The 288,358-nt window shown below is 43.4% G+C and overlaps 1 protein-coding gene and 1 long non-coding RNA gene across 2 annotated transcripts; one reads left to right on the forward strand and one right to left on the reverse strand.

Moving 5' to 3' along the window:
- Positions 1–51,159: 51,159 nt before the first annotated feature.
- Positions 51,160–161,947, forward strand: LOC141128673 (myosin-binding protein H-like). The gene is made up of 11 exons (XM_073616103.1): positions 51,160–51,802; positions 89,674–89,808; positions 96,034–96,201; positions 128,367–128,455; positions 134,863–135,058; positions 142,362–142,501; positions 142,773–142,932; positions 145,547–145,683; positions 157,466–157,652; positions 158,441–158,472; positions 161,786–161,947. Exons 1-10 carry the CDS (start codon positions 51,508–51,510, stop codon positions 158,449–158,451), a joined length of 1,518 nt encoding a protein of 505 aa, XP_073472204.1. The 5' UTR covers positions 51,160–51,507; the 3' UTR covers positions 158,452–158,472; positions 161,786–161,947.
- Positions 116,466–118,992, reverse strand: LOC141128674 (uncharacterized). Its single transcript, XR_012241719.1, has 2 exons — positions 118,355–118,992; positions 116,466–116,912 (listed from the first exon to the last, which is right to left on the reverse strand). It is a non-coding gene; the product is annotated as an uncharacterized lncRNA (long non-coding RNA).
- Positions 161,948–288,358: the final 126,411 nt, after the last annotated feature.

Here is a 288,358-nt window from a genome sequence, read left to right on the forward strand (position 1 = left end):
TGTTCCCGATTGGTGTGTTATTACTTTGTGGAACATTTCGCCGAATGGTCCACGAAATGTCATTTTTGCGGCGAAATTGGTCCCATAGGAATGAATGGCGAAATGTTCAAAACTAAAGTGGGAGGTGAGAAAAGCTGACAACCCCATGATCAGCCAAAACATTATGACCACCCCATGATCAGCCAAAACATTATGACCGCCCCATGTAAAAAAAAAAAATATTTTTGAAAAAAAAAAAATCATTTTTGAAAAAAAAAAATCATTTTTGAAAAAAAAAAAAATATTTTTGAAAAAAAAAAATTATTTTTGAAAAAAAAAAAATTATTTTTGAAAAAAAAAAATCTTTTTTGAAAAAAAAATTCCTAATTTTTGAAAAAAAAATCATAATTTTTGAAAAAAAAAAATCATAATTTTTGAAAAAAAAAAATCATAATTTTTGAAAAAAATGTTCAGCTCTTTCAGCTAATGATGAGACTTCAACTTTTTTACTACTATTTATACTTTTTAAAATATTAAGCTTTTTAACACTTTTCACAGTTACTCCAGCCACTCCAACCACACAACAGTTACTCAAGCCACTCCACCCAGTTACTCCGCCCACTCCAGTTGTAGAGGCAAGAACACTTTTCACAATTTCCCCAGAAATTGTAGCTTTTCTAGTTAAGTGTTCTTGCATAGCAAGACCACTTACTGTTATCTCACATATATATTATTCTTATTATTATAGCCAAATTTACCACCCTAACTCCTCCCACAGTTTTTACACTACATAGACAAGTAATATACCGAAACGTGCGGATTGTTCCCGAATGGTGTGCTATTACTTTGTGGAACGTTTCGCCGAATGGTTCACGAAATATCGTCGTTTTTGCGGCGAAATTGGTCCCATAGGAATGAATGGGGAAACTAGAGTGGGAGATGACAAAAGCTGGAAAATCAGAACATGATTTCTAAACTGCCGCCACTCCCTCATTTTCAAGCCCACCTACACAAATCTTATATCAAAACGTTCAGCTATCCCTGCTGCCACTAAACATGTCCACGGCTAAGCCATAGTCCTGATAGTTTTCACAATATGACCATTTGTTTGCAACTCACGCCGTCCATTGACATTCATTGAAACTACACTCTAGCCCCCTCCAAATTTGAAGGGCAATTTCTAAACTGCGACTGTGCCTTCATTTTTAATATTTCAGAGACATACTATGTATCAAAATCTAGGTCTGGGTCTTGTGATTCTCACAATATAAAGATCTTCGCTGTAGGATGTATAGTTTTTAAAATACGGCCATTTGTTTAGAGGTCATTTCAGGAAATTTTAGCCATTAATCAGAGTGTACTGTGTGTGTTTGTTTTGTTGCCATGGTTACCAAAGCTTCTGTTATACACAGGGGGGGAGGTGGCTGGAGCATCTCAGCTGATTACAGAGCCCGGGGGAGGGGACAGACACACCATGTACAGATTTATAATAGAGGAATATGATGGGGCAGTTTTGATGGGGTAATTCTGATGGGGCAGTTTTGATGAAGTAGTATTTGAGAAGCATAAACAGGGCATGAGCGTTGCTAGGAAACAGTGGTTGTAAACACAAGATGCTGAGACACCCCAAATGCATGTGACTTCATCTGCTAGACTTGATAATGCTTGTAGACTCCTCCCACAGTTTTCACACTACAGAGACAAATAATATACCGAAACGTGCGGATTGTTCCCGATTGGTGTGTTATTACTTTGTGGAATGTTTTGCCGAATGGTCCACGAAATGACGTTTTTGCGGCGAAATTGGTCCCATAGGAACGAATGGCGAAATGTTCAAAACTAGAGTGGGAAGTGACAAAAGCTGACAACCCCATGATCAGCCAAAACATTATGACCACCCCATGATCAGCCAAAACATTATGACCACCCCATGATCAGCCAAAACATTATGACCGCCCCATGTAAAAAAAAAAATATTTTTGAAAAAAAAAAATAATTTTTGAAAAAAGTAAAAAAATAATTTTTGAAAAAAAAAAAATCATTTTTGAAAAAAAAAAAATATATTTTTGAAAAAAAAAAAATTATTTTTGAAAAAAAAAATATTTTTGAAAAAAAAATTACTTTTAAAAAAAAAATTATTTTTGAAAAAAAAATATATTTGAAAAAAAAAAATATTTTTGAAAAAAAAAAATTATTTTTGAAAAAAAAATTACTTTAAAAAAAATAATAATTTCGAAAAAAAAATTATTTTTGAAATAAAAAAAATCATTTTTGAAAAAAAAAATTACTTTTGAAAAAAAAAATCATTTTTGAAGAAAAAAAAATCATTTTTGATTAAAAAAAATTCATTTTTGAAAAAAAAAATTACTTTTGAAAAAAATGTTCAGCTCTTTCAGCGAATGATGGAACTTTTTTACTACTATTTATACTTTTTAAAATATTAAGCTTTTTAACACTTTTCACAGTTACTCAAGCCACTCCACCCCACCCAGTTACTCTGCCCACTCCAGTTGTAGAGGCAAGAACACTTTCACAATTTCCCCAGAAATTGTACCTTTTCTAGTTCTTATTATTCTTATTATTATAGCCAAATTTACCACCCTAACTCCTCCCACAATTTTTACACTACATAGACAAGTAATATACTGAAACGTGCGGATTGTTCCCAAATGGTGTGCTATTATTTTGTGGAACGTTTCGCCGAATGGTTCACGAAATATCGTAGTTTTTGCGGCGAAATTGGTCCCATAGGAATGAATGGGGAAACTAGAGTGGGAGGTGACAAAAGCTGAAAAATCAGAACATGATTTCTAAACTGCCGCCACTCCCTCATTTTCAAGCCCACCTACACAAATCTTATATCAAAACGTTCAGCTATCCCTGCTGCCACTAAACATGCCCACGGCTAAGCCATAGTCCTGATAGTTTTCACAATATGACCATTTGTTTGCAACTCATGCCGTCCATTGACATTCATTGAAACTACACTCTAGCCCCTTCAAATTTGAAGGGCAATTTCTAAACTGCGACCGTGCCTCCATTTTTAATATTTCAGAGACATACTATATATCAAAATCTAGGTCTGGGTCTTGTGATTCTCACAATATAAAGATCTTCGCTGTAGGATGTATAGTTTTTAAAATACGGCCATTTGTTTAGAGGTCATTTCAGGAAATTTTAGCCATTAATCAGAATGTACTGTGTTTGTTTTGTTGCCATGGTTACCAAAGCTTCTGTTATACACGGGGGGGAGGTGGCTGGAGCATCTCAGCTCTGATTACAGAGCCCGGGGGAGGGGACAGACACACCATGTACTGATTTATAATAGAGGAATATGATGGGGCAGTTTGATGGGGTAATTCTGATGGGGCAGTTTTGATGAAGTAGTATTTGGGAAGCATAAACAGGGCATGAGCGTTGCTAGGAAACAGTGGTTGTAAACACAAGATGCTGAGACACCCCAAATGCATGTGACTTCATCTGCTAGACTTGATAATGCTTGTAGACTCCTCCCACAGTTTTTACATTATAGAGACAAGTAATATACCGAAACGAGCGGATTGTTCCCGATTGGTGTGTTATTACTTTCTGGAACGTTTCGCCGAATGGTTCACGAAATATCGTTGTTTTTGCGACAAAATTGGTCCCATAGGAATGAATGACGAAATGTTCAAAACTAGAGTGGGAGGTGACAGAAGGTGAAAAATCAGAGCATGATTTCTAAACTGCTGCCACTCCCTCATTTTCAAGCCCACCTACACAAATCTTATATCAAAACGTTCAGCTATCCCTGCTGCCACTAAACATGTCCACGGCTAAGCCATAGTCCTGATAGTTTTCACAATATGACCATTTGTTTGCAACTCACACCGTCCATTGACATTCATTGAAACTACACTCTAGCCCCTTCAAATTTGAAGGGCAATTTCTAAACTGCGACCGTGCCTCTATTTTTAATATTTCAGAGACATATTATACATCAAAATCTAGGTCTGGGTCTTGTGATTCTCACAATATAAAGATCTTCGCTGTAGGATTTATAGTTTTTGGGAAAAAGCTTTTTGTTTAGAGGTCATTTCAGGAAATTTTAGCCATTAATCAGAGTGTACTGTGTTTGTTTTGTTGCCATGGTTACCAAAGCTTCTGTTATACACAGGGGGGAGGTGGCTGGAGCATCTCAGCTCTGATTACAGAGCCCGGGGGAGGGGACAGACACACCATGTACTGATTTATAATAGAGGAATATGATGGGGCAGTTTTGATAGGGCAATTCTGATGGGGCAGTTTTAATGGGGCAATTATGATGGGGCAGTTTTGATGGTGGCAATATGATGGGGCAGTTTTGGTGGGGCAATTATGATGGGGCAGTTTTGATGGTGGCAATATGATGGGGCAGTTTTGATAGGGCAATTCTGATGGGGCAGTTTTGATGGTGGCAATATGATGGGGCAATTCTGATGGGGCAGTTTTGATGGTGGCAATATGATGGGGCTGTTTTGATAGTGCAATTCTGATGGGGCAGTTTTGATGGTGGCAATATGATGGGGCAGTTTTGATGGGGCAATTCTGATGGGGCAGTTTTGATGGGGCAATTCTGATGGGGCAGTTTTGATGGTGGCAATATGATGGGGCAGTTTTGATGGGACAATTCTGATGTGGCAGTTTTGATGGCAGTTTTTGAAAAAAAAATTTAGTTTAAAAAAAAAAAATTCATTTTTGAAAAAAAATTCATTTTTGAAAAAAAAAAAAAACTTTTGAAAAAAATGTTCAGCTCTTTCAGCTAATGATGGGACTTCAACTTTTTTACTACTATTTATACTTTTTAAAATATTAAGCTTTTTAACACTTTTCACAGTTACTCAAGCCACTCCACTCCACCCAGTTACTCCGCTCACTCCAGTTGTAGAGGCAAGAACACTTTTCACAATTTCCCCAGAAATTGTAGCTTTTCTAGTTCTTCTTCTTATTATTATTATAGCCAAATTTACCACCCTAACTCCTCCCACAGTTTTTACACTACATAGACAAGTAATATACCAAAACGTGCGGATTGTTCCCGAATGGTGTGCTATTATTTTGTGGAATGTTTCGCCGAATGGTTCACGAAATATTGTTGTTTTAGCGGCGAAATTGGTCCCATAGGAATGAATGGGGAAACTAGAGTGGGAGGTGACAAAAGCTGAAAAATCAGAACATGATTTCTAAACTGCCGCCACTCCCTCATTTTCAAGCCCACTTACACAAATCTTATATCAAAATGTTCAGCTATCCCTGCTGCCACTAAACATGTCCACGGCTAAGCCATAGTCCTGATAGTTTTCACAATATGACCATTTGTTTGCAACTCACACCGTCCATTGACATTCATTGAAACTACACTCTAGCCCCTTCAAATTTGAAGGGCAATTTCTAAACTGCGACCGTGCCTTCAATTTTAATATTTCAGAGACATACTATATATCAAAATCTAGGTCTGGGTCTTGTGATTCTCACAATATAAAGATCTTCACTGTAGGATTTATAGTTTTTAAAATACGGCCATTTGAATTACTGCAGTTTCTACATCTACCATTATCCTGTCTATTGTGTATTGAACAGTATTTGTGAAGCATAAACAGGGCATGAGCGTTGCTAGGAAACAGTGGATGTAAACACAAGATGCTGAGACACCCCAAATGCATGCGACTTCATCTGCTAGACTTGATAATGCTTGTAGACTCCTCCCACAGTTTTTACACTACAGAGACAAGTAATATACCGAAACGTGCAGATTGTTCCCGATTGGTGTGCTACTACTTTGTGGAACGTTTCACCGAATGGTTCACGAAATATCGTCGTTTTTGCGGCAATATTGGTCCCATAGGAATGAATGGTGAAATGTTCAATGTCATTTAATTGGTGTGCTATTACCTTGTGGAACTTTGTGAAAAGCTGAAATATACCAGTGTGAATCCGGAATCAATGTCATTTAATTGGTGTGCTATTACTTTCTAGAACGTTTCGCCGAATGGTTCACGAAATATCGTCGTTTTTGCGACGAAATTGGTCCCATAGGAATGAATGGCGAAATGTTCAAAACTAGAGTGGGAGGTGACAAAAGCTGACAACCCCATGATCAGCCAAAACATTATGACCGCCCCATAAAAAAAAAAAATATTTTTGAAAAAAAAAATCATTTTTGAAAAAAAATAATTCATTTTTGAAAAAAAAAAATTTATTTTTGAAAAAAAAAAATTACTTTTGAGAAAAAAATTACTTTTGAAAAAAATGTTCAGCTCTTTCAGCTAATGATGGAACTTTTTTACTACTATTTATACTTTTTTAAAATATTAAGCTTTTTAACACTTTTCACAGTTACTCAAGCCACTCCACCCCACCCAGTTACTCCGCCCACTCCAGTTGTAGAGGCAAGAACACTTTCACAATTTCCCCAGAAATTGTAGCTTTTCTAGTTAAGTGTTCTTGCATAGCAAGACCACTTACTGTTATCTCACATATATATTATTCTTATTATTATAGCCAAATTTACCACCCTAACTCCTCCCACAGTTTTTACACTACATAGACAAGTAATATACCGAAACGTGCGGATTGTTCCCGAATGGTGTGCTATTACTTTGTGGAACGTTTCGCCGAATGGTTCACGAAATATCGTCGTTTTTGCGGCGAAATTGGTCCCATAGGAATGAATGGGGAAACTAGAGTGGGAGATGACAAAAGCTGGAAAATCAGAACATGATTTCTAAACTGCCGCCACTCCCTCATTTTCAAGCCCACCTACACAAATCTTATATCAAAACGTTCAGCTATCCCTGCTGCCACTAAACATGTCCACGGCTAAGCCATAGTCCTGATAGTTTTCACAATATGACCATTTGTTTGCAACTCACGCCGTCCATTGACATTCATTGAAACTACACTCTAGCCCCCTCCAAATTTGAAGGGCAATTTCTAAACTGCGACTGTGCCTTCATTTTTAATATTTCAGAGACATACTATACATCAAAATCTAGGTCTGGGTCTTGTGATTCTCACAATATAAAGATCTTCGCTGTAGGATGTATACTTTTTAAAATACAGCCATTTGTTTAGAGGTCATTTCAGGAAATATTAGCCATTAATCAGAGTGTACTGTTAGTGTTTGTTTTGTTGCCATGGTTACCAAAGCTTCTGTTATACACAAGGGGGGAGGTGGCTGGAGCATCTCAGCTGATTACAGAGCCCGGGGGAGGGGACAGACACACCATGTACTGATTTATAATAGAGGAATATGATGGGGCAGTTTTGATGGGGTAATTCTGATGGGGCAGTTTTGATGAAGCAGTATTTGGGAAGCATAAACAGGGCATGAGCGTTGCTAGGAAACAGTGGTTGTAAACACAAGATGCTGAGACACTCCAAATGCATGTGACTTCATCTGCTAGACTTGATAATGCTTGTAGACTCCTCCCACAGTTTTCACACTACAGAGACAAATAATATACCGAAACGAGCGGATTGTTCCCGATTGGTGTGTTATTACTTTGTGGAATGTTTTGCCGAATGGTCCACGAAATGACGTTTTTGCGGCGATATTGGTCCCATAGGAATGAATGGCGAAATGTTCAAAACTAGAGTGGGAAGTGACAAAAGCTGACAACCCCATGATCAGCCAAAACATTATGACCACCCCATGATCAGCCAAAACATTATGACCGCCCCATGTAAAAAAAAAAATATTTTTGAAAAAAAAAAAAAATTTTTGAAAAAAAAAAAAATTTTTTGAAAAAAGTAAAAAAATAATTTTTGAAAAAAAAATCATTTTTGAAAAAAAAAAAAATATATTTTTGGAAAAAAAAATATTTTTGAAAAAAAAATTTCTTTTAAAAAAAAAATTATTTTTGAAAAAAAAAATATCTTTGAAAAAAAAATATTTTTGAAAAAAAAAAATTATTTTTGAAAAAAAAATTACTTTAAAAAAAATAATAATTTCGAAAAAAAAATTATTTTTGAAATAAAAAAATTCATTTTTGAAAAAAAAAATTACCTTTGAAAAAAAAAATTACTTTTGAAAAAAAAAATCATTTTTGAAGAAAAAAAAATCATTTTTGATTAAAAAAAATTCATTTTTGAAAAAAAAAATTACTTTTGAAAAAAATGTTCAGCTCTTTCAGCGAATGATGGAACTTTTTTACTACTATTTATACTTTTTAAAATATTAAGCTTTTTAACACTTTTCACAGTTACTCAAGCCACTTCACCCCACCCAGTTACTCCGCCCACTCCAGTTGTAGAGGCAAGAACACTTTCACAATTTCCCCAGAAATTGTAGCTTTTCTAGTTATTCTTATTATTATAGCCAAATTTACCACCCTAACTCCTCCCACAATTTTTACACTACATAGACAAGTAATATACCGAAACGTGCAGATTGTTCCCGAATGGTATGCTATTATTTTGTGGAACGTTTCGCCGAATGGTTCACGAAATATCGTAGTTTTTGCGGCGAAATTGGTCCCATAGGAATGAATGGGGAAACTAGAGTGGGAGGTGACAAAAGGTGAAAAATCAGAACATGATTTCTAAACTGCCGCCACTCCCTCATTTTCAAGCCCACCTACACAAATCTTATATCAAAACGTTCAGCTATCCCTGCTGCCACTAAACATGTCCACGGCTAAGCCATAGTCCTGATAGTTTTCACAATATGACCATTTGTTTGCAACTCACACCGTCCATTGACATTCATTGAAACTACACTCTAGCCCCTTCAAATTTGAAGGGCAATTTCTAAACTGCGACCGTGCCTCTATTTTTAATATTTCAGAGACATATTATACATCAAAATCTAGGTCTGGGTCTTGTGATTCTCACAATATAGAGATCTTCACTGTAGGATTTATAGTTTTTAAAATACGGCCATTTGAATTACTGCAGTTTCTACATCTATCATTATCCTGTCTATTGTGTATTGAACAGTATTTGTGAAGCATAAACAGGGCATGAGCGTTGCTAGGAAACAGTGGATGTAAACACAAGATGCTGAGACACCCCAAATGCATGCGACTTCATCTGCTAGACTTGATAATGCTTGTAGACTCCTCCCACAGTTTTTACACTACAGAGACAAGTAATATACCGAAACGTGCGGATTGTTCCCGATTGGTGTGCTACTACTTTGTGGAATGTTTCACCGAATGGTTCACGAAATATCGTCGTTTTTGCGGCAATATTGGTCCCATAGGAATGAATGGTGAAATGTTCAATGTCATTTAATTGGTGTGCTATTACCTTGTGGAACTTTGTGAAAAGCTGAAATATACCAGTGTGAATCCGTAATCAATGTCATTTAATTGGTGTGCTATTACTTTCTGGAACGTTTCGCCGAATGGTTCACGAAATATCGTCGTTTTTGCGACGAAATTGGTCCCATAGGAATGAATGGCGAAATGTTCAAAACTAGAGTGGGAGGTGACAAAAGCTGACAACCCCATGATCAGCCAAAACATTATGACCGCCCCATAAAAAAAAAATATTTTTGAAAAAAAAAATCATTTTTGAAAAAAAATAATTCATTTTTGAAAAAAAAAAAATTTATTTTTGAAAAAAAAAATTACTTTTGAAAAAAAAATTACTTTTGAAAAAAATGTTCAGCTCTTTCAGCTAATGATGGAACTTTTTTACTACTATTTATACTTTTTTAAAATATTAAGCTTTTTAACACTTTTCACAGTTACTCAAGCCACTCCACCCCACCCAGTTACTCCGCCCACTCCAGTTGTAGAGGCAAGAACACTTTCACAATTTCCCCAGAAATTGTAGCTTTTCTAGTTATTCTTATTATTATAGCCAAATTTACCACCCTAACTCCTCCCACAATTTTTACACTACATAGACAAGTAATATACCGAAACGTGCGGATTGTTCCCGAATGGTGTGCTATTATTTTGTGGAACGTTTTGCCGAATGGTTCACGAAATATCGTCGTTTTTGCGGCGAAATTGGTCCCATAGGAATGAATGGGGAAACTAGAGTGGGAGGTGACAAAAGCTGAAAAATCAGAACATGATTTCTAAACTGCCGCCACTCCCTCATTTTCAAGCCCACCTACACAAATCTTATATCAAAACGTTCAGCTATCCCTGCTGCCACTAAACATGTCCACGGCTAAGCCATAGTCCTGATAGTTTTCACAATATGACCATTTGTTTGCAGCTCACGCCGTCCATTGACATTCATTGAAACTACACTCTAGCCCCTTCAAATTTGAAGGGCAATTTCTAAACTGCGACCGTGCCTCCATTTTTAATATTTCAGAGACATACTATACATCAAAATCTAGGTCTGGGTCTTCTGATTCTCACAATATAAAGATCTTCGCTGTAGGATTTATAGTTTTTGGGAAAAAGCTTTTTGTTTAGAGGTCATTTCAGGAAATTTTAGCCATTAATCAGAGTCTACTGTGTTTGTTTTGTTGCCATGGTTACCACAGCTTCTGTTATACACAGGGGGGGAGGTGGCTGGAGCATCTCAGCTCTGATTACAGAGCCCGGGGGAGGGGACAGACACACCATGTACTGATTTATAATAGAGGAATATGATGGGGCAGTTTTGATGGGGTAATTCTGATGGGGCAGTTTTGATGGTGGCAATATGATGGGGCAGTTTTGATGGGGCAATTCTGATGGGGCAGTTTTAATGGGGCAATTATGATGGGGCAGTTTTGATGGTGGCAATATGATGGGGCAATTATGATGGGGCAGTTTTGATGGTGGCAATATGATGGGGCTGTTTTGATAGGGCAATTCTGATGGGGCAGTTTTGATGGGGCAAGTCTGATGGGGCAGTTTTGATGGGGCAATTCTGATGGGGCAGTTTTGATGGTGGCAATATGATGAGGCAGTTTTGATGGGACAATTCTGATGGGGTAGTTTTGATGGCAGTTTTTGAAAAAAAAATTATTTTTGAAAAAAAAAATTTCGTTTAAAAAAAAAAAAAATCATTTTTGAAAAAAAATAATTCATTTTTGAAAAAAAAAACTTTTGAAAAAATCGTTCAGCTCTTTCAGCTAGTGATGGGACTTCAACTTTTTTACTACTATTTATACTTTTTAAAATATTAAGCTTTTTAACACTTTTCACAGTTACTCCAGCCACTCCAACCACACAACAGTTACTCAAGCCACTCCACCCAGTTACTCCGCCCACTCCAGTTGTAGAGGCAAGAACACTTTTCACAATTTCCCCAGAAATTGTACCTTTTCTAGTTCTTATTAAGTGTTCTTGCATAGCAAGACCACTTACTGTTATCTCACATATATATTATTCTTATTATTATAGCCAAATTTACCACCCTAACTCCTCCCACAGTTTTTACACTACATAGACAAGTAATATACCGAAACGTGCGGATTGTTCCCGAATGGTGTGCTATTACTTTGTGGAACGTTTCGCCGAATGGTTCACGAAATATCGTCGTTTTTGCGGCGAAATTGGTCCCATAGGAATGAATGGGGAAACTAGAGTGGAAGATGACAAAAGCTGGAAAATCAGAACATGATTTCTAAACTGCCGCCACTCCCTCATTTTCAAGCCCACCTACACAAATCTTATATCAAAACGTTCAGCTATCCCTGCTGCCACTAAACATGTCCACGGCTAAGCCATAGTCCTGATAGTTTTCACAATATGACCATTTGTTTGCAACTCACGCCGTCCATTGACATTCATTGAAACTACACTCTAGCCCCCTCCAAATTTGAAGGGCAATTTCTAAACTGCGACTGTGCCTTCATTTTTAATATTTCAGAGACATACTATGTATCAAAATCTAGGTCTGGGTCTTGTCATTCTCACAATATAAAGATCTTCGCTGTAGGATGTATAGTTTTTAAAATACGGCCATTTGTTTAGAGGTCATTTCAGGAAATTTTAGCCATTAATCAGCGTGTACTGTGTTTGTTTTGTTGCCATGGTTACCAAAGCTTCTGTTATACACAGGGGGGGAGGTGGCTGGAGCATCTCAGCTGATTACAGAGCCCGGGGGAGGGGACAGACACACCATGTACTGATTTATAATAGAGGAATATGATGGGGCAGTTTTGATGGGGTAATTCTGATGGGGCAGTTTTGATGAAGCAGTATTTGGGAAGCATAAACAGGGCATGAGCGTTGCTAGGAAACAGTGGTTGTAAACACACGATGCTTAGACACCCCAAATGCATGTGACTTCATCTGCTAGACTTGATAATGCTTGTAGACTCCTCCCACAGTTTTCACACTACAGAGACAAATAATATACCGAAACGAGCGGATTGTTCCCGATTGGTGTGTTATTACTTTGTGGAATGTTTTGCCGAATGGTCCACGAAATGACGTTTTTGCGGCGAAATTGGTCCCGTAGGAATGAATGGCGAAATGTTCGAAACTAGAGTGGGAAGTGACAAAAGCTGACAACCCCATGATCAGCCAAAACATTATGACCACCCCATGATCAGCCAAAACATTATGACCGCCCCATGTAAAAAAAAAAATATTTTTGAAAAAAAAAAAATTTTTGAAAAAAGTAAAAAAATAATTTTTGAAAAAAAAAAATCATTTTTGAAAAAAAAAATATTTTTGAAAAAAAAAATATTTTTGAAAAAAAAATTTCTTTTAAAAAAAAAATTATTTTTGAAAAAAAAATATATTTGAAAAAAAAAATATTTTTGAAAAAAAAATTACTTTAAAAAAAATAATAATTTCGAAAAAAAAATTATTTTTGAAATAAAAAAATTCATTTTTGAAAAAAAAAATTACCTTTGAAAAAAAAAATTACTTTTGAAAAAAAAAATCATTTTTGAAGAAAAAAAAATCATTTTTGATTAAAAAAAATTCATTTTTGAAAAAAAAAATTACTTTTGAAAAAAATGTTCAGCTCTTTCAGCGAATGATGGAACTTTTTTACTACTATTTATACTTTTTAAAATATTAAGCTTTTTAACACTTTTCACAGTTACTCCGCCCACTCCACCCAGTTACTCCGCCCACTCCAGTTGTAGAGGCAAGAACACTTTCACAATTTCCCCAGAAATTGTACCTTTTCTAGTTATTAAGTGTTCTTGCATAGCAAGACCACTTACTGTTATCTCACATATATATTATTCTTATTATTATAGCCAAATTTACCACCCTAACTCCTCCCACAGTTTTTACACTACATAGACAAGTAATATACCGAAACGTGCGGATTGTTCCCGAATGGTGTGCTATTACTTTGTGGAATGTTTCACCGAATGGTTCACAAAATATCGTCATTTTTGCGGCGAAATTGGTCCCATAGGAATGAATGGGGAAACTAGAGTGGGAGATGACAAAAGCTGAAAAATCAGAACATGATTTCTAAACTGCCGCCACTCCCTCATTTTCAAGCCCACCTACACAAATCTTATATCAAAACGTTCAGCTATCCCTGCTGCCACTAAACATGTCCACGGCTAAGCCATAGTCCTGATAGTTTTCACAATATGACCATTTGTTTGTAACTCACGCCGTCCATTGACATTCATTGAAACTACACTCTTGCCCCCTCCAAATTTGAAGGGCAATTTCTAAACTGCGACCGTGCCTTCATTTTTAATATTTCACAGACATACTATACATCAAAATCTAGGTCTGGGTCTTGTGATTCTCACAATATAAAGATCTTCGCTGTAGGATGTATAGTTTTTAAAATACGGCCATTTGTTTAGAGGTCATTTCAGGAAATTTTAGCCATTAATCAGAGTGTACTGTTAGTGTTTGTTTTGTTGCCATGGTTACCAAAGCTTCTGTTATACACAGGGGGGAGGTGGCTGGAGCATCTCAGCTGATTACAGAGCCCGGGGGAGGGGACAGACACACCATGTACTGATTTATAATAGAGGAATATGATGGGGCAGTTTTGATGGGGTAATTCTGATGAGGCAGTTTTGATGAAGTAGTATTTGGGAAGCATAAACAGGGCATGAGCGTTGCTAGGAAACAGTGGTTGTAAACACAAGATGCTGAGACACCCCAAATGCATGTGACTTCATCTGCTAGACTTGATAATGCTTGTAGACTCCTCCCACAGTTTTTACACTACAGAGACAAGTAATATACCGAAATGAGCGGATTGTTCCCGATTGGTGTGTTATTACTTTGTGGAATGTTTCGCCGAATGGTCTACGAAATGATGTTTTTGCGGCGAAATTGGTCCCATAGGAATGAATGGCGAAATGTTCAAAACTAGAGTGGGAGGTGACAAAAGCTGACAACCCCATGATCAGCCAAAACATTATGACCGCCCCATGATCAGCCAAAACATTATGACCGCCCCATGTAAAAAAAAAAATATTTTTGAAAAAAAAAAATAATTTTTGAAAAAAATAAAAAAATAATTTTTGGAAAAAAAAAAATCATTTTTGAAAAAAAAAAAATATTTTTGAAAAAAAAAAAATATTTTTGAAAAAAAAAATATTTTTGAAAAAAAAAAAAATATTTTTGAAAAAAAAATTACTTTAAAAAAAAATAATTTCGAAAAAAAAAATATTTTTGAAATAAAAAAATTCATTTTTGAAAAAAAAAATTACCTTTGAAAAAAATGTTCAGCTCTTTCAGCGAATGATGGAACATTTTTACTACTATTTATACTTTTTAAAATATTAAGCTTTTTAACACTTTTCACAGTTACTCAAGCCACTCCACCCCACCTAGTTACTCCGCCCACTCCAGTTGTAGAGGCAAGAACACTTTCACAATTTCCCCAGAAATTGTACCTTTTCTAGTTCTTATTATTATAGCCAAATTTACCACCCTAACTCCTCCCACAATTTTTACACTACATAGACAAGTAATATACCGAAACGTGCGGATTGTTCCCGAATGGTGTGCTATTATTTTGTGGAACGTTTCACCGAATGGTTCACGAAATATCGTAGTTTTTGCGGCGAAATTGGTCCCATAGGAATGAATGGGGAAACTAGAGTGGGAGGTGACAAAAGCTGAAAAATCAGAACATGATTTCTAAACTGCCGCCACTCCCTTATTTTCAAGCCCACTTACACAAATCTTATATCAAAATGTTCAGCTATCCCTGCTGCCACTAAACATGTCCACGGCTAAGCCATAGTCCTGATAGTTTTCACAATATGACCATTTGTTTGCAACTCACACCGTCCATTGACATTCATTGAAACTACACTCTAGCCCCTTCAAATTTGAAGGGAAATTTCTAAACTGCGACCGTGCCTTCAATTTTAATATTTCAGAGACATACTATATATCAAAATCTAGGTCTGGGTCTTGTGATTCTCACAATATAAAGATCTTCACTGTAGGATTTATAGTTTTTAAAATACGGCCATTTGAATTACTGCAGTTTCTACATCTATCATTATCCTGTCTATTGTGTATTGAACAGTATTTGTGAAGCATAAACAGGGCATGAGCGTTGCTAGGAAACAGTGGATGTAAACACAAGATGCTGAGACACCCCAAATGCATGCGACTTCATCTGCTAGACTTGATAATGCTTGTAGACTCCTCCCACAGTTTTTACACTACAGAGACAAGTAATATACCGAAACGTGCGGATTGTTCCCGATTGGTGTGCTACTACTTTGTGGAACGTTTCACCGAATGGTTCACGAAATATCGTCGTTTTTGCGGCAATATTGGTCCCATAGGAATGAATGGTGAAATGTTCAATGTCATTTAATTGGTGTGCTATTACCTTGTGGAACTTTGTGAAAAGCTGAAATATACCAGTGTGAATCTGGAATCAATGTCATTTAATTGGTGTGCTATTACTTTCTGGAACGTTTCGCCGAATGGTTCACGAAATATCGTCGTTTTTGCGACAAAATTGGTCCCATAGGAATGAATGGCGAAATATTCAAAACTAGAGTGGGAGGTGACAAAAGCTGACAACCCCATGATCAGCCAAAACATTATGACCGCCCCATAAAAAAAAAATATTTTTGAAAAAAAAATCATTTTTGAAAAAAAAAAATTCATTTTTGAAAAAAAAAAAATTTATTTTTGAAAAAAAAAATTACTTTTGAAAAAAAAATTACTTTTGAAAAAAATGTTCAGCTCTTTCAGCTAATGATGGAACTTTTTTACTACTATTTATACTTTTTTAAAATATTAAGCTTTTTAACACTTTTCACAGTTACTCAAGCCACTCCACCCCACCCAGTTACTCCGCCCACTCCAGTTGTAGAGGCAAGAACACTTTCACAATTTCCCCAGAAATTTTAGCTTTTCTAGTTGTTCTTATTATTATAGCCAAATTTACCACCCTAACTCCTCCCACAATTTTTACACTACATAGACAAGTAATATACCGAAACGTGCGGATTGTTCCTGAATGGTGTGCTATTATTTTGTGGAACGTTTCGCCGAACGGTTCACGAAATATCGTAGTTTTTGCGGCGAAATTGGTCCCATAGGAATGAATGGGGAAACTAGAGTGGGAGGTGACAAAAGGTGAAAAATCAGAACATGATTTCTAAACTGCCGCCACTCCCTCATTTTCAAGCCCACCTACACAAATCTTATATCAAAACGTTCAGCTATCCCTGCTGCCACTAAACATGTCCACGGCTAAGCCATAGTCCTGATAGTTTTCACAATATGACCATTTGTTTGCAGCTCACGCCGTCCATTGACATTCATTGAAACTACACTCTAGCCCCTTCAAATTTGAAGGGCAATTTCTAAACTGCGACCGTGCCTCCATTTTTAATATTTCAGAGACATACTATACATCAAAATCTAGGTCTGGGTCTTCTGATTCTCACAATATAAAGATCTTCGCTGTAGGATTTATAGTTTTTGGGAAAAAGCTTTTTGTTTAGAGGTCATTTCAGGAAATTTTAGCTATTAATCAGAGTCTACTGTGTTTGTTTTGTTGCCATGGTTACCACAGCTTCTGTTATACACAGGGGGGGGAGGTGGCTGGAGCATCTCAGCTCTGATTACAGAGCCCGGGGGAGGGGACAGACACACCATGTACTGATTTATAATAGAGGAATATGATGGGGCAGTTTTGATGGGGTAATTCTGATGGGGCAGTTTTGATGGTGGCAATATGATGGGGCAGTTTTGATGGGGCAATTCTGATGGGGCAGTTTTAATGGGGCAATTATGATGGGGCAGTTTTGATGGTGGCAATATGATGGGGCAATTATGATGGGGCAGTTTTGATGGTGGCAATATGATGGGGCAGTTTTGATGGTGGCAATATGATGGGGCAGTTTTGATAGGGCAATTCTGATGGGGCAGTTTTGATGGTGGCAATATGATGGGGCAATTCTGATGGGGCAGTTTTGATGGTGGCAATATGATGGGGCTGTTTTGATAGGGCAATTCTGATGGGGCAGTTTTGATGGGGCAAGTCTGATGGGGCAGTTTTGATGGGGCAATTCTGATGGGGCAGTTTTGATGGTGGCAATATGATGGGGCAGTTTTGATGGGACAATTCTGATGGGGTAGTTTTGATGGCAGTTTTTGTAAAAAAAATTATTTTTGAAAAAATAAATTTTGTTTAAAAAAAAAAAAATCATTTTTGAAAAAAAATAATTCATTTTTGAAAAAAAAAAACTTTTGAAAAAATCGTTCAGCTCTTTCAGCTAGTGATGGGACTTCAACTTTTTTACTACTATTTATACTTTTTAAAATATTAAGCTTTTTAACACTTTTCACAGTTACTCCAGCCACTCCAACCACACAACAGTTACTCAAGCCACTCCACCCAGTTACTCCGCCCACTCCAGTTGTAGAGGCAAGAACACTTTTCACAATTTCCCCAGAAATTGTACCTTTTCTAGTTCTTATTATTCTTATTATTATAGCCAAATTTACCACCCTAACTCCTCCCACAATTTTTAAACTACATAGACAAGTAATATACCGAAACGTGCGGATTGTTCCCGAATGGTGTGCTATTATTTTGTGGAACGTTTCGCCGAATGGTTCACGAAATATCGTAGTTTTTGCGGCGAAATTGGTCCCATAAGAATGAATGGGGAAACTAGAGTGGGAGGTGACAAAAGCTGAAAAATCAGAACATGATTTCTAAACTGCCGCCACTCCCTTATTTTCAAGCCCACTTACACAAATCTTATATCAAAATGTTCAGCTATCCCTGCTGCCACTAAACATGTCCACGGCTAAGCCATAGTCCTGATAGTTTTCACAATATGACCATTTGTTTGCAACTCACACCGTCCATTGACATTCATTGAAACTACACTCTAGCCCCTTCAAATTTGAAGGGCAATTTCTAAACTTCAATTTTAATATTTCAGAGACATACTATATATCAAAATCTAGGTCTGGGTCTTGTGATTCTCACAATATAAAGATCTTCACTGTAGGATTTATAGTTTTTAAAATACGGCCATTTGAATTACTGCAGTTTCTACATCTATCATTATCCTGTCTATTGTGTATTGAACAGTATTTGTGAAGCATAAACAGGGCATGAGCGTTGCTAGGAAACAGTGGATGTAAACACAAGATGCTGAGACACCCCAAATGCATGCGACTTCATCTGCTAGACTTGATAATGCTTGTAGACTCCTCCCACAGTTTTTACACTACAGAGACAAGTAATATACCGAAACGTGCGGATTGTTCCCGATTGGTGTGCTACTACTTTGTGGAACGTTTCACCGAATGGTTCACGAAATATCGTCGTTTTTGCGGCAATATTGGTCCCATAGGAATGAATGGTGAAATGTTCAATGTCATTTAATTGGTGTGCTATTACCTTGTGGAACTTTGTGAAAAGCTGAAATATACCAGTGTGAATCTGGAATCAATGTCATTTAATTGGTGTGCTATTACTTTCTGGAACGTTTCGCCGAATGGTTCACGAAATATCGTCGTTTTTGCGACAAAATTGGTCCCATAGGAATGAATGGCGAAATATTCAAAACTAGAGTGGGAGGTGACAAAAGTTGACAACCCCATGATCAGCCAAAACATTATGACCGCCCCATAAAAAAAAAATATTTTTGAAAAAAAAATCATTTTTGAAAAAAAAAAATTCATTTTTGAAAAAAAAAAAATTTATTTTTGAAAAAAAAAATTACTTTTGAAAAAAAAATTACTTTTGAAAAAAATGTTCAGCTCTTTCAGCTAATGATGGAACTTTTTTACTACTATTTATACTTTTTTAAAATATTAAGCTTTTTAACACTTTTCACAGTTACTCAAGCCACTCCACCCCACCCAGTTACTCCGCCCACTCCAGTTGTAGAGGCAAGAACACTTTCACAATTTCCCCAGAAATTTTAGCTTTTCTAGTTGTTCTTATTATTATAGCCAAATTTACCACCCTAACTCCTCCCACAATTTTTACACTACATAGACAAGTAATATACCGAAACGTGCGGATTGTTCCTGAATGGTGTGCTATTATTTTGTGGAACGTTTCGCCGAACGGTTCACGAAATATCGTAGTTTTTGCGGCGAAATTGGTCCCATAGGAATGAATGGGGAAACTAGAGTGGGAGGTGACAAAAGGTGAAAAATCAGAACATGATTTCTAAACTGCCGCCACTCCCTCATTTTCAAGCCCACCTACACAAATCTTATATCAAAACGTTCAGCTATCCCTGCTGCCACTAAACATGTCCACGGCTAAGCCATAGTCCTGATAGTTTTCACAATATGACCATTTGTTTGCAGCTCACGCCGTCCATTGACATTCATTGAAACTACACTCTAGCCCCTTCAAATTTGAAGGGCAATTTCTAAACTGCGACCGTGCCTCCATTTTTAATATTTCAGAGACATACTATACATCAAAATCTAGGTCTGGGTCTTGTGATTCTCACAATATAAAGATCTTCGCTGTAGGATTTATAGTTTTTGGGAAAAAGCTTTTTGTTTAGAGGTCATTTCAGGAAATTTTAGCCATTAATCAGAGTCTACTGTGTTTGTTTTGTTGCCATGGTTACCACAGCTTCTGTTATACACAGGGGGGAAGGTGGCTGGAGCATTTCAGCTGATTACAGAGCCCGGGGGAGGGGACAGACACACCATGTACTGATTTATAATAGAGGAATATGATGGGGCAGTTTTGATGGGGTAATTCTGATGGGGCAGTTTTGATGAAGCAGTATTTGAGAAGCATAAACAGGGCATGAGCGTTGCTAGGAAACAGTGGTTGTAAACACAAGATGCTGAGACACTCCAAATGCATGTGACTTCATCTGCTAGACTTGATAATGCTTGTAGACTCCTCCCACAGTTTTCACACTACAGAGACAAATAATATACCGAAACGAGCGGATTGTTCCCGATTGGCGTGTTATTACTTTGTGGAATGTTTTGCCGAATGGTCCACGAAATGACGTTTTTGCGGCGAAATTGGTCCCATAGGAATGAATGGCGAAATGTTCAAAACTAGAGTGGGAAGTGACAAAAGCTGACAACCCCATGATCAGCCAAAACATTATGACCACCCCATGATCAGCCAAAACATTATGACCGCCCCATGATCAGCCAAAACATTATGACCACCCCATGATCAGCCAAAACATTATGACCGCCCCATGTAAAAAAAAATATATTTTTGAAAAAAAAAAGTAATTTTTGAAAAAAGTAAAAAAATAATTTTTGAAAAAAAAAAAATCATTTTTGAAAAAAAAAAAAATATTTTTGAAAAAAAAAATATTTTTGAAAAAAAAAAATATTTTTGAAAAAAAAATTACTTTTAAAAAAAAATTATTTTTGAAAAAAATATATATTTGAAAAAAAAATTATTTTTGAAAAAAAAAAATTATTTTTGAAAAAAAAATTACTTTAAAAAAAATAATAATTTCGAAAAAAAAATTATTTTTGAAATAAAAAAATTCATTTTTGAAAAAAAAAATTACCTTTGAAAAAAAAAATTACTTTTGAAAAAAAAAATCATTTTTGAAGAAAAAAAAAATCATTTTTGATTAAAAAAAATTCATTTTTGAAAAAAAAAATTACTTTTGAAAAAAATGTTCAGCTCTTTCAGCGAATGATGGAACTTTTTTACTACTATTTATACTTTTTAAAATATTAAGCTTTTTAACACTTTTCACAGTTACTCAAGCCACTCCACCCCACCCAGTTACTCCGCCCACTCCAGTTGTAGAGGCAAGAACACTTTCACAATTTCCCCAGAAATTGTACCTTTTCTAGTTCTTATTCTTCTTATTATAGCCAAATTTACCACCCTAACTCCTCCCACAATTTTTACACTACATAGACAAGCAATATACCGAAACGTGCCAATTGTTCCCGAATGGTGTGCTATTATTTTGTGGAACGTTTCGCCGAAAGGTTCATGAAATATCATCGTTTTTGCGGCGAAATTGGTCCCATAGGAATGAATGGGGAAGCTAGAGTGGGAGGTGACAAAAGCTGAAAAATCAGAACATGATTTCTAAACTGCCACCACTCCCTCATTTTCAAGCCCACCTACACAAATCTTATATCAAAACGTTCAGCTATCCCTGCTGCCACTAAACATGTCCACGGCTAAGCCATAGTCCTGATAGTTTTCACAATATGACCATTTGTTTGCAACTCATGCCGTCCATTGACATTCATTGAAACTACACTCTAGCCCCTTCAAATTTGAAGGGCAATTTCTAAACTGCGACCGTGCCTCCATTTTTAATATTTCAGAGACATACTATACATCAAAATCTAGGTCTGGGTCTTGTGATTCTCACAATATAAAGATCTTCGCTGTAGGATGTGTAGTTTTTAAAATACAGCCATTTGAATTACTGCACAGTTGTTAAATCTATCATTGTCCTGTCTATTGTGTATTGAGCAGTATTTGTGAAGCATAAACAGGACATGAGCGTTGCTAGGAAACAGTGGCTGTAAACACAAGATGCTGAGACACCCCAAATGCATGTGACTTCATCTGCTAGACTTGATAATGCTTGTAGACTCCTCCCACAGCTTTTACACTACAGAGACAAGTAATATACCGAAACGTGCGGATTGTTCCCGATTGGTGTGCTATTACTTTGTGGAACTTTTTTCGCCAAATGGTTCACGAAATACCGTCGTTTTTGCGGCAATATTGGTCCCATAGGAATGAATGGTGAAATGTTCAATGTCATTTAATTGGTGTGCTATTACCTTGTGGAGCTTTGTGAAAAGCTGAAATATACCAGTATGAATCCGGAATCAATGTCATTTAATTGGTGTGCTATTACTTTCTGGAACGTTTCGCCGAATGGTTCACGAAATATCGTTTTTGCGACGAAATTGGTCCCATAGGAATGAATGGCGAAATGTTCAAAACTAGAGTGGGAGGTGACAAAAGCTGACAACCCCATGATCAGCCAAAACATTATGACCGCCCCATAAAAAAAAAAATATTTTTGAAAAAAAAAATCATTTTTGAAAAAAAAAAATCATTTTTGAAAAAAAAACTTTTGAAAAAAATGTTCAGCTCTTTCAGCTAATGATGGGACTTCAACTTTTTTACTACTATTTATACTTTTTAAAATATTAAGCTTTTTAACACTTTTCACAGTTACTCAAACCACTCCATCCAGTTATTCTGCCCACTCCAGTTGTAGAGGCAAGAACACTTTTCACAATTTCCCCAGAAATTGTACCTTTTCTAGTTATTAAGTGTTCTTGCATAGCAAGACCACTTACTGTTATCTCACATATATATTATTCTTCTTCTTCTTCTTATTATTATTATAGCCAAATTTACCACCCTAACTCCTCCCACAGTTTTTACACTACATAGACAAGTAATATACCAAAACGTGCGGATTGTTCCCGAATGGTGTGCTATTATTTTGTGGAACGTTTCGCCAAAGGGTTCACGAAATATCTTCATTTTTGCGGCGAAATTGGTCCCATAGGAATGAATGGGGAAACTAGAGTGGGAGGTGACAAAAGCTGAAAAATCAGAACATGATTTCTAAACTGCCACCACTCCCTCATTTTCAAGCCCACCTACACAAATCTTATATCAAAACGTTCAGCTATCCCTGCTGCCACTAAACATGTCCACGGCTAAGCCATAGTCCTGATAGTTTTCACAATATGACCATTTGTTTGCAACTCACACCGTCCATTGACATTCATTGAAACTACACTCTAGCCCCTTCAAATTTGAAGGGCAATTTCTAAACTGTGACCGTGCCTTCAATTTTAATATTTCAGAGACATACTATGTATCAAAATCTAGGTCTGGGTCTTGTGATTCTCACAATATAAAGATCTTCGCTGTAGGATTTATAGTTTTTAAAATACGGCCATTTGAATTACTGCACAGTTGTTAAATCTTTAATTATCCTGTCTATTGTGTATTGAGCAGTATTTGTGAAGCATAAACAGGGCATGAGCGTTGCTAGGAAACAGTGGTTGTAAACACAAAATGCTGAGACCCCCCAAATGCATGTGGTCATACCTTCCTCTGCTAGACTTGATAATGCTGGTAGACTCCTCCCACAGTTTTTACACTACAGAGATAAGTAATATACCGAAACATGCGGATTGTTCCCGATTGGTGTGCTATTACTTTGTGGAACATTTCGCCGAATGGTCCACGAAATATCGTCGTTATTGCGGCGAAATTGGTCCCATAGTAATGAATGGCGAAATGTTCAATGTCATTTAATTGGTGCACTATTACCTTGTGGAACTTTGTGAAAAGCTGAAATATACCAGTGTGAATCCGGCCTCAATGTCATTTAATTGGTGTGCTATTACTTTGTTGAACGTTTCGCCGAATGGTTCACGAAATATCGTCGTTTTTGCGGTGAAATTGGTCCCGTAGGAATGAATGGCGAAATGTTCAAAACTAGAGTGGGAGGTGACAAAAGCTGACAACCCCATGATCAGCCAAAACATTATGACCGCCCCATGAAAAAAAAAATATTTTTGAAAAAAAAAAATTTTTGAAAAAAAAAAATCATTTTTGAAAAAAAAATTCATTTTTGAAAAAAAAAATTCATTTTTGAAAAAAAAAATATTTTTGAAAAAAAATAATTCATTTTTGAAAAAAAAAAAATTCATTTTTGAAAAAAAAAAAGAATTCATTTTTGAAAAAAAAAAAATTCATTTTTGAAAAAAAAAATCATTTTTGAAAAAAAAATTTCATTTAAAAAAAAAAAAATCATTTTTGAAAAAAAAAATTTCATTGAAAAAAAAAAACCATATTTGAAAAAAAAAATCATTTTTGAAAAAAAAAAAAAAAATCATTTTTGAAAAAAAAAAATTCATTTTTGAAGAAAAATAATTCATTTTTGAAAAAAAAAACTTTTGAAAAAAATGTTCAGCTCTTTCAGCTAATGATGGGACATCAACTTTTTTTCTCCTATTTATACTTTTTAAAATATTAAGCTTTTTAACACTTTTCACAGTTACTCCGCCCACTCCAGTTGTAGAGGCAAGAACACTTTTCACAATTTCCCCAGAAATTGTACCTTTTCTAGTTAAGTGTTCTTGCATAGCAAGACCACTTACTGTTATCTCACATATATATTATTCTTATTATTATAGCCAAATTTACCACCCTAACTCCTCCCACAGTTTTTACACTACATAGACAAGTAATATACCGAAACGTGCGGATTGTTCCCGAATGGTGTGCTATTACTTTGTGGAACGTTTCGCCGAATGGTTCACGAAATATCGTCGTTTTTGCGGCGAAATTGGTCCCATAGGAATGAATGGGGAAACTAGAGTGGGAGATGACAAAAACTGAAAAATCAGAACATGATTTCTAAACTGCCGCCACTCCCTCATTTTCAAGCCCACCTACACAAATCTTATATCAAAACGTTCAGCTATCCCTGCTGCCACTAAACATGTCCACGGCTAAGCCATAGTCCTGATAGTTTTCACAATATGACCATTTGTTTGCAACTCACGCCGTCCATTGACATTCATTGAAACTACACTCTAGCCCCCTCCAAATTTGAAGGGCAATTTCTAAACTGCGACCGTGCCTTCATTTTTAATATTTCAGAGACATACTATACATCAAAATCTAGGTCTGGGTCTTGTGATTCTCACAATATAAAGATCTTCGCTGTAGGATGTATAGTTTTTAAAATACGGCCATTTGTTTAGAGGTCATTTCAGGAAATTTTAGCCATTAATCAGAGTGTACTGTTAGTGTTTGTTTTGTTGCCATGGTTACCAAAGCTTCTGTTATACACAGGGGGGAAGGTGGCTGGAGCATCTCAGCTGATTACAGAGCCCGGGGGAGGGGACAGACACACCATGTACTGATTTATAATAGAGGAATATGATGGGGCAGTTTTGATGGGGTAATTCTGATGGGGCAGTTTTGATGAAGTAGTATTTGGGAAGCATAAACAGGGCATGAGCGTTGCTAGGAAACAGTGGTTGTAAACACAAGATGCTGAGACACTCCAAATGCATGTGACTTCATCTGCTAGACTTGATAATGCTTGTAGACTCCTCCCACAGTTTTCACACTACAGAGACAAATAATATACCGAAACGAGCGGATTGTTCCCGATTGGTGTGTTATTACTTTGTGGAATGTTTTGCCGAATGGTCCACGAAATGACGTTTTTGCGGCGAAATTGGTCCCATAGGAATGAATGGCGAAATGTTCAAAACTAGTGGGAAGTGACAAAAGCTGACAACCCCATGATCAGCCAAAACATTATGACCACCCCATGATCAGCCAAAACATTATGACCGCCCCATGTAAAAAAAAAAATATTTTTGAAAAAAAAAAAATTTTTTGAAAAAAAGTAAAAAAATTTTTGAAAAAAAAAATATTTTTGAAAAAAAAATTTCTTTTAAAAAAAAAATTATTTTTGAAAAAAAAATATATTTGAAAAAAAAAATATTTTTGAAAAAAAAAAATTATTTTTGAAAAAAAAATTACTTTAAAAAAAATAATAATTTCGAAAAAAAAATTATTTTTGAAATAAAAAAATTCATTTTTGAAAAAAAAAATTACCTTTGAAAAAAAAAATTACTTTTGAAAAAAAAAATCATTTTTGAAGAAAAAAAAATCATTTTTGATTAAAAAAAATTCATTTTTGAAAAAAAAAATTACTTTTGAAAAAAATGTTCAGCTCTTTCAGCGAATGATGGAACTTTTTTACTACTATTTATACTTTTTAAAATATTAAGCTTTTTAACACTTTTCACAGTTACTCAAGCCACTCCACCCCACCCAGTTACTCCGCCCACTCCAGTTGTAGAGGCAAGAACACTTTCACAATTTCCCCAGAAATTGTACCTTTTCTAGTTCTTATTATTATTATAGCCAAATTTACCACCCTAACTCCTCCCACAGTTTTTACACTACATAGACAAGTAATATACCGAAACGTGCGGATTGTTCCCGAATGGTGTGCTATTATTTTGTGGAACGTTTCGCCAAATGGTTCACAAAATATCGTCATTTTTGCGGCGAAATTGGTCCCATAGGAATGAATGGGAAAACTAGAGTGGGAGGTGACAAAAGCTGAAAAATCAGAACATGATTTCTAAACTGCCGCCACTCCCTCATTTTCAAGCCCACCTACACAAATCTTATATCAAAACATTCAGCTATCCCTGCTGCCACTAAACATGTCCACGGCTAAGCCATAGTCCTGATAGTTTTCACAATATGACCATTTGTTTGCAACTCACGCCGTCCATTGACATTCATTGAAACTACACTCTTGCCCCTTCAAATTTGAAGGGCAATTTCTAAACTGCGACCGTGCCTCCATTTTTAATATTTCAGAGACATACTATACATCAAAATCTAGGTCTGGGTCTTGTGATTCTCACAATATAAAGATCTTCGCTGTAGGATTTATAGTTTTTAAAATACGGCCATTTGAATTACTGCATAGTTACTACATCTATCATGGTCCTGTGTACTGTGTATGAAGCAGTATTTGTGAAGCATAAACAGGGCATGAGCGTTGCTAGGAAACAGTGGTAAACACAAGATGCTGAGACACCCCAAATGCATGTGACTTCATCTGCTAGACTTGATAATGCTTGTAGACTCCTCCCACAGTTTTTACACTACAGAGACAAGTAATATACCGAAACGTGCGGATTGTTCCCGATTGGTGTGCTATTACTTTGTGGAACGTTTCACCGAATGGTTCACGAAATATCGTAGTTTTTGCGGCAAAATTGGTCCCATAGGAATGAATGGCGAAATGTTCAATGTCATTTAATTGGTGTGCTATTACTTTGTGGAACTTTTTTTGCCGAATGGTTCACGAAATATTGTCGTTTTTGCGGCAATATTGGTCCCATAGGAATGAATGGTGAAATGTTCAATGTCATTTAATTGGTGTGCTATTACCTTGTGGAACTTTGTGAAAAGCTCAAATATACCAGCGTGAATCCGGAATCAATGTCATTTAATTCGTGTGCTATTACTTTCTGGAACGTTTCGCCGAATGGTTCACGAAATATCGTCGTTTTTGCGGCGAAATTGGTCCCATAGGAATGAATGGGGAAACTAGAGTGGGAGGTGACAAAAGCTGAAAAATCAGAACATGATTTCTAAACTGCCGCCACTCCCTCATTTTCAAGCCCACCTACACAAATCTTATATCAAAACGTTCAGCTATCCCTGCTGCCACTAAACATGTCCACGGCTAAGCCATAGTCCTGATAGTTTTCACAATATGACCATTTGTTTGCAGCTCACGCCGTCCATTGACATTCATTGAAACTACACTCTAGCCCCTTCAAATTTGAAGGGCAATTTCTAAACTGCGACTGTGCCTCCATTTTTAATATTTCAGAGACATACTATACATCAAAATCTAGGTCTGGGTCTTCTGATTCTCACAATATAAAGATCTTCGCTGTAGGATTTATAGTTTTTGGGAAAAAGCTTTTTGTTTAGAGGTCATTTCAGGAAATTTTAGCCATTAATCAGAGTCTACTGTGTTTGTTTTGTTGCCATGGTTACCAAAGCTTCTGTTATACACAGGGGGGGAGGTGGCTGGAGCATCTCAGCTCTGATTACAGAGCCCGGGGGAGGGGACAGACACACCATGTACTGATTTATAATAGAGGAATATGATGGGGCAGTTTTGATGGGGTAATTCTGATGGGGCAGTTTTGATGGTGGCAATATGATGGGGCTGTTTTGATGGGGCAATTCTGATGGGGCAGTTTTAATGGGGCAATTATGATGGGGCAGTTTTGATGGTGGCAATATGATGGGGCAGTTTTGGTGGGGCAATTCTGATGGGGCAGTTTTGATGGTGGCAATATGATGGGGCAGTTTTGATAGGGCAATTCTGATGGGGCAGTTTTGGTGGTGGCAATATGATGGGGCTGTTTTGATAGGGCAATTCTGATGGGGCAGTTTTGATGGGGCAATTCTGATGGGGCAGTTTTGATGGGGCAATTCTGATGGGGCAGTTTTGATGGTGGCAATATGATGGGGCAGTTTTGATGGGACAATTCTGATGGGGTAGTTTTGATGTCAGTTTTTGAAAAAAAAATATATTTTTGAAAAAAAAAATTTCGTTTAAAAAAAAAAAAAATCATTTTTGAAAAAAAAAATTCATTTTTGAAAAAAAAAAACTTTTGAAAAAAATGTTCAGCTCTTTCAGCTAATGATGGGACTTCAACTTTTTTACTACTATTTATACTTTTTAAAATATTAAGCTTTTTAACACTTTTCACAGTTACTCCAGCCACTCCAACCACACAACAGTTACTCAAGCCACTCCACCCAGTTACTCTGCTCACTCCAGTTGTAGAGGCAAGAACACTTTTCACAATTTCCCCAGAAATTGTACCTTTTCTAGTTAAATGATTAACTTATCAAATTTTCTGGCCAAAAATCATTCAGGCTAATAGATATTCGTTAGATCCGGTAAGATTAAGTGTTTTTAATGTTAGATCACACATCATTTCAGAGATATTCCACATCAAAATAGAGATATTAGTTGGTACATATGGATGGGCTGGCCCCCCTTATCAAATTTTCTGGCCAAAAATCATTCAGGCTAATAGATATTCATTAGATCCGGTAAGATCAAGTGGTTTTAACGTTAGATCTCACATAATTTCAGAGATATTCCACATCAAAATAGAGATATTAGGTGGTATATATGGACGGGCTGGCCCCCCTTATCAAATTTTCTGGCCAAAAATCATTCAGGCTATTAGATATCCGTTAGATCCGGTAAGATCAAGTGTTTTTAACGTTAGATCACACATCATTTCAGAGATATTCCACATCAAAATAGAGATATTAGGTGGTATATATGGACGGGCTGGCCCCCCCTTATCAAATTTTCTGGCCAAAAATCATCTAGGCTAATAGATATTCGTTAGATCTGGAAAGATCAAGTGGTTTTAACGTTAGAGATATTAGGTGGTAGTACGTAAGGATGAGATTAGATCTCACATGATTAGAGACTTATTAAGTGATTAATGAGGGGGGCTGACCCCCTCTTATCAAATTTTCTGGCCAAAAAATCACCCCGGCTAATTGATATTCATTAGATCCGGTAAGATCAAGTGATTTTAATGTTTGATTATCCATAATTACAGGGATATTATGGATATTTGGTAACGATGCACGTATATCCATACTAGTGTCTATATCGGAGGCGGTAATGAGCATTTTCACATGTACCAGTGAGGAGTGCCATTGAGCATACCGAGGTATGCTGAAATTACGTGGGACATTAATCGACAGGTGTGCCCAAGCCCAGTGAAGCCTGAAGCACAGTGCCAGAAGCCAGAGGGAAACTTTGGAGGGCTCTGGTGAAGGAGTCAACCATGTGCCCATCTACGGTAGGTGGCTCAAAACCAATGACACGAAGAGACAGCAGCAAAAGTCCAAACCCTTGCAGAGGGCCCCCCCCGTTGTTGCCTCCAAGCAACCCAGTGTCCTGTTTCTTTTGACAAATGCTGCCTGGTGTCGGAAAGTCAATGCACACCAGACTCCCAGAACTTAGCACAGACTTAAGCCCAATCAGAACCTCGCAGAGAGGAGCGCGGATACAAACCACCGAACAGGCCAGGGCCACCACTTCCTCCATGCTCCCTGACAAGCTGGTGGGACCTTCTCCTGTTGTTCCCATCCAAGTAAAAGGAGTCTGCACCAAAGGCCCTTCTGGATACTGGAGCTTAAGTGACTCTTCTCTACAGAGACTTCTATGACAGGCACCTCAAGCACCTGCCTTTGCAGAAGTTGGAAGAGCTGCAGATATGGGGCATTGTGACTCAGAACTTCCCCTATGATGGCTATCTACCGATCAAGCTGACCTTCGATCCCTCTATGGCTGGGAAAGCCGAGACTTTTGAAACTCAGGCAGTGGTCTGTCCTCGCCCACCAGGGGCCAGTAAGAGTTCTCTCATCATAGAGACCAATACTGATCTTGTCAGAAGGCTGTTGACACCTCTTGTTCTGGAGCCGGGCACTTCAACTACAAGTTTGCACCCCATGCTGAGACAAGCCTACCAGGACCTGGTACAAAAACAGAAGGGAAAGATCTGGCACTTGGACCACTGTGAGAAGGTGTTACAGCCTGGTAAAGTGGCCTATTTACAAGCATCTGTCAAGCTAAATTGGAAGCAAGCAGGCCCTTTCATTGTCCTTGAATCAGACGGACAGAGAGAAGACATAGGAGTGGAGATAATTCCCGAGGTGGTTTCAACCAAAGGGTTGCAAAGAAGTCACGGGAAGATCTTGGTTAGTGCCCGCAACATAACAGCCTCGCCAGTGAAGATGCCGGCTCAGATGTTGCTGGGACAAGCGAATCTGGCCACCCCAGTCCCGCCGTCTGATTTGGTGGGGGGGAGCAAAGGATGGGATCTCTGTGGAGGAGCTCTATCCGAAAAATACTCCCCTTTTGCTTGAATGGAAAGAAAGCTCCAAGACTCAGCTCCTGAGATGGCAGGCTGCATTCTCCAAGAGTAAATTTGATGTGGGGCATACAAAAAATGCCCAATACCAGATCCATCTCTTCGAGTGCATAAGCTGTTCAGGGAAAGAGTTTGATGGATTCCTTTAGGGGACTTGGAGGATCTGCATGAACAACTGGCAGAGTTGAAGAGGGAAGGTATCATCCAAGTCCCAGAGTCTATACGCTTCGCCAATAGTGGTGGTACAGAAAAAGAATGGGTCACTGAGGCTGGGTATTGACTACCGGACGCTGAACTTAAGGACCATTCCCAACCAATATACCACCCCAAGGATAGAAGATGCCTTGCAGAGCCTGTCAGGAGCGAAGTGGTTCAGCATGCTGGATTTGAAGAGTGGTTATTACCAAATCCCCATGCACCCTGAGGATCGGGAGAAGACCATTTTCATTACCCCGCAGGGGATCTTTGGATTTGACCGTATGCATCAAGGCCTGTCTGGTGCCCAAGCCACCTTCCAAAGGCTAATGGAGAAGACCGCGGGTGACATGAAACTGATCGAGGTGTTGGTGTACTTAGACAACATCATCGTTTTCAGCAAGACCCTGGAAGAGCACGAAGAGTTTCTGCAGAAGGTCCTTAAGAGACTCCATGGTGAAGGGGTTGAAGCTGTCTCTGGAAAAGTGCCAGTTTTATCAATCCTCGGTCAACTACCTTGGTCACATTGTGTCTGCTGATGAAGTGGCCACTGACCTCCTGGCCGAGGCCTACCAATGTGACTGAGCTTAGGTCATTTCTGGGATTCTGCTCTTATTACAGAAGATTTGTCAAGGGATTCGCTAAGACACTGACCCTGATCTGGCGAAGCCTGTCAGACCAGCTGGAGGGCCCAGAAAACCCAGAGTCCATTCAGGAACAATTGACTCTGAAGTGTGAAGATGTTTTAGGCAGCTGAAGTGAAGCCTAACAACCGCTCCAGTCATGGCCTATGAAGATCCAACCAGGCCATACGAGCTACACTTTGATGCCAGTCGAGATGGGTTAGGTGGGGTGCTATATCAAGAACATGACTGCCATCTACGGCCTGTTGCCTACGTGAGTCGGAACTTGGCCCCCGCCGAGAAGAACTATCCCATGCACAAACTTGAGTTCCTGGCCTTGAAGTGGGTGGATAAGCTGAGGGATTACCTGTATGGAGTGGAGTTCGTGATCAAGACCGACAACAATGCTCTCACCTATATCCTCACTACCACCAAGTTGGACGCCACGGGTCACAGATGGTCACAGATGGTTGGCTGCTCTATCAGGGTTTCTTTTCAGCCTGAAGTATCAAACGGGGTCAGGAAACAAGACGCTGATGCTTTGTCAAGAAAGCCCCATTGTTCCAGAGACCCTCCAGAAGTATAGGCCCAACTGACACCTGAAGGGTACGAGCCTTATGTCAAGGAACAGAACATCAACCTGGAGTAGGATCCAGGACCGAAGAGGTTAGAGTGTCAGCTGTTGGTGTCTCCAGATGTTATTGCAATGTCGCCCAAGTCGGGGATGAAGGTCTGCCCAAGCTGTCAAAGACCTGCGGAGGAACCAGTTAGAGGACCCTCCCTGTAGCTTGGCATTCAAAGCCTTGGAGAGCCAATGCCCTGACTTGCTACTTACTGACTCCCCAAAGAAAACCCATCTGCTGCACCGAGAGTGGGATCGGTTTCAGGTGCACAGAGGGTTGGTCTACCGAAGGGGCCCCTCTGACGATTCTGAAGAAAAATGGCAGCTATTCCTACCTGAAAAACATACGGAGACAGTATTAACTGCCCTACTATCAGGAACCATGAATCAGACCAAGACAGAAGTATAGTTAAATCACACTTCTTTAATAATAATAATAATGTAAACAGAGTAAGCGTAGTCAAAACAAGCCAGAGTTCAGTAACCGGATCGGGTAGTCAGCCAAGCAAATGTCAGAGAGCCAGAGATAAACGTAGTAGTACAGCAAGCAGGATCAGGAGCCAGAAGGAACATCAGCCTAGCAAGTCTTCAACAGCAACACAGGAGAAAGACTCTGTGATGTTGACAACGGTGAAGGCAGAGATCAAGTGAGCTGGACAACTTGCTGGGTAACTGTGGAGAGAAATGGGAGCTGGCAATTAGCCGACAGCTGGGCAGAGAAGGAAGGGCTGAGCCCAGCCCTGACACCTACATGACAACCATGGCCACCTAGGGCCCAAGAGGACTTTTCTCCTGGTGAGGGACCGGTTCCACTGGCCCTGCATGCAGGCTGAAGTTGAGGATTATTGCCACTCCTGCATCAGATGTATCCAAAGGAAGACTTTGCCTCACCGAGCTGCCCCAATGGACCATCTTCAGAGCCAAGGACCCATGGAGCTGGTGTGCATTGTCATTCTGTGCTTGGAGGGAAATATCCTGGTAGTGACTGACCATTTCACTCGGTATGCCCAGGCGTTTTCCACAAGGGACCAACAAACATCCATGGTGGCCAAGATCTTTGCGGAGAAATTCTTTGTGCACTATGGTCTGTCCCAACGCATCCACTCTGATCAAGGGAGAGATTTCAAGAGTAGTCTCATCAAGAGATTTTCAGACCTGTTGGGGATCAGGAAGTCTAAAACCACTCCATATCATCCTCAAGGAGATCCTCAACCAGAGAGATTCAACTGAACCCTCCTGGATATACTTGGAACTCTAAGTTCAGAACAAAAGCAGCACTGGAGCAAGCATATAGTGGCTATTGTGCATGCTTATAACAGCACCGCCAATTATGCCACAGGTTACTCTCCCTATAGTTTGATGTTCAGACCGTAGGCCCGGCTGCCAGTAGACTTGGCCTTCGGCACATCCCTCGACCATACCTTAGCAACTTTCCACAGAGGGTATGTGGATCGCCTGCAGAGACGTCTGAAAACCACCTATGATAAGACTCAAACTGCCTCATATGCCCGAGAACAGAGAAACAAAATAAACTTTGACCTTAGGGTACGAGTACAGGACCTACAGCTGGATGACAAGATACTGCTGAGAAACCTGGGTGTCCCTGGAAAGCACAAGTTGGCTAACTGCTGAAAGTCGCATCCCTATGTCGTTTGCAAGCATCTGCCCAGACACCCAGTATATCAAATCCGGCCAGAGGGAAGCACAGGCCTGCTGAAGACTTAGCATCACAATCATCTGTTGCCTCTGTCAGAAGCAGTTCATGTGCCACCACAGCCAGATTTACAGTCCACACCCACGGCCTCTCAAAGATCCCGGCCAGTGACTAGATCTCACTCTGTACCCCTTGTTGAAGATGAAAACAGCAAAGATGAAGAGAAAGATTGTCTGTGGCCATCTCAAATGCCAGGGCCTGCCAGCCCCCCCTTTCTTCTCCTCCCAAGGTGACTGAAGTGACTTTCAGGCCAGAGGCTCCTGAGTTTGTACCTCAAAGTCCACCTTTTGAAGAGTTGGAAGACCCTCAATCTTCCCTGCTGACAACAGACCCCTAAGACTTTCCATCCTTCATTGAGGAAGCTGAAGCTGATATGCAGGAAGAAGAAGAGACCAGTGTGCCTGTAACCCCAAAACCTAAAGAACAGCGAGAGCGAAGGGTTATTCACCCCCCCAAAAGACTAATATATGATACTTTGGGTGAAAGCTCTGAGGAGGTCGTTCTTGAAGAAACTCTTGAAGAAACTGACCCTTCCACTGCAGATTTGGTGGTGGACAATCCCAACTCACTGTCAGGGCTGGGGTCAGCCCTTCCTTCTCTGAGCTGGCCACTCAGCTGTTGGATAATTGCCGTCCAGTCCAGAGGATCTCTGCCATTGCCTTGTTCAACATCACAGAAACAATCTCCTGCGATCCTGTTCAAGACTTGCTTTGCTGACATCCTTCTGGCTCCAGATCCTGCTTGCTGTTCCACTACATTGATCCCTGACTTCTGGCTTGGCTGACTATTCGTTACGGTTACTGAACTTTGACTACGTTTGTTCTTTTTACTTTTATTATTAAACAAGTGTGATTTAACTGTACTTCTGTCTCGGCCTGATTTCTTGGTTTCTGATACTCAGCCCCTGGCACATCTAGGTGGGCCATTCCAGTTAACCTCCCCTCCTATGCTAATTGTTGGGATGTTCCTCTGCCAGGGTTTTATGCAGATGTAAATTGTATGGTTTCCTGTGCACACTATCCTGTTTTTTTTTTCCCTGTGTATATCAAAACCATGTAACAGGTCATAGACTCTTTACCTCCTTTGGTGGACCAAAGGTTCTTTGGTGGGGGGAGTGTGTAGCGGGGGCTACTCTATTACCCATGGTCCCGCACCTCCCGCCATTCTTGCCAGCGACCGCCGGACTGAATAGACACTAACACAGGCACTCACTGAGACAGAGCACACCTGTCAGTCCCTGTGGGGGATTTCTCCCCCTCCCTCTCCTCTTCCTGTGTCCCTATTGGCAGGGAGAGGAAGCCAATCAAGCAGCAGCAGAGGACCACGGCCCACAATACAGCCCCATTGATTTCTACAGGGGGTGGAACTACCAAGCCCAGCCTGCTTTGCAAGAAGGGGGGGCTAGCTAAAGACTTAAGCTTGTTGGTCTGAGGAGAGATCATCATGAGGCAGGGAGGTGAACGGAGGTGTGAGGAGAGACTACAGGCACCCGGTGAAGAACCATGCAAGGAAGGTTCCAGAGACCATCCAGAGACGGTTGAAGATGGATGTACCTTCTGTACCGCCTAATATCTCTATTCTTTATGGAATATCTCTGAAATTATGTGAGATCTAAAGTTAAAACCGCTTGATCTTACCGGATCTAATGAATATCTATTAGCCTGAATGATTTTTGGCCAGAAAATTTGATAAGGGGGGGCCAGCCCGTCCATATGTACCACCTAATATCTCTATTTTGATGTGGAATATGTCTGAAATGATGTGAGATCTAACGTTAAAACCACTTGATCTTACCAGATCTAAGGAATATCTATTAGCCTGAATGATTTTTGGCCAGAAGATTTGATAAGGGGGGGCCAGCCCGTCCATATGTACCACCTAATATCTCTATTTTGATGTGGAACCTCTCTAAAATGATGTGTGATCTAACGTTAAAAACACTTGATTTTACCGGATCTAACCAATATCTATTAGCCTGAATGATTTTTCGCCAGAAAATTTGATAAGGGGGGCCAGCCCCCCCTCATTAATCACTTAATAAGTCTCTAATTATGTGAGATCTAACGTTAAAACCACTTGATCTTACCGGATCTAACAAATAGCTTCCAAAATAGCTAACTGTTTGGCCAGCAAATAACTTTTAATATTGTTTCTTCTGTGTGAGATGTAACGCAAACAACGGTTGATTTAACCTGATCTAACAAAGATCTTATAAACTGCATAAGATTTTTTCAAAAATTTTGATATGGGGGGGCTAACCCGGCAGAGGTTCTCTACACAGGTGTTTTTAATTGGATAAAACCAGTTATAAATCACTTTAATGAACATATAGGAATTTTGGGAATAATTAAGTTTATCTGGTTGTAGAACAGGTGTCAGATTTATGGTTAGTTACATTGACATAGATCTTAGCGACCAATCATATGTAAGAGAGATGGTTGAGATAAGACTTGTAAAAGGGTATATAAATGCAAGCTCTACAATTGTTAGACAAACAAGTCAGATAGGAGCTCATAAGGCTGAACTCTGTGTATGCTGCCCTATTGCAAGGGTCATAGAGGTCAGAACCAATGGGCAAGTATCTGTCCATAACTAATAATTTTTTTTTTTTTTTGAAAAATTATGTTTATTCACATTTTTAAACATACATACAAAACATAACATAACTTGCATACCCAATCCTCCCTCCCTCAACCTCCCACCACCCCCCCACATCTCCCTCCCCCCTCCCCCCAACTCGTGCAACAACCCTTTTCATTATATGAACATGTTCTATATCATGGTATTTGGGGACAGTAACCATAAATTCTCATTAATACGACATCTCACTAATCATACAAAAAGAAAGAAGGATCTTCTACCTAGTCACGCCTAGACTTTCTAACAGTACTATAATGTCAGTCAGGTCCTATCATATACAGCCATTATGCTAAGGTCTCATTAGCATCAATCCAACACTGCCACACCTTCTCAAATTTTGTGGGGCAACCCCTGCTTAAATATGTAGCTTTGTATAGTGGGAGTGCCTTGTTTATCATATCTTTCCAAAAGGGTACTGTTGGTGACTCCGACCTCTTCCAATAGCTTACTATGGCTTTACGTGCATAAAACAAAGAAATAGAAATCAATGTCCTCTGAGCTCTTCTAGGTGCAGTACCTTCCAGCAAGCCCAGCAGGCATACCGACACTGTGAGTGGAATAGGTATTTTCAGCAAGGATTGGACAGTACGAGTGACCGAATATAATAATTTTTAACAGAAACTGGATGTAAATATATTGATTCTAAGGCCTTATGCACAGTAGATGTTTTTTTCTGCTCCTAGGGGTGTTTAGAGTTTTTTTTCTACCTCTAAATGCCCTTGCATGATAGTGTATGTGTCCATGCACACATAGGCATAGTTGCCAACAGTCCCGATTTTCCCGGGACAATCCTGATTTTGGGACCCTCGTCCCGATCGGAGGCTGTCCCGAATCGGGATTTTTGGGAAAATCGGGAATGTTTATTTTTTATTTTATTTTCTGAGCAGCTGGCTCCAGCAAAATGGCCACCGGCGCCGCCGCTAGATCTTCCCCCTAGTGTTCAGTGGAGAGAGGAAGGGGGCTCGATCCGTGCAGCCAATGAATCGTCTTCTTTAGCTGCACGGATCGGCCCCTTCCCTCTCCACTAAACACACGGCGCCGGCGGCCAGACACAGCACACAGCCACAAACACAATGACGGCTCCCGAACCGCCCGTCAAGAGAGAGGAAATGCCGCCATGGAGGTGGACGGGCAGAGCGAGTATCTGCAGCACGGCAACAAAAGAAAATATACAAGTTCCTCCCAGGGGCCGTAGTGCTGCCAGTCAGTACCGCTGCATTATCACATAGTGCTCCATTCTGCTCTAATGGACATGTGCTGGGAGGCGTTATGGGAGGGGAGGGTCTGCACTGGCACTGATAGAGGGGGGTCTGCACTGATGAAGGGGGGTCTGAACTGAGGGGGTCTGCACTGATGAAGGGGGGTCTGAACTGAGGGGGTCTGCACTGAGGGGATCTGCACTGAGGGGGGTCTGCACTGATGGAGGGGGATCTGCACTGAGGCGGTCTGCACTGAGGGGGTCTGCACTGAGGGGGTCTGCACTGATGGAGGGGGGTGTGCGCTGAGGGGTCTGCACTGATGGAGGGGGGTCTGCACTGAGGGGGTCTGCACTGATGAAGGGGGGTCTGCACTGAGGGGGGGCAGACTGATGGAGGGGGGTCTGCACTGAGGGGGTCTATACTGATAGATGGGGGACCGTACTGAGGGGGTCTGCACTGAGGGGGTCTGCACTGAGGGGGTCTGAACTGATGGAGGGGGGTCTGCACTGAGGGGGTCTATACTAATAGATGGGGGACCGCACTAAGGGGGGTCTGTATTGAGGGAGAGGGGTCTGGACTGAGTGGGTCTATACTGATGAGGGGGGTCTATACTGAGGAGGATCTATACTGCTGGAGGGGCGGTCTGTACTTAGTGGGGGCGTCTGTACTGAGGGAGGGGTGTCTGTACTGAAGGGGGACCATAGTTGGTGGAGGGGGGTGACACCAATTTTTTTCCGCACCGGGTGACACCAGCTGTAGTGACGCCACTTGCTCTTGTCTCTGCAACAATTTAACTTTAATGTACAGGGGGGATAACTATATACAGGAGGAGGGGGGTTACGTATATACAGGAGGGGGGTTAGCTATATACAGGAGGAGGGGGTTAGCTATATACAGGAGGAGTGGTGTTAACTATATACAGGAGGGGGAGGGTTAACTATATACAGGAGGGGGGTTAACTATATGCAGGAGGGGGAGGGTTAACTATGTACAGGAGAGGGGAGGGTTAACTATATACAGGAGGGGTGTTAACTATTTACAGGAGGGGGTTAACTATTTACAGGAGGGGGGTTAACTATGTACAGGAGGGGTTACTATATACAGGGGGGGAACTATGTACAGGGGGGATACTATGTACAGGGGGGGGTAACTATGCACAGGGGGGTAATTATGTACAGGGGGGTAACTAGGGGGAGAGGGGAAACTATGTACAGGGGGAGGGGGTAACTATGTAGAGGGGGGTAACTATGGCTCTGCCTGGGACACTGATTTAAGGACTGAGGCTGGGAACACTGGTGTAAAGACTGACTCTGCTGGGGACACCTGATGCAAGGAGGGACTCTGCCGGGGGCACCTGATACGAGGACAGTCTCTGCTGGGGGCAGCTGATGCAAGGACGGACTCTGCTGGGGACACCTGATGCAAGGACAGACTCTGCTGGGGACTCCTGATGCAAGGACAGACTCTGCTGGGGGCACCTGATGCAAGGAAGGACTCTGCTGGTGGCAGGCGACGTGGCTAGTGACACGCTCAGGGATCCCACTGATTCGGCATTATGGTGAGTTGAATGATTTAATTTTATATTACAATAGTAATAGTAGAAATAATGCGCTTCAATCGCCCTGACACCATAACAATCATGGTGCCGGGATGATTGAAGCGCTAACACCAACTGTTTGGAGTATCTTTATCTGCTGATTGTTAAACTTTCTAGAATACACATATTTGTATTGTTGTGTAGGATCTGGGGCTGCTGTCCCTTTATTCCTCTCTCCCCCTTTCCCTCTCCATCCCTTATTCATCTCAGACTCTAACCACACCCCATTTGAGCCATGCCCATTTAAGCCACACCCACTATTCACATAAACCACGCCCATTTTTCGTCACGGCGTGCTTCGCAGTTTTTTTTTTTATTGCTAAGCCACGCCACAAACGCATGCCCCCCGCTAATTATTATGCGGCTCTGCCTACAGCCAAAAAAGTATCCCACATTTTTCTTTTTGCAATGTTGGCAACTATGACATAGGCGTTTAGAGGCAAAATCCCATACACCCCTGCCAGTGTGTCCAGGAGCAGCAGAGTTTGGACAGAAAAAAAAGTCTGATGTGCCTAAAAGCATGAAAATGTGTTTAAACCCACCTAAGCGCTAGGTTTAGCACTTGAGTGTTAATTTACTTCAATGGCCAGAATAAATTACAATTCTGGCCTATTAAATGAATTAATACCCAAGCACTTGATGGGCCTAAATGCGTTACATGAGATTAAAAGCATCAAGCGTTTTTTTCTGCCAAAACTCTGCTTGCCAGGAGGAAAGCAGTCTAGGAGAGTTAGCAAAATTTCCTGTGTGCATGAGGCCTTATAGTTAAAGCCGAACTTCAGGCAGATATAAAAGACACATATTAATGCAGCTCTGCATCCATAAATACATCTTTAGGTGTATTTTTTATATAAGCAGTGTAAGTACTTGAATTTGGCTTGGTATCAGTGTCCTGCAGTCCCTGTACAGCGGTGCTCCAACTGTATGCGTGCTGTGAGATGGGTGCAGCACAAAGTGCTGTTCAGTTATGCTGCAGTGCAAGGTGCGGGCTGATTGGAGGAGAGATCAGAGAGAAAGATGTGCTTAAAACTGTACTGCTTCTCCTTTCACAGTCCAGTCACAGACTGGGGGAGGGACATGACTTGTGTGTGTTATTTATGCCCTGTACACATGACCGGACTTTCTGGCAGACTAGGTCCGACGGTCTTCCCGACGGACTTCCGACAGACTTTCTGAACGAACGGACTTGCTTACACATGACCGGACTTTCAGGCAGACTAAGTCCGCCAGTCTTCCCGACGGACTTTCGACTGAGTTACGGCAGACTTCTGAATGAACGGACTTGCCCACACACGGACTAAAGTCCGTTCATTTTGAATGTGACTCGGGTATGACGGGGCTAGAAAAGGAAGTCAATCTCGCCGATAATCGGCGAGATTGACACCTTGCGAGCCCCGTCGCAGAGCATGCATGGCTCTTAGGTCTGGTATGGATTTTAAGGGGAACCCTCTACGCCGAAAAAACTGCGTGGGGGTCCCCCCCAAAATCCATATCAGACCCTTATCCGAGCACGGAGCCCGGCCGGTCAGGAACGGGGGTGGGGACGAGCGAGCACCCCCCCTCCTGAACCGTACCAGCCCGCATGACCTCAAGATGGGGGGGTGGGTGCTTTGGGGAAGGGGGGTGCCCTGCAGCCCCCCCACCTCAAAGCACCTTGCGGGCGGGGGGCTTATCATAATCCGGGAGCCCCCTTTAATAAGGGGGCCCCCTGATCCCGGCCCCCCCACCCTATGTAAATGAGTATGGGGTACATTGTACCCCTACCCATTCACCTGGGGAAAAAAGTGTCAATAAAAAAACAAACTACACAGGTTTTAGTAGTAAAGTAATTTATTAGGCAGCTCCGGGGGTCTTCTTCCAACTTCGAGGGTCTTCTTCCGACTTCTCCGCTCTCTCTGGCCTCTTCTCCCGCTCTCCGGCCTCTTCTCCCGGTGTCCGGCCTCTTCTCCCGGTGTCCGGTTCTTCTCCCGCTCTCCGGTTCTTCTGCCGGACTCCTCGGCTATCTTCTGCTCTTTTGCCGCTTATTTGCTAGCGGTGGCCCGGTCTTCTCCGTCGTCCTGCCCCCTTATGACGTCACAGTCCCAGCATGCCCCGGAACTAGATAGGCCGACTCTGATTTCCAGTGCCACACCACTACTGCTGGTGAGAAGCTCCATTCCAGGCTGGTTGGACAACAGTTGGAGGATCTCCCTATGACCACTGATCTTGTCTTCAGGTCTCCGACACAACACACAAAGACAGGTGCCGCATCATCCTCAGGGTCCCCTGCAACTGGACTTTGCTGCAACATTCATCTGGAGGTATCTCTATTAATAACTATATATACTCGGGTATATGTGCACGATTCCACCGGGACTCCTTTGCTGATAATACCTGTTTGTACATTGGATGTATGTACTATTATTAATTTCTTCTAATTTAAATGTATTTAAAGCCCGTATTACTTCTATACTGCATCTATACAGTTTTGGTTAATGTTATATGCGGCATCCAATTACCCTGATTAGACTACTGGTTAATTTCCCAGGAAGGGAATCCCCTCTGCTCACAGAGGCCTTGTCAAAACCCACTCTTCCACTTGGTGAAGGTTCTGGCTCTCTTATTTACCTACAGGGTTAGCACAATATCCTATTTGGGGAGGATCATTTGTCATAACAAAGACCCCCCCCCCCCTCCCAAAAAAAAGAGGGCTACAGTAAGCTGCAATATATAGCATTTTTATTATTGCATTGGTTATCATTGCAGATTTAAGGTGCATCTATAGCCAAATGTTTTAAATTTTTTTTTCTTTAACTTTTGGAGAGCTTAGTGAAATGTTGCATCCCCTCTCAGACTATTATTGCAGTCCATTTCCCTAATAGGGAGATTAACTCTCAGTATTAATCTTTGTAAATGGCAGCAAGTTATGATGAATACAAATTAAATGGCTGTGTCAGGTCCCACACTTACCAGACAGGTGAGTCCGCTTGGGCAGAGGGTAGGCTCCCTTACGTATCCGACTCTGGGCCCCTGATAGAGCAGACAGGAAGCCAGCGAGTATGGAGTGGTATGAGAGCCTGGTATATGGATCCTGGATAAAGGTGGTCTTTCTAGCAGCAGGTAGAACTCAGGAACACTGGAACTGATGCTGAGCAGGAGCTTACTAGGCTGGTCACACACAGACAGAGGTCGGCAATGGGCTAGCAGCAGAAGTACAAAAGGAGCAGGCAAAAACGGGGTCAAACAAGCCAGGGTCGGGTTCAGGCAGCAGTCAGGGAGGTCCAAAAGGCAAGCCGAGTCGTAACAGGTCAGAACTTCAGAGATACGGAACACAGAGAGGATCACAGAACTTTGGCACAGAGCTGTTGATCAGGCAGCACCGATAAGGGATTGAGGCAGACCTAAATAGGCAGATTGGCGCCAAACCCCGCGCTCGTGCGTGCGCCGATACGCCCAGATGCTCGCGCACCCGCACGCGCCCGAGCGCACCCCCCGAACACTGGCGTGCATGCCAGCACCACCAGGCACGCCTGCAGTAACGCTCATAGGCGTACGCGCACGCGACAGGACGCCACCCTGCACACCATGGCCGGCCAGACTAGACACGCCGGCGCCCCCAGGAACACGTGCCCCAGCACGCACAAGAACACGCGCACCAACGCGCCCCAGCGCGCACCAGCGCCCAACCAGGTAACCTCTCTGACAGTGCCCCCTCCTCAAGGGCAGACTCTGGATGCCCAGCTGGACCATCTTCGAGGCATGAAAAGCTTCAAATGACTTTAGGAGCTCCCTGGCGTGCAAGTTGCTTTCTGGTTCCCAAGAGTTGTCTTAGGGCCCATAGCCCTTCCACTTTACGAGGTATTGGACTTGGTTGCGTATTCTTCTGCAATCTAAAATTGCCTCCACCTCAAACTCCTCTTCGCCGTTAACTAGGATAGGAGTCCATTGAAATCATGGTCCACGGCCTCTCTGGGACCGGTAAAGGTTTTAACAGACCCCATGCCCTTGCCCGGCTATTCTTTCTTCTGGCACAAGTATTACAAGACTCAACATATTTCTTGCAGTCCTTAACAAGGTGAGGCCACCAGAAGGTACGTTGTACTAGATCGATTGTCTTTTGTGCGCCAAAGTGACCGGCCAATTTGTGGTCATGGCACAAGTTTAACACCCGTACTTTTAGCTCCTCAGGGACCACAATTTTGTTTTTGTACCAGAACAGCCCGTCTTTGGTACAAGCTTCAGCAGGTGATGTAATTCCCATAGAGGCCCTTCTAATCTGAGAGACCAGATCTTCTTGCAACAGCAGGAAATTCCCAGAAGGGAGGATGGTGTCTGGAGGTAGGGCTTTTTCTGAATCAAGGAACATGCGGGAGAGAGCATCACATTTGACATTCTTGGATCCGGGTCTGTAGGTGATGTGGAATAGGAATCGGGAAAAAAAAAAGTGCCCATCTGGCTTGCCGGGGTTTTAGTCTCTTAGCCATTCTCAGATATTCCAAATTTTTATGGTCTGTGTAGACCAAAATGGGGTGAGCAGCACCCTCCAAAAGATTACGCCATTCTTGCAAAGCTGCCTTAATGGCTAGAAGTTCCCGATCTCCCACGTCGTAGTTTCTTTCAGAAGATGAAAGTTTACGTGAAAAGAACCCCACAGGGTACAGGAGCGCTTTTGCGCCTTGTCTTTGTGAGAGCACGGCTCCTACCGCAACTTCGGAAGCATCAACTTCTAATACGAAGGGTAAGGCTGGATTGGGATGTTTAAGAATGGTGGCTGAAGTAAACAAAGCCTTGAGTTTTTCAAAGGCCAATTGCGCCTTAGGGGTCCAGCAAAACCGGGTTCCTTGTCTGATGAGTTCAGTAATGGGAGTTATTATGGAAGAAAATCCTTTAATGAACTTCCTATAAAAATTGGCGAAGCCAATAAAACGCTGTACTCCTTTTTTGTCTACAGGTGCAGGCCAATCCAAGATAGCAGATACCTTTTGCGGGTCCATCTTGATACCCTCGGGAGAGATAACCAGGCCTAGGAACTGAATAGATTGGAGCTCGAACTCACATTTTTCGAGTTTGGCATAACGCCCATGTTGTCTGAGTCAGGTAAGTACGTTTCGTACGTGTCTGCGGTGGTCAATCAGGGAAGCAGAGAAAACCAGGATATCGTCCAGATAGACGATGACGTACAGGTCCAGGAAGTCACAGAAGACATCGTTGACGAAGTGCTGGAAGGTGGCTGGCACGTTACACAGGCCAAAGGGCATGATGAGGTACTCGTAGTGCCCGAATCGAGTACGAAAGGCCATCTTCCACTCGTCCCCCTCTCTTATGTGGATCAAATTGTAGGCTCCGTGGAGATCCAGCTTGGTGAAGACGGTAGCGGATCCTAATTTGAAATAGTTCAGGTACTAGAGGTAACGGATATCTGTTTTTTATAGTAATCTTATTTAATTCCTGGTAATCGATGCAGGGACGTAAGGAGTGATCTTTTTTTTCAACGAAGAAGATGCCCGCACCTACTGGAGACGTGGAGGGACAAATGAATCCTTTCTCTAGGTTTTCTTCGATATAGGTTTTCAAGGTGCCCAGCTCCTGCTCAGTTAGGGGTAAAATCCTCCCAAAGGGAACTTCAGTTCCGGGTAAAAGCTCTATTGGGCAGTCGTAGGGTCTGTGTACCGGGAGAGTCTCTGCCCCCTTCTTGCTGAAGACATCCAGGAAATCCCGGAAGAGTTTGATAAGACTTGGCATCCGAGTCTAAGCAAAGGCACTGAGATGGTGTCATGGGGGTTCCCAACAAGCAGTGTTGTTTGCAATAATTGGACAGAAACTGGATTTTGCCTGTGGACCAGTCGATACTGGGATTGTGAGCTTGTAGCCAAGGCATACCCAAGATGATTGGAAAGAGAGGAGAGGAGATGACATCCAAGCGTAAGAGTTCCTGATGTTCCGGGCCAATGGTGGCCAGTAAGGGAATGGTCTCCTGGGTAACTGGTCCGGAGCTGAGGGTGGAGCCGTCTGCTAAGAATACTGCCAGTCCCTGGGCCTTGGGTTGGATAGGAATATTATGGTTTTCAACGAAGGTTCGGTCAATGAAACCGCTGCATGCTCCCGAATCAATAATGACCGGTACTGGGATGTTCCTTCCAGGTAGCTGTAACATAACAGAAAGTGTTAAATGGTTACCGGATCTGGGTGAGACAGGTGCACATAAAGAAGAGGACGGCAGGCACTTACGTCTCTTGTTGGGGCAGGCCCTTACAAAATGTCCTGGTTCTCCGCAATACAGGCACAGATTGAGTGTGCGTCTGCGCGTCTTCTCTTATGGGGTCAGAGAGGGACGGAGCAGCCCTAGCTGCATGGGTTCTGGAGCTTCCTGGGCCGGAACAGATGAGACAGGAGAAGCTTGATTCGGGGCACTAGGAACCCTGGGCAACATCCAAGTGGGACGTAGGTGGCCAACGGACCTCTCAGAACGTCTCTCTCTGGATTGACAGGTTTATGAGCTCATCCAGCGTCTGAGGTATCCCCACACGTGCCAATTCATCTTTAAGGGGGTCGGATAACCCCAACCGATATTGGTGACGCAAGGCAGCGTCATTCCACTCCGTATCAGAGCTCCAACGTCTAAACTCTACAGCGTAATCTTCGGCTGCTCTGCGACCTTGTTGCAGAGAGTGCAAGGCGGCTTCTGCAGTAGCCGTTAGTTGGGGGTCCTCGTATAGCTGAGACATCGCTAAGAAGAGGTCATGCAAGGAATCCAGAGACCTGGATTTTTGCTCCAGTAGACAGTGGGCCCAGGTCTGAGGCTCGCCGGTCATATAACGAACCCCACTTTAGTGGCTTCCAAAGAAAACATACGGGGTTGTAAGGCAAAATAAAGCTCACATGCGTTGCGGAATGCCTGGAACTTGCAACGTTCTCCAGATAACTTTTGGGTGTAGGCACCCTGGGCTCCGGGGGGAGCATTACTACAGAGGGTGCTGCGGAAGGGCCGGCAGGTGCTGCTCCCTGAGGAGATGCTGAGAGGGCCTGGACCTGTCCTTCCAGTCTTGTATAGCCTTCTTGTAGGCTTTTAACCGCCTGGGTGAGGCCCGCTAGGTGCCTGCAAAGTTCATCCATGGGGGAGGCCCCCTGCCCGGACTCAGTCATGGCTGCCTGATACTGTCAGGTCCCACACTTACCAGACAGGTGAGTCCGCTTGGGCAGAGGGTAGGCTCCCTTACGTATCCGACTCTGGGCCCCTGATAGAGCAGACAGGAAGCCCGCAAGTACGGAGTGGTATGAGGGCCTGGTATATGGATCCTGGAGAAAGGTGGTCTTTCTAGCAGCAGGTAGAACTCATGAACACTGGAACTGATGCTGAGCAGGAGCTTACTAGGCTGGTCACACACAGGCAGAGGTCAGCAACGGGCTGGCAGCAGAAGTACAAAAGGAGTAGGCAAAAGCGGGGTCAAACAAGCCGGGGTCGGGTTCAGGCAGCAGTCAGGGAGGTCCAAAAGGCAAGCCGGGTCGTAACAGGTCAGAACTTCAAAGATACGGAACACAGAGAGGATCACGGAACTTTGGCACAGAGCTGTTGATCAGGCAGCACCGATCAGGGATTGAGGCAGATCTAAATAGGCAGATTGGCGTCAAACGCCATGCTCGTGCGCGCGCCGATAAGCCCAGACACCCGCACACGCCTGAGCGCGCCCCCGAACACCGGCGTACACGCCAGCACCACCAGGCACACCTGCAGTAATGCCCATAGGCAGACGCGCGCTAGCGCGAACGCGCGTACGCGCGCGCCCGGACGCCACCCTGCACACCATGGCCGGCCGGACTAGACACGCCGGCGCCCCCAGGAACACGCGCCCCAGCACGCACAGGAACACGCGCACCAATGCGCCCCGGGGCGCACCAGGGCCCAACCAGATAACCTCTCTGACAGGCTGCCACCAGAACAGGAAGAGAGGAAAAATCTTGAAATGGGGGTCATCAATTCCAGTGACAACTTAACCACTTCAGCCCCGGACCATTTGGCTGGCAAAAGACCAGAGCACTTTTTGTGATTCGGCACTGCTTCGCTTTAACTGACAATTGCACGGTCGTGCGACATGGTTCCCAAAACAAAATTGACGTCCTTTTTTCCCCACAAATAGAGCTTTCTTTTGGTGGTATTTGATCACCTCTACGGTTTTTATTTTTTGCACTATAAACAAAAAAAGAGCGTCAATTTTGAAAAAAACGAATTATTTTTTACTTTTTGCTATAATAAATATCCCCCAAAAAATTATAATAAAAATTATTTTCCTCAGGTTAGGGCGATACGTATTCTTCTACATATTTTTGGTAAAAAAAAATCGCAATAAGCATTTATTTATTGGTTTGCGCAAAAGTTATAGCATCTACAAAATAGGGGATTGTTTTATGGCATTTTTATTAATAATTTTTTTATTAGTAATGGCGGCGATCAGCAATTTTTATCGTGACTGCGACATTATGGCGGACACATCAGACACTTTTGGCTCTATTTTGGGACCATTCACATTTATACAACGATCCGTGCGTTTAAAAATGCATTGATTACTGTGTAAATGTGACTGGCAGTGAAGGGGTTAACCAGGACGGGGCGCTGTAGGGGTTAATGTGTGTCCTAGGGATGTGTTCTTACTGTGGGGGGGATGGGCTATGTGTGACACGACACTGATCACCGCTCCCGATTACAGGGAGCTGTGATCAGTGTCCTGTCACTAGGCAGAACGAGGAAATGCTTGTTTACATCAGCATTTCCCCATTCTTCCTCTCCGTGAGACGATCGCGGGTATCCCCGCGGACATCGAGGACTCTTCTCCCGCTCTCCGGCCTCTTCTCCCGGTGTCCGGCCTCTTCTCCCGGTGTCCGGTTCTTCTCCCGCTCTCCGGTTCTTCTGCCGGACTCCTCCGCTATCTTCTGCTCTTTTGCCGCTCTTTTGCTAGTGGTGGCCCGGTCTTCTCCGTTGTCTTGTTCCCTCTTCTCTTCTTCTGATGTTGACATGACGCTCTCTCCCGCTGTAATGCTGGGTGAGCGCTGCGCAATGACTTATATAGGCATAGGGCGTGGTCACCGGGTGATGTCACCCGGTGAGCCCACCCCCTTATGACGTCACAGTCCCAGCATGCCCCGGGACTAGATAGGCCGACTCTGATTTCCAGTGCCACACCACTACTGCTGGTGAGAAGCTCCATTCCAGGCTGGTTGGACAACAGTTGGAGGATCTCCCTATGACCGCATATCTTGTCTTCAGGTCTCCGACACAACACACACAGACAGGTGCCGCATCATCCTCAGGGTCCCCTGCAACTGGACTTTGCTGCAACATTCATCTGGAGGTATCTCTATTAATAACTATATATACTCGGGTATATGTGCACGATTTCACCGGGACTCCTTTGCTGATAATACCTGTTTGTACATTGGATGTATGTACTATTATTAATTTCTTCTAATTTAAATGTATTTAAAGCCTGTATTACTTCTATACCGCATCTATACAGTTTTGGTTAATGTAATATGCGGCATCCAATTACCCTGATTAGACTACTGGTTAATTTCCCAGGAAGGGAATCCCCTCTGCTCAGAGAGGCCTTGTCAAAACCCACTCTTCCACTTAGTGAAGGTTCTGGCTCTCTTATTTACCTACAGAGTTAGCATAATATCCTATTTGGGGAGGATCATTTGTCAAAACAAAGACCCCCCCCCAAAAAAAAAAGAGGGCTACAGTAAGCTGCAATATATAGCATTTTTATTATTGCATTTGGTTATCATTGCAGATTTAAAGTGCATCTATAGCCAATTTTTTTTTTTTTACTTTTGGAGAGCTTAGTGAAATGTTGCATCCCCTCTCAGACTATTATTGCAGTCCATTTCCCTACTAGGGAGATTAACTCTCAGTATTAATCTTTGTAAATGGCAGCAAGTTATGCTAAATACAAATTAAATGGCTGCCACCAGAACAGGAAGAGAGGAAAAATCTTGAAATGGGGTCATCAATTCCAGTGACAACTTAACCACTTCAGCCCCGGACCATTTGGCTGGTCAAAGACCAGAGCACTTTTTGTGATTCGGCACTGCGTCGCTTTAACTGACAATTGCGCGGTCGTGCGACGTGGTTCCCAAAACAAAATTGACGTCCTTTTTTCCCCACAAATAGAGCTTTCTTTTGGTGGTATTTGATCACCTCTGCGGTTTTTATTTTTTGCGCTATAAACAAAAAAGAGCGTCAATTTTGAAAAAAACGCATTATTTTTTACTTTTTGCTATAATAAATATCCCCCAAAAATTTATAAAAAAAATTATTTTCCTCAGGTTAGGGCGATATGTATCCTTCTACATATTTTTGGTAAAAAAAAATCGCAATAAGCGATAAGTTATAGCGTCTACAAAATAGGGGATAGTTTAATGGCATTTTTATTAATCATTTTTTTTTTTACTAGTAATGGCAGCGATCAGAGATTTTTATCGTGACTGCGACATTATGGCGGACACATCAGACACTTTTGGCTCTATTTTGGGACCATTCACATTTATACAGTGATCAGTGCATTTAAAAATGCATTGATTACTGTGTAAATGTGACTGGCAGTGAAGGGGTTAACCAGGAGGGGGCGCTGTAGGGGTTAATGTGTGTCCTAAGGATGTGGGGGGATGGGCTGTGTGTGACACGACACTGATCACCGCTCCCGATTACAGGGAGCGGTGATCAGTGTCCTGTCACTAGGCAGAATGGGGAAAAGCTTGTTTACATCAGCATTTCCCCATTCTTCCTCTCCGTGAGACGATCGCGGGTATCCCCGCAGACATCGAGTCCGCGGGACCCGCGATCACACTCACGGAGCTCGCGGCGGCGTGCCCACAAGCCACGTCTTAAAGGGCAACGTACAGGTATGTTAATATGCCTGTACGTGCCCTTCTGCCGACGTATATCGGCGTGAGCTGGTCGGCAAACGGTTAAAGTGATTGTAAAGTCTTGTTTATTTTGCTTTAAAAATAAAAAAACATCTTATACTTACCTGTTCTGTGCAGTGGATTTGCACAGAGCAGCTCCGATCCTCCTCTTCTCGGGCCCGTCTTCGGTGCTCCTGCCCCCTCCCTCCTGTTGAGTGCCCCCACAGCAAGCAGCTTGCTATTGGGGCACTGAGCCGAGCCACAGCTCCCTGTGTCCATTCAGACATGGAGCTGTGGCCTGACCCGCCCCCTTTCTCTCCTGATTGGCTGACTGATTTTGATTAACAACAGCAGGAGCCAATGGCGCCGCGCTGCTGTCTCAGCCAATAAGGAGGGGAGTCCCGGGCAGCTGAGACACTCATGCGACATCGCTGGATAGAGAGGGGGCTCAGGTAAGTATTAAGGGGTGCTGGGGAGGCTGCTGCACACAGAAGGCTTTTTATCTTAATGCATAGAATGCATTAAGATAGAAAAACATTCTGCCTTCACAATCCCTTTAATAATTGTAAATTTCTCCCCACCTTGCAAAGGTTTTCTCTCATTTCCTGTTGTGTCTCCAGGGCAGGAAATGAAGGGAAGTCTCCCAAATAGGTCAATGACTGCACAAAAACACAAAACCTTTAAAATTAGCAGATGAAGTACATTTAGGTTTATTTATTTACCTTCCATGAGAATTGTAATTCTTTTGAGTCATTCTTGTGAATTACATATTATATGGCTACAGATACAATTTAAGAAAGCCATAATGATTACTAATAAATATAATTAATTAACTCTCTCTCATATCCATCTGTATGGGTGACATACTGTACATAAATATTCATGTACATCTAAATAACCACACATAGGCACTATTATATTTGTATAGAGGAATAGGAATATTTATTAGGATACCACAAAATATAAAAGGCACACATGTCAGACATCCGCGCAGAGAAGAGAGGTAAGAGCTGTCCACACTCAAAACTTGTCAGGTTTAGAGTATGGTTATTTTTGTCCTCAGAAGCTGAGTGCCCCAATGCTTTAAATATACAGAGGCAGTTCCTAAAAAACAGATGGTATAATGCCTGACAGGAGGCTATATAAATCAGAAGGACAGTACGATTTTACTGCCATAGTGAACTAAAGAGCAGGGAAAGAGGTGCAGCCATGCCAGGAAAAGTTCCTATTAAAAAGTCCCCAGCTAAAGCTGCAGCAGCTAAGGCACCTGAACCGCCAAAGCCTGCTGAACCAGTTGTGGAATCTAAACCCCCAGCTCCTGAAAACCCCCCAGTCCCTGAGACTCCAGCTCCGGAAGCCCCTGCACCAGAAGCTGCGGCTCCAGCTCCAGAGGCCCCTGCTCCAGCTCCAGAGGCCCCTGCGCCGGCTCCTGAAGCCCCTGCACCAGAACCTGAGGCTAAACCAGTAGAGGAAAAAGCACCAGAGCCACCTCAGCCAAAAGAAGGTAAGTGACTCCTTGTTATATATTGTTATATCAATATACATAATAGTAATACTGTAATTATCAAGCTGTAGTGGTCTGACTGATTGAATGATATTTGGAGAAATAAGAATTTGTAATGTATTGAAGCCATATTATTAAAAAAAAAAAGTAATAGCAATCATTTGTAAAAAAAACAAAAAAAAAACACTAATATATATATATATATATATATATATATATATATATATATATATATATATATATATATATACACACACAGGTACTCCTCACTTCTGTTCCAAAGACCAGGTCGTTAAACGAGGAGCCACAAGTAATCAATATTTTAAGCATTCTTAACTACTGTACTGTATTGTGAAAAAAAAGATCTAAAACACAAAACTCCAGCTCAATAACATTGTTTTAATTTGCATAAGTACAGAACACAAACGAAAATTCTGTACTGTTCTGTACAATACAATGATGTATTGCGCGTCGTTCGGGTGGGGAGAGCTGGTCGTAAGTCAGAGTGGTCGTTAAACAGGTAAGTTGTTATACGAGGAGTATCTGTGTATATATATATATATATATATATATATATATATATATATATTTATATATATATATATGTATATATATATATATATATATATATATATATATATATATATATATGTATATATATATATATATATATATATATATATATAATATGTGTGTGTGTATATATATATATATATATATATATATATATATATATATATATATATATATATATACATATTGATTTACTAAAGACAAATAGGCTGCTCACTATGCAGGGGAACTTGTACTTTGCAGGGGAATATTTCCCAGAGCTTAGTGAATGAGGTGAAGCTCTGCTGACTTCCATCATCCAATCATGAGCAAGAAAAAATGCTATTTTTGTTTTCTTATTATTCCTTGCATGTGTCAGTTATTCTTTACAAAGTGAAACTTTACCACGTTCAATAAGCTCTGGGGGGGAATTCCTCTGCAAACTCCAACTTCCCCTGCCAAGTCAATAGCCTGTATTTAGTAAATCAACCCCATAGGGTATAAGAGTAGCTGGCTAATCTACAGAAAGGAGTTCTAATGACATGATTGACAGGGGTATACTCCTATTATGTAATTATTATACAGGATTTATATAGCGTCAACAGTTTGCACAGTGCTTTACTATAAAAAGGGAGGGGGGGGGGAACAGTACAATTACAATTCAGTTCAATAAAGAAGGAATAGGAGGGCCCTGCTCGTGAGACTTACATTCTTCAGAAATGTAATGAAAATGAGCTTCTGTAGGTCATACCCTAGTAACTACATTTTAACAATCAATAAACTATCAAGCAAAGAAAATAATTAAGAAGAAATATCAATGGCAATGATTAGGCATAATAAGGAAACTACAGATAAAGATTGCCGTAGAAGCAGCTATGCTATATCATTATCGGCAACATCCAAGCAAAGAGCAGTGCCAAGAACTCTTAACTGATGAGCCCGTACTCATTCTATGCAGAAAGGCGATTTCAATCAAACCTACCTAAACTGTTGACTTGTCACTGTTGGTTACTCAGCAATGACAGCATTCATTTAAAAAGTAAATTGAATTCCCATGTTACTCAGTCTACTCTATAACACTGTTGTCTTGCTGCCCATATGACAGAATCCTTAGTACATACACTTATTTAATAAGACAGTGCTAAGAGCATTGAGAATGTGCAAAGTATAGTAACCTCTATCAGCTAATCAGTTTCCATTCAGCAGGCTATTAAGAACAAAGAATATAACAAAATATGATTGCAAAAAGTTACAGCAGTTTGCCATTTGTCATAAAAGTCAGATTGCAGTCCGGCATTGCATTGTGTGTGGCCATGCAGCATATGTTCCTATTATCTGCCCTGGCATGTGAAGTGACAGGTGGGGCTGACCTTGTCATGGCATCTGTGGTCATTTTTCAGGAAAGAAAATAGCTTTACACGTAAGGGTTTATCAAATATGTTTGAACAGTTTGCATCATTACATGTGTATTAGGGGAAATATGTTACATTCCTGTAGTATAAAAGCTAAATGTTGATTCGACATCCTAGAATATGCAAAGGATAAAATGTATTACATTCATTGGGAATGCTAATAGAAATAATGAGGCTCCTGTTATCCATATTTCCATGGATTATGTTGGCAGTCTTTAGAATTATCTCCTTATATAAAGAGGATATAAATAGAACAGGTTGAAAAAAAGCATATTAAACATCAATGATAAACATGAGTTCTAACCTTCCAACATTAGTCATTTACCAGCCATAGACAGAGATGAAGCTGTTGAACTTTGACACATTACTAGTCAGATTTTCTGTTTGTTGTATCTCATGAGCCTGCGCGTTGTAAAGTATGGAAATGTATGGTAAAATAACAAACGCACCTGAGATCCAAAACATTGCAATGCATGGAATACGAAACCTATGCAATGTCTTTAGGTGCTTTTTTTGGTCATTTTTTTTTTTAAATTAATAATATTTCTATATTCCTTTTCTCAAAGCACTTTATCTGCTGTTGGGGCAGATGGTGAGGGCGCCATCTTGAGTGAACTCAGTAGCATATCATAATAGGGCCAATATAAGTGCTTAAAATATAACTAAAGGCAAACCTTTTTTTCAAAATTTGGATGGAGTGGAAAGGGATTAGAACACCTGTCAGTTTTTATTGCTGTCTGTTCCCTTGTTAAAGCAGAGTTACAGGCATATTTTTACCTCCCCGCCCCCCCGCATTCATGAACAATTTGTAACACCTATTTGGACACTTTTTTTTGTTGTCAGCAATGTAAATACCTTTTTTTGTATGATTACTCCTCCTTTTCCGCTGTACCTCGAGGTACGTCATCTCCACCCACCCATTTACTTCTGGGATATGAATATCATCAATCCCAAGAGTCAATGGGCATCTGCCGCTTATAGCATCACAATGAGTGCACCGCGCTTTGTACTATGCGGGAGGTGCATGCTGGGTAGCCAACAGCGCCGTATTCCAGAAAGAGGAACAAGTGGACTTCAGAAGCCCACACTAAAGATGGGAGCGCGCTCGCTGGGGGCTACAAAGTACATTTATTTGGGAAGAACATGATTTATAATACCTACATTTTATACACATTCCATTGTAAATAACATTAGGTGTGAACATCCCAGGGTTATTTAAAAAAATTAAAATAAGCTGAAACTCTGCTTTAAGAAGATTCACACTCTCTATTTGTCCTGTTTACCATTGAAAGTGAAAGTAATGAAAATCCTAAATTTTTGGTTGTCCCCAGAAAAGTAATAGAGGGGAAATCTTCCAATGGGGACACTAGTTCTGTTGACCTGTGGGTCCCCAAGGGATTCTCTTCATTTTCGGGGATTTCAGATCACTTCCTGTTTGGCTATGGGATAGGAAGTGAAGGGAAATCTCCAAAATGGGACACAGATGGTGAAAAAAAAATCTGATAGGGGTTATAACACGGCCTTGCTCTATCCAAAATGAAATACAGTTTTGCTTATAGTTCTACTTTAAGTGTTGGAGGGCCTATTAAAAATATTTGGGCACACTCAACATATTGTGTGTTGAGACATTAAAAACGTGCATCATGCAGTTGTGTGAATCATCTGACTAATGCCCCGTACACACGGTCGGATTTTCCGATGGAAAATCTGATCGGAGCGTGTTGTCGGAAATTCCGACCGTGTGTGGGCTCCATCGGACATTTTCCATCAGATTTTCCGACACACAAAGTTGGAGAGCAGGAGATAAAATTTTCCGACAACAAAATCCGTTGTCGGAAATTCCGATCGTGTGTACACAAATCCGACTGACAAAGTGCCACGCATGCTCAGAATAAATAAAGAGATGAAAGCTATTGGCCACTGCCCCGTTTATAGTCCCGAAGTACGTGTTTTACGTCACTGCGTTTAGAACGATCGGATTTTCCGACAACTTTGTGTGACCGTGTGTATGCAAGACAAGTTTGAGCCAACATCCGTCGGAAAAAATCCTAGGATTTTGTTGTCGGAATGTCCGAACAAAGTCCGACCGTGTGTACGGGGCATAAGTGTAAATGGGCTCCAAGGGTCAGGTACAATTGTTTTGTATGTGTATGCTGGGGTGCCATTAAAGATGACACACTGTAAAACGCATACACTGTGCGTTTTTGTACTTTGCATTAATGTGCCACAACACACTACAATACTCGTGCACAAGAGTGAATGCGGCCTTAAAGTGGTTGTAAAGGCAGAATATTTTTTTTTTTATTAAAGATTATCAGAAAACATTGAGAGTAATGTATAAAAAGAAAAGGTTTACATCATTCCATAAAGATAAACTTATTACAAGAAATTATATTACTAGTCGAATATGACATTTCAATTCATAAAATTGTTTAGTTAGGAATTAAATCAAAGCTGGTCCCTGCAGTAAATAAATTCTTTTCTATCTAAGCAAGGGTTTGCTGGTGCTGCTACAATAACAAAACATTATGTTTAATCTACTGCTGATGTGGGGCTTGTTATCAACATATTATATGGTATGTCAACCAAATATAGTGAAGTTCACCTGATTTAACTACTTTGGAACCGCGCTATAGCCGAATGACGGCTACAGCGCGGACCTGCTTTGCTGGGAGTATGCCTATTGACGTCCTCCCGTGCCCGAGCAGCCTGCGCGCCTCCTGAAGGGTGCGCGCGGCACGCTCTCTGATCAGTGAGTCTATGAGACTCGCTGGATCACAGATCGAAGTAGGGGGTCGATCCCGACCCCTTACCACGTGATCAGCTGTCAGCCAATGATCATGTGATGTAAACAGAACCAGTAATTGGCTATTTTTTTCTCCTCGATCTGACAGCGTGAGGAGAAAAAAAAAAGCCGATCACCGGCGGCTGTGAGAGGACATCAGTCAGTGCCCACCTGTGCCACCTAACAGTGCTACATAACAGAAGACAACAGTGCTGCCTACCAGTGCCCACCAGCGCCACCCATCAGTGCCCACAGTGCCACCTATCAGTGCCCACAGTGCCACCTATCAGTGCCCACAATCAGTGCCTCATCAACAGTGCTGCATATCAGTGCCACCTATCAGCGCCCATCATTGTCACCTACCAGTGCCCATCAGTGCCACCTATCAGTGCCATCTATCAGTGGTACCTATCAGTGCCCATCAGTGCCACCCATCAGTGCTGCCTTATCTGTGCCCATCAGTACTGCCTTATCTGTCCCCATCAGTGCCGCCTTATCTGTGCCTATCAGTGCCCATCAGTGCATCCTATCAGTGCCCACCAGTGCCGCCTCATCAGCGCATATCAATGAGGTAGAAAAATTACCTGTTTGCAAAATTTTATAACAAACTATGAAACATGATTTTTTTTTTCAAAATTTTCCATCTTTTTTTGTTTGTTTAGCAAAAAATAAAAATCCCAGCTGTGATTAAATACCACCAAAAAAAAGCTCTATTTGTGTGAAAAGAATGATAAAAATTTAATTTGGGTACGGCGTTGTATGTCTGCGCAATTGTCATTCAAAATGCGTCGGTGCTGAAAGCTGAAAATTGGTCAGGGTAGGAGGGGGGTTTAAGTGCCCAGTAAGCAAGTGGTTAAAAAGGTACTATGGATAAAAGAGAAGGGGAAGAGGTTCAGAACAACAAGGGGAAAGAAAGCAAGTAGGAAGAGGAAAGGATAGGGGGTCCCGAAGGTAGGTTACTCCCAGAGGGTAATGGTATGTCTACACATAAGATCATCATCTACCATGGTAAAAGTAATTGGCTTTCGAAGTCTGGTGGTAAGCAATGTTTAATCCATGGTTTCCATAGATTATTAAATTAGTTTAAATAGTTTTTTATCTAAAGCTTTCATCTTTGTATGCAACAGAGGGTGGTTCATTCTATGTTTGGTTTCGGCTAAATTCAGAGTAGGTGTCTCCCAAGCTTTAGCTATAGTCTGTTTAGCGGCTGTTAAGAGCTGTAATAATAATTAAAACTGTTTTGGTTGTAGAAATTCTGGTCTTAGGTTTAGACAAGCCAATGCCGGGTCTGGTGTAATAGTGTTTTCGAACATCACTGAGGCAAGCGTGAAAATAGATTTCCCAAATTTTTGTACCACTAGACATTTTTCACCATATGTGTAAATGGGTCCCAGCTCTTGAACAACCGCGAAAACAAGAGGCCAGATGATCCGGAACATATTTAGAAATTGTAACTGGAACTAAGTACCATCGTGTGAATACTTTGTATGCAGTCTCAACTGCTGTTACATTCGGTGAAGAAGCTTTTGTTATTGACCATGCCTCAGACCATTCTGCTGTATCAATAGTGCGACCCAAATCATTTTCCCATTTGACCACATATGAGGGTGGGGGTGCATCCAGTTGAGTGAGCAATTGGGAATAGAGTGTTGAAATCATTCCCCTACAGTGTGGATCTTTCAAACAATTTTTTTTCGAACAATTATAGTTTTGTCATAGCAGTCTTCGTGTTTAGAAAAGGAGTGTCAAAAATAGTAATTTGTAAATAACAAAATAATTCAGATTGAGGAAGCCCATAGGACTTACATAAATCAGGAAGGGGTAATATTGATGTATCTGAGACCAAATTGTGTAGGCATGAAATACCAGCCTTTGACCAGGCTCAGAAGGTCGTGGGGGAAGTCCATGCTGGATAAAAGGGCTGGATTTTTGTGGAATGAAAGAAGTGGGTTATGCAAAGATTGTAAACTAGGTTTGTGCAATTCATTTCATAACGAAATTCGGCCGAATTTTGCATCTTTTGGACATTCAGATGCATCCGAATGTCCGAATAAAAAAATAACGAATTTCAACGAATAGGAAAGAAATTATAGTGGATATAACTAATGAATTCGACATGATTCGGTAATTCGGTAAAGGTCTAATGAAACAAAAGGTCTACTCAAAGTAAATCTTACAGTCCAATCAGCTGATTAATTTTGTGCTGGAGGTTGGATTACTGGCAAAATGCATTCCTGAGAACTAATTGAGAAGGGTGTTATATTGTATTTGAGCAGAGGAGAAGAGATATTGTCATTGTGTGTGTTAAAAGATTCAATAAACAAACGACTTTCTAAACTACGAATCATTATCACGAATATATATACATACATAAATATCGAATTTCAACGAATACAAATGAAATTATAGCGCATATAACGAATGAATTCGACATGATTCGAGATTCAGTATAACGAATACCGACACTCGAATAATAATGAATTATCCGAACACATATTAACGTAACATAACAAATATAACAGAACGAAGTTATGTATTTTACGAATGACAACGGACCAAAACTAAACAAATTTTTCCTTTGTGCACAAGTCTATTGTAAACCATACGTAGTTCTATGTCTTTCCCATATTGATAAAGAATATTTATTGTGGTAATAGTAGTCTGTCACACTCATTTTATTAATTTAGTCATTTGATTTACTGATTAAGGATAGAAATGTTTACCTAGAAATACATCCTTCATAGAACACTTCATGACTTCCTGGTATGTCGATTCGGGACGTGAGAGCCAGTAAGACACAGGAATCAGTTTACCAGCTGACCTCATTAGCACACACCCATCAATTATGTTTGCATGTCCCGGGCCCGTCTGGAGGGATGCTGAGGATGCCATGCAAACATAGCAGCTGTGGCACCTTACATTGACAAGCCAGCCAAATGCACGTGTGGAGGGATGCCCAGGATGCTGTACAAATCTAGTTGACGGCTGCAGGGTTTATGTGCTAATGAGGTCAGCTGGTAAACTGCTTCCTATGTCTTAACGGTTCTCACATCCCAAATCTACATACCAGAGAGTCATGAAGTTTTCTATGAACACAGAAGAGGCTAAGGTAAGGCCCTGTTCTAAAGATCAAAAAGAGCTTTTATTTATTTGCAACCAAGGTAAATTATCGGTAGACTGGTACATAGGGGAGCTGGATTTTAGGGAAAAAAAAGGTTAACTTAGCCTTTAACAGATTCCTCTATCCACAGAAATGAGGTGAATGGAGGAATCCCCCCCCCCGCCATGACATTGTTTTCTGTCATTGGCACCCGTAGCTGTCAGAACACACTGATAAGCAACTGCATCTAATTGGCTGCGGCCACTAACTGACAAAAGTTTTCAAGTGTGTCCCTTTAATCAGCCGAATTTTGATTTTGTTTGGCCAGCTTTATCTTTTTCTAGTATGTCATTCAACCACCTTAGTTTTACAAGTAGCATTACTGAATTGCTTGACTCATGTAACAATTGGTCAATTCCTGAGTGATATGAAAGACTTTTTTTTTATTTTCTAACATGATTAATCAGCAATCCTTCCATTTTCTCTATAGAAAGGGAATAGTTATTTCACTCTCTGGTCACCACAGGTTAATTTGCTTTTTGCTCATGTATGGTCATCTAAGAGCTGGAAAGGAAGGAGAAATAGCAGATCGGCATAATAATAAAAAAGAAAACTAACAGATTCAGTTTGTTTAAAGTCTAAACCCCCAAAAATGTAATATAAAGCAGCTTACCTACCTTAGCTATGGTGGCTGCATTGGTTTTCTTTTTCAGGCTTTTTTTCCTATAACAGACCAAGCTGTCTAGAAAAAGTGGCAGTACACAAAAAAAATTTTTACTCTGGCAGAGGTGCTTACAGTGATCACCTTCATTTATGTAAAACCAAAAGAAAACTGTTGCTGTAACTGCCTAAACATGTTAGCTGGAGTTTGGCTTTAATTTGTTAGCCAATTCCATCTAAATCTGCTAGTGCATCTAACGCTACCCTCCCACAGGGTGACAGTGCTGTTGTCCAAGGGTGGATCTGAGGCTCCTCTAAAGAGTGGAAATACCCTAAGACAGGAAGTGTGTTATTGGCTGAAATACCAGGTGAAAATAAAGGAAAAAAATAATACAGCCACCACAGTTAAAGTTCACCTCTAATTAAACAAAATAATAAAAGCACATATTGTTGCAGATAAAAGAAAATGTTAATTTATTATTTTTTAAAACAGGAGCCTGCAAGTATTGCACCCATGATCAGCAGATTGTGGGTGCAATGTTAGGCTCCTGCACACACTGCCTACAGCCATGACCCCTGTATAGGCTGTCATTGCAGAGCGATGTGAATGAATGACAAGCATGCTGATCATGCTCTTAGTTCATTTAAACTACCTCTGTGACAGATGAGACTTTTAGGGGTTGATTTACTAAAGGCAAATAGGCCGTGCACTTTGCAAAAAACAAAAAAACAAAAACATTTTTGTTTACAAATGATTTGATGATTGAAGTCAGTAGAGCTTCCCTTCATTTACTAAGCTCTCGAGCAACTGCAAAGTGCACAGTGTATTTGTCTTTAGTAAATCAACCCATTAGTTTCTTCATTAACAGATTCTTGAGCCCTGCACAGCCACACCATTTTCAAAATAAAAAGGCTTACCTGTAGGTACCATAAATGTCTCCTAAACTTGCACAGTTTAGGAGATATTCACTGTATTCGCATGTGCCGACGTCATCGGCACATGCACACTGAAGAAACGGATCGCTCATGCCGTTTCTTCAGCTGCTGTTCCATTACCGGCGGCTCCCGTGCGCATAAGTGGGAGTGACATTATTGCGGCTCCAGCCAATCACAGCGCCGGAGCCCGCGAACCCGGAAATAACACTGGGACGACATGTCGCTGGTCACAGCGGTGTGCCGGGACCGCTGCAACAGCATCGTTCTAAGGTAAGTATTTCATAATGAGTTAGTATGCGTTGCATACTAGCTCATTATGCCTTTGTCTTGCAGGTTTTTTTTTTTCATCTGGGTTTACAACCACTTTAAAGGGTCACTATAAAAAAATACAATTCATGTAATTACAATATTCCATATATAAATGCCTTTTTAAATGCCACATGCTTTCATTTATATTTTTCTCTGTGTTTACATGCAGGCCAGCAAAGGTGACAGGATTAATACAAACTATAACACTGCCAGGGGTAAAGGCATCATTTTTTTATTAATTTTTTTTTTTTTTAGTTTTGGATAGAGTGGAGATTATTGAGAACACCTATTAGGTTGTGATTGCTGTCTGTGTGCTTGTTAGAGAGATTCACCCCCTCTATTTGTCCTGTTATGACTGAAAGTGAATGTAAAAGAAGATGCCACATTTTGGGTTGTCTCCAGAAAAGTAATTGAGGGGAAACGTTCCAATGGGGACACTGGTTCTGGTGACCCGGGGGGCCCCCAAGGGTTTATCTTAATTTGTAGCTCTTTCCTCTCACTTCCTGTTTTGGCTATGGGACAAGAAACGAAGGGAAATCTCTCTAATGGGACAAAGATGGCAAAAAATGGACAGGGTTTATAACCCTCACATACTCTATCCAAAATGAAAACAATTTTTGCCTATAGCTCTACTTTCATTCCAGTCGTTTCCTTATTTTTGTAACTGCTACAATTGCTACAAAAATCTAACTGGCACTGGTATAGTTTGTCCCGGCTATCACTTTTGCAAATGTAAATATAACAAAAAATTTATATGTAATTCAAAAGGAATTTATATACTGAATGTTGTCCTATATGCAGTTATCTGAGCACAAAATGTTTGTTAGAATGGTCCTTTATATGGTAAGTACACACAACTCTAATGCCCTGTATACACGGTCGGACATTGATCGGACATTCCAACAACAAAATCCATGGATTTTTTCTGACGGATGTTGGCTCAAACTTGTCTTACATACACACGGTCACACAAAGTTCCGATCGTTCTAAACGCGGTGACGTAAAACACGTACGTCGGGACTATAAATGGGGTAGTAGCCAATAGCTTTCGTCTCTTAATTTATTCTGAGCATGCGTGGCACTTTGTGCGTCGGATTTGTGTATACACGAACGGAATTTCCGACAACGGATTTTGTTGTTGGAAAATTTTATAGCAAGCTCTCAAACTTTGTGTGTCTGAAATTCCGATGGAAAATGTGCGATGGAGTCTGACAACAAGGTCCTATCACACATTTTCCATCGGAAAATCCAACCGTGTGTACAGGGCATAAGAATTCAGTGATGAGCATTATCCCACATGGTAAGGCACACACCTATGTCATAGTTCTGTTTTAGTGCCAAGACCCATTAGATAGAATTTCCTTTCTGTTCTCAGCCAATGGCTATAAATTTTGCATTTGGCATAAAGACAAATACAGTAGCAACACCCAGGCACATGTAGAGCTCCACTCCCAATTACTGGTCCATTCCAGTTAAGAAATGCGGGAAGGGGGGGTGCCTGGCTAGCACATATGGCCCAAGACCATAATGACAGTTTTGTTGAATAGCATGGGAATTCTAGCCATATTCTATCAAGCTGAATTCATACAGGTAACAAAGGTGCGTATGTGTACTTTAGCGATTGTCTCTCACTCCTTTGCACTTGGCTAGCTTTCAAAAGCAGTTTTGTGAAATATTCCATAGGCATGAAAGGAGAATGTGTAGAATAAGAATTGATTTATTTACAAGTATCTTAAAGAGGAACTTCGCTGGGATGTTGAAAAAACTACAAATACTAGAACTGCTGACTTTTAAGGAACAGATTCTCACCAGTCCATGGAGTCCAATGATGTCTTCCACACAGCTGACTCTTCCCAGAGCCGTGGATCTTTGGTGTCCCCATTTTGAAATTGTGACTTGCTAAAGTCTCAGCCAACTCTCCACTGCACAGCAGCACAGGAAGACTGGTCCTGCAACCTTCTAGGGCAAGTGTCCTGATCCCCGGGGGCTGCAGGTGAGCCAAACGGACATCAACCTTGCCTAGGCAGGGATTTACGAAGTGGGAGAAGGTGCCTTTAAATAAAAAGGTACTCACTCACTGAAAAAAATGAAACTGATACACAAATATGTTACAGGCTAGGGTTGATGGGAGAGGATGATTAACACGTTAATTTTCAGATGAAGGTTCACTTCAAAGTGTAAGTAATCCCTTCTATCATTTTCAGCCAAGGAAGCTGCCATCTTTGCCTCTGTTTAATCTACAACTGCCATAATGCTCCACATGTGATCAAATATGACACCAGCCATTGGATGGTTTAACAGTTTGGTTGAGAGCACAACCAATGGGAGCGTTACAATTCCGACACCTGACGGAAATGAAACTGTTTTATGGATCGGTTTATTTCCGCTTTAAGTACAAATAATGCATTTTTCAGGTTCATTATTCAGGAAACTGGGCTCCTATTACTGTTCTTGCATTTTGCTACTGTTCTGCTTATGTATTGCTACCACTGCCTACTCGTTGAATGCAAATTGGAACAATTGCCCAGATTTTGTTGATGTATTGTCATGATTAGCCTTTTCTTGCCCCAGTAATGTCACAGTTTATTGTTCGTGGCCCATGTATTATCACAATTTCCCATTTTTCCCAATATAGTGGGGATTACGTGTTGTCCATGTAGTGTTAGGGATGCCATTTTGTTGCGTATGTATGGTCATGGATGCCAGTATGTTACCTACATCTGTTCCATAAAAAGAGGAAAGGAGGGCGCACCGACCTTGTGCATTACCAATGGTAAATTTTATTAAAAACTATAACAGCAATAATCATACTCACAAACAAGTGTGTAAAAGAGGCTTATCAGTAGGTGAGACTGCGTCTCTGAACACCTGCAACCCGGACCTGATATTGGAGGGGTCAGATCGCATTCTGTGGAGGGCAGCAAGGCTGCAGGCACTGTGTGATTTAGAGGGTTGGCAGCACCACTTATTCATAGACTAAGTACCTAAGTGCAGGAGATTGTTGTTGTTTTGTTTTCTACCTACATCTGTTCCCCATGTATTGTCGCAATAGTAAGTATCTTACTGACATATTAACACAATTACCACTGTGCAATGATTGCCAGTATTTTGCCCATATGTCAAATAGCCATAGTTACAACCAAACGGCCCCTGCCCCCACCTATAACTGGCCTTCACAGCAAGGAGCACATGGAAGGGAGGGCAAACACATGAAAGACAAAAACAGGACATTCCATAGCTCAACTCACCAACCAGTCTGCCAATTGACCAAATTAACCTGTCCAACAGTCTGCGTTAAAAACAGGGGTTTCGTTAGCACGCATTTGCAAATGCATGCATAAGCTGCAAGGCCTCTTCACGGCACCCTGTGTATGCTTGCAGTCCTAACACTACTGGATTTATAAGCGTCTCTACAATGGAAGCACATGCATGAAATGGATAGATGAGGGGCAGGTGGGCCTGGAGGCAGCCCAATCCCCCTTAAAGGAACAGGAGCACACTGGACACCCAGCAATAGCACAGTGGCAGCAAAGGTCTACAGTGTGTCCCCGGACCATATTTTACACCACTCGTTGGTGAATTGAGCTATGGAATGTCCTGTTTTTGTCTTTCAGGAATAGCCATAGTTGCCTCATCCCTGACATGGCTTTTGAAAGGGTGACAGGAACACTATATGGAGGGCTTCCAGTATATTTGTGCACTGTTCCTCTGTCAGTTCACTTAGGTTTCCTTCCTTTTACTATTTGCACGGAAGGTTCTTTTTAGAGTCAAGATCTGTAGGGAGGAGGAGGAATGTATAGATATTGGAAATCAGACCTGTCATAAATGTGGCCTGGACCCCCAAGTTCAACAGGGAAGCTGTCATACATTTTAATTGTGTAGAGAGAACATGCTTTAGCTGAACTTATTGAAAGAATGCATAATGGGGAAGTGAGAATTCTATTCTGAGATCTTAAAATGATTTCAGGATAGAGCCTGCACATAAATGACTGATTCTGGTAAAGTATCAAGCTTTCCAATGGTTAAAACTTGCTAACCCTTGGAGTTTAAAAAGATAGCAATTGTCCCAAATAGGAGTGAAAGTCGTGCAACTGTCATATTTCAGTAGGAAGCGTACTGTTGTTCACAATTTAGACATGAGGAGTATAATTGGGCATTTGGGGTTGGTAGTGGGAGAATTGGCCTCTGAGGGGTTTTATGACCATAGTGTGAGTTCTACAGGTCAGCTGTATACACTATGTTGGATTGACTCCTGATATGGTGCAGCTCGGCAGATGTTGCATCTGTGTGGCTAGGTAAAAACCTCAGGGGTGGCGCAGTGCTAGGCCACACATATGTTTGGACAACTGCAGTGACCTAAGCCTAGAGCCTAGTACACACGGGCCGAATGTCAGCCAGCATTAGCCGGTTCAATAGAAACCGGCCGACATTCGGCCTGTGTGTATGGCAGCTGGTCTGACAAAAGCTGGCTGTTCGGCTCATGACTGAAAAAGGTCTGCCAACCGGCTCGTGTTCGGCACTCTCAGCCAATGGCTGAGAGTGCTGATCGGAGTGTTCTGGCGGAACACAATAGCTCAGCAGGGGAGATCACTGTACTAACATCGGGTTGTTAGTAGATCGGCTCCGACCTGAGCTGTCAGTTTTTTTTCGTCCAAACCCAAAAAACTAGTAGTGTGTACAAGGCTTTATCCTAGCTTGTCCCCTTTTTCACACAAGATCTCCAAACAAAGAATCAAGCCTGATTTCCATATGGGAGAGTTGTGAAGTATATATATAGGAGTTGTGGTATTCAAATCATCTTGGCAGCACATTGGCACCACGTTTTACATTTGTCTGGTAGCTCAACTTCCTTTTCTCCACACAGAGCTTCCAACTGTTTCCTCTTCTATCCCAACTTTGTAATACATTTTGCTGGACTTGGGCTTTAATTACATTACACAAACTGTTCATATGGAATACATATTGGAAAGGAATGTAGTTTCCATAATGATCTTCTTTCCCTCAAATGACATGTTACTAGACTATACTGCTGTCTTTTATACAAGCAATACACTGGGGTTGATTTACTAAAACTGGAGCGTACAAAATCTGGTGCAGCTGTGCACAGAAACCGATCAGTTTACAGTTTTTTTTTTGTCAAAGCTTAATTGAGCAAGCTGAAGTTAGAAGCCGATTGGCTACCATGCAGAGCTGCACCAGATTTTGCACTCTCCAGTTTTAGTAAATCAACCTCACTGACTATGGAGTCAGAGTGAAAAACAAAGCAATCCACCAACCAAAGTTGACTTTGGCTACTCCTTTTTAAACATCAAACCAGTATTCAAAATGTATTTAAACACACAGGTCTTAGATGATAACATTCCCGCATGCATTATTCCTACAACAAATCCCCAATAATCTATTACATGTCAAATATCATTAAAGTCATCTACTATGAAGTCATCATAAACATACTGTATAGGTTATAAAGTTAGATATTCTTCTACTATAGATTGTATACATTACTGTATTTTCATTAAATCTTGTATGACAGATTTGGCAGTAGTATGCAGTAGCATAGCACTCCACTAAGCAGGGGTAGCCAGTAAGAGAATATGTCTGCAGAGTGCCCAGGACACACACATTGCCTGTGATTTACAATCAGTTATTTTTAGATAATTCTCTAAGTATCCCTAACTAAGTACCCTCACTTCCCAACATAACAGGCCTGGACAGATTACTGCTGCATCAGCAGGTTACACATTTGCAAAAGGTGGTCACAGACATTTAAGAGTGATCTGGCGCAATCCAATCACCTTTAGCCACCATCAGCTGGTGGGTGTGCAGACATTACAGCTTGGCTGGGACAAATGTCACTTTTGCTTTTACAGAGAGAGGAAGGGGTATGTGATGACTAGAAAAAAATCAACATTGTTTATCACAGGGAAGAACAAGAGCGATCAGGACAGGTTTTCTAAAGCAGACCATAGATAATGCAATTTTCTTTCCTTCAACCACAGGTTGAAAGGAAAGAAAATTGCTTGATTCCCCCATCAACACAGTCAGTGTTAATGTGGTAATCTCTCCCACAGTGCTATTGTGTTCTGCCAGCACAGAGTGTGGGGAACCTTCCCCACTCACAGAATACAATGATTGCTGCTGGCAGCTATAGCCGCAGGCAGTGATTGAATGGAAAAAAAAAGACAGGCTGGTTGTACTGAAGTTGACTGATGGATCAACTTCAGCACAACCAGTCTGAGACGGAGCTGTTTCAATCTGTCTTTTGGCTTAACATGCATAGTCTATCGTTCCCATGATAGGTGCCATCCAGCAGTATTGGGCAGGACCAATAATATTGAGAACGTGCCAAATCCAGAGAAAAATAAGACACTGAGTGGTTGATTTACTAAAGGCAAATTGGCTGTTCACTTTGCAAGAGAACTTCCCCTTGGCTTAGTGAATGTGGTGAAAATTTATTTTGCAAAGAATACCCTAAGATGTGCAAAGAATAAAAAAAAAAAATGAATTTTTGCTTGCACAAGACTGGATCATAGAAGTCAACAGAGCTTTACCTCATTCAGTACACTAAGGGAAAAATTCCCTTGCAATATGATCATTTCCCTGCAGAATGAATAGCCTATTTGCCTTTAGTAAATCAACCCCCAAAAACCGGATTCTTTCAATCTGTGTATGTATGACAGAACAGGAGTTGGATGGGTGAATTATCGTAATGACTGTCTACTCAGGATAAATTAAAGTCTGACAAGAAGTTATGTTGAATCGAGAGGGAGCTCATGTAGTTCTGTCTGCACTGTACTCACTACTTCTATGTACTACAGTAACTCTCTGCATTTTCTTGGGGCTCTTCCTGATCCAGGAAAACAGCTTTTTAGTTTTCACTTGGTCCTGGGATATCAATCACTACTAATGCACTGTCATCCAACTTATAGTTCATACTAATCACGTGCAGTGGTACGAAGCTGTGTTCTACATCCAATTCCACCATACTTCTTGTGGATTGGTTTGAAGGGGTGAACTAAAATGCACATTAATCAGGTTCTCTGTTGGCCCCAAGCACTCTGCAGCCATATAAGCTATCCAATATATAAGGTGAAATAACCCTAGCAACTAATAGGAACTCATCTTATAAAGGTGTGACTAAATTGGATTAGATGTTATCGATTACTACATGTTGGTGTACAACACTTTGGTGCACAACATGGTATGATTTACCACTGCACTGGTAAACAATGCACAAAATACATATTTTTAAGTGTATGTCTAGACCAGCCATTCTCAACCAGGATACCTTGAAATGATGGAGTTGCTCCAGAGGTCATTAGGGATTCCTTGACTGTGGCTGATTGACATTTGATTATACTTGTACAATTCCAGGGCCAGTGTTACATGGTAGTGCCAGATGCATGACACCCATGATCGTTTTAGCTGTCTGTAAGGTAGGCATTTTGACAACCATTATAAGGGGGGCTTTCTATTGGCCACCAATGTAAGAGGCATTTTTTCCCACTGACATCAAAGAATTAATTTTAGCAAGGGTTCCCTGAGACCTAAAAATTGTTTTAAGGCTTTCTCTGGGGTAAACAAGATATTGATAATAATAATAATGCATTTTACAAAAAAATACAAAAAGATGGAGAAAGGTTACTCTAAATAAATAATTTTGGATGGGGGTGTGGAATGATTGAAGGTTTTTTCTTATTGCTGTCTGAGTCCCTGCTTTGGGGTTTAACCCTACTTGTCTCTGTATTGTCTTTGTGGTCATTGTCATTGGAACAAAAAGCGATGGGAAAGGCAAGATTTTGCTGTTGTCCACCTACGATAGCCCACACCCTTTCATTCCACTTTAACAGAAGTGAGGAGAAATATTCTAATGGGGACACTTGTCCTGGTGTCAAAGGGGATTCCCCACACTTTGGAAAGATTTCTTTTCACTTACTGTTTTGTCTCCATAACTGACAGTTTTAATAATTCCCAATATTATACACAGCAAAAAGAAAAAAAAGTTTATGGTAGAGATGCACTTAGAAGTCTGTATGATCACTTTATTTCTTTTTGCATAAATTATTTGTATGCTGCCTTGTGGGTGATTTCTATGTAAGATTTACTTTACGTTGTTTCATATAATTTCAACAATGGCAGCAGAATTATGCTGCTACTTTGGTCTATGTTTTATAAGATGCTGTATTTTAGATACTTACATGTGTGCTATGTTCACATTGAACAGCATGGAGGCTGATAAATCAGCTTGTGTAACTGACTTAGAACCTTGCTCATGTAAAAATGCAGTAGCTCATATAGGTCATTGGCAGAGCTGCTTCTAGAGTTACCCTTCAAAGATACACCCAAAGCATGGAGGATGGAAAAACCATACCGTGTTAAAAATAGAATAGAGATTTAAATTTCATGCACACCCTTCTATGGAGAAAAACCATCAAATCAAAATTATCTAAAGTTACAATGATAACAGGACATTTACAGTGCATTTATTGGTCACCTTTTATTTATTTATTTTTTTTAGCATCTATGAAAAAAATAGAATCTTGTTAAAATGCCCAGTACTCTAACTGGAAAATTGAACGTTTTCGTTTTTAAATATTTTATAATTATTTAGATATTTAAAAAATTGCACTATTCCTACACACAGTTGTATTTATTATTTATGAAATCTATTACAGGATTATAGCAGAACGTCTTGAGTCTTTTCTACTGCAAGTTGATATTGTTCTAGCAGTTTTTTTTTTTTTTATATTTTTTATTGAGTTTTCGTGTGAAAAAAAGGGCTACATAATAAAGCCTCTGGGCATACCCCGGCTTAAACAACATACATTGTAACAGTCCTATAAGTTCTAATATATTCTATTGTAACAACTACAACCTTAAACTACTTGTGTCATCAAGTTGGAGGGATACAGGGAGGGATAATGAATCTTATACTTCAGGTGACCACTTCAGGGAGAGATGCTGAGGTTGAGAGTAACTCATCTAGATGTACCTTCAGATAAAAGCAAAATTAGGTCTTCAGCGCTACAAGACATTTAGTTAAAGTAAACAAACAAAGGGATCGAGATCCTATTGTGTTGCGTTTGTGATGACTGATTCTAACCACACGTGCCAAATTTTGTCAAACTTAGCTGGGCAGCATCTGGTGAGATAGGACGCTTTGTATAAAGGCAGCACTGAGTTGATCAAAGTTTTCCATGAATTCAAAGTGGGTACCTCTGGTTGTTTCCATTTTATGAGTAAAGCCTTCCTAGTATAAAATAATTGGAGTCCTATTAGAGTTCTGGTTGCTTGGCGGCCGGCCAGGGAGCCCACCAGACCCAGCAATGAGATCGACACATTCAGGGGAACATGGATCATGGGCAAAGTTTCAATGAATAGTTCTAGCAGTTTTACCCGCACACTGGAAACATATGTCAGTTAGGGTCAGGGAGCCCACAAGGCCTGTGATTCACATACAGCTATTTTTGACCGAGCAGCAAATGCAGTTCAGTAATTTGATCACTGCATTGTATATTTACAAAATGCATGCATAGCAGCTGTTTGCAGCCATTTGTAACCAGAGATCAGTATAAATAGGGACATAACGCTTACCTTCCTAGTAAATATGTCTCCCTTATAAAGGCATGTTTCTCTAAAGAAAAAATATTCAGTGTATAATCCCCAATGTTTTTTAATGTTTAACATTTACCTATGGCAGACATATCAACCCAACACCTCCTGTCCCCTTTAAATGAAATGTTGCAAATCCAGCATCTCATGCAGTATTACCTATAATTAAAAGTGCTTAAAAGGTAAAATTACTCAAGTGCATGCTCCATCCTCCCACAGTTTTAAATCAGAACTGAGATTGTAATAAAATATTCTGCGAAGCTTCCCTTCCCCTGTCCTCTCCAACACCTCCAATAAAAGAACAGACCTGTAGAACATACATACCACTTTAAGTCATCAAAAGCACAGGCTGCCAGGTGGGCTTATATCTTTTGTTCCAGTCTTCACTGGAAAGCTGCTTGTATGTTTGTACTTTAGGCCGGGTTCACATATGTGTGAATTGGATGCAGTTTTTCCACATCCGCTTCACACGACATGCGAGTGTGACTGGCTCTCAATGGAGCCGATTCACACATGTTCAGGGTGGATTCCAAAAGGGTCCTCTGCATTTTTGGGTCCGGTTCAGGTTTGAATTTAGGCAAAAATTTGGACCTGACTCGCACCTGAACCAGTGAACAGAAACACACCGGACCCCAGGTTGGAAACCGTGGCTGCACATATGTGAACCGGGCCTTAGTCTTTGAACTAATATATGGGCACCCAATCAATAGCCAATAGTAGCTGAATAAACAAAAGGGAAAGCTTTGGTGGACCTAATAATTTCTTATAAACTAAAAACCATATCAAACTGATGGTTAGCTACCATTGGGCAATGGAGAACAACTATTTGGTAACATCTTTTTTTAACAGATATCTTGTTTTTGATTAATTAAAGTTTAGAACACACAATTACATATCTTGGTTGTGCATTTCATGGTGTATCTTGTACATTTGGACATACACATAGTTTGTGTCAATGTTTCAATTTGAGGAAAAGAACAAGTTAAAATGGTTGTTAACCCAATTGCCCTAAATTGATCTGACACACATTACATGCTTCCCTAAGCAGCGCAGCGTGTGTCATAATTTTTTATTTTATTTCAAATATCTTTAATCTGTAGTTATAATCTCTGTGACTTATCCCCTCTTCTTTGCTGTCCAGAGCCGAGAAGGAGGTGCCCAGATTCCTTCTGATGTATGTAAGATACGTCAGAGGAGGAATCTGTGATCTTTCACAGTGTGGCCGTGCAGCACCAAAAAAACAAATAAGAATGATGTGTAAAACCACCAGAAACATTGCAATTCAATTTGATTCCCGTAAAACAAACTTTGTGGGCGGGGTGGAGTTATTATTGATTGACAAGTAGTTTCAGTTGTGCAGACTTGGGATCTTGGGCCTTGGGATTTTTTAAATTGTTCAAAATGATTAGCTTTTGAAAAAACATCCAAGACTGACCTGCAAGCTGCTCTCTTCCTCGATATTACAGTGTTATAAACAATGCAGGCTTTACTAGGAGTAAGGGGAAGGAGCAACTTCAGGTAAACATTGTTATCAACCAAGGCTGTACAAGAGGAGAGAAGAGAGGAGGGGGGAGGAGAGGGGAGGGGCAGAGCAGGGCTGGGATTGAAGGAGATCATTTTCTGACCCCTTACTACGGTGCTGACAGAGAGAGGGAGGGGGAGGAGGGGGAGGAGGGGGGAGAAAGGAGACCTGCAGATGACGCAGACACGCATTCTGACCACGGTATCTTGGCGCACCAGCCATGATAATCGTGGTCAGTTCTCAGGGGGGAAGCCAGACCTGGTAGGATCAAGCAGAGTTTAAGCTCTATTTTAAATGGACTGTTTCTGTGAGACCTGTAAACTGCATTTATGTTGCACTTAGGAATGCTAATAGGTAGAATCCGAAAATTATGAACCTGTAAGCTTGTGTTCTGATGTGTGCAGTTTTTTTCAAGTAAACTAATGGAAGATGTATAAAAACATGTAGAAAACAGACCTCCCTAACATGATAAGTCTATTTATGCAAAGTTCAAATATGGGTGTTTGAAATAATATAGATGTAATACAGTATATTTGGATTTTTGCTAAACTATTTGATTGTGTTCCTCATGATTGTCTGGTACAGTGAGGTACAATTGAGTATTAGTTATAAGAAAAAACGAAAAAAAAAATTCTGGCAGCATTTTAGTAGAACAGTCAAAATTCACTGTTTGGCATAAATTTAAGAACCACCGGGGCTTATAGTGAATCTGTGCATTAGACTGTCAATTGGACGCCTCACAGGTTCATTCAAGTAACCTACTGATCTATGGTTGGGGAATGTGCATGATCCAATGTAGATACTACTTTTATTGAGTTTCGGAGGGAGCAGCAGATGCAATGTGGGATTTCCCATCTCCTCTGATGCAGCATGCATAATAAGGAAGAATTGTTTTCCTTGGGGGGCGTTACCGGCTTTATGCTTCTTTTATGGGTACATAAAAACTCAAGGGTGCAGAATTCTGCCCCACAAACCCATGTGCGCTGCAATTTAATAAAACTGGTATCCCTAGTGGCTCCTGTGTACACATAAAAAGAAGGTCTAGAAGCAAGAAGCCCACCCTCCATTGGAACATCAATTTCCAGTGAATGGTATATCAGAGGATTGGCAAAGAGTTCTGAAGAATGTTCACGTGGTGTCGTAAATTCTTGATAAACTACCACTTGTCATGAATAATCCTGCTTCTCTGCAAATCTGGGTGCCAGGCAAACCAAATCACTCATTCACTCAAGAATTATGCCGTGTACACACGAGCGGACTTTTCGACCAAACTTGTCCGACGGAACGAATCCGTCAGACAATTCGACCGTGTGTGGGCTTCATCGGACCTGCAGCGGACCTTTTCTGTTGAAAATGTGACAGACTTTATATTTAGAACATGTTTCAAATCTTTCCGACAGACTCGAGTCCGGTCGAAAAATCCATTCGTCTGTTTGCTAGTCCGACGGACGAAAACCGACGCTGGGGCAGCTATTGGCTACTGGCTATCAACTTCCTTATTCTAGTCCGGTCATACGTCATCACGGTCGAATCCGTCGGACTTTGGTGTGATTGTGTGTAGACAAGTCCGATTCTACGGAAGTCTGTTGAAAAGTCAGTCGAAAGTCCGTCGAAAAGTCCGATGTGATTCAGTCCGTTGAAAGTCCGGTCGTGTGTACACAGCATTAGAGGCCCCATGGCTAAAGTTTGCAGTAATATACCACAAGGATTGATAATGGGCCCAGTGTTTTTTTTAAGATATTGTTAATAATTGTGTTTGATACAATAAATATTAATGTGGCCATTTTGTTATTTATATAAATCCATGTTAAATTATTGTAACTCAGGATGAGAGTAACATATTACAGAGAACCTTCAAGAAACAGTAACATGGGTGATTAAACAGCAGATGAACTTTATTGTTGATTAAAAAAAAAAAAAACCCTGGCTTTGCTATTACTTTAAATAGTTTGTTTGCAAAGTTGTCAAGCAAACATTTTCTTTTACTGATTTATGTGGCCTCTGTCAGAGCTGTATAAATTGTGTGAAGCATCAGCTAACATACTGTGTTTTGGAAGCAGAATGGAACCTTCCTGTCCCATTCCTGGAGCAAAATTGAGTTGAGCTGAGTGCTGCTCAGCCATTCTCAGGGAGCTTTGTATTTTTATCAATGAATACAAGGCTTTCTCTTTCATTCACCCACCTCTCCTCCTCAGCTATTCGGAGGAAGCCTTGCACTCATTCATAAAAATACAAGACATCCTGAGAATGCCTGACAGCCTGACTTAGAACAGGACTGGATGTCCCCATACCACTGCCAAAACACAGCGTTGTATACTGTATGTATTAACAAAAGGAAAGTTTGTTTGGGCCAGTTTGGCCCAAACAAGCTATTTAGCCACTTCAGCCCCGGAAGATTTCACTGCTGAATGACCGGGCCCTTTTTTGCGATTCGGCACTGCATCGCTGTAACAGATAATTGCGCGGTCGTGCCACGCTGCACCCAAACATAATTGACATCCTTTTTTTCCTACAAATAGAGCTTTCTTTTGGTGGTATTTGATCGCCTCTGTGTTTTTTATTTTTTGGGCTATAAACAAAAAAACAGCGACAATTTTGAAAAAAACACAATATTTTGTACTTTTTGCTATAATAAATATCCCACTTTTTTCTTTTTAAAAAGCTAATTTTTTCTCAGTTTAGGCCGATATGTATTCTTCTACATATCTTTGGTAAAATAAATTGCAATAAGCGTATATTGATTGGTTTGCGCAAAAGTTATCTACAAAATAGGGGATAAATTTATAGCATTTTTATTATTATTTTTTTTTTTTACTAGTAATGGCGGCGATCTGCGATTTTTATCGTGACTGCGACATTATGGTGGACACATCGGACAATTTTGACACATTTTTGGGACCATTGGCTTTTATACAGCAATCAGTGCTAAAAAAATGCATTGATGTCACTGGCAGTGAAGGGGTTAACTGTGTTCCCTGGGAGGTGATTCTAACTGGGGGGAGGGGACTGACTAGAGGAAGTGATGGATCATGGTTCCTAGCTAATAGGAACACACGATCTGTCACTCCTCTCAGAACAGAGCATGGATTTGTGTGTTTACACAGACACTTCCATGTTCTGTCCCTTGTGCTCACGATCGCTCGTGGCCAGCGGTCATCGCGACTGTCGGCCACAAGCATCGGCGCCCCTGCAGTGCAGCGGGCAAGTGCGCGCGCCTGCTATCACGTTCCCGTGAGCCGACGTATAGCTACGACGGTTCGCGGGATCATGCCAACTTGACGCAGTAAAATGACGGTGGCTGGTCGGCAAGCGGTTAAAGTGATACTGCAGCTGAAGTTAGGCTTTAAGCCATACCAATGTGTTTAACTGTTCAAATGGCAAGACAGCCGATTTCCAAGATTTTGCGATAATAATTTTTGCCAATATAAATATAAATGCTATGAGACATCTCTGGGATTTCGACGCTGTCTCCACCTTACAGCCCAGCAGCACCTGTCTCTGGGATTTAACAAGGTTTACTTGGGTGAGGGTGTAAATGAAATTGTACACCCTAATCCAATAACGCCTTACCTTAGGGCACTGCCACCACACATGGTACATTGTTCCCTTCTTTCCGCATCTGCGCAAACACAAAGGGGATGCTGCCGGCACATAAGTTGCCAGCCTGGCTGGAACCATGTGCCATCTCAGAAGCACTTTATAATTAGCTTCTATAATTGAAGTATTTATGAGTGACCTTGAGGCTATAGTATGCCATTCATCCAGCTCAATATTTTCCTGGAGGTCTGCCTCCCATTTTTTAATGTAGCCCTGCTTAACAGAGGAATTAGTCAAAATAGTAAACATTTCTGAAATATGTCCTCTGATTTTATCAAACTTCTGACACAAGTATTCCATAGGGGACATAGTTGCTATATCAGAATTTCATGATATAGTGCTTAAAGAGTGTGTTATCTGTGTGTATTGGAAATATCGGCATTTGATATTTCTCCATTAAAACCTTTCTTGTCAATATTCCCTTATGGTCGCATAAGTCAGCTATACGCAGCAGACCTTTGTTTGTCTACCAATCAAATGTTCTGGGGGTGAGGCCCGGGACGAAATTCGCATTTCCAAGAATGCCAGTGGGGTATGCTGGGATTTAAAGTTATAAGATTTTGTTAACCTATCCCAAATATTCAAGTGCTGGACATACAATTGGGGGCCGTTCCTTAGGTGATAACCATAGAATATGAGAGATCGACCTTTCCCGACATGCATAGGCCTTCACCTGCATCCATATGGGATGGGGCTGAGTAGATTGAAACCTGGCTAATTGGGCCAACTGTACCGCGTAATAGTATTTTTGCAAATCCAACCCTCCTTTCCTCTTAGGAGTGAATAATGTATACTTGTTCACCCTAGGCCTCTTATCCCCCCATATAAAAGTGGACTTAACTTTTAGTAATGTGGCACATTTTAGAAAGTGGCTGAAGTTCAACTTTAACTTTGCATTGTTCCTCAGGGAGAAACTTTAATTATGCATTGGTGATCAGATACAAATTGAAGTTTTTCTCTGAACGCCAATACAAACTTAAATTTTGTATTGGTGACCAGGGAAAAACTTTAAGGGCGTATACTACATGAAGATGGGCCTGCAGGCCAGTGGTAGGCTAACTGTGGTAGGCTAACTTCTCCCAGCATCTCCTGCCTTCACACCCCCCACCACCATCTACCCGGCTGTGTGCTGCCCTCACCATCTTCAGCATTGTTCTTCTCCCTGCCCAGATCAGGACAGGAGAGGGGTTACTACAGTAAATGCACCAGTGACCACACTGGCTGGGAACACAGTGCACAAGAGACGGGACTCCATGCAAGGTGATGGGGCACTCGCCATGACGTCACCAGACAGCTGGAACTATATACTATAAGTTCCAGTTGCTCTGATAGCAATTAGTGATAGATGGTTGGGGCGGAGTAAAGACACTGTTTGGCAGATGTAAATTCACTATGATGGTGATGGAACCTTCTAACTTCAGCTTTTTCAATTAAGGTTTGACAAAAAAAAAAAAACTGGAAGCTGTTTCTATGCAGAGCTGCACCAGATTTTGCACACTCCACTTCTAGTAAATCAACCCCAGTGTCACCTTGCCTATCCAGGGGCAAAATGACAGTGTCTCCTCAAAGGCCCCCTTTGGGGCAATTATACCTTGCCAGTGCTCCCCCACTGTTCTTCCTCCATTGCAGCTAACCATATACTGCAAGAGCCAGCCCTTAAAATTTTGGTGGATTGACCACCTGCTCCTGGGATTCTCCAGGTCTACAAAAAGGCATAAAGCAACATATCCCTGTGAGGCAAGTACTAATATATACTGTAAAGTGTACTTTATCTTAGGTAGAGTATAGTAGTTCAGAATTATCTCAAATAGGGCATAGGAGTCAATAATTATAGAATATAGAAAACCTTACTGACTCTAAAAAGATATTTAACTATTTCCATACCAAATAAGTAGATACAGTGGGCACGGAAAGTATTCAGACCCCCTTAAATTTTTTACTCTTTGTTATATTGCAGCCATTTGCTAAAATCATTTAAGTTCATTTTTTTCCTCATTAATGTACACACAGCACCCCATATTGACAGAAAAACACAGAATTGTTGACATTTTTGCAGATTTATTAAAAAAGAAAAACTGAAATATCACATGGTCCTAAGTATTCAGACCCTTTGCTCAGTATTTAGTAGAAGCACCCTTTTGATCTAATACAGCCGCGAGTCTTTTTGGGAAAGATGCAACAAGTTTTTCACACCTGGATTTGGGGATCCTCTGCCATTCCTCCTTGCAGATCCTCTCCAGTTCTGTCAGGTTGGATAGTAAATGTTGGTGGACAGCCATTTTTAGGTCTCTCCAGAGATGCTTAATTGGGTTTAAGTCAGGGCTCTCGCTGGGCCATTCAAGAACAGTCACGGAGTTGTTGTGAAGCTACTCTGTTATTTTAGCTGTGTGCTTAGGGTCATTGTCTTGTTGGAAGGTAAACCTTCAGCTCAGTCTGAGGTCCTGAGCACTCCGAAGAAGGTTTTCGTCCAGGATATCCCTGTACTTGGCCACATTCATCTTTCCCTCAATTGCAACCAGTTGTCCTGTCCCTGCAGCTGACAAACACCCCCACAGCATGATGCTGCCACCACCATGCTTCACTGTTGGGACTGTATTGGACAGGTGATGAGCAGTGCCTGGTTTTGTCCACACATACCGCTTAGAATTAAGGCCAAAAAGTTCTATCTTGGTCTCATCAGACCAGAGAATCTAATTTCTCACCATCTTGGAGTCCTTCAGGTGTTTTTTAGCAAACTCCATGCAAGCTTTCATGTGTCTTGCACTGAGGAGAGGCTTCCGTCTGGCCACTCTGCCATAAAGCCCAGACTGGTGGAGGGCTGCAGTGATGGTTGACTTTCTACAACTTTCTCCCATCTCCCGACTGCATCTCTGGAGCTCAGCCACAGTGATCTTTGGCTTCTTCTTTACCTCTCTCACCAAGGCTCTTCTCCCCCGATAGCTCAGTTTGGCCGGACGGCCAGCTCTAGGAAGGGTTCTGGTCATCCCAAACATCTTCCATTTAAGGATTATGGAGGCCACTGTGCTTTTAGGAACCTTAAGTGTAGCAGAAATGTTTTTTTAACCTTGGCCAGATCTGTGCCTTGCCACAATTCTGTCTCTGAGCTCTTCAGGCAGTTCCTTTTGACCTCATGATTCTCATTTGCGCTGACATGCACTGTGAGCTGTAAGGTCTTATATAGATAGATCTTCCTAATCAAATCCAATCAGTATAATCAAACACAGCTGGACTCAAATTAAGGTGTAGAACCATCTCAAGGATGTTTAGAAGACAGAAGAAATAGACAGCACCTGAGTTAAATATATGAGTGTCACAGCAAAGGGTCTGAATACTTAGGACCATGTGATATTTCAGTTTTTCTTTTTTAATCTGCAAAAATGTCAACAATTCTGTGTTTTTCTGTCAATATGGGGTGCTGTGTGTACATTAAAGCGGGGGTTCACCCACACCGCCAAAAAAAAAAAAATATTAAAAGCCAGCAGCTGCAAATACTGCAGCTGCTGACTTTTAATACATGGCCACTTACCTGTCCCAGGGTCCAGCGATGTCGGCAGGGGACGCCGAGAACCCGCTCGGTTCTCGCCAGCTGCCGCCGCCATCCTAGGTGAGGGAATCAGGAAGTGAAGCGTTGCGGCTTCACTTCCCGGTTCCCTACTGCGCATGCGCGAGTCGCGCTGCGCGTCCCTGGTGGTCCCCGCTCTCTCCTGGGAGCTGTGTGTTCCCAGCAGACAGCGCGGTTGGGACGGGAAGAGGCATAGACTCCCATGGGAGTCTATGCCGGAAGTGGGTGCAAATACCTGTCTTAGACAGGTATCTGCACCCCCCTCCCCCCTGAAAGGTGCCAAATGTGACACCGGAGGGGGGGAGGGTTCCGAAAAGCGGAAGTTCCATTTTTGTGTGGAACTCCGCTTTAATGAGGGAAAAAAATGAACTTAAATGATTTTAGCAAATGGCTGCAATATAACAAAGAGTGAGAAATTTAAGGGGGTCTGAATACTTTCCGTCCCCACTGTAAATTGCATGAGTTTGCTTTAAGTCTGTGGTATATAGAGGGAGCTTACTTAATAAATGTGCAAAAGAGTAGCATGATGTTTGATCTGCCAGATTTAGTAGGAGGTCATAATCTAAATCATAAGTACACCACAGTTTTTTTGAGCTTTGGTGGGCAATTCATTCCCAAGAGGTCACATGAGAGACTGGAACTATTGTGGAGGGCTGAACTTAATTCTGCTCAATATTAATTTTTGACCTTGCAAGGTCCCTATGTATGTAAACATATAAAAAACAAATGCCTGCCACTAGAAATATTAGGTACCAGGTAGGTAATGAAATCAATCTCTTTCAATGGGCGGTTGAGGGGTGGTAAAAACGGACAGCTGAGCACTTGGCTGTAAAATAACACATGGACAGGACTGTTTGCATGTTGCGGCTGCAAAGCAATTTTTTTTTCTAATTGGGGTGAAGAAATTAACAAGCAACACCGCTTGTCAAACTTGCATATTGAGTTCAATGGGATCAAAGGATTATATCAGGCAGCAAAGAGGCAATATAACAACTCCTCGCTGCCTGTCAAATGTCCTCTGAAAAGCACTGTGACTGGAAGGAGAGAGCCAGAGATTGGTACAGTGGGTATTTCTGCAGTACCTGACCTGGAATGAAGAACAGTTGTGGGTAGTGGGGTCCTGTCTATAGGGGGCGCACAGGCACCACCCCCCCTATCCATGCATCTGGCCCCCTTATCTATATGCAGGGTGCGGGACACATAGATTCTAATCAGGGTTTTTTTTTTAAGCACGTGATTAGAGCCAGAAAAGGGTGGGCTCCGGACGCAGAACACTGCGCTCGAAGCCCAGCCAGTGGTGTGACAATAGCGAATGAATATTCGCTATTGTAACACTGATTCTCCTCCTGGCCAATCAGGAAGCGGGTCCTGAGACCCGTCATCCGATTGGCCGAAAGGAGATCGAACGGATTGGCAGCCAGGAGGAGAAGGGAGGAGACGGAGGGGAAGCGAGGAAGCAGCCGCCCGGAGAGAAGCCCCCGCCGCCGCCCGGAGTGCTGCTCGCGAGATGGAGATGGGGTAAGTGCAGGGCCTGACTACTGGCTGACCGACCCAAGGGGGGGTGCCACCCGTGACCTACGTGACCCGGCCGGCCAACCAACCGGGGGGGGGGACAAGGTCTGTTTTTGGGGCACACTGAAGCTGTATCTAACCTATTCTAAGAAATACATTTGTTTCCAGTAGAAAAAGTAGCAAATGTAGGGTGAAACATGATGCACTTAATTGAAATGTTGCAGTTTGCTAACCAAGATTGCAGACACAAGGTTCAAAACATCAACTAATCCCTTTATGCAGCCAAATTTATTTTACTTAGGCTCTAGATATTGTCAAGGTCTTGCTTGATAAATTCCCTCCACAAGGTTAATACAGCAATGTAAGCCTTTCTAATGAATAGTCTATACATGTAGAACAGCTCGCTATTAAGATGCCTGACCTTTGCTTTAACAAAGACCAACTGTACGGTATGCAAAGTACTCCCAAGACATTTCAAACTGAGACGCATTAGACCAAGTGTGGAAAAAACTAGGAATCACTTTTAGAACGTGCGTCATGGAGAAGCATTAGGATGGAGTATTTCCCTAAAATGAATTATGTGCCCTTGTGCATATATGCAGCATTTCCTACTATTACTTCCATAGAAAGAGTGCCCAGCATTTTTATTCACGATGCACCACCCCTCCTTTTTTAGGATCTAATACATTGGTAGTTCTATCTTGCATTTTGTTGCATTTTCAGTGCATGTATAATAGATGCACTTAAATGGCTATAACATTAGATCCCCCCAAACATTCACATCATAACAGGAGAACATATAGAGTGAAGGTTAATTGATACAGGGACCAAATGATCAATGTAACATATAGGTAATTCTGCCCCCCAAAAAATCAATGTTTTCATTGCAATCATTTAATTCTTGATTCAGTTAGATCTCAAATAATACAATAAATAAAACATAGCGATGGGAGGTCTATGCAGCAGGAGGGAAAAAACAATATATATGCTATATATATATATAAGTTTTATTGTTCAATTTCCACCGAATACTTAATAGTTTGTGAAAATTCTCAGGCAATACAGAAAGATAGTGTAAAAATGCAGAGTATGCACTTGAGGCGAGAGGTCAATTAAAACAGCTGCCTAGTGTAGTTTAGCTTTAGCTTTGCAAATTCTTTTCACTCAGGAGAATGCCTGTAATGAACGTTACTAAGTTTTCACATTGCATAGCTTTGCATTGCATTGCTAGTCTACATTCATATGGGCACTGGATGCAAAATGCTTAAATGATTTAAATAAATAAAATAAATCCTGTATAATAATAATTTATGTTGTTTCAGCCAGTATTGGGCCGTGCTGCTATTCCCATTGAAATAAATTCCTAGCAGGGCTTCAACCTTGCATGACCTCCTTAAATCAATATGGCATAACATAATGCCCAACAAACAATTTAGTGTACATGGAGCCTTTTTTTCAGTACACCTTTTTGAATACCTTTTCAGTGTTAAAATAATCAGCTAAAGTCATTTTGATTTTAAAGTAGTATTAAACCCAGAACCAAAAATGTAATATATTGCAGAATTTTGGGCTTAATGCCACTTTAAAGTAATGAACTTAGTGCAAATCTTATTTATCTGTTTTGTTTTTTTTTATATCAAAAGTTTCATTTAAAGCTGAAGTAAACAGCAGTTTTTTTTTAACCTGCAAGGCAATATCATAATGTGCTGGTATGTATCACATACTAGCCCATTATATGAAACTTATCTTAGAACGAAGCCCTCCATCGCTGAAAGAGCTTCCATCTTCACCCGGTCTTCCTTCCATGTTCGCCAGAGCCCCAATTACATCACTCCCACACATGCGCATGGGAGCCACCATTTACAGCACATGACTCTGAAGGAACAGCACGGGTATGTCGTTCCTTCAGGGCACATGGGCCGTTGACATCACTCCGGCTGCTTGTACAGTAAATATCTCCTAAACGGTGTGCGTTTAAGAGATATTTACAGTACCTATAGGAAAGCCTTAATATAGGCTTACCTATAGGTAAAAAATATGCATTGGAGTTTTTACTCCCACCATAACAAAAAAAAAAACAATAACAATCCCGTGGCAACACAGCAGTTATCCATCAGTTCACAACATAGTATTAAACAGACATATAGAGCTCACAGGCAAAATTTCCAATAACCAGAAAAAAGATCAAAAGAGTCTATCAGCAAACATTGCAATCAAGCAAGCACAAATCTTACATGTCTAGTTACGCAGATGCTGGTCTGGTAAGGTGTTGCGTCAACCATATTTAAACTAATTCCCAACGGCTTTGGCCTGGAGTATCTAGCTAGCGTGCCCAAAGTCTTTTGAATTTACTTGGGCAGCCTCTATGCCAGTACACATAAGGTTATTGCCCATATGAGTCACCCATTGCTTGAAAGAGGGAGGATCAGGGGATTTTCAAAGTATTAAGAGTACTTCAGGGGCAGATTCCCTGCTGAACAGGTGTAAGGGGCCTAACGATACCCCACATGCCAGGCAAGTGACCCTGTTATAGGTGCCCAGCGTAGCGCCACCCCCTACCTCTCCTACAAACGGCCTTATTTGCTCATTGCAATTGTAGCCCCCATCCATTAGTTGTGCATTGCTGATTCTCTGAACTCCATGGAAGTCTACCGGATAAGGTATATCTAATGGAGAGTCTCTAATAACATGAAGTACCCACCCACACCACTTAGGATAGCCTGGAATCTTTTTTTTTTTCATAGACTTTAGGTAATATAAGGTCATGAAGAAGTCATGAAAGCATGCTTTTTTACACAAAATAATGTGATTCGGTAATGTTGACATGTGACTTATGGAATTATCTGAAATGTGAATTTTAATCAAAGGTTCACTTTTGGATGTCAACAAAATCTTCAGATTACTAAGGTAGCTGGTCTTGCCAAAAAAATATATTTGTTATACGAGAATCAGCTTGCTATATACTAGTTCACTTCGCATGCTGTGTGTAATAGTTAGGTATATTTGCTTTGTGTCCTGTAAAAGTATAGAGGCACATTGGTATCATATTCACAAATGCTGTAAAGAGGGAATGTAAGAGTAATAAACTCATTGACGCAGATGTTGTAATTAATTGTTTAGGACCAGTTCACACCATGCCGGATGCCTTTCTGCATGCGCATTTTTGATGCGTTCTAGTGCATTTTTAATGTATTTTTGATGCATTCCAGTACACTTTTCTGCTCTTTTTTTCATCACCTTAAAAAAGGACATGTGCGTTCTGGTGCGTTTTTGGTGCGATCTGGTGCATTTTTTATTGAGTTCAGTTCTACTTTTTTTCTGGAACTGGAAGGCACTCAAACTTGACAGCACTAGTGTGAACTATGCCTTCGGAAACCATATAACCTTTTATCCGTGCATTTTTGATGCAGAGAAAAATAAAGAACACTGATGCAGCCACCACATCTAATGGGTGGTAAGCTACAATATATTACATTTTTGGTTTTGGGTTTAATACCCTTTAGATGGCAGGCTAGATGGACCTTTGTTTTTGAATGTTGTTTAAAGGTTACTGTGCAATGTTATAGTTATACGCTTTAGGTAATAAATGAAAGAACAAGGTTACTGCTACTAGCACATGTAGTAAATAAGAGATTTGCTTGTAGCCTTGTTAACATATTGGGCTTCATTTTTGTTACAGGGTGTAAGACATGCACCCATAGGTGTGTGCAGGAGGTGTGCCTGGGCGCACCCTAATCACTACGTGTGGTGCAGATTCCCCCTACTGCCTGGGCTACCCCTCCCCCCTGTGTTGCCCCCACCCGCCCCACAGTGCTGCTGTCTTCCCTCCTCTCCTCTCAGCTGCTGCAGGGCATGTTTCAGAATGGAGATTGGGGGAAGGGGCTGGTAAATATGTAATTTACCATCCCCTTCCCCTTCTAAATGAACACAGTGAACAAACTCACTCACTCTGTCCATTCATAACTGTGTTTACTATGCTTCAGTTTGTGAATGAACAGGAAGCTGCTCAGCACAGATCACTTCCCATTCATTCATTATCCAGTGCAGCTGAGGCTGCAGAGAAAGGCTTGTGTGTTTGAGGTTTGGGGTGCACACCCTAATGCAATAGTCTGCACACACCTATGCATGCATCCCTCCCAATTGTCCCTTATTTGGAGGGTCTGTTCCTCTTTTGGAGACAAATTCCTCTGTTCCTTTTTAGACCTTCTTTGCCCATCTTTTGTGTCTAATGTTTAGACCTCCATAGAGAAAAAGTATTTCCTAAAGTCGAAAGGTTCTATACTACATCAGTGTAGTATATAAAAATGTAGTATATAAAAATGTAGTATATATAGTATATGTAGTATATGTAGTATATGTAGTAAATGTAGTATATGTAGTATATAGAAAGGTTCTATACTACATCAGTGTAGTATAATGTATATACTACATCATCCAACCTCTAAATGATTCATGTGTTATTATTAAAAACCAATAAAATGGAAAAATTGTGGGTAAAAAGGCACTTTTGGGTTTCACCAATCATTTTTGTATATCTTTTTTATTTATGGTCTGTGTAATTGGGGCATGGCAGAGGTCTGTCATTTGCCTACATACTTTATGTTTAAAAGATGCACCTCTTCCTCAAGGTCATCAGAAAACATGTCTTCCTCTGCTCCTTCTCCAAAAGAAACGCATTTGGTAATTTATAGGCTTGGGGCTATAGGCTCTATGGACTATCCTTGGGGGGGTGGAATTTGGGGCTTACCATTGCATGTAGGCCTTCAGCCAGCTTCAGTTCAGAACAAACATCCTTGCTATCTACCTTAAAGAGGAGCTCCAGTGACTTTGTGTTTATTAACCACTTCAGCTCAGAAGGTTTTACTCCCTTAATGACCATGCCATTTTTTGCGATACGACACTGCGTAACTTTAGCTGGCAATTGTTTTCCCACAAATAGAGCTTTCTTTTGGTGGTATTTGATCACCTCGTACGGTTTTTATTGTTTGTGCTATAAACAAAAAAAAGCATCAATTTTGAAAGAAATAACAATATGTTTTACTTTCTGCTATAATACATATCCAAAAAAAAAATGTAAAAAATCTAATTTCTTCATCAATTTAGGCCAATATGTATTCTTCTACATATTTTTGGTAAAAAAAATCCCAATAAGTGTATGTTGATTGGTTAGCGCAAAAGTTATAGTGTCTACAAAGTATGGGCTTGGTTTATGGACTTTTAATTTTTTATTGTTTTTACTGATACTGGCGGCCATCAGCGATTTTTAGCAGGACTATGACATTGCGGCAGACAAATATGACACTAAGTGACACTTTTTGGGGACCAGTGACACCAATACAGTGACTAGTGCTAAAAAAGTGTACTGTTACTGTATAAATGACACTGACAGGGAGAGGGTTAACATCTGTGCCAATCAAAGGGTTAGGTGTGTTCCCTGGGAGTGTTCTCTAACTGTGTGGGGGATGGACTGACAGGAAGAACACAGAGATCGATGTACCTGCTTACAAGAAACAGAAGATCTCTGTGTACTTCCCTGTCAGAACGGGGATCTGCCTTGTTTTCTCTGTGGAGCGATCGCGGGTAGCGGGCGGACATCGGGTCCGCTGTACCCACTGATTGGCTCCCGCTCCATGTAGCACATGCGTGCCCACAGTATCTATGGCACAAAATTACGCATGTGCAATTTATTTTGCGCAATATAGCTGCCCTGCCTCAGTATATATATGCGCTGGGCGGTCTTTAAGTGGTTGAATGTCAGCAGCTACAAAATTTCCAGAAAGAGTGTAACACCGCTCAGACTGTAGATAAAGATTTCCTCGTGGGTGCTGGCCCTGGCTCACCACTGTCAATAGTAATTGAAGAAAAGGAAAATTGGTCCCACACCATGGAAGGAAGAACTTCTGTAGAATAGTTACTTTAACGCGAGTTATCCACGTGAAACCGGTATACCGATGTTCCTGTAATGTCCTGTCTACGTACTTTTGGACTTTGGCAATAAAGTAACTATTCTACAGAAGTTCTTCCTACCATGGTGTGTGACCAATTTTCCTTTTCTTCAATTATAAAAACTGTAGCTGCTGACTTTTAATAAACGCATATTGACCTGTCCCAGGATCCAGGGATGTGTGCACCTGAGCCGTCCCTTCACTCGGTCTTCTCTCCCTGGAGCTGGCATCTCAACTGTGGGCACCCATCTGTAACAGCTTGCAGCATCCCAGTGCCCACTGCACATGAGAGAGCCACGCTGTGCCTTGTGAATGGTCTCGCAGTCTCCTGGGACCTGTGACGTGTTCCAGATGACTGCGGAAAGGGAGGGGGAAAGAAGAACTTTCGGTGGGATTGCCTAGGTGATCCAAGTGGAAGTGGGAGCAGGTACCTGTCAAAACCAGGTACCCATTCCATCTCTCCCCCCAAAAAAGTGTAATTTGGGGAAGAGAAGGGGGGAGGAGGCCACAAAGCTGAACTTCCCCTTTTGGGTGGAGCTCCGCTTTAAACACAGCCAGTTGTGATGAATTCAGGAAGCAAATCCCTAAATGATGCAGGAAGAATGTGGGATGTAGTCCCTAATGTATAACTACCAGTCTCTGCAGCTAGATGTGATCAAGACAGAGATTAGAAAAGCTTAGATAATGTTAAAGCCACCAAATGGCTAAGATGTAGCAAGTGCAGCCCCTTTACTAAAAGCAAATTGTTGTGCTTGCCATGCACACTGCGTACAGGGCCTACTAGAGATTCCCCCTGTAAGACCATCATTTGAAAAACTCCAGGAATGTCAACATGGAAAGAGGCCATGGATGAGAAAGAACATTCTGGAGGGATTATAAAGCAGTTACTCAGGATAGGCTTTCAGCAAGAACTTGTGTGACTAACCAATAAAATGAATGTTGTGGTTGGCGTGCCCTGTCAACTGTTCCAATATACCGCCCACAATGAACAGACAATTTTAAGAAGATAATAATGATTGTCTATACAATGTCAAGCTTTTTTTAGTACCACAAGAGTACCAGACCCTGGGGTTGATTCACTAAAACTGGAGGGTGCAGAATCTGGTGCAGCTCTACATAGAAGCCAATCAACTTCCATAATTTTTTTTTTTTTTGTCAAAGCTTAAAGTAATTGTAAAGTTTATTTTTAGGTAAAAATAACAAACATGTTATACTTACCTGCCCTGTGCAGTGGATTTGCACAGAGCAGCCCCAATCCTCCTCTTCTCGGGTCCCTCTTCAGCACTCCTGGCCCCTCCCTCCTGTTGAGTGCCCCCGCAGCAAGCAGCTTGCTATGGGGGCACCTCAGCCGAGCCGCAGCTCCCTGTGTAAATCCAGACACGGAGCCCTGGCCCTGACCCACCTCTTTCCCTCCTCATTGGCTGACTGACTTTGACTGACAACAGCGGGAGCCAATGGTGCCGCGCTGCTGTCTCAGCCAATGAGGAGGGGAGTCCCGGGCAGCCGTGACACTCCTGTAACATTGCTGGATCTAGATGGACCTCAGCTAAGTATTAGAGGGGCTGAGGGGGGCTGCTGCACAAAGAAGGCTTTTTATCTTAATGCATAGAATGTATTAAGATAAAACAACTTCTCACATTACAATCACTTTAATTGAACAAGCTAAAAGCGGAGTTCCACCCAAGTGGGACTTCCACTTTAAGCACTCCTCGTCCCCTTACATGCCACATTTGGCATGTCATTTTTGGGGGGGGGTATCTAGTTTTGACAGGTACTTCCTGTCCCACTTCCTCCTTCTGTCCTCTCACCCCCTAGGTGACTCCTCCTCTCCCCCTAGGCAGCCCCTCGCTCTCTGTAATCTTCTGGGACACATCACAGGTCCCAGAAGATTGCCTGGCCACTAGGAGAGCGCAGCGTGACTCACGCATGCACAGTGCGCACCCGGCTGTGTAGCTGCAATCTGTCACAGGCAAGTGCCCACACTTGCAATGACGGCGCCGTGGAGAGGAGGGGGAGTGGAGCGAGGCTCCGGGCAGCCGCTTCGCTGGACCGCGGGACCATGGGCTACTTTTTGTAGCTGCTGACTTTTAATAAACTTACAAACATCTGGAACTCCGCTTGAAGTTAGAAGCTGATTGGCTACCATGCACAAATGCACCAGATTTTGCACTCTCCAGTTTTAGTAAATCAACTCTCTTGTCTCCCTAATGTTAATATATGGTTGACAGTAATATGATACTAAAAAGACTTCAATAATAAATGCCTTTCTCTATGTATGTTCTACATGCATGTACACATAGTCATCAAATACTTAATGTCTGTTAAAATTAACCTGCTTGTTCACAAAAATGCTTTTATTCGTTTCAGAGCCACCCAGCAGCCCAGAAAATCTTTCAGTGGATGCTGTTGATGATACTACTCTTGGTTTGAGATGGAAAGTTCCTGAGAAGGAAGGAACTTTCCCCATTGATGGCTACCTGCTTGAGTACCAAAAAGACGGAAGTAAGTTAATAAACTTTTCTAAACATCTATAAGTAATGATTGGATATGCAATATCTGAATTCTAGAATAAACTCCCTGCATCCTTAATACCGTATATAACTACTCACTAACAAACATTTGGTAGAATTTTGCCTAAAACTTTTTCATTATTACAATATTTTGTTAACAATTTTAGATGTTTTAAATTCAGTTACATAACATCACAAAGTAACATATTTGAGAATGAAGAAAGATTTAGGCTAGGTTCACACTATGCTGGTTTTCTGGTGGCCATGTTTGTTTGGGCACAGCAGCCCATTCATTTGCACGTATTGTGGATGCAGGTGAGGGAGGCTCCATGCACGCTAGCAGCTGTAAAAAAAAAAGCCAGAAAAACCACAGTTTTGTTCCAGCATTTAGTACTTTTTGTGCTGACGTTTAGCAGTGACTATCAGGTTGTTAAGTAGCGGGTGGCCGCTGCACCGTTAACAACCAATGACTCATCAGCTGTCAGCAGGATTCCCCACTGACAGCTGAATGTAAACAAGAGTGCTGGCATAAAAAAAACTGAATGGGGGGTGCCCCCCAATCCCTTCGGGTCTGATATGGATTTTAAGGGGTCCCCCCTAAAATCGATACCAGATCCTTATCCAAGCATGCAGCCCCACAGGCCAAGAAAGGGGGAGCAAGCGAGTTCCCCCCCTCCTGAACCATACCAGGCCACATGCCATCAACAATGGGGAGGTGCTTTGGGGCAAGCACTTTGTCTCCATGTTGATGGGGACAAGGATTTCTTCCCCAGAAGCCTGGCCAGTGGTTGTGGGAGTGTATCAGAATTTGTAAACTCCCTTCTGTGAATGTATAGACAAAAGAAAGTGACCAGTCGCATGAACTAAATGTCAATGGCATGCTTCCATCCCGGGTTCATGTATACAAGATGTATTCCCTTCTGTGAATGAGTATGGGGTACATAGTACCCTTACACATTCACCAAAAAAACAGTAGTGTAAATATAGACAGGAGCCAGTCCTAACAAAAAAAAAACTAAAAAAAATGTTCCCCCCATTTCTTGTTAAAAAAAATAAAAAATTAATTTCCCCTGGTGTAGATCCAGTGGTAATAACGATCAACACCAGCCACGAAGGTCTGCACCCAATGCTGGCTCTCACTGAATGACGACTCGGCCGCCTCCCAATTTTAAATAGGCCACGTCCCCTTGTGATGTCATCAACCATGGCATGATGGGTCAATGATGTCACAAGGGGTGGGGTCACCCAGTGACATCATCGGGTGACCCCGCTCCTTAATTTTTTTAGCATCGGGAGCCAGCATCGGGTGTGGGCCTTTTATTGTTTCTCGTGTCGGTGGTTGGCGTTCATCATGATTGACGTTGGATCAGGGACAATTTATTTTTATTTTTCTAATAAAGGACTTGTCAAAAACTGTCTCCTTTCTTTATTTACACTACTCTTTTTTACCTTGATGAATGAGTAGGGGTACTATGTACCCTATACTTATTCACATGGGGGGGAGCCCCCCCAACCACTGGCCAGGGTTGTGGCTATGGATTGGGGGGACCCCACACTGTTTTTTAAAAAATTTAGGATGGGTTCCCCTTAAAATTCATACCAGGCCCAAAGGGCTTGGTATGGATTGGGGGGAACCCCCATGCTGTTTTTTCTCAAGTTATTTTTTGTAATTGTATTTTTATTGGTTTTCAAGCGAGAGCAGGTAACATCAGAACCAAAATGTAAATTGACAATGAAAATTGACGAGATATATCGAAAAAAAAACAGAAATAACACACAATATAAAATCTCTTAGGCATTACAGATACGTAACTGTCAAGACAGTATGACAGGGAGGTCAAAGCACAAATTACTGAACAACATAGCTCCTTAAGCACATATACTGTGTGGGGAGAGGGTCAAGGAGAAAACACATGAGAGGTATAATGAGCAAACAGCATAGAAACCTTTTAGAAATAAAATCTGCTTGTCTTGAAAAAAAGAGTTTCATCTTCCAGAGAAGCATATGTTGCGGATAAAAGAATTGCGGCATTTCAGGCCAAATCGCCCACATGGAGACACTGTTACTATCATGTTATATAGTATATTATACTACACTATACTGTTTTTTTTTTTTTTTGCAAATGTACACTATACTGTTGTTTAAGCGATTGTAATCCTAAAAAAAAGCTCCTTTTCCTTTAAAGCATGAATAACAGCATAGTGCTGTTGCAGTGTAATGTGTCCCTTTCTATGTTCTAAAATACCTGGTTGATCCTGCCTGTTCCTGTGCCCCCTTTGTGAACTGATCACAGTAATTATGGCTGCCGATCCATCAGTTTACATGCCTCCGTCAGCCCATAGTCTTTCCCTCTCCCCCTTCCTCGTTGCTTGTCAGTTTAGTCTGTGTAGTGAAAGCCAATCTCCTCCCTTCCTCTCCCCTCTCCTCCTGCTGCTATTTCTGTTGCAATACATACCCCCATTACTTGTACCTCTCTGTTTTATAAAGATATAAAAAAACAGTGTGTCCGTTTTTTTTAAATTATAATCCTAAATACCTCCTTTCACAATGCCGCTCTGTGGTCACGTGACCTCCCTCTGCTGAATCTCAGCCCCTCCCGCTGCTCTCCTTAAATCAGGGAAGGAGAGCGGAGGGGGGAATCACATGAACGGCGATGTGAGAAAAGGTATTTAGGATTATAATTTTAAAAAACAAACACACAGTACTTAAGATCTTAAAACGGAGAAGATACAAGTAATGGGGGTAAGTGACTTAACAACCACTTGAAGGATTGTCCTACAAATATCACAGTTTACATTGTAGCTAACAAATGTAAACACATCCCCTAGTCTGACTATAAATTATTGGACTGGGTGAATGTTCTCTCTTGTATACTTGCATTAAAACCCAACTCCCAGAAACCTGAAACCCACACTGCTAGGATTAACAGCTTGTTTAGTCTAGGGGCTACAAAAAGCACTTACTTGATCCTCCATTCCACCTGCAGATGGTGCTCCAGAGTTGAACTGTCCCTCAGTATCCTCACATCCAATGCAGGGCTAGAACTGGAGACTGATAGAGCATGGGGAAGAAGATGGTGCAGAGACCAGTAAATCTAATTTTATATGCCTCCTAGACTTAAACAAACAGTTAGCTATTGCAGTACGGATGAAGTCCCACTGAAAGGGAGAATTCCCAAGTTTCCTGGAGTTCAGCTTCAAGTAAATAGCAAATTGTTTCTGGTCAAACAATGCTAAAGTACCATTACTCATAGTGAGACTATCTAGTCATCTAGATCCGAATGCAATCCCAATGACTACAGTTGGTCTCTAAAGCTGTGATGCTAGAAAACCTGTCTGTGCTAATGGAAATAATGGTCAACAATATCTAAAAACTGTAGAATGCAGCATTTATTACAACTTTGGTATTACCAATATGAAAGCATTAACCTTACTATATTAACATTTTATCCTCCCTTCTAGAGATGGGTGAAATTGGGAGTTTTCACTTTACCAAAATTCCTGCAAAAAAATTAAATATTTTAGTGATTTGTTGCCATTTTGGCCAAAGGAATTAGAATAACTGGGGATGGCTAAATTAGGTTGGGTATAATGTTTTTTTAGGGGGAGGGGGGTTATACTCTATAAATATCTCCTAGGAATTGGGGATGCTTCTTTCAACCATCTTGGACCCATTAACATGCCAAATGTCCCCTCATTAGACATACAGAAACAGAGATACCCCAACCTTAATGCTATCACAACCCTAGGCTTTGTTTATAAAAAAAAAAAAATGTGATGACTATGTCAGCACACAATGCTTTGTTGATGAACAAAGGGTTAGGATTAGTGTAGGGTTGGCATTGGAGTTAGGGTTATCAGAGTTGGGGAGGGGGGGGGGGGTATATTGGTGGAACAGGGCAAGACTGTACAAAATAATACCATACCAGACTCACACACCCCCTCCTCAAAAACCATCAGTACTTACAGAGTTCAGTAATTAGTAATACACACTGTTTTTATATTAATAAAATAAGTTGATTTAGTCTTATCTACTGGTATATATTTTTCCATTTATCCTGTCATCTCTTACCAGTGTTAATTTTGGCATCAAATTTTGATTTAGTTTTAGTTATAGTCTTTTGACTAAAATGCCATTTTAGTTTTAGTCTCATTTTAGTCATCTGCAATTGTTTTAGTCATAGTCTTTGACTAAAATGTCAGTTAAGTTTTAGTCTCATTTTAGTCATCGCATTTGAGTTGACTAAAATTTCTAGTACAATTTAGTAGAATAAAATCATTTTAGTGAACTAAAATCTAATGTGTTTAGTTAAATTGTAATGCATTATTTAAGCATTTCTATGGAATTTCCAAACTCGCTATATACTCTAATGCCGCGTACAGACGATCGGACATTCCGACAACAAAATCCTGGATTTATTTCTGACGGATGTTGGCTCAAACTTGTCTTGCATACACACAGGCGCACAAATGTTGTCGGAAATTTCGAATGTCAAAAAACGCAGTAACGTACAACAAGTACGACGAGCTGAGAAAAATTAAGTTCAGTAGCCAGTGCGGCTCTTCTGCTTGATTCTGAGCATGCGTGGAATTGTGTACACACGATCGGAATGTCCGACAATGGATTTTATTGTCGGAAAATTTGAGAACTGGCTCTCAAATTTTTGTTGTCGGAAATTCCACAGATACAGATTTAACCACTCTGGATGGTCTGAGGAGGCCGTAATGCTGCAAAGTGCTTTGGACGGTGGTCCAAGGAGGCCTGAAATGCAGTGTTAATTTTGCAAGCAAATTTCGATTTAGTTTTAGTCTTAGGACTAAAATGGCATTTTAGTTTTAGTCCCATTTTAGTCTTCTGCAATTGTTTTAGTTTTAGTCTTATTTAGTTGACTAAATCTCCAGTACATTTTAGTCGACTAAATCTCATTTTAGTCGTCTAAAATCTAATAATAGGTGCAATTAAATTGTAATGCATTAGTTAACATTTCTCTACAATTTCCAAACTCATTATATACTGCTGGAGTGAAAAATCTAATATGTTATTTATTATGGCATTGAGGTATGAACATGCACTACAGACCAATGTTAATTTTGAAGTCAAATTTCAATTTAGTTTTAGTCTTAGTCTTTTGACTAAAATGGCATTTTGGTTTTAGTCCCATTTTAGCCTTTTGGCTAAAATGCCATTTTAGTTTTAGTCGTATTTTAGTCATCTCAGTTGTTTTAGTCGTATTTTAGTCGACTAAAACAATATTCATTTATGTTTTAGTCATTTCAGTCGACGAAATTAACACTGCTGTAATGCTGCAGAATGCTAGATGGTGGTCTCCGGTCTGAGGGATGGCCTGTAATGCACAGTGCCCTGGATGCTGGTGGTCAGAGGAGGCCTGTTGTAATGCTGCAGTGCTGCATGGTGGTCTCAGGTCTGGAGGGTTGGCCTGTAATGCATCATGCCCTGGATGCCACTGCCAGTGGCCAGAGAAGGCACACACAGTGCTCTGGACAGACAGTGGTCTGAGGATTGCTGTAATTTTAATGTACTACACACACAATCTGCTCTGCTCTCTGATCTGGGCGCCTGGTGGTCGTCTTGTGAGTCAAGACTCTGGAGTGGGACACAGGGACAGACTCAGTCTCGTCAGGACTCAGGAGGCCTGGCTGGCCTGTAGTGCACAGTGCTGCTCTATCTGGTCTCTGGTAGTCATGACGGTGCACACAGTTAAAATCGCTTGCTTGGTGGGAGCAGATTGCGGAAGACAGGAAGTTAGTTCACGAGGGGCCTGACATTTTCGTTCCATTTTGGTTCGCTAACGAAACGCATTTGATTTTCATCATATGAAAATTTGCTGTACTTTTTGTTTAGTTTTCGTCACTGTAAAAATGCTGCTGACAAAAACTTTGATGAAAATGTTTTCGTTGATAAAATTAACACTCTCGTTTACATTCCTTTTTATTGAGGACAGCGGTTGTTCAATTGCAACATAATAATCTAAGGCAACACAGTCTCTTAATAATATTGTCTTTTTATCCGCAATATATACTGATTGGTTTTCTCCTATTGCCTTTTGCGTGACTAGAAACCTTGCTGTTGTGTGTATCCTCTCTCTATAATGTGTCTGCATTGTTTTATATAAATAATGTTAGCTGTAAAAAATAAGATAATGAAAAATTACAAGTCTGTTAAAACAAGCATGTTAATAACATACGTTTCTTTTAGGTTCAGATTGGATAGCTGTGAACAAGGAACCCAGCATTTCTACACATTACAAGATTATCAATCTCACTACTAATGAAAAGATCCTAGTTCGTGTTTCAGCAGTCAGCAAAGCTGGATCCAGTGCACCAACAGCTCTGGAACACCCTGTTCTGGTCCGAGAAATCGTCGGTAAGGCATTCCTTAATATATGTTATGCATATATCGCAGGAGCAGTGAGATCAGTGCAATAAGAGAGGTGTGAGATTAAACAGTGGGGGTTTGAAGGGCTGTGAGACTCCAGTGGAAAATTGTGTCTATTGGGGTTCAGGGAGGTATAAGAAGCTGGTGTGTGCCAGCATATAGCTCAGTGGCAGCTGGTGCTCCATCGATCGGGGGGGCGGGCTGCAGATAGACCTGACTATAGATACCCCCCGTTGCTCCAGCCCGCCACCTGACACTGACCCTCCCCCTCCTCGCTCCCCCCTCCTCACTCCCCCCGTTGCTCCAGCCAGCCACCACACGCCATACCCCCTCCCCGGCTTGCTCGCTTGCCCTCTGGCCCACCAGGCCTCCTGTCAGCCCTGCACTTATCCCATACAGGTCACGACTTCCCCCCTCCGTCTCCTCTGTGTCCCGGCTGTCGCTTCTCCTCCCGGCCAATGTCTTAGGACTCCCGGTCAATGGGGTCTCAGGACCTGCTTCCTGATTGGCTAGGAGGAAAAACAGGAAGACATTAGCGAAAATTAATTCGCTAATGTCATACAACAGGGTGGGCTCAGGGCACAGTGCTCTCTGCCCCGAACACACCCTTTTTTAAAGCCAATTAAAGTCTCCGGCTCTAATCATTTGCTTAAAAAAAAAAACCCATTGGAATCCATGCATTCAGCGCCCTGCATGTAGATTAAGGGCCGGCGCATGGATTAGGGGGGCGGCGACCCTAATGAGCGGCCACCACTGCTATAGTTGTAGTGGTAATTTAAGCTTTGTTTTTGCTGACCATGTCATTTAAGTGTAGCACATCCCCTCGTAGGAGCTGCTGGTGAATAGGGATCCCTACCCTGCACACAGGGCTGGTGCAAGGATTTTTGACACCCTAGGCAAAACCTAATTTTGCCACCCCCTCTGGGCTTTGCCCCTGACTCCACCCCCTGACTGATGTGCGCTTTAGGCCGACGCCTACCTTGCCTATAGGTAGCACCGGCCCTGCTTAGACAACCGGCTCTACCCACAAGGCTGTTGTCATCTCCACACCAGAGAGCTGTGTACACAGCAGCCCCGGTTGCACCCTAGGTGGCAGTGCGCCCTAGGCAGCTGCCTTGTTCGTCTAGTGGCAGCGCCAACCCTGCCTGCACAGCCAGGCACACTGAATTTCCACAGGCTAACTTGAGACAGGAAACAGTCCAGCAACTTTGTTTTCTATTTTATTTAGGGGTTAATAAACTTGGATGGGGATAAGGGTATTATGGGATGCCCACTTGTTGGAACAAAGTCTCTTCAGGGACACTTTAATTATATACACTCTCTATTTACACTTCTCTTCCTCCTGCACATCATTGCTTGCAGAACAACACAGACCCAACTGGAATACTGTTTTGTGAATCTGGCAAGGCACTCAGCCAGATTAAGCAAAAGCCCTTTACAGGCAGGGACCGTGGACCTTTTTGGTTGTGTAGAAAAGGTCCAGTATTCAGCTACATTCCTGTGACTACTGATCCTAGCACCACCTCTTCAGGCACTGTCACCCCACCTGCCTGAAGCTGCCCCTTTCTCTAGCCCTCCTGGCTACTTCCCACAATCCTCCCAGACTGCATCACTCCCCAGCCACCTGGCTGTCTTCTCCCGGACGTGCTCGCTGGCTCCTGCTGTCCTCACTCTTGCTCCCATGCCTCTGGACAGGACTCCTCCGTGTGTCTTGAGAGGATCCCTCTAGCACCTTCACCCTAGGCTAGGGGGCTACCCTCAAGGCCCTCCGACAGCCTCCTCAGCACTCCATCTCCATCTTCCACCTGAACTCCACACTGCCCCTGCTGGCCTGACTCTGAGTGTTGAAGAGGGCTCTACTCCCTGCCAGCCCATTTACTGGGGATTGGCAGAGGCCCTCCTCAATACTCCAGGCAGTTCCTCCTAATCTTCTTCCTATTCATCTGGAAACTACTCCAAGGTTCCAGCAAGTAGGGGGAGGTACCAGAGGTGCTGCCTGATGAGTCATCCAGCCTCCCTGGATCACTCACCCTGACCCAGATTCTATACAGGCTTGGCTGCCAGCCAAGCCTGACAATTTACCTACTCTACCAAAAACCTATGTACAACCAATTCTAGCACACTAAAGGGTGTTACATAAGTCAATGTAAGTGAAGAACTCTTATACTTTACAATATTATGACATTGATTGCAAGTCCATTAAATATTCAGTGTGTGAGGCTTAATTTACTTTATTAGTTTCAAATAATCATGTTTAAAAATTCCTGCTTAAAGGATATATATAGTCTTCAATTTTCCTTTTATAGACCCACATGTAAAAGAGATCGGTTTGATGTCTGTTCCTCTTTTAAATCATTTCTTTAGAGCACTTGTAATGAAATATATACAGGGGGCAGTCGTATGTTTTTAAAAAGCAACCTGCAAAAAAAAACTGATACCCACCTCTCTTTAGCAGTGCCATCAATCTTCACTCCCTTAGAGAGTTACAGCTGCTGTAGAATCTTTTGCATCTCACACATTGTTGTTTGGTGTGTCACTATTGTGTCCTGTGGTGATGTAGGGGCCAACAGAAGGAGCCACAGAGTGCACCCCTGACTGATGTGCGCTTTAGGCTGGTGCCTACCTTGCCTATAGGTAGCACCGGCCCTGCTTAGACACCTGGCTCTACCCACAAGGCTGTTGCCAGCCAACACATTCTGAAGTATAATATGCAGAAGTTTATTAAAGCTGAATACACTTTATACAAATGTTGTTGTTCAATTTCCTTTAGATTTACCTTCAACTATGTAGTGCAAGGGCCTGCCTGATTGCATACAAATTGAAAGTGTTTAGGTTTGACCTCATATTATATGGTTTTGATAAATCTAAAAGAAAGTTGTACAAAAAAAATTGTACGTAGTGTGTAGCCAGCTTTAGAGGCTGCGGCTCCTCCACGGAGGCAAGGTTGAAGGCATTTGTCTTCTTTTATTGTAGGGTACTCTTTTGTGAAAAAAATTAATTAAAAAAATCTGGTGACACTTTAATGTTTTGCACTACCATATAATACATCTTTTTTCTGTATGAGTAGGTATGTAGTATGTATGTATGTAGTATGTGATCTACTCTGCCTTTAGTGCCTTCTGCCTTCATATTTAAAGCAATATACAAAAAAAGTAAGAAGAAACATGAGAAATGGCAAACACAACCAAAAAAGTACTTTAAACACTGCAATAATTACTCAAAATATGGATGTTCTATAAATACACCGTACTTTGCTTTTAAGTCATGCCATATAAAGTAGCCTCTTGTAAGAAGAGTTAACCCCACAAACTTCATTAACAGTAGTACAATTTATTTGTGTGTAAATTTCCAAAGATAGAAAGCATGTCAGTGTATTATATGTGTCTTAAACTGCATACCAGAGTTGAAAGTGAAAGTTAATACACAGTAAAATTCTGCACCCTGCGTGTACAAAAAGTTACAACCTTTATATGATTCCCCCCCCCCCACTGTTAAATGTCTTCGCTTTAGGCAGTATTAAACCCAAAAGCAAACATTTATTATAATTCAGCTTACCAATTCTTAGATGTGATAGGGGGTGAACTAAGATGGACGGGCGGTGAGTTCGCTCGCACATGCCCAGGCAATCAGCTGCATCAATGGACTCCTCCTGATCCTTCGTGCAGAGTGCAGCGTGTAGCGTGCTACAGTGTACCATGGAGTGATCGGAGGCATTAGCCACCTTTACCTCTGTTTTTCCTTGGCAATAAGAACATAGAAGATCCTACAGTGAGCGGGGGATTGTCAGCAGACATCTCCCTAGAGTCATCCGATACCCGGTGTGAGGACGGGAGAGGACAAAGATCATTAATCAGCTGGAGTGCGGGAGAGCCGAAGTGTACTCCGATAGACTCCGTTGAAAACACGAGTTTCTCCGAGGGTTCCCGAACAGCCCGCATCCCGCCGAAACTCTGCAAATGGAGCCGAGCTGAGCCGAACCCTCCTGGATACCGAGCAGGCAGAGGACGCCCTGTGCTCCCACAAAGCCAAATATCTGAGGACTGTCTGTAGGTGGCTGAGGACATCCTAGGGGATCCGAGCACCAATATACAGCATTTGGGACCAGGCGAGTATTTGTGAATCCTAAATCAAATACTGTAGTTAATATGAAGTGATCGCGAAGGGAAAATATTAACCCTAAGATAGGAGGAGGGTCTCCGTAAAGGAAAAAGGTAGCGGGTGGCTACAGCAGTATCTGGTTTTTCTTTTTTACTTTTTTCCCTGCATAAGTTTGATGGCTGATAATACCATGGACTAACAATCAAATGATAAGATAAGTGGGTCTTCTAAAAAACTGGAAAACCCCGGATAATACAGGGGGACGGGTATAAGGTTAAGTGTGCACAATTAAGGCATTATTTAAAGCTATATTTGTGTAATATATATGAACATATTTTTGAGCTATGTTCCTATACCCCTCTGGTGTAAATAATTGCAGTACAATATGCCTCCAAAAAGCACACATGCCCAGAAAATGAAAAGGGGATCTACTGGAGGAACAAATAAGAACCCCCCTAGACCATTATCTGCTCAAAAAACAGATATTAAGGGTTTTTTCCAACATCCACTCCCTCAGGATCAGCATGAAGGCTCCATAGTATCAGAACTTAACTTTGTGTCCCCTGCAAAAGATGTAGAGTCCAGATCTAATGGTAGCCCTGTGGGCCATACGCAACAAACCATAATGGATCAGGAGAGAACAGAAGAAAATACTACTTGGGATATGCAGGCATATATAAAATCCCTACCAACAAGGGAGGACATGGATAAATATGTGTATAGATTGGAAACTTCATATAAGACGGAAATACAGGCACTGAAGTCTTCTTTGGCGGATACACAAAATAAGATTGTTACTATGGATTCTAGACTGGAAGATATTGATCAAAAAATATTAATACTGGAAGAAAAGAACCATGAAGTGGATCAACGCCTAAATCATCTAATTGACGTTTCTGGCGATCTCGAAAATAGAAGTAGGTGTAACAATATAAGAGTTAGAGGCCTGCCAGAATCAGTGGGTATGGAGGGTTTGAAATCGACACTCTAAGGCATATTTAATGATCTACTAAAATGACCAAGGACGGCAGACCTAGAGATCGATAGAGCACATAGGACACAAGGCCCTAGAGATAAAGAAATAGGAACTCCAAGAGATGTTATATGCAGAATACATTTCTATTACATCAGACAGTATTATGGCAGCCGCCCGGTTACAACGGACCATTGAATACGAAGACACCCAGCTTATCCTATTGCAGGACTTGTCTAGATACACATTGATTAGGAGGAAAGCAGTAAAGCCACTATTGGATTTAGTGAGAGAGAAGTGAATCCTATATAGATGGGGGTTCCCCTTTCAGATTATAATTCACCAAAATGGACATAAAGTTGTTTTCCGGGATATGGAGGATCTTCCTAATTTTTTGAAATGTCTTCAACTCCCCTTAATTGATCTGCCAGCATGGCCCCAAATATATTATGGTAGTCCAGGAAAGCAGTTTAGGAGGAGATAGATATTAGCTGGAGACTGGTGGGGGAGGATGGGGGGGGGGGGGGGGGGGGGTGAGGAGAGAGAAAATTTAAACTTAAAGGTTTTTATTTATTTTTTTATCTTTTTTCTGGCACTGCATACGTTATTTATATTATTTATTTAATCATTGAAAATATTTGATTTATTAGGATTGTAATGTAAAATGGGGATTTTGACACTTTACTATTTTGTTATTAGGTTGATGTCATAAAAGGACGTGTGCTTTGCTATTTGGGTTTTTTTTTTTAGAATGATATAGAAAGAGGGGGGGGATAATTGACGTTTCTGGCGATCTCGAAAATAGAAGTAGGTGTAACAATATAAGAGTTAGAGGCCTGCCAGAATCAGTTGTTATTGGAAAATAATGGGTATACACTAGTCTTGTTTTACTTAAGGTTATAGGATGATTTTGTATGAGGTGGGGGATGAGATATGGGTATAGTGGGGGAAAAAAGGGGGGGGGGGAATATGGGGAAGGGAGAAAGAGGAAAAAAAAAAATGTTTTTTCTTTCAAAGTATAGTGCATGTTTGTTATAATATCATGATTTGTCACCAAAAATGGATGTTTAGGCTGGGTGGAATAGTATTATGGGGATATTGATATAAGGACATTATACAGCTTCTGCACTATCAATGTTTCCATTTAGGTTTTTGGATTTAAGCAGCACAATGTAGGAGGGCTTTTGTTTTTTTTTGTTTTTCATGAGGTGGATATAAAGTTTAAAAAATTAGCACTTAATAATCTGGTGATATTGGGGATAAATTTATGAAGTCATAATGGTTATCAATTCAGTTTAATTTTTCTTCTTTCATTATGAATGTTTAATAATTGGTTCTGTAGAATGACATATCAGAAGGAATAATGGTTAACGGCCTCTGAAGGTCATAGTTCAATTTAGGAATAAAGGGATTTTACTGGTGGAGAGATCGAATGTGTTAGAGGGTACGGAAGTATGGGGGGGTTTCCCCCTTTTTCTTCCCCCTAGAGGGAGGGGAGGAGAGAGGGGAGAAAGAAAGATAAGGTCAAAGGTGTTTTTTGTTTGTTTTTTTTTGTTTGTTTTTTCTCTCTCTCCCTTTCTCTTCCAGTTCTCTTCCTCTCTCTTTTTTTTCTCCCCTTTTCCTCCCTCTCCCTCCCCATTTTTTCCTTATCTTTATGTTTTTGGTATTATTTGGGAACAAAGGTTTTTAATTAAGTAATATGCCTGGGCATGGCACGTCTATTCTGGGGAAAACCCCTCTCTTTCCCTCAATTTAGAGAACTTACTTAGTAAGGCCTGACTTTAGGGAGTCAAATAGGTTGTGAGTGAATTGGATGTTGAATGTGGTGTGATTAAGTGTTTAAGGGTTTGGGGGGTTTTTTAGGCTTGTGAGTAGGGGTCTTGAGTAGGGGTGTGCGGGAGGTTTTTTTTTTTTTTCCCTTTTCCCTATGGGTACGATGAAAATATGTTCTTATAATGGCAGAGGTTTAAATTCTGCAATAAAAAGATCACAGATCCTGCACTCTCTCCATAAACAAAAGGTTGGTATTGCCTTCTTTCAGGAGACGCATTTTCGGGTAGACCATTATACCTAACCTACAGAACAGATACTACACAACATGGTACCACGACTCCTTTACATACTCAAAGTCTAGGGGAGTTTCTATAGCAATACATAAGACAATACCCTATCAGGTACTGGAAAGTTGGAGGAATAGAGATGGAAGAGAATTACTTGTAAAGCTTGTCATATATGGTAAAAAAGTATACACTTATTAATATATATCTACCCAATAATGAACAGATTAAGGTAGGAATGCAATTGATAACAGATCTCATGGAAAGAGCAGAGGGGGTAATAATAATAGGTAGCGACTTTAATTTTGTTTTTGAGCGCAATCTGGACACCACAGCATCGCAAGTATCTCAAAAGAGCAGGGATAGAAAGAAATTTAAAGATATGATGGAGAGGCTTCAATTAGTTGATATCTGGAGGGCCTTTCACTTATTAGAGCGGGATTATACTTTCCATTCAAAGGTTCATGGAACATACCACAGACTCGACTATAGTATTTTCTGACTAACCATTTGGGAACGGCGGCAACTTCTTCTTCCGATATAGGCAGTGCGGTATATTCAGATCATATGCCCGTATTTTTAGTGATAGCAGTGTCTAATGGGAACAATATAAGAAGCTCTTGGAAATTAATTGATAATTTGTTATTTGATGAGGCCTGTGTAGCAGAGATCAGAACACCGATATTGATCTTTACAAAAGACCATATAAGGGATACTACTGCTCTAACTATTCAGTGGGAAGCATTGAAATGTATAGTACGGGGTATATTTATAAAACATGGATCTAGATTAAAAAAAGCAAAAGGGAATAGAATAGTTGAGCTTTTAAAGGAAGTAACAAAATTAGAAACACAACACAAACAAATGCCATTATCGGCAAATCTTCTTGAATTAACGGAAAAAAGATCAGAGCTGCGATGTTTGTTAAACGAACAAACATTACAGGTTACGGATAAAAATCGTACCTTGTTTTATCAGCAGGGAAATAAACCCGGCAAACTGTTAGCTAGGGCATTGCGTCAATGAGTTAATGTATCATCTATTGTAAAGATTAAAAAGTAAACAGGTGACAATGTATATAATCCAAAGGGGTTTTGGAAACGTTCCATAAACTTTACACCAAGTTATATAATATCCCTAACAAATTAGAATTTAACGATCCGGAAAAATTCCAGCAGTTTACACACCAATATATAAAAGATACTGCTATGCCAACCTTAACGACAACAGAAATAGAGCAGTTAGAACAGGAGTTCTCAGAGCTTGAAATACAAAAAGTAATAGAGGAGCTTTTACTTGGTAAGAGTTCCGGGCCAGGTGGCTTTACCCCACGATTCTATAAAACTCTTATGGATAAATTAATTCCAATTATGAAGCGGACTTTCAGGAAAAGCCCTCTTGCAAATATCCCAGCAAACTAAAGTTTAAAGGAATGCCTGTGCACAGAAGCACCATCCGGCGCTCGCACGCGCAATAGCACCAATAGCGCCAATAGCGCGAACGTGCATACGCGCATGCGCAATAGGGCCAATAGCGGTGCCCTGTGACAGCACTTGGTGCCAAAGGGGCTATTTAAAGAGGACTGTTCCACTGCTGCCTTGCTGTCCGGTCTACAGCGTTCCTGAAGACCCCTTGTGCCCTGTTACTTGCATTTGCTACCTGATACCTGTTGGACTGTTCCTGACTACTCTGTTTGCTGCCTGCCCTGATCCCGGCTTTTGGACTTTGACTACTCTGTTTCTGCCTGCCCTGATCTCAGCTTTTGGACTTTGACTACTCTCCCGGATTTACCTTCTGTACCTGATCTGCCCGTCTGTGTTTGACCCGGCTTGCCTGTACCCTGCTGTCTACATCCTGCTGCTGGACTGCAAGACACCTCCCAGCTGTCTACATCCTGCTACTGGACTACAAGACACCTCCCTGCTGTCTACATCCTGCTGCTGGACTACAAGACACCTCCCTACTGTCTACATCCTGCTGCTGGACTACAAGACACCTCCCTGCTGTCTACATCCTGCTGCCGGACTACAGGACACCTCCCAGCTGACTACCTGATTCAGCTCTCTGCTCCAGCCTTCCAGTCAGGCACTTGTGCCCCTTCGCACTCCTGAGCCCCTGTCATCACTACCAGGGGTTCCCGAGTCGGAGGTATACGAGAGGCCGTTCCCTGCATTCCGGGCTCCACCTACCAGGTACGTGACAGTACCGGACAGCCAAGTCCGAGCCCACGCAGGGGACATCGCCCATGCAGGACTTATGCCGTCATCTAGCTGGACTTACACAAGCTGTCAAAGACTTACAAGACGGTTATAAGCAACTAGAGGAGCATGTCCAAGTTCTCTCTAATCCAGCTCCGGGTCCATCTACTGCTCCCTCTGTGGTCATGCTGGCGCCTGAACCCAAAGTACCTACACCAGAAAGGTTTTCTCGGGACCGAAGCAAGTTTAGAGCATTTCGTAATGCCTGTGAACTCTTCTTTGCATTACAACCCAGGACTTTTTCTTTGGAAACCACTAAAGTAGGGTTTGTCATCTCCCTCCTACTAGGCGAACCTCAGGCATGGGCCCATCGACTTCTGGAGCAGAAGAACAATTGCCTCGACCACTTGGGAACCTTCTTCCAAGCCATGGCGCTGTTGCATGAAGACCCACAACAGGCAGCCACCGCAGAAGCAGCACTGTTCTCACTTCAGCAGGGCCGTAGGGCGGCGGAGGACTATGCCTCTGAATTCCAACGTTGGAGTTCCGACACAAACTGGAACGACGACGCCCTACGCTACCAGTTTCGCATGGGACTTTCTGAACCATTAAAAGATGAATTAGCCCGGGTAGGCATTCCTGCCACACTTGAAGACCTTATCAACCTGTCAATTCAAATTGATAGACGTTTAAGAGAACGCAGGGCTGAACGCGCAACTGGTCCCTCTCGCCCAGTGTGGATGTTACCATGTGTACCTAACCCTCCTGCACACTCCTCTACCGATACTTCTGAACCAATGCAACTCGGCCTGATCCGTCCTTCTCTCACCCCTGAAGAAAGACAGCGCCGGCGGGCTAACAACCTCTGCCTGTATTGCGGGGAATCTGGACATTACGTGAGGACTTGTCCGGCAAAGACCTGTAAGCATACTACCCTCTATTCAACTTCCTTATCTGCTATGTTTAACAATGCCACTCACCTGGCTGTTCCCATCTCACTGCAGCTTCCAGGAGGGAACATCCGGGCAACCGCTATAATTGATTCCGGGGCCTTTAGCGGATTTATGGACTTATCATTTGCTCACAAGTTCCAGATCCCTCTACGACCCAGAGCACAGGGACTGTCTGTACACCTGGCCGACGGATCGGCTATCAAATCTAGGCCCGTAACACAAGAGACAGTTCCTCTAGACACCATCATTTCCGGCAACCACCGAGAAGTACTCCGCCTGGACATCATTGAGTCACCCCTGTTTCCCATCATACTGGGTATGCCCTGGCTCAAAGCTCACAACCCACAAATTGACTGGTCTACTGGAAACATCAGCTTTTCCTCTCCTTACTGCCGTCAACATTGTCTACAAGGATTTACTACTGCTCCATCTCCCCTACTTTGTCTTGAAACCGATGTTGAAAACTGCCAAACCGTTCCAGAAGCATACCATGACTTCCTGGATGTGTTCAGTCAGAAAGGGGCAGAAACACTTCCCCCACATAGACCCTATGACTGCCCAATCAAACTTCTTCCCGGGGCAGAGGTCCCCTTTGGGCGAATCTTTCCCTTAACCGAGATGGAGCTTGCCACACTTAAAAAATACATCGATGAGAATCTGGAAAAGGGGTTCATACGGCCTTCCACTTCACCAGCTGGGGCAGGAATCTTCTTTGTGGAGAAAAAGGACCATTCCCTACGCCCTTGCGTAGACTACCGGGATCTTAATAAGATTACAATCAAAAACCGGTACCCTTTACCCTTGGTACCCGAACTATTCCAGAGGTTGGGAAGTGCAGCCGTATTCACCAAACTTGATCTTCGGGGAGCATACAACTTAGTCCGGATCCGAAGCGGGGACGAATGGAAGACTGCCTTCCGCACCCGCTTCGGACACTTTGAATACCTGGTGATGCCTTTTGGGTTATGCAATGCTCCCGCTACTTTCCAGCACTTCGTGAATGACATTTTCAGAGACTATCTTGACCTGTTCGTCATAGTATATCTGGACGATATCCTGATCTTTTCCTCTTCTCTGCCTATCCACCAAGAGCATGTCAAGAAAGTTCTAGCCCGGCTCCGCCAACATGGCCTATACGCCAAACCCGAAAAGTGTGAATTTGAACGCCAAAGCATTCAGTTTCCGGGTCTAATTATTTCCATAGATGGCATCAAGATGGATCCGCAGAAGGTCTCTGCCATCTTGGAATGGCCAGCTCCGACAGACAAAAAGGGAATACAGCGCTTTGTGGGATTTGCAAATTTTTACCGTAAATTCATCAAGGGATTCTCTTCCATCATCACTCCCATCACAAAACTGACTCGTCAAGGCACCCGGTTCCAATGGTCTCCTGAAGCTCAAGCTGCTTTTACTTCCCTGAAAGACCAATTCGTGTCGGCCTCTGTCCTGAAGCACCCCGATCCGGCCTTACCCTACATATTGGAAGTAGATGCCTCCGAGATAGCGGTGGGAGCAGTACTCTCGCAGAGACAGGGCCCCAAGGCCCTATTGCACCCAGTGGCATTCTTCTCCCGCAGGTTAACAGAACCCGAAAGAAATTACGATGTTGGGGACAGGGAGCTACTAGCAATCAAGGCCGCACTTGAGGAATGGCGCTACCTCCTGGAGGGAGCGGCTCATCCTATTCTGGTATACACCGATCATAAGAACCTGGAATACCTGAAAGTTGCCAAAAGGTTGAAACCACGCCAGGCCAGGTGGGCACTTTTCTTCACCAGGTTCACTTTCCACATCACTTACAGACCAGGATCAAAAAATACCAAACCTGATGCCCTGTCCCGGATGTTCAGTGAACCTGAAGTTCCTCCTTCTCCAGACACCATCCTTGCTCCTGGTAATTTTCTGATGCTCCAAGGAGACTTGCTGTCTCAAATTAGACAGGTGTCTTCAGCAACTCCCCTTCCAGCAGATGTCACCATAGAGTCCAGAGATGAATTACTATGGTACAAGGATAAAATCTTTGTACCCCAACAAACACGGGTTGCTGTTCTTAAATCTTGCCATGATCACAAATTAGCTGGCCACTTTGGGATACACAAGACCTCCGAACTGCTCCAACGCACATTTTGGTGGCCTCAGCTAGGGGAGGATTGTAAACTCTACGTGGAATCATGCACTACCTGCATCCAAAACAAAGGCAGCAAGACCAGGACGTGGGGGTTGCTAAGACCTCTTCCTGTTCCAGAAAGACCATGGAGGATGATCTCCATGGATTTTATCGTCGAATTACCACCATCTGAGGGCTACACCACTATTTTCGTAGTGGTCGACAGACTTTCCAAGATGAGCCACTTCTTACCCATGAAAGGTACCCCCTCTGCTTCAGAGACTGCAAGAGTTTTTATTAAAGAAATCGTAAGGCTCCATGGCATACCAGCAAACATTGTGTCTGATCGAGGGGTACAATTTACCTCCAAGTTCTGGAAAGCTCTATGTGGATCTCTAGAAATTGACCTCTCCTACTCTTCTGCTTACCATCCTCAGACTAATGGTCAGACTGAACGAACTAACCAGACTTTGGAGCAATACTTACGGTGCTATTCCTGTTTTTCCCAAGATGACTGGGTTTCTCTATTACCTCTGGCTGAATTCGCCTACAATAACTCTGTTCACTCTGCAATTAATCAGTCTCTATTTTTTGCAAATTATGGTTTTCATCCTTTATTTTTGTCCAACAATGTTCCGGAATGTTCGGTGCCAGCTGTCCAGGAAACCTTGAGTTTTTTCAGTACTAACAACAAGCTACTCCAAGAGACCATGTCAAAGACCCAGGAACGGAATAAGGCGACTTTTGATAAGAAGAGGAGAGGGGAGCTTAATCTGAAGATAGGGGATCATGTCTGGCTGTCTACCTTGAATCTGAAGTTGGCTTGCCCTTCCAGGAAATTGGGCCCTAAGTTTGTGGGTCCCTTCCCAGTGATAAGGAAGATCAACGATGTGGCCTATGAATTAAAATTACCGGAGTCATTTCATATTCATCCAGTCTTTCATGTGGCCCTTCTTAAACCTTCAGTCCCGAATCCTTTCCTTCACCGAAACACTGGTCCTCCTGAACCTGTACTCATTGACGGTGAGCAGGAATTTGAAGTGGAATCAATCATAAATTGCCGGAAAAGACGCAACCAGATTCAATATCTGGTCAAATGGAAAGGGTACGGGCCTGAGGATAACTCTTGGGAACCAGAGACTAACATCCATGCCAAAAGATTAATTCTAGCCTTTAAGAGAGCTCATCCTAGTAAAATGGCCCAGTTGGGCAGCCGAGGCTGCCCATTGGAGGGGGGCAATGTCAGGAAAAGCCCTCTTGCAAATATCCCAGCAAACTAAAGTTTAAAGGAATGCCTGTGCACAGAAGCGCCATCTGGCGCTTGCACGCGCAATAGCGCCAATAGCGCTAACGTGCGTACGCGCATGCGCAATAGCGCCAATAGCGGCACCCTGTGACAGCACTTGGCGCCAAAGGGGCTATTTAAAGAGGACTGTTCCACTGCTGCCTTGCTGTCCGGTCTACAGCGTTCCTGAAGACCCCTTGTGCCCTGTTACTTGCATTTGCTACCTGATACCTGTTGGACTGTTCCTGACTACTCTGTTTGCTGCCTGCCCTGATCCCGGCTTTTGGACTTTGACTACTCTGTTTCTGCCTGCCCTGATCTCAGCTTTTGGACTTTGACTACTCTCCCAGATTTACCTTCTGTACCTGATCTGCCCGTCTGTGTTTGACCCGGCTTGCCTGTACCCTGCTGTCTACATCCTGCTGCTGGACTACAAGACACCTCCCAGCTGTCTACATCCTGCTGCTGGACTACAAGACACCTCCCTGCTGTCTACATCCTGCTGCTGGACTACAAGACACCTCCCTGCTGTCTACATCCTGCTGCCGGACTACAGGACACCTCCCAGCTGACTACCTGATTCAGCTCTCTGCTCCAGCCTTCCATTCAGGCACTTGTGCCCCTTCGCGCTCCCGAGCCCCTGTCATCACTACCAGGGGTTCCCGAGTCGGAGGTATACAAGAGGCCGTTCCCTGCATTCCGGGCTCCACCTACCAGGTACGTGACACAGACCTTCAACTCGGTATCAGCCTCCCAGCCCTTTGTCTCACAGGGCATGCAGGCTTATATCTCGCTAATACCTAAGCCCGAAAAGGATCATACTGTTTGCGGCAATTACCGACCTATCTCTTTGACAAATATTGATCCTAGAGTATATTCGAAAATTATCGCTAACAGACTTACCCCGATAATACCATCATATATACATTTCGATCAAACGGGATTTATAAAAGGGCAAGAGGCTAGAGACAACACCCTAAAGACTTTATCACTTATGGAATATGCCCGGAGACACGCCATCCCATCCTGCCTTCTGGCAATCGATGCCAAGAAGGCGTTTGATAGGGTGGGATGGCGGTTTCTCCGGGAGACATTGAAGCAGTGGGGGCTGGGCCCAGTGCTCTTGGAAAAGTACTATACTATACCATAATCCATCCGCCAAAATACGTGCGAATGGTGATGTATCTGATACAATCAATATAGCGAACGGAACCCGACAGGGATGTCTGCTGTCCCCATTTCTCTATGTATTAGCTATGGAGCATCTGGCAATAGCCATACTGACCAACAGAGACATACAAGGAATAAAAACAGGGGATACCGAGTATAAAATGTCAGTATATGCAGATGATCTGCTACTCTACATCACAAATCCATTAGTGATGCTTCCAAACTTGATACAGGAATTCAAGAGCTTTGGAGAGGTGATTATTAGAAGCTTTGAGTATCTCATTATCAACCAACATAGTGAATCTTTTGAAAAAAAAAAATTTCCTTTAAATGGCAAGCAAATGCGCTCAAATACCTGGGAAAGTATATCCCTGCAGACCTGGAAAGGATCCAGGGATATAATTATCTCCCGATGATGCAAAACGTTATAAAAACACTTCAGCAATATGATAAGGGAATGTTTTCTTGGATGGGTAGGATAAGCATTATAAAAATGGACATATTGCCTAAGATACTTTATATATTCCAGACCATTCCAATATTCCCCTCGACAAATATTTTGAATCAGTTTCGCAAAGCCATAGGGAACTTTATCTGGGCGGGTAAACCGGCCAGAATCAGTAGAGAAGTATTAACTAGATTGAAGATAGATGGAGGTTTGGCCTTACCAGATTTATCGGTCTATCTTAGATCGGTTTTCATAACTAGGATTGTGGATTGGTTCCATAATGCAGGTTGTAAACAATAGGTAAAACTGGAGGAAGAAGTCACAGCCATAAAACTGAAATCACTACCATGGATATTAAAGGACATGCGACCTCCTGAGGGAAGTATGCCCTTCCTGGTAGCTTCAACATTGAAAGTGTGGGATGGAATAATGAGACGCAGACTTGGGTCCGCTTACAGGGGCCCAATAACCCCTCTCTTCAGTAACCCAGAATTCCCACCAGCGATGGAAGTTAGGACTTTTCTTTAATGGCAGAGAAATGAGGATACTAGAATAGTCGAGACAATGGAGGGGAATAGATTTCCTCCATTAGAGGCTTTAGGTATAGAATGTAAAACAAATTGGATGCAGTATCGACAGCTACAGGAGTATATCTTTTCTCTGACGAAGGAGGATGTAATAGATAGACCACTGACAGAATTGGAAAAAATGCTCGTACAGGAGCAAAAACCAACACATATCCTATCCAAGGTATATAAATATATATTAATTTAAAAAAATAAGGAACAGGAGGTAACATATATAAAAAGATGGAAGGAAGATCTGGGGATAACAATCCCTAAAGCAAAATGGGAAAAAGCAATAGCATTAACGCATAAGTTATCGATCTCCTATAGACATCAAGAGAGAAATTTTAAGATATTAGCAAGATGGTATAGATGTCCAGTAGATATGCATAGGATAAATGAAGAAAATGAAGAGGTATGCTGGAGGTATCGGGGAGCAAAGGGTACAATGTCACATATATGGTATTACTGCCCGAGGGTCCTGAATTTCTGGAAAGAAATATTTAGAGTACATATGGCAGTGACAGGAATCAACATACAGCCTGATATATTTATATCAGTATTATCCATGATCCCGGGATCGGTGAAAAATATAAAAAAGGGTATTTTAAAACATTTCCTAACAGCAGCTCGAACGATCATAGCCAGAAAATGGAAAAGCGAAATAGAGCCTTCTATAGACAAATGGGAGCGTGAAATGTGCGAGATGCGATTATTGGAAGAGAGGCTGGTTGTGGAAGCTGGTTTAAAAAAACAGATCATAACCTCTTGGCAAGCTTGGGGAGAGTACAGGGCCTTATTGACATTATAAAGGGAAGTATGGGGAGGTAAGGGGGGGCGGGGGTGAAGGGATCCCCCTTGGGTCCCCCCCCCCCTTTCTCTTTTTTTTTGTTTGTTTTGATATGTGGTTATGAATGGGTATGAGTGGGGTATGATTGAGGGGTTAGAATTAATATGTAAATGTGGTGTACTGTTTTATTAAATATTAGGGATCTACATGGGTTAATATAATAGGTTATGTGGACCTGATTATGAAAATGATGATATATGCAATAGATAAAAAGTGGATATGTATGTGTTGTATAAAAATTGTAAAAATGTTTGTTAAATAAAGATTATAAAGAAAAAAATTTCCCATGAGAGTGCTCCCAAATATTAACTGTCCCTATAGGAGTTCCCCTTTACAACAACTGTCCCTATCAAAGTGCCCCCCCTTACATGAACTCTCCCCGTCGGAGTGCCTTTCAGCACCAGACAGATGGAGGAAGTTCCACTGCGCATGTGACATCATTGGTTGTTAGGATGCTGCCAGTCCTAGCAACCAACTACTGAAGAGGAAGGTGGAGGGGGCTGCTCTGGGAACTGGGTCTCAGAGACCTGAGGGGGGAGGTGGGTGAGACTAAAATATGGAGGGGGGGGAGCACAGCCTGCACCAGCACCACCCTAGATCCAGGCCTCAGTCAGGAGAAACTTGCCGAAATCTTTGAAATAGAACACGGTTCTGTCATATAGCCATTAAGGAATATCTATGGCCTCTGTAAATCTCCTGACAAAGTAAAACAAGAAGCCACTAGAGGAATAACCTGTACAACATTTGCTAATTATTAAACTTGAAGACTTAAAGAAGGCTCTTAGCTAAAGTACTCCAGGCCCTTTGACCACCATTATATCATATTTCAAAGCTGTGCAAGGTCTCTTAATTAGTAAGGGTGCCCTTCGCCACCTTAAACCACTGCTGAAAAACAAAAAACACTTGTTATGCCGCGTACACATGAGTGGAATTTCCGACAGAAAAAGTCCGATGGGAGCTTTTCATCGTATATTCCAACTGTGTGTATGCCCCATTGGACTTTTTTTGTCGAAAATTCAGACGGACTTAGATAGAGAACATGTTCTATATTTTTCTGACGGAACAAAATTACTATCGGAAAAAACGCTGGTCTGTATGCTGTTCCGACACACCAAAAACGACGCATGCTCTGAAGCAAGTACGAGACGGGAGCTATTGGCTACTGGCTATTGTACGTCCGTTTTCTAGTCCTGTCGTACGCGTTGTACGTCACCGCGTTCTGGACGGTTGGAATTTGGTGTGACCGTGTGCATGCAAGACAGCTTGAGCGGAATTCTGTCGGAACTCCGTTGGAAAAACCTTCAGAGTTTATTCCGATGGCAAAACCGGTCGTGTGTACAGGGCATAAGGAGAAAAAGAGTAAAACTGGCCATACACTGAGTGAATTTCACTTAGTTCCTTCTGAACTAGCTGAACTTCAATCAATGGGTGGCCCTATCGGCACCACTCCTCCTAACGTCCTGTCATTAAAAAATGCTCTAAATCTCTCACAGTTATGCCCTGTACACACGATCGCACATTCTGACAACAAAATCCATGTTTTTTTTCCGAAGGATGTTGGCTCAAACCTGTCTTGCATACACACAGTCACACAAATCTTGTCGGAAATGCGGTGACGTACAACATGTAGGACGAGCCGAGGAAAATGAAGTTTAATAGCCAGTGCGGCTCTTCTGCTTGATTCTGAGCATGCGTGGAACTTTGTGCGTTGGAATTGTGTACACACAATCGGAATTTACGAGAACTGATTTTGTTGTCGGAAAATTTGAGATCCAGATCTCAAATTTTGTGTGACGGAAATTCAGATGGAAAATGTCCGATGGAGCCTACACATGGACGGAATTTCCGACAACAAGCTCCCATCGAGCATTTTCCGACAGAAAATCCGACCGTGTGTACGGGGCATAAGAGATTCAACCATCTATACTGTTTAGTGTGGATAAAAGAATATGTTAGATTTCTTTCCTTCAAACCTATAGATGTATGGCAAGCTTTTAGTTAAAATACTATATGGTATAAATTACAACTCGTGAGGCTAAACAATGCTTGTTTAAGGGACTATAAACTTGAGTCTCAATATCTACTTGAAAAATTTCCAATGACCTAAAATTGCATACTATTCTAGAGCTGTTGGAGCTGAGACCAGAAGGTCAAGCATCAGAGCACCAGAAGTATCGCGATAGCTATACTCCCAGCTCTTAGCAAAAATATAAACTGTAAATTAAAAGAGAAGTATGGGAATTATTATTTTTTTGAAGCATAGTTAACTACGTAGGTTGTCCCCCGCCAGCTCTAAGGCTGAGAACTGAGCGATCAAACACCGCTGGTCGATCGGTTCTCAGGGGCTCCCTGAGCAGAGAGCTGGTGACCGTCAGTCACTGGTTTTCTGCTCTGCCCCCCCACCCCGCACTCACTGGAGCACTGGACTGTGGAGGGGGGTGGGAGCAGCTGGTTCAGACTCTCAGCGGCTCAGCAGTCATATGGGTGGATCCCCACCATATGGTTGCAATCTTTCCCAAGCCTGGACCGGCTCTGTGACTTCAGCTGACAGTGGGCTTCAGCAGGTCACAGGAGTGAAAAACAATCTGTACGAGCTTTGGCTGTACTTTTCCTTTAAAAAAATAAGTCCATGAGGTGGCATTCACCTTATTGGACTTCACCCATAGTAATCCAGCAAATTTTACAAAGTGGTTGAGCTTCTGGAGTTTACCTTTAAGTAATTTGGGCCAGTGAAAGAAAACAAGGATGAAGCAAGTAAAGCCAGAACTCCTAATTTGCATGCTTTTTCCTGGTAAATGATTTAGAAAGTATTAAAGACAGAGAAGCAGCATGAATGCCAGGTAACTAGCATTCTCTGAACCCAAGCACATAGTAAAAAAATATTTTAAACATAGAAAAGCGATGGCAAAAGAAATATCAAGTGGTCCATAGTGTTTGCCCCATTTTTAAAAAATTTTTTTATACAGGTTTTGTTTTTTTGTTAGTTTTTTTCTTTTTGGTAACTGTCTTTTTGTCTGAGCCTAGATCTATGTTTGTACCCTGCATGTTTGAATCCACTTACTTTTGACTGACTCACTACCTCTGCTGGAAGTCTATTCTGAGCATCAACTACTCTTTTGGTAAAATAATACTTTCCAAGATTAGTTTTTAACTTCCCTCCTGCTAGTTTGACGTCATGTCCCTGTGTTCTCGATCTTGGCTTCTATTGTAATATGTACAGTATATTGAGATGTTAAGAGATGAGCTGATCATTATTTTCAGAGCTTGGTAATATTATAGTTAGCTATTTTTCACAGCAAGTTCAGAGAAATGTGTTAACAGGGAAGAGTAGAAAAAATATTACATCCTGCGCATACTACACTTTTAAAGGGATTCCAGCTGGTTGCTGCTAATCCTGTAGGAAGCATTTGTAATGTGCACCAGCTGCATTGTGGGGATGCCATACATAACTTCAACAGAGACCAACATGAAGTGTAGCCTGAGCTTCACGTGTCCGGCACTGAACTGAAATAAAGGATATTCAACACAAATACAACTAAGAGCCCAATTGCTGCAAGGCAAAGTATGATAGTTTTGGTTAACTTATGACTTGGCTTTTTAATAAAACACTTATGAAATCAATGAATATTTGCTGCACAGAAAAAAATGGTTACGAACCAGAATCGTCACTTCACTGGTCCGCCTTAAAGTAGATCTATGGTCACAGCATGCACATTCATTTTATGACATCAGCATTGTAATATCAATACAAACAATAGTTATATTTGACACTCCAATATATGCTTACTTCAAAAATCTTCTTTAATGTTGTGAGTTCTGCCTGTTTGCTGGTCATCTCTTTCCACAACTTCCTGGATTCCCTGCATGCTTTGCAGCTTCTTCTCTGCTGTTTACTTTCCATTTCCAAGGACTACATATCCCATGGTATCGTGCTGCCTGCAAGAAGTGATTCCTGTACTGACTCCGCCTCCTGAAACGCCTCCTCTCAGCACCTCTGTAGATCAGAAGGCAGGCTCTGTGAAATGTGTGACACATCAGTGCCTACCCACAGGACATAGTGAATATATGTCACAGAATTCAAGGAAGTAAATTCTTCTTCAGTAAATGGATCTTCACAAGGTTTACAAACTTTAAGATTGTTCAGAATAATAGGAGTAGGCTTAACATAATTGAAATACAATATGGAAATGAATAAATGATTTTACATTGTGACCATAGATACACTTTAGTCTTGACTGGCTGCTCTGGGCTTCACTATTCTGAACACTGTTTTATATAAGGATGTTAGTACTCTAGTTGCATATTAGTCTTACTGTGAATTACACAAACAAGAGAGGGCGCACAGCCTAGTGCATTACCTCAAGACCATTTGTTGATAAAAAAGGAAAACATGTATCTACTTACACAATGTACGGGAAAGTGTGGCTGCACAATCCATTCCGCATGCACCTGGGGCTTGGGGGGATGTACCCTGAATCCAATTGGCTTACATATTGTAAAGGTTGTACCCTCACAGTGATCACATAATTGCAGATCCTTCCAGCCCCCAGGAATTCAGAACTACAGAGACACAGGGGCAGGCAAGGAGGGGTTAACCTAATAGTGTTAAAGTGGTTGTTACCACAACACATCATTTTCCTAATATGTCCCTGCTGTACCATGTACTTGTATGAGAAAGTATCCTGTTTTCCTTGTATTACTTCCTTTATGTGAAATCAATGGTGTCCCTGCCAGTCCCCTTGCTTTCCTGTTAAAAACTGACCACACTAAGCAGGAGATCACGTTGTGGTCAGTTCTCTAGCTATGCTGGGAGCTCAGTGTACTCTCCTCCAAATGATCAGTCTTGTCCTGACACGCCCCCGTGCACCGATGGGAAGCTCAGTGTGCTGCTGCTTCTCCTCCCCCCCCAGCTTATGCAGCTGAGAACAGAGGGAATTTGATCACTTATTAAAAAAAAGGGGGAAAAAGGTATTTATAATGTTTTTTGATATCTACACAAAAATGTTTTGCCTTCATTTCTATTTTATCTGTGTGACAATTTTACTTTTTGTTTTTCTTCTTCTTTTATGACTAGGACTTTAAAGTTAATATACTGTGTGTGTAAATATATATATATATATATATATATATATATATATATATATATATTACTGTGCAAAAGTTTTAGGCAGGTGTAAAAAAAAATGCTGTAAATTAAGAAGGCTTTTAGAAATAGAAGTGTTAGTTATATATATATATATATATATATATATATATATATATATAAAATCAATTAACAAAATGGAAAATAAATAAACAGAAGAGAAATTCAAATCAAATCAATATTTGGTGTGACCACCCTTTGCCTTCAAAACAGCATCAATTCTTCTAGATTCTTATCGGTTCTTCCAAACGGCTTAGAGACCTAACCACAAATCTTCTGTGGATGTCGGCTACCTCAAATCCTTCGGTCACTTCATGTAATCCCAGACAGACTTGATGATGTTTAGATCAGGGCTCTGTGGAGGCAAAACCATCTCTTCCAGGACTCCTTGTTTTCTTCTTGCTGAAGATAGCTTTTAAAGTCATTGACTGTATGTTTGGTGTAATTATATTGCTGCAGAATAAATTTGGGACCAATAACACGCCTCTATGATAACATGGCATGATGGATACGTTTCTGCCTGTATTTCTCATCGTTGAGGACACCAATAATCCTGACAAAATCTCCAAGTACATTTACAGAAATGCAGCCCCAAACTTGCAAGGAACCTCCACCATGCTCCACTGTTGCCTGCAGACACTTATTATTGTATCGCTCTCCAGTCCTTCAGCGAGCAGCAAACAAACTGCCCCCTCCTGCTACAAATATTTAAAAATTTGACTCATCAGTCCAGAGCACCTGCTGCCATTTTTCTGCACCCCAGTTCCTATGTTTTCATGCATAGTTAATAAACTGTGTGCAATTAATATTTTAATGAAAATATTAACAGCACCAGTTGGTCCACAGCCATTAGAGATTAGTCAGGCATGCAGACATCATACTGTACCATCAGCCAAAGATTTTCAGTTCTTCCAGTGATGCCCATGAAGACAGATAAGATATCTGAAGTGCTGGATTATCTTGGACAAAAACATAATAAATTACCTAAGGTAACCAGCATAGACTGTTTTTTTTTACCCATGGATGATCATTGGGCATGTTTTCTCAGGTCCGCTGGTACCCATAGACATGAGATGTCACCTGATAAAAAAAAGAAAATAAGGGCATTTTAATTACAGTATCTGAAACCCCAGTCTTAAAAAAACATGCAAATATATCATAAGTTTATGGATAAGGTACAGGTTGTGATTATGCATGTGTGTGATGTGAATATGTGTGCACAATGTGCAGATTATTTGTATGTAATGTGCAGATTGTATGTGTCTGTGTGTAATGTGCAGTTTGTGTGTATGTGTGTGTGTAATGTGCAGTGTGTGTGTGTGTTTGTAATGTACAGATTGTCCATATGTGTGCATGAGTGTGTGTGTGGGTGTATGTGTGTGTGTGTGTGTGCGTGTGTGTGTGTGTAATGTGCATTTTGAGTGTGGGTGTAATGTACAGATTGTCCATATGTGTGTGTGTGTGTGTAATGTGCATTTTGAGTGTGGGTGTAATGTACAGATTATCCATGTGTGTGTGTGTGTGTGGGTGTAATGTACAGATTGTCCATGTGTGTGTGTAATATACAGATTGTTCATATGTGTGAGTGTGTGTATTGAAGACTGTTGATATGTGTGAGTGTGTGTGTAATGTGCAGATTGTGTGCATGTGTGTAATATGCAGATTGTCCATGTGTGTGTGTAATGTGCAGATTGTCCATGTGTGTGTGTAATGTGCAGATTGTCCATGTGTGTGTGTGTGTATAATGTGCAGATTATTATTATTATTATACAGGATTTATATAGCGCCAACAGTTTACGCAGCGCTTTACAATATAAAAAGTAGACAATACAGTTGTAATACAATAAAATACAAGAGGATTAAGAGGGCCCTTCTCAGAAGAGCTTACAATCTAATAGGGTGGGGCAGGTGGTACAAAAGGTTGTAACTGTGGGGAATGAGCTGGTGGAAGTGGTAGAAGATTAGTTGGAGACGTGATAAGCTTCCCTGAAGAGATGAGTTTTCAGGGATCGTCTGAAGGTAGAAAGAGTATGGGATAACTGAACAGGTTGAGGTAGTGGGTTCCAGAGGATGGGAGAGGCTCTGGAGAAATCCTGGAGACGAGCATGGGAGGAGGAGATGAGAGAACTTGAGAGCAGGAGGTCTTGAGAAGAGCGGAGAGGTCGATTTGGGTGATATTTGGAGACAAGATTAGTGATGTAGCTCGGGGCAGAGTTGTGAATGGCTTTGTATGTTGTGGTTAGTATTTTGAATTTAATTCGCTGGGTGACTGGGAGCCAGTATAGGGATTGGAGGAGAGGGTTGGCAGACACTGAGCGGTTGGTAAGGTGGATAAGTCTGGCAGCAGTATTCATGATAGACTGAAGAGGGGATAGCCTATGGAGAGGCAGGCCAATGAGAAGGGAGTTGCAATAGTCAAGGTGAGAGAGAACAAGGGAGTGAATGAGGAGCTTGGTGGTTTCATTTGTTAAAAAGGGGCGAATTTTAGAGATGTTACGGAGGTGAATTCTACAAACTTTTGACAACGATTGGATTTGAGGCTGAAATGACAAGTCAGAGTCTAGGATTACACCTAGTACCCTGGCGTGAGGGGAGGGACTGATGGTTGCATTGTTGATTTTGATGGAAAAGTCATGGAGAGGGGCAAAATTCATGCATGGGAGTTTACTCCCACTTCTCTGTGGTTTTTATTTTTTGCACTATAAACAAAGAGAGACAATTTAAAAGAAATAGGCGTACATTGATTGGTTTGCGCAAAAGTTATATTGTCTACAAACTATGAGATAGATTTAGGGACTTTTATTTTTTTTATTGTTTTAATGGTAATGGCGGCGATCTGCGATTTTTAGCAGGACTGCGGCATTGCTGCAGACAAATCTGACCCCAAATGACACTTTTTGGGGACCAGTGCTATAAAAATGCACTGACCAATGTAAATATGACACTGGCAGGGAAGGGGTTAACACTAGGGGGCTATCAAGGGGTTAAGTGTGTTCCCTCAGCATTTTCTAACTGTAGGGGGGATAGGCTGCCTGGGATATCACAGAGATCACTGCTCCCGATCACTGGGAACAGTAGATCCCTGTCATGTCATCTGTCAGAATGGGGATCTGCCTTGTTTACAAAGGCAGATCCCTATTCTGCCTCTGGACTAGGCGATTGCGGGTCGCCGGCAGACATCAAGTCCACCCAACCTGCGGGCAGGCTCCCGCAGTGTGCAGCAGGTGCGAGAGCGCACCAACGGCGGCATGCGCCCTCCCGCACCTGCGCCTGGGCGAGCCGCCATACATGTACGGCGATTCGTGCAGGAGAGCCAACCTGCCACAGTACAGCTGCGGCGAGTGGTCTTTAACTGGTTAAAGGATAAACAAAATGTTGGGCTTATTCATAATAGAAAATGTGTAAAGCACAGTCACCTATATCAAGCAATCAAAAATTCTTTAGGCAGTACTCTTGTAAACAGATATGGGCCATTAAATATAAAAATACATGTGTATAGCTAACAGTGACAAGCAGAGAAAACACATGAAAAAAGTTCAAAGTCCTTTCAAAAAGTCACATAAAGTGCTCAGTGCTCCAAATTCCATAGACAAAGTACTGAAGTGCTTCAAGTAAACATGCCATGCAGTGTGCCACACTCCCCTCCCCTCTCATATCCCCACTCACCAAAGAAAATGGGCCCTCAGCTTTTCAGTCTGGGGGTCAAACACACATGTGTCTGGAGTTGGGAATACCAGGTCTCTTTGGCGTCCTTATTGGGGCCTCTAAAATGCTACTCTTTAGGGCAGCTGTAATATCCACCAGGCTCAATAAAAGAAAAAGGTACTCATAGTGAAGTACAGTAAGAAAGATTTATTTGCGTAATAAAAAAATTCCACGTAGAAAATCTCTGAATAAAATGGACATTTGAACAATAACGAGGCTCTTCCGCATTCGTTGCGACTCGGCGTGCACTCCACGGAGGGTGGAAGTAAGGCCTTTGGTTGCAAATCTGGAAATTATGTCAACGCGTTTCGTCCCTCCCACGGGGCGTCATTAAGAACATGGGCCACAATTCTAAAGATTTCTTGATGACAGCCCACAAGGTTAAAGATGTATATCAAAGAGGTTTTGCTATGTGGACTAGTGTATACAGAGCGGACACAGATATGGGCCATTATATTGCATCGCAATACGGCTTGCTCTTTTCACTGTCCTGTATGGTGTAAATAAAGAGCTTTCATTCTGATGCACTCAGGTAGAACTAAATCACAATTTATGATGACACTTCGCTAGCTCTCCATTTAATAACTGATTAACTGAGACACACTTAGAATTTGATGAAACTGACATTAACCCATAAAATATAAAACACACACAGGCCAGAAACTCATCAAAGTTTATATAATTGTCTAATATGAGTGTTTTATTAATAAATACATAAGTAATAAAGCACTTTTGGAAACTTTTAATAACTCTGCAAGATAAAGTGTTACTGACATTTTTTAGTAATAACCTGTTTTCAGAGCGCACAGGTTTTATACATGTCACCTATGTTTGATTCTATATATTTCCTCTTAACTTGAAACTAGGATACATCCTAGCGGACACACAGATTTAGGATTCCCTTTACAAGGAGAGATGTGTGAAACCAAAGCATCTAATTTTAGAAGTCCCCATGGTCAGCAGGATGGACACAGGCATACCAAGGGGACAGCTTGAGTTTAATAGCAAGCTGACAGATGCACCCAATTAGATACCTTTCTGCAGCTTGTCCTTTGAGAACTTGCTATTCATCACAAGAAGTCACACTTGTCATACCCTGGAGCTAATGTGAAAAGCAGTGTGTATGTGTACAGTATGTGTGAGGATGTGGATTTTTTTTTTCTGTGTGCATTTTTTTTACATGCTTGTGCATTATATAATAATATATCTTACAGTGACGTCTCTATTCTAGCTAATGTTTTTTTTTGTTTGATTGGTATTGTCTTTGCAACACATTTACTGCCAATCCGTATTATGAACTGATGTGGACTGGACTCTTATTTCATGCATTTGTGTATGCTTTGAGGTCATTGTCATAGCTATTGGATGCACAGTGTTGTAAAAGATGCTGGTGCTGAAAAATATTGTTAATAATAAAAATCCTACTGGCTTAATAATAATAATAATAATAATAATAAATAATAATAATTAAAAAAAAAACAAAAACAAAATAAAAAAACTGATAGGGGTTTTATTTTTCCTTACTCTATTCCAAAAAAAAAAGGAAGTTTGGGCTATAACTTTGATGGATCCATCGTTAGAGTGATCCCTAATTGACAGTGCAATTACACCTATTTTCTTTGTCATGTGTAGAAAAGGTATTAACCACACAGGAAGTGCAATGTTTTTAAATACAGGCTCAACTCTTATGCCCCGTACACGCGGTCGGATTTTCCAACGGAAAATGTGTGATAGGACCTTGTTGACGGAAATTCCGACCGTGTGTAGGCTCCATCACACATTTTCCATCGGATTTTCCCACACACAAAGTTTGAGAGCAGGCTATAAAATTTTTCGACAACAAAATCCGTTGTCGGAATTTCCGATCGTGTGTACACAAATCCGAAGCACAAAATGCCACGCATGCTTAGAATAAATAAAGAGATGAAAGCTATTGGCTACTGCCCCGTTTATAGTCCTGGCGTACGTGTTTTACGTCACCGCGTTCAGAATGATCGGATTTTCCGACAACTTTGTGTGACCGTGTGTATGCAAGACAAGTTTGAGCCAACATCCGTCTGAAAAAATCCTACAATTTTGTTGTCGGAATGTCTGATCAATGTCCGACCGTGTGTACGGGGCAATAGGCTTACATTATAAAAACAATATTTTAAAGCAAACAGAGCCTATTTATGTAATGAGTGAATATGGCTGCCCCGTATCGCACATGTATAACTACAATATTTTTTCAAATATTTACGTATATGGATAAGAATATTTACATGTAGTGCATATCTAAACAGACTGAAAATGCTGCATGATCAGACTTCCAACAATATCCCACGTGGTGCTGTCTGTGTGAGCAAATAGCTCCCCAACATCCTAACTAACCAAAAACAAAGCTGAAATACTCCTGCAGACTGACTACATTTCTGGTCAGCCCACAGTATCGAAGACAGCATCATATGACTTTAAAGTGAACCAATAATCTCCAAAAAAAAGTGATTGTTGACTTGATTGACTTGATTGACTTGTCGACTTGATTTTCTTGCACTATAAAACAGCCTCAACTTAGTTTAGGTTCACGTCATTTTTCCTAGCCACCAGCACCTGTGGACCTCCTCTTACCCCTTACCAAACCTGTCTTGACATATTTATTGGGCTGCCAATGCTGACCCCCTTCTGAAAATAGTGGTTTTCTCAGCTGTTAGGCTGACCCTCTGTCTTCAGTACGTTACTTACCCAGAACAAGATTACATACTGTATATACATATGTTGTTGTTTTTTTACTTGTTCTGGGTCTGTAACTTGATGACTAGAGGAAGGAGACTCAGCATGGTAGACAGCTGGTAACTAATCTTCTCAGAAGGAGCCAACAATAGCAGCCTCTCTAATAACAGGTTTCCTTTAAATGCTGTGGATACAAATATAAAGATTGTGAGTAGAGATGAGCTTGAGTTCAGTCCGAACCCAGAAAAAAGCTGTCAGTGTTGGGCTAATCAGTTGCGGGTGGGAGATTCCTCACCACTTAGCTGCACATACACAAAGCGGTAGGGATGCACAACCACGTGTCCATATTAGGTCAATGACATCATGAGCATCCCCACACCTTTGTGTACGTGTAGCTATCGGACAGGGATCTCCCATGTGCAGTGAACTGGTCAATCTCTGAAAATTATCTCCCAGGTTTGGCTGAATATATGTAAACCTGAACCCAAGGTCAACCCTAATTATGACGATATCAGGTACTGGTTATTAGCCTTTCCTCCTCCTTAGGTATGTTAACCTCTTGCTGCCTGTGTAATGCATATATATGTCCACTGCAGCATGAGGTTGTGTGCTGAGAGCACACACTAATGGTGCACTCCCAGCACACTGACCAAGCTGTTACCAACAACTCTCCACCAGCACTTTTGACTGGCAGCCAGTGGGATGGCTCCCCAATCATGTGACTACCATGTTAGCCTATCACAGCAGTCATATTAAATCAAAGCGACATAGCCTCCCAGGTATCAAAGTTTGCTTAACCACTTGCCTACTGGGCACTTTCACCCCCTTCCTGCACAGGCCAATTTTCAGCTTCCAGAGCTGTCACATTTTTGAATGACAATTGCGCGGTCATGCAACACTGTACCTAAATTTAATTTTTATCATTTTTTTTCACACAAATAGAGCTTTTTTGGGTGGTATTTAATCACTGCTGGGTTTTTGTTAGTTTCTGTCAGTAAATTTTGTAAATAAGTAATTTTTCTCCTTCACTGATGAGACAGCACTGATGGGAACTGACAGGCTGCACTGATGGGCACTGATGAGGCTGCACTTATGGTCACTGAGGAGGCGGCACCGAAGGGCACTGATTAGCTGGGGCACTGATGAGGTGGCACTAATATGCCACACTGATAGGCGGCACTGAGGTGCGATCCTATTACGTCATCCCAGAACGAGAGTGCATCCTGTTTGCTGTCATTTTACTATACGGCGGGTGGGAAATGGTTAAAAGGGCCACTGGGAGATGGTGTTAAATGGTTAATATATAGCCAAAACTATTTTTCTTTGTTTTGGATCAAGTGGGTGAAGGGTAAGAACCCTTGTCAATTTGTTATTGCTGTCTGTGTCCCCACTGAGTAGATTTACCGTTTTGGGTTGTCTTTACCATTATTACAGAGACAAAAAGTGAAGGGAAATCCAAGGTTTTACAGTGGTCACCATAACAAAGGGTGAGGGCAAATCTGACAATGGAGATACTTGTTTCAGTGACAACTGTCTAAAAGGGGAATTTCCCTAAGTGTGTTGAGACTTCCCCTCATGTTTTATGTTATAGGAACATGAAGTGAAAGGAAATTTAAAAACAAAAGGATTGGTTTACGTTCAAACACTGTGCAAGCTGGTTCCTACAAGTGATGCGTTAAGATGCATTAATACGCATTTTGTAACCCAATAATGTGTGTTTTGTTAAAGTAGACCATTGTTTGTGAATGGGCTTTCAATACACCACAATGGACACTATTTTGCAAAGCAGTGCACTTCAATGGTCAGGCCATTAATCCTATTCTTCAGCATAACATTACTTCTAAGTTTAACTTATTTGTGATCCATAAGAATATTTGTGTATTACTAATGGATAAAACAACTAAAGAACTTTGGTTAACATGCAACAGTTAGGTACTCAGACCCAAATTACCTACTGACAAGTATAGCAGTGTAAAAAATAGACAGACCCACACAGGACACACCATATGGAGATAGTGACGGTATTGCCAGTATCTTGTTTCTAATAGTTTATTTGAATGGCCAACACTGACTCGCCATGCGAATTGAATTACCTACCATATAAAACATTGATTACATATACCCAATCTTGTTTGTTGCATTTAAAGTCTTCATAAGATGGGGAGGTGTTGACCACGTAACTTCTATGTCATGTAAGAAATTATAACTGATATTTACAGTGAACTATACAACTTACGGAGCTCCAACAGTACCAAATGGGTAAGTTTTACTTTCTAAATTATTTTTTTCTTGTTCATACCATTAACATATTGTTTGTATTGAATACCCTCTGTGAACGTATCTGGTTAAACTGGCGTTCTACCTTTATTTGGAAGTGGAAATCTTCTTGTATTAGAACTGCAGAGTGCAGATCTACATTGTTTGTCACCAAGAGGCCAGTCTTACCCCTTTTAATCAGTATATAAAAGAGAGTCTGAAGCTGGTGACCACTGTCTTCTGGTAATACTCTCAGGTGGCAGAGGTTCCCAAAGTGGGACATTCGTTAATATTCTATTGGTATGCTTAGCATATGAATAGTATTTTTGGCTGGAATAATTAATGGATACATTTGGACCTGTTTTTCTGGGTTGTGCATTTTTGACAACATTGGTGTTTTACAACAATGTGGTTTATTTTAAAAAAATATGTTTTTCTCTAGTATCAATACAATTATTTAAGTCAGACATTCTTCATTCATGATTAATAAATCTTCAGTAGTCATAAACGAAAAAAAATAAATGGACAAAAATTGGTACAGGTGTTGCAGGTGTTTACTGGAAATGTTTCCAAAGGACAGAAAAGATTTCTGCAGCCTAAGGCTCGGTTCACACTAGGGGCGGCACGACTTGCAGGTCGCCTCACCAAGGCGACCTGCACACGACTGCCTGGGCGACTTGCAAAACGACTTCTGTATAGAAGTCTATGCAAGTCGCCCCAAGTCGCCCCCAAAGTAGTACAGGAACCTTTTTCTAAGTCGGAGCGACTTGCGTCGCTCCCCTTAGAACGGTTCCGTTGTACAGAATGGGACGCTACTTGTCAGGCGACTAGGTCGCCTGACAAGTCGTCCTAGTGTGAACCAAGCCTTACCATTCACTACTGGGGTGCAGGAAGAGTCTGCCTGGCACCTATGCAGTATTTTCGCAATGGTAGCTGAGATGATTTTTTTTTTCTTCATCACAAAACCATAGATATGATTGTGCTATATGTTACTACAGTATGTATTGATCCTGCTCTTTATGTTGCTTTATTGGATGAGCAGTGTTTATCTTTGAGTAGTACTTTAATGAAGACTTTATATGTGATAAATGTTTTCACAAATTTTATTTCAGTTAAAAAATAAATATTTTTAATTTTGTCCTTGTGCACTGTCAAAGTGAATCCTTGAGTGATGGGTTCACGTTGCACACCTTGCTAAATTTATTTTTGTCTTGACACTGTAAAAGAAATAAGTTGGCAGTTCTGCTTAAACTGCAAATGACTCACATGCTTGCTCGTCGCTATTTTAAGGGGGATATAAATCAAGGTATACTTACAAAATATATTTACTTTTTCACAATGATAGAGTACTTACCCTATCCAGAAAAATGTAAAATAAAGGAAAACGTATAATGAAAAAAATTAAAACAACCTTTCTAAACTTGGAAAACAATTTATATGTGTTAGCAGGCCTTGAAAGGTTAGAAGAAGTTTTGAAACATAAAAAAGGAGAATGATGATTGTATCAGTTCATTCTTGGTCATAGCTTTAATTTATTAGATCATGGTATTTGTGTTGAGGTGGCATCTTTATTGTTGGCTTGACTAAATTAAAAATATATTAATAACAAAAAATGTTTAACTTTTTATTTTATAGATCGCCCCAAAATCCGCCTCCCGAGATACCTGCGTCAAGCATTTGTGAGACATGTTGGAGAGGCTGTGAATCTTGTTATTCCTTTCCAGGTATAATTTATTTTTAATGTGCATTATTTAATGCACCAGATTTATTAAAAAGAAGTCTGTGGGTTCATAATTGCATTGATGCTTCTAACAACTTACATAATTCCAAAATTACTGTGGTTTGCTAAGCCTAGTGGTGGCATACCTAGAATCAAATAGGATCAAGTGTGCACTGATATCTAAGGTGATTGTATAAAAACAAAACAAGTGAAAAAGGAGGCATAGTGAATGCTTTGCGGGGGAATTATAGTACTCATGTGCATACATGAACAGTTTGGTCATGGCAAATTCTCATACACTATTTCATATGCTTCTACCTGGGAAAGCAAGTCGTAATGATAAACACCTGTATTCACTAGGGATGGGCGAAAGGTTCAGCCCGAGCATAAGTTCGGGCCGAACTTTGGTTGTTCGGATGTTCTGCGAACACCGAACAATATGCGGTGTTCGGGGCAAATTCGAAAGCCACCGGGCAAGGGTTGTGGGGATGAGGCCCTTGTCCTCATCCACATGGGGACAAGGTGCTTTGGTGGACTACCCCAAAGCACCCTCCCCATGTTGAGGGCATGTGGCCTGGTACGGTTCGGGAGGGGGGGTGCTGTCTCGCACCCCCTCTTTTCCTGCGGCCTGCCAGGGTGCGTGCCCAGTAAGGGTCTGGTATGGATTTTGGAGGGACCCCTACGCCATTTTTTTTTACATTTGGTGCAAGGTTCCCCTTAAATTCCATATCAGACCCGAAGGGTCTGGTATGGATTTTAGGGGGACCCCTAAGCTATTTTTTTTTTAAATTTTGATTTGGGGTTCCCCTTAATATTCATACCAGACCCAAAGGGCCTGGTAATGGACTGGGGGGATCCCATGCTCTTTTTTTCAATGAGTTTTATCTATATTGCCGAAACCCGACAATTCATTAGAGCCCACAATCAGTTTTACATGACAATTTTTCCTTTAGAAATGTCATTTTGCTGTGGTACTGTTCTAAACACAGGAAAAATGAGCCACTTTACAGGCATACTATAGCCACCTCCCAGGCACGATATTTAAAGGAATATTCAATTTTTATTGTTTCACTTTAAGCATTAAAAAAAATCACTGCTCCCGAAAAACCGTCCGTTTTTAAAAAAAAAAATTTGCCTTGATACATGTCCCCTGGGGCAGGACCCAGGTTCGCAAACACTTTTTATGACAATAACTTGCATATAAGCCTTTAAAATGAGCACTTTTGATTATTCATGTTCGTGTCCCATAGACTTTAACGGTGTTCGTGTGTTCTGCCGAATTTTTTGCCTGTTCGGTATGTTCTGGTGCTAACCGAACCGGGGGATGTTCGGCTCATCCTTAGTATTCACATTGTTAAATTAGTACTGACAGCATAATGTTTGTTTTGTTGTTGTTTCTTTTCTTTTTTTTTTTGGAGCTGCAACTTTATTTGTTCACCTTTTTTTTTTTGGGGGGGGGGGGGGGGGGGGGCTGTGTATGGAGTGTGCACAGTGATGGGGGTAGGCTGTGTATGGAGTGTGCATGGTTATGGGGGTAGGCTGTGTATGGAGTGTGCATGGTGATGGGGTAGGCTCTTTATGGAGTGTGCACAGTGATGGGGGTAGGCTGTGTATGGCGAGTGCATGGTGATGGGGGTAGGCTGTGTATGGCGTGTGCATGGTGATGGGGGTAGGCTGTGTATAGCATGTGCACGGTGATGGGGTAGGCTATGTATGGCATGGGCATGGTGATGGGGGTAGGCTGTGTATGGCATGTGCATAGTGATGGGGGTAGGCTGTGTATGGTGTAAAGGTGAACTATTTGTTCACCTTTTAAACCTTACTGAACAATTGTGGTGTTTGTCATACTATAGCTTTTTGTGTTTTTTATGCAGATTCTTGACATACCAATAGCTTGAAATGATCCTTTAAGGGGAAAATAATCTAAATTACAGTTCCCTGTAAGAAAAGAGCGTTTATGGTCACCTCCTCATTCCAGCGCTGCAGCCTCCAGCAGTGTCTTCAGAATTCAACACTTCAGTGAATGTCAGTTTCCTTTATCCCGCAATACGTGCTGTGATTTAAGGCATCAGTGGTGTGACATAAGGGTTGGAACAAAAAATGTGCAGCGGGCATCCGACACTCCTGGAAATATTGAACGTTGAAGCAGTGGCGTCACTAGGGTTGGTGTCACCCTGTGCAGAAAAAAATTGTGTCAACCTCCTTCACCAACTATAGTCCCCCCTCAGTAAAGACCCCCCCTAACTACAGACCCCCCTCAGTCAGACCCCCCTCCCTCAGTATAGACTTCCCCTCAGTCAGTATAGACCTCCCCCCTCAGTACAGACCCCCCACACTAAGTACAGACCCCCTTTCCTCAGTATTGACCCCCCACTAAGTGCAGACCCCCTTTTCTCAGTAAACACCCACCACACTAAGTACAGACCCCCTTTCCTCAGTATAAAGCCCCCACTAAGTACTGACCCCTCCCTCGGTATAGACCTCCCGCCCTCAGTACAGACACCCCCTCAGTGCAGACCCCCCATCAGTATAGACCACCCTTTCAGTATAGGCACCCCCCATGAGTATAGACAGCCCCCTCAGTGCAGACCCCCCATCAGTATAGTCACCACCCTCAGTGTAGACCCCCATCAGTATAGACACCCACCTCAGTGCAGACCCCCATCAGTATAGTCACAACCCTCAGTGAAGACCCCTCCATGAGTATAGACACCCCCCTTCAGTGTAGACCCCCATCAGTATAGCCACTCCCCCTCAGTTCAGACCACCCCATCAGTATAGACACCCCCCTCAGTGAAAACAACCCCATCAGTATAGACACCCCCCCTCAGTGCAGATCCCCATCAGTGTAGACACCCCCATTCAGTGCAGAACCCCCCATCAGTATAGACACCCCCACTCAGTGTAGAACCCCCCATCAGTATAGACACCCCCACTCAGTGCAGACCCCCATCAGTATAGACATCGCCCCCAGACCTCAGAACAGCGTGGACGGATATGCTGTACACAGCGGTGTGTGTCCCTTGGGCTCCTCCTCCTGTGTGGATGTAAACAGAGAGGAGGGGGAGGTGGCTTTGGTCCCTTCTGCTGAGGGAAATAGGCAGCGAGACCCAAGAGTGTAGGGCAGCAGGCAGTGTTAGCGGTGTCACTACCCACGGATGTCATCCCTCTGGCGGGTGTCACCCAGGTGCAGTCCGCACCCTCCGCCCCCCCCCTAGCAACGCCACTGCATTGAAGACGCTGAGGGAGGCTGAAGCACTGAAATGGAGGAGAGCTAGGAGACATGGGCCATTGAAGAATGGGAGCTGCACCTTGAATTGGATTATTTTTCCCCTGACAGGGTTGCTTTAATGCAGCAGAATTGCCTATAAGGCACAAAACAGCCTTATTTGGTTAATCACAGCACACTGCATACAGATGCAACATGTATTGACCGTAAGGGATCACATTCACTAGGTGCATGATGGTCACTGTGCTTATGTGAAGCCACAACACAAGCATACCATTATTATCAATAGCAATTTCTCCCCATTCCTGTGCATTTCCTTTTTAGCAAATCCAGACCAATTAGTATAAAAATAGTCAAATGTTATTGTAAGTCATTTTATCATGAGTGGTAAAATATGTAAACTTTGCAGGAAAAATGTAAATCTCACCAATGGAAAATGTAAGTCACATCTAATGACAAGAAATGCAGCTTACCATTTACACGGTTGTAATTGTCTTCATTTATCCTTTTCTCAACTCCCTTCAATCTCCCTTGCCCCCCCTCAGAATTTTTCTTAAATAGTCCCCCAGGCATATTTGCTACCTGCTCAGCCCAGTGCCAAACGGAAACTCTACAAAATAATCTCAGCCCTGCCCCTAGCTCATGCTCTGCTCAAACTCCATTTACAGAAGAGTGTGTCAACAACTTGCAGATAGGATTTACATAGCGGAACACTGAGATTAGGATGAGCATGCAGTGGGGTGTGGTGCAGGGGGTGAGAAGATTTGGATGAGTTGCTGTGTAGGCTGAAGAGTACAGATCACCAAGGAGCTACATTTTAAAGTCCAAGTGAAGCGTCTGGTTTTATTACTGTAATGCAGGCAGGCTGCATAAACAGTAATAGATGTGGACATCCTTTTTAATATTTTTATGAACTAGTGTACTGCAGCGAGGGTTAAAATATCCTGTGCTGGCATCATGCTGGAGATCTGGATGACTCCTCAACACAGAGCACAATAGTCCACATCTCCAGTGGTCTGATACACCCCCTGCACAATGCTCAGATCTACAGAGCTCACATTGACATACTCTATATTACCAAAAGTATTGGAACGCCTGCCTTTACAGGCACATGAACTTTAATGGCATCCCAGTCTTAGTCCGTTGGGTTCAATATTGAGTTGGCCCACCCTTTGCAGCTATAACAGCTTCATCTCTTCTGGAAAGGCTGTCCACAAGGTTTAGAAGTGTGTCTATGGGAATGTTTGACCATTCTTCCAGAAGCGCATTTGTGAGGTCAGACACTGATGTGGACAAGAAGGTCTAGCTTGCAGTCTCTGCTCTAAAACATCCCAAAGGTGTTCTATCGGGTTGAGGCCAGTCAAGTTTCTATACCGCAAACTCGCTCATCCATGTCTTTATGGACCTTGCTTTGTGCACTGGTGTGCAGTCATGTTGGAACAGGAAGAGGCCATCCCCAAAACTGTTCCCACAAAGTTGGGAGCATGAAATTGTCCAAAATGTCTTGGCATGTTGACGCCTTAGGAGTTCCCTTCACTGGCCAAGAGGCCAAGCCCAAACCCTGGAAAAACAACCCCACACCATAATCTCACCTCCGCCAAATGATTTTGACCAGTGCACAAAGCAAGGTCCATAAAGACATGGATGAGTGAGTTTGGGGTGGAGGAACTTGACTGGCCTGCACAGAGTCCTGACCTCAACCTGATAGAACGCCTTTGGGATGAATTAGAGTGGAGACTGCGAGCCAGGCCTTCTCGTCCAACATCAGTGCCTGACCTCACAAATGCGCTTCTGGAAGTAGGGTCAAACATTCCCATAATACACCACTTTTCAATCACCAAAGAGGCACCACTGAAACAGATATTGCAGAGAGCAATGATCTGTTTCTGCAGGTGGTGGGCAGGACTTTCTATGCACTTTCAGTTTTCATGCTCCTGGAATGTATATTAAGTGATTTAAACTGAAAGTTCAAGTTGGACTTTAAAAAAACCCAGTCTTTCAAAGTACTGAGATAACAACCAATGTTAAAAATTGATGGATATATACAGTATACTTACTGTATGTGTATGCTACACTAAAAGTAAACCAATAAAAAAGCAACAAATTTGCCAAACCATTTCTTTACCTTGGAACTCTGACCAGATCATTTATTTTTTTAGTTTTGGATAGCTGTCAAAACTGTTGTAATTTTTATTTATTTTATTTTTATCAATTTTTATTGTTATCTGTTTCCCAGTTAGGGAGGTTTTTACTTCCTGTTACAATGTCAACAGAATGTGCAGGGGAATTCCAAAAGCTCACAGTTGTATTGAAACAACCAGGCATTGAGGCAGATTTTTTTTTTTATAGGAGTTGAGAATGTTCACTGAATATATTGTGTGAATGTTCAATTATTCAGTCTTGTGCAGAATAAACATGATAAACATGCATTATGCATGTGAAGTTTGTTAACTCCTTTAGTTTATCTGTCTCTCTGTCTAATTCTTTCATGCCACTGGGAAAGGGTTGAGGGAACATCTCCCCAACAGGTATAAAAAATAAAAAAATATAAAATGGTAGATTTCCTTAAAGTGGATGTAAACCCCATTCATAAAATTTGATATAAACACATATATCTGTAGTGTTTACTTATCTCCCTCCAAAGATCTAAGTGTTGTTTCTCTCTGGTGCTTCATTCCACTTTTATCAGCATGAGTTTGGAAAATCTCACTAAAGGGGTTTTCGTTAATTCGGAAATTTCCTAACTAACTCATTTGTCGAAATTAGTTAAAAAACTAATTTGGAACAAAACGAATTGCACATGTCTACTATATAGGAGGATTTGTTTCTTCTCTGTGTATCATCTGAGGGTGTTCAGTTCGGTATATGTGAGGGTTTACATCCACTTTAAGCTGGCTATGCACTGATCAAAATTCAGCCAGTCTGATTGACTTGTTGGAAATTTTTTCCCGATCAGCAGTATATGCTGACACCAGCGGGTGCAGCTGTCAGAATAAATGTCTTGGCAGGGAGGGATTCCTCCATTCGCCTCATTTGTGTGGATGGAGGTATCCCAGTGGCTGAATAGAAAAAAAACTAACAGTGTTTGGTTAGCTTTACCTTTCCTCACCCAAAAAATGCCTGGCTTGTTGTTTAATTTTGGTTTTGCTATTTTAATAATACAATCTATGTCATTCTTAAAGGGTAAGCCAAAGCCTCAAGTTACCTGGACTAAGGGTGGACAGCCCCTGGACCCAAAACAAGCCAGTGTCAGGAATAGTGATAGCGATACTATTCTTTTTATTCGTAAGGCTGAACGAAAAGACTCTGGAACATATGAGGTCTCAGTAAAAATTGATGACCTGGAGGATAAAGCCAAGATTGAAATACAGATTGCCGGTAAATATTGGGAAATGTAACATTATCTTGTGGATGATTGTATATGCAAACAAAAATTCAGGTTCAGGGTATTGCTATAATCAAAATATGCTGTGTACCAAAACATAAGGGAAAGCTACAGATTATCATGTGTACCTGTAGTGGGGGATATTTTCATCAATGTAAACTCCAGCTATCAAGGAAATGACTACTAAGTTCACACCTATGCATTTTTTAGTGGGTTTTCAGTTTTGCAGAAACACACTACAGTCCATTTAACATGGTTTCCTATGGATGTAGTTCACATCTGTGCATTTTATAGAAAGGACCAGAGACTTCTTTTCTGGTTTTTGGTTCCATAGACTTCAATGGATCAAAAGCGTGCAATGAAAAACGCAAAACGCACCTGGAATATGCAAACTGCAACCTGCATAGGTGTAAATCAGGCCTTAGGCTGGATTCACACCTATGCAGTTTTAATGCTTTTTGCATTTTGCTGATTTGCACTACAGTCCATCTTACATGGTTTCCTATGGAACACGTTCTGTAGTGCAAATCTGCAAAATGCAAAAAGCACTAAAACTGCATAGGTGTGAATCCAGCCTTAAGCCTTGTACACACGGTCAAATTATTGAACGAATTTTCGTCAGTTTTTTGTTTGATGCTAGTCTCAAATCGAAAGTGAAGAGGGTACTCACCATCTGAAAATTTTCTGATGACAGAATTCAACGTCAGAAGTGACGTAATGTGTTGAATTGTTTTGTATGTGTTCTTTCCATTTCTGAGCATGCCTAGTCTTGCTCTTCAGATTTTTTTTTTATCAGAAAACCGTACTACTGAAAAGAAAATCGGACGTTGTGGTCACATCAGACAAAAACTTTCAAGCCTGCACATCCAGTTTTTGTCTGCCGAAAATTCGTAATCGGCTGTCAAAAGCAGCATACTAACGATCAGAAAATCGGCAGATCGTTCATCGGACAAAGTTTATCTTCAGATTTTCTGACCATGTGTACGGCCTTTAGACTTAAGCCCCATACACACTATTAGATTTTCTGCAGATTTTTGTCTTCAGATTTACCAAAACCACATAATATGAGGTCAAACCTTAAGAGTTTCAATTTGTATGCAATCAGGCAGGCCCTTGCACTACATGGTTTTGATAAATCTGAAGACAAAAATTGCAGAAAATCTAATATTGTGTATGGGGCCTTAGGCAGCCTATTCAAAATAAATGAACAGACCTGAAATCAGACCTGCAATGCATGCAAAGTGAGTTGGAGTGCCATTCAGACTGATTAGCACTGCATTACACTATCACAAGGAGCTTGCGGTGCCTCGCGTTGCAATACAAGTGAAAGTGTGAATGAGGCCTGATCAACATTTTTGAAAACAGATCTTGTCCTTAAGCTAAATATTGTTTCATAAAATAGTTGATGTGTATTGTAAAAAAAACCTAGTCCGGCAACCTTACAGTTTACAATGTTTAATGGCAATCTTCTTTTCCATTCTTTTTTACAGAAAATTTTGTAAGACTTTTTGAACATGTTACAAGCTTACAAAGACAGTATGATGAATGACTTAAGAAGGTTTGCACCACAAATGACCCTGACATAAAATGTTATCACTGGATAATGTACATTTTTGTACATTTTATATTATTATAGACCAGTGGTACTCAACCTTTTTAAGACCAGGGCCTGGTAATTTCCAAAACCTTCCGTGCCCCAACTGTAAAAAAAAAAAAAAAAAAGTTTATACTCACTCAAAGGTATGGGAATACAAAATATGTATTGAATTTCTGGAAGGCTTTGGATACTTTGGATAGGGCTAGGTGTCACTGTGGGGTGGGGGATGTAAAGTTCTGAAGGGTGCAAGGGGACTCTGCAGCAGATTTGCTGGCCCTGTTGGAAATTAGGTTTCTTGAGGATCTGTGTGTTACTGTGAGGGATAAGGTCTTTAGGGAGATGTGAGATGGTGGCCTCTGAAGGAGGCTGGGGGGTTTTCAGGGCCAGTGTGGGAGAATGGAGGGCACTGCAGGGGTGGCGGGTACAGTGGAGCACGGTTGGGGGCATTATGGTGGGGCTGGAGGATCTTCAGCAAGCAAGGCAGCACCATGGGAGGTTGGTAAACACTGTGAAGACTGAGGGCTCCTAGGGCACCTGGGGGCACTTTGAGGGGTTGAGAGGCACTACAGGCCACCATAGGAGGTTGGGTTGCTCTATGGGAGCTGGAAGGCACTGTGGGAATTTCAGGGATCTACAGCTAACTGGAAGCTAAGGAGCAAAAAGATTAAGGACCAGTTCACACCACATGCAGTCTAGTGCATTTTGTTCTGCATCAAAAATGCATGGAAAGTAGGTTATATGGTTTCCAATGGCATAGTTCACACCAGTGCTTGCAGTTCCAGAAAAAAAAGTAACATGCTGCATTTTTCCTGCACTGGACTATACTGTAACGCTGTAAAACACATAAAAAATGCATTGGAACGCACCTAAATGCACCAAAAACACACTGGAACACACATGTCCTTATTTAAAAGAGGGGTAAAATGCACTGGGCTGCATCAAAAAAGCACCAAAATGCATTAAAAATGTACTGGAACGCATAAAAAAATCGTAAAAAACTTGCATGCAGAAAAGCATCTGGAACGCATCCGGACTGTGTTTCTATGTTGTGAACTGGCCCTCAAGCAGCTTTCTGGTAGTCCTTAAAGCACCTTCAGCTGCAGTCTGTGAGTGTCACATGCAGATCTTGAACTTGTGATTAGAAATGTTGTTGATAACAGTTAGAACAGGCAGAGTGTAAAGGAAAATATCAGTTCAACACTCAACAGATATCTGGCAAGATTAGTAGGAATTTTTGAACTTATCAAAAAGATATAACAAAATGCTTTTAACCCCTTTACACCAAGCGTACTCAAATATGCGGACCCACTGGACTGGGCTTTTTTGCGTGGGGCCGCATATTTGCATATCTCCCTTTGTGCTGGAAGTGCGGCGCTCTCCCAGCACTGAGAGCCCCAGGCCCCATCCTAATGATCAGGACCCGAAACTCCAGATTCCGGGTCACCTGATCGCTGTGATAGCCTCTGATTGGGTATCATAGTGATCAGCCACTGTGAAGCCCACCCCTGTGTTTTCGCTCTCTGTGAATGGAGAAGAGGGAAACATCGTATCTCTCTGTGTGTAAAAAAAAAATTAAAAAAATTAAAAATAATACTAATAATAAAAAAAATACCAACATCAAGGTGTGATCTAAGTCAGTACCAAAGTTAGTTTTTGGGTCAAGGTCAGGGTCTGTATTTTTTTTGGAGAGGATTTTTAAACAAATTACTATCAGTATCAGTTAGTGTCAGTGTCAGTGTGTTTTAGGTAGGATGAAAAAAAAAAAGCAAAATGCACACTATTGATTTTGGGCTGTACTACGAGTACAAACCACAACTACCATACACATATGTGGTATTGCTGCAATCGTCAGGAGCAGGAGGAATTATTTTGGGTTGTTCTTTGGTTGAAGGTTATGGTAGTAGCAAGAAATATACAGCTAAATTTAAAAAAGAATGATTTTTTTTTTACGATTTTAGGAAAGTTTTCATCTGATAATAAAAAAAAAATCAGGAGATATCCATTGTCATTTATCACCAAACAAAAGCACAATGTGTCCTGAAAAAAACGCGGTATACTCCACCTGGATGCACAAAGTAGTTGTGATGATATTTACGGTTTTACTAACACATGTCAAAGTTGCAAAATTGTGCTTAGGCATTTAGATTTGTTTTACCCTTATGCCACATACACACGAGCGGACATTCTGGCAGAAAAGGTCAGACGGAACAAATCCGTTCCGATCGTGTGTGGGCTTCATCGGACCTTTTCTGTCGAAAAATCTGACAGACTTTAGAAATAGAACATGTTTCAAGTCTTTCTGATGGACTCGTTTCCTATCGAAAAAAAAACGTTCGTCTGTATGCTAGTCTGACGGACCGAAAACGACGCAAGGGCAGCTATTGGCTACTAGCTATTGAACTTTCTTTTCTAGTCCGGTCGTATGTCATCACCTTCGAAATGATCGGACTTTAGTGGGATCGTGTGTAGGCAAATCCGTTTTGTCAGAACTCTGTCGGACCTCCGTTGAAAAGACCTTTGGAGTTCAGTCCGACAAGAAGCCTGCTCTTGTGTACATGGCATTAGGCACGATGAGGTTAACTGTATAGTTAACAGACCAAAAAGGACTAAATAAGAGAAATTCATTAGTAGGGTTTACATACACTTTAATGTATAGCTTTCTAGATTAGCCACGGGAACACTATAGGAACTATTTATAAATGTTTTCACCCAAGATTTGCACATACTGTACATACACATATATTGTTAATCTTTTGACATCATATAAGTCAGTGTGATATTTTAGATACAAATGCCATGTATTTTCATATAGCTGTAGCCAGCGCTCTTGCTCTGCTGCTCTTATCAGCAAATCCCAGCTGTCAAAATGATGCTGCAGCTGCTGTGTGCAGCAAAGCTGCTGAACAGTATGCAGATCACTTTTCATAAGCTTCATTTAGAAATACCATGTAAAAAAAAATGTTTTTGTAGTATGTATACTGTTTAATTCATCTGCTGATCAAAGAGGTGAACTTTATTCTGAATATGATGCCAGTTAACCTCTTGCTGCCCACGTAAAGTAAATGTGTGTCGGAAAAGAGGATGGGGTTTAACCGCTTCCAGACCGCCCCACATACATTTACTGTGGTAGGGTGGCCCGGGTGCACAAAATCACGTACACGTGCACAGCGGGGGCCAATCAGTGGGTCGCCGCGACCCGACGATCGTTCACTGGCGAAACGGAGCAGCGGTGAGCCAATGTAAACAAAGCACATCGCTGCTCTGTCAGGGAGGAAAAGAGAGAGATTGTGTTTCAGCTAAGCTGAATCACGATCTCTCTTTTCCTCCAGTGAATCCACTCCCCCCACAGTCAGAAACACCTCCTGGGGATCACATATAACCCCTTGATCACCCCCTAGTGTTAATCCCTACCCTGCCAGTATCATTTACACAGGGTTCAGAACATTTTTTTTAGCTCTGATCGCTGTATTGATGTCACAGTTTCCCAAAAAGTGTCACTTAGCGTCAAACTTGTCTGCTGCAATCTGCAGTCCCGCTAAAAATTGCAGATCGCCGTCATTAACAGTACAAACAATAAAAAAAAAGTCCCTAAATCAATCCCCTATTTTGTAGGCGCTATAACTTTTGCGCAAACCAATCAATATATACGCTTTTTACCAAAAATATGTAGCAGAATACATATTGGCCTAAATTGATGAAGAAATTCGTTTTTTTACATTTTTTTTTTTTTGAATATGTATTTTATCAAAAAGTGAAAAATATTGTTTTTTTTCAAAATTGTCAGTCTTTTTTCATTTATAGCGCAAAAAATAAAAACTGCAGAGGTGATCAAATACCACCAAAAGAAAGCTCTATTTGTGGGGAAAAAAGGACATAAATTTTATTTGGATATAGAGTCGCACGACTGTGCAATTGTCAGTTAAATCGAAGCAGTGCCGTATCGAAAAAAAATGGACTGGTCAGGAAGTGGGTAAAACCTTCCGGGGCTGACGTGGTTAACACCCACACTCCACACATACCGTTTCTGTCAATGGGCAGCAAAGCATCCTATGCTCAATGTGTGCTCTCAGCACATCGATTGAGCTGTCAAAGAAAGCTCTTGTTCTCTTCTAATGATCAGGAGCTAGCTGGCTCTCGGTCATGTGACCATTGTCACATGAAAAGCTAATCACAGTGGTGACGAGATTGGCCAGTCCTTTCTGCCCTCCAGTGTAAAGGCACTGTTAAACAAAGGGCTTAAAGCAACCTTGTCAGTTGAAAAAAAAATTGATGCTTTTTAAACCCCTTATCAATCCTTTAGTTTACCCCAATAAGCGATACTTAACTACTGTTTCCCCTTCTCTTGTTAGGTGTTATTTTTCTGCTGATTTTTATTTATTTTATTTTTTTTTAACCATTTAATATTTAAACTTTATTTTTTTAATTTTCATTCAATTTGTTTATTATTTTTTTTTAGATGAATGTAGGCCTGCTTTTTTTCATTTTCATTCAATTAGTTTATTCATTTTTTGGGTGAATTGGTAAATGTAGGCCTTCTTTTAAAAATTTTCATTCAATTTGTTTATTAATTTTTTGGGTGAATTGGTGAATGTAGGCCTGCTTTTGCAAATTTAAAGTACTTTAAACTAGTTTGCATACTAATTAAGGTGCTAATCTGTTCAAAAAGTGATGTGGATCTCCTCTTAAACATCCACAGAGGGCTAATTTTTGGCAAATTGGTACACTTTCATGTAATGCAAAAGTGTAGCAAATGTTCCACACTTTTGCATATTCAGGCAAAACAGGGGGGATCAAATTATTGCATTTAATACACTGAACTGCGATAGTCTGGTAAATCTGTAATTTTTCAATGTCAGACACACAAAATGTGGGATATTTGTGGATGTAACAACTGTAACTTTTTTTTAAATATATGTCCCCCCGTATGCATTAAGATGTAGCCATCCCTTTGACTTATTGATACAAAATGTGGCCCCTGGGCCCTTTTCAGTTGGATGCCACCGGCCTATGCTGAGAAGTGCTGATAACATCACAGTGTACCTCAATATTTTTATTGGGTTGTGGTGGGCTATTTAAAAAGGTACCACTTCCTGAATATAAAAAAAAAAAAAACAATACCTGGACTTTTCAGGTACTCGAGGACTACGCAAAAAATTATCAAAAATATATATATTTATTACAATGACATCACATAACATTTACTTAGTCCTTAAAAGCACTGCAATCATTTATCTCCCCCTTAATTCAGGGATCCTCATGTACAAGATCTTACAACATAAATTCAGATCCAGCAATCTGTCTATATTTGATGAATCTTTATTAGTTTGAGGCAGCCATAGGGATCCTATTTTCCTTTTTGTGGTATCCAATTTCCTCAGTGTAATGCATTTCTTTTATCTTATCTACTCCTTAGGATGTCTGAAGGAGAAATTCTGTTTCTGTATTAAGAGCATGAATCATAAGCAACTCAAACGACATTGCTTTTAGCATATCACTACTATTAGCATTATCACCCTTATGTCATTTTACAGTAGCAGTCTGCGACTGCCTCTGCTAATATATAATTTTTCATCAAAGACTGTCTCTAATTTTCTATGGATAGTGTGGCATGGTGATTTGCGCAACCCTTGTGAAAGGGTGAAACTGTGCAAGAGAAAAATGTTTGCAGCCTCAAACGTGTTGTGTTTGCTTCTTTTAAGAACGACCTGGTCCACCCAAGGGTATCACGCTTGTGGATGTATGGGGCTTCAATGCAGCTCTTGAATGGATCCCACCACAGGACAATGGAAACGCAGAAATTACAGGTTATACTGTGCAGAAATCAGATAAGAAAACTGGGGTAAGATGTTAATTTTGCAGCTATTTTAATAAAATATAATATGAATAAAATTCTTGTTATCATGATATTCCACTGCACTCAAATAAAGTAGGCTTGAAAATGGAGAAGTGGGCCTTTCCAAAAAAAAAAAGTGTGTAAATTACAGCATTCATTTTTATTGTTATTATGGTAAATGTTTCATTAGTTTGTTGCAAATTGAGACACGGAAATAATTGAATGAATTTTTTTTCTTACAATGCATATTTTCTAATGGGCAAATAATATCTTTCAGGAATGGTTTACAGTCCATGAGAATTATCGCCAAACTAACTGCACTATTTCTGACTTGATCATCGGCAATGCCTACTTCTTCAGGGTTTTCTCTGAGAACCTGTGTGGACGTAGTGAGACTGCTGCCACAACTAAGAATCCCGCTGTAATAAAGAAACCAGGTAAATTAAAGTACATTTGTTGGTGCTGATTGTTTGTGGCTCTGGGCACAAAAAACAAACAAGTAAATATCAGCTTTTCCCTGATTATTGCAGTAGTATTAAACTTTCAACACATTGGAAACAACAAAATAACAACATTCTCCAGTAAACTATTTATTAAAATTCTTACCTTAGCTTTTGTGGTTTACAACTTTTAATTATTCTGGCTGCTGCATCCTCAGTGCTGCTTCTTTAAAGTGAATGTAAAGGCACAACGTTTTTTTTATCTTAATGCATTCTATACATTTAAGGCTAAGTTCACATTTTTTTTGTTCTAAATTCCAGTTCCCCTATGTACCAATATAGCATTAATGTACTTCTTTTGCAAGAATAAAACAGCTTTCCATTTATTCTACCCACACTTACCTCACTCTCTTCATGGATGTTTAAAAACCCTGCTCCATTACTTCTGCCTTACTTCCTGGTCAGACTTTAGATCATGACACAGGAAGGAGTTGACCAGCTGATCTCAGTAGCACATACCCTGCATCATCTACCCTCAGCTGGTCAACTCCTTCCTGTGTCATGACCTAAAGTCTGACCAGGAAGTAAGGCAGAAGTAATGGAGCAGGGTTTTTAAACATCCATGAAGAGCGTGAGGTAAGCGTTAGTAGAATAAATGGAAAGCTGTTTTTTTTTTTGCAAAAGAAGTACATTAATGCTATATTAGTACTTAGGGGAGCTGGAATTTTTTTTAAAAAAGGTGAACTTAGCCTTCAAGATAAAGAAGTGGATTGGGGCACCCCAATTTATAAACCCTTCTCTGGGCCTTCTGAGCTTGCTCCATATGTTCCCGTACAAGCGGCATGACGGTGGCAATCCTATTTTGCATCAATGAGATATGCTCGATGACGTTTCTATAACGTCTTCGCCTTTACGCCTTCTGTGTGCAGCAGCCCCCCTCAGCCCCTCTAATACTTATCTAAGGTCCATCTCAATCCAGCGATGTTACAGGAGTGTCTCGGCTGGCTGGAACTCTCCCACCTCATTGGCTGAGACAGCAGCGCTGCACCATTGGCTCCCGCTGCTGTCAAAGTCAGTCAGCCAGCCAATGAGGAGAGAAAGGAGGCAGGGCCGGGCCCGGCTCCGTGTCTGAATGGATACAGGAAGCTGTGGCTCTGGTGCTCTTATAGCAAGCTGTTTGCAGTGGGGGCACTCAGCAGGAGGGAGGGGCCAGGAGCTCCGAAGAGGGACCTGAGAAGAGGAGGATCTTGGCTGCTCTGTGCAAAACCACCGAACAGGTAAGTATGACGTTTGTTATTTTTAACTAAAAAAAAAACAAAATGTTAGTATCACTTTAAACTCCTGGTCTTCACAGGAAAGAGTTAATGAACAGTGCAGTCTTGAGAGTTTGGAAGAAGGAGGAGTAGGGGAGTGCCTTGTCATCCTAGGTTACAGGGCTGTGTGTTTCATAGTTCTGGTCCCACCATACAAGGATGACTCCATGGAACCCTACAGAAGAAAGGAGCCACCCTGAAACAGGAAACCAGAGTTAGTGACCAAGGCTCAAGCTTAAAGTGGTTGTAAAGGCTGAAGGTTTTTTATTTTCGAGCATTCTATGCATGAAGGTAAAAAACCTGTTCGCTGCTCCCCTCACAGCTCCCTAATACTCACCTGAGCCCCCTCCCGATCCAGCTATGTGCACGAGAGCCTCAGCTGTCCCTGGATCTCCCTCTCCTCATTGGCTAAGACAGCAGTCAAGCCATTGACTCCCACTTCTGTCAATCACAGCCAGTGAGCCAATGAGGAGAGAGTGGGGGCTTATGGACGCATGACGCAGGGCTCAGAAGCGAGCATGTGCCAGTGCACCCATAGCAAGCGGCTAGCTATTGGGTGCACTGGTCAAGGGGGAAGAGCCAGGAGCGCTGGCAGAGGACCCGAGAAGAAATGGATTGTGGCTGCTCTGTGCAAAACCATTACACAGAGCAGGTACAGGAAGTTTGACATATTTTTTTTTTTTTAATACCACTTTAAATTTGAATACAGGCAAGGATAAAAACACTGAAAACTCTTTAAGCTAATAAATGAGCTTCTTAAAGTGCTTAAAAAACAGAGTTTATCTTTAACTTATCCTTATCTCGAACACTTAATGCGAAACTCCAGGCAAACAGCTGAACATAAAGATGAAATATATAGTATATAAGGGAGCTGTTTTATCTGCCAGAGGGTTTGTATTGCTGCCCATCCAGTCCTAAGATTTGATTTTGAAGGTGCATATTTCAGGATTGTCATGCTTATTCTTGCTTTACTCCTTGGGGGTTCTTGGGGGTTCAGTCACTTTATTGGAACAGGTATATGCATATGGGGTGTCTGGATATCAGTACAGGCTTTGTCCTGATTCAGTGACTCACTACTAATAGGTGAAACCGAATATATTCTGCTTCTAACATCTGAATGCAGTGCCAGCCACCTTTAGCCTAAATGGTAGATAACAGACTAATGCATAACCATTAAATGAAATGCCTTTTTAGTCCTTCTGTCTGTCTCTCTATTCTATGCTCGCATTTAAAAACACAGATGAAAGTCGGTCTTCAAACATTATATTTCCTTTTATTTTCCTATTTTGTATCTATAGAAAATACTTACAAGCCTCCTGAGTATAACGATGCTGCTTTGTTAGAAGCACCAAAGTTCACTCAGCCTCCTAATGACCGAACAACAACACATGGATATAGTACTAAACTAGTGTGCAGTGTTCGTGGCACCCCCAAGGTAAGACATTTAAATAAACATATAAATATACAGTATATAACTATATACAGGTATTAGACATATCTGTAATATTATTACAGTGTCAATTAATCTTCTTAACTAGTTGCAGACTTTGGGCTTGGACTATATCACTGTACACAGGACGTGTGTAGCACATCCAGTCTATCTGCTCTGTTTCTGGACCTCCTCCCCAGTATATAATAATTGTCGATTTTTATGAATCAAAGCCAGCATTACTGTGTACTCGGAGAAGGTGTCGCCAGGTTTGCTGTCAAAAAAGCAGTCTGAATCAGTGTTTATAAACAATACTGCTCCAGACACAATTATACAAAGTAACATATTGTTACTTTTGTATAATTCTGTTCATTCATCTGCAGATCAAAGGGATGAACTTAGATCTGCAAATGAGGTCAGTTACAGCAACCTGTTGCTCTGTTTAACCCCATATTAATCTTTAGTTCACTCAAATCCATCCTAACTGTCCGCGTACACATGATCAGACATTCCGACAACAAAATCCAGGATTTATTTCCGACAGATGTTGGCTCAAACTTGTCTTGCATACACACGGTCGCACAAATGTTGTCAGAAATTCCGAACGTCAAGAACATGGTGATGTACAACACGTACGATGAGCCAAGAAAAATGAAGTTCAATAGCCAGTGTGGCTCTTCTGCTTGATTCCTAGCATGCGTGGAATTTTGTGCGTTGGAAATGTGTACACACGATCGGAATTTCCGACAACGGATTTTGTTGTCGGAAAATTTGAGAACCAGCTCTCAAATTTTTGTTGTCGGAAATTCCGACAACAAATGTCCGATGGAGCCTACACGCGGTCGGAATTTCCGACAACAAGCTCCCATGAAACATTTGTTGTCGGAAATTCTGACCGTGTGTACGCGGCATTAGTCTTCTTCTATCTATCACTTGCCTACTGGGCACTTTCACCCCCTTCCTGACCAGGTCAATTTTCAGCGCTCTCCCACTTCGAATGACAATTGCGCAGTCATGCAACACTGTACCCAAATGAAATTTTTATCATTTTTTTTCACACAAGTAGATCTTTTTTTTGGTGGTATGTAATCACTGCTGGGTTTTTTATTTTTTAATTAAAAAAAAGACCAAAAATTTTGAAAAAAAAATGTTTTTCTTAGTTTCTGTCAGTATATTTGGTAAATAAGTAATTTTTCTCCTTCACTAATATGCGCCGATGAAGCGGCACTGATGGGCACTGATAGGCTGCACTGAAGAGCACTGATTAGGTGGCACTGATGAGGAGGCACAAATATGCCACACTGATGGGCTCTGATACGTGGCACCGATACGTGGCATGGATTGGTGGCACTGATGGGCACTGATGGGCGGCACTGATGGGCAATGATGGGCAGCACTGATGAGCAGGCACTGATAGGCACTGAAAGGCAGCATTGACTGGCATCACTAATGGGTACTGATTGGTGTCACTGATGGGCACTAGGGATGAGCTTCGTGTTCGAGTCGAACCCATGTTCGACTCGAACATCGGCTGTTCGATCGTTTGTCGAATTGCGAACGATATGGGCCGTTCGCGCCAAATTCGTGTGGCGCGTCACGGCCCATAATTCACTGCGGCATCGCAGTGCATTGCTGGCTGATGATTGGCCAAGCATGCACTATGACCCGCATGCTTGGCCAATCACAGCGCCGTCAGTAGAGAGAGCTGTAATTGGCCAAAGCCAGGGTGGCTTTGGCCAATTATGGCTCAGGGGATTTAGTACACACCCCACACTATATAAGGCCGCCTGCACGGCGGCCCTGTGTAGTGTGTGTTCCGGTGTGCTGAGAGATAGAGAGAGAGAGAGACAGTGTCATTTGATTTGAGTTAGATAGATTAGGCAGAACAGTCAGTCAGTTAGCTGCACTTACAGTGTATTGTGTATATATATGCATCCCAGGTGTTGCATATATATATATACACTGTATTCAGTTTAGCTAGATCCGTTCCTGTTATCTTCTATCTAGACTATTTACATTTAATGCAGTGCGTCCTGCTCACAGTGTTCAGCTAGATCCGTTCCTGCTATTTACATTTAGTGCAGTGCGTCCTGCTCACAGTGTTCAGCTAGATCCGTTCCTGTTATCTTCTAGACTATTTACATTTAGTGCAGTGCGTCCTGCTCACAGTGTTCAGCTAGATCCGTTCCTGCAATTTACATTTAGTGCAGTGCGTCCTGCTCACAGTGTTCAGCTAGATCCGTTCCTGCTATTTACATTTAGTGCAGTGCGTCCTGTTCACAGTGTTCAGCTAGATCCGTTCCTGCTATTTACATTTAGTGCAGTGCGTCCTGCTCACAGTGTTCAGCTAGATCCGTTCCTGTTATTTACATTTAGTGCAGTGCGTCCTGCTCACAGTGTTCAGCTAGATCCGTTCCTGCTATTTACATTTAGTGCAGTGCGTCCTGCTCACAGTGTTCAGCTAGATCCGTTCCTGCTATTTACATTTAGTGCAGTGCGTCCTGCTCACAGTGTTCAGCTAGATCCGTTCCTGCTATTTACATTTAGTGCAGTGTGTCCTGCTCACAGTGTTCAGCTAGATCCGTTCCTGCTATTTACATTTAGTGCAGTGCGTCCTGCTCACAGTGTTCAGCTAGATCCGTTCCTGCTATTTACATTTAGTGCAGTGCGTCCTGCTCACAGTGTTCAGCTAGATCCGTTCCTGTTATCTTCTAGACTATTTACATTTAGTGCAGTGCGTCCTGCTCACAGTGTTCAGCTAGATCCGTTCCTGTTATTTACATTTAGTGCAGTGCGTCCTGCTCACAGTGTTCAGCTAGATCCGTTCCTGCTATTTACATTTAGTGCAGTGCGTCCTGCTCACAGTGTTCAGCTAGATCCGTTCCTGCTATTTACATTTAGTGCAGTGCGTCCTGCTCACAGTGTTCAGCTAGATCCGTTCCTGCTATTTACATTTAGTGCAGTGCGTCCTGCTCACAGTGTTCAGCTAGATCCGTTCCTGTTATCTTCTAGACTATTTACATTTAGTGCAGTGCGTCCTGCTCACAGTGTTCAGCTAGATCCGTTCCTGTTATTTACATTTAGTGCAGTGCGTCCTGCTCACAGTGTTCAGCTAGATCCGTTCCTGCTATTTACATTTAGTGCAGTGCGTCCTGCTCACAGTGTTCAGCTAGAGCCGTTCCTGCTATTTACATTTAGTGCAGTGCGTCCTGCTCACAGTGTTCAGCTAGATCCGTTCCTGTTATCTTCTAGACTATTTACATTTAGTGCAGTGCGTCCTGCTCACAGTGTTCAGCTAGATCCGTTCCTGTTATTTACATTTAGTGCAGTGCGTCCTGCTCACAGTGTTCAGCTAGATCCGTTCCTGCTATTTACATTTAGTGCAGTGCGTCCTGCTCACAGTGTTCAGCTAGATCCGTTCCTGTTATCTTCTAGACTATTTACATTTAGTGCAGTGCGTCCTGCTCACAGTGTTCAGCTAGATCCGTTCCTGCTATTTACATTTAGTGCAGTGCGTCCTGCTCACAGTGTTCAGCTAGATCCGTTCCTGCTATTTACATTTAGTGCAGTGCGTCCTGCTCACAGTGTTCAGCTAGATCCGTTCCTGCTATTTACATTTAGTGCAGTGCGTCCTGCTCACAGTGTTCAGCTAGATCCGTTCCTGTTATCTTCTAGACTATTTACATTTAGTGCAGTGCGTCCTGCTCACAGTGTTCAGCTAGATCCGTTCCTGTTATTTACATTTAGTGCAGTGCGTCCTGCTCACAGTGTTCAGCTAGATCCGTTCCTGCTATTTACATTTAGTGCAGTGCGTCCTGCTCACAGTGTTCAGCTAGAGCCGTTCCTGCTATTTACATTTAGTGCAGTGCGTCCTGCTCACAGTGTTCAGCTAGATCCGTTCCTGTTATCTTCTAGACTATTTACATTTAGTGCAGTGCGTCCTGCTCACAGTGTTCAGCTAGATCCGTTCCTGTTATCTTCCTACTGACAGGCAGGCTTGTCTGGTTACAGTATATAAAGCTACCTGAAGAAAATTACAGGTGTTCTATTTGATCCTATTAGTACCACGGTCAGGCAGCTAGACTATTTACATTTAGTACAGTGCGTCCTGCTCACAGTGTACAGCTAGATCCGTTCCTGTTATCTTCCTACTGACAGGCAGGCTTGTCTGGTTACAGTATATAAAGCTACCTGAAGAAAATTACAGGTGTTCTATTTGATCCTATTAGTACCACGGTCAGGCAGCTAGACTATTTACATTTAGTACAGTGCGTCCTGCTCACAGTGTTCAGCTAGATCCGTTCCTGTTATCTTCCTACTGACAGGCAGGCTTGTCTGGTTACAGTATATAAAGCTACCTGAAGAAAATTACAGGTGTTCTATCCCAGCTTAGTGCAGCTACAGGCCATTAGTATGTCTGGAAGGCCAAGAAGGAGAGGCAGACAGTCACAAGCCAATAAGAGAGGGCAAGCAGGCTCTGTGTCTAGTGCTGGTCGTGGAGACGGTGCATCCTCATCAGCACGTGGCCATGGGACACGCTTGGCCTTTTTTTCGGCAGCTGGCCGTGTTGAGCCGCAACATGCGGAAGACTTGGTCGAGTGGATGACCAAGCCGTCCTCATCCTCCTCATCCTCTCTCACCCATGCCCAGGGTGCTTTGTCTGGCAAAGCAGCGGCCTCTTCCCTCAGCTCAATGTCATCAGTGACTCCTTCCCTAGCTCCACCATGTCCTCATGAGGATTCCCTCGAACTGTTTGACCACAGTGTTGGGTACATGCTCCAGGAGGATGCCCAGCGTTTGGAAGGCTCTGATGACGATACTGAGCTCGATGAAGGCAGTAACATGAGCACGGACAGAGGGGGTGCCCAAGAAGGACAGCAATCTGGCAGTCATGCTCCCCCTGCTGCAGCATACTGCCAGGTTTGCTCCAGTGATGAGGAGGGAGGGGATGATGAGGTCACTGACTCAACGTGGGTGCCTGATAGGAGAGAGGAGGAGGAGGAGGCGGCGGCACATCACCAACGAGGCAGGATGCCCTCCAGGGGCCAGCCTAAGGGCAGCACATTGACTGCATCACACCCCAAAGCTCCACATGTGCAGGGCGCTGCAGTCTCTGCGCGTTATTCAAAAAGTTCTTTGGTGTGGGCCTTTTTTGAGACGAGTGCATCAGATCGCACCGCTGCTATTTGCAACATATGTCTCAAGCGTATCTCGCGTGGCCAAAACATCTCCCGCTTGGGTACCACATGCTTGACCAGACATATGTTGACCTGCCATGCAGTTCGTTGGCAAGCGTATCTAAAAGACCCACACCAAAGAACAAAGAGGATCTCTCCTTGCTCCTCATCAGCTGAGATTTCCAACCCCACTAGACCTTCAGTCCTCTCTGAGACCTGCAGTGAGAGGAATGAAGGTGTAGAATTAGGTGTGTCACAGCCAAGTACTTGTGGGCAATCTGCTTTTGGTACACCGACTATAGATTGTACCAGGCAAATTTCCCTGCCCCAGCTGCTGCACCGCCGAAAGAAGTTTGCTCCCAGCCATCCACATGCCCAGCGGTTGAATGCTAGCTTGGCAAAATTGCTAGCACTTCAACTGCTGCCTTTTCAGTTGGTAGACTCTGCCCCCTTCCGTGAGTTTGTGGAATGTGCGGTTCCTCAGTGGCAGGTACCCAAACGCCACTTTTTCTCACGGAAGGCGATTCCGGCTCTCTACCGGCATGTGGAAGGCAATGTCCATGCCTCGCTGGACAGGGCGGTCAGCGGTAAGGTGCATATTACCGCTGACTCATGGTCCAGCAGGCATGGACAGGGACGTTACCTAAGTTTCACGGCGCATTGGGTGACTCTGCTGGCAGCTGGGAAGGATGCAGGACAAGGTGCAGTAGTGTTGGAGGTTGTTCCGCCACCACGCCTCCAAAATGCTGATTGTGACACACCTCTCTCCTCCACCCCCTCCTCTTCTTCTTCCTCCATGGCCTCTTCCTCGGAACCAGCGGTGCTCCGTAGGCGTTCAAGGGGCTACGCAAGTACGCAGGCCAAAAGATGTCATGCGGTGCTTGAGCTGGTGTGCTTGGGGGACAGGAGCCACACTGGGGCAGAGGTTCTGTCAGCTCTGCAGGGGCAGGTTCAGAGGTGGTTGACGCAACGCCAACTTAAGGCAGGAATGGTGGTTTGCGACAATGGCACCAACCTCCTCTCTGCCCTCCGACAGGGACAAATGACCCATGTGCCCTGTTTGGCTCACGTCCTTAACTTGGTGGTGCAGCGGTTCTTGGGCAGGTACCCGGGCTTACAGGATGTCCTGAGGCAGGCCAGGAAAGTCTGTGTGCATTTCCGCCGGTCATATAATGCCAGTGCTCGGCTGACGGACCTCCAAAAGGAGTTTAACCTGCCCAAGAACCGCCTAATCTGTGACATGCCCACCAGGTGGAACTCAACGTTGGCCATGCTGCAGCGGCTGCACACGCAGCAGAGGGCCATCAATGAGTACCTGTGCGACTATGGCACCAGGACAGGGTCAGGGGAGCTTGGTTTTTTTTCCCCACGCCAGTGGGCCATGATCAGGGATGCATGCACTGTCCTGTCACCATTCGAGGAGGCCACGAGGATGGTGAGCAGTGACAGTGCATGCATCAGTGACACTGTCCCCCTTGTCCACCTGTTGGAGCACACGCTGCGTGGAATAATGGACAGGGCACTTGAGGCAGAACAGAGGCAGGAAGAGGAGGACTTCCTTAGCTCTCAAGGCCCCCTTTATCCAGACAGTGTTCCTGCGTGCCCGCCGATCACACAGGAAGAGGACGAGGAGGAAGAGGAGGAGGAGGAAGATTGTGTCAGTATGGAGGTGGAGCCTGGCACTCAGCATCAGCAGCAGTCTTTAAGGGATCAGTCCCAAGAAACACATGGACTTGTACGTGGCTGGGAGGAGGTGGCTGCGGACCATGTCGTTCTTAGTGACCCAGAGGACTCCGGACCGAATGCCTCAGCAAACCTACGCTGCATGGCCTCCCTGATCCTGCAAAGCCTGCGTAAGGATCCTCGTATTCGTGGTATCAAGGAGAAGGACCAATACTGGCTGGCAACCCTCCTTGATCCACGTTACAAGGGTAAGGTTGCGGACCTTATCTTGCCATCGCAGAGGGAGCAGAGGATGAAACATCTTCGGGAGGCCTTGCAGAAAGGTCTGTGCAACACGTTCCCAGAGACTGGGAGTTTACAAACTCCTGTTTCTGGACAACGTGTTGCTGAGGCTTCGGTCAGTCAAAGAAGGAGCGGTGGAGAAGGTGGCCGTCTGACCGATGCGTTCAGACAATTTTTTGGTCCGCAGCCCCAAGGTATGATCGGTTCCAGCAACCATCGCCAGCGTCTGTTTTACATGGTGCAGGAATACCTAGGGGCAAGATCAGACTTGGACACCTTTCCCACCGAAAATCCTCTGGGTTACTGGGTCTTGAGGATGGATCACTGGCCAGAGCTTGCACAGTATGCAATTGAGCTACTGGCCTGTCCTGCATCCAGCGTTCTTTCGGAACGCACATTCAGTGCTGCTGGAGGCGTGGTAACCGATCACAGGGTGCGTCTGTCCACCGACTCGGTCGATCGGCTGACCTTCATAAAAATGAATGAGTCTTGGATCACCACCAGCTACCAAGCACCTGATGCTGATGTAACCGAATAATTTTTTTTGAAATCTCAGATCCCTTCAAAGACTGCCTATGCTGATGCTGAGTGACTATCCCTGAGTAATTATCCTCTTCCTCCTCAATCATCACGCTGATAGCTTGTAAGAACATTTTTGGTTCTGGGCGCCACCACCAGTGCCTAAGGCACAATTTTTCAGCCCCTGTTTAACAGGGGCGTGTAATTACAATTTTTGATGTAATACTTTGCAGCAGGGCTCGTTCCTGCATTCCAACTAGAGTGTCTGTGAGGGGTTGCAGTGTTGTGGCACCAGCACCAGTGCCTAAGGCCCAATTTTTCTGCCCCTGTCTAACAGGGGCGTGTAATTACAATTTTTGATGCAATACTTTGCAGCAGGGCTCGTTCCTGCGTTCCAACTAGAGTGTCTGTGAGGGGTTGCAGTGTTGTGGCACCAGCACCAGTGCCTAAGGCCCAATTTTTCTGCCCCTGTCTAACAGGGGCGTGTAATTACAATTTTTGATGCAATACTTTGCAGCAGGGCTCGTTCCTGCGTTCCAACTAGAGTGTCTGTGAGGGGTTGCAGTGTTGTGGCACCAGCACCAGTGCCTAAGGCCTAATTTTTCAGCTCCTGTTCAACAGGGGCATGTAATTACAATTCTTGATCTAATATTTCACAGCAGGGCCCTGTGAGGGCTTACAGTGTTGTGGCCACAGCAACACCTAAGGCCCAAATTTCTGCTGAGTATATAGGGCAGGACCCTACTTTCAAACATCTAACTTACAAACGACTCCTACTTGCAAACGGAAGGAGACAACAGGAAGTGAGATGAAATCTACCCCTAGGAAGGGAAATTCTCTCCTGTAAGAGTTAATATGGGAAAACAATTTCTCCTTTCCACTGATGCTTTCCAATCCTTGTTCCACAAAAAAACCCAAATTTTCAAAAAACATTTTTCATTGGGACAAAAAAGTGAGGTGAAATCTTCTGAAGAGGAGGAAAGACAGCAAAACAAATGTCACAGGGGTGATAACCCTTCCCTATGTTTTCCAAAAAGCTTAGAAAAGATTTTTTGGCTGGAGCTAAACACGTTAAAAATGTTCAAAATTACAAACAGATTCTACTTAACAACAAACCTACAGTCCCTGTCTTGTTTGCACTGCCTGTATACTGCTGTTCAGAGTATATAGGGCCTGGTGGCCCCACACCTTTCCTTATTTTAATTTGGGTGCGGGGTTCCCCTTAATATCCATACAAGACCCAAAGGGCCTGGTAATGGACTGGGGGGTACCCATGCCGTTTGTCTCACTGATTTTCATCCATATTGCCATGACCCGACATGACATTAAACCCGCAAGCAGTTTTAAATGAGATTTTTTCCTTTAAAAATGACATTTGGTGCAGGGACTGTTCTAAACATGGGAAACACGCGTCACTTTACAGGCATACTATAGACACCCCCCAGGTACGATATTTAAAGGAATATTTCACTTTTTTTTTTTTTACTTTAAGCATCATTAAAATCACTGCTCCCGAAAAAACGGCCGTTTTTAAAAGTTTTTTTTGCATTGATACATGTCCCCTGGGGTAGGACCCGGGTCCCCAAACCCTTTTTAGGACAATACCATGCAAATTAGCCTTTAAAATGAGCACTTTTGATTTCGAACGTTCGAGTCCCATAGACGTCAATGGGGTTCTAACGTTCGTGCGAACTTTCGGTCCGTTCGCGGGTTCTGGTGCGAACCGAACCGGGGGGTGTTCGGCTCATCCCTAATGGGCACTGCTTGGGCTTTACTGTAATTAGGGCACTGATGATCAGTGCCATGATTACCTGTACTGGTCTCCCCTGCGAGGAGATGCCGCTAATCGGCTCTCCTTGCCACACACTCTGTCAGTGTGAGGTGAGGAGAGCCGATAAACAGCACTTCCGCATTTACATGTGACTGGCTGTGATTTGAGACAGCCGATCACATGGTTAAAGTTGCGGCCGTCGCACTGTGCACCCCCAAGTGGTTGTTCTGGGGCTCCATCATATGACGTCGTCCCAGATAGAGACTGCACAGCTCTGCAGTCATTTGATGGGGGGTGGTGGTTAACTATTATTTTTCTGCCTATTTTTTGTTTGTTTTTTATTTTATTTAAACTTTTTTGTTTTGGTTTATTAATATTTTTACAGACTTCACATATACTGTATTTACACATTTCCAATTTAAAAAATAAAATTGAAAAACAAAAAAACACTTTATTTCATTTCTAAATAACTTTGTAATGCTTTGTTCCAGAACCATAATTTTAGTGTAATTTTAGCAGTGTTAATTTTTACGTCAAATTTCTATTAAGTTTTAGTTATAGTCTTTTGACTAAAATGCCATTTTAGTTTTAGGCGTATTTTAGTCATCTGAATTGTTTTAGTTTTTGTTGTATTTTAGGTGACTAAAATCTCCAGTATATTTTAGTCGCCTAAAACCTAATGGGTTTAGTTAAATTTTAATGCATTATTTAAGCATTTCTTTAGAATTGCCAAACTCATTATATACTCCTGGAGTAAAAATCTAATAACATGTTATTATTTATGGTAATAAGGTTTGAACATGCACTACAGACACAGATTTAGCCTTTGCGATATATATAAAAACGTGTCAACAAAAATATTGCTTTTTGACAAGAAGTACAACGTGAAAATATAAAAAACTCAAAAAAACTGTAAACTCTATTGACTGTAATGCACACATTACCTGAATATATTACCAACATATTACCATGTCCAATCACAGCCAGTCACATGTAAACATGGAGATGCCGGTAATCGGCGCTCTTCGCCTCACACTGATAGAGAGTGTGGCGAGGAGAGCTGATCAGCGGCATCTCCTCGCAGGGGGCAACAAAACATGTAATCAGGGCACTGATCATCAGTGCCCTGATTATATTATAGTGCCAAAAGTCTCACCAATCAGTGCCCATCATTGCCCACCAGTGCCAGCAATCAGTGCCCATCACTGCCCACAAGTGCCACCAATCAGTTCCCATTAGTTATGCCGGTAAGTGCTGGCTATCAGTCCCGCCTATCATTGCTGCCCATCAATGCCCATTACTGCTGTCCATCAATGTCCTTCAGTGTCGCCCATCAGTGCCACCCATCAATGCCCATCAGTACTGCCTATCCGTGCCGCCTATCAGTGCCCACCAGTGCCACCTATTAGTGCACACCAGTGTGACCTATCAGTGCCCATCAGTGCCACCTATTAGTGCTCATCAGTGCCCCCTATCAGTGCTCATCATTGCCACATATCAGTGCCACCTATCAGTGCCCATAAGTGTGGCATATTAGGGCCTCCTTATTGGTGCCACCTAATCAGTACCCATAAGGGGCAACTCATCAGTGCCCATAAGTGCCACCTCATCAATGCCCAGCAGTTCAGCCTATCAGTGCCCATCAGTGTCGCCTCATCAGCGCACATCAGTGAAGGAGAAAAATTACTTAATTACAAAATTTACTGACAGAAACTAAAGTAAAACATTTTTTATGGACCTTGCTTTGTGCACTGGTCCAAATCATTTGGCAGAGGGGGGATTATGGGGTTGTTTTTCAGGGGTTGGGCTTGGCCCCTTAGTTCAAGTGAAGGGAACTCTTAAGGCGCCAGCATACCAAGACATTTTGGACAATTTCATGCTCCCAACTTTTGGGGACAGTTTGGGGATGGCTTTTTCTTGTTCCAACATGACTGCACACCAGTGAACAAAGCAAGGTCCATAAAGACATGGATGAGCAAGTTTGGGGTGGAGTCCTGACCTCAACCCAATAGAACACCTTTGGGATGAATTTGAGCAGAGACTGTGAGCCAGGCCTTCTCATCCACATCAGTGAATGACCTCACAAATGTGTTTTTGGAAGAATGGTCAAACATTCCCATAGACACACTCCTAAACCTTGTGGACATCCTTCCCAGAAGAGTTGAAGCTGTCATTGCTGCAAAGGGTGGGCCCACTCAATACTGAACCCTACAGACTAAGACTGGGATAAAGTTCATGTGTGTGTAAAGGCAGGCGTCCCAATACTTTTGGTAATATAGTGTATATAATGCTTTACACATTTTCTCACTCTAAATGAAATATTATGACATTAACATATACAATATTTACTTTTAAGCCTAAAATTGTCTGGATGAAAAATCAAATGGAAATTCGTGAAGATCCCAAATTCCGGTCACTTGTCAACCAAGGTGTTTGCTCCCTTGAAATCCGCAGACCTAGCCCATTTGATGGTGGTGTGTATACTTGCAAAGCTGTTAACTCTCAGGGAGAAGCAACTGTAGACTGCAGACTCAATGTTAAAGGTAAGCAGAAGATGTATACTTTGAAATTGTGATGTCTTCGCCAGTGTAGCTCTTTCCCGCATAATGTAGACAAAAGGCTAAGACCTAGGTCAACCATGCTAAAAACTAATATTGATTATTTATTTAGTTAAAGTCTTAATCAAAGGAATGTTCAGGAATGTTCAAGAAATGTACAGGTTGATAGAATGATAATTTCAGGTAGAGAATGTTCTTTGACAACAAGTAGGCCAATTGATGTTGGCTGTAGAAAATAAAAGATAATATATTTTTTTTGTCCCCATTAATCTATCAGTATTAGGCAGCACTACAGAATCTAAATGTAAACACTTTAGCATATTGGATCATACGATAATGGCACACTGTTTCAATCATATGTAACAAAATATTATATTGTCTTGCCTTTAGGAATCCGGTTGGGCTCTAGTAATATATTACAAGTTTGCTTTCAAATAAAGCATATTTGTTTTTGTGTATCCCCAACTATCAGTTTTCAGCTTACTAAATTACCAGTAAAACTTTTACTGGTTACAGTACTATATTGCTAGTCTTTTTGCAAATGAATGACATTTCTATTGTGTATTCCTATGATTTTCTCTGCTACTGACTCGGCATTGTGATTAGATTAGAAAACGATGAAATTTACTTTTTACTGAAATACCCCACAACTCCCATTGGGGAGGGGGGACCAATTTAACACTGATATACAGACACCCACTTGTTGTATTGTGAAGACAGAGCTGTGCATGCGTGCGTTATGATCTAACATATGTCGCTTATATTTTTTTCAGTTCCACAATAAAAGATGACATGTGAGAATAACGTAAGTATTAAAAAACACACAGTTTTAGGAGCGGTAGCAATTATAACAGTACAGATTATTTTAAGAGTTACTTCTTTAATCTATTCAAATAAATATACAGGCATGACTGAAAAAAAAAGTATATATATATATATATATATATATATATATATATATATATATTCCTTGTAAAAATTAGTGGCCACCTACCAGAATTATTTGCTGACATTTCAACAACAGTGAATGGCTCTCAGTGTTATCAAAAAGACACAAAGTTTTTAGAGGACCACTACAGCTCTGCATAATGTTACATGAAGTTCTTTTCCAGAGCATGCTGCTGTTCTATGTCATTTCATTCTCATGGGACAATTTAAGCCCAACCTGGCAGGGTCAGAGCCCTGGGATTATCATCAACATTCTTAGTGGTGTGCTTATCGTGGAGTATTCTCAAAGAGCACACGCCATTACACCAGCATAGCTCATGTACTGATAAAGCTATTTGTAGTCCTGTGAAGACATTGAAAAAATGCAAAGCTAGGGAGGCGGGCCCAATTCAACCCTTTGTTTAAATCAGCGAAATTCATTCAAGGTTCAAACAAATGAAAAGTTGTTTAATGCCCTAGGCCTCGTGCATACTGGGTATTTTAACCATTTAGGGACCGCCCGTCGCAGATATACTGCGGCAGGCCAGCTCTATTGCACATACATCGTTTTTGTGTGATAGATACAGTGGGCATAAGTGCCCGCGGCACGGAGCGGGAGCCAATGGCCACAATGTCCGCCAGCCACCGCTCCGCAGAGAGGCAGAATGGGGATCTGCCTGTGTAAACAAGGCCGATCCCTGTTCTGACATGGGAGTACTGAGAGATCGTCTGTACCTAGTGATCAGGAACAGCGATCTCTGTGTACTCCCAGTCAGTCCACTTCTCCCACAGTTAGAAAGAACCTCCCTAGGACACACTTAACCCTTTGATCACCCCTGGTGTTAACCTCTTCCCTTATACATGTTATACATGTTATACATGTATTACAACACATTACAATGAACACACTCCACCATGTGTCCTAAAAACACAAAGTACACTCCATTATTCTTCTTGCTCCACTCACACCACACCATGTAAATCATACATAGGTTACTTCTTTTTAATACAGGGGTGTTCTAGATTTTGTCATGCAGAACATGTGCCCCAGGTTTTCTTTTTAGGAGCCCTGAGTCTGCTTTGCAACAGTTATTGCCAGACAAGAATCTTGCAAACAATGTACTTTGTTCAAAATTGCCCATATAGATTTTTTAGATTTTGGTTATTATTATTATTATTATTATTATTATTATTATTCACGATTTATATAGCGCCAACAGTTTACACAGCGCTTTACAATGTAGAGGGGGGGACAACACAATTACAGTACAGTTCAAAACAAAAGGTACAGGAGGGCCCTGCTCGTAGAGCTTACATTCTAAAGGGAGGAGGTGGTGGTTCAAAAGGTAATAGCTGCAGAGAATGATTTGATGGGGGTGGCTTCTCTCGGCAGCCATTTCATCCAGCCAATCAGGGAGCTTTGAGATTGTCACATACATTCTGACAGTCTTCGGACTCCCTGACCAGCTGCTTGTTACAGTCACACATTCGACTATCTGAGTTGCTGAGGAGGGAATTGCTATGCACTTTAGCCGTCACTTATTGCAAGTAGTCAAGAAGTGATTGCACACAGTTCTTTTTTAACAGATTAAATGCTACCTTTTCTTTTTATAAATTGTGTTTCATTCATAGAAGCTGTAGTATGGCGTCTATGAATGGAAGAGCTGGGCAGAAAAAGTGGTCATAGTCAGGCACTCCTGATAAGTGCCTGTGACAGTGCCCTTAGTTCTATTAACCCCTGTCACACCAGAAGATTTTTTTTTTTTGTTTAATAAATTTTTATTAAAGAAAAATATAACAAAGATATACATATATCTCAGAATAGATGCATTCTTGAAAACACAACAACAGAAGCTTCAGCACTCACATATTACAATGAGTAGTTATAAGCTAACACTCCAATAATTGGCTCAGAAGCTATACAAAGTGTTAATATAACACCAAAAAAAACCAAAGGATTAATACTTTGTGAGTACATCACACCAGAAGATAACATAGTTGTATAGTTGTTAAGGTTGAATAAAGACACCAGTCCATCCATTTCAACCTGAGTTTGTGTTGTATGTGTGTGTTTATGCCACATTACTGCATTGGGGGTGGGGGTGGGGGGGGCATTGATGGAGGAGGAATTATAGGGAACCATGATACAGCAGCACAGGAGAAACAGCAAAGCAATAGTGAGTCGTATCCCTGATTTTTGTGTTTTTTTATTTTATTTTTATTTTGACTACACTTGGGCTTTAAGCAGGTGTTCAGGATCTCCATGATTTGCTGACAAAAAAGGGGAGGAGAAGGGTTTAAAACAACCCCGGGACTTTTAAGGTGCTTATATTTTAAAGTAGAGAATAGATAAACATGTATGACTTATCCATAAAAAAGATTTTTATCACAATTTAATATAAATTACACAACATAGTTAAAAAGTATGTATCTCAGTATGCACATCCAGTAGTAGGCGAAGTGGTATTTCTTCGACTGTTTGCCTACTATTGGATGTGGATACTGAGATACATACTTTTTAACTATGTTGTATAATTTATATTAATTGTAATACAAATCTTTTTTATGGATAAGTCATACATGTTTATCTACTCTAAAATATAAGCACCTTAAAAGTCCCGGGGTTGTTTTAACCCCTTCTCCCCCCCTTTTTTGTCTGTTAAAACTTATGGGATGCGGTGCTAAGTGCTGACTGCTTCTGCCCTCACTATTGTCTATAATCTCCATGGTTTGCTGTATATGCAGCAATTCTGTTTATCAGGCATATGAAGAGTTGCTTTTCTTCAGTGGTCAAGCACAGACCTTTGAAAATTCTATATGGAATGGATTGACAAGCCCCATCAAATCCTCCAGTGCCCTTCACCCAAAAAAAATAAAAAAATAATTGATGATTTCAATCAACTTGTGAATTTGCACTTTATATGTAAAGCTCTGTGTAAATTGTCAGTGTTATATAAGTACCTAAAATAAATAAATAAACTCCTCTTTTACCAATCTACTCTGCACCATTTAATTAGGCTCCCTGCCAATCTTGACATGACTCTTGCTTGAATAGCCCAGACAAAACAAGCAATTATATATCATTTATATAATTTATATATCACAGCATACCAAACAAGTTCAATGTATGGATCACATGTGGCTGTAAAATGTTTTCTGACTTTTTTTCTTTTCTTTTTTTTTCTTTTCAGGTTGCAAATTTAGGCAAGAAGGTCGTCATGTTTTAAGTCTATAAATATATTTTGTTAGCCTTTCATTGACAACATATTTGTGCTTTGTTATCCTGTATGGCATAAACATGTGTTCATAACCATGTAGATACTTAGGCTGGCTAATAAAATGTATTTGGCAAATTGATTGTATAATTTATTTTTAACAAAATATATAAAATAGTTTATGTTTGAATTCCTAGCACTGTTGTTTCTACCTCAACTAAATGCTCAATGACACTGACAAAAATGATGATGTGTGAGACCTTAAAGTAATTTGATTAAAAATGTAATCTTATCTTTTCCTGGAAAAAAAACATGATTTGATAACCTGATGTACCTACTTTGTTATGCATAAACATATTTACACTTATACATTCTTTATTCTCAATTTGTAGACTGTTGACTTAAAGCAAAACTCTCCAGACAAATATATATATATATATATATATATATATATATATATATATATATATATATATATATATATATATATATACATATATATATATATATATATATATATATATATATATATATAAAAAGAATATCAAATTAAAGCATAAAATAAGGATAAAGGAGCTTTTGCTGTAACACACACTTTTAATTGAAATTTGTCTCAGCAGTACTTCTTTTCAGCCATAGATGGCCTCATACTTTCAGGCAGAATGACCACCAGCTTAAAGAGGACCTGCAGTCTGCTCACATAATTTGTACTAAAAACATATTTGCCATTCTGAAGCTTCCCTCCAACCACTTTGCATATTATTTTATATATGCTGTGATTCTGTACTTGCTAAATATGCTGCAGAAATCTCCCTCCACTGAGTCTGTCTGCAACCATTTTAACTGTGGGCAGCTGAAGCTGCTGCCTGTTCACCTTCTGGATTTACACAGACACACAGAGGCACACCTCCAGCTCTGCAGCCCTGCAGCTCTCATTGGCCCTCTTATGACTCACCCCCCCCTTCCTTCCTGGCAAACTCTCACGAGAGTGAGAGACAGCCTTGCATGATGTCATAAGCCTAGGCTAATGACCAGCCAAGAAACAGGAAGTGGGCTGTATAAGGTAATTACTGGCAGAAAAAAAAAGTTTTTACTATCCTAAGTTAAAACAACAAGGGCAGAAGATTTAGTAGATGGAAAGATAAAAAAAATGACTGAAGGTCCGCTTTAATTTAACTCACTGCTAAGCCCAGGTTGTCATGAACCTTCCCCCTGGGCTGGATCTTAGGCCCCTTTCACACTGCGACGGGGGCGGCGTCGGCGGTAAAGCGCCGCTATTGTTAGCAGCACTTTACCGTTGGTATTCGGCCGCTAGCGGGGCGGTTTCACCCCCGCTAGCGGCCGAGAAAGGGTTAAAAACCACCGCAAAGCACCTCTGCAGAGGCGCTTTGCCGGCAGTATAGCCGCACTGTTCCATTGATTTCAATTAATACACCACTCCTTCCCCGCTCCAAAGATGCTGCTGGCAGGACTTTTTTTCCCGTCCTGCCAGCGCACCGCTCCAGTGTGAAAGCCCTCGGGGCTTTCACATTGGAGACAAAGCAGCGGCACTTTCGGGTCGGTTTGCAGGCACTATTATTAGCGCAATAGCGCCTGCAAACTGCCCCAGTGTGAAAGGGCTCTTACACAACCCAGGCTCAGATTACTACTGTACCGAATAGTGCTCACCTGTCATTCCGTAAGGGCCATTCAATGCAGCAGTACAATCCACTGCCACTAGGGAACAAGAGAAAGAACATGCGATGTGTACCGGCCAGAAGACCCCTAATGGTAAGATATATATTTTTCGCCAGCCAGTATTATGTTTATAAAAAGAGTTTAAGGCTTAGAGATTGATGACCTTAAATCAAAAACATTCTATAGGCAGCAGTTGTAAGGACAGCATTTTTTTTTTACAGGCTTCATATCTCAGTAATGGAAAAAAATGAATCACTCTGTGTATATATTAACACAAAAGAAACTGTTATCTTCACCTTTTATTTAGCTCAATATTAACATTCTTTATGTAAAGTCCTTTCAAATGTGAGCAAACAAATTCTTTATATACATGCAGTTGTAAAGATAGCGGTATAAACAGGGCTGCTGATAAGGCAGTACAGCCAGCCCTTCTGTACTGGGCCTACGCCTCATCATTTCAAAAGGGGGGTCCGGGCATTTGTCGAGAAGGAGAGCCAGCAGTACTGCCTTATTGTTGGCACTTGTGACTCTTGTGCAGTGCTGCTGGCTTCTACTTTTCTTTTCATCCTCCAGCTGCACTGCAGGGGCATCATTTCTAGTATCTGTGCCCCCTCCCCCCTGCTGTCTGGGACCCCTGTGTGACCCTTTCCCCCACAGTGCCGTTTTCCGACCCCTCCTCTCCTGCCGACAGCTGCTGAGGGCGCACAGGCGAGTTGTTTTAGGATGCTGAGAGGGGGGGTTCACAATCCTGAATGAACACAGGAAGCGATTGGTACCGATTGCTTACTGTGTGGGGTGCAGATATTGCCTTTGTGCCACTTTTCACTTGAATGGGTCTTGTTCAAGGAGGGTATCATTTCTGCCATGGCTGCAGAGCATAGCATAGCTTTTTAGCAAAAAATATCTCAATATTTTCGGGGGACCCTGTCAGGTAGGTTGAACAGGGCCCCGTGAGTTCTATCTGCAGCCCTGAGTATGATTAATAAGAAGCGAACCCAGGCACATTTTCTTGCATTCAGCAGCTGTTTCCTAGGATTCACCCAGCAGATTTACAGCTAAAACCCTCATGTGAATGGTGCTAGAAGGATGCAGTCATGAGTGAGTATAGTGTGAACATAGCAAGCCATTATAAAAAAAAAAAAACTGATTTTCCATCTGCAAACAATAATGCTTTAAATTGCTAGAATTGTTGACACTTTTTGTTACAGCATATTTATTTAAAATTACAAATTTAAATGCCCAATATATTCTGAATGATATAAACATAATTATTGCCGTAGACTACAGTTACATTTATCAGATTCTAATAAAGATGTTAAAGTGTTAAATAAAAAAGGGATATTGTCTAAATATAAGAGGTATATATTTTCAGGAATCTTGGTTTATCCTCTGTATTACTTTCACATCTGTACAGTAATCCAGTGTGATATTTTTTCTTTGTGCAGGGGTTTCCGGAAATAAAGACCATTCAGTGCTGCTCTTTCTCCATGTGCAGGCTGACGGGTCTTATATCCGCCCCCTTCTGTAATTTTCTACTGGGCAGTCTGTAGTAGGCGGGGCCTGCTGAATCCCTCCCACAGCTCTGCTCTGTACACAGGACAGTGATATCACCACTACTTTGAGTATTTACAGGAAAAGAGATCATACACTTTAAAGCGGGGTTCCACCCAAATTTTGAACATTATCTCTATGCATTCTCTTCCTTGCCTAGATGCTGACATGCTGTGTAAAAAAATTTAAATCGCCGTAATTACCTTTTTTTTCTAATCTTCTTAGCACTTCCTGGTTTTCCTCCCATGGGAGTAGGCGTGTTTCTAGCCTCTCCCAGACCTCCCACAGTCCCCTGGGAGCTAGTCTCAGGCTTCCCAGCATGCATTGTGCAACAGCGTCATCACAACATCTCGGTGAATGCTGGGAGCACAGCATTCACCGCATCCAGGAAATACATGCTTGTGGGCTTCAAATGCCCACAATGAAGATGGAAACCGCCTTCAGTGAATTTTATAAGTTATTCTTTACAACGAAATCGGACACAGGCGGACTTATTACACAGAACATGTGAGTAGATAATCATGAGAAGAAAAGTTTGTGAATGAACTCCAAAAAAAAAAAACGATAAATAGGTGGACCCCCGCTTTAAGTAAAAGTCACCAGTATGCGTGGATAAATACTTTCAAAGTTTTTTACCCAATAGTAAAACAATACAATAACATTTAAAAGCATTATCTCCTCAATAGAGCATACAATTGCTGCACTATCTGTAATATTATGGTTTTAATTCATAAAAAGATCTTTGAATTTATATAATCAAAAACATCAAGTGGAATGCAAGACTGGTGATAACTGTACTACAACAGAATAAATTCCTTTGTAGGAGTGATTGATCAGTGCAAAGCGAGTAAAATACAAATAATAGTGAGCAGCGCTCATTTTAAATGAAGTTTCCAACTTGGATTAAAATTCTGTGTCTGCCAAGGAGTCCTGTCAGTAAAAAAAGTCTAGCTTTATATGGTCTGCGCTTTACACAATTTTTGAAAATTCCTTGTGTCAATCAGGTGAGGGTTGGACCATCAGTACAAACAAATGGCAACCACCCTAACCTATAACTAGCCTTTGCAGCTAGTTGGACCATGTAGGGCTTCACTAGGGAACATTTAACACTTTTAAGATTATCCAAAGTACTTCTTCTAACTTGCTTAAAAATCTATGTGCAATGAAGAATCTGTTTTGCCCAACAATTGAGTGTAAGAGAAGTTTGGGGGTCCAGAAGGCACAGTGATGCTTTTCCTGAAAACTAAATTCTCTGCATTTTTAACCAGCTGCAATGACCCCACCTTGGTCAGCTGTCAAAGAAACATACATTTCCAGTGGGAAATTTGCCCTCCCTCCTATCTCAGTAAAACTACCGAAAAAAGTGGTATCTCCTGAAGGTGAGAAGAAATCCCACCTTGAGCAGGTGTCAACCGAATAGGTACCCTCATTGGAAGATCTTTAAGGGTTCCAGTAATAACTGTATAGTTCTACATTTCCTTCACTAGCAGAGCCGATACACAGCAGCCACAGTTTTGCTAATGAAATTATATAAAAATATAGTGCATTCCAAAGATATAAATCCCACTGTGGAGTTGCAATTAACCATGTGGGATTTATAATCCTACAAAACTGCAGTGAGAAAAAAGATAAGGGATGGAAGCAGGGAGGGCAATGGGAGAATAGGAAAATGAGAGATGAAGGGAGAAAAAGAGAGTAAACTTTGCAGGAGATGATGGCTATTCTTTCTTTGGCGGTATACTGGAACTTATTGTCCTCTACATGTGAGAATATGAACATCTTTCTTTCAACATGAGGGCAACAGGTCTGTCCTGTCCACACATTAAATATACAGTCGGAATTCTCCTTTTCCTTTTTGGTCAAAGGATTCTAGTTTAATTGACAAAGCAGTATTATATGGTTCAAGGATGCACTGCTAAAGAAGACGTGAAAGAGGGGAATGGGGGCTGCCATTTATGGTCTCTTTCTGAAAATCATAGTTATTTGGCTGTAATATTTTGCTGTAAATGAATGTCACAAAAGTTGTCTCTATAATAGTTACAAAACAAAGACTTGGAAACCAAAGCATCTTCATGATCACCAAAGGACTAATACTCATAAAAGGACAGGTCTACAATGGCAGCCTTCATAAGTCTTGTACATTTAATGTACTCTACGTTCAAAAATTTGAAAACCAGAGCAGTTTTGGGCATTGGATCAATCTACACTAACCAGTCCATGATATATAATTAATATAAGCCCCTTATACTCTTGAAGAACTGCATCCCTCAAAAGATGTCCAACAAAAATGATTGGCTGGGAGATATGTTATTAGCATTAGCAGTGCTGGGACAAGGTCATCCAGCACCCAGGGCGAACATGCCAAACTGCGACCCCCCCCCGGGTTGTGCATGACTAATCTAACCAATGCCTGATAGCCACACCTGATCATTACACTTACGTACAGTTACATGCAGGACCATCTTTAACTAGGGGCAAAAGGGGCAGCTGCTCGGGGCCCAGTCATTGTTGTGGGGCCCAAAAGAAGCTGCCCCTTGAGCCAGCACTGCCTGAAAATAGTTGATAAGTGAATTTGGGTTGGCCTAAGAAAATGTTTGTCCAGGGTCCAATCAATATTAAAGACGGCCCTGGTTACATGCAAAGGTCAGGACTGAATAAATAACAAAGTGCAAGAGTCAGGAGCAAAAATAATGACAGAATACAGGAATCAGCAGCGGATAAAGTACAGAGTGCAGGGGTAAGAAGTAGATTATATACAATGTGCAGGAGTCAAGAGTCGGTAAACTACAGAGTGCAGAGACCAGAAGTATATACACCCTAATGCACAGCAGTACCCCCTATGAGAAATTTCACACCTGCATATACTGTATACATGCACATACATTCTCACATATATACATAGAACCACTCATTATGGTTAATAATATGTACCTGTCTGACCCAAGTAACTTTGTCTTTCATAGAGAAAGTTACAGGAAAAAATAAAGGAAAATATAACAAAAAATCCACCCTTGCAGCGTGGCCTCCTGTACTACATGGGTTAAATGCTCATTTAGTCTAGGGGCAGAGGATTAATGTAAAACTACTCAAAGTGGTTGTAAACCCTCTACAACCACTTTTACACACAGGTAAGCAGGTAAGCCTATATTAAGGCTTACCTGTAGGTGCTTGAAATATCTCCTAAACCTGCACGGTTTAGGAGATATTTACAATATACGCTTACGCCAACGTCATCGGCCCACGGTCGTGCCCTTTCTAAGGGGATCGTGCCGCGACTGGTGGCTCCCGCACGCAAGCGCCCCCCCGAAAGGAAGAGGGCTGAAGATGGACGCCTCCAGCCAGCGGGGACAGTGGTGACATTGCAGGCTTCATTTTCAGGTAAGTGACACATAATGTATGATTTAACTTTGCTGGGAAATAAAAAGGAAGTAAAACCCATCAGGGTTTACTTCCTTTTTAAGCTGGTACACATGCATAGCTTTTTTTGTTCAGCCAGCCACAAGAGAGGTGGATGCAGAAATCCTCCCTGCTGAGACATTGTATTCTGACAGCGGGGATCCTCTGCTGTCAGAATGCACAGATCAGCGCTGCAGCTGATTGGCTGCAAGTTGCTGATCGAACAAGGTTTTTCCAGCAGTTCTATTCTACAAAAGCTGATCTGATGATCTGCTTCAGTCTAACAGGCAGGGCTACACACAGAGCCAGTGCAAGGATTTTTGTCTACTCAAGCGAAGTAGCCGTTCGCGCCCCCTCCCTCCCCAATTTTCTGGTAAAGTATAAAAGATGAGGATGTCAAGTAAATAGATACCCAACATGTCAAACCTTAAAATTGTGTAGCGGTGCCCGCTGTGGGGTCACTGCATGTTTCAGCAACCACACATCACCTTGCTGATCAGACATCCATTTTGGAACACTTTCTCCAGTCAATAAACAGTTTCTTGCTTGTTTTTGTTGTTTTTATTAGGGGAAGAAACTTGGATGGGGAAAAGGGACATGGGATGCCCAAATGATAAATCTTTCTTAGTAGAAAAAAGGTAGTTGAATCCAAATTGACAGTCTCTGCTACTTCACATCTCCTCCAGCACATTACTTGAGATCACTTACTTGCCTCTACTGTCTAATTCTAGATTCCTGTCACCTTTAGCACATGGCTAGGCCTCACTCTGAATAAGTCCTAACATTTTCCTAGTAGCCATTTTAGATGAAGAAGATACCGTATTTATCAGTGTATAACGTAAAATCAGGGGAAAATCGTGGGTGCGTGTTATATGCCGATCCCCGCCGATCCCGATCCCCCACTGATTGTGAGCGGAGGAGCGAGCGCCGCCGATATACACATAGCCGAGTGTACTCGGCTTGGCTTGGCTCCGCTCACAGTCATGCCCAGGGCCGCCCTATGATGAACATAACACAGGGACTGGGCGTGACTGTGAGCGGAGCCGAGCCAAGCCGAGTACACTCGGCTATGTGTATATTGGCGGCGCTCGGCTCCTCTCGGCTCTGCTCACAGTCACGCCCAGTCCCACCATTGGATCTGTGTTATGTCCATCATAGGGTGGGACTGGGCAGGACTGGGCGGGACTGCGAGAGGAGCTGAGCCTAGCAGAGTACACTCGGCTTTGTGTATGTCGGCGGCGCTCGTTCCTCTCCGCTCACAGACAGCGAGATCGGCGCCAATTTTTAATAATCAGCCTGCAATGAGGCTGGGCAATGTTGCATAGAGACTGGGCAAGGTTGCAAAGACACTGGGCAATGCTGCAAAGACACTGGGCAAGGCTGCAGATGGACACTGGGCAAGGGTGCAATGATGGACAAGGCTGCAGATGGACACTGGACAAGGCTGCAATGATGGACAAGGCTGCAGATGGACACTGATAAGGCTGCATTGATGGGCATTTAAATGTAAGTTTTTTTCCTTAAACTTCCCTCCTAAAAGTTTTTTCCTTAAAATTCCCTCCTAAACTTGGGGTGCATGTTATATGCCGGCGCGTTTTATATGCCGATAAATACGGTAATTGTGCTAACTGATCCTTGGTGGACTACTGCTCCCAGCATATCCGATGCAAATCCTGCCAACCCTCCTGGCTGCTGGGACTTAACTTCAACAACACCACAGTCTCTCCCTCTGGCTCCACATCTAATCCTGGCATGTCTCTCCCAGAGCTTCTCACTCACCGACCATGGCATGGATGCCTCCTAAAGGACTTTCCTGGCCTTGTTCCCGCTGTCTTCCTCCTGCTCCTGTTCCAGGACACCTCTCAATGACCGTGTAAAGAGATGCTCCCTCCCAGCTCCAGAGCTCCAGGCCCAAGGTAACCCCCCCAGAAAGAGGGTCCCTCAAGGGCCACCACAGCCTAGCTCACCATCATTCAGTTCTTCCACCCGACAACTCCTAACACAACAGGCTGAGCATGGGTATATATAGGAGGTCTGTCCCCTGCCAATCCTAGTTGGGGATTGGTCAGGGCTCCCAAATACACCCCATGTCACTCCAGCACTCTGCCCTGCCTCTTTTCCAGAACCTTCTCACTGGAAACAGAGGAGTCACCAGAGAGCTGAGGCACATGTCAGTCACCTGCTGCTACACTAAACCACTCCCCTGCCACGGGTCAAAAACAAACAGGCCTAGCTCACAGCTAGGCCTGCCTAAATTTGCCTGCACTGACAGTAAAACCACAAACACTACTCTAGCACCTACTTAACTAAGGTAGATGGTGCTACACTTGCATGCAATAAAACAAAGACAAAGTGCTACTATCCTGGAATGTGAAAAGATCCTGCAGAGCTGTTGGGTGCAGGATGAGCAGTGGCACAGTTGCAAGCACAATTAGTAGAAGTAGACGATCCACACTTCATACATGTTATTCCATAAAAGACACTTGTGGTACAGCAGATATTAATGCGTTTCAGCTGTGTGAACAAGGCCAACATGACTGAAATGCGGTAACATCTGCTGTACCACAAGTGTCTTTTATGGAGTCTCATTCAATTTGAAGATATTTAAGAGCATGTATGGAGTGCGGATTGTCTACTTCTGTTAAAATTTTGTGCGCCCCAAGAACTTCAGTACCCTAAATTTTATCATAGGCAAAGCTTTAAAAGCCCCACAGGTCATCAGTTTAGAGTTATGCAGGGGCTCTGGTGCTAAAATTATTGCCCTCACTCCAGCATGCGCGGTGATATATAACATGTGTATAAGGTAAGGTGCAGCGCAAAAACAGGTAAATTAAAAATACAATGATAAATGCTGTATTAAAAAAGCAATCATTAAAAAGTCCAACAAGAGAAGGGAAGAGGACTAAAAGTCTCAGCAAGCACCAAGAGGATTCCATGTGACAATCGCACAATTCAAGGAAGATAATGGTGACAGACCCTCCACCTTCAGAGCAATCGCTTCGCTCACTTTAAGGACTGGACCACTGAATTAACAGATGGTCAAATAGGCAGGTCCCTTCTCATAGGGTAGATGATCCAGGCAAAGACAGGAACTCCAGTAGATTCCCCAGAATATACAAAAGGTGAAGCAAAAACGAATTGTCGGCCAACAAACACGAACGTAGTGACGTATTAGACGTACTACGAGACTACAAAGAGGAAGTTCAATTGTCATGTGCCACCCTTTAGGCTCCTTCTGCTAATTTCGTGTTAGTAGAAGTTTGGTGAGAGTTGATTTGTGCTTTTCATTTTGCGCTTTTCAGTTTCTGAACAGCCATTCGTCAACCAGCCATGTTGCGTAATTGGAGGAGATAACGTGTTATTTATTTTTGGCCTTGGAGTTATTGCTTTGACCCAAGTCCAGTCCAGGAACAGGAGGAGGAGGATTTCTTGGATCAAAAATTGGTTGCTTTATTAATTGTGACCAATTATTTCATATGCCTTTGCTGCGGGAGCTCCAGGAGAATAATCTGGATGATTTTTTGGAATTATGTCCGGATGACGGACCCCTGCTTTCACCAACTCTTGGCATTGTTGACCCCCTATATTAAGAAGCAGGACACATGCATGAGGCTTTTATTTTATTTTTTGGTTGAATAATGATTTGATGTGGTATATTTTCTATATTTTTGGTTGAATATTGACAGATAGCATGTCTAATGTGTTAATTCTCCATTACGAATACTAGTTTAATGCTAGTTTACAAGACCGAACGCTTACGGCTTGTACTTGCTTCCGAGCATGCGTGTTTGTACTTTGGACTTTTGTGTGACGGACTTGTATACACACGCTCAGAAAATCCGACAACAGACATTTATCCGCGGAAAATTTATAAACCTGCCATCCAACATTTGTCCACGGAAAGTTGGCCAACAATTGTCTGATGGAGCGTACCAACGGTCGGATTTTCTGCCAGCAGCCTCTCATCACACAATTCCCGTCGGAAAATCCGATCGTGTGTACGAGGCTTAAGTGCTTACTGTGGATCAGTTACAAAGCAGCTTTATTTTAAAAATGGTTACTCACAAACGGCTGTTTAAAAAACAGCATTTCCATCACAGATGGCTGAGTGGTGTGTAAGATGCAGGTCAGCAGCGGGTGACATTAGCACGTAGCTCCTTCTCCGTACGTGTTATGTTCATAGAACTTCATCAGCGGGGCGTTGTTTTTACTTCCTTCACCTTTTGTATATTCTGGAGAATCTACTGGAGTTCCTGTCTTTGCCTGGATCATCTACCCTATGAAGGGACCTGCCTATTTGACCATCTGTTAATTCAGTGGTCCAGTCCTTAAGGTGAGCGAAGCGATTGCTCTGAAGGTGGAGGGTCTGCCACCATTATGTGATTGCATATAGGTGACTGGATCTCTTTTATAAGGCATCCAGGATCTATCAGTATCACTTCCACATTGGAAGCCAAGAATCAGCTTGTAAAAAGCACATATATGCAGCATGTTAAAAATCTAAATCCCCAGATAGTGGCTGGGAATTCAGATTTTAGTGCCCCCCCCCCCCCCCCCATCCTAGCACCCTAAGGCAGCTTCCTAAGCTGCCCTTGTGGTTGCACTGGCCCTGGCTACACAAAGATCAAAATTCAGCTGGCCCCCTGCTGAACCAGATGAATTTTGATCAGTGTGTACCCAGCTTTACCATATTTGTTGCTCCAGTAGGCTCCTTCCACTGCTGTGTCTCGTCCTCTGCAGCGTTTGTATAAGTTGTGCCTGGCTGTGGTCACACTTCAGCTTCAACATCATACCATATAGGTGTCACGATCAGGGGTCAGGCTCGAAGACCAGTTGCTATAGCAGTAACCGGACTACCACCTACCAGCAGGATCAGTGGCGGCTGGTGCTCAAATTTTTTTTTTCTTAAAAATATTAAACCCCCCCATCAATTGCAGCCTCACTGTAATAGAACAAGAATATGTAGAATGTGGGACTTTAAAGGTACAACATATGCATGAAAACACTATTAAGTAAAATTATATAAATATTTATTGAAAAAACTGTTTGAAAAGACAGTGAAAAATTAATACATGCAGCCTCACTGTGTCCATCAAATGCAGACATTGTGCCCATCAAATGCAGCCACTGTGCCGATCGATTGCAGCCATTGTGCCCATCAAACGCAGCCACTGTGGCCATCATATGCAGCCACTGTGCCCATCATATGCAGCCATTGTGCCCATCATTTGCAGCCACTTGTGCCCATCAAACGCAGCCATTTGTGCCCATCATATGCAGCCACTTGTGCCATCATATGCAGCCACTTGTGCCCATCAAACGCAGCCACTTGTGCCCATCATATGCAGCCACTTGTACCCATCTAAGTGCAGCCATTGTGCCCATCAAACGCAGCCACTGTGCCCATCATATGCAGCCACTTGTGCCCATCAAATGCAGCCACTTGTGCCCATCATATGCAGCCATTATGCCCATCAAACGCAGCCACTGCGCCTATTATATAAAGCCACTTGTGCCCGTCAAATGCAGCCACTTGTGCCCATCATATGCAGCCACTTGTGCCCATCAAATGTAGCCACTTGTGCCCATCATATGCAGCCACTTGTGCCCATCAAATGCAGCCACTTGTGTCCATCATATGCAGCCACTGTGCCCACCGACCCCTCCACTCGTGGCCCTGTCAGCACTGTCTCTGGTGGCAGCACCCCACCCCCCATGTGTCTCCGGTGGCAGCACCCCACCCCCCGGTGAGCGCGGCTCTGGCAGAGGGGACTTATCGCAGCAGCTCCTCCAGCGTGTCTTCTCCGCTCCTCTTCCTAATCGCCAGGCATCCCATAAGGGGGCCCGGTGCTTTGGCCGATCAGGAAACAGGTCTGCCGTCCTGCCTCCTGATTGGCAGGGAAGAAGGTTAGTGTGAAAATAGCGAAAATGTATTTGCTATCGTCACACAATTGGGTGGGATCAGGGCGCACTCTATTTTGAAGCCTATTAGAGCCTCTGGCTCTAATCAGGTGCTTCAAAAAGTACCACCCCCTCCCACCCCCGCCATAGGAATCCATGCATCTGGCGTCCTGAAAGGGCTAGTGTTAGTACCAAGTCGCGGGCCTCAGGATTGCCTCACCAGCAAGTGAACAAGTCAGGGTCCAGTAGCGAATAAGCAGGTGAGGATAAAAAAAGTGTAGTCAGTAAATAAGCCAAAGGTCAGTAATGAGTACTTGCAGGTTGGGATCAGGCAGAAATGTAATCAAGGAAAAAGCCAAGGGTCGATAACGAGTGGTAGAAAAATATGAACAGCAGCAGGGAAGATGAGCGCGAGATACAGTATTGGCTGAAGAGAGCACAATAATCTGCCAAACAGGGAGTGCAGAGACATGACTTAATCAGGAAGTTCATGGGAGGAGCAAAGAGTTCAAGGTTCAGCAGAAGTCAAGGCACAAGGCAGGGTTGTCCAATGGATCAGGGAGGGTTCTGTCCAGCATTCCAGGTAGCCCCACAAGAAGAGTCATTGCCAGACGCAGCAGAGGTCCTAGGTTCAAGTCCGGGTCCTGACAACGGGGTTAATGTTCCTGTGTGGTATGTGAGAATGCTGGGCTTTGGGTGAAGGAAGAGAGCAGGGGAACTTGGAATCAGGTAAGTAAAGGGGGTTTTTCCTTCCAGCACTGCAAGGGTGGGCTTTTTTTTTTATCTTCCTGAAGTTGGGCTGTAATATGGCACCACATCCCTTGTCGTTTATGTTCATATTTTTGAATAGGTTAGGAATATACTGGGACTTTTCAGGCTCTGCATAGATGTATGCCACATACACACTATATTTTATGAAAAATAATGATTTTTAATAGTGTCTATGTGGCATACATCTACGTAGACCCTGAAAAGTTCCAGTCAGGGCCGTCTTTAGCGCAGGGCAAACGGGGCACTTGCCCTGGGCCCAATCTTTGTTGGGGGGCCCGCGCTAGCCGTAACTTGGGGCCCCGATCACAGCTTTGCAGAGCGCACAGAGGACACAGGAGGATGTATTCCTGCGCTAGCCAGCTGACAGGGGGCGGGGCCGGGAGCTCCACTGACGCTCTGACCCCGCCCACGTGCAGCCTGTGTACTCGGAAAAGAGCTTCTGTAGTGAGAGCCAGTGATCGGAGTGCGAGTGTCAGTGGAGCTCCCGGCCCCGCCCCCTCTATACTGGCTGGTGAATACAGAGGTCCGGGGACGGGAGCTCCAATGACACTCCCACTCCGATCACTGGCTCTCACTACAAGCGCTCTATTCCCAGTACACAGGCTGCACGTGGGCGGGGTCAGAGCGTCAGTGGAGCTCCCGGCCCCGCCCCTCTCAGCTGGCTAGCGCGGAATACATCCTCCCATGTCCTCTGTGCGCTCTGCAAAGCTGTCATGGGGCGACAATTCACGGGTGATGTGGGCCCAGGGCCCACCCAACAAAGCATCAGTGGAGCTCCCAGCTGCTTTAGTGAGAGCAGAGAGTGGAAGCCCCGCCCACAGTCCTGAATGTATGTAGTGAGTTTGGCTGGCCAGGTATGTCCTTACAACCATAGAATGCCTGATTGTTTAAACCCTGAGCTGTGTTATTTAACTGTAAAGCTGTGCATTGCTGAAAGTTCTCTGACCATCACCTGCAGTATGTCCGCAGTCTCTGGTAATCTCCTGCAGTATGTCCGCAGTCTCTGATTGTCTCCTGCAGTATGTCCGCAGTCTCTGGTAATCTCCTGCAGTATGTCCGCAGTCTCTGATTGTCTCCTGCAGTATGTCCGCAGTCTCTGATTGTCTCCTGCAGTATGTCCGCAGTCTCTGGTAATCTCCTGCAGTATGTCCGCAGTCTCTGATTGTCTCCTGCAGTATGTCCGCAGTCCCTGATTGTCTCCTGCAGTATGTCCGCAGTCTCTGATTGTCTCCTGCAGTATGACCGCAGTTTCTGATTGTCTCCTGCAGTATGTCCGCAGTCTCTGATTGTCTCCTGCAGTATGACCGCAGTTTCTGATTGTCTCCTGCAGTATGTCCGCAGTCTCTGATTGTCTCCTGCAGTATGTCCGCAGTCTCTGGTAATCTCCTGCAGTATGTCCGCAGTCTCTCATTGTCTCCTGCAGTATGTCCGCAGTCTCTCATTGTCTCCTGCAGTATGTCCGCAGTCTCTGATTGTCTCCTGCAGTATGTCCGCAGTCCCTGATTGTCTCCTGCAGTATGTCCGCAGTCTCTGATTGTCTCCTGCAGTATGTCCGCAGTCCCTGATTGTCTCCTGCAGTATGTCCGCAGTCTCTGGTAATCTCCTGCAGTATGTCCGCAGTCTCTGAGTGTCTCCTGCAGTATGTCCGCAGTCTCTGATTGTCTCCTGTATAATGTCCGCAGTCTCTGATTGTCTCCTGCAGTATGTCCGCAGTCTCTGATTGTCTCCTGCAGTATGTCCGCAGTCTCTGATTGTCTCCTGCAGTATGTCCGCAGTCTCTGGTAATCTCCTGCAGTATGTCCGCAGTCTCTCATTGTCTCCTGCAGTATGTCCGCAGTCTCTGATTGTCTCCTGCAGTATGTCCGCAGTCTCTGATTGTCTCCTGCAGTATGTCCGCAGTCTCTGATTGTCTCCTGCAGTATGTCCGCAGTCTCTGGTAATCTCCTGCAGTATGTCCGCAGTCTCTGATTGTCTCCTGCAGTATGTCCGCAGTCTCTCATTGTCTCCTGCAGTATGTCCGCAGTCTCTGGTAATCTCCTGCAGTATGTCCGCAGTCTCTGATTGTCTCCTGCAGTATGTCCGCAGTCTCTCATTGTCTCCTGCAGTATGTCCGCAGTCTCTGGTAATCTCCTGCAGTATGTCCGCAGTCTCTCATTGTCTCCTGCAGTATGTCCGCAGTCTCTCATTGTCTCCTGCAGTATGTCCGCAGTCCCTGATTGTCTCCTGCAGTATGTCCACAGTCTTTCATTGTCTCCTGCAGTATGTCCGCAGTCCCTGATTGTCTCCTGCAGTATGTCCACAGTCTCTCATTGTCTCCTGCAGTATGTCCGCAGTCTCTGATTGTCTCCTGCAGTATGTCCGCAGTCTCTCATTGTCTCCTGCAGTATGTCCGCAGTCTCTGGTAATCTCCTGCAGTATGTCCGCAGTCTCTGATTGTCTCCTGCAGTATGTCCGCAGTCTCTCATTGTCTCCTGCAGTATGTCCGCAGTCTCTGGTAATCTCCTGCAGTATGTCCGCAGTCTCTCATTGTCTCCTGCAGTATGTCCGCAGTCTCTCATTGTCTCCTGCAGTATGTCCGCAGTCTCTCATTGTCTCCTGCAGTATGTCCGCAGTCTCTGGTAATCTCCTGCAGTATGTCCGCAGTCTCTGATTGTCTCCTGCAGTATGTCCGCAGTCTCTCATTGTCTCCTGCAGTATGTCCGCAGTCTCTGGTAATCTCCTGCAGTATGTCCGCAGTCTCTGATTGTCTCCTGCAGTATGTCCGCAGTCTCTGATTGTCTCCTGCAGTATGTCCGCAGTCCCTGATTGTCTCCTGCAGTATGTCCACAGTCTCTCATTGTCTCCTGCAGTATGCCCGCAGTCTCTGATTGTCTCCTGCAGTATGACCGCAGTTTCTGATTGTCTCCTGCAGTATGTCCGCAGTCTCTGATTGTCTCCTGCAGTATGTCCGCAGTCTCTGGTAATCTCCTGCAGTATGTCCGCAGTCTCTCATTGTCTCCTGCAGTATGTCCGCAGTCTCTGATTGTCTCCTGCAGTATGTCCGCAGTCCCTGATTGTCTCCTGCAGTATGTCCGCAGTCTCTGATTGTCTCCTGCAGTATGTCCGCAGTCCCTGATTGTCTCCTGCAGTATGTCCGCAGTCTCTGGTAATCTCCTGCAGTATGTCCGCAGTCTCTGAGTGTCTCCTGCAGTATGTCCGCAGTCTCTGATTGTCTCCTGTATAATGTCCACAGTCTCTGTCTCCTGCAGTATGTACACAGTCTCTGATTGTCTCCTGTATAATGTCCGCAGTCTCTGATTGTCTCCTGCAGTATGTCCGCAGTCTCTGATTGTCTCCTGCAGTATGTCCGCAGTCTCTGATTGTCTCCTGCAGTATGTCCGCAGTCTCTGGTAATCTCCTGCAGTATGTCCGCAGTCTCTGAGTGTCTCCTGCAGTATGTCCGCAGTCTCTGATTGTCTCCTGCAGTATGTCCGCAGTCTCTGATTGTCTTCTGCAGTATGTCTCTGAACCTCTCCTGTAGTATGTGTATTAATGTGCCCCTTTACTTGCTCAATTATTTGGGATTGCTCCACTGCTCAGTGAGAGGTAATGATGTGCATGAACCTCTAGCAACCAATCAGCAAACAGTAGTGATCTGCTTTAATCTCTAGCAACCAATCAGTAAGTGCTAATGATGTGCTGTAACCCCTAGCAACCAATTAGTGAGCGCTAATAATGTACATTAACCTCTAGCAACCAATCAGCAAGCAGAAATTATGTGTTGTAACCTCTAGAAACCAGCCATTGAGCAGTAATGATAGGCTGTAACCTCTGGCAAACAATTGCAATCGCTGCGTGATCTGCTGCAGTAAACTGATTTCGAGTCTACCTGCTATTTTTTGTATGTCTCAGAATGGAGGGGGGGCCCCAAGAAAATGTTTGCCCAGGGCCCAATCAAAATTAAAGACGGCCCTGGTTCCAGTATATTCCTAACCTATTTACGATTTTTACTTTCTTTTCAGTAAACCTGCCCTGCAAGTTACAGCACAGAATGATACAGCCTGGAAAGCAGAACAGGTCAGGACTAACAGGTGGAGAATATGCAGTCTGTCATCCATACTCTGTTATCTTCAATTTGCCAAGGGGTGAACCCTAATGTCTGCTGGGCAGGAAGCAGTGGTCAGGGCTGCAAAGTAATGGCCAGGATAGTAGTGGCCAGGACAAGTAACTGCTTGTCCTGGCCACCTGTACTGAAGTTCTCACTGTAACAGCCCCAATCCAGCCAGCAAGCTCTGACAGGAACCTGCTCTGGGAGACAGTGTGTTTCTCCTTTCTGGAAAGAGGCATGGCTGCTTCATAGAGGGGAAGCCGGTAATAGGTGTGGGCTCTTTCTTGGCTCTGTTTTTGGCAAGGCTTTAGACCTCATTCACACCTCAGCGTTTTGTAGTTTGAAGCTCGAAGCTTCAAAGCGCTGGAGGAGAAAAAATCAGTTATTCTCTATGGAGATGGTTCAGATCTCCACTCCAAGTCACCTGAAGCCAAACGCCTGAAGCTCATAAGAGTTCTGAAGCTTTCTTTGTAGCTCAAAATGGGCAGATTAGCGTGTTTTTGAAGCGCTTTTTGTTCCATAGAAAGCACGGAAATGCTTGATTTGAGAGTGTTTTAGCGAGCTTTGTTGCGTTTTTCTGCTCAAATGCAATAGTTAAAAAAAAATAATAGTAATAGTTAATACATACATATTAAATAGAATACATGAATAAATAATCATAATAATCATAAATAAAATAACCCTAACCCCACCCCCTACCCCTAATAATAACCCCTAATAACCCCTAACCCTAATCCTAACCCCTAACTCTAATATTAATGCCTAATTTTAACTCTAACCCCAAACCTAAAAAAATTAAAAATAATAATAACTAAATGAATAATAATAAATAAAATAAATAGATTAACTCCTAACCCTAACTATCAACCCCTAACCCCTCACAAAAAAAAATATTATAAAAAATGAATACATTGTAGAATAGTAGATAGATTTTTTAAGAAAGGCCTGGATTATTTCCTAGATACACATAAAAGAACTGAATACTAATATTTATAGGTAAGGTTGATCCAGGGAACATCCGACTGCCTCTTGGGGGATAAGGAAAGATTTTGCTTTATTGGGGTTTTTTGCCTTCCTCTGGATCAACTGTGAGTATAGAATTATTTATTTTTTCCCTTCTATTGGTTGAACTGGATGGACTTGTGTCTTTTTTCAATCAGACTGACTATGTAATAATATATAAATAAATACATAAAAGTGGATGAAAATCTGAAAAACATAGCAACAATTTTACTATGTGCAAAAACTGAGCAAGTGATAAAAAATGATAACAGTAATAAAAATACTGGTATTAATTGTTTGCAAAACGAACATCTGCAATCATTTGCTAGTGGACACAAACACTATAAATAAAGTAATTTTTCATTACTTTTCAAAATATTCTATGCAAGTCCAATCTGGGCATTTTTTCCTATAGTTTTTCTGTATGTATGATGTGAATGAAGAAGGCCTCAATGTTTCAGGTCACTAATGAATTACAGCAATCGTCCACTCTGTGGCAGTGTTGAGTCTTAGTTGAAGTGTAATCAGTACATCAAAATGCTGTTGGTTGAAAGAGTAGTGGATTAACTAATTTCAGCTTCCAAAGAACTGACTCAATCTTTTCCACACCCATGTCTTTGTGCATTTATGGAAAGGGCGCATTGCCAAGACATACATTGGCTGATTGCAGAGATGTTATTCTGGGAGAACTATTTTACGTGCAGAAAAATGTGAGAGTACAAAATAGGCATGTATCTTAAAATGATTAAAGTGACTCAATATTAATCACTACAAAAATAAAAACATAAAACCCAAGCCCAACAAAAAGGTGCTATTTATAGTTGCAGAAAAACACAGGGGGTTCTGAATCACCCAAATTAAAGAGGTTTAGCATACAACCTCTAGTAACCTACCCACTCACTATAGTATAGTGGGGCTCTATGGCCAAAAAACATAGCATAAAAAAGAAAAGGTAGATAAACAAGGCTGCCTAAGGACCATAATCATGAGCCACCGGAGTATGATTACTAAAACAATCAGGAAAAATTGTATAAATTTATTGAATACACAAATAGTTCAATGCAAAACAAAGGAAACTGAAAAATGTAAAAAGGATATATATACACTGTATTCAGTTTAGCTAAATCCTGTTTTTCTCTTCCTAATATACTGACAGGCAGGCAGGTGTTTTTACAGTATTTCCAGCTACTGTACTGTGTATCCTGCACAGTCTCACCTACAGTATAGCAACCTGCTGCCAGGTGCTTGTGTAGGTTCATTGAAGTATTTCCAGCTACTGTACTGTGTACCCTGCACAGTCTCACCTAAAGTATGGCAACCTGCAGCCAGGTGCTTGCTTGTGTTTGACCACACTGTTGGGTACATGCTCCAGGAGAATGCCCAGCGTTTTGAAGGCTCTGATGATGATACTGAGCTAGATGAAGGCAGTAACGTGAGCACGGACAGAGGGGGTGCCCAAGAAGGACAGCAATCTGGCAGTCATGTTCCCCCTGCTGCAGCATACTGCCAGGTTTGCTCCAGTGATGAGGAGGGAGGGGAGAATGAGGTCACTGACTCAACGTGGGTGCCTGATAGGAGAGGGGAGGAGGAGGCACATCACCAACGAGGCAGGATGCCCTCCAGGGGCCAGCCTAAGGGCAGTACACTGACTGCATCACACCGCAGGGCTCCGCATGTGCAGGGCGCTGCTGTCTCTGCGCGTTATTCCAAAAGTTCTTTGGTGTGGGCCTTTTTTGAGATGAGTGCATCAGATCGCACCGCTGCTATTTGCAACATATGTCTCAAGCGTATCTCGCATGGCCAAAATATCTCCCACTTGGGCACCACATGCTTGACCAGACATATGTTGACCTGCCATGCAGTTCGTTGGCAAGCGTACCTAAAATATCCACACCAAAGAACAAAGAGGACCTCTCCTTGCTCCTCATCAGCTGGGATCTCCAACCCCACTATATCTTCAGTCCTCTCTGAGACCTGCACTGAGAGGAATGAAGGTGTAGAATTAGGTGTGTCACAGCCAAGAACTTGCGGGAAATCTGCTATCGGTACACCAACGTCAGATTGTACCAGGCAAATTTCCCTGCCCCAGCTTCTGTACCGCAGAAAGAAGTTCGCTCCCAGCCATCCACATGCCCAGCGCTTGAATGCTAGCTTGGCAAAATTGCTAGCACTTCAACTGCTACCTTTTCAGTTGGAAGACTCTGCACCCTTCCGTGAGTTTGTGGAATGTGCAGTTCCTCAGTGGCAGGTTCCCAAACACCACTTTTTCTGCCGATTCCGGCTCTCTACCAGCATGTGGAAGGCAATGTCTTGGCCTCACTGGACAGGGCGGTCAGCGGTAAGGTGCATATACCGCTGACTCATGGTCCAGCAGGCATGGACAGGGACATTACCTAAGTTTACGGCTCATTGGGTGACTCTGCTGGCAGCTGGGAAGGATGCAGGACAAGGTGCAGTAGTGTTGGAGGTTGTTCCGCCACCACGCCTCCAAAATGCCACTACTAATGATTGTGACACACCTCTCTCCTCCACCCCCTCCTCTTCTTCTTCCCCCAATGGCCTCTTCCTGTGATTTGTCCTCGGAACCAGCGGTGCTCCGTAGGCGTTCAAGGGGCTACGCAAGTACGCAGGCCAAAAGATGCCATGCGGTGCTTGAGCTGGTGTGCTTGGGGGAAAGGAGCCACACTGGGGCAGAGGTTCTGTCAGCTCTGCAGGGGCAGGTTCAGAGGTGGTTGACGCCACGCCAACTTAAGGCAGGAATGGTGGTTTGCGACAATGGCACCAACCTCCTCTCTGCCCTCCAATAGGGACAAATGACCCATGTGCCCTGTTTGGCTCACGTCCTTAACTTGGTGGTGCAGCGGTTCTTGGGCAGGTACCCGGGCTTCCAGGATGTCCTGAGGCAGGCCAGGTGTCAGGAAAGGTCTCCTCCGCTGGTGATATCGATCATTTGGCATGCAGTACTGAGGTCCACCAGCAGATGTCTCCTGGCAGTTCGGAGCTGTCAGAAGAGCTCTTTCCTGCAAGTATTCTATCACCTTTGGGCCGCAGTACTGGCGTCCACCAGTGGAGGAATCCTAGCAGTATGGAGCAGGTATTCTCCTCTGCAGACAGGTGTCACCTGACTTTAATTAGCAGAACTGTAGTATAAATACCTGGCAATTGCACACTTATGTTGCCCTGGTATGGTTCCTTGAGTCCCGACCTGTATCCTGTTACTCTGATTCCTGAACCTGAACCTGAACCTGAACCTGAACCCGAAGCCTGATTCCTGGAACCTGTTCATCCTGTTTCCTGTCCGTTACCTGAACCCTGGACTCTGAGCCTTGTACCTGACCCGTCCCTCCTGTGATCCATCCATCCTCTCTTGTCCTGTTTATCTCCCTTCCCAGCTACTGATTCCCTGTTTATGACCCCGGCTTGGCTTGACCACGATTCTGGTATTCCCTCTTGTTACGCACGCTGGTTGGTTTAATTTCACTGTTTGTTTGGTTGTTCACTCTGTATTGGTGGTGTGTTCATATATGCATTTTCCTTAATAAACTTACTTTCACCTATTTATGTCTGATTCACTCTGCCGCAGTCACACAGTTCTGGTCACATCTGGTTTATGACAGAATACCAGGGCCATCCCTGACCAGAAGTGGCTGCACAGGGGAACCATTTTGATTCAGTTGGTTGCAAACATGAATGCCGATGAGGTTATTTATTTTTCTCTGCTGGCATCTTAAAGTGGTGATTATTGTCGCCAGGCTTTGAAAGGGTGGTCTAGTGACCAGTTGTTTGCCACTATACGTTGGCTCACTCCCTGGTCGCTCAGGGTTATATATTGTTTGGGGAGGTGCAGCCTTTGATCAAGCTATGTACTGAGCTGGCCCTGCCCTGTATTCCAGAGGGCCATGATGATTTCACTCCTCCTTTTGATATGAACCAGGTTGTATCTCTAGTGTGGCTTTTTGAAGATGATCCAGCCAATTTTTGTGAGCACTATTCAGCCTGTTCCCCACAGGTGATTGCTGAGTGCATTGTGTCTGCTCAGTCTTTTGTTAGACAGGGAGATTTAAATTCACAGTTTGTAAAACCTATACTTTCAGCATGGTCTGACATGATGTAAGCAGCTCCAGCCAAACAAACCACCTCTGCCACCAAACACCAGCCTACTCAAATGTATGTTTCCCCATCACCCATGTCAACCGCAGTTGCAGCTCAGTATACGCTGCTCCCAACCCAATACCCATATCTGGTCTCTGCTCCCTGTACCTATCCTGCATTCAACCCACCTGCCTCTTCTCAGCTGCCTACAATCCCACAGGAACTTCCCCCAGCTACTGTTACCTCTTCTCTACCATATCCCAATCCTCCTTTCCAGTCTGCTGCACCCCTCACCTACAGAGCTTCAGTGGCTAAGCCAAAGAAAAAACGAAAGTTTTTTCCAACCAAATCGATCCTGCCAGTAACCCAACCTGCCTCCGCACCAGCTAATCCAACCCAGTCTGACATCCCAGTCCCTGCCCTCCAGCCTGAAGTCTCGGTGCCTGCCCTCCAGCCTGAAGTCTTGGTGCCTGCCCTCCAGCCTGAAGTCTCGGTGCCTGCCTACCAGCCGGATGTCTCGGTGACTGCCTTCCAGCTTGATGTCTCCACTTTCCAGCCTGAAGTGCCCATACCTGCTTCCCAGTCTGATGTGCCTGCTGCCCAGCTTGAAGTACCTGCTACTCCGCTTAATGTGCCCATGCCTGTTGCCCAGCTTGATGTGCCTGCTACTCCACTTGATGGGCCTGCTGCCCAGCTTGAAGAACCCATGCCTGCTGCCCAGCTTGAAGTCCCCCTGCCTGCTGCCCAGCCGGAAGTGCCTGTGCCTGCTGCCCGGCCGGTAGTGCCCGTGCCTGCTGCCCAGCCGGAAGTGCCCGTGCCTGCTGCCCAGCCTGAAGTGCCCATGCCTGCTGCCCAGCCAGAAGTGTTCCTGTCTGCTGCCCAGCCTGAAGTGCCTGTGCCTGCTGCCCAGCCTGAAGTGCCTGCTGCCCAGCTGGAAGTGCCCGTGCCTGCTGCCCAGCCGGAAGTGCCCATGCCTGCTGCCCAACCGGAGGTGTTCCTGTCTGCTGCCCAGTTGAAAGTGTTCCTGTCTGCTGCCCAGTTGGAAGTGTTCCTGTCTGCTGCCCAGCCCGGAGTGTTCCTGCCCGCTGCCCAGCCTGTAGTGTTCCTGCCCGCTACCCAGCTTGAGGGGCCCGCTGCCCGGCCGGACACCATGGACTTTCCCCAGCAACGGCTAGTTGGAGCGTCCGGAGGTCGCTCCTTAGAGGGGGGGTACTGTCAGGAAAGGTCTCCTCCGCTGGTGATATCGGTCATTTGGCGTGCAGTACTGAGGTCCACCAGCAGGTGTCTCCTGGCAGTTCGGAGCTGTCAGAAGAGTTCTTTCCTGCAAGTATTCTATTACCTTTGGGCCGCAGTACTGGCGTCCACCAGCGGAGGAATCCTGGCAGTATGGAGCAGGTATTCTCCTCTGCAGGCAGGTGTCACCTGACTTTAATTAGCAGAACTGTAGTATAAATACCCGGCAATTGCACACTTATGTTGCCCTGGTATTGTTCCTTGAGCCCTGACCTGTATCCTGTTACTCTGATACCTGAACCTGAACCCGAAGCCTGATTCCTGGAACCTGTTCATCCTGTTTCCTGTCCGTTACCTGAACCCTGGACTCTGAGCCTTGTACCTGACCCGTCCCTCCTGTGATCCATCCATCCTCTCTTGTCCTGTTTATCTCCCTTCCCAGCTACTGATTCCCTGTTTATGACCCTGGCCTGGCTTGACTACGATTCTGGTATTCCCTCTTGTTACACACGCTGGTTGGTTTAATTTCACTGTTTGTTTGGTTATTCACTCTTTATTGGTGGTGTGTTCACATATGCATTTTCCTTAATAAACTTACTTTCACCTATTTATGTCTGGTTCACTCTGCCGCAGTCACACAGTTCTGGTCACATCTAGTTTATGACACCAGGAAAGTCTGTGTGCATTTCTGCCGGTCATATAATGCCAGTGCTCGGCTGGCGGACCTCCAAAAGGAATTTAACCTGCCCAAGAACCGCCTAATCTGTGACATGCCCACCAGGTGGAACTCAACGTTGGCCATGCTGCAGCGGCTGCACATGCAGCAGAGGGCCATCAATGAGTACCTGTGCGACTATGGCACCAGGACAGGGTCAGGGGAGCTTGTTTTTTTTCCCCACGCCAGTGGGCCATGATCAGGGATGCATGCACTGTCCTGTCACCATTTGAGGAGGCCACGAGGATGGTGAGCAGTGACAGTGCATGCATCAGTGACACTGTCCCCCTTGTCCACCTGTTGGAGCACACGCTGCGTGGAATAATGGACAGGGCACTTGAGGCAGAACAGAGGCAGGAAGAGGAGAACTTCCTTAGCTCTCAAGGCCCCCTTTATGCAGACAGTGTTCCTGCGTGCCCGCCGATCACACAGGAAGAGGACGAGGAGGAGGCGGAGGAGGAGGAGGATTGTGTCAGCATGGAGGTGGAGCCTGGCACTCAGCATCAGCAGCAGTCTTTAAGGGATCAGTCCCAAGAAACACATGGACTTGTTACGTGGCTGGGAGGAGGTGGCTGCAGACCATGTCGTCCTTAGTGACCTAGAGGACTCCGGACCGAATTCCTCAGCAAACCTGCGCTGCATGGCCTCCCTGATCCTGCAAAGCCTGCGTAAGGATCCTCGTATTCGTGGTATCAAGGAGAAGGACCAATACTGGCTGGCAACCCTCCTTGATCCACGTTACAAGGGTAAGGTTGTGGACCTTATCTTGCCATCGCAGAGGGAGCAGAGGATGAAACATCTTCAGGAAGGCCTTGCAGAAAGGTCGTCCTTAGTGACCATGTCGTCCTTAGTGACCTAGAGGACTCCGGACCGAATTCCTCAGCAAACCTACGCTGCATGGCCTCCCTGATCCTGCAAAGCCTGCGTAAGGATCCTCGTATTCGTGGTATCAAGGAGAAGGACCAATACTGGCTGGTAACCCTCCTTGATCCACGTTACAAGGGTAAGGTTGTGGACCTTATCTTGCCGTCGCAGAGGGAGCAGAGGATGAAACATCTTCAGGAAGGCCTTGCAGAAAGGTCTGTACAACGCGTTCCCAGAGACTGGGAGGTTACAAACTCCTATTCCTGGACAACGTGTTGCTGAGGCTTCGGTCAGTCAAAGAAGGAGCAGTGGAGAAGATGGCCGTCTGACCGATGCATTTAGTCCGCAGCCCCAAGGTACGATCGGTTCCAGCAACCATCGTCAGCGTCTGTATTACATGGTGCAGGAATACCTAGGGCAAGATCTGACTTGGACACCTTTCCCACCGAAAATCCTCTGGGTTACTGGGTCTTGAGGATGGATCACTGGCCAGAGCTTGCACAGTATGCAATTGAGCTACTGGCCAGTCCTGCATCCAGCGTTCTTTCGGAACGCACATTCAGTGCTGCTGGAGGCTTTGTAACCGATCACAGGGTGCGTCTGTCCACCGACTCGGTTGATCGACTGACCTTCATAAAAATGAATCAGTCTTGGATCACCACCAGCTACCAAGCACCTGATGCTGATGTAACCGAATAATTTTTTTTAAAATGTCAGATCCCTTCAAAGACTGCCTATGCTGATGCTGAGTGACTATCCTGTTATGCTGAGTAATTATCCTCTTCCTCCTCAATGATCATGGTGATAGCTTGTAAGAAGATTTTTGGTTCTGGGCGCCGCCACCAGTGGCTAAGGCCCAATTTTTCAGCCCCTGTTTAACAGGGGCGTGTAATTACAATTTTTCATGCAATTCTTTGCAGCAGGGCTAGTTCCTGCGCTCCAACTAGAGTATCTGTGAGGGGTTGCAGTGTTGTGGCACCAGCACCAGTGCCTAAGGTCCAATTTTTAAGCCCCTGTTTAACAGGGGCATGTAATTACAATTTTTGATGCAATTCTTTGCAGCAGGGCTAGTTCCTGCGCTCTAACTAGAGTATCTGTGAGGGGTTGCAGTGTTGTGGCACCAGCACTAGTGCCTAAGGCCCAATTTTTCAGCCCCTGTTTCACAGGGGCGTGTAATTACAATTTTTGATGCAATTCTTTGCAGTAGGGCTAGTTCCTGCGCTCCCACTAGAGTATCTGTGAGGGGTTGCAGTGTTGTGGCATCAGCACCAGTGCCTAAGGCCCAATTTTTCAGCCCCTGTTTAACAGGGGCATGTAATTACAATTTTTGGTGCAATTCTTTGCAGCAGGGCTCATTCCTGTGCTCCAACTAGAGTATCTGTGAGGGGTTGCAGTGTTGTGGCACCAGCACCAGTGCCTAAGGCCCAATTTTTCTGCCCCTGTTCAACAGGGACATGTAATTAGAATTCTTGATCTAATATTTTACAGCAGGGCCCGTTTCTGCGCCCACCAAGAGTAACTGTGAGGACTTACAGTGTTGCGGCACCAGCATCACCACCACCAAAGGCCCAATTTTTCTGCCCCTGTTCAACAGGGGCATGTAATTACAATTCTTGATATAATATTTCACAGCAGGGCCCATTCCAACGCCTACCAAGACTAAATGTGAGGACTTACAGTGTTGTTGCACCAGCACCACCACCACCATCACCAAAGGCCCAATTTTTCTGCCCCTGTTCAACAGGGGCATGTAATTACAATTCTTGATCTAATATTTCACAGCAGGGCCCTGTGAGGGCTTACAGTGTTGTGGCAACACCAACACCTAAGGCCCAAATGTTTGCTAAGTATATAGGGCAGGCCCCTACTTTCAAACATCCAATTTACAAACGACTCCTACTTGTACTTGCAAACGGAAGGAGACAACAGGAAGTGCGATGAAATCTACCCCTAGGAAGGGAAATTCTCTCCCGTGAGAGTTAATATGGGAAAAACGTTTCTCCTTTCCACTGATGCTTTATCACCAATCCTTTTTTCATTAAAAACCCCAAATTTTCAAAAAACATTTGTCATTGGGACAAAAGGTGAGGTAAAATCTTCTGAAGAGGAGCACAGACAGCAAAACAAATGTCACAGGGGTGATAACCCTTCCCTAGGTTTTCCAAAAAGCTTAAAATAGATTTTTTTGCTGGAGCTAAACACGTTAAAAATGTACCAGTTCAAAATTACAAACAGATTCTACTTAACAACAAACCTACAGTCCCTGTATTGTTTGCACCGCCTGTATACTGCTGTTCAGAGTATATAGGGCCTGGTGGCCCCACACCTTTCCTTTTTTTAATTTGGGTGCGGGGTTCCCCTTAATATCCATACAAGACCCAAAGGGCCTGGTAATGGACTGGGGGGGTACCCATGCCGTTTGTCTCACTGATTTTCATCCATATTGCTAGGACCCGACATTACATTAAAGCCGCAAGCAGTTTTAAATGACTTTTATTCCTTTAAAAATGACGTTTTGTGCAGGGACTGTTCTAAGCACGGGAAATACGCGCCACTTTACAGGCTTACTATAGACACCCCCAGGTACGATATTTAAAGGAATATTTCACTTTTTTTTTTTTTTTACTTTAAGCATCATTAAAATCACTGCTCCCGAAAAAACGGCCGTCTTAAAAACTTTTTTTTGCATTGATATATGTCCCCTGGGCAAGACCCGGGTCCCCAAACCCTTTTTAGGACAATACCATGCAAATTAGCCTTTAAAATTAGCACTTTTGATTTCGAACGTTCGAGTCTCATAGACGTCAATGGGGTTCTAACGTTCGTGCAAATTTTCGGTCCGATCGCAGGTTCTGGTGTGAACCAAACCGAGGGATGTTTGGCTCATCCCTAGTCATAAACACCGGGTCCATAGATTTGTTATGTACAACACTAAACAGAGGGGTGGATACACTGGACAGTCCGTGGATAGCTGAACTGATAGATAAATTCAGGCTCCTTAAGACGAATTCAAGACAGCACACTTCCACAATGGGTTAAGTAGTGGTCACAGTGCAATGCACCATAATTAACGTTTAAGAAGGATAAAACTCTGTAGTTGGGGTGACCATTTTAGACAACAATGTCTTTTTAGTGGTGATAGTGGGTGGTTCCTTTTTATATATTTCAGTTTCATTTGTTTTGCATTGAACTATTTTTGTATTCAATAAATTTATACAATTTTTCCTGATGATCTTTGTAGAATTTTGTTTTAGTAACTCAGGTAGCTCACGGTTATGGTCCTTAGGCAGCCCTGCTTATCTGCCTTTTCTTTTTTATGCTATTTATAGTACCTTATCAAAATCATAAACTGGTACTACTCACTACTGAATAATCTTGTTATTAAAGCGCCTCATGTTACAACACTGTGAAACCACTGGAATTTGACTTTGTCATTGTATCACTTCACAATATGAACATTAAGGGATCATTCACACCAGATGTGGTGGCATTGCACTGGCAGATATTTCCAGCACAGCCCCGGAGACATGTGCCTTGTTTCTAATGGTGTCAGTTCACACCAACAGTGCATCTCAATGCTACTGTGGTAAATAGAACACTATTAAAATGTCACTCGAGACATTTCAATTTGGTTCTGCAAAAAAAAAAAAAAAAGAAAAAGTAAAAAGTGTGTTTCACTAGGATCGCTGGATTTGATCTTTAAGGGTCAGTGAACAGACCCTTAAAGGAGAAGTATAGCCTAAGCTCGTTTGGCTGTACTTCTCCTGTGGATCACAGGAGTGCAATTGATTTTGCACTCATGTGACCCGTTTGAAGCCCGCTGTCAGCTGACGTCACAGAGCATGTCCAGGTTTGGGAAGGATTGTGACCATATGGTTGGGATTCGCCCACATGCATGGACTGGCACCTAGCTCACCCTCTCAGCAAGCCAGAGCTGGTCACTCCCACCCCCTCCACAGCCCAGCACTCCAGTAAGAGCAGGGAGGCACAACCGCTCACAGAACCGAGCGATCAGCGGTGTTTGATCGCTCGGTTCTCAGTATTAGAGTCGGCCAGGACAGATGCAGCATTGGACAGATGCTGCATCCAGCTAGGTAAATATGATTAACAAAAAAACATGAATCCCATACTTCTCTTTTAAAAGCTCAAATCCATGACTATTGTATAACAGATGATCCATACTTCCCCCATACCTGCCAGACCAACCCATACTCCAATTGCCCTTACCATCACCATTAATGGAGACCACACCAAGTTGAGTAATTATTGGCCGTAGCAGCCTCTTTATTAACAACTCAACTTAAATTAAGATAGCTGTATAAAACATCTGTTAAACCACCACCCATCAGTCAGTACTCGTGTTGGTCTTTGCAGGAAACCCCAAAATTACCATATGATATTATTAGTTGCACTGCGGTACCTTTAAACCAAAATAGGCCTCCAGCTGACATACTAGCTCAGAGACAAAACCACTGACCGCAGTGCACCCGCTATCCACATTCCAGCTATACCACTGTTAGCTGGAATACCACCAGTGGGACCCATACTATCGATGGGTCTCGAACTCTACCTTATCCGAAGTTTTTTCCTTCACCCGCAAAGGCAAACACCCGCCACAGCACCCAAGGGGAAAATCTTACCCTTGTGTGCCCCTCCACACTCTTAACGCTCTATATATACCGTCTTGCAACCCTAAAGCCCACATGTCAATACCCACCGCATTGAGGTGAACCCCATCACCCCTAAGGTAGTGCCAGGTGTCCACTTCCAACTACAAATGTCTGATAACCAGCCCCCCATTTCTAATTACAAATGCTAACGTCCCTGTTAACCTTTTTAATCCGCTCCACTGATCTAGCCAATTTCCAAGTTGTCCGAGCAATGATGTCAGACTATACAATCAGCATCTCTGGAAAGGCCATGCGAAGCTGCAGGAAATCAAATTTGAAATTCCGCGTCCAATCCAACATGGACCTTAAGCCCAAATCATTAACGCCGACATGTAATACCAAAACGTCCAACGGCCTATCCAGACGTCCAAAGCGATGCACTTCTGGAACTGTCCTGCTGCAGAGCATATCTAACAAAAAGCGAAATTGTCCTTACCAAGATAGTAAGAGACCAGTGGACCAAATGAGTGACACAACCTGGTACTCCCAACCACCGTATACAGGCTTCCTGTCTAGAAATGCCCAATTGTCTCCCATCAGGCCTCACGCTGTTCTTTTTGCCCCCAAAAAACATATGAGTGGCTCAATATCCAGACCAGGCCCTGTGCTCCACCTGAAAGAGAAGAAAACAACCATCATAATAACCAAGATGCATCCATAAACATGCATCCCTATACCAACATACCCAATGAGCTCCCCTACCCCGTTACTCTGACAACAGGTGGGGACAAATGTACAACTTGAACCGCCGTGATTCCCACCTACCAATGCGTTTTACCGCCTCATCATCCAACCCCCCATTTGACAGCCTCAGTAACTGCCCCAATTCGAAACGAATGCAAGGAAAATTCCTTGTCCCCCAAACCCAACACCTGCAAAAATTTCTGGAACACGTAAATTAATTGAAATCGCGACAAAGGGGTACCATCAGCATGCACTAAAAAGGACACCGCCAAATCTGGGCGTACTGCGAGGAATCCCTTTACCACCTCCACTGGACATAGGGGCTAACCTGGTATCGAAAATACCTGAACTTTCCTACCCCTGCCCAACTGATCCGTTTCTGATTTGTGCAACACCAGGGACAACCTATCCTCTCCACAGGTGACCTCTGTAGCCCATAGGCCAGCTTTTACCTTCTTGGAAGGGTTAACTAGCTTGCCAATCCGAAAAGCCCCAAAGAATGCCAGGGAGAACGCTGTTTTGAACAACAAAACCTCATAATCTGATGAACACATAACAACCAACTGGGCCAAAACCCTCCCCATAAGCTCAAACAAAACAGAGCGCCTGGAGTCCCTGTGCTTCTGTGAGTGCCGATACCCTTTCATCGCTTGTCGTACCCCAAAATCATTTGTGTAGTCCTGGCAACCCTGCAACTTGAACAAAAATGCCAACCCTGCCAATTTTTTCTCCAACCCCGACACTGACACCCCTTCTTCCAGGTTTTGTGAGACAAAATACAGAACCATCAACCGTAGTTGCTGTCCCTCCTGCTCACTCTCGACCTGTTGCGCAAAAGACAACCATTCTCGCAATACCCTGCTATATGCAGCCCACGTAGTGGAGCTTACTGACCGTCTGATGCATCCGGAGACGATCCCAAGGGAATTCTCCACAGACCTTCGGGACAAAGAACCCTGCGTCGCTCCACCGCGCCAACTCCCGGAACTTGTCCCACTGAAAGAGAGACAAAGCATCAGCAATGACGTTCTCAACTCCCAGGAGGTGTACAGCATAAATAAAAACATTCAACTGCAGACAGCGCAACACCAAGTGTACCACAGGTGGGGACGAGGCCGATACCTTGTTGATGACTTGTACCACCCCCAAATTATCCCCATGAAAGTGCACTTTCAGGTTCCTGAAGGACTCTCCCCACAGCTCCACAGCCAGTACCACCGGAAACAATTCCAGCAATACCATGTTCCAGAGAAAACCCGCCTCTTTCCACGAATCCGGCCATGGCCCTGCACTCCACCTACCCTGAAAAAAGGCCCCAAAACCAGTCGAGCTGGCCGCATCCATGTAAAGTTCCGAGTCAAAGTTACTAACCGGCCCTGACATCCACAATGCCCTCCTTTTAAAATCTTCCAGGAACGAGTGCCAGACTCATAAATCCTCCCTGTGCGACCGTACCGGTCGCACAAAATGAGTGGGAGACTTGACCCCCACCATACTTGCTGACATCCATCGGCAAAATACCCTCCCCATTGGTAGGATGCGACACGCAAAGTTCAACTTACCTAACAGCGACTGTAGTGTCTGAAGTTGCACCTTGAGTAATCCCAGGAACCCCTGAATCTCTGCCTTGAGCGCCACTAGCTTATCTTCCGGCCGTCGACACTCCATGGCGTCCGAGTCCAAGACAATGCCCAGGAAACTAATCACTGTAGTAGGCCCTTCCATTTTTTCCAGGGCCAAGGGAATGCAGATTCAATATCGGATTTTGCCATCATAGCCCCTTGCCCATAATGTCGTACCCAGAAAACAGCCGCATCAAAGGAAGTGTACGAGACAGCGCACATCTCTGAGTCAATCGCGTCATTGACCGACCCTCCCTTCAGGAAGGAAAGGTGGTGAATCAGCCTAAATTTATTGGGCTCCTTCTTCAGCACGACCCCCAAGGGCGAGATAACCAAATCCGCTAAAGGCATAGAAGGGAAGGGGCCCCCTATGCGGCCTAATGCAGCTTCCTTCTGCAGTTTCTCAGAAACCACTTCCACAGGTTGCGAGGCCGAGCGCAAGTTCCGGGACACATGTGGCGCTTCGGCCAGTGTAGAAGGAATACGAAATCCCTCTGAGAAATCCAGGCCTAACAACCGCACTGTCTCCCTGTCCGCGTACCTATCAAGGAAAGGCTGCATCCTTTCCACCATCAATGTTGTCATGCCCTTTGCCAACAGCTTCACTGGCATGACCTTTTCCCTGCTTAAAGCAATGGGACAAAGGATGGGCACCTCTGCAACCGGAGCATTCGTGCTTGTATCGGCAAAGACCCCCCAAACGTGCATGAACCCTCATTATATTGCCAACAGACCCCCTTTTTCTTTGCGGCCAATTGTCGGGGGGTGGATGAGCCACCGCCCCCCCTTGAAAAAACTGACTCGGGGCCCTCGCCAACGTCATAAGTCCCATCCACAGGCTAATATCCTTGTGGTCCCAACGCAAGGATGGGCGGATTGCCCTCCACTGACGGAACTGTTCATCGTATCTTAACCATGTAGTTCCCCCGTAGACTCTGTATGCCTCTCCCACGGCGTCCAGATAGCAGAAGAGTGCTGAAGTGTGCTGAAGTGTTCAGGGTTCTTCTCGCCGATCACACTAGCCATGATGGTGAAATCCTGCAGCCAGTTCGGGAAAGTTTGCGGGATGAGTCTGTATCGCCGCTTTTCCTCATCCTCCTTCTTGTGCTCCTCTGGTTTAAATTGAACGTCTCCATCGGCAGCAGTGAGAATATCTCCACATATTCACCTTTCCAAATCTTCTCCCGGACCTCAGCTTCACATTTTGCTTAGTCGGCCAGCCTAACTACACCCTTTTTTTTAGGAGCCTCCCCCGCCGTCTTCGCCTTGTCCCCCGCTGCCGCCTTGCTAGCCACATCCTGACCCACCTCCACAGTGTCCACTAAGGCGGACACAGTAGATGGTGTGGGGGCAGCCCCGGACCTGGGATCCCCCGGCCCAGCCACCCCCCCAGGTGCAAAACCGCCGCAGGGGTGTCTCTCCTGCTCATCCCAGGTTCAAACCTCTGGACCAATTCCTTCAAACCCGTCAGGAACCCCTGCAACCCTACATCCATCGCGGCATGGTCGCAGACCAACGCGGCTGGGGGAGACTCAACGGGCAACACAGCCCGCTGGCATGGAGACTTTTTACTGGACCTAGTCCCACCCCCTATAACCACCGCCACATCCCTGTCAGTTCTAAAGGCACAAGCAGAAGTAACAGTGGACTTACCAGGCTGCCTAGGAAGGGTCCCACCAGCCAAAGTTCCCGCCTTCATCGCTGCAGGGTGTCCGCGAGACTCCTCCCTTTCTGACTCGAACAGCTCAATCTCCGATCAACCGTCATGTCTTCCTCCCTCACCGACAGCCCTCCAGGGCATCCGTCCCAGGATGCCGAGGATCTGCGCTGTTGCAGGCCCCGCCTCCTTGCGCCACATCCGCCCACCGATTTCCTGGTCACCTTCCCCAGGCCTTTTCCGCACTTCCCTCATTGCCGTCCAGTCTCACCCTTTCTTTCCGATCTCGTCTGTTGCCGTTCGTGCACCGTAGAGCCGCCGACTGCAGCATGGGAAGGCCCGGTGGCCACTGCTGATCGATTCCCCGCTGAAGCCCCGCACCCGCTGACACATCACCAGGGGCGGAGCCCGCATGGTCCTGCTCTTGCTGTGTGGCGGGCCTAGTGGGGGCTCCAGTACTCCTGGAGGCCCCGCCCGCCGAGCTCCATCCTTGAGGGAGATTCCTCCCAGGACCCCCCGCTGTGGGCACAGCCGAGCGCTTAGCAGGAGGCCCTGAAGCGGCCCATATGGGACTCCCTGTGTGACGCCGAGCTCTGGGGGAGGAGTCCAGGGAGAAGCACTCCGGCAGCAGAGACTGCTTAGCTCGTGTGGACTCCTGCATGGGGACCCCTCACCTAGTACAGATGCCAGCCACTCCTTCAGCCCCTCCTGGCCCCGGGATGCTACCTCCGCCCGCAGCTGGGCCAGCAATATGTCCACCACATGCTGCCTCCAAGCTCGCTCCTCACGCAGACACTGAACACTGGGGAGGGGCCATCTCCTTATATACTGCCTATGACCCCTCCTCCTCCAGCTGCCCCAATCAGGTGAGCTCTTACATTCCCTACACTCTGTCCCCTGTTTCCCCTGTCATGCACGCCCTCCACTATTTTTTTTTTTGCTTCGGGCTTCTCTGGCAAAACATTTATTTTGCTTTGGATTGAGCAGGGATTGTTTAGAGTCAATGTCAGTTTTTTATGCCTATCTGTGTGATTTATGACCATGTTTTCATTACAGTCCTCCTGTCCCAGTACCAACCACACACCCTTTTTCTTGCCAGTATTACAGGGACAATCAGTAGGGAAAAATAATTTAATGGGGTAGCAAATAGTGATTAAAGTAGAACTAAAGATAATTTATTTTCCCCTCATTTTGGATAGAGTAAGGCAAGCATATCCAAAGTCCGGCCCGTGGGCCAATCGCAGCCTGTGTTCTGGTTTCGGACAGCCCGTCTGGTACTTTTGACATGTATATCTTTTGTGGCCCCCAATGAATCCCCAAGCACCGGGGGCCACAAAAGATATAGATGCTTGCTGCCTTGGAGGGGGCAGGGAGGGGGCGGGACGAGTGCCGTACATACACTTTGAATTTCCTGTTTACACGGTGGCCTCTGTAAAAGGAAGTCCCATCTCCTGCGCTGCCATTGGATGACTGTTCTGTCCATCATAGGAGGCGGGACTTTCTATTAAAGAGGCCGCCGAGAAAACAGGAGTTTGCCCTGTATGTCTGTTGGCGCTTGTCCCGCCCTCTCCCTGTCTCCTGTCTCCTCCAAGGCTGCAGATGGGCATGAATCAGGCTGCACTGAGGGCAACGGTGAGTCTGCATTCATGACAAAGGGGATGCTACATTCATGACAATGAGGGTGCTGCATTCATGGCAAGTGGTGTGCTGCATTCATGGCAACGTGGATGCTACATTTATGGCAACGTGGGTGCTGCATTCATGGCAACCGGGGTGCTACATTCATGGCAAAGGTGGTGCTGCATTCATGTCAATGGGGGTGCTGCATTCATGGCAACAGGGTTTGCTGCATTCATGGCACTGTGGGTGCTGCATTCATGTCAATGTGGATGCTGCATTTATGGCAATGTAGGTGCTGCATTTATGGCAACGTAGGTGCTGCATTCATGGCACTGTGGGTGCTGCATTCATGGCAACGTGGGTGCTGCATTCATGGCAATGTGGGTGCTGCATTCATGGCAATGAGGGTGCTGTATTCATGGCAATGGGGGTGCTGCATTCATAGAAACGGTGAGTCTGCATTCATGGCAACGGTGAGTCTGCATTCATAGCAATGGTGGGGCTGCATTCATGGCGATGGTGAGGCTGCATTCATGGCACTTGTGAGGCTGCAGATGGGCACTGACCCTTATTTTGCTTCACAGGTCGTTATTTAAAATTTAAGATTTTTTCCTGAAACTTGCTTTTTAAAGTGAAGGTGCGTGTTATAAGCCGATAAATACGTTCATCTCTTCACCACACACAGCCACAAAGGCAAGAGAATTCTTGTTGGGCAGTTTATTAGTGCTTGGATGAACACACTTAGACCGAATTTTAATGGTTTGAAGAATGTCAGGCAAAATGGTCAGCCCTCACGCATATTCACTTCATCAAATCTGGCCCCCTTTGAAACAAGTTTGGACACTCCTGTAGTAAGGGAAGGTTTTTAGCATTCTGTTTTGCCATTAAAGGGTTTTCACTTCCCTTCCTCCCTCCAGAATGAGGGAAATCCCTGGTTGGGGATTCCCCTCTCCACTCTATCCAAAACTAAAAAAAAAAAAATTTTGCCTTTAGTTATACTTTCAATAAACCTGACAAAAATGTTACCTTTCCCCATTCCATGCAAAACTAAAAACGTAAAATTTTGACTGGAACCAGGTTTTTATTCATATATTTCACATTTGCTAATTAAATTAGACTTAAATCTACCATGGGTCCTTGGAGCAATTCTAATAATGTGCTAGCCAGCACAGCATGTTAGCAAGAACATGGGCGTGTCTCTGATGTGGTATTTTGCCCCCTAGGGGCAGACAATGGATTTGCATGTAAACGCTTGAGGAGGCATTGGAGCAGTACTCCCCATCACAACCTCGAATGATTCTCTCTCCTTGTGACACCATGGACAATCATCTTCCTTTATCATACATATCTGTAGCATTTCTGAGCTTTGTTTCTTAGAAAGCACCATTCCAGGTCAGACCATGTATCTGTGATCTTGCCACTCTCCGGGTGCTGGCTTAGCTCGCAGCTCTGAGACTGAGTATAATAGATAATCTGGAAAGCCACACTCCAGTTTAACACCTTTTTTGTAGAAAATACTTAAAAGCATGGTAATCACAATGAGAATAGGAGGAGAAAGCTGTTGAAGCATTTCATGTTACTCTAGCACTTTTTGCGTTATGATTAAACTACTAGAGTAACATAAAATGCATCAGCTTTCTCCCACTATGCTTATTGTAATTGCCATGCTTTTACGGATTTTTTTTTTCTACAATAAGGCATCAAACTAGAGTGCAACTATCTAGATTCTCTACTGTTCTCACCTAACTCCACACTTAACTGAATTCTGCCCTAGACTCACCAGGAAGCAAAAACCACACTTTTTATCTTCGAGGTCTCACACCCAACCCAGGCCAGGTCCCTAGGGAGCCTTGTACCACAGTGGGACCCAGGATGGGTGGCCTGCGCCACTGGGAAAGGACCCTAAAGCTTGCTGCTTCCTTTGTTACCATGGCCCTCCGTCACCCCCACCAAGTCACCTGCTTCCTGTCCATCTGTCTGCTATCTTATCTCATCTTTAAGCCCACAAATATCTTCAGTTATGACACCACCTACAAGGCTTAACTTAGCCTTTAATCATTGTCTGGTCCATACTTGCTTGGTAAAAGTTCAATGAGACAGCAAATTTCCATTTCCTAGAACCCTGACTGGGTTTCCATCAAGGGGCTGATGATGAAAAAGCCTTCCTAGCATTCCCACAGACAGACTGATCAGCGAGTGAGCAAGATTTATTGGCAGAACCATGAACACCAGTGAGCAGGCTACCAGATACAGTTAGCTCCCTCCTAAGATGCACCAGCCACTAATGAAAATTACAGGGCACAACATAGCACATAGATAAAACATAAGGAGAGCAGACTTTAGAAGTCACCTGCCTGCAAGCATGCTTGTACAATATGGCAGACTTACCAACTAATCAGATCTGTGCTCCCCCTCATTTCTCTGTCCGCTGCTGCTGTCCTGATTATCTTTAGGTGTCTTCCTTTTTTTTGGCCATTGACAATGTAATGCTTGTAAATGTATGCTGGAGATACATTGTCCTGGCACCTGGCTCAATATTCAGCATCTTACAGGCAGTGTACTGAAAGGAAAAAAAAATGTTAGTAGATGGGTTAAGCAATTATTAAAGTCAGTCCTTATTAGTGCAAAATATGGAGACCATGGGTCCATGGAGTACTGCTTGAGAAACAACTATACCATGAACCAGACACATTTATCTGTGTTTGCAGAGACTAGTTAATTAGAAAATGAAAACGATCTATGAGTGTGTTTACCCTTATTCACCTAAAGAGGTAATGGCTCATGTACAGATCCATAGGAAGGATTTCATTGAGAACTTAAAAACTCTATCAATGGAAGTAGTTGGGTGTACAAAAATTCAGTGTCATCTATTTTCCACCACTGTAAGCAGGACTGAAGTTAGCCATTGTGTGGTTGTTTATTACGAATTTAAATTCTGGTAAGTAAGCTATGCATGTTGGACAACTGTTTGGGGTTACAAACTCATGTCTTTGTGTTCACAATCAAATTGCAGCAAAGCAACATCTACAATTATGTTTGGGTCCATGTGATGTGAGCCAACTCTGGGTTGGCAAGTTACTGCATTGATTGTACAGTCTCACCAAGAAAGGACTATGGAGTAGTAAAGAATAATAAAGGACGTCAGATGAAAAAAAAAAGTATATTGAAAATTAAAAAACATTTTATGGCTGTGGTTAAACTGTATAGAGACAAATGCCCTTTACCCGGGAGAACTTGTTTTCTAAGTCAATTGGAAATTCCCAACTCTCACTCATTTGCAAATTGGTTCAAAGGTCAGGTTTATTTATGCCTTATCTCATCAACTGCTTTGGGCCATAACAGGCTATGACTTCTAACTGTAACCTGCCAGAATACAGCTATGTCATGTTTGAGTTATTTTACCCTTAATTAATCTTACTTAATCTTTCCTGCTCTATATGCAGAGTGACTGCAATACAGAGTGACTGCAATACAGTAATGAATACAGAGGCTTGGGCTTTAAAGAGGGGGGGGGGGTGGTTTAGTCTGATTTTGACATATTTATTTACAGAGATCACCAAGCTTTAAAATATACTAACCTTTTCATTTTTACTTTCCCCTCTTCTTTTTTTCCTTTTAACTCTTTGTCTTCTTCTTGAAAAATGGGGCTAAATTATTCTGTTTTCCTGTCTTTTTATGCATAAAAATCAAACAGGATTCATGCTTGGGAAACCCACTGAACAATAAAAATATCTCAAATTATTGGTCATATCCCATAATCTTGCATGCTGACCATCCTTGACACAGACAAGGCCTTTGATTTTATTGAACGGCCATTCCTGTAGGCTTCCCTTGCTAAATTTGGCTTTGGCCTTGGATTCCTCAGGTGCGTGTTTATTTTCTATAATGAGCCATGTTCTAATATACTGGCCAATGCCCTACTTTCATCCTCTTTCCGGCTGCAACGAGGCACCCATCAAGCTTGTCCCTTATCTCCTCTTCTTCTTTTAATTGCTTTGAATCCCTAGCTATCTGTCTGCAACACCTGGATGGCTATGCTGGTATTAGGCGAGGAAATGGAACGGACCATGTGGGTCTGTATGCAGATGATCTCATACTGTGTATGGGCAATGCTAAAAAATGTATTTCCTGCTGCAATGTAAACTATAGAAGCCTTTGGGTCTTACTCCGCTTGTAGATTAATTGGCAAAAGTCAGTGGTCATCATGTCTTTAAAAGCGGAAGCTTCCACTCCCACTTTTCCCTCTGTCCCCTATCCGTGGTGTCCTCCTTTAAATATTTTGGGATATTCACCACTAAGGATTCTAATAGGGCCATGGGTCCCATTATTACCTTTCTGCTGCAGTTTGTTAAAGGTAAATTAGCAATTTGGATAAAAATGCCTCTCTCAGTGGCTGGTAGAATCAATATGATTAAAATAATACTTCTTTTCAAGTGTTTATAGGTTCTATTCCACATGCCAAAGGTAGTCCCTAAATCATTTTTCTAAGGAATTAAACTAACTATTGTCTTCATTTATATGGTCTGGCTCTAGACTTAAGTTGAAGTTGGCTACTTGGAATTTTTAAATCTCAGGGGCCAATGGGCCAATCCATCTTGTATTCTCAACTGCTTCACACCAAACTAGGCAAATCTCTCCTGGCAGTCAAGGATAGGTGGCAAACGCATATGCCATCACTGATATTGGGATAATATTTGGAGCTCCTACTTGTCAATATCCAACTGTTAATAACAAATGCATTCAACTGGTTATTATCCATCTGCACAAAATAGGTAAGTTATCCCCAACAACTTCAGTGTCAGCAAACTCAAGCAGACCCTTGTCCACCTGCTATGATCATACCCTGTACTCTTCAACTTTTGGTCCCAGGTGTTAGACTTATTGTCAAACCTGATAACAATGCCCCCCGCACCCATCCCTTACACCCCAGAGATTTGCCTGTTCTGTATCCTAGATGAGGAGTTATGGCTCCACTATATACAAATATTTTTGAGGGAAACTAAGGGCGGTAAAGTGATTTCTTTGATATGGATGCAAACAACCCCTCCTATTTTTCTCCAATGGATCCTTTTGAATAACCAAATAGTTCCATATGAAAAATAATATAGGCGCATGCGCAGGGGCTCTGAAGATGGCAGTGTAGGACCGGAGCTCCGCACAGAGCCAGCCATACAGCTGAAATAAAAGGCAGGTAACTGCTTTCAGGAGTTCCTAAAAATAACAAGAACAGATTGAGGAGACCCCAGGGCACCTTGCTATATAGATAAGATAAGAAGAAAAAGCCCTGCATCTTATCTTAGAGTCCTTTGAAAAGCAAGTCATTCTCCACAAATGGCGGAGTACCTCAGATAACAGTTCAGTCAGGAGCTGAGGTATCCATAGCAGGCAGGCAAATTGTTAACCCTGCGACTCTCTCATATGTTCCACAATTATCAGGATTAGTTCCTTCTCTTAATATATCATCTCCTGAAACTGCAGTAACGTTGATAGAACGTTCTGTGGGACTTGTGGAAATGCATTCGCTGGATGCTAACCCTATTTACCCTGACTCTATAATTGTACAAACAGTGCAGACTCCCGAGGTAACTTTTAATGTGACTGAATTATTTGCTAGAATCTCTGAATTGCTAGACAAAGGACTAACCCAAAACGCTGACAGAATTACAGGGGAAATAAGGGCAGATTTCCAGTCCCTGGGAAAAAGAATTGAACATATAGAACATAAGCTAGATGTCACTATCTCCAAGACAGCTCAGAATACTGACCATTTGCAGTTTTTGCAAGAACAGCTTGACACTGCTCAGACTCGTATCGATGACCTTGAGAACCGATCGAGGAGGGATAATTTTCGGATCAGAGGACTAACAGAATCAATTTCTGATGTACAAACGGCAGTTCAAGATATTATCAAATCCTTGATCCCTTCAGTTCCAGCTCATAAATTAGAACTGGATATGGCACACAGGTCTCTTGGCCCTCTGAGGAAGGATGGATCCCCAAGAGACATTGTAGTAAAACCACATTATTATTCTATCAAAGAAGAAGTGATGAAGAGATCTTGTCAACAGGAACAGATTCAGTATCAAGGGTCAGACATCCAAATATTTGCAGATATTTCCCCCTACACCATACAAAAGAGACGATCATTGAAACCCCTCTTGGCAGCACTCACTAAGAAAGACATAAAATATCGTTGGGCCTTTCCGTTTGCCCTGAAATTTACTTACAAAGGCAAGCAACATGCATTTCATAGCTTTCCAGAGGGGGAACGTCTGCTATTGGACTTGAAGCTCATTACACTTGAATCTGACATGGAAACAGCACCCACTCAACAGGGTTCAGCTAAATGTCAATCCCCTACAAGGCCACCTCCTTCACGTTGGAATAAAGCTAAATACAGGAAAGTCAAGGATAACCTCCCACCCTGATGAGGAGTCTCATAACTCTTCTGTGTGAAATTTTCTAATTTCTTTTTTCTTTTCTTGCCATGTTCTTGCCATGTTCCTCAGACGAAGAAAAAAAAGGAAAAGAAAAACATTTTTTTTTTTTTGTTTGTTCATAAATATCGAACCTAGACTGACTTGGTTCTTGCTAAAAAAGACTATTACAGGAATATAGTTCAGTGGTTTTTGCATAGTTTATCTGAGTCAAAGACTTTACCACTTAATCAAGTCAGTTTGGACTCATAGTTTTTTGGGGTTTTTTTCCTTCTCAATTTTTCCCCTAGCTAGATAGTTTGGATTGCTATCTCAAAAGGGGGTTCCTGTTAGCGGGTCCTGTACTTTGAATATTTTATAATTTTTTCATATGCTGTCACTGGCCGGTGCTGATGCATTGTGCCTGCGCCTACTACTCAAACCAGTTATTTGCTGCTTTGTGTGGTAGGTTTCTAGCCCTTTTTATGGGCTGTTTAAATATTTTTGTTTTGAATGAGGGGAGGGAGTCTTATTCCTCCCCACATTCCGGGCCTGGTTATGGCCTTTCGGTGCTTTATATATCCATGATGTCTCTTTATGCCTATTCTTTTTTTTTCTTTTCTTCTAACCTCTTTTTTCTTCTAGCCTGTCTGCCGATGGAATTTCCTTATAAGGTGTATTTAGAAGTGTTAATCCCAATAATAGTAAACAATTTTTTCTTCTCTGCTTTTTCTACCACATGGAATGGGGTAGATGACTGTGGATTGGTCAGCGTTATTTTCTTTTTGATCCATGGCTGGTAGTAATGCTACTTCTTCCCCCCTACGTATTATCTCCCATAATACTCAGGGGTTGAATTCCCCAGTCAAGAGACGAAAGGCCTTTCAGGTCTACCGTGCTCGTCACATTGATGTAGTTCTCCTACAGGAGACTCATTTTCCACTGCGGTACACCCCCTCATTTTTACATGCACACTTCCCAGTATTTTATTTGGCTAATGCTGAAAACAAAATGAAGGGAGTAGCGATTATTTTTTCTAAACAATGTAAATTTAATTTTAAAATGGAACACAAGGAAGGTTTTTATTGGTTAAAGGTACGATTGATGATAAGTTATATACTTTCATTTCTTACTATGCTCCTAATAAAGGACAAACACAGTTCTTCAGACAATTGTTTAAGACCCTTGGCCCACTTATGGAAGGTGTAATAATTATGGGAGGTGATTCTAATACAGCCTTTGTGTCAGGGAAGACCAGCCAGTACTCAAGATGGCCGAAGGAGAAGTCGACCTGTGACCTCAGCCTGTCAGGGAAGACTAGCCAGTACTCAAGATGGCCGAAGGAGAGGTCGACCTGTGACCTCAGCCTGTCAGGGAAGACCAGCCAGTACTCAAGATGGCCGACGGAGAAGTCGACCTGTGACCTCAGCCTCTGTCAGAACACCTTCGGTTCACCTGTGTGCACATTGCCAAGAGGCTATTTAAACTTGGTCTGTGCTTGCATCCAGTACTGTCCATTCTACAGCGTTCCCGTGTGTTACTGCCTGCTTTACCCGTGATACCTGCACCTGTTTACCGACCCGGCTTGCCTCTGACTTTGCTACCTGCTGCCTGCATCTGACCCGGTTTGTTCTGACTCCGCATCTGCCTGCTCCTTCTACTACCACGCTGCCAGCCCGTTGCCGACTCTGCCTGCATCCAGACTACGCACCTGCCTCCGCTTCTGCTCCTGACGTTCCCGCCAGTGTTTGACCCGGCTTGCCCGACCTGCATCTTCCGCTCATTGGAGAACCCTGCTCCAGCACCGTGCCACCTGCCGCTGTTCTACATTACAGTGAAGACGAACTGTTTGGCACTTGTGCGACTCTGCACTTCTGCTCCTCCTGTCTACTCTATCAGGGGGCCAGAATCAAAGGAGCAAGAGAGGCCGTTCCCTGCATATCAGGCTCTAACATCAGGTATGGGACAGTAATGGACAGCCATGTCTGAGCCTGCGCAGGGACCCTCTCCTATGGATGAACTTTGCCAGCACCTGGCCGGCTTGGCACAAGCCGTCAAAGACCTACAGCAGGGCTACACTCAGCTAGAGGGATGCCTACAGACCCTGATGGGCGCTGCAACTCCGCAGGGTCCACCTTCAGCATCAGCCTCCTCTCAGGGATCTTCTCCTGCTCCTGCCGTGGTCATGCTCCCACCTGAGCCCAGGGTACCTACCCCAGACCGGTTCCTGGGTGAACGCAGCAAGTTTAGAGCGTTTCGGAACGCATGTGAACTGTATTTTGCCCTTCAACCCCGCACATTCTCCTTAGAAGCTACCAAGGTCGGCTTTGCAATCTCCCTGCTACAGGGGGAGCCGCAGTCCTGGGCTGCCTTCTGGAACAGAAGGCCGAATGCTTATCCGACTTAACCTCTTTCTTCAGTGCCATGGCCCAGCTGTACGAAGATCCTCAGCAGACAGCTTCAGCCGAAGCGGCCCTACATGCACTTCAACAGGGTCGTAGGGCGGTGGAAGACTACGTCTCTGAATTTCGACGGTGGGCATTTGACACAAACTGGAACGACGCCGCCCTACGATTCCAATTTCGTATGGGCCTCTCCAAACCACTCAAGGATGAGTTAGCGCGGGTAGGGGTACCCCCTACCTTAGAAACTCTGATTGATCTATCCATCCAGGTTCGATCGCCGGCTGAGAGAACAAAGACTAGAGAGAGTCCATTCCATCCCATCCAGTGTGGATGTTACCTCGGGTACCCAGCTCGTCCTATCCCGCTCCACCTGCTCCAGCCACTCCGGCTCCTGATGCCCCGGAACCTATGCAACTCGGCCTGCTGCGGCCCTCTCTTACTGTTGAAGAATGACAACGCCGCCGCGAACAGAACTTATGCTTATACTGCGGGGGATCCGGACATTACGTGAGGTCCTGCCCAGTGAAACCTCGTAAATCTCTCTTCACTACTTCTGCCTCGCTAACCCCAAGCTCACTTAGCAACTCCGCTCACTTTACTATTCCCATTTCTCTACAGCTGCCAGGAAGGACTCTTCAGACTACCGCCATAATTGATTCCGGAGCCTGCAGCTGCTTTGTGGACTTGTCCTTTGCTGCCGAACATCACATCCCCCTGCAGCCTAAAGCACAGAAACTCTCGGTTCACTTGGCCGATGGTTCCACCATTAAGTCCGGAGCAGTCACTCACGAAACCATTCCTCTGCTGACCATCATGTCCCAGTACCACGAGAACTGCTACGACTAGACGCCATCGCTTCCCCTCTGTTCCCAGTTATCCTCGGTATACCTTGGTTGAAGGCCCACGATCCCCATATCGACTGGTCTAAAGAAAGCATTAACTTCGTCTCCTCTTACTGCACCCAGCACTGCCTACAGCCCTACTGTGATGTTCCCGCTCTGCTGTGTCTAGATACGGACTCTGAAACCAGTCAGCTTGTGCCTACAGCCTACCACAGTTTCCTAGACATGTTTAGTAAGAAGGGGGCAGAGATCCTCCCACCTCATCGACCCTATGACTGCCCTATAGAGCTACTCCCCGAAGTCGAAGTTCCCTTTGGGAGGATTTTCCCTCTGTCTGAAAGCGAGCTGGTGGCACTGAAGGACTATATCAATGACAATCTCAGGAAAGGCTTCATCCGCCCTTCCACGTCTCCAGCTGGGGCGGGGATTTTCTTCATCCAGAAGAAGGATCAGTCGTTAAGGCCCTGTGTGGACTACCGTGAACTTAACAAGGTGACGGTGAAAAAACGTTACCCACTTCCATTAGTTCCCGAACTTTTTCAAAGACTTGGCTCCGCTACCATATTTACAAAATTGGATCTTCGGGGTGCCTATAATTTGGTGCTTTTGGGAGGGAGACGAGTGGAAGACTGCTTTCCGCATTACGAGTATCTCGTGATGCCCTTCGGGCTCTGCAACTCTCCGGCTACCTTCCAGCATTTCATTAATGATGTTCTCAGAGACTTCCTGGACTTATTTGTCATTGTATACCTTGATGATATGCTAATTTTTTCTTCCTCCCTAGAACACCACCGCAGACACGTGAGAAGTGTATTAACCCGCCTTCGACAACACGGATTATATGCCAAACCCGAGAAGTGCGAGTTTGAACGCCAGAGTATCCAATTTCTGGGGCTGATCATTTCCACCAAAGGTATCCGGATGGATCCCCAGAAGGTAACAGCTATCCTGGACTGGCCTACTCCATGTGACAAGAAAGGTATTCAACGTTTCATAGGCTTTGCAAACTTTTATCGAAAATTTATTCGGGGGTTCTCAGCAATCATTGCCCCCATTACACAGCTTACCAAACAGGGGTCCCGATTCCGCTGGTCTCCAGAGGCTCAGTCGGCCTTTGAAACGCTGAAGAGGTTTTTCACATCCGCACCCGTCTTGAAGCACCCAGACTCGGCCTTACCATATGTCTTAGAAGTGGACGCCTCGGAAACTGCGGTGGGAGCTATCTTGTCCCAAAGACAGGGCCCCAAGGCCCTGTTGCACCCAGTCGCGTTCTTCTCGCGAAAACTGTCTAGCGCGGAGAAGAATTACGAGGTTGTGGAACGCGAACTGTTAGCAATTAAGGCAGCATTAGAAGAATGGAGATACCTTCTCGAGGGAGCAGCACATCCAATCTTAATCTACACAGATCACAAGAATCTCAAGTATCTAAGAACAGCAAAGAGATTGAGACCTCGCCAGGCCAGGTGGGTACTTTTCTTTTCGAGATTTACCTTCCATCTGACATACAGACCTGGATCCAAGAACATAAAGCCGGATGCGCTATCACGCATGTTTAGCAAATCCCAAGACATCTCTCCCCCGGATACAATCCTGTCCTCGGGAAATTTCCTTCTCCTACAAGGGGACTTAATGACGAAGATTAAACAAGCCTCTGTGAGGAGTTCTACACCATCTGGGATCACTTTACGGACACAGGAAGGGCTACTCTGGTATGAGGATAAGGTCTTCGTGCCGGAGGATCTACGAACTGCCACGTTGAGCATGTGCCATGACCACGCGCTGGCAGGACACTTTGGGGTCAGCAAGATTGCTGAATTGGTGCAGCGAACCTTCTGGTGGCCGAGGGTGGCAAGAGACTGTAGGAGATATGTGGAATCATGCACCACCTGCATCCGTAATAAGAACAGCAAATCCAGGGCCTGGGGTCTGTTGAAGCCATTACCTGTCCCGAACAGACCATGGAGAATGATTTCAATTGACTTCATTGTGGAACTGCCCCCATCCGAGGGATACAGTACTATCTTTGTAATTGTTGATCGATTGTCCAAGATGGCCCACTTCATTCCTATGAAGGGCACCCCTTCTGCACAAGAGACGGCACGGATCTTCATCAGAGAGGTTATAAGACTCCATGGGGTTCCGGCTAACATCGTCTCAGACAGGGGGGTCCAGTTCACCTCCAGATTCTGGAGATCCTTGTGTGAATCCTTGGGTTTTGAACTTTCATTCTCTTCAGCCTATCATCCGCAGACTAATGGTCAGACAGAAAGGACCAACCAGACACTGGAACAATATCTGCGCTGCTTCTCCTCCTTTTCACAAGATGATTGGGTGTCCTTACTTCCCTTAGCCGAGTTTGCCTACAATAATTCTTCTCATTCAGCCACGAAACAATCTCCCTTCTTCGCAAACTACGGTTTTCACCCGTCCTTTCTGTTTAATAACATTCCGGAATGCCCGGTACCCGCTGTACTTGAAACATTGGATTTCTTTAGATCCAACAACAAGCTGCTACAAGAGACAATGGCCAAGACTCAAGCTTATGACAAACAGATCTTCGATAAGAAGAGAAGAGGGGACCTGATCCTGAACCCGGGGGACCAAGTCTGGTTAGCCACAACAAATCTGAAACTAACCTGTCCTTCAAGGAAATTAGGCCCCAGATTCATGGGACCGTTTCCTGTAAAGAGACGAATTAACGATGTTGCCTATGAGCTGGAGTTACCGGAGACCTTCAGGATCCACCCGGTGTTTCATATAACCCTACTGAAGCCCGCCATCCCCAACTCTTTTCCGGATCAGAATACAGAGTCACCCGAACCTGTGGTGGTAGATGGCGAAGAGGAATTTGAAATAGAGGCGATTTTAGATTGCAGGAGAAGGAGAGGTCAAGTTCAATACCTTATTAAGTGGAGGGGTTACGGTCCTGAAGACAATTTGTGGGAACCTGAAACCAACATTCATGCCCAAGGACTGATCCGAACCTTTAAGAGGACCTATCCTGACAAAGTAGCCAGATTGGGCATCCGGAGGCTGCCCGTTAGGGGGGGGCAATGTCAGGGAAAACCAGCCAGTACTCAAGATGGCCGAAGGAGAAGTCGACCTGTGACCTCAGCCTGTCAGGGAAGACTAGCCAGTACTCAAGATGGCCGAAGGAGAGGTCGACCTGTGACCTCAGCCTGTCAGGGAAGACCAGCCAGTACTCAAGATGGCCGATGGAGAAGTCGACCTGTGACCTCAGCCTCTGTCAGAACACCTTCGGTTCACCTGTGTGCACATTACCAAGAGGCTATTTAAACTTGGTCTGTGCTTGCATCCAGTGCTGTCCGTTCTACAGCGTTCCCATGTGTTCCTGTCTGCTTTACCCATGATACCTGCACCTGTTTACCGACCCGGCTTGCCTCAGACTCTGCTACCTGCTGCCTGCATCTGACCCAGCTTGTTCTGACTCCGCATCTGCCTGCTCCTTCTACTACCACGCTGCCAGCCGTTGCCGACCCTGCCTGCATCCAGACTACGCACCTGCCTCCGCTTCTGCTCCTGACGCTCCCGCCAGTGTTTGACCCGGCTTGCCCGACCTGCATCTTCCGCTCATTGGAGAACCCTGCTCCAGCACCGTGTCACCTGCCGCTGTTCTACATTACAGTGAAGACGAACTGTTTGGCACTTGTGCGACTCTGCACTTCTGATCCTCCTGTCTACTCTATCAGGGGGCCAGAATCAGAGGAGCAAGAGAGGCCGTTCCCTGCATATCAGGCTCTACCGTCAGGTACGTGACACTTTGATACTGGTCTGGATAAATCTAATCCACTTAAAGCACAATCAGTTAGACCCAGCAGAGCTAGTTTACAAATAGCGCAAATGATTTTTTAATCAGGTTTAACTGACATTTGGAGGGAACTAAATCCAAACATACGAGATTTTACTCACTACTCAAATCCACACCAGTCTTATTCGCGTATAGATCACATCCTTGTCTCTATACATCATATTCCATTGGCCATTACATCCTCTATCTTAGACGTAGCTTGGTCAGACCATTCCATGGTTCTATTAACAGTAAGAAGAGATAATTATTAGACATGTGCACACTGAAATATTTTGTTTCGGAATTTCGTTTTCGTCCAAAAAAATACATTTATTTAGTTACTCCCGAAATTCGTTTTTATTTATTTCGGTTTTCGTTAAAAATTGCATTCGTCCGAAAATCCTAATTGAGGTCGAATCTGTCATTGAATGCTTATGGTGTCTATCGAATGTTCAAAGAAGATTCGACGGAGCAGCTAAACTGTGCGATGCCGTATAGTTTACCTGCTCCGTCGAATCTTCTTAGAACTTTCAACAGACACCATAAGCCAAAGTACGTGTGTACTTAGTTCTAGCTATTTTACTGCTCCTCCTCTTTGGTTACAATCAGCCAATAACATTCATCATCATCATTATTTTTATTTATCTTTCCTCCCCTACGTCGAATCTTTCCTCCCCTACGTCGAATCTTTCCTCCCCTACGTCGAATCTTTTCTCTCTACGTCGAATCTTTTCTCTCTATGTAGAATAATCTTGGACTAATAGAGCTAAGGTTAGGCACATTCAACCACAGGTTTGATGGACAGATTGTTATTGTCAGCGTCATGTCGAATCTCCTATCTATATCGAACTGTTGTAGCAACGAAAACGAAAATAAAGCATTTGTTTATGTCGGATCTTTCGTTTTTCGGACTCTGCACTTTCGTTATCGTTTGTTAAAACGATAACGAAAATACCTGAAATTTGGATGAAAATGCATTCGGATGAAAACGAATGCACATGTCTAATAATTATGGACAACAGGGTTCTCACTGGACTCTTAAACAATCTATGTTGCAGGACCCCATTATAGTGTCTGAAATACAGGAGGCTCTGCAGGAATACTTTTGCTTTAATGATGTGGGTGATGTTTCTGCAGAAACTCTATGGGCGGCTCAAATTAATACAAATTTCAACGAGACGAAAGAGAGAGAGAATGTCAGAAATAGAGAGATTGGAGAGTGATTTTATTAATTTGAGTAAACATCATAAAAGAGATCCCTTCAATGTTCCTATTTCCAAGCTAGACGCGGCTCGGACGACCCTGAATTTGGCTCTCACAACAGAGGATAAATCTATCAGATGGTCTGGGGCCAAGTTTTACCAGACCAAAATTGTATAAATTGTCTCCTAGGCTTCGTTCACACGCTCTTCCTAAAATTAAACAGGCGGATGGTACCTTTACCCTAAATTCACAGCACATAATAAAGGGAATCCAGGACTTTTATGCTGAGTTATATAAGGCAGAGATAAATTCTAACCCCACTAAAATAGATGAGTTCCTAGACAACTTACATCTTCCAAAACTAACAACTACTCATAAAGTAGAAATGGATGCTCCCATATCCATTGAGGAGGTGTCAGAATTTATAAAGGCCTTAAAGGGTGCTACAGCACCAGGGCCTGATGGCTTCTCTACCCCTTATTATAAAACTTTTTCTGATCTTCTAACCCCCTACCTCACTAGATTCTTCAACTCCATGAATAAGGGCACTGGGATAGGTAATCAACTCAATATGGCATATATTTCTGTAATCCCAAAACCAGATAAAGACACCAGCCAAATAGAGAATTATAGACCTATCTCTCTAATTAATAATGATCTTAAAATATTGACCAAAATATTAGCTAACCGATTGGCTTCATTTATAGGACTATCTATTGATAAAGATCAGGTGGGGTTCATCCCTGGTAGACAGGGTCCTGATCAAGTGCGAAGGACGGTTGATCCTATATCAATAATGCAATCAGAATGGGATGGAGGTCAAAAACAAGAAGGAATGCTACTATCGCTGGATCTCCAGAAGGCATTCGATTCAGTTTCATGGTCATATCTTTTTGCAGTCCTTAGAAGATGGGGATTTGGACCAAATATTTTAGGAATCTTGGAAGCCTTATATTCAACACCAGTAGCCAGAGTCAGACTTTAGGGAATTTTCTCTGACCCAATTAGGATTGGCAGGGGCACACGACAGGACTGCCCCCTCTCACCCTTGATATTTGCTATAATGATTGAAACCTTATCTATAGCCATTCGTAATAATCCAAATATCAGGGGGATTCAGTGTGGCCAAAACAATCATAAATGCGCCCTGTTCGCTGATGATATTCTGCTATTTTTATCCTCCCCAATTTCCTCTTTACACGAGATATGTTCATTGCTCAATGAATTTGCGTCAATTTCAGGACTAAGAGTGAATATGTCTAAATCTCAGGCTCTCAATGTATCCCTCCCAAGCACTAAGGTCTCCCAATTACAGGAAACATATGAATTTAGCTGGAGTAATTCATCAATTAAATATTTGGGAATTAATATAACTCCCAAGATTGAGAATCTGTATCAAGCAAATTACCCCCCAATGTATCGAAAACTTGAGGCTGATCTCAAGACTTGGGAGTCACACAATATTGCCTGGATTGGTAGAATTCATTCGGTCAAGATGACCTTATTGCCTAGACTTTTGTATTTGTTTCGATCCCTTCCTATCCCGATCAGAAGGGACCATCTAAAAACATTTCAAGGTAAACTAAAGGTTCACGTCTATCAAACCATAACTTATTTAATCTCCCTAAGCAAGGTGGATTGGGTTTTCCAAACCTCCTATGGTACTATCAAGCAGCCCGATTAGCACAATTGTCTGTTATATACCTTAAAACTGAGCGACCAGATAGGATATTAATAGAAAGCCAAGCAGCTCCTACATTCTCCATGGAATATTTACTATGGTGTCCTCCCAGAAACAGGCCTCCAATACTGTCACCAACCCTTTCACAATCCCTTTCTTTGTGGGATTCCCTTAGGAAGCTTCCTTCCCTGGTTTTGGAAATACAACCATTAGCTCATCTGTTCCAAAATCCTCTATTCCAACATGGCATGGATGTTGAGGCCTTCAAGTGGTGGAGGGACAAGGGGGTGTACCGCATTGGTCAATTTTTTTCTTGCACAGGCTCACTACCCCTTAAACATTTTATAGATTAACTAGATCTTCCCTCTACAGAAAAGTCTAGATTTTACCAGATCTCAAGCTTTGTTCACTCTTTATGGAAAACTAAACCTAATCCTCCAAGATTTATGGCATATGAAGGTTGGTGTGCACAAGCCACGGAGCGGAAGGGAGGGATTTCTGTGATCTATGCTTCACTTGCTTCCAATTCCATAAAATTACCATACATGTTGGCCTGGGAGAAAGACCTTCAGACTGAATGGGATCTGGAAGACTGGTATGAGAACTATTCTCATTCGATCAAAGGTTTATATAATACTTCACTCATCTAAGCTAATGTTAAAATATTCACGAGATGGTACTTGGTTCCCACAAGATTGTTCCCTTCCACTTCACCCTTATGCTTTAGAGGCTGTCAGGGAATAGGTTCTATGATTCACATATGGTGGGAATGTCCCAGAATCCGAGGATTTTGGAATAGGGTCTTCCACATCATACGAAAGGTTACAGGTTGTGTTATCTCTCAAACACCAGCGATTGCCTTGCTGAATGGATTCTTGCCGCATGTCTCTAAAATCACCCGTAAATTGATTCTGTTTATATTGACAGGAGCCAAATTGACTATTGCCAAAGCATGGAAGAAGTCTTCGGTATTTCTATTGTCCATGAAAAGGAAGATTTCATGGTTAATGGAACAAGAAAAAATGGTTAGTTCCTTATTGGACAAGACCACACAATTTGAAGCCACTTGGGAACCCTGGGCTCGGTTTATGGGAATTTCTCTGATACCAGACATAGGTAGCAACACCAATCGCTGATTTTTTAGTTTCACAACGGAAAGACAGGCATTCTATACTCTTTTTCTGTACTATTTCTTTATCTTCTTTCTTCTCCCCTAGTCTTTTTCCTTTAAATATCTTCTTTTTATGTTTTAGGAACAGTATAATTTTTCCTTAAAGTTACATAGAAATTCTCAGGTTTATATACTAATTTTTCATACTAGGGTCAGAATGTCTATTTTTGATCTATTATAATGGGAACATTTAATTGTACCCCTGATAAATTCCATAATAATCTTTGAGCTGCATATAACGGATTGTTAATAATATCTCCTCTCCTATCTCTCTCTCAAATAAAAGTTTATAAGAGAAAAAATGGATAATGAGAGGGAGAATCCTCACCCCTACTTGGACACAGTGTGATCCCCTTTGGGGTGTCGAAGGGGGAGTGAGGCTTCAACATATCTTACAATAAGCAGGTGTACAATTTGAAATTGAATGGATATAGTCAAAGTTAAGAGTTTACATTATATTACTTATACTTTATTTCTTTATATTGTTAGTGATGTTCTCCACAGTAATAAGACAACCAATAGACTGTGATCACATTTTTTTAATTCACTGTGAAATATATTGTACTGATTTTTTGTTATGCTGATTATACTGTACTATTTTTTCAATGATGATAATAAAAAACTTGAATGAGAAAAATAATATATATTTAAAGAAACTTCCTAGACAAATTGAGAAAATTGTGAGACTATTGGAGCCCTAACTCTTGCAGACAATGCTACCTGCAAATGTAAAAATATTTCAGTATGTGAATGTCAACAGATGAGACACTGGTTCTGTTATTGTTCTGACTTTTATTGTTGCAGCCAATAATACTCCATAGTCATCTAATCTGGTTAGGTTGTCCCACAGGGATCTACAATATCTCCCAAGGCAGCTGGAGTTGGTGGGTCGTGGCTGCCTCCTCCACTCCTCCCACAGACTCCTTCACTGAGGCTGATCCCGCAGCTGAAAAATGAAAGTTGAGGAGGACACAGCAGCCTGGGGAGTCTTTCATTACACGCCACGAGGCAGTGTTGCCAACCGTCAGTATTTTTACTGGCAACCAGTAAAAAAACGGACACTTTTCTCCTGTCAGTAAATGCACAGTTCCAGTTTGGAGCTGGTCGACACCATCACAGTGCCTGCTACAGTGTGTTCAGGCAGCACTTAAAACTATGATTTTGTAACTTTTGAAAATGCTAGTAAAAACTTGACTGGGCCAGTACATTTTGAGTGTTGTGTCAGTAAATTTTAATCTGGTAGGTTGGCAACACAGCCGTGAGCTCACTCCGTGACACCACATACTGCCCAAGTCTAAAACTTTACTGTCCTAACCTGCCACTATACTACCACTATACTGCCCTAACCTGCCACTACACTGCACTAACCTGCCACTATACTGCCACTATACTGACCTAACCTGCCACTATACTGCACTAACCTGCCACTATACTCCTCTAGACTGCCACTATACTGCCATAACCTGCCACTATCCTGCACTAACCTGCCACTATACTGCCACTATACTCCTCTAGCCTGCCACTATATTGCCCTAACCTGCCACTATACTGCCACTATATTGTCCTATCCTCCCACTATACTGCTAGTCTGCCACTATACTGCCCTACCCTGCCACTATATTTCCCTAACCTACCACTAAACTGCCCTAACCTGATACTATATTGGCCTAACCTGATACTATATTGCTCTAGCTTGCCACTATAATGTCACTATACTGCCCTAACCTGCCAATATACTGCCCTAACCTGACACTATACTGCCCTAACCTGCCGCTATACAGCTCTAGCCTGCTGCTAAACTGCCCTAACCTGACACTATACACTGCCTTAACCTGCTACTATACTGCTCTAGCCTGCCACTATATTGCCACTATATTGCCCTAAACTACCACTAAACTGCCAATGTATTGCCATAAACTGCCACTTTATTGCTCTAGCCTGACACTATACTGTACTGGCCCCTTCCTCAGCTCTGCTGACCCCCATCCTTTGCCCTGCGAACCACTGTACACTGTCCTACAAGCTTATGGTCTCTGTACACTGCCCTACAAACTGCTGACTATCCTCTGCTCTGATGACCCCCAGTACACTTCCCTGCTGACCTCCCATCCTCTGCCCCCCCTTTTTTTACTGCACTCCCACAGACAGGCTAGATCCGGCACTGTTCGTAGTGGTGTAAGTTTATACCCCATAATGCTTTACAGATCCAGGTTCCCTTGCATATGCCAATACCAACATTCATCCCTTTGAATAACTTTAGACCAGGATCAGAACGGTCAGTGTAACTTTACTGAACGTGATGCGGCAAAAAGTTCAATATGAACCACATCCTGTCCCTTATCCTATTAGAATAATGCAGTGGCCCAGGCATACCTCCGTGAGGTGAGAGTCCATTGTGCCATTGTCCATGGCTTGGATGTCCTCCATAATTTCCAGTTTCTTCAGCAGTGCCACAATTGCTCTCACAGATGAGGCTGCAACTCTTGGACCCACCAGTACCCACGTTCCTGCTCTCCAGACCCTAGCTGCCCCCCTTTTTATAGCACAGGTGGACTGGCTAGGACCAAAAAGCCTGGGAACTGAGCTAAAAACAATGAACCCCTTCCCCAGCCTGGGGCGGCTACTGGATAACTAAACTGTACAACTTTCCAATCTGCCTACAAGCTGCCATTCAGGTTCTATTTTTAATGCAACATTTTAACAAAGTGAGATTGTATTATAAATATGCATTGAATTGATAAACAAAACAGTTAAGCTAAAAAAAAAAGACAAAGGTATGCACAGAGTTTATTTCTGTTTCTATTTTTGGACTGTTTTCTGGTATTTCTATTTTTAGACCAGTAGCATTATCTGGGTAATGGGAAAGTACTGAGCTATGTACACTCAGTAGATTTCTTTACCTTTCTTTGAAGTTTAAAATTAGGTACATTATCATACCAGTAAAAAAACAAACAACCTTATCTGTATCAGGATGATTTAAACAATAATTTATGCCTCGTTCAGAAGAGAGCTGAAACCCGTCATTTGTGAATGAATGCCTTGTTTATGCTACTTCAGCTGCTGCGTGCATTCATGTCTATTGGGATGCAGTAGCTGCACACGGACAAAGGCACTCGTCCCGATTTCCCAAAGCAGCCATGTGAGTGAGTGGCCCTAAATGCAGATAGTTGGCATTCGGACCGCGCACCCACATGGCTGTCAAATTGAGATGTGTCCACACAGCTGTTCTATCCCAATAGACATAAATAGTCTATCTGCACACAAGCATCTGCCAGATGCCAGCTGCCAGCATCTAAGAGGACTGAAAAAAGGCAAAAGGTATGGTTTTACCAAAATGTTTCACAGTTTATAGTGTATCTAAACCCAAGAACAAAATGTAATATATTGCAGCCTACCAGTCTTGATTTGGTGGCTGCTCTACTATTCTTGTTTGAAGGCTTCTTTTCTAATTATTTTCATTTGGTGATCCTGCCATTAACACACTTCTGGTCCATTGTGACAATGTTTACTCGTTATACTGTGGAGAAGAAGAGTTTGAACTCTGGCAGGAAGTTTGCTAGGCCTGCAGAATAACTACACAAGAAAAGGAAAGCGCAACCAGCCCTAGTATAATCCAGTTTTTTGAAAGTGGCTAAAACACAACCAAATGCACTCACATGATTCCATAAAAGTAGAGCATGTCTCAATTGCCATCCCTCCTCAATGGCACTCTAGGGTTCGGGAGGTAAACACCTCCAGTGAGGCCAGCTGACAGTCAGATTCCCCCAGGAGTCACTGAAGCCGGTCCTCAGTGTGCTCCCACTACTGAGCATGTGCCAGGTCCGGCCGGCATCATGCTCAGTAGTCGAAAGACTGCAACATGGGTATAGGCAGACAGGAAGAAACACATGTAGTGGCTGCCACGACTACATATTTCAGTCCTCCTTTGTTGCCTCCAGATTGCTGAGCCTCTACTGTGGATGGAGTGTTCTATATGGCCCATGTTCAAATGCAACAAATTCATGTGTTAATGTAGCTGTTTCTGAGTGGTGTCAGAGAGATGGGTTTCTCCTCATAGACACATGCAGAAAGCCCAGCTTCTAGATTTTAAAACAGACAATGTCATCAACTAGATTACAACTGATAATGAGATCTACCAGCACAGACAGGGTTGATTATGGTAAACACTAACTCCTCAGCCCCCTATGCCTAGCAGAGTTCCATCTAAAAATCAAGGGATAACAAATGTAACACTGCACACTTGGTACAATATGGGGCGTTGGCAGGGTTACCACCTCATCCCTTTAAACCCAAATACATATTAATTACACAGGCTCTGTGGCTGATTAAGGTGGTAATTAAGGAACATTGCTGTTGCCTGAATCATGCGTTACTTCACAGTACCCTGGGACCCGGGCCTTTCAAGGAAAGGCAATCATGTCACTAACACCTAGGGTTGCCACCCCATCCCTTTAAACCCAAATACATATTAATTACACAGGTTCTGAGGCCAATTTAATGCAGATAGGGCACTGAGTTTAACCACTTCACTACCCGTCTATAGTCAAATGACGGCCTGAGATGGGATCTCCCATCCTGGGTGGCCGTCATATGATGTCCTGGGCTTCCCGGCCGTCTAGGGGGCGCGCGCCCGCGGCATTGCTCGGGACCCGGTGCATGTGCCCGGCGGCCGCGATTGCCGCCGGGCACCCGCGATTGCCGTTAACCGAAGAGGACCGTGGATCTGTGTGTGTAAACACACAGATCCACGTCCTGTCAGGTGAGAGGAGACCGATCTGTGTTCCCAGTACAGAGGAACACCGATCGGTCCCCACCCCCTACAGTTAGAATCACTCCCCTAGGAAACATATTTAACCCCTCGTCTCCCCCTATTGGTTAACCCCTTCCCTGCCTGTCACATTTATACAGTAATCGATGCAATTTTATAGCATTGATCGCTGCATAAATGTGAATGGTTCCAAAAATGTGTCAAAAGTGTCCGATGTGTCCGCCATAATGTCGCAGTCACGAAAAAAATCACAGATCGCCACCATTACTAGTAAAAAAAAAAAATAAATACATTTTTTTTTAAAATGCCATAAATCTATCTTGTATTTTGTAGACGCTATAACTTTTGTGCAAACCAATCAATATACGCTTATTGCGATTTTTTTTTTACCAAAAATATGTAGAAGAATACGTATCGGCCTAAACTTAGGAAAAAATTAGTTTTTTTTTTTAAAAATTGAGATATTTATTATAGCAAAAAAGTAAAAAATATTGTGTTTTTTTCAAAATTGTCGCTCTTCTTTTGTTTATAGCGCAAAAAATAAAAACCGCAGAGGTGATCAAATACCACCAAAAGAAAGCTCTATTTGTGGGGAAAAAAGGACGTCAATATTGTTTGGGTACAACGTAGCACGACCGCGCAATTGTCGTTTGAAGTGCGACAGCGCTGAAAACTAAAAATTGGTCTGGGAAGGAAGGGGGTGAAGCGGTTAAACATGTATGGAAAAGCTAAAAAATATATTTTGACGTTTCTTCTCTTTTGGTCTGTTAAAAACATATTGTTATATCTGACTGATTAGTACAAATCGTTACGTTTTGATATAGCCAGAAATCCAGTGACTTTGGGGGGGTTTTTTTTGTGCACTGTGGGGTTTATTTACTAAAGGCAAGGCAGTTGCACACTGCAAGTGCAGTTGCTCTAGATCTTGGTAAATGAGCAGAAGCTCTGCTGACTTCCATCATCCAATCATGTGCAAGCAAAAAAATTTTTTTTTCCCTGCATGTGATTGGGTATTCTTTGCAAAGTTCAGCTTTACCTCATTTACTAAGCTTTGGAGCAACTGCACTTGCTAGTAAATCAACCCCTGTGTGTTTGTTCTGAACTGAAATATCAAGCTGTCTTATCTGCTCAGCCAGTGTCACTAAAGTGAACTACGGAACAGTTGCCGACCGCTGCACGCCGATATACGTCGGCACAATGGCAGCGGTGGGCAAATGGGCGTACCTGTATATCCCCTTTAATTGGCGGGGCTAGCGGGCATGCGCGCACCCTCCGCGTACAGCGTGACCGTGCACGCGGGACCAGCGGACTCTATGTCCGCCGGTCTCCCGGCAATCAAGTCACAAAGCCGCAGAACGGGGAGGTGCCTATGTAAACAAGGCATTTCCCTGTTCTGCCATGTTACATGACATAAATCGCTGTCATGTGAGTTGTAGCCCACCCCCCCACACAGTTAGAATCACTCCCTAGGACACACTTAACCCTTTCATCGCCCCCTAGTGTTTAACCCCTTCCCTGTCAGTGTCATTTATACAGTAATCAGTGCATTTTTATAGCACCGATCGCTATATATATGACAATGGTCCCAAAATAGTGTCAAAAGTGTCCGATGTGTCCGCCATAATGTCACGGTTACGATAACATTCGCAGATCGCCCCCATTACTAATAAAAAAAAAAAATTAATAATAATAATCAAAAAAATGCCATAGAACTATCTCCTATTTTGTAGACGCTATAACTTTTGTGCAAACCAATCAATATACGCTCATTGCGATTTTTTTTTGTTAACAAAAATATGTAGAAGAATACATATCGGTCTAAACTGAGGAAAAAAATAGTTTTTTTAATATATTTTTGGGGGATATTTATTATAGCAAAAAGTAAAAAAATATTGCTTTTTTTTCAAAATTGTCGCTCTTTTTTGGTTTATAGCGCAAAAAATAAAAACCGCAGAGGTGATCAAATAGCACCAAAAGAAAGCTCTATTTGTGGGGAAAAAAGGATGTCCATTTTGCTTGGGTACAAAGTCACACGACCGCGCAATTGTCAGCTAAAGCGACGCAGTGCCGAATCGCAAAAAGTGCTCTGGCCAGGAAGGGGGTAAAATCTTCTGGGGCTGAAGCGGTTAAGGAGTGGGGGGATGTTATATAATTCAAATCAAAATTAAGCAATACAGTGAGCGAGAGCTGTCAACCTAGGACAGGAACTCTGTAACCAGAAGTAACACTGTGGGAAAATAAAGAAAACAAAGCCTGAAAAAAAACGTGAATATTTGTAAAGGCCTGTGTTATTACAAGACCCGCATCATGCTTATACCATTTGTGTCTTGGATTTTCCAATCACAACAACTAAAATTTCAACTATAAAAAAAAGACATGACCCATAAAACCAAGAAAAAACAATACATGTAAACTACACTTAAATAAGCAACTTAAAAAAAGCAGAGGGATTTACCGATTTACATTTTCTAGAATCTTTCACATCACCACAGTCTTTATGCTTTGAGACTTTGCTACTTTGATTAATAATGATGACTATTTGCATAGTGAAATTAATAAATTGTCAGAAAGCCATCTCAAATGGTGCCAACATATGGGTTATAGCTAAAAGAAACAAGTGCTTAAAATTCCTATGCTTGGAGTGAGTGTAGTCATAGATTTGATTATTTTATATGTACATACTGTATATTATAAATATATAATGGGAAGCATACCTGTACTGAGCAGCCACTGGTAAATCACCCCAGAGCTGTGCTTTGTGAATGGCTAAGCACAGCGAGGGGACAGAAGCAGAACATCACAACTGTTTTCTATAGTAAAAACTGTTCCAATGTTGCTGGGAGATGGAAGCGTGGCTGCCGCTGGATGTACCAGCAGCTGCTCAGTGAGACTTATGCTGGCCATACACTATACGAAAAATCAGACGAAATTCGGTCATTTAGACAGTTCGTTCGTTTTTGGGCCAGTTAATGGGCACAAAATCGATAATCGTTAGGGCGTTTTTGAGCCGAAAAAACGAAGGACAAGTTTGGAAATTTTCTGCTGAACGAACATTAAATTGAAAGGTTAATGTATTTCCCGTCCGAACTGTTTGCACTAGGTATATGTAAAAAAAATGAACAAAAAATGCATTCATTTATGTCCACTGAACGATTTATCGGTCATTACATAATGGCACTATCGTTTGCGCTCGCGGCCAAATGTTCGTTTTTCAAAAATAGGTTTGGCAGATTTTTCGTATAGTGTATGGCCAGCATTAGTCAGGAGTAATAGATTTAGAACACACTTGTTTTTTTTTTAAAGCAGAACCTGCATCTGTGTACCACAAACTGAAAACATTATACAGTATAATTAATTTTTAATATTCAAAGCAAACTTACCCATCCATCTACAGTGCCTTGAAAAGCTACATGAATCATCTGCCACAGCAAGACCAAAATAAAGCATGGAGACATACAGTGCCTTGAAAAAGTATTCATACCCGTTGAAATTTTCCACATTTTGTCATGTTACAACCAAAAACGTAAATGTATTTTATTGGGATTGTATGTGATAGACCAACACAAAGTGGCACATAATTGTGAAGTGGAAGGAAAATGATAAATGGTTTTCAAAAGTTTTTATAAATATGCGAAAAGTGTAGCGTGCTTTTGTATTCAGCCCCCGAGTCAATACTTTGTAGAACCACCAAGTCTTTTTGGGGATGTCTCTACCAGCTTTGCATATCTAGAGAGTGACATTTTTGCCCATTCTTCTTTGCAAAATAGCTCAAGCTCTGTCAGATTGGATGGAGAGCATCTGTGAACAGCAATTTTCAAGTCTTTCCATAGATTCTCAATTGGATTTAGGTCTGGACTTTGACTGGGTCATTCTAACACATGAATATGCTTTGATCTAAACCATTCCATTATAGCTCTGGCTGTATGTTTAGGGTCGTTGTCCTGCTGGTAGGTGAACCTCTGCCCCAGTCTCAAGTCTTTTGCAGACTCTAACAGGTTTTCTTCTAAGATGTATTTGGCTCCATCCATCTTCCCATCAACTCTGACCAGCTTCCCTGTCCCTGCTGAGGAAAAGCATCCCCACAGCATGATGCTGCCACCACCATGTTTCACAGTGGGGATGGTGTGTTTAGGGTGATGAGCAGTGTTAGTTTTCCGCCACACATAGCGTTTTGCTTTTAGGCCAAAAAGTTCAATTTTGGTCTCATCAGACTGGGGCACCTTCTTTCACATGTTTGCTGTGTCCCCCACATGGCTTCTCGTAATCTGCAAACGGGACTTTTTATGGCTTTCTTTCAACAATAGCTTTCTTCTTGCCACTCTTCCAAAAAGGCCAGATTTGTGGATTGCACAACTAATAGTTTTCCTGTGGACAGATTCTCCCACCTGAGTTGTGCATCTACTCAGCTCCTCCAGAGTTACCATGGGCCTCTTGGCTGCTTCTCTGAATAATGCTCTCCTTGCCCGGCCTGTCAGTTTAGGTGGACGGCCTTTTCTTGGTAGGTTTGCTGTTGTGCCATACTCTTTCCATTTTCGGATGATGGATTGAACAGTGCTCTGTGAGATGTTCAAAGCATGGGACATTTTCTTATAACCTAACCCTGCTGTAAACTTATCCACAACTTTATCCCTGACCTGTCTGGTGTGTTCTTTGGCCTTCATGATGCTGTTTGTTCACTAAGGTTCTCTAACGAACCTATGAGGGCTTCACAGAACAGCTGTATTTATACTGAGATTAAATTACAGACAGGTGGACTCTATTTACTAATTAGGTGACTTCTGAAGGCAATTGGTTCCACTAGATTTTAGTTAGGGGTATCAGAGTAAAGGGGGCTGAATACAAATGCATGCTACACTTTTCAGATATTTATTTGTAAACAATTTTGAAAACCATTTATCATTTTCCTTCCACTTCACAATTATGTGCCACTTTGTGTTGGTCTATCACATAAAATCCCAATAAAATACATTTACGTTTTTGGTTGTAACATGACAAAATGTGGAAAATTTCAAGGGGTATGAATACTTTTTCGAGGCACTGTATGTCTCCATGCTTTATTTTGGTCTTGCTGCGGCAGATGATTCATGTAGCATTTACTTCCTGGAATCAATCTACCCTTAGCTCAGGCATGCAGGCAGGAGGGTGTGCTTATCTAAGAAAGCCCTCTTCCCCTCCTGAAGACTCCCTGGATGTCATTTTGGTCTAGGCCTGGAAACCAGGAAGCAACTGTGTGTTTCCCTGCTCCACTCACCGCAACCCCCCCCCCCCTTCGCTAGTAGTGAGCTGGACAGCATACAGACTGAAAAATAGGTGCCAGGTACTTTGCTATTACTTCAAGGGGTACCACTTAGGAATGCATATGTAGACCCCGACAACCAATGATCAAGGTTGTTGGGAAGAGGCTCTTGTCCCCATCAACATGCTACATGCTCGAATAAGGGTCTGGTATGGAGTTTGGGGGGGGAACCCCACGCCAATTTTTTTTTACATTTTGGCGTGGAGTTCCCCTTAAAATTCATACCCGAAGGGCCTGGTATGGACTGGGGGGGGGCCTATGCATTTTTTTCCTTGATTTTTCATCTACAGTATATTGCCGGGAGCTGGCAATACATTACATTACAAGCCGCCGCAGTTGTACTACGGCAACATGGCTCGGCTGCACGAATCGCCGTCATGTTACGTCGGGAACATAGACGGCCACTAGGGGGCCCCCCACGGAGCCGATGAGAGTGCCCGGTGGTTGCGATCACCACCGGGCTCCCGTGATTGCTCGGGGCACACTGAGAACTGGGACACAGTTTCCGGTTCTCTGAGGGGAGAACAGACAGAACAGCGATCTGTCATCTCCCCTGCACAGTCCAATCCCCCCTTTTGTTAGAACAAACACTAGGACACACTTAACCCCTTCACTGCCCCCTAGTGGTTAACCCCTTCTCTGCCAGTGACATTTTTACAGTAGTCACGACCGCGCAATTGTCAGTTAAAGTGACGCAGTGCCGAGTGCTCTGGTCTTTGGCCAGCCAAATGGTCTGGGGCTGAAGTGGTTAAATGACATTTCTTTCTTTAGAAATGTCCTTTTGCTGCAGCACTGTTCTATACATTGCACAGATACACCACTTTATAGAGAGACTAAGGGGACACCCCAGGCACGATATTTAAAGGAATATTTCATTTTTATTGTTTCACTTTAAGCATTATTAAAATCACTGCTTCTGAAAAAACTGTAGTTTTAAAAACTTTTTTTTTGCATTGATACATGTCCCCTGGGGCAGTACTCGGGTCCCCAAACATTTTTTATGGCAATAACTTGCATATAAGCCTTTAAAATGAGCACTTTTGACTTTTCATGTTCATGTCCCATAGACTTTAGGGTTTGCACGTTTGCTTGAACTTTTTGTTTGTTCGCATGTTCTGGTGCGAACCGAACCGGGGGGTGTTCAGACCATCCGTATTTAACACTACTAAATTTACTGCTGCCAGCTTAAAGGTCAGTGCTCATTTACTGTAACTAGTATTGTATTCTTGACTCTGTTTATTTGCTTGTTGAATAATTTGTGTATTGTTTGACTTCATTTCTTCAAAACATTAATTTAATCTACCACCAATGAAGGGTTAATCCTGCGCATTGTGTAAAAAAGGCTGTTTGGTCCTGTCTTCTCTGAACCACCCCTTCTTCTACAGTCCCCAATCCATCTCCTGATAGTACAGAGCCTTGGGGGCACTCTGCACATGCTCAGTTTGGTGTGTAGTGCTAGAGTTTTTTTGGGGGGGAGGGTGCATGTGATCAACACGGTGCCAATCAGCACTGTCCAGACAGAAGGTCAGGGGTCATTCAGCCTTATAGGACAGTCAGAGGAGAATGAAAACTCCTCCTACAAGCTTTAACCATTGCTCGGTTGGACACTGAGACAGTAACAAGACTGCTATATACTGCTGATGAGAAAAGGTATTTAACAGTTTTTATTTACTAAAATAATTGTATTTCCATGTTCTGTGTACTGTGGAAGACCAGATATAGTGAATGCAGGGTCCTGGGTTTAGTAACACTTTAAATGGTATATTTACCAAACAACAAGGGACTAAAGAAGAGAGCTATATTGTTAGGGGTTAAATACACTTTAAAGTAATCTTTTAGATTACTTTAGATAAACGTTCAAAAATTTTCAAACCATCCAGTATAATAGTAATAGTAACATCTTATACATGTTATACAGGAAGAAGGGAAATTGAAAAATCCATATACTTTACCTAAACAAATACATATAAATGTCATGGTGTCCAAATAAAACTTTTTATATATACAGATCAAATGCACTCATCGTGCACTGTATTTCCACCATACAATTTTAAGCCTTTGCCTCGCTCCGGAAGGTTTTACACCCCTTCATGACCAGGCCATTTTTTGCTATTCAGTACTGCGCTACTTTAACTGACAATTGCACAGTCATGCAATGCTGTACCCAAACAAAATTTATATATTTTTTTTTCAAAACAAATACGGCTTTCTTTTGGTGGTATTTAATCACCTCTGGGTTTTTTTTACTATATAAATGAAAAAAATACAGACAATTTTGAAAAAGAACAATTTTTTTTTTTTTTTATAATAGTAATAGCGGCGATTAGCGAACTTATAGCGTGGCAATCTGACACTAACTGACGCTGAGGGGAACTAACTAACTGCCACTGACATCACAAGTGCCATTATTACAGTGGTCACTGCTGATAATATGCACTGTCACTGTACTAATGACACTGGGCAGGAAGGGGTTAACATCTAGGACAATCAAGGGGATAAACATGTGCCTAACAATTGTTTATGTGTGTGCTGCTTTTGCTGGGGATCTAGTTGTTTTCATTCCCTGCATAGCAACGAGATCCCCTGTCACTGAACACAGCTCTGTGTTTACAGGGAAGATCAGAGCTGATCACCGGTCAATCATTGGCCGGGACTCAGTGATCGCCATGTGCTGTGATTTATCACAGCATAGCTGGGCAGGCCGGCACATGCACACGTGCCCCCCTACCCAGAAAAGCAGAGTCACGTATAAATATGTGATTCTGCACAGCTGGCCCACACTGTAGCAATAAAGCTACAGTGCACGATCAGCAAGCGGATAATTATACTGGGTTGTATTTTATCTACAAGCACATTATTTCATTAAATAAAGCATTCACTCAGGGGCGTGGCCAAGCGATGGCAGAGTGAGGACGCACACCTCGGAGCTCTGTGCGGGGAAGCCCTGAGAACGGACAGTAATCTAGGTCAGAGAGAACCGGAATTCATGCCAGGGGACCGCAAACACCCGCTGGACTTGGGGGTACAGAAGGGTTCGGAAATAACCCATTATTTCCTTAGGCAACACGCTGCCTCTTCCCCCGCCACCTCGGCCAAGATGGCGCCGCCTCGAGTGCCTCCGACCACCGCAGCCGCCTCAACCAAGAAAAGCACACAGCAGGGAGCGAATGCAGGAGGAGACCATCCAGCTTCAGATGACAGGTCAGCATCTCCTATTCTATCCCCTGTGATCCCCATCATGGACACTCAATCTAGCTGCAGCCATACAAGGGAGACAGGCGGTAACTTGGAGGGATCTCTTAGAGACATTGTGTCTGGTCTGCCTACAAGACAAGATTTGCAGGAAATGGCGGCATCCATTGTCAATGCACTTTCCAGGGAACTACATGACTTACGCCAGCAGGTAGACACAGTGGACGAAAGGGTCACTGTACTAGAGTCCTCTGCATCCACCTCGGATGCCCGGATTGCCGCCATGGAACAGGAGCAGCGTGGCTTTCGCCGCCATCTTGTGGACATACAACTAAAGCTGGATGATGGCGAGAATAGGAGCAGACGCAATAACTTGCGCCTCCGCGGCATTCCTGAGGCCACCATGGGATCAGATCTCCGTGCAACGGTGATAGCTATCCTGAACCAGATCCTTGGAAAACCACCGGCAGCGGAGCTGGAGCTGGATAGGGTCCATCGTATCCCGGGCCCCAGGATTCCCCCCGCAGCATCCCAGGATCCTGATGCCACAGACCTCCCACGGGATGTTCTGTGTAGAGTACACTTTTTCACCATAAAGGAGGAAATCATGCGGTTGGCCTGGGAGCGCGGCCCCATAGACTTTGATGGCGCATTGATCAGGATCTACCCGGATATCTCCAGGCAAACAAGAGCAATGCGAGGCCTTATGAGACCATTGTTGGAGGTCGTACGGGCGGCAGAGGCGACGTACCGCTGGGGTCACCCCTTCCATCTAATCGTGCGGAGGCAGGGAGCAGAATTCTATCTACGCTCTCCAGATCAACTTCCGGACCTATTCAGCTTCCTAGCCAAACCTCCTGTAAGTGTCCCCAACTGGTTTGACTACCTGTTGTCACTGGAGGCCCTAGGCCCACCTCTGCCCAGGCCGCAACGAACCCGTAGACCGCGCTCACGAGCCACTAGCCGAGAGACTGCTAGACCTCACCCGAGGTCCGCCGAAGCGTAACTTCCTATCTTCTCCCAAGACCCGGTAAGACCAGATGAACGCCTATGTCACATTACCACACCAGGCTTCCAAGAACACTAGAACCTACTTCCCAGGAGGCCTGTAAAACTGGGTTACTGGGTGACTTCCTTGAGCCTGTTTAGACTGCCCTACCCAGTGTAACCTAAGGAATGATGACCCTTAGATATACTTATAACTCTCACCCTGGAATTATGGGATGTCAGTCATCACCCACCAGCTCAATAAATGAGGGACCAGACTGTCCTAGATCCCTGCAAAGCTTTGTCCGGTACAACGCCCCCTTTACACAGGATCACCATCAGTGGAGGATGGGGGAGACGGATGCAATAGGGAAACCAATGACTCGGAGCTAAGCCCTGACACCTTAGGATGGCTCTACAGAACTTTACCACCGTTTGGAAAAATTGGCCCTTCAATCCCAGATAAGTGTCCGGAGGGCCCCGTCTGTCTACTTGTCTCCCCTTCATTTGCCCTTCTGGTTTGTTATGTCCCCCCCTAGTTGCTAGACACCTTACTAGTCATGCGGGGCACCTCTAGGACCCCTTACTCTCCTTAGCTTCTTCCTGAAGGATGTGCAGGTTGTTCTGCTTTAGGAGGGGGGGGGGAGGTACAGGGCCATAGTGGGTAACAATTAGGGATGAGCCGAACACCCCCCGGTTCGGTTCGCACCAGAACCCGCGAACGGACCGAAAGTTCGCACGAACGTTAGAACCCCATTGACGTCTATGGGACTCGAACGTTCGAAATCAAAAGTGCTCATTTTAAAGGCTAATTTGCATGGTATTGTCCTAAAAAGGGTTTGGGGACCCGGGTCCTACCCCAGGGGACATGTATCAATGCAAAAAAAACTTTTAAAAACGGCCGTTTTTTCAGGAGCAGTGATTTTAATGATGCTTAAAGTAAAAAAAAAAAAGTGAAATATTCCTTTAAATATCGTACCTGGGGGGTGTCTATAGTATGCCTGTAAAGTGACGCGTGTTTCCCATGTTTAGAACAGTCCCTGCACCAAATGTCATTTTTAAAGGAAAAAATCTAATTTAAAACTGCTTGCGGGTTTAATGTCATGTCGGGTCATGGCAATATGGATGAAAATCAGTGAGACAAACGGCATGGGTACCCCCCAGTCCATTACCAGGCCCTTTGGGTCTTGTATGGATATTAAGGGGAACCCCGCACCCAAATTAAAATAAGGAAAGGTGTGGGGCCACCAGGCCCTATATACTCTGAACAGCAGTATACAGGCGGTGCAAACAAGACAGGGACTGTAGGTTTGTTGTTAAGTAGAATCTGTTTGTAATTTTGAACATTTTTAACGTGTTTAGCTCCAGCCAAAAAATCTTTTCTAAGCTTTTTGGAAAACATAGGGAAGGGTTATCACCCCTGTGACATTTGTTTTGCTGTCTTTCCTCCTCTTCAGAAGATTTCACCTCACTTTTTTGTCCCAATGAAAAATGTTTTTTGAAAATTTGGGTTTTTTTGTGGAACAAGGATTGGAAAGCATCAGTGGAAAGGAGAAATTGTTTTCCCATATTAACTCTTACAGGAGAGAATTTCCCTTCCTAGGGGTAGATTTCATCTCACTTCCTGTTGTCTCCTTCCGTTTGCAAGTAGGAGTCGTTTGTAAGTTAGATGTTTGAAAGTAGGGTCCTGCCCTATATACTCAGCAGAAATTTGGGCCTTAGGTGTTGCTGTGGCCACAACACTGTAAGCCCTCACAGGGCCCTGCTGTGAAATATTAGATCAAGAATTGTAATTACATGCCCCTGTTGAACAGGAGCTGAAAAATTAGGCCTTAGGCACTGGTGCTGGTGCCACAACACTGCAACCCCTCACAGACACTCTAGTTGGAACGCAGGAACGAGCCCTGCTGCAAAGTATTGCTTCAAAAATTGTAATTACACGCCCCTGTTAGACAGGGGCAGAAAAATTGGGCCTTAGGCACTGGTGCTGGTGCCACAACACTGCAACCCCTCACAGACACTCTAGTTGGAACGCAGGAACGAGCCCTGCTGCAAAGTATTGCATCAAAAATTGTAATTACACGCCCCTGTTAGACAGGGGCAGAAAAATTGGGCCTTAGGCACTGGTGCTGGTGCCACAACACTGCAACCCCTCACAGACACTCTAGTTGGAACGCAGGAACGAGCCCTGCTGCAAAGTATTGCATCAAAAATTGTAATTACACGCCCCTGTTAGACAGGGGCAGAAAAATTGGGCCTTAGGCACTGGTGCTGGTGCCACAACACTGCAACCCCTCACAGACACTCTAGTTGGAACGCAGGAACGAGCCCTGCTGCAAAGTATTGCATCAAAAATTGTAATTACACGCCCCTGTTAGACAGGGGCAGAAAAATTGGGCCTTAGGCACTGGTGCTGGTGCCACAACACTGCAACCCCTCACAGACACTCTAGTTGGAACGCAGGAACGAGCCCTGCTGCAAAGTATTGCATCAAAAATTGTAATTACACACCCCTGTTAGACAGGGGCAGAAAAATTGGGCCCTAGGCACTGGTGCTGGTGCCACAACACTGCAACCCCTCACAGACACTCTAGTTGGAATGCAGGAACGAGCCCTGCTGCAAAGTATTACATCAAAAATTGTAATTACACGCCCCTGTTAAACAGGGGCTGAAAAATTGTGCCTTAGGCACTGGTGGTGGCGCCCAGAACCAAAAATGTTCTTACAAGCTATCAGCGTGATGATTGAGGAGGAAGAGGATAATTACTCAGGGATAGTCACTCAGCATCAGCATAGGCAGTCTTTGAAGGGATCTGAGATTTCAAAAAAAATTATTCGGTTACATCAGCATCAGGTGCTTGGTAGCTGGTGGTGATCCAAGACTCATTCATTTTTATGAAGGTCAGCCGATCGACCGAGTCGGTGGACAGACGCACCCTGTGATCGGTTACCACGCCTCCAGCAGCACTGAATGTGCGTTCCGAAAGAACGCTGGATGCAGGACAGGCCAGTAGCTCAATTGCATACTGTGCAAGCTCTGGCCAGTGATCCATCCTCAAGACCCAGTAACCCAGAGGATTTTCGGTGGGAAAGGTGTCCAAGTCTGATCTTGCCCCTAGGTATTCCTGCACCATGTAAAACAGACGCTGGCGATGGTTGCTGGAACCGATCATACCTTGGGGCTGCGGACCAAAAAATTGTCTGAACGCATCGGTCAGACGGCCACCTTCTCCACCGCTCCTTCTTTGACTGACCGAAGCCTCAGCAACACGTTGTCCAGAAACAGGAGTTTGTAACCTCCCAGTCTCTGGGAACGCGTTGCACAGACCTTTCTGCAAGGCCTCCCGAAGATGTTTCATCCTCTGCTCCCTCTGCGATGGCAAGATAAGGTCCGCAACCTTACCCTTGTAACGTGGATCAAGGAGGGTTGCCAGCCAGTATTGGTCCTTCTCCTTGATACCACGAATACGAGGATCCTTACGCAGGCTTTGCAGGATCAGGGAGGCCATGCAGCGTAGGTTTGCTGAGGCATTCGGTCCGGAGTCCTCTGGGTCACTAAGAACGACATGGTCCGCAGCCACCTCCTCCCAGCCACGTACAAGTCCATGTGTTTCTTGGGACTGATCCCTTAAAGACTGCTGCTGATGCTGAGTGCCAGGCTCCACCTCCATACTGACACAATCTTCCTCCTCCTCCTCTTCCTCCTCGTCCTCTTCCTGTGTGATCGGCGGGCACGCAGGAACACTGTCTGGATAAAGGGGGCCTTGAGAGCTAAGGAAGTCCTCCTCTTCCTGCCTCTGTTCTGCCTCAAGTGCCCTGTCCATTATTCCACGCAGCGTGTGCTCCAACAGGTGGACAAGGGGGACAGTGTCACTGATGCATGCACTGTCACTGCTCACCATCCTCGTGGCCTCCTCGAATGGTGACAGGACAGTGCATGCATCCCTGATCATGGCCCACTGGCGTGGGGAAAAAAAACCAAGCTCCCCTGACCCTGTCCTGGTGCCATAGTCGCACAGGTACTCATTGATGGCCCTCTGCTGCGTGTGCAGCCGCTGCAGCATGGCCAACGTTGAGTTCCACCTGGTGGGCATGTCACAGATTAGGCGGTTCTTGGGCAGGTTAAACTCCTTTTGGAGGTCCGTCAGCCGAGCACTGGCATTATATGACCGGCGGAAATGCACACAGACTTTCCTGGCCTGCCTCAGGACATCCTGTAAGCCCGGGTACCTGCCCAAGAACCGCTGCACCACCAAGTTAAGGACGTGAGCCAAACAGGGCACATGGGTCATTTGTCCCTGTCGGAGGGCAGAGAGGAGGTTGGTGCCATTGTCGCAAACCACCATTCCTGCCTTAAGTTGGCGTGGCGTCAACCACCTCTGAACCTGCCCCTGCAGAGCTGACAGAACCTCTGCCCCAGTGTGGCTCCTGTCCCCCAAGCACACCAGCTCAAGCACCGCATGGCATCTTTTGGCCTGCGTACTTGCGTAGCCCCTTGAACGCCTACGGAGCACCGCTGGTTCCGAGGAAGAGGCCATGGAGGAAGAAGAAGAGGAGGGGGTGGAGGAGAGAGGTGTGTCACAATCAGCATTTTGGAGGCGTGGTGGCGGAACAACCTCCAACACTACTGCACCTTGTCCTGCATCCTTCCCAGCTGCCAGCAGAGTCACCCAATGCGCCGTGAAACTTAGGTAACGTCCCTGTCCATGCCTGCTGGACCATGAGTCAGCGGTAATATGCACCTTACCGCTGACCGCCCTGTCCAGCGAGGCATGGACATTGCCTTCCACATGCCGGTAGAGAGCCGGAATCGCCTTCCGTGAGAAAAAGTGGCGTTTGGGTACCTGCCACTGAGGAACCGCACATTCCACAAACTCACGGAAGGGGGCAGAGTCTACCAACTGAAAAGGCAGCAGTTGAAGTGCTAGCAATTTTGCCAAGCTAGCATTCAACCGCTGGGCATGTGGATGGCTGGGAGCAAACTTCTTTCGGCGGTGCAGCAGCTGGGGCAGGGAAATTTGCCTGGTACAATCTGACGTCGGTGTACCAAAAGCAGATTGCCCACAAGTACTTGGCTGTGACACACCTAATTCTACACCTTCATTCCTCTCACTGCAGGTCTCAGAGAGGACTGAAGGTCTAGTGGGGTTGGAAATCTCAGCTGATGAGGAGCAAGGAGAGATCCTCTTTGTTCTTTGGTGTGGGTCTTTTAGATACGCTTGCCAACAAACTGCATGGCAGGTCAACATATGTCTGGTCAAGCATGTGGTACCCAAGCGGGAGATGTTTTGGCCACGCGAGATACGCTTGAGACATATGTTGCAAATAGCAGCGGTGCGATCTGATGCACTCGTCTCAAAAAAGGCCCACACCAAAGAACTTTTTGAATAACGCGCAGAGACTGCAGCGCCCTGTACATGTGGAGCTTTGGGGTGTGATGCAGTCAATGTGCTGCCCTTAGGCTGGCCCCTGGAGGGCATCCTGCCTCGTTGGTGATGTGCTGCCGCCTCCTCCTCCTCCTCCTCCTCCTCCTCCTCCTCCTCCTCTCTCCTATCAGGCACCCACGTTGAGTCAGTGACCTCATCATCCCCTCCCTCCTCATCACTGGAGCAAACCTGGCAGTATGCTGCAGCAGGGGGAGCATGACTGCCAGGTTGCTGTCCTTCTTGGGCACCCCCTCTGTCCGTGCTCATGTTACTGCCTTCATCGAGCTCAGTATCGTCATCAGAGCCTTCCAAACGCTGGGCATCCTCCTGGAGCATGTACCCAACACTGTGGTCAAACAGTTTGAGGGAATCCTCATGAGGACATGGTGGAGCTAGGGAAGGAGTCACTGATGACATTGAGCTGAGGGAAGAGGCCACTGCTTTGCCAGACAAAGCACCCTGGGCATGGGTGAGAGAGGATGAGGAGGATGAGGACGGCTTGGTCATCCACTCGACCAAGTCTTCCGCATGTTGCGGCTCAACACGGCCAGCTGCCGAAAAAAAGGCCAAGCGTGTCCCATGGCCACGTGCTGATGAGGATGCACCGTCTCCACGACCAGCACTAGACACAGAGCCTGCTTGCCCTCTCTTATTGGCTTGTGACTGTCTGCCTCTCCTTCTTGGCCTTCCAGACATACTAATGGCCTGTAGCTGCACTAAGCTGGGATAGAACACCTGTAATTTTCTTCAAGTAGCTTTATATACTGTAACCAGACAAGCCTGCCTGTCAGTAGGAAGATAACAGGAACGGATCTAGCTGAACACTGTGAGCAGGACGCACTGTACTAAATGTAAATAGTCTAGCTGCCTGACCGTGGTACTAATAGGATTAAATAGAACACCTGTAATTTTCTTCAGGTAGCTTTATATACTGTAACCAGACAAGCCTGCCTGTCAGTAGGAAGATAACAGGAACGGATCTAGCTGTACACTGTGAGCAGGACGCACTGTACTAAATGTAAATAGTCTAGCTGCCTGACCGTGGTACTAATAGGATCAAATAGAACACCTGTAATTTTCTTCAAGTAGCTTTATATACTGTAACCAGACAAGCCTGCCTGTCAGTAGGAAGATAACAGGAACGGATCTAGCTGAACACTGTGAGCAGGACGCACTGTACTAAATGTAAATAGTCTAGCTGCCTGACCGTGGTACTAATAGGATCAAATAGAACACCTGTAATTTTCTTCAGGTAGCTTTATATACTGTAACCAGACAAGCCTGCCTGTCAGTAGGAAGATAACAGGAACGGATCTAGCTGTACACTGTGAGCAGGACGCACTGTACTAAATGTAAATAGTCTAGCTGCCTGACCGTGGTACTAATAGGATCAAATAGAACACCTGTAATTTTCTTCAGGTAGCTTTATATACTGTAACCAGACAAGCCTGCCTGTCAGTAGGAAGATAACAGGAACGGATCTAGCTGAACACTGTGAGCAGGACGCACTGTACTAAATGTAAATAGTCTAGCTGCCTGACCGTGGTACTAATAGGATCAAATAGAACACCTGTAATTTTCTTCAGGTAGCTTTATATACTGTAACCAGACAAGCCTGCCTGTCAGTAGGAAGATAACAGGAACGGATCTAGCTGTACACTGTGAGCAGGACGCACTGTACTAAATGTAAATAGTCTAGCTGCCTGACCGTGGTACTAATAGGATCAAATAGAACACCTGTAATTTTCTTCAGGTAGCTTTATATACTGTAACCAGACAAGCCTGCCTGTCAGTAGGAAGATAACAGGAACGGATCTAGCTGAACACTGTGAGCAGGACGCACTGTACTAAATGTAAATAGTCTAGCTGCCTGACCGTGGTACTAATAGGATCAAATAGAACACCTGTAATTTTCTTCAGGTAGCTTTATATACTGTAACCAGACAAGCCTGCCTGTCAGTAGGAATTTAACAGGAACGGATCTAGCTGAACACTTTGAGCAGGACGCACTGCACTAAATGTAAATAGTCTAGAAGATAACAGGAACGGATATAGCTGAACACTGTGAGCAGGACGCACTGCACTAAATGTAAATAGTCTAGAAGATAACAGGAACGGATCTAGCTGAACACTGTGAGCAGGACGCACTGCACTAAATGTAAATAGTCTAGAAGATAACAGGAACGGATCTAGCTGAACACTGTGAGCAGGACGCACTGCACTAAATGTAAATAGTCTAGAAGATAACAGGAACGGATCTAGCTGAACACTGTGAGCAGGACGCACTGCACTAAATGTAAATAGCAGGAACGGATCTAGCTGAACACTGTGAGCAGGACGCACTGCACTAAATGTAAATAGTCTAGAAGATAACAGGAACGGATCTAGCTGAACACTGTGAGCAGGACGCACTGCACTAAATGTAAATAGTCTAGAAGATAACAGGAACGGATCTAGCTGAACACTGTGAGCAGGACGCACTGCACTAAATGTAAATAGCAGGAACGGATCTAGCTGAACACTGTGAGCAGGACGCACTGCACTAAATGTAAATTGCAGGAACGGATCTAGCTGAACACTGTGAGCAGGACGCACTGCACTAAATGTAAATAGTCTAGAAGATAACAGGAACGGATCTAGCTGAACACTGTGAGCAGGACGCACTGCACTAAATGTAAATAGCAGGAACGGATCTAGCTGAACACTGTGAGCAGGACGCACTGCATTAAATGTAAATAGTCTAGATAGAAGATAACAGGAACGGATCTAGCTAAACTGAATACAGTGTATATATATATATGCAACACCTGGGATGCATATATATACACAATACACTGTAAGTGCAGCTAACTGACTGACTGTTCTGCCTAATCTATCTAACTCAAATCAAATGACACTGTCTCTCTCTCTCTCTATCTCTCAGCACACCGGAACACACACTACACAGGGCCGCCGTGCAGGCGGCCTTATATAGTGTGGGGTGTGTACTAAATCCCCTGAGCCATAATTGGCCAAAGCCACCCTGGCTTTGGCCAATTACAGCTCTCTCTACTGACGGCGCTGTGATTGGCCAAGCATGCGGGTCATAGTGCATGCTTGGCCAATCATCAGCCAGCAATGCACTGCGATGCCGCAGTGAATTATGGGCCGTGACGCGCCACACGAATTTAGCGCGAACGGCCCATAACGTTCGCAATTCGGCGAACGATCGAACAGCCGATGTTCGAGTCGAACATGGGTTCGACTCGAACACGAAGCTCATCCCTAGTAACAATCTCAGGGATGTGACAATAGTTGGGGATGTACTTTATATGTTATGCCTTGTTGTTTAATTTCTTACCGCTTTACTACATTATGTTATTGCTCCACTATTTTATATTTTATATTTGCGCTATTTAGAATTGACTTCGCCTCTCATGATTCGCCCTGGCACCCCCGGGTGAGAAGGTGAAAGACCTTTGGTGCTTGTGCTGCGGGCCGTGCTGTGAGGCGTCGGTGCGGACCCCACTGGCAGTGTCTATTGCCTGTATTGGCAGGGGGGGCTGGTCTGGCGTCCATGAGCCTCCTGGTGGCGCCTTCACCAAACGGTCATGACAGAGGGTGTTTGTTAGCTAAGATGCAGGTACCAATCGTCAAAGAGTATTTTCAACTGTTATGGTTCTCATGTCAGACATTACATAATTCTCAGAGGCGCTACACCCCCACATCTCCACATATTTTGTCTATTTAAATCACTGCCTAAACTCTATCTACCTTAGAGTAGATTTCAACGCTCTTTTCACCCCCACATTAGAGCGGACCCCTGTGTAAACACTTTTAGTGTGCATCAGGGGCCCATAGTTAGTCTACGACAGAAACCATTCACTCCCCCTACCCCTTCCTTCCTCCCCTCCTCCTTCTCCCTCTCTCCATTCTTTCCCCTCTGGTCTATTTCTTCATATTCTTGCCATCTGCCTGTCAGGGTTTCTGCTTTTGGGACCTTCCCACACGCATACCGACTTCCATTTCCCTGCCAGAAGGCATGATGGGTTACCTAAAGATTACCTCTCTAAATGTGCGTGGCCTTAATGTACCAGAGAAGCGCTCGCAGCTTTTGGCTGACCTGCGCAGGGGCAAAACACATGTCGCTTTTCTGCAGGAAACACACTTCCGTGCAGACTCCATACCCAGGCTGACAAATGGGGCCTTTCCGGTGGCATACCATAGCGTCTCTCCGATCTCCAAATCGAAGGGGGTCAGCATTATTCTGGCCGGGTCGGTCCCATGGGTGTTTGAGGCACAGCGAGCAGACGAGCAGGGTCGTTTTCTTCTCCTAAAGGGAAGGGTGTCCAATCTGCGGGTTACCTTCGCAAATGTTTACTTCCCCAATGTAAATCACCCCCAATTCCTACGTAAGCTTCTTACGGAGCTCCTGGAGTTCTTGGAGGGGATGCTTATTTTTGGCGGAGACCTTAACTTCGCCATGGATCCAACCATGGACGTCTCGCGGGGAGCCTCACATCTGTCCTACTCCTGCCTGAGGCGCCTCAAGGCAGACCTACATACCCTACATCTTGTTGACCCGTGGCGACTGCTCCACAATCAAGACAGAGATTATACATTTTACTCTCAGGTGCACCACACCTACTCGCGCTTAGACTACATACTGCTGTCACATAAAGATCTAGCCAAGGTAGTCTCTACGTCCATTGATGTCATATCTTTCTCCGACCATGCACCAATTCACTTGACCCTCCAGTTGGGGCCAATGACTCGGTCTCCGCCCTCGTGGCGACTAAATGAAGCATTGCTTCAATCGGAGGAAACTCGTGCGGAGCTGCTGAAAGCGCTACGGGAGTACTTCTCCATCAATGAGGGATCAGTCCCCAACCCCCTTGTGACATGGGAGACGGTTGTGAGAGGGATATTGATCAAAATAGGGGCCCGACTCAAACGAGACAGATTGAAACGCACGGAGGAACTAATTGCACTGATTCGTAAGCTAGAAAGTGTACACAAGGCTAGCCTTGCCCGTACAACCTTTCGGGATCTACAGAAGGCTCGGGAGGAACTTTGCACTCTCCTTTTCCAAAAGACCAAACAGAAACTAGCTTGGGCACGTCGTACTATGTTTGAGTACTCAAACAAACCGGGATCCCTCCTGGCCAGAGCCCTGCAGGGCCCTCGTACGAAAACATACATCCCACACATACAATCGTCTACGGGACAGAAGCTAAATACCTCCTCAGACATGACGGAGGAGTTCCGCTCCTTCTATACAGGCCTCTATAACCTAGACAGATCGCAATCCATGGGCTCCCCTGGGGAGGGCAGGCATACCCCTCAATCCTACGTAGCAGCCTCAGGCATGCCATCACTACCCGACGAGGTAAGGGAAGAACTGGACGAACCCTTGACTGTAGAAGAACTGGGAGCCGCTCTGGCCTCTTCAAAACCAAAAAAGGCCCCTGGCCCTGATGGTCTAACCCCAGTGTATTACAAAACCTTCTTTGACTTATTGGCGAAGCCCTTAGTTTCTGCCCTCAACACTCTTACGGAGGGGAACTTATTCCCCATAGACACCCTTAGGGCCTATATCTCGCTCATCCCGAAAGAGGGTAAAGACCCACAACTTTGTGGGAGCTATCGCCCAATTGCTCTTCTAAATTCGGATCTCAAGCTTTTCGCAAAAATTTTAGCCAATAGACTGCTCCCCCACATACCGAATCTGATTCATAGAGACCAGGCTGGGTTTGTACCGCTACGAGAACCAAGGGACAATACCATAAGAGTCATCAACCTGATACATTCGGCAAGGACCACCAAATGGGCCCTTCTCCTGCTGTCAACCGACGCGGAGAAGGCCTTTGATCGCGTCGACTGGTCCTTCATCCGAGCAACTCTAGAGCACATAGGCCTTCGCTCCTCTATGCTACAGTGGATCCTTTCCCTATACACGCACCCCACCGCGTCGGTTAGGGTAAACGAGACGAGATCGGACTTTTTCGACATCCGAAATGGCACACGTCAGGGATGCCCCCTCTCCCCCCTCATCTTTATCCTGTCCCTAGAACCTCTTTTGTGCACGATAAGGGCAAACTCAGACATTCTGGGCTACCCGAAGCCCTCGGGATCCCACAAGGTGGCTGCTTTTGCAGATGACCTTATTTTCTTCCTAACAGAACCTCTTACCTCTCTCCCTAACCTGCTTCGATCCCTTCAAGAATATGGCAATCTATCATCGTTTCAGATTAATCTGACGAAATCCTCCATTCTTAACATAACGGTAGAAAAGGGAAATGCCCAACGTTTACGCTCGTCCTTTCCATTGAGATGGGCAACCAAGCATATACGTTATCTAGGAGTCGACATCACCTCAGATCCAGCGGAATTGTACTCGGCTAATTTTGCCCCATTACTCCTACGCCTTAAAACTGACCTCTTACACTGGCACTCTTTGACGCTGACGTGGTTCGGCAGATGTAGCGCCCTCAAGATGACCTTGCTACCGAGGGTGTTATACCTGCTACAGGCGCTTCCCATCCGATTACCCCCAGCGTTCTTTAAACAGATCGACTCCATGTTCCGGGCTTTTGTCTGGTCCCACCACAAACCTCGTGTGAGACTCCAACTCCTTTACCTAACAAAAAGCAGGGGTGGGGTTGGTTTACCGGACATTAAGGCCTATTACAGGGCAGTCCACCTAACTAGGTTGGTGGACTGGCACTGTCACGCAGAGGCGAAGCACTGGGTCGCCATGGAGGAGGAGGACTCCGGGGGATCAGCCAAGAGCTGGCCCTGGATTACCTCACCACTGCCAAAGGACCCTTTAGAACACCCTACCCTGGGCAACACCCTAACAGTGGTTAGAGATGCTTTCCGGCGCTCTGCAGTGTCCCCGCAGCCATCTCCCATGGTTCCGATTATAGGTAACCCGGAATTCCCACCTGGAATCCAGAGTCCACAACTTAAACGACTGGCAATGGGCACTAAATGTCGCCTACATGACTTCCTGGGACCCAATGGTCAACTTTCCTTAGAAGCTGGAGCATTGGTGACAGACCCCCCCCTAGATTTTTGGAGTGGCTTGCAGCTGAGAAATTTCTTGCGCAGCTGTCTGAGGAAATCAGGCATTACCCGTAATCTCACTGAACTGGAACTCATATGCCATCGTGGGGAACCGACTAGACACTGTCTCTCACTGATGTATTCATCCTTAACCCAACCAGAGGAAGGGTACGTTCCCCAGTTCCTCTCCAAATGGGAAGCGGAGCTTGGAGTCCAATTCACGGACGTACAGAGACAAAAAATTCTCTACTTTGCTCAGAAATCCTCAATTGCCACTAGGGTCCAGGAGACCTGTTACAAAATCATGACACGTTGGTACAGAGTCCCTGCCATCCTGCATCGTTTCTTTCCCCAGGTGCCCGGCCTGTGTTGGCGCTGTGGCTCTGGGGAGGGGACGATGTTACACATCTTCTGGTCTTGTTCCAAGCTTGCCCCATTCTGGCTCGGGGTTGCGCGCACGGTCGGACATCTTACCGGTGTTTCCCTGGAAGAGAACCCTGCAGCCTGCTTGCTCCATCTATCAGAACGACCCATCAAGAAATATAAGACCTCTCTCACCATCCAACTTCTGAATGCCGCAAAGGCTTGCATTCCTCTTTGCTGGAGATCGGAGAGACCACCGACGATGTCCCTGTGGTTTGCTAAAGTAAACGAATTAAGGGATATGGAAGATCTTACTGCCACCCTGCACAATAGAGAGGAGACCTTTCGAGAGACCTGGAGACCCTGGCAGCACTTTATTTACACGGAAGCCTATCTTCAGGAAATGGCACAATCTAGCTAACTCAACGGACCAGCATCATATCCCAGGCAGAGGGCATTCCCCTCTACCTTGTTATATTGTACTTTTGCATTCGGTCTTTACCTTTCCTCTGTACCACCTCAAACTTTATTCACTTCTGCTTCCCCTCCTGTTCCCCCTTTCGTCTGTACCTCTCCGCCCCCTCCTATCCCGCCATCCCCCCACATACCCCAGGGGACGCTAGTCTTTATAACATGCATCCTCATACTTGGGTTCCTTCATGGTCCAGATATAAAGAAAATCTTGTTAATCACTACCTGTTAAATGTGGCCCATGTATGGGTTATACAGTCTTTCAAACCCCCATTTTACCAATTATTTGGAAAACACTGCATTTCACTGAGTGACAACGATAAATAGACAGGGAAGTCAGTAATAAGCCAAACAACTCAGATCCCAGAGCACCTCCCAGGTCTCTTTTTCTGGCAGTATTGATATATCGGGGAGCTATCCCCACAAACCTTAGAAGTGGTGCTTGTTTAAATATCCAGAACTGTCAACCTTGTTGTTTTTCGACATTACTGTTTGCAACCTTTCATCTGTATCACGCTTGCTTGTCTCTTACATTGTTTTATAACAGAATATGTAACTGTCTGAACTTGCTCAGTGTCAAAATAAAGGAATTTAAAAAAAAAATAAATAAAGCATTCACTGACTTATATCTATGTATTGTTTACTGTGATTTCCAGTAATTTGTATACTAAAATCTATGGAAGTTGGAACTGGGTGTGAACTAACAACTTATTATTAGATCAGAAATATATAGAGATTGTTTGCCACAGGGTGTTAAAGTGGTTCTAAAGACAGAAGGTTTTTCATCTTTTCTTTAAGATAAAAAACCTTCTGTGTGCAGCAGCCCCCCTCAGCCCACCCTAATACTTCCCCGAGCCCCATCCCGATCCAGCGTTGTTGCACGAGAGACTTGGCTGTACGGGTCACTCCCTCCTGATTGGCTGAGACACACAGTGGGCGCCATTCGCTCCCGCTGCTATCAATCAAAGTCAGTGAGCCAATGAGAAGAGATGGGGGCGGAGCCTAACCATGGCTCTGTGTTTGAATGGACACACAGTGCAGCGGCTCGGCTCGAGCACCCCCATAGAAAGCTGCTTGCTGTGGGGGCAGGAGGGAGGGGCCAGGACTGCCAACGAGAGACCAGAGAAGAGGAGTATCTGGGCTGCTCTGTGCAAAACCACTCCATGCTTGTTATTTTAAAAAACAAGACTTTAGTATCACTTTAAGGTTAGCAGCTTTGGAAATTTTCCTCTATGTAGGAAATACCTGTGTTAGTGGTCAGAATAATGACGAAAATGGTGTCGTTTTTGTCAGGATCCTTCACCAATAGAATGGGTCATTTGGGCTTTGACCCCTAAATGCATGAGATTTTTAAGGCTGGGTGGTTTGTTCAGTGGTTGGACAGTCACATTGTACTGTGTCTGGCTTTTATCAGCTGTTTGGATACATTTACTTATTTCTATACGTTTATTCTCACTAGGTTCAAAAATTTTAACCAGAATGTATTATTTTATAATACTGTAAGTATCACTATTCTTAGTATTACTATCACTATTATTATATACCATTTTACAATTGTACAATTGGATTGTATAATATATAGTTTAATTTATACACTTTTCATTTTCCTAATGTTTTCACATATTTATTCCTTTTAGGCCAATTTATGACCGAGAATGTATCATTTTAATAATAGTGATTATGAATATTATTGTTGTTGTTGTTATTATCATCATGCTATTATTATTGTAATTTTTTTTTCTATCTCTCTCTTCTCTCTTTTGAAACAATAAAGTTCAGCACTCACGTTCTAATTTTTGTATGCTAATTTTGACACTCCCTTTACGATCGACTATTTTGTTTTTAATTATAAACTCATGGAGTGGATATTGTGTTAATATCAGATCGATATAGAAATCTTCTTGTGTTCTTTCTAGCCTTGATAGAGGGGGCACTTGGACCCCCGAAACACTACTAGCTACTTTTTGGGATTATGCCCCTGAATTTTAATGGAATAAACTAGTAACTGGACCTCTTGGTAGTGGTGTGGTGCTTCGATTTCAATTCTCTTTGTGTCAGGGGTCAGTGGTGCCCTGGTGTCAGCAGTCTGTGGAAATACTGTAGTTGCTGACTTTTAAAAAAGAACACTCACCTGTCCAAGGATAAAGTGCCATCCTCACCCGAGACAGTTTCTCACTGGTCCCCGGCACCGGCATGTTAACTGTGGGCAATTTTGTAACAGAAGTGTGTTTACTGTTAACAGCATCAGAAGCATGACCACTGAGTTACCTATGCACGTTGCTCTCGCTTCTAAAGTCTGAAGACCCTGCCTTAAGGTTGATTTCACATGACCTGTGATTTGGGCATTAGCATGTGCAATTCCACAGTGCCCCCACTAGGACACATTATGCCCTACCTACAAGTTGTAGTTTGTTTCCTCTATTTCATAGCAGTAAAAAGGGTTAGGTCTCCTTGCTGTTAGTAGTTTTTCAACAAATTGAAAAAAAAAATCCTTCTGTGCAAGAATTACTCGAACTTGAATGTACTTAGTCATTCAACAGTCATGCACATTGTGTAATGTTTATTATGTATACACTTTTTTTAGCAACTCCAGATAGATTTTGTCTTTCAATGACTAGGTGCATCTGTAGCTTACTCCTAGCTAACCTGACCTAACTTGAACTCTAGAAATACAGTTTAAAGGATTGATTGAAATGATGATGCCAGGGATACCCGAGCAGAGATGGCCAGATCTGTGTAGCTACACTTAAGAACCTGAGGCCAGACTATATATGATTTAACCCCGGTCCACACTATTGCGGAGCGGGAAATGTCGTGATTCCTGCATATTTACCGCTCCGTGTTTAAATCACACTGCCTTTGTGATCCGCAGTGGGTGTCAGTGCAATCTTAATGATACCCCTTGTGGTTCTTGCGGTAAAAGCCAAGGAAGCTTAGACCTCTGTAGTATATTAATACTTTTACTAAACAGGAAACCTGCACATACAACTGCAGAAAACACAATTCATAGCAAGGAAAGTATAAAAAAAAATATGCCTACAACATGCACAAGCCAATTATCCTATCTAGTCAATAAGCATGTACAATGTGTATGCAATAAGTATACTAAACAGCTACTCAACTTGGAGATGGAATCAAGATGGAATCTTCTTCATGATTCTTTGCTCAGAGTCCATGTCAGGAATCAGCAGCTGGGGGACCAGATATATGTATCTACACCAAGAAACTGGGACCAGGTCATATATGTATATATATATATATATATATATATATATATATATATATATCTTTAAAGTGAGGTTTATTTACAGTGAACAATAACCACACACCAACAGCAATAAACATGAGAACACATGAAAATCAAAACTAAATGACAAAATGCCTAACTAGCAAGCTAACAAACGTATTACATACACAATATACACACATAGATACTACACGGGCAGGGGAAAAGTGGAGGAGCAGGGAACAAGGCAGTGGGGTACTGGGTGCAGGGGAGGGGCAGGAGCAAGAATGAATGGCAACAGAGTCTAGAAGCAGTACGGCAAACAGAGTACAGGGCAGGAGCCACCACAACAATGAGGTGCCATGTGCTAGTGGGAGCAGCCTTATATAGCCATCTAGCAGCTGAAACCAGGTGCAGCTGATCACTGAAACCTGCTGACTTCTGGGAGGCTGCTGGTGGACACTGGAACTGCAGCTATCAGCCCTGAGAACCACAGCAGCACCAGCAGATGGCAGGTCCTGACAAATGAACTGCCTTAAGGAACGCCCTCTGGAAGCTCCACTGTGCCCCACCACCAGGTCTTAGAAGCTGACTGGTTACCCCACCACCGGGTTCTGGAGGCTAACTGAGTACACCACTGCTGGGGTTCAAAAACTGGCTGGGCTTCCTGCTGGTCAGATCCCTAAGAAAGCGCAACACTCAGAGCTTACATTTCTTTAATGCAGCATCTATCCCAATGCTGGGATTCTGAAGGCAACCTGAAGGCTTAGCATCTGAGTCCTTGGTCCTTACAGGTACTCTGATGCCAGGGTATTCCATCACAACTTGACCCTCACCATGCAGATTACTAGAAACTGCTCCACATTTTACCTGTCACCCAGGTCTACCCAAGGCATAGGTTACAAAACCCGGGTCCCCAAATGCACCTGGGACTGTAGAGAAAACACCTGGGTCAGGACAAGGTTCAGTTGGAACTCTGCCCTTCCCCAGAGGACCTCTAATGCTGGGGCTGTAATAGCAGATGCAGTTCTCATTTTCAAAGTGGGTATTTGGACCCTGCCAAACTTGGCAGGATCAACTGCCTGCAAAAGGAATTCAGGACAGGCAACAGTAGGGATCTTAAACCAAATCAACAACCCATTCAAGCCACATGACAATGGAAATTCAGAAGCCTCAGACCCATCAGCAGGCAGGAGTTTAACCCAGTCAACAGATTCTGGCAGCAAGTAGTGAATCAGCATAGTCCGGCCGAGCAGCGGCCCAGAAATCAACATAGTCCAGCAGGGCAACACACAGCAGGTCACCAGCGGTAGGCTCGGCAGTCGACCGCAGATCAAAGACAGACCTGGCAACAAGCAGTGGCTTACCAGTGGCAGGCTTGGCAGAGGATGGCAGGACACCAGAGGTAGACTTAGCAGAGGATGGCAGGATAGCAGAGGCAGGCTTGGCAGAGGACAGCAGGACACCAGAGTTAGGCTTGGCAGAGGACGATAGGACACCAGAGGCAGGCTTGGAAAAGGACAGCAGGTCACCAGAGGCAGGCTTAACAGAGGATGGCAGGTAACCAGAGGTGGGCTTAGCAGAGGACGGCAAGTCACCAGAGGCAGGCTTGGCAGAGGACGGCAGGACACCAGAGGCAGGCTGAACCCCATCGGCAAGCATAGAGGCAGGCTGAACCCCATTGGCAAGCATAGAGGCAGGCTGGACCCCATTGGCAGGCATAGAGGCAGGCTGGACCCCATTGGCAGGCATAGAGGCAGGCTGGACCCCATTGGCAGGCATAGAGGCAGGCTGGACCCCATTGGCAGGCATAGAGGCAGGCTGGATCCCATTGGCAGGCATAGAGGCAGACTGGACCCCATCGGCAGGCATAGAGGCAGACTGATCACAAACAGATCATAAAAATAGTGTGTTTGCCTGCACAAGAGACAAGGGCAGCAGGTACAAGGCAGCACGATACAAGTTACAGATACAGGGCTGGATTAGTCTGCAAGCATAATCAGGCTATCAGGAAAAAGGGGTAATAGTAGAGGAGGACTAAAACTCCCAAAAGCCAGCATCAGGTGGAGGCTAATGACTGGAATCAGCTGGCTGCCGGGAGACACCCGCTGATGGACACCGGGACAATGATCTTTTGTTCTGGGAACCTCTGTGCCACCAGCAGATGATCCAGGTCCTGACAGATGAAGCCAATACAGATCATGACATCCATGATCCTCTAAATCTGATTTAAATTTATTTTCTTCCTTTTTTCGTACCAAAGGAAATATAGTTTGGTTATTTGGAATCATTCTTGCTTTCTAGTGGTTATACAGGGTTTCAATAATTATTCTCAGTGACTTCAACATCCTTATTAATACTAACACTCCTGGTACTTCTAAACTTCTCAGTCTAACCTCTTCTTTTGACCTAAAGCCATGGATACATGCTTCTACTCACTCTGACACCCTTGACCTTGTTTTCTATCACCTATGCACTCTGTGCAACCTCTCCAACAATCCTTTCTCTCTCTCTGATCTTTACCTTCTTAGTTTCACTCACTCCCTCCCTCTCTTCCACTTCCTCTCTCTCCAACCTCCTAACAATTACCCATAGAAACCTTTGTCACCTTAACCCTTCCCTTCTCTACTCTGCTACTGACCACCTCTATGACAAAATCTCACCCCTGACCTGCCCCAACCTAGTCACTTCTTGTCTACAACACTTTACTGTCATCCTCCCAGAACACACTGACCCCCCCTCACTACACTTAGAATCAGGCCCAAGTCCTATAACCTTGTTCTTGGGTGCCTGTGGTATAAGACTAAGTCTCAGAAAGATTTCAACCACTATAAATCTGCCCTCCAAAAATACAATTTTTGCCTCCACACTGCCAAGCAGACCTATTTTATCACTCTCATTAACAACTTATCATCCTATCCCCATCAGCTCTTCTCTACCTTTAACTCTCTACTTCATCCTCCAGTACCTCCACCTACTAACTCACTGCTCAGGAGATCGCCAATTACTTCAAAAATAAGATTGATACAATTCGTAAGGAGATCTCCACTGTGCCGATACCTTCCCCACTTAACACTCCGTGTCCACAGGTACAATCATTACTTCCCTCATTCAACCCCGCCACTATAAACAAGGTTGCTTTTTTTTGTTACATCCACCTAACCACCTGCCCCCTGGACCTTGTTCCCTCTCAAATGCTACGGTCACCCTCTTGCTCCATCCTACATTTTCTAACTCATATCTTCAATCTCTTCTCCTCTTCTGGCATCTTCTACAACTCTCTAAAACATGCTTTATTCACCCCCATACTTAATATACTAATAAGTGAAGTATGTGGCGCTAACTAAAGTGCAGAATAGAATCAATATGTATATAGATACTAAATAGAACCGCCCACACACCTGACAAGTAAGCGTGTAGAACAGAATAGCCAAGTGCAAGTGAAAATCAAAATCAAATCTTCTCTACTCTTCTCTAGATCACTGGTAAAGTGCACCAATGCCACAGATTCCAAACAGCAATCTAAAATAACATCCAGTGTGTATATTAGGTACATCAAGTGAAAAAATATATGACAATCCTAGTCTAATAATATAATGACATAAAAAAACGTGAAACACAAAAATAACAGAATAAATCCACTGTTCTCCTGGAGTGTAAAAGGTGAAATTCAAAAAACAAAGTCCAACAAGTGATAAACACTATAATGAATACGTTCACTTATATAAGTTCATGAATAAAATCCGTGAGCAAAAAAAATTAAAAAAAAATCGTGCAAAAACAACTTTCGAAGTTTGATTACCCTTTGATAAAGTCACATGTTCAGTGACGATGCGCGTCAGGGAAGAGCCAGGTGTCGTCACTTCTGGTCGCGGCCGAGACTGGAAGTACTCTACTGTTTGCTGGATTATCTGATTTTAAACTCCTAGAGTCACCCCCAAAAATCCGCTATTGTTGGGACAATCGGGACAATCGTTGGAAATCGATCGTTGTGCTGGGATCTGCTGTTTTCCATACTGAAGGCTTGACTCGACCCGTAGACGTCTCCATCTGAGGTGAGAGGCTGGGGGAATTGTGTGGCGCACCACGGATAGTATATATGTGATTGTAGGAATTTGACATCGATCGAAAGTCGTTTTTACACAATTTTTTTTTTTTTTGCACACAAATTTTATTCATGAACTTATATATGTGAACTTATTCATTATAGTGTTTATCGCTTGTTGGACTTTGTTTTTTGAATTTCACCTTTTACACTACAGGAAAACAGTGGATTTATTCTGTTATTTTTATGTTTCACATTTTTTTATGTCATTATATTATTAGACTAGGATTGTCATATATTTTTTCACTTGATGCACCTTATATACACACTGGATGTTATTTTAGATTGCTGTTTGAAATCTGCGGCATTGGTGCACTCTACCAGTGATCTAGAGAGGAGTAGAGAAGGTTTGCTATTTTTATTTTCACTTGCACTTGCCTATTCTGTTCTACACGCTTACTTGTCAAGTGTGTGAGCGGTTCTATTTAGTATCTATATACATATTGATTCTATTCTGCACTTTAGTTAGCGCCACATACTTCACTTATTCGTATTGTATACAGTTTGGTTTTGTGCATTAGTTCCCCCATTTCTTTATAACCCCCATACTTAAAAAGCCCCCATTGCACCCCACCAGTCTTAACAATCCCCACCTCATCTCATTGCTCCCCTTTTTATCCAAACTCCTTGAACCTCTAATCTACAACTGACTGAGCGACCACCTCATTGAAAATAATCTTCTTGATCACCTTCAGTCCGGAATTCGCCCTTAACACCCCACAGAAACTGCTCTCCTGAAACTCACAAACGATCTGCTAACGACTAAAACCAATGGACACTATTCTGTACTTCTACTCCTGGACCTCTCTGCTGCCTTTGACACAGTGGACTGCCCCCTCCTCCTCAAAAATCTCCACACCTTTATGCCCCGTACACACGATCAGACATTGATCGGACATTCCGACAACAAAATCCATGGATTTTTTCCGACGGATGTTGGCTCAAACTTGTTTCGTTTACACACGGTCGCACAAAGTTGTCGGAATTTCCGATCGCCATGAACGCGGTCACGTACACCACGTACGACAAGACTATAAAAGGGCAGTTCAGAACCAAGCGCGGCACCCTTTGGGCTCCTTTTGCTAATCTCGTGTTAGTAAGAGTTTGGTGAGAGACGATTCGCGCTTTTTCAGACTTGTTGTTCAGACTTCTGCTGTTCTGTTTGTGCTTGTGGGTTTGTATCTGGTCTTCAGTGCGTGCAGCAAGTTACCCTTGACTTTGTCATTGTGTTCTTGTACATTCGTTACTGATTATCAGGTCGCTCTTCACAGGCCTTGCTGTTCTTCAGTGTGTTCTGTTACTTCGTTCTGAGCAGCTGACCGTTTTCTAGCCATGTTGCGTGTATGTACTCCTCGTAGAGTTCGTGCTGTGCGGGGGCTTGGTGGAGGAGTTCATGGACCAAGAATTGGTTGCTCCAGCGTGACCAGTTCTGTCTTATGCCTTTGCTCCGTGAGATCCGTGAGAATAATCCTGACGATTTCAGGAACTTTCTCCGGATGATGGACCCCGTATTTCAACGTTTGTTGGCTTTGCTGACCCCCTATATCAGCAGGCAGGATACCTGCATGAGGCAAGCCATCACTCCGGAGCAGAGGGTAGTCACCACCCTGCGGTATTTGGCGACGGGGAGAAGCCTGCAGGACCTCAAGTTCTCGACAGGCATCTCCCCCCAGGCTCTGGGGATCATTATCCCAGAGACCTGTTCTGCCATCATCCAGGTCCTGCAGAAGGAGTATATTAAGGTAAGATTTATCCTTTAACTTCACATTTTATATTGTATTTCTTTCCTCATTCCCTAATTACCATGATTGTAATATCCTGTGAATGTCCCCTTTGTCCTCATGCATGCTGTAATTTTTTTATAATTTTTTTTTTGTCTTTCATACATATTTGCCTTCACTTCCCCAGCATGCTCTCCTGGCCCTATATTCACCTAGTGTAGTCACTTAACAATGTATTTTGTCAGCTCCATAGTAGTGCTTTACCCTAAATACCCCCTAAAATGTTTAAAATTGTGATTTGTGCTTTAAATTCAGACAGAGTGCCAGAGGCTTTTTTTTTTTTTTAGGTCCCAAAATCATTTGGAACCCTCCCTCTTAACAATGTATTTTGTCAGCTCCATAGTAGTGCTTTACCCTAAATACCCCCTAAAATGTTTAAAATTGTGATTTGTGCTTTAAATTCAGACAGAGTGCCAGAGGCTTTTTTTTTTTTTTAGGTCCCAAAATCATTTGGAACCCAGCTAACTCAGCTAGCTCAGCTGATACCAATTCTCTATCTGCTGACTTTGCCAAACCCATACACACTATACCCACCTCTTTTGTGGTCAGACTTATGGATGAATTCCCCAAAGCATGTAGTGCAAGGGCCTGCCTGAATACTTTCAAATGGTACTTTTTTAAGTTTCTATTATTATCTTGATAGGTAATAGCAGAATGTAAAAATGTGCTAAAATGTGTACAGTGTGTATTTATCTCTTTGTATTATGACACTTCTTACCTGTCCAGTGGGCTGCCAATAGTGTAAGTAAGGAGGGGCTGAACAAAGTAATACACATTATTTAGGCATTCATCTCTCAATGAAGTGGAGAGGGTTACCTGTCCAAAACATCTCCCTCCCCCCCCCATAAAATGTATAAAATGACCCATGAGGGGGGGGGGGGATCTGATAGGTGGCCCTTATACCTTTGTCTTTAAATACTCCCTAAAATAAATGTAATACTTATGTTGGCCAAGAATGTTTGTGTCTAATCTGCTTTCTATGTTTATGTGCAAAATGATTAATTTTTATTTCTTGTTTGACTCCACAGTTTTCTTCCAACCCACAGGAATGGCAGACTGTGGCCTCCCACTTTGCCCAGCAGTGGGACTTTCCTAACTGCGGAGGGGCAATTGATGGGAAACACGTCCACATCCTCCCACCACCCAACTCGGGGTCATACTATTACAACTACAAGGGATTCAATAGTATTGTGATGTTGGCGGTGGTGTCGGCTACTTACGAGTTCCTGTATGTGGACGTGGGGAAGAATGGCTGGATGTCAGATAGTGGAGTGATCGCCCAGACGGAGTTCTATAGGCATCTCCAGAATGGCAGCTTGGGCTTGTCACCTCCAGAAGACAATGCGGAAGGACTCCCATTCGTCCTCGTTGCAGATGAAGCATTTGCTCTGGGGGACCATCTTATGCGGCCATTCCCTATGAGGACCCTCACCCCAGACCAGAGGGTTTTTATTTACCGGCTGGTCAAAGCCAGAAGAGTGGTGGAGAACACATTTGGAATAATGGCCAGCCAGTTCCGCCTATTTCTTACACCCATACACATGGCGGAGTATAAACTGAATCACATCATCCTGGCTTGCTGTGTTCTCCACAACTTTTTAAGGAGAAATTCTGTGAACTATGTGAACTATGCTGGCTCAGTTGGGCCTGAATCCATAATTAATGAACCAACCCTGACGGCGCTTGAAACTGGCCGTCCTGGCTTGCCCCCCCTAAGTGCCCGCGAGGTCCGTCTAAGATACATGAAATACTTTGCGGGTAGGGGGGCCATCAATATGCCAGACAATGTCTGAGACATTTTTTAAATAAAAAGCAAATTTTAACTACTAAAATATTTGCTGACATTTACTGCTTGTGTTTCTTTTAGCTGACCCTGACTGAAATTTGTGGAGTCCTGAAAATGATGTGATTGTGTACCATTAGAAAGCACTGTTGGGTGTTATTTACTAAAGGCAAAGACACTTTGCACTACAAGTGCACTTGAGACTGCACTGAAACTGCACTTGTAGTACAAAGTGGATTTGCCCTTAGGAAATTTTTTTGGTCACATTAATAAAAGTAGAATTATCCATTTAAGGTAAAACAGGCATGTTTAAAACCAACAAGAAATACACAAATCTGGAACTTACAAAGTTTAACTTTGTTAGAAATTGAAGGCAATATCAGACATGAGTATTTATAAACTGTGTTTGATATCGAGTTCAGCAGATGGGGTGATGTCACCCCTGGAAAAGCCACATTTTGAAGATGCACACAAATTGCTGAATGTCAACATGTGCTAGCTGCCATCACGGGGGATCAAAGGATGTGTTTTGTCCGTGCAACCCTTACCTCTCAGCTACTTTATTATTGAGGAAGGGGTTGCACCACCAAAATGCATACATTTATCTCCCATGATGGCAGATAGCACATGTTGACACACTGTGTGCATCTTCAAAATTTGGCTTTCGAGAATATGTCAAAAAATGAGAAAAAAAATTTCTGTAAAAAAAAGCACAACTAAGTAAGGGATTTCGAGGGGTTTTAAACTCTCCCTTAAACATCAATGATGTTCTTCATTTTGTTTTGAACATCATTGATGTTTTGCTTGATGTTTTCCAAGTCCCTATTACACCCCATGATCTCCCCGATCAGGATCTGGGCACATTCACTGGTGAAATGACCTTGATCCACAACATCACGATCACCTAAAAATATAGAAAAAAACCCACCATGTATTATAAATATGCCGGCATCCATCCCTTACCTGAGCCTGTGGTCGCAGACACTCACCTGTTGTGGTGACTATTTCGATTACGTCTTCTTCCTCCTCCTGTTGGCTTTGGGGGATTTCCACTTCCTCATGAGGTGGGGGTCTGTTGTCTCCTCTGATGAATGGTGTCCCCCGAGTCTTTTCTCCCCTTTGTAAAAAAAAATAGGTATACTTAGCACACAGATATTTGATGGCAGAAATAGTAATATGAAACATTGCTTGGAAGTGGGGTACAATTGTCTGTTTTGGCAGAGTTCCAAGATGAAGAAATATTTATTTACTTCGTCAAGCTTGAATACTTACCTGTTTTGTACAAGCTTCACAGATGGAGTCACCCCTATAGTATCCACTGGAGCACCTGTGTGGGCCCCCTAAAACAATGGTGTTCTTGTGTCCCACACTAGTGCTCCTGTGTCCAGATGTGTAAACAGCTGCTGAGTGTCCTCTTTTTACACAGAATCTGGTTTGCATTTCATTCTAGTTCCAAACCCATCTAGACACCAAAATTTATTTATCAGAAGTATGCCTGAAAAAATGTATTGAACTGCATCTGGACAAAATATGGTTTTTTTATTGGCCGAACGAACAATGTTTCCTACGAACAAATAATGTGTCCATGAACATGAAAGTTGCCATTTTAACCACTTCCACCCGGCCTATAGCAGATTGACAGCCAGGCGGTGGTTCCGTTATCCTGTCTGGGCATCATACGACGGGGGCGCGCATCGCGGCGATCGGTGGAGCGGTGTGTCAGCCTGACACACCACTCCACCGATCTTGGTAAAGAGCCTCTGGCGGAGGCTCTTTACCACGTGATCAGCCATGTCCAATCACGGCTGATCACGATGTCAATAGGAAGAGCCGTTGATCGGCTTTTCCTCACTCGCGTCTGACAGATGCTGCCTATGAGTGCCTATAAGTGCCCATCGGTGCCATCTATGAGAGCCCATCAGTGCCGCATACCAGTGGCACCTATCAGTGCCCATCAGTGCCATCAATTAGTGCCCATCAGTGCTGCCTATCAGTGCCCATCATCAGTGCCCGTCAGTGCCACCTCATCAGTGCCACCTCATTGGTGCCACCTCATCGCTGCCCATCAGTGCTGCCGTATTAGTGCCCGTCAGTGCAGCCATATCAGTGCCCGTCATTGAAGAAGAAAATGTACTTATTTACAAAAAATTTTAACAGAAACAAAGAAAAACTTGTTTTTCTTTCAAAATTTTCAGTCTTTTTTTATTTGTTGCGCAAAATATAAAAACCGCAGAGGTGATCAAATACCACCAAAAGAAAGCTCTATTTGTGGGAATAAAATGATAAGAAATTTGTTTGGGTCCAGTGTAGCATGACCGCGCATGACTGTGGTTAAACTGTACAACAGTAAAGAAAAGTACATGGAGCAGCACGAACGCAATAAAAATAAAGAATAGTAACACAGGACAACTACTTACTTTTTTGCGGCATTCTCCTGATCCTTCTATACTGATCGTGCTCCCTTAATTTAAGGTCCGACCACCGCTTCCTGAGTTGATCCTTGGATCGCCGTACCTCAAAATTCTTCTGCAGACTCTTCACAACTTTCGCCATGATCTTGGCCTTTCTGACATTGAGGTTGGGGTAAGGTCCATACTTCCCGTCATAGTCGGCCCTCTTCAGGATGTCCACCATCTTCAACGTCTCCCCAAAGGACATATTTGAGGCCCTAAATCGTCTCCTCCGGGATCGGGACGTTTCTGGCTCCGGGCTTTCCTCCTCCTCGTTGCTGTAATTAGCACGCACCTGTTGTGTCTCCGCCATGTGCTCTTCCCCCACTGCGCCGAACAAGAAAGGGTGGGGAATAGACTAGAAAGAATGTCAGGGGAGGCCGGAGTTTCACGCATGCGCAGTGTATATAAAGCATAACACGCGTGCGTAGTACGTACGATCTGTGAGCGGAGGAAGGAGTATCGGAAGCGCCGATCGTGATAACGAAGGTAACATTTAAACTTGGGCCTATACTGCTTAGAAATTGAGGCCTATATTGAGACAAGATTAGGAGAGTTTAGCCTGACATTAGGGTTTGTCTTGTGTTGTGTCTTTTCAGAGAAAATGGATATATTGAAGGATCAGGGCTTTATCCCCATATTCATTGATATGTTCAGGGAGCTGCTCTGTCTGTGGCAGGTAAACCACCCCGATTATAAGAACCAAACAAAGAGGAAGGCAGCACTGGATAATTTGCTGCAATTTGTGAAGCCGGTGATCCCCACGGCAGACATCACCTGTTTGAAGATCCTAATTGGTGGCATGAGGAGCACTTATCTAAGGGAGCACAAGAAGGTCCAGGATTCCCAGAGTTCGGGAGCTGCAGATGACATTTATGTCCCCAGGCTGTGGCTCACTAACTGACTGCATTTTCTGGCAGGTCAGACTGAACCCAGGCCAGCACACTCAACTCTTCCTTCCACGCTTTATTCCCCCTCAGCTGAGGCTTCTGACGTCCAACCTGGGCCTTCCAGGCAGCAACATGTGGAGGAGCCCAGCTTGAGCCAGGTATAGCATTCTTCTAAATATTTCTGTTGGTCAAATTAATGATGTTAAATCTATGTTAGTTTGGAATACTAATTTCTGATTATGATTGATGAACCAAAAACTAAAACGATGTCCCTTTTTCATACACAGGAAAGTCTCAGGCAGGAGGTGGCTGGGCCAAGTAGGCTGCCCAATACCCAGGTCCCTCCCCTCCGCCTTCAAAGAAAAAGTGTCAGGAAGAGGATAACCTGGAGGAGGCAGCAATTGGCCTATTTTGGAAGGCTACTGAGGCCCTCAGAACCCCCCACAGTGTGGTAGAGGATTTTGCTGACCTAACAGCATGCAAAATGCAGCAAATGGAGGAGGGCCAATGCCTCTTATGTGAGTTTCTCATTTTAGAAGTTCTAAATAATGGGTTGAGGGGCCAACTCACATGCCAAAGCCACATTTGTGAGCTCACCCATGGTCCTCCTCCTCCAGGTCCTCCTCCTCCTCCTCCAGGTCCTACTCCTCCTCCTCCAGGTCCTACTCTTCCTCCTGTCACACCTCCAACACCAGAGCCACAGCCTGGAAGGAAGCGTGTAAGGAAGACCCGAGAGTGATGACCTGGGTTCAGTCTGGTCTGGAAAAAGATGCAGGCTGTTGTATGACCACAGCCTGGGGACATACATGTCATCTGCTGCTGTTCATGATCTCTTGGACTTCTGGACCAGATTGTACTCCCTTATGTATGGACTCCTCAGGCCACCAATTTTTCAGAAAAATAATTGATGTGTGCCCTGGGGGTCAAAGGCTTCGCCAATTTCTGATGTTTATCCAGCGTTGTCTCCCTCTTTGTTTGGTTATGAGCCCTTAATAAAGGAATTTTTGTTTCAATTACACTCGCCTATGTGTGTTTTCATTCAAAAAGGACAGTTTGTTTGTGAGGAGGCAGGTACATTTCAAAAATACAATGTGAAATTAACAAGAGACACCAACACCAAGCAATCTCCTTGAGATTACTAAATAATACAAGATAATAATGGTGTTGTGGTAACTTGACACACAAACCACACCAAAACTATTCTGGAGTCCAAAAAATTAACCGAAAAAAAAAAGGCTATAAAAAAATACAAAACCAAAAAAAAAAAATTACAAAACCCAAAATTACAATTTTTAAATTTTTTAGTCAGATGTGACAAATAAAAAAATATTGATGAAATCCCGATAAATAATAAAGAAAGACGTTTGTGAGAAGTCTGTGTGACTATGAGCAGCAAATCAACTTCATTCTTCTAGCATTATAAAGAGAGTGCGCTGCATTAAACAATTTAAAACATTGCAGCGTGACGAAAGTGCTATATCCATTCCGAACACTTACCAGACCGAGCAGTTCTGTCTCGGAATTTCTTCTGAGCATGCGTGGCACTTTGTGCGTCGGAATTGATCACACATGGTCGGAATTGACGCAATCGGATTTTGTTGTCGGAAAATTTTATAGCCTGCTCTCAAACTTTGTGTGTCAGAAAATCCGATGGAAAAAGTCAGATGGAGCCCACACATGGTCGGAATTTCTGACAACAAGCTCCGATAGCCTGATAGCCTCCTGATAGCCTGATAGCCTCCCATGCTTTCCAATACCATTTCTATGCTGACAATACACAAAATTATCTCTCTAACCCTCTGCTCACTCCTTCAGTCAACTAATGCATCACTAATTTACTACATGACATATCAGCCTGGATGTCACACCACTTCCTCAAACTCAATCTATCCAAAACCAAGCTCATAATATTTCCTCCCACATGTGCCTCTTTCCCTGATTTATCTGTCAAGATCGATGGCACAACTATCAACCCGTCCCCACATGCCAAGGTTCTAGGTGTAATTCTGGACTCTGAACTGTCCTTTTGGCCTACATCCATTCCCTGTCCAAAAATTGCCACCTCAACCTATGCAACATCTACAAAATACTCCTTTTCCTAACCAATGACACCACTAAGCTTCTAATTCACTCTCTAGTCATTTCTCGCCTCAACTACTGCAACTCCCTCCTTATTGGATTACCCTTACATAAGCCATCCCCCCTTCAAGCCATCATGAATGCTGCTGCCAGGCTCATCCACCTTACCAACCGTTCAGTGTCTGCTACTCCTCCCTGTCATTCCCTCCACTAGCTTCCGCTCACCCAACAAATTAAATTCAAAATACTAACAACTTACAAAGCTATCCACAACTCGGCCTCCAGCTATATCACTAATCTAGTCTCAAAATACCAACCAAATTGGTGGGGGAACAAATTGTTATCTTTGTTCCCCCAAGACCTCCTGCTCTCTAGCTCCCTAGTCACCTCCTCCCATGCTCACCTCCAGGACTTTTTCTGAGCTTCTCTCAATCCTATGGAACTCCTTACCCCAATCTGTCCAACTATTTACTACTATGTTTGCTTTTAGAAGAGCCCTGAAAACTCTTCTCTTCAGAGAAGCCTATGCTGCCCCCACTTAAAAAATTTACTTTATTTTCTCCATCAGCTCGTCCCCCACAGTTATTACCTTTTGTATCACTTGACCCTCCCTCTTAGATTGTAAGCTCTAACAAGCAGGGCCCTCTGATTTCTCCTGTATTGAATTGTATTGTAACTGTACTGTCTGCCCTCATGTTGTAAAGTGCTGCGCAAACTGGCCCTATGTAAATCCTGTATAATAATAATTAAACTGATCATTATGCCACAATTGTGTTACCTTTGCAAACAGTACTATCAAGAATATCCAAAGAACTTTGGAAGCTGTGAAGCTTAGTAAAACTAATTTGGAGAAATGTGAATAAAAAAATTATTTTAGATTTAAAACCTCTCAAAGACAAGGCATTATTTTGTCTCCAATATTAGGTTTATTATAAATTGGACCTATAAAACATTTTTTAAATACGAGTTAAATTAGAACAAACATGGATGTCTTCAAATATTAGGTAAATCATAAATTGGACCTATAATACGTTTTTAAAAACGTGCTAATTTAGAACAAACATGGAAGTGTACACTTTGCTTACTTTACTGTTGCTCCCCCAGTAAGAGAGAAAGTTGGTATGGTAATCACTAATATTTCTCTATTACTATGTAAACTTGAAGAGTTTGGGACACATTTCTAAACGCTCACAATAGGAGGATTTCAGCAACAGAGGTAGTGCTACTGGGGTAGTATGGGTTGCAATGGTGACCCTGCCCATGCTCCAAGGGGCCTGTGCGGCCTCTCTGTAACATTCTGTTTTACACTTGGACAGGAGTGGTGGCAGGGGTGGCTAATACAGGAACCAATCTCCTCTATTTTCCTCCTGCAGCCTCTGAAAGCCTGATTCTCCTCCTCTCCCACATGTGACTGCAGGAGGAAAATGGAGGGGATTTGTTCCTGTATATGCCACCCCTGCTGCCCCTCCTGTCTGGTTTACACTTAATTCTGCTGCCCAGGTCCCCCTGTGTGCTCCCATGTCACCCCCCACCCCACCCCTCAGTACTGCCGGCTTTCCCCTCTCCTCTCCAGCTGGATGCTGCAGGGGATGCGCTTCAGGATAGAGAGTAGGGAAGGGCTCAGTAAGTATGTAATTTACTGGTCCCTTCCTTTTCTAAATGAACACAGTGAGTGATTGGTACTGAACTGTGTTTACTATGCTTTAGTTTGTGAATGAACTGGAAGTTCTGTACAGAGTTATTCCTGTTCATTCATTCTGCTCAACTGAGGCTGCAGAGATAGAGGTTGAGGGCTGGGTCCTCAATCTCTTTTCTCTGTCTCTAAAGTGAGACATCAGGGGTCTGTTTAGACCCCTGATATTTCACCAAAGCCTCCCAACATGGCTGCTGAAAAAATAAATATAACATTTGCAAACATAAATAAATAAAACAAAATGGTAAAAATAATAAAAAAAATAAAATAACAAAAATAAAACACAACTGACACTGTCCACAGCCCTACTGACACCATCCACTGCCATGCTGACCCCGTCCTCTGCCCTACTGACAAATTCCACTGTCATACTGACACTATCCGCTGCTTTACTGACTGACTCTACATGTAGTTGTCAGGAACCCCCTTTAGCCAGTGTTTCCCCTCCTTCTTCCTCATAGAAGGTGGAAAGCAGGAAGCTTGTAGGGGCAGTCCACTTTAACCACTTCCTGCCCGTCCCATAGCAGATGACGTCCGGGCGGTGGTTCCGTTATCCTGACTGGGCATCATATGACGTCCAGCAGGATAGCATGCCGCCACGCGCCCACGCGCCCTGACACACCGCTCCACCGATCTTGGTAAAGAGCCTCCGGCAGAGGCTCTTTACCACGTGATCAGCCGTGTCCAATAATGGCTGATCACAATGTCAATAGGAAGAGCCGTTGATCGGCTTTTCCTCACTCGCGTCTGACAGACGCGAGTAGAGGAGAGCCGATCGGCGGCTCTCCTGATGGGGGGGTCTGCGTTGATTGTTTATCAGCGCAGCCCCCCCTCAGATGACCACACTGGACCACCAGGGATTGCCACTAGGACCACCAGGGAAGGGGCAACATATGGATGGCCACGTGTGTACCCCATGGCCATCCACATGTGCCCAATGTGCCCAATCTGTGCCAATTAGTGCCCACAAATGGGCACTGATTGGCACCATTATGTTTCACTTCTGCCCAGCAATGCCACCAATCAGAGTAATCAGTGCCACCAATCAGTGTCATCTGTGCCACCTGTCAGTGCCCATCGGTGCCACCTGTCAGTGCCCATCTGTGCCCATCAGTGCTCATCAGTGCCCACCTATCAGTGCCCATCAGTGCCACCTATCAGTGCCACCCATAATTACCCATCAGTGCCACCCATACGTACCAATCAATGCCACCTACGAGTGCCCATCAATGCCGCCTATGAGTGCCCATCAGTGCCACCTATGAGTGCCCATCAGTGCCGCATACCAGTGCCACCTATCAGTGCCCATCAGTGCCGCCTATCAGTGCCCATCATCAGTGCCCGTCAGTGCCACCTCATCAGTGCCACCTCATTGGTGCCACCTCATCGGTGCCCATCAGTGCTGCCGTATCAGTGCCCATCAGTGCAGCCATATCAGTGCCTGTCATTGAAGAAGAAAACTTACTTATTTACAAAAAATTTTAACAGAAACAAATTTTTTTTCAAAATTTTCGATCTTTTTTTATTTGTTGCACAATAAATAAAAACCGCAGAGGTGATCAAATACCACCAAAAGAAAGCTCTATTTGTGGGAACAAAATGATAAAAAATTTGTTTGGGTACAGTGTTGTATGAACGTGCAATTGTCATTCAAATTGCGACAGCGCTGAAAGCTGAAAATTGGCTTGGGCGGGAAGGTGTCTAAGTGCCTGGTTTTGAAGTGGTTAAGAAAGATAACAATACCTTTATTTTTGTACACATATGTGTAGCAGTGACTGTGAACTCAAACTTTACGAAAAACGTATGCAGTTAAACAAAAGGGTTGCTTTGAAATATGATTATCTATAGTTAGCCTACGTGTGCTTTTACATCCAAAAATGTTGTCCAACCAGTATTACTTCTTTTCCTGGGCCCCTTACCAGAACACTTAAATTACATGCTGTAAAACAACACTCATGAATTTGAACTTTACCACAGGTTATAACAATGTGTATAAACATACAGGTCAGACGATGTATAGTGCCATTAAAGTGGTTGTAAACCCTTTTGTTTGACTTTTATCTATAGGTGAGTCTAGAATAAGGCTTACCTATAGGTAGCGGAAATATATCCTAAACGTGCGCCGTTTAGGAGATATTTCACTTGTCGTCATCGCCGCATGCGCTGTGAAGAAATGGAGAACCGTGCCTTTTCTTCCCCCAGCGTGTGCCGTGACGGGCGCGTGCATGTGCGGGAGTGACGTCATTCGACTCCGGCCAGTCACAGAACCGGAGTCTGCGGCCCCGGATGCAAGAGGGGCGAAGATGACGCGGCCTGCACAGGGGACAGCGCAGGCTTTGTTTGCAGGTAAGTGTCATACAATGGGCTAGTATGCACTGCATACTAGCCCATTATGCTTTTAAGCAAAAGAGGAAGTAAAACCCATTGGGGTTTACTTCCTCTTTAAGGAACTTAGAATAAGGACTTCAGAACACACAGACTCATAAAATGTAGGTTCCTTATATAAGTTAATAACACAAACTACCAACATAATCTGAAATCAGATTATTATCATCCTTATTATTTAGTAAGGCCTTGCTAGTTATTTTCTTACAGAAAAAAAAAAGATGAATCTTCACCTTTCAAAGGTTGCCTACCCCTGCTCCAGGGTTTTTAAAAGAATTGGAGAAGTGTGTCAAAATGAGGACAGTTTCTCCAAAATCTTTTCAATTCATCCTCTCAATATGTAAATAAAGATCTGAAAAAACTCTTTAGCCACTTGGAGTATCTTAGCACGCGGTGAAAGCGATGGCTGGTGGTAGTGGTGGTGGTGGCAGGGGGGGGGGTGGTTGGGGGGCCAGGTCAACTTTTGCATCAGGGCCAACAAGCTTCAAGCTATGCCTCTGGTGCTTAATGTCAGTAGCTTTGCCACACTGAGAGCTTAAAATGTAACTAAAAGCAAAACAAATATTATATAGAGTGGAGAAGGAATAGAACACTGTTCAGTTTTTTATTGATATCTGTGCCCCTATTGGCAAGATTTACCCTCTCAATTTGTCATGTGTACCTTTATCATTAACCACCTCAGCTGCGGAAGGATTTGCCCCCTTCATGACCAGGCCATTAATTGTGTGGTCATGCAATGCTGTACACAAGCAAAATTTATATATTTTTTTTCCACACAAATAGAGCTTTCTTTTTATGGTATTTGATCACTACTGGGTTTTTTATTTTTTATTATGTAAACAAAAAAAGACTGAAAAATTTGAAGAAAAAAAACACAATATTTTTTACTTTCTGCTATAGAACTTATCCATTAAAAAAAATAAAAATTCCTCATAAATTTTGTCCAAAATGTATTCTGCTACTTTGGTAACAAAGTATATATTGATTGGTTTGTGTGAAAGTTAAAGCTCCTACAAACTATGGTATATCTATATATATATGATCAGCGACTTATAAAGGGACTATGACAGTGTGGTGGACAATCTGACACTAACTGACGCTGGGGGAACTGACTAATTGCCACTGACATCAGTGATACAGTGATACAGTGATCAGTGTTAATACCAGGGTTTTTTTTCTCGGAGAATAGGTGCAGGAACTCCCTCCGTCTGAGTCACCCCTTGTCTCTGCCCCTGACCACCTCTGACCACCGTCCCTTGATTCCACCCCCTACCCACCTACCAGTACTGCTCCTTTTAGAGAATACAGAACCAAGTATCATTTTGTGGTGCTAAATCATTTGTATGGAACATGTTAATGAAAAAAAGAAAAGCAGTAAAATAGATCCCCTGCAGCCAGGAACAATAGAATCCCAGCAATAGATCCCCACACAATAGACTCCCCCAGCAACAATGGACTCCACCCCAACAACAATAGATTACCTGCAGCAACAGTGAACCACCCACAACAAAATATCACACCCAGTAACAACATATCCACCCAAGCCACATTAGACCCCCCAGCAGCAATAACAGATCTCCCAGCAGCCAGCATCAATAGATCGTCCAGCGGCCAGTAAAAATAGACCTCTCCCTCAACAGTAGATCCCTTCCAGCAACATAAGACCCTCCCCAGCAACAATAGACCGTCACACAAAATCAGATCCCCACCAGTGACAATAGATCCCCCAGCAGTCAACATCAATAGACCTTCCAGCACACCCCACACCCCATGCTATTACATACATTCAGTGCTGGAGGTGTCGGAACTGCGTTCCCCCACGTTCCCGCTGAAAAAAGCCCTGGTTAATACTATAACTGTAACTGTACTAAGGACACTGGCTAGGAAGGGGTTAACATCTCGGTAATCAAGGGGTTAAATGTGTGCCTAACAATGTGTAATGTGTGCTGCTTTTTACTAAAGTTCTTTGTTTCTTCTCCCTGCTTTGCTGGGAGAAGAAACAGAGAGTTTGTTTCCTCTGTACAGAGCCCTGTGTTAATTGTCAACACAGGGCCGTGATTGGACACAGTCGATCAGCAGGTCCCAGCTGGGTCCTGCTGTTAGACTCTCGCTGTGTACAATAACAGCGTGTGTCATGGGAGGGAGTGCATGCACACACCCTAAACCTGGAAAAAAGCAGCAACGTACCTGTATGTCCTTAAGTGGTTAAAAGTCAAAGTAAAAGAAAATCCCAAATTTTGGGTTGACACCAGAACAGTAGTAGAGGGGAAATCTTCTAAATGCTACACTAGTTCTGGTGACCCTGGTGACACTCACATTAGAGGGATTTCCTCTCACTTCCTGTTTTGGCTATGGGACAAGAAGTGAGGGGAAATCTCTGCAATGGGACACAAATGGCAAATAATAACTGTCAGGAGTATAGCCCTCCCTGCCTTACTCTATCCAAAATGAGAAAAAAAAAAGTTTTGCCTTTAGTTTTGCCATACTACTTATTGCTTACTACATATCTAGCAAGGGACAGTACACAGGTAAGTGCAATTAACAAATGTTGATGGTTTGTGCACAAGTACGTCAAGTCAGGACCCTAGCTTCCGTCCATGTGGCCAACATGCGCACTTGCGCTTCGCCTATACATGCAGGGTCTTAGGGCATCACACTTGTGTTCAGCCCTCTCCCTCTTCACTGCAGACCCCTTCACACCTGGAGTACTCTCACACAGGCCTATGTTTGACATGTGGTCCAGATAGAAGCTTCAGAAGCCCGCCCATCCATGCAGGGTTCATGAGACATTACACATGGTTCTTGAAGGAGTTTTCTCTCACCATCAAACAGGGGACTCCTTTTTCTCAATCACCACCCACTCCAGAGCCAACCAGGTTTGTACCATTAGAAGCACATCACTCTCCTTTCCCAGTTTTCCCAGACATTGGCTGTACTTAGAATATTGGTTCCATTAAAACAACACAAAGTTATCTTGATGTAAAAGTAGTGAAAGTGAGCAACCCTTAAAGGGGAACCCTACCTGCCTATACATCTATATAAATCTTTATCTCCTATTGCCCAACTCTGGGCTTTGCCCCATCCCAATCACCTTCTCCCTCCCCCTGTAGCCACCCCCCATCCCCATTCTATTTGAAGCTTTGTCTATTTTGTTGTCTATCTTTTCCAGATATATTCTCACTGGTCTTGAGACACACTGGGTTCTCTTTTATTCTTGTCTGGTGCTGGGTGCTCCTCAATGCTACAGACAGCTCTCGGCATCAATACAGTGTGAAAGCAGGGCACATTGCAGTCACCTTGATGGTTTAACCTTTGTGTTTTGATTAATAGCTAAAACTGTGAAGTAGCAAATTTCAGAAACATGATTGATAAATGACCCCCAGGCTAAGCTAGGTTGATTTGTTTTTCTTGATATCCAGGACAATCTTAATTCATCGAGGATGTCCCAGTCATAAAAAATGACCCTAGCTGTAAGTGAAAACCTGTCATCGCCTTTACCAGAGATCTCAGCTGCCTTCCTACTCTCTCTGTGGGTCAGATAAGTATCCTACTTCTGGGAGGGAGCCAGATCATCTCTGTTAGTGTTTAGGCTTACTAACTTGGCTGGAAACAGTAGTGTGCATGTCTCAAAATATAATATAAGAATGTTTGATGAAAAGATGTGGGCATGCAATAACACCAGAGGGATGCAGTCATCTGAATGTTTACAAGTGCCTCAGGCATTCATTTTTGCCTTCTAGTGTCAGATTTGCCCTGTTATTCAGAAATAATGTAGCATGAGCAACAATAGTTTTATTGAGCAGTTTATGGCTAGTAGTGGATCTGTAAGTGCCGGTTCACACAGGGGCGACTTGTCAGGCGACCTAGCCGCCTGACAAGTCGCCTCCCGTTCTGTACAATGGAACCGTTCTAATAGGAGCGACGCAAGTAGCTCCGACTTAGAAAAAGGTTCCTGTACTACTTTGGGGGCGACTTGCATAGACTCGGTGAGGCGACCTGCAAGTCGTGCCGCCCCTGTGTGAACCGGGGCTAAGGATTTTCAGTGCTACAAGTGTAGGCAGTGCCTCGATTAGGTGCCTTGTATTGGGAGGAATACTTGCACATATGGGGTACTAGAGTCTTTTATATAAATTGTGCACAGTTTGTTGGTAGCAACAGATAAACTGATATTTAGCACTAATATAATCAATCCTGAGAATATACAATCTCAGAATTTTCAAGATACATTACTGGAGAACAGCTTTTGTTACCAGTGGCAGTGTTCCTTCTTGACATTGGCAGAGGATGTTTCTGCAGTCTGCACTGTATTCACACCCCCACACTGCTTATAAGAATGTATGAAGCAAAGAAGGAGCCTTCCCTGAGCTAGTTCTCCTCATTTGGAATCTAACCCTGTGCTAAGCACTGTCTCTCACAAGCAGGTTCCTCTCCCTACTATACATTAGCCAGAAGTGTGGCAAAATGGCACAGGGTCTCTTATTTAAAAGGTTCCCTCACAAAGATGGCTGTTGAAGTTTCTGAAGAGTTCTGTGTCCATTCAGACTACCTTCCTCTCTAAAGGTACTGTATGGAATCGCTAATGCAACAATTCCCTTACACGACTCCTCTTCCCATGCAATAACAGCCCTAGGTGACCTACAGCTGGGAAAGCTAATTGCATCTGCCTACAAACCACTAGTGCCATAAGTTTATTATTATGGGATATGTAGGATTGTAACACTGACATACTGTAGGTTTTTGCAACATTTCTGTTGTCAGTTGTTTTACATTACAGAGTGGCAAATATGACTAGGTGACGTCACCAATTTATTCTGTCCCTATTTCATCAAAATTCATTCACAGCTCGTAGATTGACTCCTAAATATTAAAGCTGGCTATACATGAAGAAAATTTTGGGTGGGTTATCAGGAACATTGTCACTACTACCTCTACCTCTCCTTCTCTCTCTCCTGCCATCTTTTGATCTGAAAATTGAAGGAGTAGGGTGTAAAATTATCAGCTGAACAGGGGTTGCATCCAATCAGATGTAGTCACTGTTCGAGTGTTCTGACAGACATGGATGGCGGCTGTCAAAATACAGTATATGAAAGGGGAGAAATTAATGGGGAAAATCTTAGGATGTATGTATAGCCAGGTTTCGTTTCTTTTTGGATTTGTGGCCCCCAGTAAGATGCACTTAGTGTTGGGTGAACTGTTTTGGTCATCACGGTTCGGGTGTTCACCAAACACCCAAATTACCTGTGGGTGGGATGTTCGCCCTCCGAGCGCACAGTCAACATGTTGTTAAGGAGCGGGGCTGGGAAGCCAGACACCGCATCCTTAACAACGAATGAGTCATCAGCTGTCAGCGGGCTTCCCACATAGCAGGGGAAATGTGTGAGCCTGGATCCTACCATTTGGATCTTGCAGCATACTCAAGGAGGTTGGACATTTGTTTTCAGAGGCGTCAACTGCCAGCTGCCTCTCCCAAAACACCAAACTCCATTTTAGCTTGCGAACCTCACACTCAGAGTTGGTACTTAGTGGCTGGTACCAGGAACTATGAACACAGTTGGCGTTGACATTCGTTGTGTGATGGAGAGCCCTAGGTCTACAGTTGAGCACATCATACCCTGTTACAGACAGTTCAGACACACAGTTCTTAGCCTCATAAGTTTTTGCAGACAACCTACTGTCATCCATACATTATTCCAGTGACGGACTGGCTTGTAGTGCACAACTTTTAACTCATACCACACTGGGAAAAGAGAACTTGTGAGAATGCACCCAATGTGAAGCAGCAGAATATAGGGCAACACTTAAGCTGTTTTTTTAAAGAGAAGAGGCTAGTCCCGTAAGAATGACATATCTTCTCAACAAGAGATTGCAGGGAAAATGCAGGGCGTAGATAAAACACACTTAGTATTAAGTGATGAAAAATCAAATATTGGTGTAGTATGTGCCTGGAATCACAGTAGGAGGCCTTTTCTGACCACTGCTGGTAGTATACAAAAACACAAGAAAAGTTGTGTACCAGTAACTCACCATAGTGTAGAGTATAAACACTGTAAAGCTCAGTATATGGGCAAATGCAGCGCGCCCCAAATGTTTGCTGACTCACCAATAAAGGTGTGGTCCAGGTAACTTATAAAAACATAAAACAGAGATTGGGGTTAAGGACCCCCTAGAAAGGAGGTTACAAGAGGACCATGCAGCACGAACATGGGATTTTTATTACAAAAATAAGAATACAAAGACTAGGAAAAAAGTCCAACTGGGTCTGGGTCATGCACTTAGTCCAGTTTAGTGGCAGTTACCTTTATTTCGTAGAACCAACTGTCGGTGCTTGAGTGGTGAAAGGATACAATCCTGCACTAAAGTACTTCAATATAAAATCCATTCAAGTGTTTCCATGGAAATAGATAATGATATCTACAACTTTGCAGCTCTCTCTAGACCCAACACTACCAGACAGATAGAAACCACACCAGCATCATGTAATATCTTTGATGAAACTTAATGTCATATACTCAGAAAGGTACTGTTGAGCCTGTTTTGAGGGTGGACCCTCTTTATCAGACATCTGAAAAAGAGGGTCCTCCCTCAAAATACATAAGCCAGGATACACACTTGAGGTAGTGAGTTTGATTTACTAAAACTGGTTAGTCGAAAGTCTGGGGCAGCTCTGCATAGAAACCAATCATCTTCCTGGATTTTTTATTCAAAGCTTATTTGAACAAGCTCAAGTTAGAAGCTGATTGGCTACCATGCACAGCTACACTAGATTTTGCAAATGTGTGAATATTCTTTGTATCCAGTGGGTAGAGCAGGTCTCTCCTTTGATGAAGTTTTATGTTACATGTGGTTTTGCCATGTGCCTTTGTAAGCTTAATGCCACGTACACACGGTCGGATTTTCTGACAACAAATGTTCGATGGGAGCTATTTGTCGGAAATTCCGACCATGTGTAGGCTCCATCGGACATTTTCTGTCTTCTTCTTTATAATGCTAGAATAATGAAGTTGTTTTGCTGCTGATATTCACACAGAGTTCTGAAAAAATGTATTTCTTTATTTATGTTCTCTTGAATATTTTATTTTTTTGTTTTTGTCAGATCTCCATAATAATGTATTTCATTTTTGTTTGTAGTGTTTTTTGTTTATTTTTTATCAATATCTCCTTGTTTTTCTTTTTGTTTTTTTTCTAGTGCTCTCCATAATATTGTTTTTCGTTTTGTGATGTGTGGCGAAGCCTTTGTACCCCAGGGCACACATCAACTATTTTACAGCCAAAATTGGTAGCATGAGGAGTCCATATAATAGTGAGCACAATCCGGTCCCGGACTATAAGAGATCAGGAACAGCAGCAGAGATGACATATATGTCCCCAGGCTGTGGTCATACAACAGCCTGCATCTTTTGTCAGACCAGACTGAACCCAGGCCATCACACTCTTGTCTTCCTTCCACTCTTCCTTCCAGGCTTGCTTCCAGGCTGTGTTTTTGGAGTTGTGGCAGGAGGTGGAGGAGGAGGAGGAGCAGGATGGTCGCACTCACACAGGTGGGTTTTGGTTGTGAGTTGGCCCCTCAACCCCTTATTTAGGGTCAGATACATATTTTCCTCATGATGCGTTGGCCCTCCTCCATTTCCTGCATTTTGCATGCAGACATGAAGGCAAAGGCCTCTTGAAGAGTGGGGGTGGTTCTGAGGGCAGCATTATCCTCCAGAATCAGCCCAAGCGCTGCCTCCTCCACGTTACTCCCCTTCCTGGGACTTTTGGTTTGAAGGTGGAGGGAAGGGACCTGGGATTCGGTCAGGCTACTGGGCCGGGCCACCTCCTGGCTGCCACTTACCCCCGCCACCTCCTGACTGCCACTTTCCCCCACCACCTCCTGGCTGCCACATTCCACAGCCACCTCCTGGCTGCCACATTCCACAGCCTCCTCCTGGCTGCCACATTCCACACCCTCCTCCTGGCTGAGGCTTTCCTGTGTATGAAAAAGGGACAGTTTTAGTCTTTTATTCATCAATCACACACAATTTTCAGCTCACGACTGTTGCAAATTGAATGTTAGCAAATTCTGACCCCAGCATTTTTCATTCTTGTCCCAAACATTTTTGGCCACTACTGTCTATTGATATGTAAAACACTTTATTAAGTCAGCAATTGGTGATCAATAATAACATCTAGTTAACATCATTAATTTTACAACAAGAAATATGTAGAACAATGTTATACCTGGCTCAAGCTGGGCTCCTCCACTTCTTTCTGGCTGGAAGGCCCAGGTTGGACGTTGGAAGCCTCAGCTGGGGTGGAATGGCCCCCCTACCCACAAAGTACTCCATATATTTGTTACGGACCTCGCGTGCGCTTTGGGGGGGCAAGCCAGGACAGCCAGCTTCAAGCGCCATCAGGGTTTATTCGTTAAGTCCGACCTCAGGCCCAACTGAGGCAACATAGTTCATTGAATTTCTCCTTAACCTCCCTGGCGGTATGATTATGTCAGATTTTTACATCTCAAAGTGGTACAATTATTTTGCATAGAAATTTGGCGTTTTATATTGTAGGCCTGTAATTCTTAGCAATAACATACTTAAATCTGTCCACCAAGAGTCTAGTAGATATCCCGGGTATGATGAAGTTTGAAACACAAAATCATGAATTATAATATAATAAATAAATATAAATAATTATAAAAAATAATATAATAACAATAATAAAATTAATTTCCCCATGATTCACTATCACTCAATCCTGCAAGTGTTCTAACTTACTATTGCTGTTTTCTAGCTGGTCTAAAACAACTTTTGACGTAAAGGGACACTTTTTGGTTGCTATGGACAATCTCCAGTTTCCAGGCAGAAAGAACAGTATATATAATATAAAACTGCATGCAGGGCATAGATCAAAGCACTGGGGACAAAAGGGATGTGAAATAATTTCATACAGTAATGTAATCTGTAAGATTACAGTGTACTGTATGTGTTATGATTTTTCACTTTTTTGAATTTGCCGTCAGGCTCCGCCCCGTGTGTCACGACGCTCACAGGGAACAGAGCCTGGTACAGAGAGGCTTTGGGCGGAGGACAGAGCCTGCAGACACTGCGGGGGGACATCGCAGGATCCTGGGGACAAGGTGAGTACACCGCACCAGGATCCTGCAATGCAATCCCGAGTGTGGCTCGGGGTTACCGCTAATAGTGCTGAAATTTAAATTGTGCTTTTACTATACAAAGATGCTGTACATACAAAACTATTACAATATTAGAAATACAATACAAGACTGACAGATATCTATAACAAGCAAAATGCCTAGCAAACTGAACAGCCTATGGTCTATAACAGTACAAATACACTTAAAGGTTAATTATTTTCTGTTACTGTATGTTCGTGATCTCCATTGGCAACGATTCTCCTGGAGCATCAGGCAAGTTTCTTCTATCTTGAGTGGCGTCAGATGTTACAGCATGATGGTGTGTGTGTGTGTGTGTCCCTACTCACCCCCTTTTATGTGTCAGGCTGTTTGCCATAGTTACCAAACAACAGAAAACATGCTTGTTTACTGTAGCTGTAGAAACAATGGACTGTTGAAAACTGCGTACCCATTGTCTAATCAAGCCAACACCTGACAAATCTCTTACTTGTGTGCTGTAACTATACAGACAATAGCCTGTTCAAACTGTAATACAACAATGGTATCTAACCCCATTGTACCCGCATTTGTTTGAGAATCTGCTTAAGCCAAAAACTGACAATATCTCTATGACCAACCACTATTGTAATGTTATGTCCCATGTATCTTATGTCTGATTAATTAAAAAAAATCATATTGTAACAAACACAACACATTCCGCCCTAGATTTTTTTTTTCCTTTCAGACTCCATACAGAAAATCACTTCATTGCTATGAAAACTCATTTTAAACATTAATTTTCCTTGAATGCAACACCTCCCATTTCTGTCATTGAGAAGGTGTTTCAGTCTTTAACTAAAAAGTTCATTAGAAAGTCCATTCTAAAGTTCTTTAGAAACAAGTCCAGGTTTGTAATACATCAAAGGCCTTGCTCTCGACAGCTCTTGCGATCTTCCGTCATTCTTTCCATCATGTAACCACTTTTCTCTGGTCTTCCTATGGATCAAATCGGAGACAGCCTGTGGAGTGGAAAACAAAGCCGATTATCTGTTCCTTCAAATAATACATAAACAGTAGATCCAGGCCCTTCAGCTAAAATCTCTCCTCTAAGTGGCTTCTTGCCTGGATATCTGACTAACACTTTGCCCCCTGCCTGTACCCACTTCTGACCCTCCCAAAGAACATCAATAGGGAAGAGAGGAAATATACTGATATTTCCCAGAAGATCACTGCTGTTTATTTTGGAAGGTTTGCTGTTATGTAGCCTCACTTTCCACTGTTGCTGAGAAGTATCCACTAACCAGTCAGAGTCCCAGCCACTGCCTTGAAGCTCATCTGTCAATGCAAATGTAACTTCAAACCTTCCTGCCAGATTCCCTCTCATTCCTAGATAGGCTTCAGCTTCAGATACGTCACTCTTGGTTTCTATGTCATGGGAAGCAGTAACATGGTATCTGTTAAGCCCTGTTCTTTCAGGAACCTTACATAAATACTGAACTCTGCACTCCAGCTGTGGAATCTGTGCCCCAGCCCCTACCATCCTCTCATATGGTGTGCTTTTGGCTATTGGCCTAGAATTTAACAACATGACTGCCTGTGTGAGGACCTGATCCTACCCCCTTAGTGTATGTGTGGGTGTAAGTTTGCATATCTGGTCCTTTAATAGCCCGTTGTATCTTTCAATCAAACCAGCTGCCTGTGGATGGTATGGGATGTGGCACATCCAGTACACTCCTTTTTGGCCCACTGCTGTACTGTTGATCCGGTGAAGTGTGAGCCGTTATCACTTTGGACTTGTTTGGGACAACCATAAGCAACAACAAGTTTCTGGAGCAGTTGAAGCGTTGCGGCTTGATCTGCACATTTGCAAGGATGAACAAGCATTAGTCCTGAATAGGTGTCCACTGTAGTGCAACAATATCTCAGTCCATTGTTTCCCCGGGGCAGGGGACCGATGAAGTCCATCTGCCAGATCTCTGCAGGCCTCTCACCCCTCTTAATCGACCCGGTGGAGTACTTTTGCAACGGCCATTGTTGCACTTCTCCACACACTGTACAGTTCCCTATTACAGTCTTTATCATGTCCATGGATATAGGCAATCCTCTCTGCTGTGTCCATTCATATGTTGCTTTCTGCCCCAAATGTCCAGATTGCTTGTGGGCCCAGTTGGCCAAGTTCATCAAGACAGGATCAATTGGCACAACTGCCATCACTTTGGCGATTTCATCTGCAACTCTGTTATAGTTCTCAAAGTCTGGGACTAGGGGCACATGTGCATCAACATGCCCCACTTTTATGGTGCGGGAGTGAGCTTCCTTCCAGATGTAGTCGCAGACTTCCTTGCCTCCCCACACCACCTTTCCATGAATCATCCATTCATTGGACTTCCACGTGGGCATCCAAGTTGTCAGTCCTTTAAAAACCGCCCAGCTGTCAGTGTAGATAGTGACATGGGAAGAAGGATCCTCCTGAAGAGTCATCACCACAGCTTTCAACTCTGCATACTGACTGGACCCTCCATTTCTGGTCTCCTGCAGGACTGTGTCTGTACTTGGGTTGTAGGCTGCTGCTGTCCATTTACGTCCAGACGAGGTGACTATGGCTGAACCATCAGTGAACCATGCTGACTCCTTCATGTCTTCTGACAGAGACTCAAAGGGTGGAGCCTCTTGAATGGGGGATGACTGCAGCACAGGAATTTCTTCTTCTGGCCGGGTGCTGGTAAAAGTGACAAGCCCTGCCAACTGTTTTGAAATGTCGCTAACATCCCCAGCTGCAATACCACCTCTTTCTTAAAGGTACCACTTCCGTTTCATCAGTGTCTGGTCCTGGGCTACAGCTGCCTTAGTGGTCAGTCCATTATCTTTCACCCATCCTGCTATTGGCAATGCAGTATGGATGGTGACTGTGTCCTTTCCTGTAATGGTCTCTACATGTTGAAGTGCTGTGTAGGCCCCAAACAGGTACTTCTCTAGGGGCGTGTATCTCTTCTGTGCCCCTGTCAGTTGTTTGGACCAAAATCCAATGGGTATTGCTCTCAGTCCTTTCTTTTCATTTGGCTGCCACAGACTGCAAGATATGGTACCATTCTGCTCCACTGAATCCAGCTGAAATGGTACTCCTTGTCTCATGGGTCCTAATCCCTGATGTTGCAAAATAGCTTCTTTAGCAGCCAGGAATGCAGTCTGTTACTCTGAACCCCATGAGAACTGTCTTTTTTCTGGTGACATTATATATAGGCCAAGAATCAGTCCAAGATGTGGGTAGGGATGAGCCGAACACCCCCCTGTTCGGTTCGCACCAGAACACGCGAACAGGAAAAAAGTTCGCTCAAACACGCGAACACCGTTAAAGTCTATGGGACACGAACATGAATAATCAAAAGTGCTAATTTTAAAGGCTTATATGCAAGTCATTGTCATAAAAAGTGTTTGAGGACCCGGGACCTGCCCCAGGGGACATGGATCAATGCAAAAAAAAGTTTTAAAAACGGCCGTTTTTTCAGGAGCAGTGATTTTAATAATGCTTAAAGTCAAACAATAAAAGTGTAATATCCCTTTAAATTTCGTACCTGGGGGGTGTCTATAGTATGCCTGTAAAGGGGCGCATGTTTCCCGTGGATTTTAAGGGGAACCCCGCGCCAAAAAAAAAAAAAAAAAACGGCGTGGGGTCCCCCCAAAAATCCATACCAGACCCTTATCCGAGCACGCAACCTGGCAGGCCGCAGGAAAAGAGGGGGGGACAAGAGTGGGGCCCCCCTCCTGAACCGTACCAGGCCACATTCCCTCAACATTGGGAGGGTGCTTTGGGGTAGCCCCCCAAAACACCTTGTCCCCATGTTGATGAGGACAAGGGCCTCATCTCCACAACCCTGGCCAGTGGTTGTGGGGGTCTGCGGGCGGGGGCATATCGGAATCTGGAAGCCCCCTTTAACAAGGGGACCCCCAGATCCCGCCCCCCCCCCGTGTGAAATGGTAAGGGGGTACTTACCCCTACCATTTCACTAAAAAATTGTCAAAAATGTTAAAAATGACAAGAGACAGTTTTTGACAATTCCTTTATTTAAATGCTTCTTCTTTCTTCTATCTTCCTTCATCTTCTTCTTCTTCTGGTTCTTCTGGCTCTTCTGGTTCTTCCTCCGGCGTTCTCGTCCAGCATCTCCTCCGCGGCGTCTTCTATCTTCTTCTCCTCTGGCCGCTCCGCACCCATGGCATGGGGGGAGGCTCCCGCTCTTCTCTTCATCTTCTTCTTCATCCTCTTCTCTTCTTCCTTCTTCTCTTCTTCATTTTCTTCTCCGGGCCGCTCCGCACCCATGCTGGCATGGAGGGAGGCTCCCGCTGTGTGACGGAGACTCCTCGTCTGACGGTTCTTAAAAAAGGGGGGGCAGGGCCACCCGGTGACCCCGCCCCCCTCTGACGCACGGTGACTTGACGGGACTTCCCTATGACGTCACAGGGAAGTCCCATCATGTCCCGTGTGTTAGAGGGGGCGGGGTCACCGGGTGGCCCCGCCCCCCGTTATTTAAGAACCGTCAGACGAGGAGACGCCGTCACACAGCGGGAGCCTCCCTCCATGTCAGCATGGATGCGGATCGGCCCGGAGAAGAAAATGAAGAAGAGAAGAAGAGAAGAAGGAAGAAGAGAAGAGGATGAAGAAGAAGATGAAGAGAAGAATGGGAGCCTCCCCCCATGCCATGGGTGCGGAGCGGCCCGAGGAGAAGAAGATAGAAGATGCCGCGGAGGAGATGCTGGACGAGAATGCCGGAGGAAGAACCAGAAGAGCCAGAAGAACCAGAAGAAGATGAAGGAAGATGGAAGAAAGAAGAAGCATTTAAATAAAGGAATTGTCAAAAACTGTCTCTTGTCATTTTTAACATTTTTGACAGTTTTTTAGTGAAATAGTAGGGGTAAGTACCCCCTTACCATTTCACACGAGGGGGCCGGGATCCCTGGGTTCCCTTGTTAAGGGGGGCTTCCAGATTCCGATAAGCTCCCCGCCCGCAGACCCCCACAACCACCGGCCAGGGTTGTGGGGATGAGGCCCTTGTCCTCATCAACATGGGGACAAGGTGTTTTGGGGGGCTACCCCAAAGCACCCTCCCAATGTTGAGGGCATGTGGCCTGGTACGGTTCAGGAGGGGGGGCGCGCTCTCGTCCCCCCCTCTTTTCCTGCAGCCTGCCAGGTTGCGTGCTCGGATAAGGGTCTGGTATGGATTTTTGGGGGGACCCCACGCCGTTTTTTTTTTTTTTGGCGCGGGGTTCCCCTTAAAATCCATACCAGACCTGAAGGGTCTGGTATGGAATTTAGAGGAAACCCCACGTCATTTTTTTTTTTAAATTTGGCCGGGGTTCCCCTTAATATCCATACCAGACCTGAAGGGCCTGGTATGGAATTTAGGGGGACTCCCACGTCATTTTTTTTTTTTTAATATTGGTTCGGGGTTTCCCTGTGTTGAATTTCCATGCCGTTTTTATCAATGAACTTCTATGTGTATTGTCGGCAATGCAATAGCCGCGGGTAGTTTTGAATGGAATTTTTCCTTTGAAATGTCATTTTGCTGTCAGACTGTTCTAAACACGGGAAACATGCGCCCCTTTACAGGAATACTATAGACACCCCCAGGTACGAAATTTAAAGGGATATTACACTTTTATTGTTTGACTTTAAGCATTATTAAAATCACTGCTCCTGAAAAAACGGCCGTTTTTAAAACTTTTTTTTGCATTGATCCATGTCCCCTGGGGCAGGACCCGGGTCCCCAAACACTTTTTATGACAATAACTTGCATATAAGCCTTTAAAATTAGCACTTTTGATTTCTCCCATAGACTTTTAAAGGGTGTTCTGCGGCATTCGAATTTGCCGCGAACACCCCAAATTGTTCGCTGTTCGGCGAACTTGCGAACAGCCAATGTTCGAGTCGAACATGAGTTCGACTCGAACTCAAAGCTCATCCCTAGATGTGGGATGAACGATCTCCAGAACCCCACAACTCCAATGAATTTCTGTGCCTCCTTTTTGGTAGTAGGGGGCGACAGCGCCTGGATAGTTTGCACTACTGTCTCTGGAATTTTCCTTTGCAGCCCAGTCCACATCATTCCCAGGAATTTCACTTCTGTGGCAGGTCCTTGGACTTTGTCTCTGTTGATAGCCCACCCTCTGTTCTCCAAGTGCTCTATCAGCAGGTGCAGTGCTTCAGTTACATCTTCTTTTGTCCCAGAGATCATGATGTCATCAATGTAGTGAAACACAGCGACTTTCCATTTCAGGGTACTTAAATCTCGGGCAATCAGTCCATGACAAATCGTTGGAGAATGAAGATAGCCTTGCGGAAGGACAGTGAAAGTGTACTGGCGGCCGTCCCACACCATAGCAAACTGGTCTTGACACTCTGGGTCTATCAAAATTGAAAAGAAAGCATTAGCCAGGTCTATCACAGCATGATATTCTCCTGCATTTTTAGCAATTTTCTCAACAATTGAGATCATATTTGGTACAGCTGACTTCAATGGAGGTGCCACTTTGTTTAGACCTCTGTAATCCACAGTTATTCTATATGTTCCATCAGGTTTCTTTACTGGGAACACCGGAGATGAGAAAGGACTCACATAGGTCTAAGGATCTCTACTCTCAACAGTTCTTGAATAGTCTCCTCAAATTCTTTGTGGCCTCCAGGAAGTCTGTACTGCTTGAGACAGACTGGCTTCTCTGGTGGAGTAATGTAGACAGGGGTCCATTTAGCATGACCTCTGACCACAGCCTTCACCGCCCTAACCAGATACGCTTTATCAGGATACCCGAATGTGAATGTACCTCTTTCAGTCTGAATTGAGTGACTTTGAAGTACATCCATCCCAAGAATATTTTCGGTAACTCTGATACCAAAACATTTGTCATAAATCCTGATCCCTTGCCAATAGCCAATTTCACCCGTATCCTAACTGCTGGTGTGGTTTGCCCTCCCAAACCTTCTACGTAAATCAATTCTCCTTTGTGATGGGAAGGATTACCTTGCAAAAGTGTAACTTCAGCTCCACTATCAACTTTACATGTGTAGGAGAAGATGACTTCCCCCACCATACAGTGACAGGTGCATATGGGCGTCGGTCTCCTGCTGTCACTGCCCTCACGGCTATTACAGGAGACTCACCTTCCCTTCATAAAGGATAAGGAACCTCCCAATCCCCTTTTCTGATTTTCTCTAACTCCTCCCCAGGAGAAAGGGATTTGGGTTCATGTTCCGTTTTGGGAATTGGTTTGGGGCTAACAGGAGGGGTCTGTTCTGTTTTCTCTAAGTCCAGGCTGATGTTATCTTCACTAGGAGTAGTGTTTCTAACCCTGACAGTTTTCCCTACTAAATGTTTCCACCGTTTCAGCATTTCTGCAGTAGAAATCCCATCTATCTCATCTTTAGGTACTCCTACCTTTAATAGGTCCACCCACATTTGTTTCCTAGAAATAACTAGCCTGGTTTTCTCTTCACCTCCTGTCTTCTCTACCCCATTCCCTTTCTTCTCTGTTCTTTTCTGCTTGTATTCTTCCTGTCTGGCCTTGACCTTATCTACTGCCCTGACAGGTTTTGTTTTAGTCTTCTCTAGCTCCCCAACTGGCTTAAAAGGGTTGTGGCTTCATGAATCTTGCTGTTTAATCCCAGGCCTCCCAACAAGGACAATAATGTAGCCCTGAGATTAAATGGCGCAGACTTCATCAGTTTAGAGAGAAGAGCAGACATAAAGGGTTCCATATGTGGACCCATCCATTCTGGAAACGTATTTAATCCAGTTATACAACCCATCTCACGTAACCTGGAAATACCCTCTCCTATTGCTCTCCATGAGTAGGTATTTTCCAGGTCAGTAGGACTGGCGTATACTCGGACTATTCCATCTCTCAAGAGGTCTAACAGTGAAAAATTCACGCTAAACTCTCGGGCTTTTCGCATTGCCTGACACAATTGTGGATCATGGGTTAACACTCCCATAGTCACTGCTTCCTTACCTGACAAAACAACACTGTCCGCCCCTTCATCCCATAAGCGTAGGAGCCAGGTCAATAGGGGCTCCCCAGACCTTTGTTTGTATTGTTTTGCCAGCTCATGGAGTTCAGTTTGTGTAAACTCCCGTACTTCTTCAAATTCAACATCTCTGGGGTTGCGATAATGCACCTCCCCATCTGCCATATCCTCTCTATCATGTTGCCGTTTCCTATGCTTAGTAATGAGAGGTCTGGCATACTTTTTCTTTCGCACTAGCAGATCATCATGCGAAATAAAGAAATATTATACATTAGCAAACATTAAATACATAGAATGTGATGTTAAAGGAGAAAACTTACCCTAATATAGTCCTTCTGCAGGACCTGAATGATGGCAGAACAGGTTTCTGGAATAACGATCCCCAGAGCCTGGGGGGAGATGCCTGTCGAGAACTTGATGTCCTGCAGATTTATCCCCGTCACCACGTACCGCAACGTGGTGACTAGCCTCTGCTCCGGAGTGATGGCTTGCCGCATGCAGGTGTCCTGCTTGTTAATATAAGGGGACAGCAAAGCCAACAGATGGTGAAAAATGGGGTCCGTCATCCAGAGATAATTCCTGAAATCATCAGGATTTTTCTCACGGATCTCCCACAACAAAGGCATATGAGAGAATTGGTCACGCTAGAGTAACCAATTCTTGGTCCATGAACTTCTCCCCGCCCTGTTCATGGACTGGGCTTGGGTCAAAGTAAGAACCCCAACACCAAGCCCCTGCACAGCATGAACTCTACGATGAGTACATACCCGCAGCATGGCTTCAAAACAGTCGGCTGGTCAGAACAAACTAACAAAACGCACTGAAAATCAGAAAGGCCTGAGAAAAGTGAGCTGAAAATCAGAAACGAGCGGACAAGAACGCACTGGGAATCAAATACGTACTATAATAATATGCACTGAAAAACAAATGCGAACTGACTACACGCACGGAAAACCAGATACGAACCCACAAGCACAAACTGAAGAACAGTAACGATTGGCAAAGCATGAGGCTGAACAGCGCGAAACTCTCACCAAACTTCTACTAACACGAGATTAGCAGAAGGAGCCCAAAGGGTGGCGCACTGACTATTGAACTTCCCTTTTCTAGTGCCGTCGTACATGTTGTACGTCACCGCGTTTATGACGTTCGGAATTTCCGACAAGATTTGTGTGACCGTGTGTATGCAAGACAAGTTTGAGCCAACATCCGTCGGAAAAAAAACATGGATTTTGTTGTCGAAATGTGCGATCGTGTGTACGCGGCATAAGACTTTATAGCATAGTTTTATGGAAAAAAGGGGAAAATATGTTGCACTAAAAAAACAAACTCAAAAAAACTCCTTGTAAAATAATGAAAAACACTTAAAGTATCTAAAGTCCAGAACCACAATTGCTTATGAATGCCCAGGGATAAATGAAACAAACGATAAACACATCACAAAGTGCATGATATAGATCCAGTAGACAATCCTCCACCATGTGACATGCCCCTGACACAGAGGTTAAGATGTACTCTTACCCCAAAGTGTGAACCCTCTGATTATGGAAGGTCACAAGAGCCTTGATGTATCCACCATTGAGGTTTTACAGGGGAGACAACAGCTGACGAAAACAGCCCGCATACAGCTCCTATTACTCTGTTCTCTCTCCACTATCACCATTGGTGTTTTCGGCCCTTTTGCCTTTATACTGTTGGGGTAATCTTATACAGCCCACTTCCTGTTTCTTGTCTGGTCATTGGCCCTTCTGCCTTTATACTGTTGGGGTAATCTTATACAGCCCACTTCCTGTTTCTTGTATGGTCCTTAGCCTAGGCTAATTAGCCAGGCCATGGATTCCAATGTGGGGGGGTGCTTTTTTTGAAGCATATGATTAGAGCCAGAGGCTCTAATAGGCTTCAAAAAAGGTGGACTCGGGGTGCAGAGCACTGTGCTTCGAGCCCACCCAGTTGTGTGACAATAGCGAATGAAGATTCGCTATTGTCACACTAATCCTTCTGCTGGTCAATCAGGAAGCAGGTCGTGAGACCCATCACCTGATCGGCTGAAAGGACAGAGGATCCTATTGGATGCCTAGCGCCTAGGAGGAGAAGAGGGGCGATGCACGGAAGAAGCCGCTGTGCTGGAGAGGAGGATGCAGGAGCCGCAGCCCGCCATCCGCCACCCGCCACCTAGATGGGGTAAGTGCCGGAATGACCAGCAGACAGCGAGCGAGGGGGGTTGTCTGCCGCTCCCCTCCAAAAAAAGAAACACCAGCTGCCACTGCATCCTGGCACACAGCCACCATGCCAGCAATGTTAAATGAGCTGTGAATGAGAAGACATGCCACAGAAGACTAGGAGCAGGTAGGTAGGTTTATTTTATTGCAGATGAGAGATTGCGTATATCTCTTCTGTAATACATAATCTACCTGTTTGTAAGCTTTGTAGTTTAGCCTTTAGTTCCACTTTAAGCTTAACAGCTGGGTCACAGTGGACAATACAGTACAATGCAAAGTCTACTCATTATCTCGCGGCCCCTTCCCCTGTATAAATGATTATATAACAGAAGGGCAATGATGAACCTGGAAAAAAGTCTGGAAAATGTTAGAATAAACATTACCTTATCTACATCTTCTGCATTACAAGACATGACATATACTTATGGTGCAATTCCTGGATAACAATTAGCTCTCCATATTTTACAAAAACACATTCCAACCCAGTGGAAGAGCATCTTCTTGTGAGATTTGGGATACTCATGGTTACTAGAATCTTCCCAGGAAGTATAGGGACAGCACTCCACCTAAACACATCAGGTGGAAAATGGAGGTAAGATGAGTATTTGGTATTTTATCCTCACAGGTATGTGAATTATACGGGGGGGGGGCTGTAATAATAAGTAGACCTTGCTTTCTATTACGGGCCAACTTTAGCTAAAACATTTTTTTTACTTTGAACAGCTTAAAAAAGGCTTAGAACATTGTCAGTCAAAACAAACAGGACCATCTACAAGCAAAAATGTTGTATTAGAAGTGTATAGCAGGTGGAAGAGTAATGCCCCGTACACACGGTCGGATTTTCCGACGGAAAATGTGTGATAGGACCTTGTTGTCGGAAATTCCGACCGTGTGTAGGCTCCATCACACATTTTCCATCGGATTTTCCGACACACAAAGTTTGAGAGCAAGCTATAAAATTTTCCGACAACAAAATCTGTTGTCGGAATTTCCGATCGTGTGTACACAAATCCGACGAACAAAGTGCCATGCATGCTCAGAATAAATAAAGAGATGAAAGCTATTGGCTACTGCCCCGTTTAGAGTCCCGACATACGTGTTTTACGTCACCGCATTCAGAACGATCGGATTTTCCGACAACTTTGTGTGACCGTGTGTATGCAAGACAAGTTTGAGCCAACATCCGTCGGAAAAAATCCTAGGATTTTGTTGTCGGAATGTCCGATCAATGTCCGACCGTGTGTACGGGGCATTAGACATTTTCTTAAGTTTTATTACTGTCTTTGTCTTGTTTGGTGGTCTCATTCCATTTAGACCTTATTCACATGGGGCGTACTTAAGCATATTTACCCACATTAGAATGCACATGTGTTCTGTGCTTCCCCATGCAGGTAGTGCTGTTGATGTGAATTGGGAAGCAGCGGCAGCACAGACGCTGCTCCCAGTTTGACATCTGCGTGGGTGCAGGTGCGGGCAGGTGTGTGTTCCCGCATATGTGTCTATGAACGGCCAAGTTTTCTAAGCTGAATGTTTGCTCATTGCACGCTCCCAGCACAACGACTGAGCTGTCAATGTCGGGTCTAAAGCCTAGTACACACAGGCCGAATGCTGGGCGACATCAGCCGGTTCAATAAAAACCAGCTGACATTCGGCCCGTGTGTATGGCAGCCAATGGCTGAGAGCACTGACCAGAGTGTCCTGGCAGGGGGGCATCCCTCTGTCAGAACACAATAGCACAGCAGGGGAAATCACTGTACTAATGTTGGATAGTTAGTACAGTGGCTCCGACCTAAGCTGACAGTTTTTTTTCTTTCAACCCACTGGGTTGTACCAGGCTTTAGTCTCTAGTCATGCTGAGGAATTAACAGGCCGGGCTTCAATCATTTGGCCACTAAGACAGTCAATTACAGTGGTCTTGTGATTGACAAGTCCATCCTACCCTCTTACAAAAGAGGCTGGGGCTGGGTGGAAAGGGGTTAAAGCTGAATTTCAGGTATGGATTTTCTTGCACAGTTACATTGGTCCAGCTGGACCATTGTAAGTATGCATATGCCATACCTATGGGACTACTGAAGTGCACACAAGGGGTTACTCTCTCTGATTGGATGAGGTGAAGAGGCTGGATGTAGACGTCACAATCTTCACCTTGTCCAATCAGAGAACGCTTTGCATTCATTGAGAAGAATGCAAGGCATTTTGTGATTGACACCTGTGCTGAGCGAGGAATCTCCTGTCCTGTATTCACTATGCAGAAAGGTAGCTGCTTGTCACAAGACAGCAGTGATCACTACCTCAAATACCTGACAGCTCCCCAGAACACACATGCCCCACTCTGATACTGGTATGTCAACTCAAAGCTGCCCTTAATTACCACAAGTTTTTAAATTAATTTAAGAACTGGCAGTAATTCTTCAAGAATCTTTTGCTGCCAGTTTCTTAAAGTGGTGGTAGTAAGAACTACCTGCATTTTCCACACATGCCGGTAATGTTATCAACACTGGTTTAAATGCTTGCCTGAATTAGACGCAGGTAGTTCTTAAGGAAATTACCACCAGAAATATATCATCATATCTTTTCTGAATTCCCCTGATTGTGTCCAAATGTTTGTGGCTATGAGAAAGGGCATGCCAACACAGAGAATGGTGCACCAGGGCAAATGTTTGTGTACAGGCTCAGGCCGGCACCGGGAGGTGTGTGTTTGCACCTGTCACTGACGCTGGCACCAAGAGGGCTATTTAAAACCAAGCTGCCGCACATGATCAGTGCTGTCTGATATAAAGTGTTCCATGTGAAACCTGCTAACTGTTTCATGTGTCTGACTACCTGTTACTGATCCAACCTGCCTTCACTACTCCTGACCTCTGCCTGCACTGTCCTCAGCTTGTTCCCGTAATATACTTCTGTCTACTCCTTTACTCCAGATCTGCTTATGCATTACTGATCACACCTGATCTGACTGACAGTTACAGACCCAGCCTACCTGCTAGTTATCTGCCTGCTGCCCACCCTGTTCCTGCTGAATCTCTGCCTGCTGCCCAGCCAGTTCTTGCTGAACATCCGTCTGCTATCCAGCATGTTCATGCTGAATCTCTGCCTGCTGCCCAGCCAGTGCTTGCTGAACAACGGTCTGCTATCCAGCATGTTCCTGTTGAATCCTTGCCTGCTTCTCAGGAAGTTCCTGCTGAACATCTGCCTGCTGCTTAGCCTGTTCCTGCTAAATCTCTGCCTGTTTCCAAGCTAATTCTTACTAAACATCGGTCTGCTGCCCAGCAAGTTCCTGTGGATCACCTGCTTGCTGCCAAGCCAGTCCCTGCATTTCATCCACCTGCTGCCAGTCGTTCTCCACTGATCTTCTACCCTCTACTTGGCCTGACACAGACTACCTATCCACGACAGCTGTGGGAAGTGTCATTCCATGCCCCTGTGCCTCCTGTTACTTTACCAGGGGCCCTGAGGTGGAGGTGTAAGAGAGGCCTGAACTCATCACATCAGGCTCCTCCACCAGGTAACTTATCGTGGCACCTGAAAAATCCCAGTCTTTTGACACTCTAGTTAGCAATTCTTTTCAATTTTTGGAATATAATGCATTTACCCCAGTGCCGTTCCATACTTTTTTACTTACACTTTGGTAAATGTTCCTGAAAGAAGAACTGACTACATTACCCATAAAAACTAGATTGTCCCAACAGTGGAGCCTCTACCTGCAACACTAGTTATCTTGTGAAAAGAGACAGAATAATAGCCTACATACAGTATATAAATTACTTTGCTGAGCTTAAATATGTTATATATTTAGGATAATAAGTCAGAGTGAAGTCATTAATGCAAAGTCAATAACTTTTATAATGGTAATTATTGCTTGAAATGGTACAAAACAACTTTATATAGTCAGTAAATCATTTATTTATTAACTTAAATAATTGTATTTTCATCTCCTCCTCCTGCCATCTCCTTTAGTTTCATTTCTCAGCAACAGTAACGCTTGCGGCCCAGCTTATTGCTTAATACTATTTACTTGGAAGGGCCGCTCCCTGTCCCTAGTTTACCACCCACTCACATCCTTTCTTACTGTAAATGACTCGGGTAACTTGATCTTTTGGAATGTAGCCAGAAACTCTTGTGTGATAAGTAGAAGAAGCTTTATGATACTCTGAGACAGATCACGTCTCTGGCCTTGGAAATGAACACGGCCTATACTGTGAATAATCCTGCTGGATGATAATTCCCTAAACCTTGATAGCTTTCCCCAATGTCAAGAAAAATATTCTCAGTGTTTTTGCTAACACCTTTCAGGCACTATTTATTTCTATATCTATTGTTAGGACATATAATCCTAGTATAACTCAATGAAACTTGCCAACGGGTAAATTCTGTTATTTTGTAGTCTAGTGATGTGATACTCACCTGAAAAGTTCCATGAAATGCATTCTTATGATAAGCTACAGGACAATGACTGTGGAATTTGCATTGTTATAAAAAACCTTAAAAATTAAAGCGGGGTTCCACCCAAATTTTGAACAATATCTGTATGTATTCTCTTCCTTGCCTAGATGCTGACATGCCGTTTAAAAAAATTTAAATCGCAGTAATTACCTTTTATTTTTCTATTCTTCTTTGCACATCCTGGCTCTCCTTCCATGGGAGTAGGCGTGTTTCTAGCCTCTCCCAGACTCCGCACAGTCTCCTGGGAGCTAGTCTAAGGCTTCCCAGGATGCCACTGAGCATGTGCGGGAACGAGCGGTGAATGCTGGGAGAACAGCATTCACCGCATCCAGGAAATAAATACTTGTGGGCTTCAAATGCCCACATTGAAGATGGAAACCGCCTGCAGTGAATAATATAAGTTATTCTTTCCGACGAAATCTGACACAGGCGGACATATTACACACAATAGGTGAGTATGTAATGCTGAGAAGAAAAGTTTGTGAATGAACTCAAAAAAAAAAAAAAACGATAGATAGGTGGACCCCCCGCTTTAATATTTCACAAAGAAAACTTAGAGCACAATTTCCCTATACCTGGAAAGACGATGGGATAAAATACCTAGGTATAACCTTGACAGCTTCCACTGATCACATAGTCAAAGCCAACTATACTCCATTCCTTAGTGTCCTGAGTAAAAAACTCCAAGATATAGCAAAAGTGGAATTATCATGGTCTGGCCGAATAGCAGCATTTGAAATGGTAATCTTACCGCAGCTACTCTATCTGTTTAGGACCTTACCAATACCAGTCCCTAATTCTTTCTTCTCCACCGCCCAATCTCTACTTAATACGTTTTTGTGGCAGGGTAGAAGAGCGAGATGTGCATTCAAAAACCTGGTAACAACGAGGAAAGAAGAGGGTGTAGGACATGTATTATTAACAGACTATCACACAGCAGCAATTCTGGCACAAGTAAGGGCTTGGTTTCCCCAGTCTGGGGTCATCTTATGCTAGATGGCTGGAATTGGAGAAATCACAGATACAGGGTCATGATTTATATGACCTACTATTGTCCAGTAGTTTTAATTCCTGCAGATACTCCAATCTTTCACCCATGATAATGGCCACACTATAGGCATGGAAGACCCTCTTAAATATGCCAATAGGAAACACAGTAACTAAACCCATACCACTCACTATAACTAGCATACCCATGCTCATACTGGACATACACGTGTCCCATTAGGTGTCTAAAGGAATAACTACGACAGAGGACCTGTTCCCTAATGAGGAGTTTATGAGTATTCTCCATTAGCAACTGGGAATATTTGTATATATATATGTATATATAGTTTAGAATAAGAAATAAGATTAGTGTGTATTAAATATTGCTGTTGGTAAGGGGTTAACCTATCTAGATGTAGATATAAGACAGGCTTTGGGCTTGAGTATCTAATACATTTAACAGTTCTTTTTGACTTGCAGGAATGTTAGGCGTGTATGTGTTATGGGAGATGCTCTGCTATTTACCTGTCATAAATTAAAATGCAAGGAAGAGATACCATCTGAGTTGAATACCGTAGTGGACACTTGACAGGGCCAAATTCATTAGCTAAGATTAAGGCTTTGTAATCCCCTGTGTTAACCAACCCTTTTTTCACTTCAAAGGGTGTTTGATATGCTCAGAATATTTCTTTGATCTGTTCAGGAATGGACAATTTGCCCCAGCTATGACCATGCATAGTTAAGTGCCCCATTCAAGAGAAGGG

Source organism: Aquarana catesbeiana, linkage group LG02, assembly GCF_042186555.1.
Source record: "Aquarana catesbeiana isolate 2022-GZ linkage group LG02, ASM4218655v1, whole genome shotgun sequence".
NCBI classification, from domain to species: domain Eukaryota; kingdom Metazoa; phylum Chordata; class Amphibia; order Anura; family Ranidae; genus Aquarana; species Aquarana catesbeiana.

Excerpts from the sequence above, each read along its gene's own strand:
- LOC141128673 (XM_073616103.1), top strand. The coding sequence starts at position 51,508 with ATGCCAGGAAAAGTTCCTATTAAAAAGTCCCCAGCTAAAGCTGCAGCA. Across the intron at positions 89,809-96,033 it reads TGAGTACCAAAAAGACGGAA|GTTCAGATTGGATAGCTGTG; the intron begins GTAAGTTAATAA and ends CGTTTCTTTTAG. Across the intron at positions 142,502-142,772 it reads AATCAGATAAGAAAACTGGG|GAATGGTTTACAGTCCATGA; the intron begins GTAAGATGTTAA and ends AATATCTTTCAG.